Source organism: Bos grunniens, chromosome 13 (assembly GCF_055505025.1).
Source record: "Bos grunniens cultivar Pamir isolate PY7600 chromosome 13, Bosgru_T2T1.0, whole genome shotgun sequence".
Lineage (NCBI taxonomy): Eukaryota > Metazoa > Chordata > Mammalia > Artiodactyla > Bovidae > Bos > Bos grunniens.
The window spans coordinates 59,708,952-59,997,309 of NC_141177.1; the positions used below are offsets into that span (position 1 = coordinate 59,708,952).

General features: G+C 42.6%; 1 protein-coding gene, 2 long non-coding RNA genes and 2 pseudogenes across 20 annotated transcripts; 2 read left to right on the forward strand and 3 right to left on the reverse strand.

The window, feature by feature from the left end:
• Positions 1–18,338: 18,338 nt before the first annotated feature.
• On the forward strand, positions 18,339–204,766 carry PIP4K2A (phosphatidylinositol-5-phosphate 4-kinase type 2 alpha). Of its 7 annotated transcripts, none has more exons than XM_086334478.1 (10): positions 18,339–18,763; positions 129,365–129,462; positions 131,162–131,258; positions 146,829–146,981; positions 165,883–166,029; positions 170,669–170,707; positions 190,783–190,896; positions 198,371–198,611; positions 200,032–200,135; positions 202,561–204,766. In XM_086334478.1, the coding sequence occupies exons 1-10, from the start codon at positions 18,620–18,622 to the stop codon at positions 202,639–202,641; spliced, it is 1,218 nt and encodes a 405-aa protein (XP_086190604.1). In that variant the 5' UTR covers positions 18,339–18,619; the 3' UTR covers positions 202,642–204,766. The 7 variants fall into 7 exon arrangements, with proteins under 7 accessions (XP_086190604.1, XP_086190603.1, XP_086190608.1 ...); XM_086334477.1 differs by lacking the exon at positions 202,561–204,766 and adding an exon at positions 201,376–202,533; XM_086334479.1 differs by lacking the exons at positions 18,339–18,763; positions 129,365–129,462; positions 131,162–131,258; positions 202,561–204,766 and adding exons at positions 137,074–137,281; positions 201,376–202,541.
• Positions 30,763–30,868, reverse strand: LOC147361069 (U5 spliceosomal RNA; annotated as a pseudogene).
• On the reverse strand, positions 168,969–221,698 carry LOC147361070 (uncharacterized). Of its 11 annotated transcripts, XR_015139706.1 has the most exons (8): positions 220,866–221,698; positions 196,745–196,865; positions 196,484–196,661; positions 185,659–185,887; positions 172,985–173,080; positions 171,220–171,282; positions 170,730–170,875; positions 168,969–169,515 (listed from the first exon to the last, which is right to left on the reverse strand). It is a non-coding gene; the product is annotated as an uncharacterized LOC147361070 (long non-coding RNA). The 11 variants fall into 11 exon arrangements; XR_015139708.1 differs by lacking the exon at positions 185,659–185,887; XR_015139702.1 differs by lacking the exon at positions 171,220–171,282.
• Positions 221,699–222,136: 438 nt separating this feature from the next.
• Positions 222,137–230,865, forward strand: LOC147361071 (uncharacterized). The gene is made up of 4 exons (XR_015139712.1): positions 222,137–225,674; positions 227,208–227,359; positions 227,627–227,785; positions 230,578–230,865. It is a non-coding gene; the product is annotated as an uncharacterized LOC147361071 (long non-coding RNA).
• Positions 230,866–249,435: 18,570 nt separating this feature from the next.
• Positions 249,436–253,479, reverse strand: LOC147361072 (uncharacterized; annotated as a pseudogene). Its single transcript, XR_015139700.1, has one exon. The product of XR_015139700.1 is annotated as an uncharacterized LOC147361072 (transcript).
• Positions 253,480–288,358: the final 34,879 nt, after the last annotated feature.

Sequence of the window (288,358 nt, forward strand, 5' to 3'; positions counted from 1 at the left end):
TTTAAATGTAGGTCCCAAGGAATGCCAAAATATTAATACTAGGTTTCAAACACACAGTTCTGCTAACACCTTGAGTTTAGCCCAGTGAAATCCATTTCAGTCTTCTGACCACCATAATCATAAGATAATAAATTTTGTTATTTTAAGCCACATTTGTTATGCACCTTACATGCCTAACCCAAGCTCTCTTGGAGGGTTCCCGGGTTTGGGGGTGGCATGATTAGCCCCCTGACATGTCACAGTGTTCTGTCCGATTTACTGTAATTTGCACAGCATCAACAGGAAACTAAAAGCCTGGCAAAAAGCCTTAAGTTTTCCCATGGACACAGTACTGTAGGTGTGCAGAAAATAGCCTGCCCAGTACTTACTGAGATGCATGGCAAACTTCTTTGCCCCTTCCTTAACCAGGCAGAGGGGCCCAGTTCTTTCTAATGTCCTTTCCACAAGTGGGGCTGATGTTTGAGCTCAGGTTTATGCACACAACTCAGTTTTAGTTTTCAAACCTGTGCAGTACCCAGATCATGAGCCCTCAGATTTGCAAACCTTAGCACAGGGGTCACCAACCCACGGAACGGTACCTGTCTGCTGCCTATTAGGAAACTGGCTGCACAGCAGGAGGTGAGTGGTGGGCTGGGTGAACAGAGCTTCATCTGCTGCATCACTATGAACCATTCTTCCCCCACCCCCAACCTGTGGGAAAACTGTCATCCACTAAAACTGTCATGCCAGTCCTTGGAGCCAAAAAGGTTGGGAACCGCTGCCTTAGCAGACCTGATGGGGAAAAGAGACCATCAGCCTTAGGAAACAGGGCCAATGGGTCATCATTCCCATCGACTTATAGCACTTCATTCTTTATTTCTTGCATCTTCAGATCTCTTTTTTATTTCTGCTGAGTTATTTACTAAAAATATTTTTGTTATTACATTTCCAAATAATATTAAATCAAAAGGACATGCAAAATAAAATTACCAACTTTTTAGAAAAGAGCAAAAATAAGGAAACGTAAACCTGTGAGATGTAGGCGAGTGGTGATTAGAAAAAATGTTATGTACAAGTTTTTTTTGGCCGCACCACTCAGCTTGTGGGATTTTAGTTCCCCAACCAGGGATTGAACCTAGACCCTTGGCAGTGAGCGCGTGGAGTCCCAACCACTGACCCACCAGGGAACTTCTGAAAAAAATTTATGGACATAAAGGTATATTTTAGAAAGGAAGAAAGATTAGAAATCAATAAGACATATCAATCATTCAATTTAAGATCTAGAAAAAAGAATAAAATAATCCACAGAAAGTAAGAAATTTAAAAACTAAAACTATAAGATTAGCTTAATCAATAAAACCAATAAAACTTTTTTTTGAAAGGAAGAATAAAAGCACCTGGAATTTTGTCAAATAAGGTAAAAAAAAAAAAAAAAAAGAAAGCAAAAATATAGCTTGAAATTGTCATAACAGATTACTATGTAGAAATTTATAGCAATAAAATATAGAAACTAAGTGGTTAATTTTCTAGAAACATGTATATTATCAAAATTGAGCCCAAAAGATAGAAACCTGAACAGGAAAATAAATAACTACCCCAAAACCCTGAAATAGACACTTAGGACAAAAGGGTTTTGAGTGGCTTCTGCTATACCATAAATGAACAGATGGCTTATATTTTATTTTTATTTATATAAATATTATAGGAAAAACAAGTAAAGTTTCAAATGTGTCTATTACCAAAACTATGTAAGATTTATTGTTAGAATATTATCATAAGCAATTTCACTTATGAACATAGGTATAATAAATTGCTAGTAACTAAACAAGCAGATTGTTACATGCATAGTATAATATATCACTGAAAGAAAAAAAAATGGATTGCATTGACAAAAGGGAGGGAAATAAGCAAAATACTTAGAAGTAAACCTAACAAGAAATGTATAAGTCCTATGTTTATTTGGTTGTGCCAGATCTTAGTTATAGAATGTGGTATCTAGTTCCCTGATCAGGGATTAAACTCAGGCCCCCTGTCTTGGGAGCATGAAGTCTTAGTCACTGGATGACCAGGGAAGTTCCTAAATGTAATTGTTTTTAAATCTTAAAAAGAAAGAGAGAGAGAGGTGTTCTTCAGTGTGAAGTCTCAGTGTTTTAAAGTTGTAATATTTCAGTTTAGTCTATACATTTAATGTAATCAATAAGACAAGTTTATTCTCAAGTTCATGAGAAAGAGAAAATGCTTAAGTACAGATAACAGATTACTGGAATTGCAGAATCAAAAAATGTTCCCATTTAAGTGAAAATTTTAATCCTAGGATGTATGTCCATTTACATCAGTCTATAAAGAAGAGTCTACTAAATATTACACATGATGTTGGACATCACCTCTTACCATGAACATAAATCCAGAGGAATTAAAGAGCTGCAGACATTTCTTTAAAAAACATAGAACTATTCAAAGAAAATATAAATATTTCTATAGACATGTATGGATGTGAAAGTTGGACCATAAAGGAGGCTGAGTGTCAAAGAATTGATGCTTTTGAACTGTGGTGCTGGAGAAGACTTGAGAGTCCCTTGGACAACAAGAAGATCAAACCAGTCAATCCTAAAGAAAATAAATTCTGAATATTCATTGGAAGGACTGATGCTGAAGCTGAAGCTCCAATAATGTGGTCACCTGATAGGAAAACTGACTCACTGGAAAAGACTCTGATACTGGGAAAGATTGAGGGCAAGTGGAGAAGAAGGCAACTGAGGATAAGACTGTTGGATGGCTTCACTGACTCAATGGACATGAATTTGAGCAAGTTCAGGGAGATAGTGAAGGACAGAGAAGCCTGGAATGCTGCAGTCCATGGGGTCACAGGAGTCAGACACGACTTACTGACTGAACAATTCAAAGAAAATGTAAATATTTCTATAATCTTGGAGAAGAGAAATGGACAAATTTGATTATCTAAAAGTGTAATAGGTCTTCAAAATAAATGACCCCTTAATGTTGAAAACCAGCAGGGGACTGAAATAAAATATTTACAACACATGTACTATTCAAAGGATTAACGTCCAGAATAAAGTACCACTACAAATCAATAAAAAAAAAAAAAAAAAAACAGAAAGACTATGAACAGGCAATTCAAAAATTAATAAATATAGTCAGTGTAATGTGTGCAGTGCTATGTTCTAGTCCTGAAGGATTTATTTCCCCAGCTGCTGAGAGGGCTGCTGGCTGACTGCCCTCAGCTGTCAGTCTCTCTGGGAATGAGCCTCAGTGAAAAAGAGTGGTCTCATGGAAGGGCATGTGCCTTCCCAGGGCAGCCTCTGTTCAAGGACTGGGGGCACAGGGCTGGCCACTGTGCGCTAACTCAGGACAATTTCAAAGGGCCATCCCGGCGTCAGAGATCACCAAGAGGTCAGCTGAGGTTGTACAGCCCAACTTGTCCCTCTGCCTCGTACCGCCTTCCTCCCTTCCCCCATGCACCAGTGCCACGTCACTCAGTCGTGTCCGACTCTTTGTGACCCCATGGACTGTAGCCCACCAGGCTCCTCTGTCCATAGAATTCTCCAGGCAAGAATACTGGAGTGGATATTCCCCCATGGAGGGTGATCAAAAGAGCACTCCCTAATAACTTCCTGCTCCCGGATCTCCATCTCAGCATTAGCTTCCTAGGACTCGACCTGCATCAGTCAATGTACATGGAAAGATGTCTTGCTCCAGTTCTAATTCATTCAAGACATGAAAAAAAATTAAATAAAAAATCCTATTTTGCTCATTAGATTAGTAACATTTTTAAAAACACAGTATCCAGGGTCAATGAGGGTATGGGAGAAAAGGCATTTCATACACTATCAGAAAGTAAATTATCTTTGTAAAGCAATTTGCTATAACCTGTTAATTCTACCTTGTAGGTACCTATCTTAGAGAAATTCTAGTACATTCATATAAAAAGATATATATGTAAATGTTTCTTTGAAACATTGATAGCTTGGGATGAACACATGCCTTTTAGAAAGAGATGGGAAAAAAACCCTTTTGGTGCAGGTGGGAGATTTTCTTAGAGTAGGAGAGCAGCAGAATCAGTCCTGCTATGGGCCAGAAGTCCCATATCAGAGAAGATCTAGGCTTTAACGACTGGGTGTGTCCTGGGAGGCTGAGAGCCTCACAGAGAGCAACCATAAAGGGCCCTAGGCATGGAGCAGTGCTGACCGATTGAGGCTCCAGGGGGAAGGACCAGGAAGCCCAAAGCCCCAGAGATTCTCTTGGGGAGGCTGGGTGGCTAAGGGGAGAAGGGCAGTAGCGAAGGGAACTGGAGTCAAGCTGGGAAGTTTCCTGAACCCAAAGGCCTGAGTAGAACTGTGGTCTTGTAGAGATCATCCTGGTGGATACTAGAAGGGGCCGCCCACAATCCATAAGTGGTCTCTATCACCAGGCCACAACACATAAGACCCTGTCCCCATCCCAGGTCACTCCTAGGCAGAGGGCCATCAACTTTCACTGAGGATTTACCTAACAGAGACTGAGAATAACTCAGAGTTGACCAAGTTATCTAGAAGGGATTTGACCAAGTTCTCTGCTGTTCAGCTAAGAACTGAGCTAAAAGCTTAATGAAGTACACAATGGACTAAAAAAAAAAAGGCAGTTTTGTATCCATGAGATTTGTGATAATGAGATGAGCCTGTTACTAACATAAGGAAAGATCTCCAAGGCATTGTGTCAAGTAGAAAGGAAGCAAGTCATAAAACAATATGTAAGGAATAGTCTCCTTTACTTAGTCTCCCCCACCCTTATCCTCAGTTTTGTTTCTTGCTGTTTCAGTTGCTTATGGTCAACCTGGGTCCAAAAATGTTAAATGGAAAATTCCAGAAATAAACAATTCATATGTTTGAAATCATGCGCTGTTCTGAGTATCATGATGAAATCTTGCGCCATCCCACTCTGTCCAGCCCAGGACATGAATTATCCCTTTGTCCAGCATATCTAGCCATCCCGATTATCAGATGGACTGTTGCACATAGCAGTGCTTCTGTTCAAGGACCCATATTTCACTTGATCGTGGCCCAAAGAGCAGGATTTGGATTATGCCAAGGAGAAGCTGCTAAGTAGCCTCCTGTAAGTGAGAAGGTGATCGTTCTCAACTTAATAAGAAAAGAAAAAATGTCATATGACCAGGTTGCTACAACCTACAGTAAGAACAAATCTACCCGTGAAATTGTGAAGAAGAAAAAAGAAATTCATGCTAGCTTTGCTGTTGCACATCAGACTTTAAGTAAGGACTCAGTGGGTGGTAAGTGCTTAGTTAAGGTGGGAAAGGCATTATATTTGTATAATAATATTTTTTGAGAGAAAGCACCGCCACATAACTTTTATTACAGTATATGGTTATAATTGTTCTATTTCATTTTTATTTATTTATTTACCTATTGATTTATTTCAAGTTCCTATTGCTCCACATCCTCACCAGCATTGTCTGTCAGTGGTCCCAAATTTTGGCCATTCTAATAGGTGTGCAGTGGTATCTTATTATTGTTTTAATGTGCATTTCCCTGATGAGATTTGCTAGGAGGCATCTTTTTATATGCTTAATTGCCATCTGTATATCTTCTTTGGTAAGGTGTCTGTTAAGGCCTTTGGCCCATTTTCAACTTGGGTGTCTATTTTCATATTGTTGAGTTTTAAGACTTCTTTATGTAATTGGGTAACAGTCTTTTATCAAATGTGCCATTTGCAAATATTTTCTCTCCAGGTTTGTTGAGATATAGCGACATACAGCATTGTAAAAGTTTAAGATGTACAGGATTACAATTTGGCTTATATATATCATGAACTGATGACCACAGTAAGTTTAGTGAACATCTATCATCTCATATAGACACAAAATTAAAGAAATAGAAAAAGTTTTTTTCTTTGTGATGAGAACTCTTAGGATTTACTCTTAATGGTCCTATAAAACACTGTTGTTTAGTTGCTAAGTCATGTGTGACTCTTTGCAATCCCATGGACTGCAGCACGCCAGGCTTCCTTGTCCCTTTCTATCTCCTAGAGTTTGCCCAAGTTCATACAGCAGCATCAATTATATTTATCTTGTTGTACCTTACATCTCCAGTACTTATAACTGGAAATTTGTACCTTTTAGCCACTTTCATCCAATTCTCCCTTCTCCCACCACCCCCTACCTCTGGTAACCACAAATCTCATCTCCTTTTTCTATGAGTTTATTTGTTTGTTGAAGTATAGTTGGCTTACAAAATTATGTTAGTTCCTGGTACACAATTTCATAATTGTGTTCCAGTGATTTGATAACTTGATAATTATCTATTTGATTTGATAATTCTATACATTCCAAATTGATCACCATAATAAGTCTAGATTCAATCTGTCACCGTACAAAGAAATTACAGTTACCACATTCCCTACACTGTACATTTCAAATCTGTGACATATTTATTTTGCAACTAAAATTTCTATTGTACTATTAGTTATTGTTCCTAATCCCTTACTGTGGTTGATTTATAAATCAAACTTCATCATTGGGATGTATGTGTAGGAAAAAGCATAGCATATACAGGGTTCAGTAGTCACCGAGAATTTGAGCATCCTCTGGGGGTTCTGGAACACACCCCCCAGCATGAGAGCACATCACTGTAAACAGATGAGAGCAGAAGGAAGTGGGAGGGGGAAGGGCATGAGGGAAGGATGGAGAAGGAGAGAGAAGGGGAGATGGGGTAGAGGGGTGGGAGAGGGACTTTCTCCTTTTAGTTCATGACTTTCTGTATGTCTTAAACTTTTTACAGGACTGAACTTAACTACTTTTTGTTTAACTACAACAATGAAATGAAAAGATGCAGTGATTATGTTGCTTTTTTTTTTTTTTTTTTCTGTTTTACTCAAGTACCATAATTTCAGGACCACCCTTTCTGGCTCTGACCACCCAATTTCCTCTCCTTCCTCTACCTGCACAGTCTGATCCAATGGTCTTCCTCTTTGTACCTCTATAGTCTTGCTATAGTGCATGTATGGTGTTGGAAATGATTGGTTCATGGAATTATCTTCTCTACTAAGCTCTGAGCTCCTCAAGACAAGGATGCATCTTAGATCCGTTTGTTCCCAGAATTTTCTAGGACCTCAACACATATGTGATGTATGAATGAGGAAAAAAATGATCACAGACCTATTTCTGACTTCAGATTATGTCCTTGAGTTTTATTTCATCAAGTTTTAAAATACTACTATTATGATCTTAAAATTTGAATGTGAAAGTCAAAGCAGAAAAAACCTAAATGAAGACTGGAAAAGCAGGAATCTTTATTGAAAGTTAGTTCTCTGCCAACTCTCTAAGTACAAGCCATGTCATATTTAAGATAAAAGCATGAATAAAGGGCATAGATATTATGATTGATCATCACTCTCCTATCTTTAAAATTCAAGCCTAGAATTTTATAATAATGATTTCATCTATAGCCTTATTTTAGTACAATGTTTAAATGTTAGCTGGCACAAAAATATTTAGGGGAATTAAAAGGTACTACTCTTCTGCGTCTAAGCAACCCAGGAAGTCCAACCCCATCTCTCTCAAATTTAGGAGACATGACTAAGGCCCGCTGGTGGTGACAGAATGGACACTAGATTTTGATGACAGAAATTAACCAGCACTGTATAGGCACCTAAAACCGAAACAGTGAGAAAACTCAGGCATAGAATTCTGAATCTTTATACAGGTGACAGAGAAGGTTCAACAGATTTGCAGACTTCTGTATAACTCTCAGGGGCACAATCGGGTGTGGAAATGGAGGCTCCTGGGTTTGGGAGAAGGGATGTGAGAACGTAGATGTGTCTAAGGAATGCCCATACAGTGCACCTCCCAACTCAGTGCTCTTGGCCTGCTTCTGCTTATGCAGGAAGCGGGAACAGCTAAGTTCAGGAACTGAGAGTGTCGAGGAGGAAGTGGAAACAGCCTGGGCAGGACTTGGGAATCTCTTAGGAGCCCCTTGTTCCTCTTCCCCACTTCAGTTCTTCCCCACGGGGGCTGGAGGACTAGACCTGCCTGGGGTTAACCAGCTCAGACCCAGGGTAGGAAGGCTTTTGTCCTTTGTTGACTCTCAAGGCTACTGTTTTCTATCTTCTGTTCGGTCCTCAAGAGCAGCAAAGACCATGGGAAGCATCCTATCTCCGACTCTTGGATACAGCGGCACGAAGGCAGCTGTGATCATTTCCCTTATGCTGATTTCGGATTGCATTTCTTTGGCTGAGTTTCAGACATACACATCAACTCTTTCTCTAGATTTTCTTTAGTGTAGCATCAATACAGTAGATATTAGATGTGAGAATTAAAAATACGTTCATTAAAGCAGACTTTAGGGGAGATTTCTCTTTAGGTGCCTTTTCATGAAGAGCAGCAATCACTCAAGCCAGGGTGCCCTATGGTTGTAGGAATGTTAAAAAAAAAATGAGGCAGTGACTGAGATCCCCTTTAAGCAGCGAGGCCAAGTCAGCACTTTCTGCATACTCACCGACGCTAAAGCACAACTGCCCCTCTCTGATGATTTGCCCAGTTTTCCCTTATCTTTATTGTCAAGACATTAGTCCAGGGACTTCCCTGGTGGTCCAGTGGAAGACTCCACACTTCCACTGCAGGGGCACGGGTTCCATCCCTGGTTGGGGAACTGAGATCCCACAGGCCACATGTACGGCCAAAAATACACATATACATATACTTATATACATTGGAGAAGGTGATGGCACCCCACTCCAGTACTCTTGCCTGGAAAATCCCATGGGCGGAGGGGCCTGGTGGGCTGCAGTCCATGGGGTCGCAAAGAGTCAGACACGACTGAGCGACTTCACTTTGACTTTTCACTTTCATGCATTGGAGGAGGAAATGGCAACCCACCCCAGTGTTCTTGCCTGGAGAATCCCAGGGACAGGGGAGGCTGGTGGGCTGCCGTCTATGGGGTCGCACAGAGTTGGACACGACTAAAGCGACTTAGCAGCAGCATACTTATATACATGAGTAGATTGAAGTATAAAATAAACATTCAATAGAGAGGATCAACAAGTCAAAAGTTAGTTAACTAAATCCAAATCCTAATGAAAGTAGAAACATCAGGGCTGGAAAATGGAACAAGCCTAAAGATGCTGCCAACATTAAAAAGATATCGTGAAACTCATCAAGTCAGATACATTAAAGTGTACAACAAGCAATCATACCTCAATAAAGTGTTTTGTTTTCTTTTTTTTCTTTTTTTAAAGATGTTAGTCCAAGCCCCTGTCAACTGTTCCCTGGGTTTTCCTATAATAATTATCTCACTTGTCTCCCTACTTTGACATTTATGATCCTTCAATCTGTTGGAGCCACGGAAATCTTTTTTATAAACAAATCCTCAGCTTCCCAAGGGCTCCCGTTACTCTGAGAATAGAATTCAAATCATTGCCAGGATCTCAGTGTTGGGGAGCCCTGCCAGCCTTGCCAGGCCTGCTTTTCATCCTAGAACAGGGGTTCTCAGGCTGATGGCCCCTCTGTCCAGGTTGCTTTTCACCCCACTGTTTCCTCATCTTTCAGGTTTAAGTATCTTTTCCTTGGAGAGGATCCCCTGACACTCTGCCTATGTTCCATAAAGGTGCTGGATTTATTACCTTCAGACCCCTCACCACAATCTGTAATTGTCAGGTTTTCTGTTTACTTGTGTCTACTCTATCCCCTTGGACTGTAAACTCTATGAGGGAAGAAGTCATATGTAGTCCCTACAATGGTACCCGGCATTTAGTAGTACAATCAATAGATAGTAGTTTCATGAATGCATTTTTTCTGAAATGTCAGTGAAAAAGTAAATGAGAATACCAACCGTCTTTAACAATGGTCAGACTTATCTGGTGCCCAGCCATAAGGGACTGGGACAGGCCTCCAGGGTTTGCTTCATAGTAGGGTCCTTGCCGGCCCCCCCACAATGGGGTCTCCTTGCTTTCTGCCTCTGGACACCGTGGACTTTTCCCTTAGCCAGGACCGAAAACTCAGGCTAAAATCTGATTCTTCTGGTCTTTTCATTCAGCCTTGACTCCTGAAGGTCACACTGATTGTGTGGCCCAGAGTTAATCAACAAAGAATGGAACCTCCCTGCTATCCCAAACATTAAGTGTCAGGCATTCTTATTTTTGGAGGCTCTACCTGCTCACTGTATCCAGCATACTAAAATGAACTCATATCTTACATTTAATACAATACTAATATGATACTCTTGCTGTAAAATACGTTGGAAAAATATTTATAATTTTGCTCTTAGAATTTTGGGCTATGACTGACATATTTGACTGGCTATTTAGTATCTTTTGAATCAACCGTATGTATACTTGTAACATGAAACCAAACTGACAAATAGCTTCTGTCATGTCATTTTTATATAAAATCTAATAAACTTGATAGTATTATGTTATGCATGGTACACAGTTAATAAAATCCTTATTAGAATATTAATTTTGCAGTTTCCTTTCGGAGTCCATATTTTTTCCTGGTTTCAAACTTCCTTTTTAATTAATTTTAAAATTTATTTTATTTCAGGCTGTGCTGGGACTTCACTACTGTGTGCAGGCTTTCTCTGGCTGCAGTGTCATGGGCTACTCTTCGTTGCAGTGAGCAGGTTTCTCATTGCAGTGGTTTCTCTTGTTGCAGAGCATGGGTTCTAGGGTGCACAGGCTCAGTACTTGAGGCACACTGGCTTAGTTGACCCATGGCTTGTGGGATCTTTCTAGGCCAGGGACCAAACTTGTGTCCTCTGCATTGGCAGGAGGATTCTTAACCACTGGACTACTAGGGAAGTCCAGCTTCTTAAAAAGGATAAAAATTCATTGACCCTGCTGCTGCTGCTAAGTCGCTTCAGTCGTATCCGACTCTGTGCGACCCCATAGATGGCAGCCCACCAGGCTCCCCCATCCCTGGGATTCTCCAGGCAAGAACACTGGAGTGGGTTGCCATTTCCTTCTCCAATGCATGAAAGTGAAAAGTGAAAGTGAAGTCGCTCAGTTGAGTCCGACTCTTCGCGACCCCATGGATTGCAGCCTACCAGGCTCCTCTGCCCATGAGATTTTCCAGGCAAGAATACTGGAGTGGGGTGCCATTGCTTTTTCCACATTGGGAATTGGATGTCTAATACATAGAAACAACACTATACTATTTTCCTCATATTTGTAGCCTTCTTTTCTCTTAAGGAGTCTTCATGAACTCAGAGAGGAGCTTCCCTTCCCCCTACATGTAGAAAGATGGCCTGTTCCACTAAGACTTATTTTAACAAAAACTGTAATAAATAACAAGGAGTAACTTACAAAGCTGTTCTCTTACAGAATTTAGGCTACTATGTTAAATGCCTTTACTGTGTTATTTATTTAATGAGGGAAGATGGTTGCATCTTTTAAAATTATTATAAAGACATGCAAATTTTAGAGAATGCAGACATATTTTAAAAATCATCCAAACTGAACCACACACACACACACACACAGTATGATGTATTTTCTTCTATTATTTAAAAAAAATATTTATGTATTTGGTTGTGCTGGGTCTTATTTGTGGCATGCAAACTCTTAGTTGCTTCTAGTATTTTACATGTATAAATATACAAACTCATTTTATAATATTAAAACCATATCTATAAACAATTTCCACTCCACTTTTCACTTATTTGAATATAATTATTTTATATCATTACATTTTCTGTGAAATTATCATTTTTATTGGTTGCACCGTAGTCTGCCATATGGATCTGCTCTAATTCATTTCATTGCTCTGTCAACGTTGGAAATTACTATTTCTGTTATAAATGTGTACACAGTAAAGATATGATGCTATCAGAGGTTGATTACTCTCCTCTACTCCGCTTCCTGTTCCTGACTACTGTCCTCATCTTCTGCTTGGGGAGTGGAGGGGAAGGTGAGCCAGGCTGAGAAGTGGTCACCTTAGTGTTGGCTTCTTTATATCCTGTCTTCTCCCAGTTCAGTCTGCCCAAGTCAGGCCAACAGAAGAGCTGCCAACCAAGAGGAAGATTCCTGGAATTGCTGCCCCTGTCCTGGAAGTTCCAGCCAGCTGCAGAAGCCAGAAGAATCACCATTAATATTTTAAATGGGTGGACAACCCCTGCCAGCTGGTGCCAAACCACAGGCAGCCAAAGAGGGGTTTGGATGCCACAGCCAGACCCCTAGAACTCCCAGATGGCAAGCTGTGCCACATCATGTCAACACCCTCCCCCCGAAAAGTAATTCATATGTTGCAGTTGAATTCTTGGATCTCATTTGGCCAGCTGGCATTTTGGCTGGGTTTGACTGTATATGCACTTTAATAATAGTCTTCCAAAATAACACCATTTTGAATGGCAAGACTCTGGATATCACTACAGAAGATCAAAGGGCATTGTCCCACATTCTGCTCTGATCTCTTCATAGAGCAGTGGAATGCATAATAGCTTCCAAATAGCACTAAAGAAGGTAATGAATTCCTTTTCTCAAGGAATAATTCTAATTGGAATTATTCAACTGAGGAAGTATATTTTGATGAAAAAGGTAATAAAAAAAATCAGAGCACCTACACTATTTCAGCTTCCATTTCTGGTATTGCATACTTTCAGTCAGTTCACTCAGTTGTGTTGGACTCTTTGTGACCCCAAGGACTGCAGCACGCCAGGCTTCCCTGTCCATCACCAACTCCCACAGCTTGCTCAAACTCATGTCCATCAAGTTGGTGATGCCATCCGACCATCTCATCTTCTGTCATCCCCTTCTCCTCCTGCCTTCATTCTTTCCCAGCATCAGGGTCTTTTCCAATGGGTCAGTTCTTTGCATAAGGTGGCCAAAGTATTGGAGCTTCAGCTTCAGCATCAGTCCTTCCAATGAATATTTAGGACTGATTTCCTTTAGGATTGACTGGTTGGATCTCCTGGCAGTCCAGGGGACTCTCAAGGGTCTTCTCCAATAGCACAGTTCAAAACCATCAATTCTTCCACACAAAGCCTTCTTTATGGTCCAGCTCTCACATCCATACATGACTATTGGAAAAACCATAGCTTTGACTAGACAGACCTTTGTTGGCAGAGTAATGTCTCTGCTTTTTAATATGCTGTCTAGGTTTGTCATAGCTTTTCTTCCAAGAAGCAAGCATCTTTTAATTTCATGACTGCAGGCACCATCTGCAGTGATTTTGGAGCCCAAGAAAATAAAGTCTGTCACTGTTTCTATTGCATACTTTAGTCAACCTAACATTTTCACTATACTCTTCTAGGATAGTAAATAAACTTGGTTACAGTAAAAGAAAGTTTTTGTTTTTTTTTAAAGAACAGCAATCAGAAGCAAGTCAGTATTGAGAAACTTTCCATCTTCCCAACATTTCCTTCCTTCTTCTCCATGAACTTGGCTGCTGGAGCGTTTCTGGCACCAACAGCCCAACAGGCCAAATGCAAGGAGATGGAAACAGCCTCCCCCTTGACTGACATGACCACATGCCCATCCAAAATAGAACTTCCTTCCTCTTCTTTCTCTAGCCCCGCCCCTCATTAAGACCATTGTGGAATGCTGATGGTTAGGTGCTTCCCTCCTTGACTATAAAAGCAGACTGAATTAGGTGCTGAACCAAAGACATATTATTGTCTCATTATCACCCAAACTCCAAAGGAAAACAGTGATCAAACTGCTAGGTTGTTAAGTTCACGTGACTTTACTATTATCGGAGATGAGTGCAATTGTCCAATGGTTAGAACATTCTTTAGTCCTGCCCTTCCTGTGAATTGGGATGAGGACTGACCTTTTCCAGTCCTGTGGCCACTTATGGGTTTTTCCAGATTTTGATAGCATCATCTTTTAGGGCTTTGAATAGCTCTACTGGAATTCCATCACATCCACTAGCTTTATTGACCGCAATGCTTCCTAAGGCCTACTTGACTTCACACTCCACAATGTCTGGCTCTGGGTGACTGACCACACCATCGTGGTTATCCGTTTCATTAAGATCTTTTTTTTTTGTACAGTTTTTCTGTGTATTTTTTTCCATCTCTTCTTGATCTCTTCTACTTCTACTAGGTCTCTATGTTTCTGTCGTTTATAGTGCCCATCCTTTGGACAAAATGGTCCCTTGATATTTTCAGTTGTCCTGAAGAGATCTCTAGTCTTTCCCCTTCTGTTGCTTTCCTCTATTTTTATGCATTGCTTATTGAAGAAGTCCTTCTTGTCTCTCCTTGCTAATCTTTGGACCTCTGCATTTAGTTGGGTGTACCTTTCCCTCCAGTATTTTGGTCACCTGATGCAAACAGCTGACTCATTGGAAAAGTCCCTGATTCTGGAAAGACTGAGGGCAGAAGGAGAAGAGGGCATCAGAAGGTGAGATGGTTGGATGGCATCACCAATGCCATGGACATGAACTTGGGTGAACTTTGGGAGATGGTAAGGGACAGAGAGGTCTGGTGTGCTGCAGTCCATAGGGTCACAAAGAGTTGGACACAACTGGGTGACTGAACAGCAACTAAGTTCACGTACAGTAGTATTTAACCCTCAAGTTTAAATACTATGTCTAACCTAATTTCCTAATAGGTTCTTTCTTTCTTTCTTCCTGTAATAAACTGTATTTAGTTTAGATGAGTTTTGTTTCGTTTTTGTTTTGGTTGCACCCTGCGGCCTGCAGGACCCTAATTCCATCCACAGGGATGGAACCTGTGCCCCCCACACTGGGAGCAGAGTCTCAACCACAGGATTACCAGGGAAGTCCCCAATGAAGTATTTCTAAGTGCAACACTCCATACACCCTTTGTGGGTATAGACTCTTGTAACTTTGATGTGAGAGATGAAAATTTCTTTTTCATTGATTCACCAAAACTTAGCCATAGGTGCCATGAAAAAGCAAGTATGTTAGGTTCATTGGGAAGATTCCAGGGTGAGTATAACATGGATCCTGCCTTCAAAGAGTCTGTTGTCTCCCCCACAAGTCAGGAAATCACTTAAACCTGTCTAGATCTCCATTGTCTAATGTAGATAATTTGAGAACTGGGGTAGGTACTTTCTGAGGTCATTTCCGTGACTTGAGAACTCTGACACCACACACATCCTCCGTGGAGTAAAAAGGTCGTGTGAAAGGTCATTGGCAAAAGTCATCTCATGACCTATTTACAAATGGCATTACCTTAAATGCCATTCAAGGTGAGTTAAGTTACCAAAAACTCTGTTCCTTAATGATACTATATTAAAACTTAAAAGTTTCTAAGACAGTAAATCTTAAAGGTTCTCATAACACACTTACACACCCCCATACACAAGTGGTAATTATGTGTGATGTATGTGTTAACTAAATATATGATGGTAGTCATTTCACAGTATAGATGGGTATCAAATCATTGAGTTGTTCACCTTAAACTTATGCCATGTTATATGTCAATTATATCTTAATAAAGTTAGGGGGGAAATTCTGTCCTTTAAAAGCTACAAGCCTCCTCATTGTGCTATACGGAGTGGCTCGGGAGGTAAAGAATCTGCCTGCAAAGCAGGAGACCATGATTCAATCCCTGGATCTGGAAGGTCCTTTGGAGAAGGGAATGGCTACCCACTCCAGTATTCTTGCTTGGAGAATTTTGTGGACAGAGGAGCCTGGTGGGCTATAGTCCATGGGGTCGCAAAGAGTCGGACTCACCTAAGCGACTAACACTTTCCTCATTATGCTACCTGAAAATATCACGTGGACGTACGTCTCCATACTATGCCACTGTGTGCCCCCAACAGGGATGACCCCTGTGCACCCATCCAGACCTTGCTGCCCTCTTGAGTGAGACCTCAGCTGACAGTGGTCACAAGTATCCATCTTTCCTTTTTGTAGGTTCATTCAACACTTTGTCATCACTAAATTCAGCTTTTAAGCCTTCACAGTGAGCCTATCATCTTGCATTATTAATATACAGTTAAATCCAATAGACCCATCATAGAACAAAGTGCTGTGGAAGCACTGAGGTCGAATGGATTAATTTCAACTGGGACGACTGTGAGGCACCAGGGAAGAGATAATATTAGAGCGCAGTTGTTTCATGAATAGGATTTGGTAAAGGGGTTAATGTGGAGTGGTGATGAGAGGTAATAATCAATGATGATTCTAAGCTTTCATGACTGGGTCGATGATAATTTGTTAAACAAATGAACTTCTAGCTGGAGTAACTCAGTGACATGAATGCCATTTTCAATACAATAGAAAAATGAACCAATATATGAGATGGAGGACAATGTTTGACTTGGTTTGAGACAATTTTTTAGGTGTCTGTGGGCAATCGACGTAGATATTCAACCAAGTACTTCTCTGAGGCCAGGGGAGAGTTTATGGGTTATTCACAGGAACTCTCTGTTCCCTCTTGGTTGTATACAGTGCTGTATTAACAAAGAGTGCTTTCCACTGTCTTAGCGGCTCAGAGACGATAACTGTTTTGCTCAACTGGTGGGAGAATGAGCAACACTACCTCTTCTCACTGCAAATTTAGGATTTGTTTGTTTGTTTAACCACTAAGAGAGATGAGGGTTGAGGCTGAGGAAGCAGATTACATTTTGGACAGTAGCATGAAACAAGAGAGAAAGAATAAAAGGACTTTAGGGCAGCCCTTATGTTGAAGGAACAGTCAAAGAAAAAAGGAGCAGATGAAGGCGACCACGTGACCTGTCACTTCCTACCCCACGAGGCTCAACAAGCTCCTTAAGGGATGCGGTCTGTCATCCTTTCTTTCCCTGAAAGCAGGTTACGAGAGTGCATAGTGGAAACCACTATACTCGAGAGGAGTAATAATGACAGTAGACATATAATGACTCTCCAAGTGGGCCGAGTAGGGTAAGTGCCTAGAACAGTATGATAATTGGGGAAGATGTAGGGACAGCAGGTTTTTAGACATGCTTGGAATGGCAGCTTCCTGAGGGTGGGTCATTAAGAAGGGTTAAATTTAGGTATACGTGGGTGAAGACAATGAAAAGATTTCTTGGAAGGTGGTGGTGTTCAATCCCTCAGTTGTGTCCAACTCTTTGTGACCCCACGGACTACAGCAAGCCAGTCTTCCCTGTCCTTCACCATCTCCCCGAGCTTGCTCAAACTCATGTCCATTGAGTCAGTGATGCCATCTCATCCTCTGTTGCCCCCTTCTCCTCCTCCTCCATGGCATCAGGGTATTTCCTAATGGGTTGGCTCTTCGCATCAGGTGGCCAAAGTGTTGGAGCTTCAGCATCAGTCCTTCTAATGAATATTCAGGATTGATTTCCTTTAGGATTGACTGGTTTGATCTCCTTACAGTCCAAGGGACTCTCAAGGGTCTTCTCCAATACCACAGTTCAAAAGCATCAATTCTTCCACACAAAGCCTTCTTTATGGTCCAACTCTCACATCCATACATGACTACTGGAAAAAACATAGCTTTGACTAGACAGACCTTTTTCGGAAAAATAATGTCTCTGCTTTTTAATATGCTGTCTAGGTTGGTCCTAGCCTTTCTTCCAAGTAGCAGGTGTCTTTTAATTTCATGGCTGCAGTCACCATTTTGCAGTGATTTTGGAGCCCAAGAAAGTCAAGTCCGTCACTGTTTCCATTGTTTCCCCACCGATTTGCCATGAAGTGATGGGGCCGGATGCCATGATCTTAGTTTTTTGAATGAGTGGAATGGATAAAAGGAAGGGGTATAGGAAACACTGCAGAGGATTTGAGGTAGAAGGTGATATTCAGGGTGTGATTCTCCTGGTCAAACCCAGGGCTCTGGATGAGGAATGCTGGGTCCTGTCTAAGGGAGGGTGTTAGTGGTGGTGGCAATGACAGCGCAGCAGCTTAGACGGGAGTCTCACTTCTGCAGCCTCGTGGGAAGGCCCAAGTTCGGGGTCCAAAAGGCCCGATGGGTAAAGGCACAGAAGGATCAATAAGGTCACTGCGGGGCCACTTTGGGAGGCGGCCAACGCTGTGCTCTTTCCCTCGGTGCTAGGGAAGCCCTGGTCTCCACAGCGTTCCAGGTCTCACTAGCTCTCCCCATTCCTGGCACGGGTAAGCGGCGCTGCACGGAGCCTCCTTTCTTCGCCTGACCACCGCCTCTTGGGGGCTCCTGTCCTCTGACCTCCCCACTCTCCCCACCCTTCCCTCTTTTCTCCAGGACGCCGCGCGGGGGTCCTCACCCTCCCCGCGTCGCACGCCCACCCCGCTGCCTCCTCGGCCCGCGGGGAACTACCGCCCCGAGCTCGCCTGCGCCCCCGGGGCTGCCGGGCCGCTGCTGGCGAGCCGGAGCGCAAGGGCGCAGCTTAACGGTCCCGCGGCCGCGCCCCGCCTGGCGGCGCCGCAACTGCTGTTCGCCCTCCCTCCCACCCCGTGCGTCATGACGCTGGCGCCCAACGCGGAAGCCGCTCGCGGCGCGCCTGGTCCAGCCGCGGGCTGAGCGCGGAGTCGCGGGCGGGCGGGCGCGGGAGCCGAGCCGGGGCGCGAGCCGAGCGCAGCCTTCTTCGCTAGCCGGGCCAAGCGGGCACCGCGGGCTGAGCGGGACGAGCGCACCAGCGGGCGGAGCGGGGACACGGCGCGCTGGGGCCGCCGCCGAGGGGGATGCAGCTGCCTCCCCGGGCCGGCGTGTAGAGAGGGCGGGTCCCCGGCCTCGGGAGCGCGGCGGTGGAGGGGACAGAGGCGGCGGCCATGGCGACCCCCAGCAACCTGGGGTCCTCCGTCCTGGCGAGCAAGACCAAGACCAAGAAGAAGCATTTCGTCGCGCAGAAAGTGAAGCTCTTTCGGGCCAGCGATCCGCTGCTCAGCGTCCTGATGTGGGGGGTAAACCACTCGGTAAGGACTCGGGCTGCGGCGCGCAGTCCCTTTCCTCCTCCTCTTCCTCCTCGCTCCCCTCCTCCTCTCGCTGCAGCTGCTGCGGGGCGGGGAGCCCGAGCCGGGCCCCGGCCCTCCGGCTGCTAGCCCTCCGGGGCTGCTCGTTCGCCGCGGCGCTTGGGTGCCCCCAGACCCGCGCGCTTCGCTCCCGCCCCTCGGGGCCACCCGGGCGCGCCTCCGGGATCCCCTTGGGACCCTAGGGCCGGATGCGGGACGGGAGGGTCCAATTTGCATTTGAACCCTGCGGCGAGTACCGGTATCGCTCCTCAGTCCGTCCGTCCGCTCTCTGGCCGATCTGTCCCCGCAGTCCGGGAACTGGGAAGTTTGTGCGGGGCACGACTCCGCCGGGGCTGTCACCCCTGGTGGCGGGGGCTGTTGGGGCCAGAGTCCCGGCGATCCCTTCCTCTGCGGGGGCGGCCCGGTCCTCCTCCGTCGGGCAGGTGTACCTGTCCGAGGTTGGGAGTGTCTGGAGCCTTTCCGCACGAGGAACAGGGACGAGAATACTGGAGATCGCGGAGCTTTGGGCAGCGGCTTAGTTCTTAGGTCCTTCCCCGCCCCCCACCCCCCTCCCCTTTAAAGGCGTTATTCTTGGACACAAGGAATCTTTCTGGCGAAGAAAAAGGCAATGTATATATGGCACTGGCGTTTAGCATCTTTCCCTACTCTCCTCCCGTCTCGCCCTGCCGCTGTGCCTGCTGAAGAGCTGCTTGGCGGGGCGTCTTGCTCCGCACATCTCCTCCCCCACTTTGGGGAGCCAGGCCGAAGTCGCCGCCTGCGGAAGGGCGGCCTGGGGATGACCGCAGAAGGGGGGGTCTCGGCGGGCGCGGTGGAAGGCGATCTTGAGTTGACTGCACCCGTTTGGGGGGTTTATTTCAAAAGCTGGAGGAGACGGCCTGGGAAGGTTGGCTTGGAAAGGCTAGCCTAACACACAAGCCAAGGTGCTGAAGATGCGCGGCTGCGGGCTATGCGGACTGCGGTCTAGGGGTCCGAAATAGCCTCCTGCTGATCTTAACAGCGAGAAACTCTTGCAGTTTTAATCACCTTAGGATCAGGAAACCCGATAGGAGCTGTTGGCTGAGCCGTGAAAGTTTAAATGAGCCTGTGAATTTTGACCATGACCTACCCACTGCAGTCAGTCGGCGTCTGGGGATAAGTGTATGTAGGCTTGTCTTCCGTACTTTTGATTTCGATGGATGTCTATGGGCCCTTTACAGCATAATAGAAATGACGGAAAACCATGCTGGTCTTTTAAAAGAACATTCTCAATGTAATGAACTTAGTTGAAATGGTTCAAAACCATCGTATTTGTATTTTTCTTTCCCTAGCTGAGCTGGGGGAAAGGTGAAACTGTTAGAATTGATTGTGTTTGCGTGGTGTGACTGTTTTTAAGAAGGTTGAAACATGATTATTTCTATCAAGCCTAATGCCTGATCCACTGAAGTTTAACTTCCTCACAACTTGTTTAGCAGGCTTTTGCAACAGCAGACACTACTACATCATCCTCCACCTCCCCCCCATTTTATTACAGTAAATAAAATGCTATTTTTTCTTATGTAATACATGCACAGTTCAGAGTTATGTTTTAAATTTGTTAAGCTTCTTAAAATTATGTTGTTGTTAGTTGCTTTTTAAAAAAAATTAATGTTAGTTCTGTATGTATGGATGCTTTTATCTCCTTTGAAGTGCTGGTGTTTTGGTCAGGAGAGTGTTTGTGTCTGAGAGTTTAACTTACTAAACTAGTAGCCATAACATGCCACTGGAAGAGCCTGCTCTCTGGGAATTTAGTCCCAACGCCAGTTTACTTTAGAAACCTTGTAATCCTGTGTGTGTTACTGTAACCACTTCTGTTGGTACTTTGTATTTTTTAATTGCTACATCTGTTTTAGAATTTCTTGCTAATTGGAAATATTTTGAAACTATGTAAAGTTTGTAAAAATAATGTGTGATTTGTAGATAGTGCATTTTCTTTTGCTTTCAAAAAAAGTTTGCAAGTCTAAGTGTAGTCATCCAGAGAAGTCAAGTTTCCATAGTATGAAATATAACCATGTTATTCATTCAACAAATATATATCATCAGACATATTATGGTAGCTTCTGTACAAAGGACTGCTAAAAATGCTCCTCATGTTTTTGTCCAGGTATCTTTTTTTTTGAGGGTTCTGAGTTGACATAAGAAAGGTCTATTTCACAGCCTTCTTTTTAAAAATGTTTATTTTCTTTCTTTTTTTTTTTTTTTTAAGAAAGGACGTATATATAAAGATGAAATCTAAGCGCTCAGATGCCATGTGTTTCTGGTTGATTTCATTTTAGGTAACAAAGTCTTAGATAAATGTTTTCATATGACCTTGTGTGCACCAAAGTCTACAGTATAGTATAAGAATGAATTTGTCAGTTGTGTTGTGTATGAATTGAGACTTTTGGGAAAGCCTGGTGGAGCAGGAAGAGATCATTCAAATCAGTCCTTCTCTATATTTCTTCTTCTTCTTCTTTTTATATAATTTTATTCATTTATTTAATTTTATTTTTGGCTGTGCTGAGTCTTCATTGCTTTGTGCGGGCTTTCTCTGGTTGCGTTGAGTGAGAGTTACTCTTCACTGGGGTGAGTGCGCTTCTCATTGTAGTGGCTTCTCTTCTCACAAAGCGCAGGCTCTAGGCATTTGGGCTCAGTAGTTCCAGCTTGTACACCCTAGAGCACTGGCTCAGTAGTTGTGGCACATGGGTTTAGTTGCTCCTGGCATCTGGAATCTTCCCAGACTAGTGGTCAAACCCCTGTCCCCTGCATTGGCAGGTGGTATCTTATCCGCTGCACCAGGGAAGTCCCCTTCTGTACATTTATAATGTAATCAAAATTAATGGGAAAAGATGTCATGAAGATTGCAATTTCTTGCTTTTACAATTTGTATTTGGACCACTAAAGGGGAAACTACTACTCTGTAGTCATTTGCTACACTGAGGATCATGTAGGCATCTTATAATGTTGGGAATATCTATACACCACAGTAAAATGCTCATTGGATCTGTGTTCCCATTCTTTTTCTAACTCTGTTGACCTTGGGCCTATTAACTATTTTTGCATCGATATTTGTTCTGTGAAGTAAGGTTATTGGACTGGATGATTTCCAACTTTTTCCCCTAACTTTAGGATTCAACTACTTTTACAGTCAATTAGGTTCCTAGCATTGACTTAGGGTCCCCAGACTAGAAAGAGTAATAATGCATGACAAAAGAAAGAATAATGATAGAGTTGGACTATTATAGCAAAGTAATAGTACGTAACAACAGTTACATGACTATTATAACCTTGCAAATGCAGCCACTCTCAGGGAATTTTCAAGGCCATGGCTAGAGGCTAGGAAATCTGTGGTGATGGCAAGAGATGTGTGAACTAAGAGTTTGTGGGATTGATTGTATGTAGTTGGACTGCACTGCAGTCTGTTATGTCCAAGTCTATTTGCTCGAAATGTAGAAACTTGTAATTAAGGTGGAAAATTTCAAGTCGTCCATTGTGGTGATAATTCTCAGTGACAAGAAAAAGCTTGACTTTATGTGGTTAATTTGATATGTTACTGCTTTCTGACTTAGAATACCCATCAGTGAATGGACCACTGCCAATTTTTATTTTAAGTATTTTAAGTGGAGAATATAATTGAATACATAAAAGGAAAAGATGACTTAAGAAGGCAATTTTGTCTTGTTACATTGGGAATTAAACTAAAAATGATCAGGCAGTTAGCTTCTTACAGTATTTTTAATAGTGTGTGGAACATATAGAATGATAGGAGCCAGGGCTTGTTTTAAATAGATATTCTGAAAGATTTTTATGGGAGTGAAATAGCTTTTTAGAAATGAGTATTTAAAAGCCTGTTTAAATATCTATAGGAAGACCTTTTGGACAGAAAAAGTTTAAAGGATGTAAAACTTGCTTAAAACAAATGTAGTGTTTAGAAGTAATCAACATTAATGTTAATGTTTAGATTTTTTTTTTTCTTTTTTTTGGTTGCGAGCCATGGAAATGTGGATGAACAACAGGCCAAATTCTGAAATATTAGGGGGGTTTTGGAAGTCACAGTGGAAGGATGAATTGGTAAGCAAACCAGGAGAGCAGGGCTAGGCTGGGCATCATGAATAACTGGAGCCAGTGCTTGGGTGCTCTTGGGACTTTTCTGTCTGTTTTGGTTTTGTTCTTACTCATAGCTGTCAGGTTTCCTCCATGAGCAGAGAACTAATGCTTCTTGAATTTCACTGTTTGTAATCCTCCACTCCCCACAAAGGGGTTTTCTGCCTCTGATTCTGTTCATAAACACCCCATGGAAGGATTCTGACTGGTCCAGCTTCCATCAGTGGAGGCATTTCTTGGATCGAGCCGTTGTGAAAAGGTGACGGCTCTTGCTCATTGGAGTTGAGGAAGAACAGTTCCCCACAGAACGGGCAGGCAGCATCAGGCAGGCGTGCACCCTGGTACTGGAGCTGAGTGAGTTGGTGCCCAGGCCCCATGTTTGTGTGTTTTGGCAAATACGCCGTTATCTGAGCTGAGCGCTGTAGCCTTTGTTATGTTCTCATCAAGATCCTAGACTTGCAATGGTATTGCGAAATAGTGATGCCTTTTAGGTTCACGGGTTTCTATTTGGGCACTGAAAAAGATAAAAGAAGGAAACGGGTTTAAAAGTGAAACGAGTAACTGTGAAATGTTGACTAAATGGAATGGAATGAGGCAATTAAATGAAAACCATAATGAGCTAGACAATAGATCAAACGTGAATGGAACCCAACTAACCATTCATTGAAGAACTAGTCTCAGACAATTTTTTTTCTTCTCTTTACTTTATAGAGAAAAGAATAATGCCAGGCACACACATGCAAAATGTATTATTAGGGAAATATTTTTATACCCTCTAAAACTTGGGATTATATCCTGAGGACAGAATACATTTTCTTCTCTGTTCATTGACTACCTCAGAGTGAACTTGAATATTCAGAATGATGCCCTTGGCAAGACAGGGATTTCTCTTTCTATGACAGGATTGTCTGCTACATTTTTGCTACAGCAAGAATTGTAATAAACAAACAAAACCTGCCTTATGTTGATTAGAAAATGTGGTCAACCAGAGTAGTTAATTCTGCCAACATACCTTTGGAAATACAAATTTTGGAATTTAAGAGAATTGGGACAATTTGGCCAAATGTCTTGTGCTCAGACAGATTAGGTTCAAGTCCTGCCTCCATCAATGTTTCTCCACTTGCGCCTCAGTTTACTCATTCTTACAATGGAGATGATGATGGCTATCTCACAGGATTATTTGGGGTCAAGTAAGATAATGTATTTAAAGACGAGCACTATAATTGGCAGTAATTGTACCTTAAAAATGAACAAATTCAGATGCCATTAGGCTGGTAGCATATTAATCAGCATTAGACAAGTGCTTCTCAAAAATTTGTTGTGTGTTTGAATCATCTGAGGACATTTAAAAACTACCTCCTAGCTTATTTCCCCGTATATACTTTTATTCACGTTTCCTTGTGTGTGTGTGTGTGTGTGTGCGCGCGTGTGCCATGGACCGCCCCCACCCCCCCACCATGGCAGTCCAATGAAGGCTATGGATCCCTTCTCAGATTAATGTTTTTGAACAAATGAATGAAAATGGATAGGGTACATCCTACCCTTCACAGATCTGCTGAATTCTATCCATGGACAACTTCAGGGGTTTGGAGAACCCAGTTAAGAACCATTCCAAGAGTAAGTTGAAGGTGGTGTGGGGTGGAAAGCCAGGAGAGCATGGAGCAGGCGGGAAGAATCATACATGGTAGGAACAGGCATGTATGAATGATTCCCTGCTGAGATCATAGTGCTAGGAGGTGGTGGGATTCAGCCCTGTACACTTAACCATGGAGCTGTGCTGCTGGGCCGGGGCCAGAACTAATAATTTCTTGCCCTCTTTAGTGATCTTTTCTTTCCTTCTTTAGCCTTAAAGGCTTTGACTGCTACTGCTGCTGCTAAGTCGCTTCAGTCGTGTCCGACTCTGTGCAACCCCATAAACGGCAGCCCACCAGGCTCCTCTGTCCGTGGGATTTTCCAGGCAAGAGTACTGGAGTGGGGTGCCATTGCCTTCTCCAAAAGGCTTTGACTAGGTATTGGCTAGTCATAAGGAGGAAAACAATTTTTCTTTAATAGAAAGAAAGTCATTACTTTTATTCAAAGCATCTAAGAAGATAGCATATGTAAAATTTATTCATGAAAAATCTTATAGGAAGTTTTAAAACAGGTTTGCCTATCAAGTGCTCCAGAGCCACCTATGGATGGTGGCCACTGAGTTGGAGAAAGACTTGTTTTGCCATCGTTGTCTCACTTTGTATTGGACAATGCTCCCTACTCTGGGGTGCTCCTTCTTGGGGCCATCTTCTTTTGTTTTTTTTTATTGTTTTCCTTCACTCCCTAGGTGCCTCATGGAGCTCCTCCTCTCCCCGTGCAGTCTCTCCATGTTGAGATGCCCTAGGATCTCAGTGTCTGCTTCTAGAACTTCAGAATGTGTTTCATCTGTGTGACCTTATTTGGCCCTGTGACTTCCCATGCTGATAACTGAGGAATGTGTATCTTCCCTTCTGACCTCCCTGCCAGCTCCATCTTCAGTGTCTTATTCGATATCTTCACTCGAATGCCCAATGGGCACTTCAGATGCGTCCCCACTAGGACTCTTCGTTTCCTCCCCCTGCCCTGTCCTACCTGCCCTGATCCAGTTTCTTCCTCATCTCAGTCAACAGACACCATCTACCCAGGTGCTCAAGCCCCAAACCCAGGAACCAACCTCCATCCTTCTCTCTGCCTCACCCCCGCCTTCGCGACTCCCAGCTCCAAGTCCTGACTCTGCATATTTGTCTCTCCCCAGTTGAATTCTCTTCCTCTAGAACACATGGGAGGCTTTAGGTCTGCCTCTGGCCACCCTGCCCTGTCTGCATCAGGTTCTCAACAGCAATGGCAGGTCGCTCATCTTTCTGAGACGTCAACAGTGTCCTGTCGCTTCTTCACTGAAAACCTTCCAGAGGCTGCCCTATGCACATTTAACTGGATCACTTTGCTGCACACCTGAAACTTACAAAACATTATAAAGCAGTTATACTTCAATAAAAAATAAAAACAAACTTGAAGAGGAAAAGAAAACTGAACACTTTTCAAGTGGCTTGGAGATCTTACCCGCCTTGTCCCAACTTTCCCCTATGCCTTCTCCCTTCTAGCCACACTGGTCTTTTTCTGTTCCTTAAATAAACCAAGCCCAGAGCAGCCCACCCCTCAGCTTCCACACTGTGTTTCTTCTTCATCTGGAATGTTCTTCCCTGAGTCTCTGAATGGCGGGCCTCTGCTCCTCATTTTACTTTCTCAGCTAAAGGCTTGCCCTCTCCTAGAGCGTCTGTGACCTTATCAAGAGAAGTCTCTCCGCTCTCACACGGCTCTTAGTCTCTCCGTGACACTTGACACTGTGGGAAGTGGAGTTGTTTACATGTTGATTATTTCTCTCCCCCGACTGGACTGTGAAGCTGTTAACTTCAGTTCTCCAGCATCTGAGACTTGATCTTGTCACTGCTGCTTTCCACATCCAGAACGGTGCTCGTATGCAGTAGGCGCCCAATAAGTACTGTGGAATGAAGAGTGGAGCCACTGAGTGCTCCACAGGGGTATCAGGAGCCCTTCCGCGATAGATTTTCATCAGCACACAAGCTCCATTTTTGCTAGGACTGAGCAGAGTGTTTAGAGCAGTTTGCTGAGTGTGTTAAGCAATGCCCGGGGGCATGGGGGAGGCCTGCCTGCAAGCTGCTGATAAGAGATGTGGGGTAACCACAAGCTGATGACAAATCAAGGAGCCTGTGTCCGCAGCTGCTGGGGAGAACTTTGCCTTGTGAACATGCCGGAGAATGTTCTGAGTCAACAGCCACTCCCAGAACATCACCAACTCAACTGTGCTGAAGACCGCGAAAGCACTGCTGAACAGTCTGAGACCCCGATGTGTAGAAGAGTGCACTTCAAGGTCATGTCTGGTCTAGCCCATGTGGTGGGAGTCTGTTAATGCAGGAGTCCCCAGCCTCCAGGATCGTTAATAGTGCCTGATGATCTGAGGTGGAGCTAATATAATAATAGAAATAAAGTGCACAATAAATGTAATATGCTTGAATCATCCTGAAACCACCCCCTCGCCACCCCATCCTGCCCACCTCATGGAAAAAATTGTCTTTGACGAAACCTATCCTTGGTCCCAAAAAGCTTGGGGGCTACTCTGTTAATGTCTTCCGATATGCCTCTAAAAGGTCTAGCATTCAGAAGCATGCCATCCATAAGTGAAACTGAAGATTCTACAAACGTTGTGAAATCAGTGATGATCCCAGTGTCTCGGATCTTCCTGGGTATCTTTCTACAGTATTACGTTTCTGCTGGTTCTTAGTCACGGTGCCTCCTTCCCATGTTCGCTTGGTAATTTTCGCCATGAGCTGCTCATTTGGACAATATTTGGGGAGGATTTTTGAGTCTTAGGGTGAAAGGGTGTCCCTCTAATGAGGATTGTTCTTGTTGTCAGGTGGCTAGGAGCACTCTGGACCAAGTCCATTTTAAACTCAGAGCTTGGGATTCTTTGGACTTGCTAGTGATATACGGAGAAGGCAATGGCACCCCACTCCAGTATTCTTGCCTGGAAAATCCCATGGACCGAGGAGCCTGGTGGGCTGCAGTCCATGGAGTCGCTAAGAGTCAGACACGACTGAGCGACTTCACTTTCACTTTTCACTTTCATGCACTGGAGAAGGAAATGGCAACCCACGCCAGTGTTCTTGCCTGGAGAATCCCAGGGACGGGGGAGCCTGGTGGGCTGCCGTCTATGGGGTTGCACAGAGTCGGACACGACTGAAGCGACTTAGCAGCAGCAGCAGCAGTGATATATGTTTGGGCTGTAGTCCCATGGGGGTAGAATGGGTTTATTTGGGGATCACCTTTCCCCTGAGGCTGTAACCCTTTTGGATCCTGGCCTTATGGAGAGAGAGTTTCCTGTAAGATCCCCACGTTGGGTGGGCTCTAGGCGCCGACCTCTGTTCCTCTTCACCCACGGGACCCTCAAAGCCTTCAGAGTGCAGTGGCTCCCATGGAGCTGACAGCTCTCGCATCCCATGTTCATTCGCTCAGATTTTGGCAAGGTAACTCCTGCCTCCTCAGTGCTTTGATGCCTTTAAGAAGATGTTTTAAAAATGTATATTTTATTCAGGATATTTAGTTGTTTTCAGTGGCAGATAGTTCCACCTTATCAGCAGATATGGAAATCAGCATCAAAGTTTCTAAAGAGAGGGAAGGCCAGGGTACAAGCGAGGGTCAAGTCAGAGACCCCAGGGTGCTTGGGTGCTTCTCTGTCCACCCCAGGGATCGGTCAGTAACTCAGTGCCACCAGAGGAGACCCTGAGAAAGTCATTGTTGTCCTCCAGGTAAGAGGCAACCAGAGTCTGAACCAGGGCAGTTCCCTGGTGGCCGAGAGAGGGTGTCTCCAGAGATGTTTGGGAGGTTGACTTGGCTGGATTTGGTAACTGCATGAGGGAATGGATAGGAAGGCTTTGAGGGTGACCCTGGGTTTTCTAGTTTGGGCACCTAAATCATTCTCTTTCATTCATGCTCCATTACATTAATGGTTACCTTCTGGGCTATTAGCCAAAAAGAAGCCATATTATCTGCACTTAAATTGCTCTTTTGTAGAAATGATTATATTTGCAATTTTGATGTTTACATAAACCTTTACAGTTTATAGGTAAATCCAGCATTTGACAGATAATTCAGCATTTGACATCTTCAATCTTAATAAATTCCACCTCCACAACTAGGAGATGTGGTTTCATGGTCTAGTTTTAACTAATATATACTTTATTTTGTAAAAAGTGTCATTTTCATATCTAAAGTTCTTCTGTTAATAACCTGTAATTAGTCCAGGGTACTTTTTTTTTGGGGGGGGGGGGAGGTGTTTTCTTTAAGGCCTTAGAGGAAGAAGTATGAAAAAGACAGGTTTTTTGCTTGTAAGGAGTTCATAGACCTACTGGGAAGATAGGCATGTAATTATGTAAACAAGGTGCTAAGTTGGTGAATTAATGAAACTGCCTTCAAGGTTTATTTGGTTGTAAATGACAGTCATGAAAATCAGCTTAGCTAGAGGAAAAAACAGGGAGGGGTGATGGGGTAGCTCCTGGAACCATAGGGCCCTGAGAGCCACATGTAGACAAGGATCCAAAGTGTCTGCTTCCTCACTTTCTCTTGAATCTTTGCAAGACTTTTCCTGAATCTTTTCTCCAACAACATTGTCTTTTCTCAGCTGCTTTGCTTATTTGCTATGCTTATTTGCAGCTATGCTTATTTGCCCCTAGGTGCAAGTCCATTCAGATGGCTTTTAGTCTCCCTGCACCTAATTTCAGATTTCTTAACAGTGAAAAAAAGGGGGAGTGACAAAGAAGAGAGTCAGTGGCCATCAGAGCAGCCAGCTGGGGCCATGGGGTCTCCCACAGTGCAGGTTTGGTGCCTAGGTGGAGGGACAGTGACAATTCTCAAACCTTGGAGTCTTTCTGGGCGAGGGACCCCTCTCCCCTGGCTGTGTGCACAGATCTACAGATGACAAAGGCTTCATAAACTGCCCCTGGAGAGTTAGTGCTACGTGAGTTGGATTTTGAAAAATGTATTGGAGTTCACCTGGTAGAGAGGCTGGAGGGGACGGTTATAGGCAGAGTAAGAAGTGTGTTGTTGCTGTTGTTGTTTAATCTTTAAGTCGTATTTGACTGTTTGCGACCCCATGGATGAGGCTCCTCTGTTCATGGGATTCTCCAGGCAAGAATACTGAAGTGAGTTGCCATTCCCCTCTCCAGGGGATCTTCCTGACCCAGGGGTCGAATGGGGTTTCCTATATTGCAGGCAGATTCTTTACTGTCTGAGAAGCGTGTACAAGAGCATAAAGCATCTGTGTCGTTTTAGGGACCTGCTGAACCTTTCTTCAGGAGCTGTTATGCTTCCCATCTTCTAGTTTTACAGTTTGGTTTCCATTCTCTCGCTTGTGTTCCTGTTTAAATTCCTTACTGTTTGCATTGATTCTTTTGAGCTTGGTTATATTCAGATCCTGCCTGCAAGATGCTGGACACCCTAACAATCAGAGCTTAGTGCTGTTAGTAATTGTAAAAACATACTTTGTTTTTGTTTCCACCTGCACATTGAGAAAAGCAGTATGTATTGTACTAATGGACCCAAGGATGAGAAGCCTGGATGGCACTCATCACATAACCCGCACAGAGATGCCCACATGGGAGGGGCAGTACAGCTGCCCACATGCCCCCCCAGCCAAGGGCTGCAGCAGTCAGAGCCAGGCTCACTTTTTGTAATTTGCCTTCACAGAAAAAGCTCATCTTCTGATGTACACAGAGGTGGCCTGTGTGCCATCAGCCTTCCTGCTTTTCTCAGGTCAGGCATCCCAAATTTCATGTCGAATTCCTAAGGAATTCCTGGAGGAAGCCTTCAGGTGGAGATTAGGCTGGACAGAAGAAAAGAAAGCAGGGTTTCCTTTACAGATTTAAATCTACTCCAGAAAACGCATAATTACGCAGGATTTTCTGCTATGTGCAAGCTTGCATTGTGCAAAGTAGTTTGCACAAGTTTGGACGATGGTGAGTGATGGCCTTTGAGGCAGAAATTGGTCCATACCCAGTTGTTCTTTGGGCACATTACTGTTTAATGCCTCCAGGTAATAGGATGCAAAATTACCTGACATGACCAAAGGCAGCGGGCCAGAGACACTCTGTCGCCTGGTCCTTGCTCTTTGCTTGACTCAGGTGGCTAGATCCTCAGTGTTGGAAGAATGAATTTCATGGTTCTGTCCAGTTTTTGTGCATTTGGTTCTAGTCTGTATAGACTCAGTGGTTCCTTACATTCTTTTCATCACGTGATGTTCACAGTTGAATTTTTTTTTTTTCAGCCTCGCATTAAGCAAGGCTTACAAAAAATTGGTTTAAGACTCAAAATTGTTTCTCTCCACGGAAATCTGTAGTAAAAGGCGAAAGATTTTTAAAGATAAAGTCCTTTCTGTATTTCTTAGAAATTAAGCACTTCTGAAGGTGGGTATGAAAGGCTTTTAGCAGTTTATTTTTTGACACGTTCTGCAGGTTTTGAGTGGCCTTCCTAAAATCTATATTAAGTGTGTAAATAGAATATAAAGTTTTTCAGGAACACATCTATCACAGTATAAATAGAAAGATTTGTCCTTACAGTTTATCTTGCACACCTGCATGCCCAGATTGGAATCCCCCGACTCCCAAACACAAACACCATCACTGTCATTGTTTCATTTCCGGGGATAACCAGGTGTGGATGGTATCAGAAGCCTTGCAGACCAAGTTATTCCTAGTCTTAAAAAACTTCAAGACACCAATCCAAATAAGCGGAAACTCAATGTCTTTACTCTTGAATTTCCCTGAGTAATTCTCCTCCAGCCCCACCACGTTGCCCCCTCCGTCTGTCATGGCCCCAGATGTCTGGGGTGTTCATGCATCTTTCACAAATCTGCCCTGACTCCTGATGTTTCCATGCTCCCAAAGGACTGGTTCCACTGTGCTGCTAATCAGCTTTACCTTTTAGAAAATACGCTCTACCTTTTTTCTGTGCCCCGGAGCCTGAGAAGAAACTTTCTTTCCAACTGACCCCCTCCCTCATAGAACCAAGACCCCAGGCTTTTACTCCATTAGGAATTGAAATATATTTCCACATCAAAACAGCCAGCCAGCCACCTTCCAAATGAATGCTTGGAACATTGAAACTCAACCCATTCGTAAAGTATTCTGCTTGCACACAGATGAAAAGTTCAAATGCTCTGGCATAGAAAGAACTGTTCAGAACAATTATGATAAATCCAGAAGGCACTTTTTTTTTCTTGAGCACCTTGAGCCAAATTAGGAGGATAGGAGAAAATTTAAGGGACATTTTAAATGAAGAATATAGGTTAGGATAAGCTAGTATATCCCTTTGACTTATTCACTTTTCTTTTGTAATTTTGGCATCAGATATTCACAAATTTAAAACATGTCAGTAAAGATTTGATCCAGTAAATAGGCCATGGTGAATATTTTTGTTTTGTGTTATATGGAACTTTTTTTTTCCTATGTCTGTTTAGGTGAACTAGAGTTGTTCATGGTTTCAGTTCAGTTCAGTTCATTCGCTCATTTCTTTCTGACTCTTTGCGACCCCATGAATCGCAGCACGCCAGGCCTCCCTGTCCATCACCAACTCCCGGATTCACTCAGACTCACGTCCATCGAGTCAGTGATGCCATCCAGCCATCTCATCCTCTGTCGTCCCTTTCTCCTCCTGCCCCCAATCCCTCCCAGCATCAGTCTTTTCCAATGAGTCAGCTCTTCGCATGAGGTGGCCAAAGTACTGGAGTTTCAGCTTTAGCATCAGTCCTTCCAAAGAAATCCCAGGGCTGATCTCCTTCAGAATGGACTGGTTGGATCTCCTTGCAGTCCAAGGGACTCTCAAGAGTCTTCTCCAACACCACAGTTCAAAAGCATCAATTCTTCAGCGCTCAGCTTTCTTCACAGTCCATCTCTCACATGCATACATGACCACAGGAAAAACCATAGCCTTGACTAGACGGACTTTTGTTCGCAAAGTAATGTCTCTGCTTTTGAATATGCTATCTAGGTTGGTCATAACTTTTCTTCCAAGGAGTAAGCGTCTTTTAATTTCATGGCTGCAGTCACCATCTGCAGTGATTTTGGAGCCCAAAAAAATAAAGTCTGACACTGTTTCCACTGTTTCCCCATCTATTTCCCATGAAGTGATGGGACCAGATGCCATGATCTTCGTTTTCTGAATGTTGAGTTTTAAGCCAACTTTTTCACTCTCCTCTTTCACTTTCATCAAGAGGCTTTTTAGTTCCTCTTCACTTTCTGCCATAAGGGTGGTGTCATCTGCATATCTGAGGTTATTGATATTTCTCCTGGCAATCTTGATTCCAGCTTGTGCTTCTTCCAGCCCAGTGTTTCTCATGATGTACTCTGCATATAATTAAATAAACAGGGTGACAATATACAGCCTTGATGTACTCCTTTTCCTATTTGGAACCAGTCTGTTGTTCCATGTCCAGTTCTAACTATTGCTTCCTGACCTGCATACAAATTTCTCAAGAGGCAGATCAGGTGGTCTGGTATTCCCATCTCTTTCAGAATTTTCCACCATTTGCTGTGATCCACACAGTCAAAGGCTTTGGCATAGTCAATAAAGCAGAAATAGATGTTTTTCTGGAACTCTCTTGCTTTTTCCATGATCCAGCAGATGTTGGCAATTTGGTCTCTGGTTCCTCTGCCTTATCTAAAACCAGCCTGAATATCAGGAAGTTCACGGTTCATGTATTGCTGGAGCCTGGCTTGGAGAATTTTGAGCATTACTTTACTAGTGTGTGAGATGAGTGCAATTGTGTGGTAGTTTGAGCATTCTTTGGCATTGCCTTTCTTTGGGATTGGAATGAAAACTGACCTTTTCCAGTCCTGTGAGTTTTCCAGCCACTGCTGAGTTTTCCAAATTTGCTGGCATATTGAGTGCAGCACTTTCACAGCATCATCTTTCAGGATTTGAAATAGCTCAACTGGAATTCCATCACCTCCACTAGCTTTGTTTGTAGTGATGCTTTCTAGGGCCCACTTGACTTCACATTCCAGGATGTCTGGCTCTAGGTCAGTGATCACACCATCGTGATTATCTAGGTCGTGAAGTTCTTTTTTGTACAGACCCTCGGGCATGGGGTCCTCCTGGCTTCTGCCCTTGACCTCAGACGTGGGGTAGCTCCTCTCGGCTGTGCTAAGTGCGCCGGTCGCAGCCGCCCACACTAAATGCGCTCACGGTTTCAGTGAAACTTAAATTCTAATAAGAGGAGAGATGTGTGTATGTATGTATGTTTGTGTATGTATGTTATATCTTCTGTTTGAAAAATACTGACAAATATAGTGAAGAATTAACATGATCATTTTATCCAAAAGCAATCATTGTATATCTTTTTGAATAATCTCTGAGATTATACCGTCTATATATTTCCTCATATCACTGTGTTCTTCACGGTGACAATTTTTAATTATTGCCTAATGAAATTTTAATAGTCTATATATTGGTTCCAGTTCTTTACCATAAATAATGCTGCAATCAACATTTCTTCATATAAAACTCCTTATATTGGATGATCTCCTTAGATTCCCCTTTGAGGGAGTTGATGAAAGGGTACGAATACATTAAAGCTCTTGGTCCATTTTGCCAGGGTGCGTCCTGTGAAGCCTGACCCAGTTTATAGTCCCAGCAGTGTGGGTGAGAGCCCTTTCCCACATCTCCTGCTCTGAATATTTCTAAGTTGAGCAGAAAAAGACTGGAGTAAAATGATACCATTTTCCTTACATGTGTCATTTTAAGAGCATGCTTTAAATTCATTTCAAGCTCTGCTTAGAGGAGTGTTGTTGTTGTTCAGCTGCTTAGTCATGTCTGACTCTTTGCAACCCATGGACTGCAGCACACCAGGTTTCCCTGTCCTTCACTATCCCCCGGAGCTTGCTCAAACTCATGTCCATTGAGTCGGTGATGCCATCCAACCACCTCATCCTCTGTCTTCCCCTTCTCCTCCTGCCCTTTCCCAGCATCAGGGTCTTTTCAAAAGAGTCAGCTCTTCGCATCAGGTGGCCAAAGTATTGGAGCTTCAGCTTCACAATCAGTCCTTTCAATGGATATTCAGGGTTGATTTCCTTTAGTATTTACTAGTTGGATCTCCTTGCAGCCCAAGGGACTTTCAAGAGTCTTCTCCAGCACCACACTTCAGTTCAGTTCAGTTCAGTTGCTCAGTTGTGTCCAACTCTTTGTGACCCTATGGACTGCAGCACGCCATGCCCAGTCCAATGGCATTTATTGGCATACAAAACGCTTTGCCTCCAAGTATCCTAGTCAGGAATTTGTTGTTGTTTAAACTTGTTGCTTCATGTCAGACTTGACCTATGGCTGATTCAGATGCATCTGTCCAGAAGATATCATGGATGTCCACCAGAGTCCACAATCAGTGTGTGTGTGTGTGTGTGTGTGTGTGTGTGTGTGTGTGTGTGTATCACCCATCTGTAGTCCTGTCATTGGCTCGCAGCTTGGGTCTGTGTGCACCGCTCAGCTCTGACCCACCTTATCTGATGTAAACACATCAGTCACCTGTGCTGACCTTCCAGCCAACCTGCCGCCTGGCTAGGCCGGGGAGGGGAGGTTGAAGCTTCACTCGGTTTAAACTGTGAGCATCCAGCTCCCTTCTGTTTAGATAACTGGGATTTAGAAAGGAGAAAGCAAGGTAGTTTTTCCTTTCAGCAGAAGTAAGTGAGTATACTGTGTATTTTCATAACATAATAAAATTTCCTGTTTTAACTAACTCTTTTACACAATAGAAAAACTAACACTTCCCTTTTACTGAAGGAGAATTCCTGAGAACTTTGAAGAAAACTGAAGAAACAAAGGCAGAACTCATAGAAAGAAAGAGAAGCTTCGAAGCCAGAGCCACCCAGATCACCGTGATTTCCACTTCCTGTGGATGTGTTTTATGGTGACAGTAGCAGCTACAGTTGCCAATTTTCAGGCTGCCTAAATTACTATTTCAGATGGATGCAGGCTTTAAAATTAGCCCCTGGAGAATACATTTGTTTAAAAATTGAACCTTAATTGAATTTTTTTAAAAGCTTGAATTAAGTAGAAAATTAAGGGCTTTTTATAAGAGATGGTAATATATATTTAACTTGAGTGATCAATTACCTAAGAGAAATATTTCTGTCCTATTACTATTTTAAAATATTAAATGCTTGACACAAAAAGCATAAGATATTCTATCTTACTAAAGAAATCTCTTTAATTCATGTGTTAGGGGTCACAGACTCTTCTGAATAGGCTTCGGGACGTGTGTTGAATGAGAACCTAGTCACTGTGACTTCAGTTAAATAAACAATATCAATTTTTCATTAATTCAAAATGGGAACTTTTAGAATTATGAATATAAATCTTTTATACCCCTTCTGTTCTAAAGAAAATACATTGTTTCCTCATGTGAAAATTTTCTGTAAGAGTTCGAAAAAGTTTTAGTGCACAGTAATATTTTGAATGGAATTGTTATCTTCCACTTAGCCAGAGTGGCCAAAAATACTATTGTAGAACAAATTCATTCCCATTTCTGAATCTCCAAAGCAAAAGAACATTTAAGAATTCATTTCAACTTGGTTATTTATAAGAAGAAAAAACTTTTCTTATGGTATGTAGAATAGTCCTAAATAACAAGTTACAAGCTAGAAATATTTACTTAAAACTATTGGATATACTGAGAAGAGATCTAGCCTGTGTTTCCTTTAAAAAAAAAACAAGACAAAGATCTTTCATAGTAAAACACAAATTGGAAATAATATGACTATTCATTAGTGTGAAACTTGGGTTAAATGAAGTAAGATGTATATGCATGTTGAAATATGTTGTAATTCTTAAATATGTTTATGGAGATGAATGAAGTGCTATGGAGAAGTGCATATTGAGTAAGAAAGTAGCCAGTGAGTTTTAAAAATATTCAGTTCAGGTCAGTTCAGTTGCTCAGTTGTGTCCGACTCTTTGCAACCCCATGAACCGCAGCACACCAGGCCTCCCTGTCTATCACCAACTCCTGGAGTTTACCCAAACTCATGTCCATTGAGTTGGTGATGCCATCCAACCATCTCATTCTCTGTTGTCCCCTTCTCCTCCTGCCCTCTATCTTTCCCAGCATCAGGGTCTTTTCAAAAGAGTCATCTCTTCGCATCAGGTGTCCAAAATATTGGAGCTTCAGCTTCAACAACAGTCCTTCCAATGAACACCCAGGACTGATCTCCTTTAGGATGGACTGGTTGGATCTCCTTGCAGTCCAAGGGACTCTCAAGAGTCTTCTCTAACATCACAGTTCAAAAGCATCAATTGGGCACTCAGTTTTCTTTATAGTCCAACTCTCACATCCATACATGACTACTGGAAAAACCATAGCCTTGACTAGATGGACCTTGTTTGGCAAAGTAATATCTCTGCTTTTTAATATGATATCTAGGTTGGTTATAACTTTCCTTCCAAGGAGTAAGCATCTTTTAATTTCATGGCTGCAATCACCATCTGCAGTGATTTTGGAGCCCCCAAAAATAAAGTCTGACACTCTTTCCACTGTTTCCCCATCTATTTCCCATGAAGTGATGGGACCAGATGCTATGATCTTAGTTTTCTGAATGTTGAGTTTTAAGCCAACTTTTTCACTCTCCTCTTTCACTTTCATCAAGAGGCTCTTTAGTTCTTCACTTTCTGCCATAAGGGTGGTGTCATCTGCATATCTGAGGTTATTGATATTTCTCCTGGCAATCTTGATTCCAGCTTGTGCTTCATCCAGCCCAGAGTTTCTCATGATGTACTCTGCATATAAGTTAAATAAGCAGGGTGACAATATACAGCCTTGATGTACTCCTTTTCCTGTTTGGAACCAGTCTGTTGTCCATGTCCAGTTCTAACTGTTGCTTCCTGACCTGCATATAGGTTTCTCAAGAGGCAGGTCAGGTGGTCTGGTATTCTCATCTCTTTGATAATTTTCCAGTTTATTGTGATCGACACAGGCATAGTCAATAAAGCAGAAATAGATGTTTTTCTGGAACTCTCTTGCTTTTTCAATGATCCAGCAGATGTTGGCAATTTGATCTCTGGTTCCTCTGCCTTTTCTAAAACCAGCTTGAATATCTGGAAGTTCACAGTTCATGTATTGCTGAAGCCTGGCTTGGAGAATTTTGAGCATTACTTTACTAGCGTGTGAGATGAGTGCAGTTGTGCGGTAGTTTGAGCATTCTTTGGCATTGCCTTTCTTTGGGATTGGAATGAAAACTGACCTTTTCCAGTCCTGTGAGTTTTCCAGCCACTGCTGAGTTTTCCAAATTTGCTGACAAATTGAGTGCAGCACTTTCACAGCATCATCTTTTAGGATTTGAAATAGCTCAACTGGAATCCCATCACCTCCACTAGTTTTGTTTGTAGTGATGCTTCCTAAGGCCCACTTGACTTGGCATTCCAGGATGTCTGGCTCTAGGTTAGTGATTACACCATCGTGATTATCTGGGTCATGAAGCTCTTTTTTGTACAGTTCTTCTGTGTATTCTTGCCACCTCTTCTTTATCTCTTCTGCTTCTGTTAGGTCCATACCATTTCTGTCCTTTTCTTTTTTTTTAACTTTTTTAGCCGCACTGTCCAGCATGTTTGATCTTAGTTTGAACTTAATCTTTTTGTGTCTGTGATTACTTATATCTTTTTATAGCTTGATTTCCCCACCCCCACCATGCATTGCAGTACTTTCATGGTTAGGAAAACCAGACATGTACTAAGATGTGATGGGTGGAAAAAAAATTTTACATCTTGAATTTGGTAAGGCAGAAATAACTTGTAAATTTTTGTTTATGAAATAGATATACTTCCTTGATACAAGAGATTATTTTCTTTGGATAGCTATCTCAGGAAACCCTTTGATTAAAGGTCTTAGTGACTATATTGAAGAAATGATTAAATAAATAATGATTCTAAAAGTTGTTACTTTTTGTGAGCTTAGAATAAACAAAGATAATCTGGCATGGTTACCACATACTTAATAGGTGTCCAAGTTTTTATTCTGGACCACATCAGTGAAAAAAATCTGAGCATATGCCCTTCATATTTGAATTTTTATTTACACATTTCATATGTGTACTACTATATTATTTTATGTTTTATAGTATGCAAATGTTTTAAAAGGCTGCACTAAAGATAAAATAAATTTTAACAGATAAGAACTTGCTCCAGTTAAAAATAAAATTAACATGTTGTATTTGTTTGTTTTTTTTAATGAAGGTACTATGGATGAATTTATATTATTGTTTTTAAAAATCGTGGTGAATACTTTGCAGTAAAGCAATTTGAAAGTCTTTTCCTACATTCAACTTATTTTGCTGTTTGTTTTTAAAACTTAGAATAGCTGAAAAAAAAAAAGGTTAGTTTACAAAGGTTTATTGATCCAAATGGATGAAAAACATTATTGAAAAATTTTATTATCTAGTGATTCTCATTTTCAAACCATCTACCAGCTATACAAGAGTTTTGGTTAAAACCTATCTGATAAATTTCTATGGTCATAGGTATTAGAGTTTATATTAATAAAGATGGGTTCAAAATAAAAAACCTTTTTATATTTATTGAAAACGTTAAAAGAGATTAGAAAGTATTTCTAAGTTTTCTGTAGATACAGAAGCACATCTCTTTTCAAAATGTTTTCTCTATAGCATGGTTGTTTCTTTCCAAAAGGCAGCTGTTTTCTTGCACTGGTTAAAAGCCTCATCTTTATCTTGAAGGGATTGATTTAGTAACCTCACTAATAAAGAAAAATCTGCCAGCCCACTTGTGATCATAGAATAGGTCAATAAATTTAGAACAAATTCTTCTATGTATTTTGCCACAAAGTAACTATAACACCTCTATTTTGTACAAAATATTTTTGTGGTCACTCTTCACCTCATTGCTTAAAGGTTTTTGCTTTTTTTTTTAAAATAAAACCACAAAGATGACATCCTACTGTAAATAAACCAAACGCCTAACATAGGGCCCTCTAACATGCAAACCCAAATGAGGGTGCTGATGTTGATATAAGATGCATTTCTTTCCTTTTAAGGTAAAAAGAACTATAAACTGATGCTCTGGTCTTTTTTTTTCCCTTGCACCAATAGATTGTCTGCTCACTCCTTCTCCATACACATGTCTTAGGAGAGTCTTAGAGTCCCTTATGTGAATGAAAGAATGGAGGGGTACTCCAGATATATTCCTCTTTCATTAGCTTCTTTTCATTTCTTAGGTTCCATCTCAAAAATCATAAAATGTTAGAACCAGATAGAACTTATGACTTTTTTCCCCCTAGTTACAAGGAATTTAGTCTTGACTCCAGTTCTGAAATGCTTTCAGCAGCTCTTCCTTTCCAGTAATTATTAGAAATGTGACAAAGAAAGCTCACTCATTTCTGAGACATTAGAGATGTGCTGCTTTGAAGTGTGTTCTCAAGTCACTTACGAAAGCCCTGTGGGTCCAGTATTTGCTGAGAACTGGGTTTCCCTTCTGTCAGGAGCGCACAGCTGAAAACACAGGAAATAACATCCAACAGTCAAGTCATGGACAAGCCCCCTCACCCTTTGTAGCACTGAGTGGGGTACACATCAGTAAGGAACAGTTCTAAGTCCCAGGTGGCACCAGTGGTAAAGAACCTGCCTGCCAAGCAGAAGCCATAAGAGGTGTGTGTTCAATCCCTGGGTTGGGAAGATCCCCTGGAGAAGGAATGGCAACCCACTCCAATATTCTTGCCTGGAGAATTCCATGGACAGAGGGGCCTGGTGCTACCATCCATAGGGCTGCAAAGAGTCGGACATGACTGAAGCAGTTTAGCACACACTATACTGTATTAGACTACTTGTATTTTGCACAAATGATGGTGTAGGGACATATTTGATGGTGAAAAGTAAGGAGTAAAACAATTTTAAAAACTCAGTATCCAAAAATTTCTGTAAGTCCTTCTGGAGGAAATAGAAGCCCAGCACCATCTTTCTCTTGTGATGGTGCATCTACACAGAAATACACTGAGACAGAAATCAGTCATCCTGAGAAGGAGGAGAATGTGTGAGAAAATAAGGAGAAACTTGGGGCAGGGAGGACAGGACTTTCCTGCTGGTGCAGTGGTTAAGAATCTGCCTGCCAACACAGGGGAATGGGTTCGATCCCTGGTCTAGGAAGATCCCTCATGCCACGAGGCAGCTAAGCCTGTGCACCCCAACTACTGAGCCCACGTGCCTAAAACCTAAACTTAGAGATTCAGTGAAAGAATCACTTAAGGGTTTATCCATATGTCTGTCTACAACCGCCTCCCCCTCTTCTGCTTTCTGGGCAAGGTTTTCCTTCTAGGAGAGTTCACAAGGCTGGGCTTGCTGGAACCCTTCCGGGGACTGCTAGGGTGGGGACCCCTGAGCTCGGGTAGTAGTCCCCCACCCCAGCTCACCACAACCAGAGAAAGCCCACGTGGAGCAACAAAGACCTAGCATAGCCAAAAATAAATAAATAAAAATATTTTTCAAAATCCTATTAGAAAAGAAGAAAAAGAAACCTGGGGTTCCATCACATATAGATGTGACGAAAAAGGTAACGGGTCTAGAAAAGCACTCCCAGTTCTTGACCTCTAAGCTCCTGGGAGACAGTGCAGGAGGGAAGATGACAAGGACGCAGGAGGGCACAAGCTTCATGTCACCGGGCTGAGGGCAGGTTGGCCAGGATGGTGGGCTAAGCTGAATCATAGCCACCATCCTGAATGCTGCCAGTGAACAGTGTTGTGGGCAGTGTGGACAGCTGCAGTCACCTGGGCACAGACACAAAGCACTTTTCATGGTATTCACAGAGGAATGCCTGTGTGTGTTTCATCTGAGGGATCAGTGACATTGCAGACCAATTGGCTTGTTGACATTTCTAGGTGGAGAGGCCTGAAGCAAGTGGGGGAAGGGAGGGGGAAGGAAGGACCCGGAGCTCAGGGGATCCCCATCCCAGCAGTCCCCTGAAAGGTTCCTGCAAGCCCAGCTTTGTGAACTCTCCTAGAAGGAAAACCTTGCCCAGAAAGGAGAAGAGGCTGTAGACAGATATAGACAGATAAATACATGAATCCTCAAGTGATTCCTTTATTGACTCTAAGTCTTGATTGTAATTAATTATTTGGAGATGTATGATAAATTATAACAAGCCCAGATCTTTTGCTCTGGATTCTGGGCATGCACATATGTAAGGAACTGAATGGAAATAGGAAATAGCTTTTGTGAGTAAAACACTTTCTGCTTTTTGTGACTGTGCAGTTTTCCCATCATATGCCAGCCCTACAACAGAAAACATATATATATAAATGCTGTAAGGTGGTTTTTAACTTTGTGCATGATATTTGAGACTGTGTATAGGTTGATTTGGTGCAGTCCTTCATCTTAAGTATGTACAGAATCCTATTCCCTATTGATGGCACATTTTAACTCTTTTGTGTTATGTGATCAATTTCAAATTTTTCTATTCAAATTGCTTCCTTAATGTAGTCAGAAAATTTTCTTCTTTAAGAATATTTCATATTATTTTAATTTTGGTGGGCCCATTTACTCATCTCTAATAAGATGTGAACTGTATTCATTTTCAGATTTAAAATATTAAAATGGTATAAACCTACTCATTACCACACTGACCTTTATTCATGGATTACAACAGAAAGAAGAGCTGCTGGCTTCAATTATTGATTGGCTCTTTACTCTGGGATAACTGCCAGGAAGAAAATAGTCCTTTTTTACACCTGTTAATATCACTTTTCAAGTCTCTGAAAGGAACCCAGGAGTTCAGTGTCCTCTCCCTCCATTCCTTTGTGGGGTTTGATTAAGATATAAAACTATGTATAAAATAGATAACTAATAAGAACATACTGGGAACTTTACTTAATGCTCTGTGGTGACGTGAATGGGAAGGAAGTCCAAAAGGGAGTTACATGCATGTGTGTTTGCATATGTGTATGTATATATATGAAAGTGAAAGTCGCTTAGTCTTATTTGACTCTCTGCAACCCCATGGACTGTAGCCCACCAGGCTCCTCTGTCCTTGGAATTCTCCAGGCAAGAATACTGGAGTGGGTAGCCATTCCCTTTTCCAGGGGATCTTTCTGACTCAGGGATCGAACCCACATCTCCCACATTGCAGGCAGATTCTTTACCATTTGAGCCACCAGGGAAGCCCATGTATATGTGTATGTATAGGTATGGCTGATTCATTTTGTTGTACAGTAGAAAATAACACAATATTGTAAGGTAACTATACTCCAATAAAAATTAATTTTCAAAAAAAGATGTAATACTTGGAGCTGATTAGATTTCCTGCAGTAGATAAGAACAACTGTCTAGGAGTTCAAATTGTCCAAGGATGATGCAGTCAGCTGTCTGGGAAATAATGAGTTTCTTGTTCCTGAAATTCTCTGACTCTCTGCTGGATCAGCACATTTCAAAGTTTTACCCATGGTGGTAGACAAGATGTGTAAACATTCACACCCAGAGCAACTCCCACGGGCAGACTGGGCTTGGGCAGCCTTCCTGATTCCCTAGCTTTAAGCCTACCCCTCACCCCTCGGTCAAGAATGAGGCAGAGAGATACAGTGGTCTTGAGCCTACTTACGTTCATATATAAAAATTAATTTATTACAAAGCCATGTTACAAAATTATTGTTGGTGTCAGATGACCAAGAACACAGTTGCTGACTGAATACTGTCCAGTTACCAGCGTTGGAGCTGACAATGGCTACCCCCAAGGTCTGTCTTTATCCAGGAATGCCAGCACCAGGTGGGGGATAGGATTAGGTAGCTTTTAACTTTCTTTCTTTTTTTCCTTTTTCATTAATGTATTGTTGATTTACATTATTACATTAGTTTCAGGTGTACAACATAGTGACTCAATATTTTTCAAGATTATACTCCATTTCAAGTTAATATAAAATATTGGCTCTATTCCCTGTTCTCTAACAATCTGTCCTTGTGTCTAATTTTATATATCGTTATTTGTACAACTTTTAGCTTTCTTGACCCTGAGGCTTCGATTCTGTTTCATGACCAAAAATTCACAAGGAAAATTTTATTTTAATGACTCACTTGTCTTCTGAAATTTATTACAGTTGACATTATGATTCAGAGAGGTAGACTGATGTCCTCACCCATTCCGCCTGTTTACCTGTAAAGCAGTAAATACTTGACCCAATATTAAGTATAAAATCACTGGGTAAATAAAGTCAATTGAAGGATATGCACAGATTCTCTGTTAAAGCCCTCTTAAAAATTACAGGCATAAAATCTCTTATGCTGTGTAATTATACTTTTTCATTTTCATTCTACATCTTTTAACACTTTCAAATGAAAGCAGAACCTTAAGAATCAAAATCCTATGGAAAATGTAAACCTTAGTATTCCAGAAAAAAACATACCCATGGCTGATCTGCCATAGTTGACATGATATGACAAGAATGTCACCAGTAATGAGGGCTTTTTTCTTGGCATCTGTCACACAAGCATGAAAGTAATCCATCCTAACCCAGTGTTTTACTAGGCTGGACACTTGCCGAAACAGCCGACAATACAAGCAGTCAAGCAGCTGTACGTGCTGGGCTAAAAAGAAACAGCTGCGAGCAAGACGGGTGTAAGAAATGCTCGAAGGACCCACCAGAGTACAACTTGAAATGATTTGGCCGGGCGGTGAAATGCTAGGAAACAGCAGTAATAGACTGGGCTTTTCCCCAGACTTTTTCCAAGAAGTTGAGGGGACTTTACAAGTGGTCCCTTGGCCGTCCGCCTGAGACATCATAGCAGTTTTCAGCAGGTGTCTCTGCTTCCCAGGACGATGCCCCAGGGGACTGTGGTGTCTGTGGACCAGGGAGCTTGAGCTGGTAGTATATACTAGGAGGGAGCTTCTGGTTTTCTGATAGCTATAAATGGTGTTTCACTAATATGGTTTCCTTTTGAGGTAGGAAATACCTTTAAAGGGATAAGGAGAGCTAGTAGATATATATATATAAACATATATATATATGATTATAATATATATTATTGTAAGCGTATGCACACAGAAGAGTTTAATGACCCAAGCAAGTATCGTTCAAAGAATAATCGTAAACACACTGGATGTAAGCTGGCGCAGGGGGGTAGGCCAGAGAGAGAGACTTTAAAAGTTTTGAAAATAGTCTTTGATTCCATTTATACGAGGTACCCAGAGTAGTCAAATTCATAGTCAGAAAGTACATCAGTAGATACCAGGAGTCAGGGGTGGGGGTGTGGGGGGAGGGAAAATGGGGACATAGTGTTTAATTTAAAAGGAAAAAAAAATTCAACAACTTTCTCTGGCAAAAGATGTGAAGGGTCTGGCTGTGAGAGATGGAACAAGGGGCGGGACAAAGGATACTCAGTGTCGACTGTTAAGACCACATATGTTGATGCTGGTTTTTACCAAAAGAAGACCCGGTCTGTGCTCTCTTAGAGATTGCCTGAATGTACATTTTGAGATTAAGCATTTACAGATAGGGAAACAGCAGATTAATGGGCAAGATGAAGCAAAAGATGATCTGCCCCAGATCTGAAACTGAAGGAGTGAGCAAGCCAGTCTGCTACCGCATGCGTGTACAGAAAATTGTGAAGTAGTGCATTTAGAACCAGCACAAAGAAAGAGTCTACATTATAAAAGCAAGTTACCGGGCTCCACACTTATAGTTCAGGATTATTCATACTGTTTCTAGCGGGCGTTTGGGTGATGTGCTGCCTGTTGTAGCTGATGACAGCTACAGGAAATACGGGGTGATTCTAGGACAGTTGTAAATACTTGAAGATCTTATGCTTTGAACCATAAGCACACTTACATGTGTGTGCGTGTGCACCGTTTGGTAGAGAGCTACAGAGAACTGGAAGGGGTTAAGAGGAACAACTCAAAGACAGGAGAAGAAAGTAAAATCAAAAAGTACTCTTCAGTCTGGAAAGACAAAGCTGTGTTTGCAAACCAAAACAAAAACCTAGGCTCAACTGACTTCTTTCCCAGCCCCTGCAGAAATGAACAAAACTTCACTTGTTGATACTTGAGGAAGAAGGTTTATGATAAAAGATAATAACTTCTGTTTTAACATTTACAAAGCAGCTGTACCTTTGTCACTGCTTTGACCTTTACACAGCCCTGAGAGGTCAGGGCATGGGTCATCATTCATGTTTGATGGTTGAGAAAACAGCCCAGAGAGCCAATTGGCTGAGTGACCCTGTTGGGGTGAGTCAGGAGCAAACCCGGCTCTGACTCAGGCCCCAGGCACTGGTCCCGCCTCTGTGTTTGAAAAACTCTGTCAATATGCCCCCTGTGTGAAGTCTGTCTCTTCAGCGACTTAAAATGGGACAGCAAACTCTAGGTAATGAAGTATACGTGTAAAACATGACTTGTATTAAGATCCTAAAGGAGAGCCTTGACTGTGCTGGTATTAGCATCACTTTGGAAAGTCCAGGGCGTAGACAGTAACCTGTCATCTCTTAGCTCCCCTGGTGAGAGGCTGGGGACTGAATAGAATAAGGTTACTGACTTGTTCCAATATAAAGTCTCCTCATTTTTATTTGTACTGTACTATCATGTAAAATAAGCTTCCCCTCCAACCCCCCCGCCCACCTTGATATCACAGATGGCCTTTGCTAGGCCCCCCCAAAAAAGCTGAAGGATCCAAAAGATCAGTCTTGTGTGAAAAAAGGACCACAGGTAACGGGGAGATGATGAGATGCTGCGTGTTTCCTGGGGCGGGGGTGATGCCAGTGTTTTCAGAGGCAGATCATGCATATTTAAAGATTATCAGACCATCTGTGCCTCTTCAGATGCCTGGGGAGAGGACCAAGTGTTCCGAACAAGGGTTAATGTGGTCCGTTGACCCCAGCGAACATCACGTTAGAGTCATCACTGAATAAAGACTAAGAGCCAAATTCAAATATGAGGAGTTTGCAAATTAGGCTTAACATGAGAGCAGATACCCTTCGTTTCGTAGAGGCTGTCTTTCTCTCTGTCCTTATCAGCTTGGTGCAGCCGCCACCACCACCACCACCACCAATAGCGTTTTCTGTTCCTTTTGTATGTTTTTAGCTAAACTGAGAAGTGTCTTGTTGCCTGCACTTTTTTTAAGGTTCCTGGATACTGTTAATGTGATCATCAACATTTTTTTCCAATTGAATAAAACACTACACTGGGAATAAAACGACCAGAATATGTAGTTTTCTAATTCTTAGGTAGCTGGCATTTTCTAGTATGTGGGCTTACTTGAGGCTGGAAGGCTGGCAAAGGAAACAAACAGCACTTTCTGTTGTCGGTAACAAAACAAAATTGAAGTAATCCGAAAAGTCAAACAGAAGGTAAAGTGGTGCTTCCGTAGAGCAGTTTGAGGGCAGAGAGAAATTTGGTAGCTGCAGGTTGAATGTTCTACACAGGAAACGCATGTGGCTGTGTGTGTGAGGTACTCAGCAGAACATTTCCTCTCTGGGCATTTTTATTACATCTTTTGAATTAACTCTAGCCCAGGGATTGGCAAAGTACAGCCTGTGGGCCAAATCTGGCCCCATTCCTGTTTTGTATGGCCCTTGAGCCAAGCATGGTTTCTACATAAAACCTAAGAATGGTTTAAAAAAAAATAAAAGAATATTTCATGATAGGTGAAAATGGTATGACATTCAAATTCCAGTTGTCCGTAGAAGTTCTACTGGAACACAGGTACACTCGTTTTGTTTGTGTGCTCCCTGTAACTGCTGTTGTGTTAGGATTAGGCCAAGTTAGTGAAAACAGAGACTGTATGACCTAACCAGCCTAGAATACTATATGTCCCCATTCTAGCCAAATATTAGTAAGGTCAGAAAGTAGAGTTTTTTCCTCTTTTTTTTTTTTTTCCTGTGATTTTTTTTGGAATAGTTAAGTTTCAGCAAGCAATGTGATTTTTATCAGATGAAGGGGCCAACATGTTTTCAATAGAGTGCATCTCTTATAAGAACAGCAGAAAACAGGAACCGAACAGCAGCCTTTCACCAAACACAAAGTTTGCCTGTCGTGTTTCTTGCTCAGCAGTCGAGGGCTGACTCTTTTAGAAATGGGTTTCTTCTGGGCGTGTGTCCAGGCTGCCTATAAGGCGGGTCCCCCAGGTCTCTCCCCTTCTTGCGTCGCTGCTGCTGTCCTTGCAATCCAGGGTCTGCTGCTCTTCCCTCTGAATCTGGCCCTTCTGACTTGCTGTGACCAGTGGAATATGGGGTTTGTGATGCCGGGCACCTGCAGCCCAGTTTCGCCCTCTTGACTATCAGCTGCCAGGAAAAGAGGTCTTGGCTGGACTTCTCCCATGATGAAGAGGGACATGGTGAAGGAAGGCCCTCTAGCTGACAGCCGCCACCAAGACCCGGAAGTCAGAGTGGGGTCACCTTAGGGTACTGAGAAGAGCCCTCCTTGAATTGTGAGCTGACGAAACTGGTGCTTTTAGGCCACTGTGCTCTGGAGTGCTTTGTTATGCAGTATTAGCCCATGGAAAAAGTCGGGGCATATATGTAGGCTTTTTACTATGAAAGATGCAAGGAAAAAAATATTCTCTAATATAAGATGCTAATAAAGGCTCTGCAGTTAACTACAATTGCATGCTTGAGTTCCTGGTACATGTGGGTTCGTCTGAAAAAGTAACTGTTTTATGGCTGTAAAAATAATGTATACTTGTTGGAGAAAATTTAGAAAAAGGATAGAAAATCCTAAAGCATGATAATTAAATTACTCACCATTCTGCCATCTAGAGAGAAAATCCCTATTCCAGCTTTTTTTTTTTTTTTTTACAATATATTCTTATTTTATAAAATTACATGTTGTTTTGTACTCTGTTCTATTTCTGTAATATTATACTACCATTAAAGTACTTCAAAAACATGACTTTTAATGACCACAGCGGCCTGTTTAAATAGATTATGAAAAATTCACATAATTCAAAGGTATTTACTATAATATCTTCATTTTCTTTTCTAGATTTGCTAGAGAATTTTTTTCGTAAACAGCTATCAGTTCAGTTCATTCAGTTCAGTCACTCAGTCATGTCCGACTCTTTACGACCCCATGAATTGCAGCACGCCAGGCCTCCCTGTCCATCACCAGCTCCTGGAGTTCACTCAGACTCACGTCCATCGAGTCGGTGATGCCATCCAGCCATCTCATCCTCTGTTGTCCCCTTGTCCTCCTGCCCCCAATCCCTCCCAGCATCAGAGTCTTTTCCAATGAGTCAACTCTTCACATGAGGTGGCCAAAGTACTGGAGTTTCAGCTTTACTGAGCTATAATTCCCATACCATACAAATGTACAACCTAAATACCATTTAAAGTGTACAGTTCAGTGTCTTTAGGATATTCACAGGATTCTGTAATCATTATCACCATCTAAATTTAGAACTTTTTATCTCCCCTGAAAGAAACACAACCTCCTCACCTTCTCCACCCCCATCCCCAGCCCTTGTTGTTCAGTTGCTAAGTCATGTCTAACTCTTTGCAACCCCATGGCATGTAGTGCACCAGGTTCTGCTGCCCAACACTATCTCCCAGAGTTTGCTCAGATTCATGTCCACTGAGTCAGTGATGCTATCTAAGCATTTCATCCTCTGTCATCCCCGTCTCCTCCTGTCCTCAGTCTTTCCCAGCATCAGGGTCTTTTCCAGTGAGTTGGCTCTTCACATCTGGTGTCCAAAGTATTGGAGCTTCAGCTTCAGCAACAGTCCTTCCAATGAATATACAGGGTGGATTTCCTTTAGGATTGACTGCTTTGATGACTTTGCAGTCCAAGGGACTCTCAAGAGTCTTCTCTAGCACTACAATTCAGAAACACCCATTCTTCGGTGCTCAGTCTTCTTCCCCAGCCCTAGGCAACCAGGAATCTCTTTCCTGTCTATACATTTATATAGCCTTTTGTGACTGGCTTCTTTCATTTAGCATAATGTTTTCAAGCTTCATCTTTGTTGTAGCCTGTTCCTTCTTCTGGTCAAATAATATAACTTTGTGTAGATACATCACATTTTATTTATCCATTCATCAATTGATGGTATTTGGATTGTTTCCACTTTGGGGCTATTATGAGTAACACTGCTATGAACATTCATATACAAATTGATGTGTGAACATATGTTTCTGTTTTCAGGTATTAATCCAGGAGTGGAATTTTTGGGTCATGATTGTAACTGTCTAACTTTCTGAGGAATTGCCAAACTGTTTTCCAAGGCAGTTGTATCATTTTGCGTTCTCGCTGCCAACGTATGAGGTTTCTGATTTCACTACCCCTTTCCCAACACTTAATACCATATCTTTGATTACAGCCATCCTAATGGGTGTGCAGTGGTATCATTGGGATTTTGATTCATACTTTCCTAATGGCTAATGATGTTGAGCATCTTTTGATAAGGTTGTTGGCCATTTTTATATCTTTTTTTTTAAGAAATCTCTATTCAGACATTTTGCCCATCTTTCAATTAGGTTGTCTTTTTATTACTAAGTTGTAACAATTCTTCTGAATAAGTCCCTTATCAGAGATGTACTTTGCAATCTTATCTCGAATTTTATGGGTTTTCTTTCCTTTTCTTGATAGCATTGTTTGCAACATTAATGTTTTCAATTTTGATGTTAGTCTGACTTACCTGTTTTTTGTTGTTGCTTCTGTCTTTGGTGTCATATCTAAGAAATGATTGCCTTCTAAGAAATGATTGCCTAAACCAAAGTTACACAGATTTCAGAGAATTTTATCCATTTATTTTCAACTTACAGCTAGTACTGCCAAGACTTTTGTTTTTAACGCTTACCCCTTTCAGAGCAATACATGTGAAGCACATTCTTTTTAATTGCTGCATAATATTCTATGGAGGATGAATAGACTATTTTCCATAAAGCAAGAGAATGAAATTAATGCAAAAAGGTTTGGAAATAGCCACTGTGTGCCCCATCTTCCATTTGGATTTATTTGGGGAGATCACATAAAGATACATGCACACCAGAGTATGTCCATGAATAAACTGATGGGAGTGCCCTGGGAAAGTGGAGCCCACACAGCTTCTTTGCTGAGGTTCCATAACTGGTATTTAAGTTCTTCTGTATTGTTGAAAAGGGGGTTGGCAGAGCTAAGAAGGATGTACCTGATGTTTTTCAGGCACTTGTGACAAAATGAAGATATTTTAAAAATGAAAGTCAAGCATTTAAAGTCAATTGTAAGTTTTTGGCATCGTTTATTCCTACCAGTTTAAAAGGAATGAAAAACCTGGAGGAGTCTGAACTGACGTTCTAGCCCTGTAAAATCTATTTTAACATAATTACTGGTCAGCTTTTCATTTTAAAGAACTAGAGTGGCAGGGCATGTTTTAGTGTTTTTAGATTCTTTCAACAGTCCTTAGTGGTCCATCGTATTTGATTGTATGATGGAACACACTCGGCCTCCTTTTACTAATCTTCATATCATTGCTCTTGTTTAGACTCCCATGAGAGGGCCACTTTGACACCTTAGTGACTGATTGAAAGTTATATTCTCGCTTCATTAAAAGTTTTTTCTGATGGTTTTAGGATCTGTTATTCCCTGTTACATATGAGTTTAAGTAAGTACTTTGTAGTCAACTGGCAAGTAGAGGTGATTTTGAAGGTATTTTTTAAAAAACTTTCTATTAAAGGAAACTTTAAGACTTTTCCAAAGTAAAGAGAACAGTGTACTGAAACCCCATGAATCTGTTCCTCATCTTTAGCATTTAGCATCTCAGACCCAGTTCTGTCTTACTGTTCTGTGCAGTTCATCCCACGTGGCAGCCCTGAGGACTGAACGCGTGAACCATGGCAAGTCCAAGGTGAGAAGCACTGGTGTGCAAAACACCACTTACAGCCCCTTTGGACATTCTGCCCTCCCTTCTTGGGGCTCCTCAGGGAATCCTTCCCCACCCCCATATCTGAATAAACATCCCCCCAACCCTGTTCCCTGTAAACCCCTTGTTTGTTTCCTTTATAACCAAAACTTTACAACTGGTCGTTAGTTAATTATTTGCTTGCCTGGTTAAGTTTCAGTCTGATTTTCCACGACAATGTAAGTCCCAGGAGAGGCGGGCCTGGCATGGACTCGCTGGTGACTCGCCAGTGACTACCTGGTGAGTGAGCACACCCACCACGGCAGGAATGTGCAACCCAGGTGGCTCCCACACCTCCTATTTTGCAAAACATAATCGTCATCTCCTTTACTATCTTGGTGTAAAATTCACAGATTATAGAAACTGTCAACACACACAATTATTTTTAACAATGAACAGAATACCCTAACTAGAATGTCAAAGAGAAATGTGAGTGATTTGTAATAAAATAAGGTACTTTTCTTTTTCTGTTTTTGATATTGGCAGTGTGACTTGTATCAGACTAACCCTCTGCCAGATATAGTTCTGAACTCTGGTTAATGTCCTTATACTATACATATGCACGCATACATACAGTAATGACAGTTCCTGAACTGCTTGATTCCTCAGTTACTTGCGGTCTCCCTGAAAGAGTTACCAGAGTCCCGTCATGTCTGAGTTCCTTATACAAAAGCATAACCCTCATCTGCCCTACCCTCTTACCTCAGCTTTTTCCCTGTCACTTAGTACCATCTGACATTCTCTTTTTAAATTTTTAAATTTTATTGTCTGTCTCCTCAACTGAGAAGCTCCATGAAGGCAAGAGGTTTTTCTCTCTTGTTCACCGTATACCCCCAGCACCTAGGACAGTGCCCTGCAATATAGTAGGTGCTCAGGCCATTTTCATTGAACAGATGAGTCCTTTCCTTCTTGCTCTGTGATTTTTCAGCAAGAAGGGACTGTGAATAGCTGGACTGTGGGCAACTGTCGAGAAACAATGTGCCCCTTATCAGCCCATTTTTGAGCCCTCTGGCTAACGTCTCCTTTTTGTCCTGGACACTGGGAAGTCTCTTTCAAAGTGAAATGATGTATCAGATGGAGACTCACTCACTATTTTTCCTGCCACATTCAGATGTTTATAGAATACCTCTCTTGATGTGGCAGTGTGTGCATTCAGTGCCTTTGATTGAGGAAGTGAACCAGATGGCTGAGAGGTGATCAGTTTGATGGTTGACCTGTAGATTCTGATTCAGACTGACTGGTCCTTGACATCTAGGAGCCATCACATCACCTGTTGGGAACAATGCCTTGTTAGTGGAAAGCTCTGTTGGTGCTAGTTTCTGAAAGAGGGGGATATGTTTTGATTAATGTAGATGCGAACTTAACCTTTATTTGCTTTTTTTTTTTTGTCTGTACTGCGTCTTTATTTCTCTAGTTGCGCGGAGTGTGGGCTACTCTCCAGTTGTGGTGGTGCAGGCTTCTCGGTGCGGTGGTTTCTCTTGTTACAGAGCATGGGCTCTGGGGCACACAGGCTTCAGTAATTGTGGTTCATGGGCTCAGATGCCCTGTGGCTTGTGGAGTCTTCCCAGACCAGGGACCGAACCCATGTCCCCTGCATTGGCAGGTGGATTTTTAACCGCTGGACCACCAGGGAAGTCCCTTTATTTGCTATTGAATGCCACTTAGTGAAGAATTTTATCAAGTGGAAGAAACTTTGGTGAAATGAAAGCACATTTTGTCTGGACCATAGTCTTTGAGCCGATACTGTCAGTGAAACAAGACATTGGGAACGTGCTGTACACTGAACCTCAGGAGGAAAAAGGAAAGGTGTGAAGAAGAGAAGGGGCCCAGCTGCACACGAGCGTGTCACAGAGTGTGGGGGTGGAGTGGTGGCGTGAGGTGCCACAGTCTGCCCATGTGCTTGTGAGTGGTAGTTGGGAATACTGACCAGCGTTCTCAGAGTATTTAAGTAAAAGATCATGTAAAATAAATTGTGTTATTTTACCAAAATGGAAATCAGTTTCCTTCTTCCAAGTCTTGAAATAAAGAGCATTCAAGGATGATGACCAAGACTTTAACATTGCTGGCCTCTCTCTTCTCTGGATAGCATGTAGGATAGACATGACAGCCCATCTATGAAATTATAGTTCTCGTGTCATAAGAAATGTATTACAGTGAGCTTTTAAGGGAACCCTCCTGCTTGTTACTTATGATGGCTTGTTCATTGGCCTGCCTTCTTTACTGTTTTCCTTCTAAGAGTTAAAGCAAAGGTGTCGGGTAAATACTTCCTCGTCATTGTGGCTCTTATATAAGAAGTCCATTTGCCTGTTATTTTCTCCACTCTTGTATTAGAACTAATGTTCCCAATAACCAGTGTATTAATCAACATTGTATGAATAATAAACAGTGTAAATTGTAAGAATGAAGGACCAGAGAGACATCTCATACCAATGATGACCATCCTGAGCTGTGTTCTCTTGAGGCAATGAAGTAAGTTCTCTTTGATTAATGGTTACAACCTTGGCTGTCTTTGAACAGCCCAAGTAAAGCATAAAACAAAACGTCTTAATAAAATAAAGCTGGTTGGTTGTCCCAATAAAATTTTGTCCTGCTACAAGGAATCTGTAATTACAAAATTACATTTTCCGAAAATATTCACATCCGTCCATTGTCAGCCGAGGCTTAGAGTAAGAACTGCACCCAGCTTAGTGACTGGCACAAAGCAGATGCTCAGTAAGTGGTCATTGAATGCATAACTGAATGTTGGAGGAACAGAATTTGAGTAGCAGAAGCAACTAACTTCCCCTTCTTTTGCTTCCAGGTCTGTCTACCTGTCTGTCTGTCTTTGCTTAGCATGATTCTTAGGAGTAGAGGTGTGTGAGAAACATGGAAACTGCTTTTAATTAATTAACTAACTTTTTTGGCTGCACCTGGATGCGGCCTCCTGGATCTCAGTTCCCCAGCCAGGGATAGAGCCTGCACCCCTTGCGGTGAAAGCACAGAGTCTGTGAAAGCAGTGGACTGCCCGGGAAGTCCCAGAAGCTACTTTTAAAGGGACAGTTCACCAAAAGAAAGCAGTATGAGATGAAAGGGATTACTAGGGAGACTAGTGTTGATACGGATGTCAGGGCTAGTTCACACTTTGTAAATACCCACCATGAGCAAGACAGTATCTGAGTTGCTCGAAGATGTTAGGGAAAGTGAAAGTCCACGTCCCTGTGGTTACATGTTTGGCTGTCAGCATGCACGAAAGAGACGCGACACCACGTTAGACACAGGAAGAAGCAGAAGTAAAGATTCTGTGTTGAACCAAGAGGGTGGAGTAGAGAAGGCTTGCTGGCACAGCACATTTCTGCAGAAAATAAGCTGGTTTTTTGGTTGGGAAGATGACTTTTCATTTGGCTGTACTATTCCTCTGGGATGGCTCTGTGAATTCAATAAAACAAAGCTAAAGAAAAACCTATTCTGTTTGAGGGAATATATAATTAACCCATAGAAATTAGTGCCATCCAGTATATTACTGAGGAAAAAGGATTAAATACTGGTATGAATAAAAATAGTGTCTATTATTGTTCTCCTTGGGGTAAAATTACAAAGGCTGTCAATCACCCTGCGTAAGGGTCTAGTTTATTATTGGCTGGCTTGGGAACAGTGCCTTCTGTCTCCCTATTACATGATAGTCCACAATTAGGTGAATAGTGGGATTCCCCACCCCCCAGCCCCCTTTTCTTAAGGGTCTGGTGTGAGATGCTACAGGAACAGAAAAGGCAGTTGTGGTTGTTTTGGGATTGTCTTTGGTATGTTTCTGTGCTGTTAGAATGATTTGTATACCTTTTAAAATTTCTTTGTGGGTATTACATGCTACTTTTGTGTTTAGTATGCCCTCGACTTGAAACGAGACCCCCAGACCAGAACTGGGACACTTGGTTCTAGTTCCAGGTCTGCTTTTGACTTTTGTGGGTCATTTTAGTTAATTCATGAACACTGATTGCATTTTCCAGCATTACTTTCTGTAAAACAAAGGAATGGAACCCAGTTCCTGCCCTTATAGTGGAAGGATCATCCACATAAATATGGTGATGATGTGTATGAACTATTATTTTGTGACATAGGGAAGGAACCCAAACCATCCTTGACGGGGAGCAGTGAGGAAAACTTCCTGAAGGAGGTGACGTCTAAGTTCGTTTGAAGTTTCCACCCTGGGGGATCAAGTGATCTGTAGGGCGTTTGGGCTAGGATCTTCCAGTCTTGCTCTGCCCTGGTAGCTACGCCTAGAACTTCTCAAGCTGAAAACCATCCGTACCATTGCTATTCTCTGAGCTATGACCTCCTTTCCAGCAGGAGCTTTGCCTCTTTCCACCACTAACCTTGTTCTAACTCAGTGGAGATGGATTATCCAGCCAGAATTGTCCTTTCTCCTTCTTTCATAACAATTTCCACTTTAGAAAGGGTTTTTTTTAATCATTTATGCAAATATACCTTCCCTTCCCTCTTTTTTTTGATCTTCAACCTCTCCTCTTTTCCTTTTTATTCTTTCTCTCTGTGTACCAAAAAGATCTCCCTTAATTATAGCTGAAAAACATTTGTTAACACTTTTGATACCCATCAGAGAATTTCAGAACTATACATTTTGAACTAAAGTGAGTTTTAAGCAGAGTCCTCTATCTTCAGAGCTCTTGAAAGCTGCTTGAGTGCATGCGTGCATGCTAAGTTGCCTCACTCGTGTCCAACTCTTCGTGACCCCATGGACTGTAGCCTGCCAGGCGCCTCTGTCCATGGGATTCTCCAGGCAAGAATACTGGAGTAAGTTGCCATGCCCTCCTCCAGGATATCTTCCTGACCCTAGGATGGAACCCTTGTCTCTTACATCTCCTGCATTGGCAGGCAGGTTCTTTACCACTGAGCCACATGGGAAGCCCTGAACGCTCCCTAGAAATGTTTAAATCATCTTTCTCTCCAGTTAAACATGTTTTTCCTAAATAAATGTAAACTGATAATTTTCTATATAATACTAGTGTATTATCAACTAGCAAGAAAAGAGTGGGTATTGAAACCAGGAATGCTTCACTAAAAAATTAAATATATAGAACAGATAATAGAGTTAACAGAAGCTAGACTTGGAAAAGGAAATGGCAACCCACTCCAGTGTTCTTTCCTGGAGAATCCCAGGGACGGGGGAGCCTGGTGGGCCGCCGTCTGTGGGGTTGCACAGAGTCGGACACGACTGAAGCAACTTAGCAGCTTAGCAGCAGACTTGAAGATACATCCCCAAAGTATGCTATTAAATTTTTGCTATTAAATTATCTCATTCGTTTGTTTTATAAAAACAGCCCAAACTATGTTTTTGCTTCAAACACCAAGAGGAGTAAAAATTTCTTACATAATTTCCATTAGTGTTTTGTTTTTGTTTAATGTTGAGTGTTGATGATAGAATGGGTATTGCAAAGGAAATTATTTTCTGATATTTTTCTGCCCTGAGACTGACATAACATTATTTCATTTAAAGATGAATTTCATTTGCATAGAATTTTGTGGACTAGTTTAGAAAACCAACTTCTGTTTGTGACATTAAATTTTAAAGAAAATGTATTTTGAATTGGGAGCTACCTAACTTGTACACCAACAAAAGGCTTTCACTTTCTACCATAATGAATGCAATCCAGAAACATCTAGTTCCTCTAGCAGAAGGAAAGCTTTTTTTTTGCTAATTAGCCAGGAGAGACTAATTTTCATTGAAATCAACCGATTGTCTTTTAATTAGTGATACTTGCTAATGAAAAACACCTACCGAGAAACTTTTAGGGAATTTTGAAAAATTTTAATGCAGAGATTTTAAAATAACAATTTAAAAATATTACTAATGTAAGTCCACTGACAACTTGAGGACTTTCCATGGCTAAGAGTCATATCAATCATGAAAGCATGACCTACTTTTAAAATATTTCAGAGGGGTTTTAAAACTGGTGTTCAAAGTTTTCTTCCCAGTGTTCTTTGTACAGGTGAGGAGAAGTGTCTGAAAGACACATGTATTTTCTAATTAAGAAATACAAGTAAAAGATTCGCTTTTAGAAGAGAGTTTTAATCATATAACCCACTCATATTAATGTTTTGGTGTGAAAATGTGTGTTCAGGGAAACACATGTAACATGAGAATTCATTCCTTTGTTAGGTGTTAATTGTTTTTATGACCATTACTTTTATAAATGATCCTTTGTTTGTTGAAGAATGATTAAAATCACATCGATGTGACTTTCTCACTTAAAACTTTTGGATGAAAGCCAGCACATTCAAAGCCAAAGAGCTTATATTGAGATCTTAAGGTATTTGCTACCATAATTGTAATTTCATTTTCTGTGAAATAATCACACAGTATTTCAAGAGTAGTATGCTGTATTTGAATACACACATCAAAATTATCTTTTTCCTGTATGGGAAATTTAATTTAAGGCCATTTAATGGAATGAAATTGAACTCTGTAGTTATTTTATTTTCCTTGCTACTTGATGGAGATCTTGCTCTTTCAAGCATTGTTTGAAACCATTAGTACCCACATTCTTACTTGGTAAAATAAGGTGTTTTACATGATGTGGAAAATATTATTCTGAATCTGATGAAGCATTTCTGTACCAATCACACAGTATTATTTTTTTTTTTATTAATACAAAGTTACAGTCTGAGGGTTAGAAATAATTAGTATTTTTTCTTCTCGTTTTATTCAGTATAATTATTAATATTGTCAAAGTCTTTGTTTTTAATTGTCAGTTCAGTTCAGTCGCTCAGTCATGTCCGACTCTTTGCGACCCCGTGAATTGCAGCACGCCAGGCCTTCCTGTCCATCGCCAACTCCCGGATTCACTCAAACTCACGTCCATCGAGTCGGTGATGCCATCCAGCCATCTCATCCTCTGTCGTCCCCTTGTCCTCCTGCCCCCAATCCCTCCCAGCATCAGAGTCTTTTCCAATGAGTCAACTCTTCGCATGAGGTGGCCAAAGTACTGGAGTTTCAGCTTTAGCATCATTCCTTCCAAAGAAATGCCAGGGCTGATCTCCTTCAGAATGGACTGGTTGGATATCCTTGCAGTCCAAGGGACTCTCAAGAGTCTTCTCCAACACCACAGTTCAAAAGCATCAATTCTTTGGTGCTCAGCCTTCTTCACAGTCCAACTCTCACATCCATACATGACCACAGGAAAAACCATAGCCTTGACTAGACGAACCTTTGTTGGCAAAGTAATGTCTCTGCTTTTGAATATGCTATCTAGGTTGGTCATAACTTTCCTTTCAAGGAGTAAGCGTCTTTTAATTTCATGGCTGCAGTCACCATCTGCAGTGATTTTGAAGCCCAGAAAAATAAAGTCTGACACTGTTTCCACTGTTTCCCCATCTATTTCCCATGAAGTGATGGGACCGGATGCCATGATCTCAGTTTTCTGAATGTTGAGCTTTAAGCCAACTTTTTCACTCTCCACTTTCACTTTCATCAAGAGGCTTTTGAGCTCCTCTTCACTTTCTGCCAATTAATGACGTGGTGATAGTTTCAGGTGAACAGCAAAAGGACTCAGCCATACATATACATGTATCCGTTCTCCCCCAAACTCCCCTCCCATCCAGGCTGCCACTTAACATTGAGCAGGGTTCCCTGTGCTATTCAGTAAATCCTGGTTGGTTATCCATTTTAAATACAGCAGTGTGTACATGTCCATCCTGAACTCCGTAACTATCCCTTCCCCCCATCCTACCCCTTCCCCACAACCATAAATTCCTTCTCTGAGTCAAAGTCTTATACTTTTTTTAAAAAAATAAGTTTTCCTAAAACAAGTAGTGAATTGTATCCACCTGCCCTTTTTACAAAAGCTTCCTTGGTGGCTCAGGCAGTGAAGAGTCCACCTGCAATGTGGGAGACCCAGGTTTGATTCCTGGGTCTGGAAAGATCCCCTGGAGAAGGGAATGGCAACCCACTCCAGCCCTTTTTACATACGGCCCATAGAATGGCATCAGCCAACGATGAACTTTCTTGTAGAGAGGTGAACGCTGGTTATTCTGATGCTGTACTGGCATATCACCCACCCATCAATATAGAACTTTTAAAACCTTTTTGAAAGTTAATGGGAAAACGTGTATCTGGGGAGCAAAGGAGTGCAAGCGACCACTTGAGAAGTTCTGTTTCAGCTGGGGCTTAAACTCCATGTCAGGGCCTGTAGAAAAGTAAGTGCTCGGAAACAGTGCAGTAAGCCCTTAGGTCCTTAAGAAGAACCACAGCTGGGGTTCTGTGGTGGCTGAAGCAAGCGTTTGATGATAAACCAGCTGCAAGATGTTGGCAGAAGGCTGTGTTGGCCTTTGGGTTTGGAGTTGCCTTCTAAGTAGGATTTTAGAGCTGCTCCTTGTCTCTCTCTCAGTATTTGATGATATCTTTTTGGACTGATAGAATTTCAAAACAGATTTACTCAATGAGTGCTTCCCTGCTGCATAAAAAAGCTACCCTTAGGTGAACTGGGGAAAGAGGCTTTGAAAGATCCTGGCTTCCTTTATGACTTCGGTATATATGTAGTTTTTTCCCTGCCTGTAGTTTAGATGGCCAGCATAAAAAACTGGTTGATAATCAGTAAGTTATTCAGTGTATTTTAAAGTCTTTCTAGTACTCCACATTTTTCAGATGTTCATTTTTAAATCAATGGTAGAAAGTTTTATTATTTTCTGTGTTCCTTAAGTAGTATGAATAATTAGATATAAGTATTAACGGGAAGCAAAGTATTAAAAATAGCACAAACAATATCATTAGGATTTGGGGAAAATGATTAAAATGCGGTCAGTGGGAATTTAGTTTTCTTCCTCAGGATATAAATGATGTCAGTCTTCACATGGTCAGGTTTATTAGAAACCTGTCTCAAACATTATAAAAGAACGTTACATGTTTATAGTCTTTCTGGAAAATGATCTAGAGATATCTATCAACATTAAAAGTGTATATTGATCAAAGGCACGCTCCTAGACCCGATCATCCCTTCCCTAGAAATAAAAGCACTGGATAGGAAGGTTTTATAAATAAAATACATTTTGGCATCACTGTATATTGTGTCAAAATATTGGAAACAAAAAGTGAATAACCTTCAATCGTGGAATGGCCAAATAAATTGTAGTACATTCATACTCTGGGATATTAGGCAGCTATTAAAAGTGAGTTAGCCCAGTAGGGTGAACTCTGTGATTTATTTTAGGGAACGGAAGTGTCAGCAAAGTGTATATAATAAGAGTCCGCATTTTAAAAACACAAAGTATTTCTCTGCATTGCTTTAAAAAAAAAGTTCTTTTTTTTTTTCTTCTCTGCTTTGCTTTGCTTTGTCATATCTTCCAACCAAGCTGTCAGCATTGGCTGTGAGGTTTGGGAGGGGCCAGAAGGTTAAGGGGAAAAAGTGAAGTTTTTCTTTTCTTTTCTGATAAGACAGATACACAGTCAATTGTTTAAGTAAAAGTAGACATGTATGTTGTTGCTTATTTGCTAAGTTGCGTCCGACTCTTTATGACCCTGTGACTGTAGCCTGCCAGTCTCCGCTGATGGGATTTCCCAGGCAAGAATACTGGAGTGGGTTGCCATTTCCTTCTCCAGGGGATCTTCCTGACCCAGGGATCAAACCCTCATCTCCTACGTTGACAGGCAGATTCTTTATATCGCTGAACCAATATAAACCCCAAACCTTTAATGAAATGTGCTACCTTTCAAAGAAATGCAGAAATACATTTCTTTACAAATGAAAATAATGTGTGGCCCTGGGATAGTAATTTGTGTGTATCGTAAAGCTATTTCCTCTTGTTTTAAATCTGTGACATTATTAGTACTAAAAACTAAAAAGGAAAAAATTTTAAATTGTAGAATTTTTATTTAAAAACACATAGACACCAAACCAAAAACAGAAGGTGAAAGACTTATATAATGTATACATGCACACAAATCTGCATATCTCTGACCCCGTAATTCCACTCCTAGGAATTCATCATTATGTAGCTAATTAGAAACTTCTTTCAAAAAACATCGTGTCCAGTGATATTTATTAGGCAGCTTTGTTTATAATGGCCAACTATGCAGATTATAAATGCACAATAAGAATGGTTAAATTATGATATGACTATACAATCAAGTCTTATTAATACTAATGATGTAACTATTTATATGGAAAATTAGTAAAAAAATATTGCAAAATAATATATAGTACTATTTCCATTTTTATAATATATATATAGAGAGAGCATTGCCTGGAAAAAAGTCTGGAGGAATATATGTCAAAACATAATGACATTCCTGGAATGATGGAATTTTTTATCTTCTTCTCTGTATTTTTTTTTAGCATTCTGAGATGACCTCTAACTTTTGATGAAATAATATGTTCACTTTCTACAATGAACATGTATTACTTTTATAATTAAAATAAAATGACTTTGTTCATTTGATAGATTAAGAAAACACCAAACAGAAATCCACCCCCAGGGAAAATAAACAGAGTTCAAAGTTAGAGGAGAAGAGGCAGGTCAAAGTAATAAACATTTATTAAGCACCAAATGTGTGCTAGTTTTTTGTATACATTATTTCAGTTAAGTATTCTTTTATTTACTAACTTAGCAAATATATATTAAACACCTACTATTGTGTTACAGTCACAACAAACAGACCTCTTTGCAGAAACTGGCTCCAAAATTTATCCTTGGAGATCACACAGCTCGTTAACTGGAAAGCCAAGGACTTACATCCAACTAGAAGTGCCAGGATCCTCTCAATTTACTGCTGACCCAAATCTAGAATGGTTAATCTACCAGTGATCCTGGACTTTTGGTAGGACTAACAGAATATGCATCCTAATTATAGGCTGATCCCAGAATATTGGAGTTTACCAGCTCCCCCCATCCTCTCCTTATCCTGAACAACATATTCTGGATGTTGGAGAACCGCATGTGGGCTGACTACTCATGCTGGACCTTCCTCCATATGTGCATCCCACCCATGTCCAAGTGTGCAGATTCCTAGCATCTTCAGATGGTCAGATTTGAATCACTGTCATTAGACGTCCCTGCCACTGACTTTTAGCCATTAAACCTCCCCCACCTCCCGGCCCGAGTGCAGATATGTGTTGTGTTAGTCACTCAGTTGTGTCCATACTCTTTGCAGCCTCATGGACTGCATCCTGCCAGGCTCCTCTGTCCATGGAATTCTCCAGGCAAGAATACTGAAGTGGGTTGCCATTCCCTTCTCTAGGAGATCTTCCCAATCCAGGAATCAGACTTGGGTCTCCCACAGTGCAGGCAAATTCTTTACAGTCTGAGCCACCAGGGAAGCCCCTACTCTCTTACTATTATGTCTCCATTTCTTGTGGGGGCGCTGTGCGTTTCTAAGCCTTTCAAGTGATCATCAGATCAACCAAAGATTCCTTATACATCACTTGACTTCACATCTTGTCAAATAAGCTTTTAATCTAGCTCAGGAGTTTATTTTTCCCCTGGATAAACAATGATGTGCCTTGCATATTAAAGGGCAAAGCTGAACACTGGAGGCCAGAATCCTTAATTACATGCAAAATGTTTTCAACTGCATCTCCTGGCACTCTCACAAGTTGAGGTTGCCTTTTGGAAACCATGCGGCATAACATTTCAGAAATCTTCTTCAGCCTTGGGCAGAATCTCACTGAGATGTTGAACCCAAATCAGAGAGAACCCTTCTGATCTTACAAAGGCTCCTGGTTCTCTGGGTTACATTTAGAGAAGTGGAAAAAGGAAGGGTTTGAAGTGTGGGAAGAGAGGAGATAGAACTGATGGGACAGTGCAGTCTAATAGAAAAACCAGATCAAACAATTTCATCTGTGTATAAAAATGAAAGTGTGAAAGAGGAGATAAGAAGTAGTGCCGACCTGATATTGACCCAGTGTTGATCTGGTGCCTAGACTAGATAGATTTTCATTTCTGCTACCTCCAGTATAATACATGGTTACTTACTGGGGTTTTCTTGTTGTCATGCTTCGTGCCCAACTTTTCAGAGTCAGATGCTGTCGTTTCTATGAAAGAATTTTTAAAAAAATAATTTTATTTATGTATTTTTTGGCACTGCTGGTCTTCTTTGATGTGAGACCTTTCCTCTACTTGCGGCAAGTAGAGGATCCTCTCTAGTTGCGGTACTCGGGCTTCTCATTGCTGTGGCTTCTCTAGTAGCAGAGCACGGGCTCCAGGGCACATGGGCTTCAGTCGTTGGGGCGCGTGGGCTCAGTAGTTGCTGCTCCCAGGTTCTAGAGCACAGGGCTCAGTAGTTGTGGTGCACAGGCTTAGGGGCTCAGCGGCACGTGCAGTCGTCCTGGACCAGGGGTCGAACCTGTGTCTACGCACTGGCAGGTGGACTCTTCACCTCTGAGCCCCCAGGGGAGCCCAGTTATTAGGAATTTTATTCTCATACACCATGAGCTCCATTCTGGCCTCTGACTGAATCGCATAGGAGTGTTTCCACATCCCATCCCCTTTCCTCATCTTCCCCAATGTTCATCTGTGCTTTTCCTCTTTTGACTAGTTCTGTCATTTCAGCCTCTTCTTTCTGGTCCTCGCTCTAGATTCTGCTTCAAGTATCTGCTCAGAAATACCAATATATATACACACATACACACACACACACACACACACACACTTGTTTATTGACTGATTCGTTCAGACAGCACTTGTTGTGTACATACTGCCTATTACCAGATATTGAGGAAGGGGAAAATAGCACTAAAAAGCAAGTTCTTTGCCCTCAAGGAGCTTATGGTTTAATTTAAAAGCTTATGGTTTAATTTAACTTAAAGGTTTAAGTTAAAGGAGGGTGAAGGGAGGGATAGTTATTGAGTCTGGGATGGACATATACACACTGCTGTATTTAACATGGATAACTAGCAAGGACCTACTGTGTAGCACAGGCAACTCTGCTCAATGTTATATAGCAACCTAAATGGGAAGCTGAAACTCCAATACTTTGGCCACCCGATGTGAAGAACTGACTCATTTGAAAAGATCCTGATGCTGGGGAAGATTGAAGGCAGGAGGAGAAGGGGATGACAGAGGATGAGATGGTTGGATGGCATCACCTACTTGATGGACATGAGTTTGAGTAAGCTCTGGGAGTTGGTGATGGACAGGGAAGCCTGGCGTGCTGCAGTCCATGGGGCCTCAAAGAGTTGGACACGACTGAGCAACTGAACTGAAATGGGACGGAATTTGAAAAAGAATAGATACATATGTATGTATATCTGAATCACTTTGCTGCACACCTGAAACTGTCACAACAGTGTTCATCAACTGTACTCCAATATGAAGTAAAAAGGTAAAAGAATTAAACTTTTTTTTTAATTAAAAAAAACCACACATCAATTTAGGCCTCTGATGTGGATGATTATAATGAGGTGCAAAGAAAAGTGTTCTAGAATACGAAGGGCAGCGGGCTGGCTGCTTGCAAACCAGCAAGGGGGCAGCTGGGGAGAGAGAGAGGGCTGTGTCTGACGGCATTCTGTGAGCCTTGAGCTCGTGTCCAGCTGTGATCTCCTCACCCTGTTGGTGGGGTTTGTCCCTTTCTGCAAAGGAATCCCTTTCCTGTCCAGGCACACTGCTTCTCTGTTTCCTCCTTTTTTCATCAGCCCTGCTCTTCCAGTGTTAGGGCACATCACTGTCTGCTCCCTCTTTCCTTCCGATTGAAACTTGGATTAAAATGGCCTCTTCCAAAGGCGTCTTGATTGGTTCTGCCTCTGGGATGGGGCGTGTCTGGAGAGGGGAGGGCAACCTTGATAATGGGCTTCCATAGCCCACTTCAGAACAGGTGACATTGCTTGTCTTTGTTCTCGTGTATTAAGAGCATCCATACAGATAGGTATAGCCTAATATACACAAATTGAAATTAAAAACAAGATGAGTTTGGAGAAAAACTAGGTATCTTCCATGGGAAAACTCCATCTGATTCATTTTAAGTGCTTGCACATACCAACGGAGAAGGCAATGGCAAGCCACTCCAGAACTCTTGCCTAGAAAATCCCATGGATGGAGGAGCCTGGTAGGCTGCAGTCCATGGGGTTGCTCAGAGTCAGTAGCGACTGAGCAACTTCACTTTCACTTTTCACTTTCACACAATGGAGAAGGCAATGGCAACCCACTCCAGTGTTCTTGCCTGGAGAATCCCAGGGATGACAGAGCCTGATGGGCTGCCATCTATGGGGTCGCACAGAGTCGGACACGACTGAAGCAACTTAGCAGCAGCAGCAGCACGTACCAAATGATTTTGTCATGTTGTGGTTTGTAACTGGAGACATAAAGGGTCTGTGAAGTTGCCCAGTCGTGTCCGACTCTTTGCAATTCTGTGGACTGTAGCCTACCAGACTGCTCCATACATGAAGTTCTCCAGGCAAGAATACTGGGGTGGGTTGCCATTTCCTTCTCCATGGGATCTTCCCAACCCAAGGATCAAACCCAGGTCTCCTGCATTGCAGGCAGATGCTTTACCCTCTGAGCCACCAGGGAAACTTTTTTTTTTTTTTAACAAAGGGTCTAAGTTGTATAAAACACTCAAGTCATTAACAGTGTAGATTAACTGACGTTGGTGTCCAGATTCCATGGCATGTTTTTTGCTTTAAAAAAATCCTTCAAATTTTCTTGAATTATAGAGAGGTTGTCAAGTATGTTTATTTATTGTTGTCAGGAGATTGGAGGATGTCCAGATTATTAAAGAAAAATGTTAAGGAAATGCTGTCTGAAATTAAGATTAAAATTCTTGGAAATCATTAGCAAGATGAGTTCCAGGTTTGAATCTCCTTACTTTCAGGAATAGGTCTTTTGTACAAAATGAGGCAGGCCTGTATTTGGTGTGGGTTGAATGGGATCCTGTGAGTCATAAAGCATATAGATCACCTAGATTCTTTTCTCTCATCTGCCTTCCAGTCTGCCTTAAAAAAGAAAATTGAATATTCAGGTGAACATTTATTGACCACTGATTATGTGCCCAGCATTGTAGCAAGGATTGGATGCTGAGGATGTAGGGATAAGTGAAACCGTGTTCATGCCATCAAGGAGCTCACATCTTGCAGGGCAGACAATCATGGAAACAGCAAAGCTTGTGAGGTGTGATAAGGACGCAGCATGTGCACTTTGCAGCTGGGAGGAGCTGAGTTCTGCTGTGGGTGGGAAGTGTGTGGGCTGGAAGGGTGAGCTTCAGAAGACATGGGACGATTCAGCTGCAAGAGATCACCAGCTCTACCACAGCCTATCACAAAGCAGCTTCTAGAAGGATCCCCAATAGATCTGTCTGTTATGGTTTTCTGTCCAGTTCTGTCCATAATTGAATCATTTTGTGGCTAAAAAGTGTAGAGTGACATGTATTATATGTGAGTATATTGGGTAATGGGCTTCCCCAGTGGCTCAGCAGTAAAGAATCCGACTGCAATGCAGAAGCCACAGGAGACATGGGTTCGATCCCAGGGTCAGGAAGATCCCCTGGAGAAGGGCATGGCAACCCACTCCAGTATTCTTGCTTGGAGAATCCCATGGACAAAGGAGCCTAGCCAGCTACAGTCCATGGGGTCGCAAAGAGTAGGACATGACTGAAGCGACTTAGCACGCATGCAATATTGGGTGACATATGCTTAAGAAAAGAAAAAGAAATCATGGACACCTGGTTGAAGCTAGAGCTCTCAAACTGAATTCAACTATTAGCATGAGAAGGAGCCAGAACTCACCCAGCCCAGCCTTCTTGGGAGCAGAGGCCTGAGGGCTGGTGATCTGGCCCTCTCCAGATCTCTGAGATTCTGGTTGGTGCACATTCCACAGTGCTGAGCTGCCCCAGGCAGCCTCCGGGAGCCTGGGGAGCTGCTCCGGGGCCTTCTGGAGCCCTTATCAAAGGGACCCAAAGAGCTATGGGTTTTGTTGCAGGATTAAATACGACCTTGTGATCTTGGGCGAGTTATTTATCTTTTCTGAACTGGATTTCCTCTTCTTTCAAATGGAGATAAAAATTCATATCTAAAGGAATTGTTCCGCAGACATTATGAGATAATATATGTAAAATGCCTAAGATATTACTGGGTTTAGGATAGCGGCTTAAAGTTAATTAAAAAGGAAGACATTCTCATTTGCATTCCTTTGAGATCTTTGGCTACATAGCAACTCTATAACCCCTGTGGGTTGATGAGATAGAGGAGAGTTGGTACAAATCTACTGAACGAAGCTTCTCATTTTATTTTTTTTTAAACAGATAAGTATGGAATTTCTTCTAATTGTGGCTCTTGAATTTGAGTTATTTTATCTGTCTCACTGTATTTTGACCTTTCTGTGGTTTGAACCAACTATCCTTGTTTTTCTTCCATTCAACATAAATTTTATGAAGTTCTCAGATTTCTATTTGTATGCAAAATGTGAATGTATCATGGCTGATTTCTCCACCAGAGTATGGACTTCAAGTGTTAATGATGGTATTTTGTTGCAATTCCTTCTGGGGAAAAAAGAAAATCTTTCCTTGCACTTAATGTCACATTCAACAATTGGAGTCATTTTTCAGAACTTGTTGCATTTTCTAATTGGCACTATTTTTCTAAAAATGATTTCTATTGTGGCATGAGATTTTGTTGCCATGTGTTCAACTTAGAGCAAACCTTTGAAAGTCTAATTCTGAAAAGATCAACAAAGGTTGACAGAAAACAGTTTCCCTCTAGGGTGAGTCAAGTATCGATATTTTTGCATTTCACTCATAGATGGTTGCTTAGAAAACAATTACATGTTTCTTTTTCTGTTTGTACTTTTGGTGCCACATATTTCTGTAGTACTGACCTCAGCATGGTTTGTAACCCCCAAAATAGGTTGATCCCTTTTGTAAGTCCATTTGAAAATGATTTCCCAGTAGTACCAGTTTATGGGACTTCCCAGGTGGCACTAGTGGTAAAGAACCCCGCCCGCCAATGGAGGAGACAAAGAGATATGGATTCCAATCCCGGGTCGGGAAGATTCCCTGGAGGAGGGCATGGCAACTCACTCCAGGATTCTTGCCTGGAGAATCCCATGGACAGAGGAGCCTGGCGGGCTATGGTCCATAGGGTTGCAAAGATTCAGACACGACTGAATCGACTTAGCATGCACATCAGCTTATATCCATCAAAGAAAAGAAAAAATACTGGTTCTGAAAGTTAGCATGATTGCAGCCATTTAAAAAGTCATAGTGGGCCTTCCCTGGTGGTCCAGGGGTTAAGAGTCCTCCTTGCCATGCAGAGGATGCAGGTTTGATCCCTGGTCAGGGAACTGAGACTCTACATGCTCTGGAACAACTAAGCTCACACTTAGGCCAAAATTGCTGGGCCTAAGAGCCATCACTAGAGAGTCTGAAGATCCTGCATGCTGCAACTAAGACTGGACACAGGCCAAAAAAAAAAAATAAAGACATAGTAATATTTCCATCTACTGTCTCCTGTCTCTTGCCTAGGCTTTTAGCTCTGCAGGTTGACAGGCCAGCTACGCTATATACCTTTCAAAGAGTCATAATGTGGTAAAGAACAGATTTCCAAAATTCAAGTCTTCTTTTCCTTGGTGGGTATATTCTGTTAGAACACATTTACGTAAAGAACAAAGAACAGGATGATTTAGTTCTAGAGATCTGTTTTACACCACTGTGCCTGTAAATTAATGATACTGTATTGTACACTTAAAAAGTGTGTAGATCGCATGTTAGGTGTTGCTTCCACAACAAAAAAAGAAAGGAAGAAGGACACAATGTTTAGCACTGTGGACTCTAAATTAGTTTTCGTTTTCAGCCTTTTTTGGTTTTGTTTCTGTAAAAATAGTCTTTTTGGTGATGTGATGGGCCTTTTTCTTTGCTTTGGAGTGTGGAGATCAAAGTCAATCTTTTGGGGGAGTGTCTTAGTGGTCCAGTGGTTAGGAGTCCATGCTCTCACTGCCGAGGATGTGGGTTCAATCCTTGCTCAGGGAACTAAGATCCTGAAAGTGGAGTGGCCAATAATAATAATAATAATAATAATAAAGACATCCTTTTGGGATCCTTCAGGTGAAGAGAGAAATCTGAAATTGCTCTTGGAGGACTTGTTATAGCCACACAAAAATAAAAAAGAAAATTAAAAACATTCCTTGAAAAGGCAAATAGTCCATTGAAATTTGGAGGTGTAGGTGGAAGACTGCTGCTTTGTTCCTAAAAAATCACTCATCGCCCTAAGTGATTTGGGGTTATTCTTACCTGTTCTTCCTGGATGTCCAGAGGGGTGGGCAGAGGACAGGAAGCCCAGCATTACCGTCAGCATTGTCTCCACCAGCACACTGCAATGGGAATGATGCTTAGGAGAGTGTCTCATTCCATTCGGAAGCCTGCGTTCTGAAAAGTGACAAACAGATATTTGATGTGCCCATCGCAGTATTATGTGCTGGGACAGAAACAAAGCAGAATAAAACATGATCCTAATGTGTACATTAAGCATCGAACACCATTCTCGATGTTGTTGGTAACCAAAGGGCACTTATTTGGGCTCAGGGAGTTTAAAATCCAATTGGTAAATCATTTAGGACTCAAGATTGGTTTTAATAGCTCAAGTTGGCTTGATCAAGAAGGGAACTTACTGACCTACATGTACAAAATCCAGGTGTCATTCAGCCTCAAGGCTCCCAGGGTTTACCATTCCCTGCCATTTCCTTTTTGTCTCAATGTCACTCGCTTGGTGTTTGCTTTATCTTCACCCTCGTGGTGGCAAGATAGCTTGAATTACTCCAGCTCTACATTGTTCATCATTGAATCCAGCAGGAAAGTGTCTCTTACCTTAATACAAGTTTGAATAAAAGTCTTGGGCCTGACTGTCACTGGTTCAGACTGAGTCCCATTTCTGACCCTGATGGAGTTCACATGTTCCACTTCCCAGGCTGGGCTGGGAATCAGAGAGGTGCTGGTTTCCCCAGGTAAGGACACCAGACGTCGTCACCAGGAGCTGAATAGGTGCTGAGTGGCGAGAACCGCAAGTGTGACAGGACTAATCCAAGAGGAAAAGAAAAATAACATGACATTGAACAGTTAGGGGTGGTCCTGTCATTATTTCATTAAATGTGCTATAGAAGTTGAGAGCAGCACAAAGTGAGGCTAGCGTGATGAGTGCATGAGAGCTTCTTAGAGCAGATGCACATGAACTTGGTCCTTAGGACGGGCAGGATTCTCGGTGTGACTCTCCCAAGACTCTGATGAGGCCGATGGCAGGGATGTTCATGTTGTCAGAACTAATGGTGTCCCTGCCAGTCCTTTGCGAGTCTCCAGTGGAACCAGGCAACACTCCATAACAAACCCAGCCCTTAGCCTGATAAACGGACTGAGAAACCAGACCCTCCAGCTAAGCAAAGCACGGGTGTGACAAAACACAGGGATCAACAGTATTTTCTTGAGAAAGGAAAAAATAATGGGTTATGGTTCAGATGCATGTTAGAATATTTTCTAGCCATCTAGACACCTTTACCTGCAAATAGTTGCTGAGTACCTATGCACCCAAAATATTTTGAAGAATTTTTTTTCTTTTTTTAATTTGGCTACCTTGGGTCTTAGTTGTGGCATGGGGGATCTTTTCCTTGTGGTGCACAGACTCTCTAATTATGTCTCAAGGGCCCAGTAGTTGCTGCACACAGGCTTAGTTGCTCCAAGGCGTGTGGGATCTTGGTTCCCTGGACCCGTATCCCCTGCATTGCAAGGTGGATTCTTAACCACTGGACCACCAAGGAAGTCCCCTATTTTAAAGAATTTTTAAAGGAGAAAAAGTAGGCTGCAGAATGGTTTACTGTAGGGGCTTAGCCATCTGCAAATGACTGAAACCAAAAAACCTAGAAGAAACCCATCACAGAGGTATGTGGTTGCCTCTGTTCTTGAGAGCCCCCTGTATCGTCAAAACAAATAAAACAGACTGCACAGCTGTGAACTGACAGGCTAAGGCAAGAGACGGTGGTGGCATCTGAAAACATGGAGCATCAGGCTTCTGCAGAGATAGAGCAGGAACCACCGTGGTTGTGAAATTCAGGGCAGCGGTCACAGGCAGACCCTCCACCCTGTGAGGGGCTCCAGCCTGGAGGATGTCGTCCAGGTGTGCAGACACAGGTGCAGTGTTAGCGGACAGTGCCCGACCCGTTGGCTTAAGAACTCCTCTTCCCCGAGAAACTTAGGGAGCTCTGCTTCCTCTGTGTTGTTGTTCAGTTACCAAGTCATGTCCGACTCTTTGCGACCCCATGGACTGCAGCACGCCAGGCTTCCCTGTCCTTCACGATCTCCTGGAATTTGCTCACTCATGTCCATTGACTCAGTGATGCCAACCAACCATTTCATCCTCTGTTGTCCCCTTCCGCTGCCCTCAGTCTTTCCCAGCATCAGGTCTTTTCCTCAGTGTTGGGTCTGATTATTTTTCCACCTGGTAGTTCCCCAAGACCTCCATCACTTACCTTGCATGTGCCTCATCTCCTCCTTCTCAGGAGGTACTTTTTCTTTCATCCACTCATTTTTTTCCCCCTGCCTTTTCCTCAGTGAAGCTCCAGACCTACTCCTGCCAGATCCTTCCTCTTTGGCTTTAATTTGAAGTGTCACAGGCTTAACCTTTCCTAGTTTTCTCACACAGCATGTCAGACACTTTGTGAAATAGCTGGATGGAGTTCTAACCCCTATTTCAAAGTGTGAGGAGAAGGTCAAGGGGTTTGCACCCTCCTGGAATTACCTAAGCAGGTCATGTGGCTCCAGATCACTTTACTTTCTGTGACACTGGGCTGATTCAGACTTTGGGGAATGCCTTCATCTCACCAATAGCAGGACTGGATTCTTTGCTGGAAATTACATGATGCCCACCCTTGCATCTCTTTATAACTTACTTTCTTTGAAGGCTTTGCTTCTCAGAGACAGCTGAACTAGCTCTGTTCAGTCTAGCTAAACCATCTTCCCTCCCACCATTGTTTTGTTCTTGTTGTTTTTGTTAAATCAAATTTTTTTATTAAGATGAAATTCACAAAACATAAAATTAGTCATTTCAAAGTATACAATTCAGTGGCATTTAGTGTATTCACAATGTCATACAAACAGCACCTCTATTTAGTTCTAAAATTTTTTCGTCACCCCCAAATAAGACTATATCCAGTAAGCCATCATTTCCCTCAGCCCTTGACAACTAACCACTCTGTTTTCTGTCTCTATGGATTTGACATTCTGGACATTTCATGTAAATAAAATCATATGTGATCTCTTGGTACACATATAATTTTTATAAATTTCATAAATGTTGCTCAACTGCCTCCATAGAGGTTGTACCAATTTTTTTCATTTTTTCATATAATCTGTTTAATTTTTTTTAAAAAAATTTTACTGGAGTACAGTTGCTTTACACTGTTGTTTCTATTGTACAGCAAAGTGACCACCACCTTTTAAATTCTGAAATCTTAGTCCATGTCGAGAATGCCTTTCACAGGTGTAGTTGTTACTTGTTTAGTCGTTAAGTCACATCTGACTGTTTGATGACCTGCCCACCAGACTCTTCTATCCATGGGATTTCCCAGGCAAGAATACTGGAGTGGGTTGCCATTTCCTTCTCCACCCAGGAATTGAACCCAAGTCTCCTGCATTGGCCAGTGGATTCTTTACCACTTAGCCATCAGAGAAGCCCTATGTAGCTGTTAATAGAATTCTCTAATTTGTAAGTTTTTATACTTTGTGATTGGAATCATTTGGCCACTCTAAGGCTCTGCATTTCTCCATTTTTTCCCCTTACCTTCACACTGTAAATTCTTGGAAAGGGAGGGCTGTGTTTTCCATTTCCTTAATGGTTGATGTTTCTCCTAGGGGAAGTTCAAGAAGTGCTGAGTGACTGACCGGCTGACCTTGAGGAAATAAAATCATTTTCATCCTTCAGAAACGTTTTCATGGCGTTTCTGGAAATAATTATGAGATTAAATTTTCCTGAAAAATTTACTGAAACATCTGTTTTCCAAAATTAAATTGGAAATGGGATGGCCTTGGGCATCTTTGCCCAGCAGAAAGTCATTTACCATTCCAGAACCCCCTAGCTGGGGGATTTCCTTTCTTCCCCGTTATTAAAATCTATGGCCCTTGGCAAGAAGGGACACTGATGCGCTTGCCAAAAACCCTCCCTTTACAGAATGTGCAGTCACTTCAGAGGCTACAGCTGATTGGTCTTGGCATTAATACTGACCTACATATCATTCTCACCTCCAGTTATTTGGATTGCAGACTTTCACCAAAGTCTCCACTAACTTTGGGAGTGTCACACTGATATCTGTTGGAGCGATTGTGGGAGTCTCAGAGAACTGCCTCCTAACAGGACTCTCAGCTGACCATGGAGGTGTCCGTGCAGGTTTATCCTCGGCCCATCTCTGACCACTGGATTTTAGGAGCTGCTGATGGGCACGCAGTATCTTCCCCTCTTCTCTCTGTCTCAGGGCAGCGTGCAGTTTATCTGCTGAACTGAGCCACTGAGAAAAGGTGAAGATCAGTGGATGGAACCTGGAGTGTGTTGGTGCTAACAGCTCACCTCCCCAGTGACCCTGGCCAGTGCAGAGAAGACAGGAGTTAGAAGTCTGAGAGTCAGTTTTCTCCATCAGCCTGGCTCAGGGTCTCAGGGGACCCCCTCACTGTGACTGGGTGGGGAGAACAAAGAGGAAGTGGCTTGGCTTTGCAGAACATCATCTGCCCGCCTACCCCTCCCTCTCCCCCCATGTCTGAGGCTAGAGGGAGGATGCCCCTCCCTTTCCATACCTTCTTATCTGAGTTTCCTCCTCAAATTTATCCTTGGAGGCATCCTGAGTTTCATTCACATCCGGTAAGATTCATACTCCAAGGCATGGCCTTTCTCATCAACATTTTAAAGCAGCATTGAAGTAAGGCGCAGAGCAGCATTTTCCACTGAGAATTATTTGTTCATTGTTCATTGAACCAAATATCATTTTCCATTTCCCTGTGCTGCACATAATACATATAACCTGAGTTCAGACTGAACTTAGACACAGTAATTGACTTTCTCTTTTCTGAAACAAAATTTTTATTGAAGCATAGTTGATTTACAGTGTTGTGTTAATTTCTGCTGTACAGCAAAGTGATTCAGTTATATATGTGTGTGTGTGTATACATACATATGCACATTCTTTTTCATATTCTTGTCCTTTATGGTTTATCAAGGATATTGAATACAGTGCCCTGTGCTCTGCAGCAGGACCTTGTTCTTTATCCATTCTGTGTGTAATAGTTTGCATCTGCTAACCCCAGACTCCCAGTCCATCCCTCCCTAACCCTGCCTTCCCCTTGGCAACCACAAATCTGTTCTCTCTGTCTGTGAGTCTCTTTCTGTTTCACAGATAAGTTTGTTCATCCCATATTTAGATTCCACATGTAAGTGATATCATATGGTATTTATCTTTCTCTTTTTCATGGCATACCATGAGTCATATACCTAAATGAGAGACTATACTTTTGAGGCCAGAAATCCAGATTATTAACAAAATCCAACAAAATATGGCCTCACACTGATAGATCACTGTTGGAGTGTGTCATGATATATCACGGTGCCTATTTCCATTTTATAGTTAAGAAAACTAAGGCTGGAAAAAAAAAGAGTGACCTGACAGCCAAACACTGACACCCACTAATAAATTCCTTTGTTGGATCGTCAGGTCAGGTGTCTGTCACCTGAGAAGGCCCCAAGTGATAACTTAAAGTACAGATAACTTAAAGTGAGACCAGGGCTGCTCTTTTCAACTTCCTGAAGCCAATACTGGGGACCTTTTGTGACCAGGTGGGAGCAGAGGGTGGTGTAAATGACCTTAAGGGAAACAGAAAAGAAGAGACTGGTGGTCCTTTGCTGAAGAAGAGATCTACTTAAGCATTTTGTTCTGGGCCAGCCCTCCCTCCTACACTGCACAAGCGGTCATGTTTTGTTCCTCTGATCAAGTTAATCCTGTGTTCCGTTGTATAGCCATGGGGTCCCGGGCCAGACAGGGTACCAGACGCAACATGGCACTTGCATAGAAAAGAAATGACAATTTGGCTCGTATTTTGGCTCAGAATATTTTCTCGAATTCAGCAGTGACTTCCTCTTTATGTGGAGCATGAATCATTTGAGAGCCAAGTTAATATTTTCAAAATGTGGACCTAACAAAGAAACTTTTCTTGAATCTAAAAATTATAGTCAAAGGAGAAAGAAACTTTAGAGACATCTTAGATTCATCTGATAGTAGAATACGGGAAAATGTTAAATTATTCATAAGTTGCTTGATAACTGGTGAATAAATGCATGACGGAACATTTAGAATTTGGCAAAGCCTTCTAGAGAATCCATTAAACAAATGCATGCGTGCTCAATCTCGCATTTGCAAGAATTTCTGGAGAAATTTTCTGAAAAAAAAAAAAAATGAATGACATATAAGCTAAACTCCAATTAGTGCTATGAATGAAAATATTCCAGTGCCTATGTTAGTGTTTTTTCTTTTTAAATTCGGGGCTTTCTGACTTGTGAAAATGAGATTTCTGAGGGAAGTCAGATCGAGTACTTCTTGATGGTAAGGTATTAATATAAAAAATGTGCTTGCTGCCCCCAAGCAAATATCTCTGGGCTACATTCTCATGATCAGAAACATCTCTCTGCTTTCTGATTTCAGGAATGCGTATCTCCAGCTTTTATTGGCCACATTCATCTCTCATAGACATTGTGGTCTGGCAGAAGCACTTCTTGCTAGTTAGTCTTGGAATAGGTTTAAATCATTACATTCAATTATATTTGTTGCCTTGAAGCATGGGGAGAAAACACGCCTGTTTCAGACCACAAAGAGCAAGAGATTTTTGTAATGTTTGATTGTGGTTAATCAGTTTTCTGTTCTTCCTGGAGATAAACTGTACTGGAAACAAAACAAACAAACAAAAAACAAACAGATAAGCGTTTCAGGGTCCCCTCCCATAAACTCTGAGAGATGTATGAAAGCAAAGAATCAACCCAAATTAATGAGTGTTTTTCAATATGCGGGGAAAATACTTAGAAAAGGCAGAGAGTTCATTGTCTGGAACAAGTGGTTAAAGATTTTCAAAGATATTCATAAAAATCTGAATGAGAGGAATAATGAAAAGAAGCTGTTCCATGGAAGAAATTTCTGTGGTATTTCTCTTCCTCTTCTTTGATACAGTAATAACCTGCCTGCTTGCATGCATGCCGGGTTGCTTGAGTCGTGTCCGACCCTGTGACACGTAGCCTGGGGACTGTAGCCCACCACACTCCTCTGTCCATGGGATTCTCCAGGCAAGAATACTGGAGTGGGTTGCCGTGCCCTTCTCCAGGGGATCTTCCTGACCCAGGGATCGAACCCATGTCTCTTATGTCTCCTGCATTGGCAGGCGGGTTCTTTACCACTAGTGCCACCTGGGAAGCCCAGAAATAACCTAAGGGGCGTTTAACGTTGGCTAACAGCATACAGACAGGATGACTGCGTTATGTTGAATTACCCCTTAATTTAAATGAGTGTTAGTTGTTGTGTTGTCTGAGTGTTTTCTATACATAGAAAATTTATCACTCATTATTTTTTGCCTAATTTTTTTTTCTCTTTACTCAGTCTATTTTAAGATACAGCCTTTGCAGAGAGAGAGAAAGAAAACTGTATTATAAACACACAGAAGGGTCTGTTAATATCCTGCAGAGGCTCAGTAGATGTCAGACTGGGACATCCCAGGATGGCACTGAGGTGGAAGAGATCAAATTTGACTACCCTTGGAAGATGGGTAAATGTAGGAAGGGATTCGGGAGGGTTTTTAGATAAAAATGATTCACCATGAATAAAAGATATGGTTGAAATGTTCTCCTTGATATTTTATTTTTACCTTCTAAATGTTTTTCTTGGAGCATAAATAATTCTTAATTATTTTTCTCACGTTGTTTTTGTTTTGTTGTTCTCAGCCCTCCGTTTCCAGGGCTGACTTTGCCGTACTACTCAGTGGAGGATTTATTGCACAAAATCCCAGAGGGTCACTCCACATATACTTGTTGTCAGTGGCATATTTTCATACGCTTACTCACTGGGGCTTAATTTGCCACCTGCCTCCAGGGACCCAATGCACAGAAAGTCTTCACAATCCCGTCCTCCGTGACCTTTCAGGGCAGTTCCCTGGTTACTTGGAACGCAGATGCAGTGGCTGATTGTGGGAAGAACCATTCTCACACCAGTCACTTCATTTTTTTTTCCCCCTATAGTTGAAGACACTGAATACTTGCCATTTTTTTGTTTCTGTTATTTCCTTCACATTGTCTAGATCAGGTGGGTCTCAGATGAGGTTTTAGAGGGGATGTCTCAAACATGAACTCTCAGGAGTGCGTGTTTATCTCTAATGAAAACCTCCTGATGTTCCTTTCATTTTCTTGTCTGTGTCCCTGCCTCTGTCTCCATCCCAAACCCTTGTACAGTATAATGGCGCCTCTACTTTATGATCAAACAGGAAAATACATGCAGTGTTTAGACACTGAATTATCTGGAATAGAATAATCATCTAGATAATTATTTAGAATGTGACTCTCCCTCCTTGTGGGTGCTGCTGAGTGGAGAGTTTGGGAAACAATGAGAAGAACAATGATGGTGAGAGTTATGAAACCTTGTGTTTTGTGTATGTTCATTTATTTATGTATTTATTTTGGCCATGCCTGGAGGTTTGTGGAGTATTAGTTCCTGACCAAGGATTGAACCAGAGCCCTCAGCAGTGAAACCTTAGAGTCCTAACCACTGGACCATCAGGGAATTCCCCAAATCTTGTATTTTTTTTTTTTTTTTTTTGTAATTCTGCTTTTGCCAGAGAGCCATAGAGCCTCTTTTACAAAGTGGGTTTCGATCCTGGTTTGAAAAAACATTGTAGTGTAAGTTAACAATATTACAATATTGCTTATTTATTTTAAGGAGAGAAAACATCTATGAGGATCAGCCGAGTTGACAACCTGGTCAACTTTCACCTCCCCCCCCTTTTTTTTTCCTGCTGATTCTTTTCTGTAAGGAGACTCAGTCTATATACATTGAAGTTAATAGTTAAAGTATATATCAGCCAATATATCTTGAGAATGATCTTGCTAGATAATCCTCATCTTTCTTTGATGTGTGCATCTAACCCTGGGATTGGTCCTCACTCTGCAGGGTGGGTTTTAAAGAGTAGCTTCCTGGCGATTCTTCTAGGGGGACTGCGTTGGTTCCCACCCCTCCCCGGGTTCAAAAGGGGAGGAAAACCTGTCCCTCATTAATTAGAAACTCAATGTAGAGAGGGTAGCTTTTACTCCGATAAACAGATGGCATTCCCAACAATTATTCTCAGCAGAAGTTAGGGTGGTCTTGATTTCCTGCCATCCAAACTCCTCTGCTTCCTGTTTCTCAGAGCCCGAGGCTGATTGTAAGAAAAATGTGTGTACTTAACCCACCACCTATTAAATGAATGAAAGATACCTAGGAGCAAAATGCAAGCAAAATACAGTTCTTAGTTAAGTTCTTTTGTGTGAGGTGGAAGAATAAAAAACACAGTGTCAGACCTCTGAATTATTTTTTTTAATTAAAAAAAATTGTATTGAAGTAGATTTACAAAGTTGTGTTGATTTCCTCTGTACAGCAAAGTGACTCAGTTACACACACATGCACACACACACACACGTATATATATTCTTTATCTTATCCTTTTCCATCATGGTTTATCATAGGATATTGAATATAGTTCCCTGTGCTCTACAGTGGGACCTTGTTGTTTGTCGAATTATTTTAAAAATAAGAATAGAATTGGAACTCCAAGAAAATCTTAAACCCTCCCTGCTCTTGGCTCTTTCTCCAGCTACATTTGGGGACAGGCCCTGTCTTCACTGAGAGAAATGTCATGACCCCAGAGGGGGGGCCCTCGTGACCAAGGAGCCAGCCTGCAGAAAACAGGGAAGTAGTTTCTTCATAGTGCCTATGGACAGCTGGCTTTCAGACGCGTCCTGTTTGTTGATCTGCTGTGCTCTGCCAGCGCTACCGATTTCTGAGGGGAGTTGATCATGAAATTAAAAGCATTTTACCTGGGTTAATGATTTCCCTAAATATTATACCCAGCTTACCCCGTTCTAGCTGAGCAGAAAGAGGGCTCCGTCACCAGGATACTAGGGTGCTTTCTGGAGGCCAGAGCCTGCAGCATGGTGGGGACCAGCGCTGCCCTCGCTGTGAGGACCTGTTTCAGCTTCAGCTTCAGCCTCCTCTAGGCCGGATTATGGAAGACGATGATGGCCTCCATCCTTTATATCCTATCAGTCAGCTGTGGGGAGAGGCCAGGGTGAAGGTCCCCAGTCCAACTCAGGAAAGAAGATTCATTGCACCTGCCTGGGGCTGGGGCCAGCCCTGGACGGGCAGCTTTGGAAGGAGTAGAGAACTCTGATGACCAGGGAGTAGGGTCCCAGTGTACAGACTCCTGGGCTTCCCAGGTGACCCAATGGTAAAGAACCTGCCTGTCAATGCAGGGGACACAGGAGATGTGGGTTCGATCCCTGGGTCAGGAAGATCCCCAGGGGTAGGAAATGGCAACCCACTCCAGTATTCTGGCCTGGAGAATCCCATGGACAGAGGAGCCTGGTGGGCTACAGTCCGTGGGGGTCTCAAAGAGTCGGACACAACTGAGTGACTGAGCACAGACAGATGTAGAATCCTTACTCCTGTGATAACCCAGGTGGGTGTGGGGAGGGATGTAGGTGGGGAGCAGGGCATTCAAAAGAGAGGGCTGAGTGTGCGTTAAATGAGTAAATATGAGGTTTCTGGAAGAGAACATCCTCACTTTTAATGCCAGTGTCACGACCTTAATGTGATCTCTGAGGATCCATTTCTGAGACAGACTGTGTTTGTCGTGATAGAATGGCCTTGGTAATCTCAGGACCACTTCAAAAGGGCTGTAGGCAAAAGCAGAGGCCTCTGGGCAGCAGGAGCCTTTGGGAGAAAGCCTCTTTCTCCTAGCTTTCCCACAGATGCCCTGAGCCTGTTGTTTCATTTATAAAATGAGGTGGAGGGGTGGATAAGGGGGTCTTGCAGGGTACTAGGTACCCTCTGAGTCTAAAACTGCTTTTCTGCCTGTAGCATCATTTGCCATAGAATATAATTAATTTTACCATAAGATTTGACGATAAATTTTAAAAGCATTGCTGTCCTACAAGCATATGTTCCACTTGTTTATTGATGAGGTTTGATCATCTAAGACAGAGGCATTAAAATATTTTTTTCAAAATGGAATGTGAAACATGTTATGTATTTTTTTCCCCAAATCTTTCTCTTGCTTCTTGGAACTGTGTATTGCTGTTTTGCTTGATCATTTTTCCCTAGATCGCGTCGGGCTCCACATCTTTGGTACATGTTTATATCAAGTATTGAATATCATTCTCTTTCATCTAGCTACAACGGCTTGTCCTCTATCTCAGCTACACTTTGTTTCCACTTTGCATTAGGGAATAGGAAACCAAGCGGTGTTTAAGCAACTTAGTTTCAATCACTGGAGTCTAGATTCCTTTTTCCCACAGGCTGAATAGAAGGTAAATAAATTGGATCTAGCAAGAAGCCTGAATATTAGGATGTGCCCATAATTGTCTTTTTCAGCAGAACTCCATGAACAGGGCTGGCAAGTCCCCAAGGGGGCGCCCAGGTCACTGGGAGCGCTGCCTTATTACACAGCATCAGCGTAATCCACTCCCGGGGCCCTTTGCGGGGTAGGGGGTCCCTATCTGCCCGCCACAGCTGCCGTCCTGCCAGCCAATTCTGCTGCCCCTTAAACCCTTTCAGTGTAATTTTTATTCCCAAGAAAAAGACGTATTGGCCAACAAGCTGACAGATCTACGGCTTGAATCTCATTTTGCCCCACCCCCAGACCAGGATGCTCTTGTGTCTGTAGAAAGAGCTCTTGATTGTTGCCAAGGCTTCTTTTGGTCCTAAAATACCTAGTGCTGCTACCCGGGGAGAGACCGATGTCGTGAATTTCCCAGAGGTAGCACCGTCGTCATTCTTCCATGATTTATGAGTCCCCATTGTGTTAAGCCAAACAAACATTTTCTTTCAGTATTCTAGAACTAATAAAAAAAAATCCAGTGAGCTTCATGTAAAGGATTGTGTTTTAATAAAAGTGGTAATTCAAAACACCTGTTTAACTCGTGGCTCTCAATTCTAATCAAAGCTCTGTTAATCCTTTGCATGGGAGATCTTGATTTTTCTTTTGCTTTTTCTTTAAAAAAAAAAAAAAGATGACATACCCATTTGATTGAAATTTGATTCCTCTCAGTAAAACTGCCAGTTTTAATTAGGTTAGAAAATTGGAATACGACTGTGAGTTGGATGAAATTCAGCATAATAATTTCCTTCTCGTGTTCTGCTTGGAGAGACTATGGATTTGTACAGATGAAGACATTAATGTCTAATTGTTTCCTCTTCTGTGAATTAAATACAACTTTTTATTTCTTTTAAAATGTTATTTATTTATTTTTGGCCGTATGTGTCTTCACTGCTGCATGCAGGCTTTCTCTGGTTGTGGGACACAGGATTCTCCCTGCGATGGCTTCTCCTGCTGTGGAGCGTGGGCTCTAGGGCGTGGGCTCAGTATTGTGGTGCACGGGCTCAGTTGCTCCTTGGCATGTGGAATCTTCTCAGACCAGGGATTGAACCTGTGTCCCCTGCATTGGCAGGTGGATTCTTAACCACTGGACCACCAGGGAAGTCCCAACTTTTTAGTTTTGTTGATAGTCATAAAAGTTCTTTTGTGTGTATTGAAGTAACACACTTAAAAAGATGTTCAGTTTTAGGCTATAGTTACTACTTTTTGTGGCTATAGCAAATAAGGGTTTTGACTGGGAAAATTAAAGCAGTTTGGGGTTCTGAAAAATGGTGTCCTAATTTTAAAGACATTTTAGACAGGGTATTCGTCTGTGATGGTGCACACTTTGTTTTTAATAATTTGCACTCTTGAGTGTATTATCTGCTTCCCCCGCTGTTCATTTCCCAGTCTGTTTGGACCTGATAAAAGTTGAGGATATACATACTTCTTTAAAAAAAAAAGTTCTTCGTCATGACTCTTGAATGGTACAAGTAAGAGAAATGCATTTATTTCGTGCCTCTCAATTAATTAAAGTCTTGATTCTTTTAAAAACCTCTGTTGATTTCTCTTAAATATCAACAGGGGAGCCCAGGGCGGGTGTCTTTGGCAAGCTCATCTGTGATTTCTCCGAACACTTTTTGGTTTGCTTACTTTCATGGTAAAAGCCGACAATGATCTAAATGTGCTTCAGGTGTTATTTCCTGGTCTCAATGGATTATCTGTATTTGCCTTTTAGTTTACTTTTTTTTTTTTCCTCTGAAATCTTTGATTTGGAGGGTGTCCTTTTACTGAGGCTCCCCTTCCTTCCTGATCACATGTTTGAGTAAATTGTTTTCCTTATCAGTATAATCAGACTATTTATTTGTTTTTGAAGAATAGTTGATGTACAGTGTAGTATTAGTTTCTGGTGTACAGCAAAGTGATTCAGATATGTATATTATTGCAAGATATTGAATATAGTTCCCTGTGCTATCTAGTCATCACTGTTATTTGTCTGTTTTATGTATAATAGTATTTATCTCTTAATCCCATGCTTCCAGTTTATCCCTCCCAACACACACTCACACCTTTCTCCTTTGGTAAGTGTAAGTTTATTTTTTTTCTGTATATTAATCAAACTAATTTGATTTTGCTCCCTCTGATTGAAGGTATGGGCTAGTACCTCTGGCTCTTGCATCAAGAATATATTAATGCCTTCCAGCTTAACCATCCCATTAGTCACAGCACACCCTCAGAGTGCTGTTAACAAAAATACTTTATTTTAACCGGGTGCCAGAGAGCAGTCAAGATTTAAAAATGTGCATAGTGACAAGAAAGATTCTCACTTGGGTATACTACTGCTAATCTTTTAGAGAAAAACTGTAATAAATATTCCAAGACACAGTGATTTGTAGACCATCTCCTTTGAACGTCAAGGTCCCCCAAGTTCCTGTAAAACAAAAACCAAAAAAGTGTGTCAGAGAATTTCTTGTGATTGAATATAGAATTACATAATAGAAAAGTATATTTTCTATTAATAGAACATAATAGAAAAGTGTCTTTCCTTCCCTTAAAAAAAATCCTGTTCACTTAGGGAAATGGTAGAAGAAAATTTCTATTTTAAATGTTTACTTTTTAATACTTATATACTTAGTTGGCTGTGTTGGGTCTTAGTTGCAGCATGCGGAATCTTGCTGCGGAACTTGGGCTCTAGAGCTTGTGCGATGGGTAGTTGCATGGTGGGTTTTGTTGCCCCAAGGCATGTGGGATCTTAGTTCCCTGACTGAGTCCCCTGAAATAGAAGACCCATTCTTAACCTCTGGACCACAGGGAAGTCCTTAAATGTTTATTTTGAAAAATATTTAGATGGATCAAGAGAAAGGAGGGGAAAAAAGAAAAGGGAAGGAGAGACAGAGGGTGTGGTGGACTCTTCCTGCCCTTCCTTTTGATTTCACACTGAAATATGGGATACTTTCAAGACATTCTTCAAGGATAATTGAAAGCAGGAGGTCAGGAAAAATGATTCTTGGAGAAGGGAAGAGAGACGTTACTGAGAGAGGTTGTAAGTTTAAGTCAAATTAACCAAAGACCATGGCCACCCATATATTGTTGTTGGTGCTGCTCAGTCTCTCAGTCGTGTCTGACTTTTTGTGACCCCAGGCTTCCCTGTCCTTCACTGCCTCCCAGAGTTGACTCAAATTCGTGTCCATTGAGTCAGTGATGCCATCCAACCATCTCATCCTCTGTCGTCCCCTTTCTCCTCCTGCCCTCAATCTTTCCCAGCATCAGGGCCTTTCCTAATGAGTCAGCTCTTGGCATCAGGTGGCCAAAGTATTGGAGCTTCAGCTTCAGCATCAGTCCTTCCAATGAATATTCAGGACTGATTTCCTTTAGGATGGACTGGTTGGATCTCCTTGCAGTCCAAGGGACTCTCAAGAGTCTTCTCCAACACCGCAGTTCAAAAGCATCAATTCTTCGGTGCTCAGCCTTTATGGTTCAGCTCTCACAGCCGTACATGACTATTGGGAAAACCGTAGCTTTGACTATAGGGACCTTTGTCAGCAAAGTAATGTCTCTGATTTTTAATACGCTGTTTAGGTTTGCCATAGCTTTTCTTCCAAGGAGCAAGCGCCTTTTAATTTCATGGCTGCAGTAACCATCCGCAGTGATTTTAGAGCCCAAGAAAATAAACACATATATAGAAACTGTATATAAAGCTATATATACCTATAAAGAAATTATTCAAAGGAAAGAGACAATGGAGTTCATTTAATATGATGTGCTTTTAATATTCCTCCTCTGTAGTTCAGCTGGTACAGAACCCACCTGCAATGCAGGAGACCCCGGTTCATTTCCTGGGTCGGAAAGATCCCCTGGAGAAGGGATACTCACTCCAGTATTGGGCTCTCCTGGTGGCTCAGAGGGTAAAGAATCTGCCTGCAATGTGGAAGACCTGGGTTCAGTCCTTGGGTTGAGAAGATCCTCCAGTATTCTTGCCTGGAGAATCCCCATAGACAGAGGAGCCTGGCAGAGTATAGTCCATGGGATTGCAAAGAGTCGAACATGACTGAGCAACTAAGCACAGCACACCAAATTTTTTTATTATATAGTGTTTTTAAAATCAAGACCTAATGCTTTTTATTTTAACTTATTCTTAACAAGTGCAGTCAACCAGGAAGATGAAACCTGATTCAAAACGCAAGTTATTGCTCAAAATGCAACCCTCCTGAAGCCCCATTGGGGATCATTAGTGCAAATTCTACTGTAGGTTTTGGTCCCCAGGGACCACGCAGGAGAGTGGTGAGGAGAGAATAAGGCAGCCAAGTTGCAGAGCACTGGGTCTCCAAAGGGCAGGTTTTCTGGAGGTGATGTTTGTAGATCCATCACCAAACTGCCTTCTCGCTTATTTTCAGATTATCCATTCAGGTCATCCTGTGAATGAGGAATGCCTGTTTCAGAGTGTTCTGCAAAGCCCTCTCAGGAAACAAGCACCGCACATCCTGGGACTCGGTGGGCATCAAGGCTGACTGTTGCAGCAGCGTGTTTGCGATCGCTCTGGTGCTGGTGGCGGCCGGAGTCCTGGGCTTGTCTCAGCCCCATGGTTACTGCCACCCTCTTGCCTGGAGTTCATGCTCCTTACCTGGATGATTCCATCCAATCACTGCCCCTGACTTGACAGAGAGGAAAAGACCACGCACCCCATGTGCACTGGGGCATGAGAAAGGCTGACTTTCTCGAGGACAGTGAGTCTATGAATAGAGTCCTTACAGGGTGGCCTGTGCCAAGAGTGTGGCTGTGAGCAGGCTGGTTTGTACAGCCCAGAGCACATCAGGCTGAAGGGTGGCAGTTCTGCATTCTGGTTTTAACGTGAGGAGTAATTAGTTTGTGGTTCTTTAGAAATGAATGACTTCTTTGGTTTTAATTTCCTTGTCTTTTTGTCATTTCTAGGGCCTTTCTGCTCTTAAATTCTGAAATCTGTATTTGTAGATTATTAGGGGTGGAAACAACAGGTAAGAATGTAACAGTTTAAAAAGAGCCATCTGGGAATTCCCTGGCGGTTCCTTGGTTAGGACTTGGCGTTTTTACTGTCCAGGGCATGGGTTCCATCCCTGGGCAGGGAATGAAGGTCCTGCAAGCCCTGTGGCACAGCCAAAAAATAAAAATAATGAAAAGTAAAAAGCGCCATCAGGAAAAGGTGCTCAGAGGGATGAACCCCTATCTCAAATCTTGGGGCCATTTTCAATTTTCTGTGGGTAGAGAGTCAACTTTTCACTCTGAACCTCAGACCCCTTCCACCTTTGCTTTCTTGTTTGCCCACATGTACATGCTTTGCCCCATGTTTAAAATGTTCTGCAGCACTTAGTTATTGCTGTGCAGTAAGTCACCCCATAACTTAATGGCTTAAAAACAACAACTCTTTATCTGGTCATGATTCTGCAGTTAGGGCCAACCTCTGCTGGCCAATGCTTCTGGTCTCACCTGGCTGGCCCTGAGGACCCACCAGGGCTGGCTGATCCCTGATGGCTCATCTCAGGGGTCTGGCAGTCAGCTAAGGCTGTTACAGTGCCAGCAGCCCAGAAGGAGAAGCCCAGGACCCAGAAACTTGTCTTGCGGGCTTGTACCTGTGGTCTCATGTCTCCTCTGCTGAGGTCCCACTAGCTGACACAAGGCTGGTGCATGGCCAAGACCAGAGTCTACGTAAGGGTGTGGATGCAGGAGATGGGATTCACTGGGGATACCAGTATGCAGTCTCCCACACATTTATCCCCTTGTATTTTGGAAGTCTGTACTTCAGATTTGAAGTACATATCTTTATTCCTTGTTCTAGATATTAGTAAGCTTTCACAAAATAACAGTGTAGTTTCTGCTTAACAGATTATTGACCAGAGACGTAGCAATAGAGTGAGTGATACAATTAACACCACTGTGCAAAGTTGTTAGAGCTTAAAATTGATCTAGGGTCCATTATACAACAATGATTGTCATTATCATCCACATTTTGCTCCATTAGGTTTTGGTTCCAACCTTGTGTATATTATAAACGTAAAATTTTCAAAAACGATTCACTGCAAAATTTGAGTGAAGAATTTATCAGTGAATTTTATGCAGATACTTTCTGTCATTGTCTGAGCAATGTATATACTAGTGTCTCAGAGGGTGATAGTTCTTCAGAATTCAGACAGTTCTGATTCAGACAGTGTGAAGATAAAACCAACCAAAAGACAAAAACCTTAGTGATTGATTCTGATACGGAAAGTGAAAGTGAAACTCACGGTGCTAGAAGATGCTCCTTCGCTTCTACAGACAAGTGGATGGAAGACAACATTTCACGAAAATTTGAAGACGTTACAGGTGTGTCCAGTGCAACTATTGAATATAATAACCAGCAAACTGTTAGTTTAGTAACAGAATTTATTTCTGGCCAGCCAAAATAAAAATTGCTGACCATGGGCATTAGTTTCTGCTGAAGTCTCCCAGTCAATATTAACAATATATATGCTCTCCAGTGACATGGGGAGGGGCATAATGAATGATTTGTGATGGTAGGGGTGGATGTCTGAACCTCTGAGTGGGGCTGGGAGGGAGCGTGGGCTGCTCCTTCTGGATCCTCTGTCTCTAAATACTCCTTTTCAGACTCCTTTGCTAAGTCCTCTTCCTGAAGATTCTTTGACCATGTTCTTTTTTCCCTCGCATTGAGTCCCTTTGCAACATTATCAATTTCTACAATGGCAGCTCTTCCTAAGGCTTTAATGACTCTCTCTCTCTCTGCAGGTTTACTTCGAAATATTTTTAGCCTCAGAACTGCATTTGTAGCTGCGTGCTAGACTTCTCCACATGAATAATCTGCACACACCCAAAATAAGACATCTTCTATGTACCCCAAATCTACTTCTCTTTCTGTATTTCCTATTTTCGGTAGCAACTTCACTGTTCTAGTCTCAAAGACTCAAAACCTCTTAGGCATTCTGAGCTCCCTGCCTTCCCCCTTCTCTTCTGGGTCCCCCCACCACATCCTGTGCCCCAGCTCGTTGTCTCAGGCCCACGCTGTGGCCTCCAGGCTTCATCATCCCTCCAAATTCCAGTCCACGCAGCAAGGAGCTAAATCCCTAGATGACCCTCATCTAACAAGCCCCAACTCAAGACCTTCTATAACACCTCACTGCACTCAGAACAGATACCAGCCCTGTCCACCTGGCACTCAGAGTCTTGTCAGTTGGTCCCTTGAAGTCCTCCATGTCCCTGGTAGTCCAGTGGTTAAGATTCCATGCTTCCACTGCAAGGGGTGGGGGTTCTATCCCTGGTCAGGGAACCAACATCCCGCATGCCGCCTAACTCCAACAAAGATCCACATCATTTCCCAGGTTAGTAACCCGTTCTCTTATCCAGACTCAAGTCCTTTCCCTCCTCCAAGGTCTGTCTCCAACATCTCCTTAAACTCCGTGGATAACAGTCTCTTCCTGCTAGATGCGGATAGCACTTTAAAAAAGTCATAGACTATATATTTTAGAGATGTTTTAGATTCAGATCAAAATTGAAGGAAAGGTACAGAGAGTTCTCAGCCCACCCCCGACCACCATCAACATCCGGCACCAGGCACACGTCTGTCCCAGTGATGAACCAACATTGACACCTCATTACCAGGCAGAGTCCATCGTTTACATTAGGGTTCACTCTGCATTGTACATTTTATGGGCTTTGACAAATGTACGATGACACTTATCCACCATTAATTATCATCTAGAGTATTTTTCCTGCCCCCCGAACCTCCTGTGCTCTACTTATTCCTCCCTCTCTCCCCTGAAAGCTGCTGGCAATTTTCACTCATCTTTCATAATGTCTGTTTTCATCACTTGGTTTTTGAACCCCTCTCATCTTAGTCTTGGGCTTCTCAGATGGCACTAGTGGTAAAGAACCCACCTGCCAAGGCAGGAATCATAAGGGACACAAGTTTAATCCCCAGATAGGGAATATCCCCTGAAAGAGGGCATGGCGATGCATTCCAGTATTTGTGCCTGGAGAATCCTGGGGACAGAGGAGCCTCGTGGGCTATGGTCTATAGGGTTGCAAAGAGTCAGACACGACTGAAGCGACTTAACACACACACACACACACACATGCATACACACACATGTTAGGTCTTCATTACATAGGTCTCTAAAAAATATGGATACATAGATTACATATTTAAAATCTCACTTAGGAACTTCCCTGGCAGTCCAGTGGTTAAGACTTTGACTTCCAATGCAGGGGGTGTGGGTTTGATCCCTGGTCAGGGAGCTAGGATCCCACATGCCTCACAGCCCAATAAAAAACCCAAAACAGAAAAAAATTTGTAACAAATTCAATACTTTTAAAAAATAAAATCTCACTTAAAGAATAGAATCTCAGTAAATATCTCCTATGGAAGGTCTGGGGTTTTACTCAAGTTAGAATTTTTTGATGGGGCTAGGGCAGAGGGGATATAGCACCGATTTTAAGAGGTTGCTTTTGGAAGAGTACAATGAACCTTAATAGTTAGGGAAACATTCTTCAGCTTTGTTCAGGTCAACAAGTATTTGGTGAAATCAAAGATGACTTTGGCTTCATGTAGCAGTTGTCTGTGCTCCTTCCTAAATGGTTCCTCCATAGACCGAAAAAAATCTGTACTTTCTAAAAAACTTTGTACTCTGCTGAATGGAGAGGCAGCGAGTTGGGCGGTAGGAAGGAACACTTCAGTGAATCCTTCTTTAGAGCCATCTCCTTTTCTGATGTAGAATAACTAACTACCTCTTGATTAGTTTTCTAAATTCGGACTTTTTAAGGGTGCTCTTTCATTTTAATTAAAAAGCAAGTACATGCCAAACAGGTTAGCAGTAAGGGACCACAGAGCATGATACTGTTGCAAAGAGCTCAACAAAATCGTACACAGTGTAAAGTTGTATGAACAGCTCTGTCAGCAAGTGTCTGTATGTTCTGCACATCTGCAACCACTAAGGAAATGAAGGTGCAGAGTAAACAGGAGGTGCTGTAGGAGAGGAAGGGGAGACACCAGAGAAAGACATCATCATGGTTTCTCAGAACAAAAGGTGTGACGAACTGTTGTCTTAGGTTTCCTAACGGTCTTGAAGGAAACGGGCAGCGCTGCTTCTGGAATATAGTCCTGTTCTGATCACGCCTCCTCTCCCCAACCCCCATCCTCTGGGGCTGGCTTCTTTGGTCCAGGCTGTAATTTGTGGCCAGATGTCTTCCAGGCACTCAGGGTTGCCTCGGACTCTCTGCTGCGGTGCATCTGCTCTGTGGAACGTTAGCTGTAGTTTCTCACATCAGTTGCAGGCTTATCAAGTCTCTGAGCCAAATAAGCATTTCTTTTTTCCCCCAGTTTTATTGAGATCTAATTGACATACAGCACTGTAGAAGTTTCAGATGACTTGACTTACATCATGAAGTGAAAATCACAAGTTTTGTGACATTCATCATCTCACATAGATACAAAATTAAAGAAATAGAGAAAAGTTTTTTCTTGTGATGAGAATTCTTAAGATTTACTCTCTTGACAACTTTCATATATAGCATACAGCAGTGTTAATTATATGTATCATGTTGTACATTACATCCCTAGTATGTATTTATATGAATAATCACATTTTGATGTAACCACATTGTTTTAAATGAAAGTCAGCAAAGATTTACTAAGGGTTTTCTCTGGGACAGCACCCTAGGGATATTGAGGACAGTGACAGCCAGGCGTACTGACCCAGTGCCAGGCAGTGTTGTGGACTCAGTGCGTGCTCCCAGCAACCCCAAGCACATAGGGTCTACTCTAAACACTGCATCCGAGATGCCTTGAAAGATACACTGCCTTTGTGTAGGTGTGGAACTTGCGCTTCCTATGGCCAGTCGCCTCCAGGCTGGGGTAAGGGTTTGAGAAAACCAAGCGACCCTCAAGTGCTTAGGATCCACGTTTGTTGTCTTGCTTCTTCAGTTGTCACTCGTATGAAGTGTTGCTGGAATGTCAAATTATGAACTTCTGGGTGTGGCGTCATGGAATGACAGCCCAGTTGAGAAGGATTCAGCACCATCTGGGAGTGGGAAATAGCCCCCCTCCTCTGCTGAGCTCTTGTGGCTGCGCTCAGAATAAAATTGACAGAAGACAGATTGACCAGAGAAACAGAAACACATTTTAATTCAAGGGCACAGAGATCTCATGGAAATGGGACCTTAGAAGTGGGACCAAAGCAGGCAGTTTTTACATGTTGTAGACAAATAGATTTTTGAGGAATTGATGGGACAAAGAGACTTAGGTTTGGAGAACCCAATTAGTGAAGAATTTAGACAGAGTTTGGGCTTGTCAATTAAAGAAATAACCAGGCTTGTTTATGTAGGCTTCTGGTGTGAATCCCCTGTCTTTGATGATAAGGGTGACTATCTATCTAAATGCAGAGAAGGCACCTTTCACATGGAATTGATTTCTTGCTTTCAGGGAGACAGGACAGTCAGAGTGTCCCTCCTCCTTTTATGTACATATGTATATAATTTTATTTACTTATTTATGGCTGTGCTGGGTCTTCATTGCTGCGTGGGCTCTTCCCTAGTTGCGAGGAGTGGGGCTACCATCTAGTTGCGGTGCGCGGGCTTCTCGTTGCGGTGGCTTCTCTTATTGCGGAGCACGGGCTCTCAGACCGGTGGACTTCAGTGTTGTGGCATGTGAGCTCAGTAGCTGCAGCTCCCGGGCTCTAGAGCACAGGCTCAGTAGGTGTGGCACATGGGCTGAGTTGCTCTGTAGCATGTGGGGTTTCCCAGATCAGGGATTGAACCCGTGACTCCTGCATTGACAGGTGGATTCTTTACCACTGAGCCACCAGGGAAGCCTGGAATATCCCCCTTGGGCTGGCTATTTCTTAATTAACTTTAGTTCAAAATAATTACTATGCCTCAGAGGCACATTTTGGGATGGGCTACCCAACAGCACCCCTTTCCCCTTGGGCTTCTTGCCCCTATGTCCCTCTGCACCCCAGCTCCCCTCTTCTCCCAATATCCTTTCCTGCAGGCTCGGAGCAGCACCCAGAAACCACAGCCTATGCTGAATGATGAAGGTGACATTGTATTTTCCCTCTCAGAGCAGGCAAAGCTGAGGTTTCTTCCATGAAGAATTTTTACCGTGGGTGACTAGGTAAACCAAAAAGAGCTGTATAAACTTAAAGTGGACAGTTGTACTTCACGTGAGTGTTTGGTTTGCTTTATGTAGTAGTCATCTGCCCCTTAAGCAGTTTTCCTCTGGTTTCTTTAAGTAACTGGACAGGTTTTGTTTATTTTTTTCTTTTTAAAATCTATGTCCTTTTTATTTATTTATGAATATAAGACAAGCAGCAGTTGACTGCCGTGGCTGAGTGCCCAGGTTCTGGAGTTGCTCTGACCAGGTGAACAGAATGAGGCCACGCTGTGTAGAGGTCACTATGACCTTGAGCCAGTCACTGACCTGCTTGCAGCCTCGGTTTTCTTATTTGTTTAGGGCTGGGGAGTGAAACAGTCCTGTTCATTTCACAGGGTTGTTAAAACAGTTGCCTAAGAAAGAGTGTAAAACAGTTTGCAGACACCAGACTCGTTTGTCTGTTATTGTTTAGTCCCTAAGTTGTGTCCAACTCTTTTACTACCCCATGCGCTATAGCCCACCAGGCTCCCCTGTCCATGGGATTCTTCCCAGGCAAGAACACTGGGGTGGGTTGCCATTTCCTTCTCCAGGGAATCTTCCCAGACCAGGGATCGAACCCATATCTCCGGCATTGGCAGGTGGATTCTTTACCACTGAACCAGCAGGAAAGCCTTGAGGATGTGTTGTTATTGTTAATTTTTAGAAATGATGAATGCCAAAGACAATAACATGCTGCGTAGATAGAAAACCAAATAAATAAAGAAAATTAGAAAATAAAACCCAACTAATTTCCAAAAGTAAGGCATCCTCCCCCCCCCCACCCCCACTCTTTGACTGGGAATTATTCATAAAACTTGATAATGTAACAGAGTCTAGAATATTTCATGTCCTATTCCCCTTATCTTTTTCCCCGTAATTTTAATTTTTAAAAAATAAGCCTTAAGGATTCATTCATTCATTCAGCACTGAGCCTGGTACCTAGGCTGTAGGTATATATCCTACCCCTGAGGGATATGCTTCTTGCTCATAGAGTAGAACAGATGGTACTCTTATCCCTATGGGGCATGAGAAAAATATTCCAGTTAATACTATATAAGATGCATATGTGGCATCAGTTCACTTCAGTCACTCAGTCATGTCCAACTCTCTGTGACCCCATGGACTGCAGGCACGCCAGGCTTCCCTGTCCATCACCAAGTCCCGAAGCTTACTCAAACTCATGTCCATCAAGTCAGCAATGCCATCCAACCATATCATCCTCTGTTGTCCCCTTCTCCTCTCAACTTCAGTCTTTCCCAGCATCAAGGTCTTTTCCAATGAGTCAGTTCTTCACATCAGATGGCCTAAGTATTGGAGCTTCAGCTTCAGCATCAGTCCTTGCAATGAATATTCAGGACTGATTTCCTTTAGGATGGACTGGTTGGATCTCCTTGCTGTCCAAGGGACTCTCAAGAGTCTTCTCTAACACCACAGTTCAAAAGCATCAACTCTTCAGCACTCAGCTTTCTTTATAGCCCAACTCTCACATCCATACATGACTACTGGAAAAACCATGGCTATGACTAGATGGACCTTTGTTGATAAAGTAATGTCTCTGCTTTTTAATATGCTATCTAGGTTGGTCATAGCTTTTCTTCCAAGGAGCAAGCATCTTTTAATTTCATGGCTGCAGTCACCGTCTGCAGTGATTTTGGAGCCCCCCAAAATAAAGTCTGTCACTGTTTCCATTGTTTCCCCATCTATTTGCCATGAAGTGATGGAACCAGATGCCATGATCTTAGTTTTCTGAATGTTGAGTTTTAAGCCAACTTTTTGACTTTCCTCTTTCATTTTCATCAAGAGGCTTTTTAGTTCCTCTTCACTTTCTGCCATAACAGTGGTGTCATCTGCATATCTGTGGTTATTGATATTTCTCCGGGCAATCTTGATTCCAGCTTGTGCTTCATCCAGCCCAGCATTTCACATGATGTACTCTGCATATAAGTTAAATAAGCAGGGTGACAATATACAGCCTTACAGACGTACTCCTTTTCCTATTTGGAGCCAGTCTGTTGTTCCATGTCCAGTTCTAACTGTTGCTTCTTGACCTGCATACAGATTTCTCAGGAGGCAGATCAGGCAGTCTGGTATTCTTAGCTCTTAAAGAATTTTCCACAGTTTGTTGTGATCCACACAGTCAAAGGCTTTGGTGTAGTAAATAAAGCAGAAATAGATGTTTTTCTGGAACTCTCTTGCTTTTTCGATGATCCAACAGATGTCGGCAATTTGATCAGTGATTCCTCTGCCTTTTCTAAACCCAGCTTGAACATCAAATTTCATGGTTCATGTACTGTTGAAGCCTGGCTTGGAAAATTTTGAGCATTACTTTGCTAGCATGTGAGATGAGTACAATTGTGTGGTAGTTGGAACATTCTTTGGCCTTGCCCTTCTTTGGAACTTTAGTGAAAACTGACCTTTTCCAGTCCTGTGGCCACTGCTGAGTTTTCCAAATTTGCTGGCATATTGAGTGCAGCACTTTCACAGCATCATCTTTCAGGATTTGAAATAGCTCAACTGGAATTCCATCATCTCCACTAGCTTTGTTCGTAGTGATGCTTCCTAAGGCCCACTTGACTTCGCATTCCAGGATATCTGGCTCTAGGTGAGTGATCACACCATCGTGGTTATCTGGGTCATGAAGGTCTTTGTTTGTATAGTTCTTCTGTGTATTCTTGCCACCTCTTCTTAATCTCTTCTGCTTCTGTTAGGTCCATATCATTTCTGTCCTTTATTGTGCCCATCTTTGTATGAAATATCACTTGGTATCTCCAATTTTCTTGAAGAGATCTCTAGTCTTTCCCATTCTATTGTTTTCTTCTGTTTCTTTGCACTGATCACTGAGGAAGCCTTTCTTATCTCTCCTTGCTATTCTTTGGAACTCTGTACTCAAATGGGTATATCTTTCCTTTTCTCCTTTGCCTTTAGCTTCTCTTCTTTTCTCAGCTATTTGTAAGGCCTCCTCAGACAACTATTTTGCCTTTTTACATTTATTTTTCTTGAAGATGGTCTTGATCACTGCCTCCTATACAATGTCATGAACCTCCATCCGTAGTTCTTCAGGCACTCTGTCTATCAGATCTAATCCCTTGAATCTATTTCTCACTTCCACTGTATAATCATAAGGGACTTGATTTAGGTCATACCTGAATGGTCTAGTGGTTTCCCCTCCTTTCTTCAGTTTAAGTCTGAATTTGACAATAAGGAGTTCAAGATCAGCCACAGTCAGCTCCGGGTCTTGTTTTTGCTGACTGTATAGAACTTCTCCATCTTTGGCTGCAGAGAATATAATCAATCTGATTTCAGTGTTGACCATCTGGTGACGTCCATGTGTAGAGGCTTCTCTTGTGTTGTTGGAGAGCGTGTTTGCTATGACTAGTGCATTCCCTTGGCAAAACTCTACTAGCCTTTGCCCTGCTTCATTTTGTACTCCAAGGCCAAATTTGCCTGTTACTCCACGTATCTCTTGACTTCCTACTTTTGCATTCCAATCCCCTGTAATGAAGAAGACATCTTTTTGGGGTGTTAGCTCTAGAAGGTCTTGTAGGCCTTCATAGAACCATTGAACTTCAGCTTCTTCAACATTTGTGGTTGGGGCATAGACTTGGATTACTGTGATATTGAATGGTTTGCCTTGGAAACGAACAGAGATCATTCTGTCCTTTTTGAGATTGCATCCAAGTACTGCATTTCAGACTCTTCTGTTGACTGTGATGGCTATTCCATTTCTTCTAAGAGATTCTTGCCCACAGTAGTAGATATAATGGTCATCTGAGTTAACTTCACCCATTCCAGTCCATTTCACTGATTCCTAAAATGTCGATGTTCACTCTTGCCATCTCTTGTTTGACCACCTCCAATTTCCTTGATTCATGCACCTAACATTCCAGGTTACTTTGCAATAAGCATCCATCTTTACTTCCATTATCAGTCACATCCACAACTGGGTGTTGTTTTTGCTTTGCTCCATCTCTTCATTCTTTCTGAGTTATTTCTCCACTGATCTCCAGTAGCATGTTGGACATGTAGCAACCTGCAGAGTTCATCTTTCAATGTCCTATCTTTTTGCCTTTTCATACTCTTCATGGGGTTCTCAAGGCAAGAATGCTGAAGTGATTTGCAATTCCCTTCTCTAGTGGACCACGTTTTGTCAGAACTCTCCACCCTGATCCATCCATCTTGGGTGGCCCTACATAGCATGGGTCATAGTTTCATTGAGTTAGACAAGGCTGTGGTCCATGGGATCAAATTGGTTAGTTTTCTGTGATTGTGGTTTTCATTCTCTCTGCCCTCTGATGGAGAATGATAAGAGGCTTCTGGAAGCTTCCTGATGGGAGAGACTGCCTGAGGGGGAAACTGGGTCTTATTCTGATGGGCGGGGCCACGTAAATCTTTAATCCAGTTTTCTGTTGATGGGCAGAGCTATGTTCCCTCCCTGTTGTTTGACCTGAGTCTAAACTATGGTGTAGGTAATGAAGATAATTGTGACCTCCTTCTAAAGGTCCCATGGACACACTGCCCCCAACCCTGCAGCAGCAGGCCCACACCTCCACCAGAGACTTCTGGACACTCATGGACATGTCTGGGTCAGTCTCTTGATGGGTCACTTCTCCTTTCTCCTAGGTCCTGGTGCGCACAAGGTTTTACTTGTGCCCTCCAAGAGTCTGTTTCCCCAGTCAGTCCTGTGTAAGTTCTGGCGGCTCCGTGGTGGGGTTAATGGCGACCTCCTCCAAGGGAGCTTTTGCCATACCCAGGTCTACTGCACCCAGAGCCCCTGCCCTGGGTGCAGTCCACTGCTGACCCATACCACCGCAGGAGACACTCAGACACAGTTCTGGCTCAGTCTCCATGGGGTCTCTGGTCCTGGTGTGCACAAGGTTTGTTTGAGCCCTCCTAGCATCTCTGGCCGATTTGGGGTTTGATTCTAAACACAATTTTGACCCTCCTATGGTCTTGCTGGGGCTTCTCCTTTGCCCGTGGACATGGTTATCTTTTTTTGGTGGGATGCAATGTTCTCCTGTTGACAGTTGTTCAGCAGCAAGTTGTAATTTTGGAATTCTCACAGGAGAAGATGAGCACAGAACCTTCTACTCTGCCATCTTGGATATATCCTGGCTTTGTGGCATAAAGGCTGCAAATTGACATGTAAGACCAAGTTAATTTCAGTGAACAGAGTACAGAGAGGAACAATGATGGATGCTCTCTACTAAAAACACAATTTTAATTTTGTTTTAAATTTTTATTTTGAAATAATTTTAAACATATAAAAATGTTGCAAAAAATAATATAATGAATTCACATATACCTTTCATCTAGATGTTACCATCATACATAGCCAAGAATACATTAATAAAATCAGAACATTAACACTGATACAATATTATTATGAACTGATAGATCTCATTCACATTCCCCCAGTTGTCCCATTTATTTTGGTTTCCTTTCTGGTTCCAGGATCACATGTTGCATTTGGTTATCTTGTCTCCTTAGCCTCCCTTCATCTGGACCAGTTTCTCTGTCTTTATATATCTCTCTGGATCTTTGCACTTTTGATGAAGAATACCAACTGATTGTTTTATGGAACGGCTTCAGTTAGGGTTTGTGTCCTAATGATTGGGTTCAGATTGTGTGTTTTTCATCAGAGTGCCAGATTATCAGAGTGGTTTCCATCTCAGTGCATCATATCAGAGGACGCATGATGTTGATTTATCTCATTAGTGATGATGTTGACTTTATCTCTTGATTATAGTGGTATCAGCTTCCTCCACCCTATGGTTATTTTTCCCTCTGTTCTTAATAAGTATTTTGTGGGGATATACTTGGAGACTATGTAAATATCCTTTTTCTTACCATATTTTTGCTGATTAATTTTAGCATCCATTGATGATTCTTGCCTGAAATAGTTATTACTGTAAATATTTTCCAGTTGGTGATTTTAAATATTGCCATCATTTCTTCTACATTTATTAGTTGGAATTCTATTGCAAGGAATCACTTCCTCTCCTCTTCTGCCTGTCTTAGCATGAACTCATAGGTTCTTATTCTATGGATTACAATCTATTATTACCATTATTTATAAAAAGGTTAGTAAAATCTATTTGGGAGCTGCTGCTGCTGCTGCTAAGTTGCCTCAGTCGTGTCCGACTCTGTGCGACCCCAGAGATGGCAGCCCACCAGTCTCCCCTGTCCCTGGGATTCTCCAGGCAGGAACACTGGAGTGGGTTGCCATTTCCTCCTCCAGTGCATGAAAGTGAAAAGTGAAAGTGAAGTTGCTCAGTCGTGTCCGACTCTAGCGACCCCATGGACTGCAGCCTACCAGGCTCCTCCGTCCATGGGGTTTTCCAGGCAAGAGTACTGGAGTGGGGCGCCATTGCCTTCTCTGCTATTTGGGAGAGGGATTATCAATACCACACGCAAGTGCATGTCTGTAGGACCACACCATGGTCTTACTGTGCTGCTTTCTGGACAGCATACACGACTTGGCTCCTGACCTGTGAGAAGCTGGCATCTTAGTTCCTGCCAACGTTCCTACCATTCACTGGTATTTACTCTTGTAAAAAGAGTGAGAGGGTTGATGTGTTAAACTTGGCCCAAGTCTTCTGGCTTAACTGGGATGGAGGGCAGAGGAAGGTGAGAGGACTCAGAACTCAGGTATGGCACAGTAACTGGCAGGTGATGAGTCAGACCTCAAATTTGCACATCCCGTTTGAGTTTTGGTGGCTGTTGTGGTTTCTGAAACTAAGACTTGTAGAACATGAGTTTTCTGTTAGTCATTTTGAGTTTTTTACTCTCCTCTCTGGCTCATTCTAAAATTGCTGATAATCACACACTTGCCAGTGTTTTAAAAAAGAACACCCCAGTCATTGGTGTAAAGTGAACAAATACAGCAATTCTAGAAGCTGCTGACTCAGTGGTCTCACATTTACAAGGTAAAGCAGTTTTGCTCTCAGAGCCCTATTCCATGTTATCAAGATCAACTCTATCCTGTTAGACTTTTAACAGTCATTTAGTAACTCTGTATTTTAATATCTAATATCAGTGTGTAACATATTCCAAAATGGCTACAAGATAGAGCATTTGAAACAATCTTTGTAGCATCACAGTGTATAATACGGTCTGTCAGGACTCTCAGTTTTAGTGTTCTTTGTCAGGATTGGAGGAAAGAATATAAGCTGCATAATTAAACCATTATTGCAATCATCAGCGTACTGTAAGTCATTGTTAAAATTGGCAGTTGGTGGAGGAAGCGGTATGGTATCATTAACAGCTTCCTATCAAACAAGAAGGTGGTCTGTCCTCTAGATCCGATTCATGCTGTGGCCTCTGGTTGGAAACCTACCCTAGTGGGCAAGCAATTAGTCAGGAAGAACCTGCTTATCAAGTACAGAGCATCATGTACATGGTCCAATCAACTGAAAGGTCAGACTTTTGGGGAGAACATCTGTCTCAGTCCATCTGGGCTTCTAGATCATAACACCGTAGACTGCATGGCTTTTAAACAGCAAACATTTATTTCTCGTGTTCTGGAGGCTGAAGTCCAAGATCAAGGCACAAGCATGGTCACATTTGGGTGAGGGCACTCTTTCTGGTTCATAGCTGGCTCTTTTTCTCTGTGTTCTCAGTTGGCAGAAGGATGTGGCCAACTCTGTGGGTCTCTCATAAGGGCAGCAGTCTCATCCATGACAACTGTGCGCCTCCCAAAGGTTCACCTCTACTACCATCATATTTAGGAAGTAAGATGTCAACATATGAATTTTGAGGGGACACAAACATTCAGACTATAGTAATACCTAACACCTCTGTTTTCCATCATTTAGTGAAAGTAAAATATCTTTTTAAAATCCCACTTTGAAACAAATCTTTCAGAAAGGAAGGTTTTCCCCCTACTCTCTAGAACTGAGCATATTTATCGCTTATCAGTGGGTTTCCCAGGTGGCTCAGTGGTAAAGAATCTGCCTGCCAATGTAGGAGACTCAGGAGATGCAGGTTCAATCCCTAGGTCAGAAAGATCCCCTGGAGGAGGAAATGGCAATCCATTCCAGTATTCTTGCCTAGAGCATCCCATGGACAGAGGAGCATGGCGGGCTGCAATTCAGGGGGTCACAAAGAGTCAGACACGACTCAGTGGCGCGCGCGCGCACACACACACACACACACACACACACACACATTGCTATCGGTAACTACAGGCTCTGTCATCTTTGTTGTGAAGTAATACTTTACACAGGAAGTATATATCCTTCTAGAGTATTTTAGCGGAGAAGGCAATGGCACCCCACTCCAGTGCTCTTGCCTGGAAAATCCCATGGACGGAGGAGCCTGGTAGGCTGCAGTCCATGGGGTCGCTAGAGTCGGACACGACTGAGCGACTTCACTTTCACTTTTCACTTTCCTGCATTGGAGAAGGAAATGGCAACCCATCCAGTGTTCTTGTCTGGAGAATCCCAGGGACGGGGAACCCTGGTGGGCTGCCGTCTATGGGGTTGCACAGAGTCGGACACGACTAAAGCGACTTAGCAGCAGCAGCAGCAGAGTATTTTAAAAAAAGATGAGTGCAAATAGTAAGACTGGATTAACAAATCAACAATTTGGAAAATGTCATTTTCTAAAGCTTTGGTGAGGGGAGGCCTATCTTCTCAGTGAAAATTGTAAATCACCTCAAATATCATATTTGGCTATTTTATTATTTGTATTTATCTTCAGCACTGTTTACATATTATCTAAAAGTCACCCTTGCTTTTGGAAATAAATCATAGAATGTTTTTCTTTTATTTTTTTAAATGTTTATTTATTTATTTAGCTATTTTGGTTTCAGCTGTGGTGTGTGGATCCCCTGACCGGGAATCAAACCCAGGCCCACTTGTATTGGGAGTGCAGAGTCCTAGCCACTGGGCCGCCAGGGGAGGTCCCTGTTTTTCTTTTAAACTGGCAGCCTATTTTATAGTTAATTTGGTTGATATTTTGCTTTCCTTGAAATAAAAAGTCATCTGCTTCTAGCTTACTGCGTCATTTGGAATATCACTGTCCTTGTCTTTGAGTCATTCTGGGTCTCGGTAGCTCTTTATGAATTCACATTTTTAATGAACACTAGGTAACATTTAACCCCGTGTAAGTAAGTAAGGTCCATAGTGTTTGTTTAGAGATGGTGAGATTAAAGGTGCTTGTGTATTGAAACAATACGTTCTTAAGCTTTATTGAGCTAAGTCTGATTACCGTTCTGTTCTGTTTCATCGGCTGTGATCAAATTATATGGGAGTGGAAGAAAGGCTTTGTTTTGTCAGTATGAGGAGTTATTGTTTCCTTAGTGTAGAGCAGCGCTTTAAAACACTCAGGATATCATTGTTTTTGTGGTTTCTGGGCCTTTGGATGGTGTCAGAGTTTTGATGATTTCAGTAAGGAATATGGACATTCTTTGTAAACTTGAAATGCTATGCAGATGTACAAAAACAAACATCATCTTCTCAAGAATAGCTCAGCTAATCAACTAAACAGAAAATTAACAAGGAAAAAAAAAACAAAAAACATGTATCTATAAAGTTCACTAAAGCAAAGCACAGTAAAATTAAAAAAAAAAAAAAAGAAAAGAATAGCTCAGCTGGTAGAATTAAGGGCCACTCCCTAGATGTTTTAGGCTTCCCTGGTGGCTCAAAGGTAAATATAGTGTTAGAGAATATTTAACTTACTTTATTTAATACCAGTCAGTTAATCTTCCCATAAGTCATCTTGCATGCTATCAGCCCAAACTTTGGTAACTTGGTAAATAGGAATTTAGTAATTGGCTTTGTAGCTTTTGGTGTTTTGAATGATTGATACAAATATCAGGATTTATCTTTGCTGGATAAAATAGTCAAGTCCCTTTTAAGTTTATAAGCAAAGGATTTAGCTTACAATTTGTTTCACAATTGTTTCTTGTTATTGGTCCCTTTGTGGGCAGGAATAAACAAAGATGAATAAAATCTAGTTCCTACTCTTAACATGCTTATAATCTATTAGGGGAAAAAAAGATAACTATAGGCCAGTTTTTCTTATGAGAAATTTTGTTTTATTCTTTTGTTACAGCAAATGCCTAGAGTCTCCTAGTCTCCTTGGTTTGTCTTTAGATGAAGGGTCATTAGTGCTCTGGAATAATTGCTATCAATGAATATCATGGGGATTCTTTTTGAAAAAATATGTATTTACTTTACTGTATTTTATTTATTTGGCTGCACTGGGTCTTAGTTTCAGCATGCAAGATCTTTCTGTCTTTGTTGCAGAATATGGAATCTTTAGTTCCAGCACACGGGATCCAGTTCCCTGACCAGGGATTGAGCCCAGGCCCCCTGCACTGGGAGTGCAGAATCTTAGCCACTGGACCACCAGGGAAGTCCCTCACAGGGATTCTTAAATTCAACAATAAAAGGCCTTGTTTGTAGTGAAAGGGCAGCTGTGGAAGCACAATTTGTCAGGTATCATAGTAGGGCTTTACATGGCTTTCCTTCTTTTTGTCCACATATTTGACTTTAGTTTAAAAAATGCAGGTTTATTTAGAATATTTTTCAGTTCTCACACCCTTGATGGGCAGAAAAAGGCAGTGTGGTAGCTTTAGACTGCCTTCCTGTTCATGGTCTACCACAGAGAATCTGACTTTTGTTTTCATTTTTATCTTGAATTGGTAGCAGTGAGCATCAGTAAAAGCTCTCATTCTTCACTTTTCAAAGGTATAACTGGTTCCTGTGTGTCACCACTGAACATTTCCATCAGGTCAAAATGACTTATTCGTGACCAAAAGTGTCCTTTCCTGCTACTGAGTTGTTGTTTTGTCCAACTCTTTGCAACCCCATGGACTGCAGCACACCAGTCTTCTCTGTCCTTCAGTATTTCCCACAGTTGGCTAGATTCATGTCCACTGAATCGGTGATGCTATCTAACCCTCTCATCCTCTGTCACTCCCTTCTTCTTTTGCCCTCAATCTTCCCCAACATCAGGGTCTTTTCCATTGAGTCAGTTCTTCACGTCAGGAGCCCAAAGTATTGGCTCTTCAGCTTCAGCACCAGCTCTTCCAATGAATATTCAGGGTTGATTTCCTTTAGATTGACTGGTTTGATCTCCATGCTGTCCAAGGGACTCAAGAGTCTTCTGTAGCACCACAGTTCAAAAGAATCAATTCTTCAATTCTCAGCCTTCTTTATAGTCCAATTTTCACATCCATACATGCTAGGAAAAACCGTAACTTTGACTATATGGACTGTGGTTGGCAAAGTTTGATGTCTCTGCTTTTTAACAAGCTGTCTAGGTTTATCAATGCTTTCCTTCCAAGGAGCTACTGTCTCTTAATTTCATGTCAGTAGTCACTATCTGCAGTTATTTTGGAGCCCAAGAAAGTAAAATCTGTACTGCTTCCACTTTTTTCCCTTCTATTTTCCATGAAGGGATGGGACCAGATGCCATAATCTTAATTTTTTGAATGTTGAGTTTTAAGCCAGTTTTTCACTCTCCTTTCACTCTCATCAAGAGGCTCTTTGGTTCTCTTCACTTTTTGCCATTGGAGTGTTGTCATCTACATATCTGAGGTTGTTGATATTTCTCCCCACAACCTTGATTCCAGCTTGTGCTTCATCTAGCCTGGCATTTTGCATGATATACTCTGCATAGAACTTAAATAAGCAGAGTGACAAGACAGCTTTGTTGTACTCCTTTCTCAGTTTTGAACCAATCCACTGCTGCATGTCTGGATCTAATTGTTGCTTCTTGACCCACATGCAGTTTTCTCAGGGGACAGGTAAGGTGGTCTGGTATTCCAGTCTCTTTAAGAATTTTCCACAGTTTGTTGTGGTCCACACAGTCATAGGCTTTAGCATAATCAATGAAGCAGAAGTAGATGCTTTTCTGGAGTTCTCTTGCTTTCTCTATGATTCAATGAATGTTGGCAATTGGATCTCTGGTTCCTCTGCTTTTTCTAAATCCAGCTTGTGCATCTGAAAGTTCTCGGTTCATATACTGCTGAAGCCTAGCTGGAACAATTTAAGCATAACCTTACTTGCATGTGAAATGAGCACAATTGTATGGTAGTTTGAACATTCTTTGGCACTGCCCTTCTTTGGGATTGTAATGAAAACTGCTACTGAGAAACATAGGCAAATTCAGGTCCTTTGGTCTCTCCCAAGATACAGAGATGACATGTGACAAAAGAAGAAAAAAAAGAGAGCATGAGAAAAAGTAATAATTAACAGCAAAACAATAAAATTTTGGTCTTCCTCTACTAGAAATAAAAAATATTCATGATTCTCATCGAGTTTCACACAAAATCTCCCTGGTTTTACCTTAAACGGGTTCAGAGGTAGAAAAACACAAGTCATCAGGAATGAACTTACTCAGAGCTGACAACACATCCATTTGGAGTTATCTGTAAGTCACATTTCTCTCTCCTAAGTGTACCTTCTACCTGAGAGGTGACTGCTGAGAGGCGACTGATAAACTTTGGTCAGGTCTTTAAATCATGTTTTCAAAGGCAAGCGTGCTTCAGACACTGAACCTTTAGACTTCACGATCAAAGAGGAAGATATATCTGAATGCAACAGTGGACTCCTGAAGTTAAGGTAAAAAAGACATTCCTGGGAAAATATTAAGATATTAACACACTATTTAAGACTCGCCTTACTGCACACCTTACCTTTAGGGGAGCCCTGTGTCCTGTATTGTCCCTGAGAATGTACTTGTAATGCTGGCCCAAGGAGAGGGTTAAATGCTCATCCACAGTCTATTCCTTATCAGACTGAATACTAGTAGCTTCAAACAATTGAGGAAAAAAAAGATGATTGAAATATAATGATGGAGAATTCCCCCACATTCCAGTGGTTAGGACTCCATGCTTTCATCTCCCTGCTGTGGGCCCGAGTTCAATCCCTGGTCATGGAACTAAGATCCCACAAGCTCACCTCCTGGCCAAATTTAGAAAATCGAAAAAGAAATATAATGAGGAAAGAAACATTTGGATTTTTTTAACAGCTAAGAGTACCATTTCTTGTGCAGCCTTTTAGAAGTTTCCAGGTTTAAAACCCAGTGAGAAGTGCCTAGATTAAATCTGGTGTGTTGCAACCTTAATTCATGTTTATAGCATATTAACATTATTTGATCCAATTAGGAATTAAGATTCTCTGTCATCTAATTCTCTGGAGGTTTTTACGTATCTGTTTTTATACCTGGTAGAATACATGGTCTGTCGTGGGACGAGGTGGGGAAAGGAGAGATTCATTTATGCAAAACTTATGTGATGGTGAGTGCTCTTTCTCCTAAAATAATGAAAACAAACAGCATTTTTTTGTTCTTTTGATCACTTGTGAATTAGGAGTATTTCTGGATAGGAGAGCTATACTCATTGGTGTGACATCTTTTTCAAAATTAATGAATGATGAAATGGTGACAGTTCTTTTTTAAAACCAGGTTTTTAAAAGTGCTTGTTATTTGCATTGTTTGTAAAATACTTCAGGACGTTTACTTGTGAGTATATATGCATCTAAGTCAAGGATTTAAAAGATCCTCTCAGCCATGACAAAGAAATTAGCCTAGCTAAAGACTATTTTTTAAACCACACCCCTGTGCCTTATAGCAAAATAGAAAATAAATTCATATGTGTACAAAAAAGTGATTTTCTGCATTTCAGTGTGATGGAAGTGTAGGAATTTTAACTGAAATCTAAGTTGAGCTTATCCTCAAATTTCAGAAACATTTTCAGTGACAAAAGAAATTTATGTAAGAAATGTAGCTTGGTATGTCTCAGAAACAATCTCCTCTTGTTCTGAATAAAATAGCTTTGGACTATTGTTTGCTAAACAATTATTTCTCTTTTGGACAAAACTTGAGTTGCCTGTTGGCTTTCATTTTTTAGAAAGTGCATTCATACATGCTTGAAATAATCTTTTAGGCTAAAGAATGTAATTCACCAGGAAAACATGACTAATTCAGCATATCAGATAAAAAGGCTCAGAAACAAGTTTTGGAACAAAATGTGTTTTAGAAGTAGGGGAGGGAAGGAGAAATTAACCTAGATTATGATAGAAGATTAGATACTTAAAGTGTAGTTAATCCCTTGCAATCATTTGATATAAATTTATATTCCCAACTTTCAATGGGTTTCCCTTGTAGCTCAGTCGGTAAAGAGTCTGCCTGCAATGCAGGAGACCTGGGTTTGATCCCTAGGTTGGGAAGATCCCCTGGAGAAGGAAATGGCAACCCACTCCAGTATTCTTGCCTGGAGAATCCCGTGGACAGAGGAGCCTGGCAAGCTACAGTCCATGGGGTCACAAGAGTCGGGCACAATTTAGCGACTAAACAATCACCAACAACTTTCAAAAGTTGATTCCTGGCATGCCCCCTCCCACCTGTATTAACGTGGTGCGTCCTCCTGTAGACCCGCAGCATGGAGCTCAGCCAGACCCCTGCTTCCTTGTAAACTATGGGCCACAGGGGACTGAAGTGTCGTCACTTTCCATAGGACGCCCCCTTCAGGACTGCAGTGCCCAGTGTCAGAACTGTGTGTGATGTGGATGCAAACATAGGGCTTAATAGCACAGAGGAGTCGGTAACTGCCTTTTCTCATGATCTAAGGGAGGCTGCTTAATGTCTCTGCTGAGTTATTTAACTTTATTTCTCATCTGCCCAGTGAGAATAATTCTACATCATTGTTATGAGGGAAATAGCAGGTATCTAAGAAAGTACTGGGGGTAGGGACAGTTTTTAAAATCGGCTATTGCCCTGGCTAAATGAACACTGTATGGTATGACCACCTCTGGTAGCATGAATACATGAGGATGAAGTTTCTTCCTCAGCAGTGGCCACTAAGGGCTTCCCAGGTGGCACTAATGGTAAAGAACCCACCTGCCACTGCAAGAGTCAAAAGATACGGGTCTGATCCTGGGGTCAGGAAGATTCCCTGGAGGAGGGCATGGTAACCCACTCCAGTATTCCTGCCTGGAGAATTCCCATGGGCAGAGGAGCCTGGCAGGCTACAGTCCATGGGGTCTCAAAGAGTTGGATACAACTGAAGTGACTTAGTGCGCGCACGTGCGCGCGCGCACACACACACACACACACACACGCTGCTGCTAAGTCACTTCAGTCGTGTCCGACTCTGTGTGACCCCATAGACGGCAGCCCACCAGGCTCCCCCATCCCTGGGATTCTCCATGCAAGAACATTGGACTGGTTTGCCATTTCCTTCTCCAGTGCATGAAAGTGAAAAGTGAAAGTGAAGTCGCTCAGTCATGTCTGACTCTTCGAGACCCCATGGACTGCAACCCACCAGGCTCCTCCATCCATGGGATTTTCCAGGCAAGAGTACTGGAGTGGGGTGCCATTGCTGCCTCCGACACACACACACACACACACACACACACACACACACATCACTAAATGTTCTGAGCAGCAGAGGGCACACTGGCTCCCACACACACACACACCACTAAATGCTCTGAGCAGCAGAGGGCACACTGGCTCCCTGGGGCAAGGTTGGGGGAGCAGATGGAGAGAGGATTCATATTGAGGTTTGACAGGAAACAACAAAATTCTGTAAAGCAATTATCCTTCAATTAAAAAATAAATAAAATTTTAAAAGATACCTGGGGACTTTTTAATTCTCCAAAATAAAACACACAGCCAAATTCCTGTTTGCCACCACAGGGCTAATAGATAGGGTATAATGCATGCATTTTGAAAAGTTTCCCATAGAATGATGGACTCCAATTATTTTTGATCACACATCATGTGGGTGAAATTTAAGCATGCTAACATGTATGAAAAATGGTAAGAGTAAGTATTTTAAAATAATTTTAATAACTATAAAAGTCTTTTGCCCTCATTAAAATGATGATTACAAGTATTTTCTTGGGTTCCAAAATCACTGCAAATGGTGACTGCAGCCATGAAATTAAAAAATGCTTGCTCCTTGGAAGAAAAACTATGACCAACCTAGACAGCATATTAAAAAGCACAGACATTACTTTGCCAACAAAGATCCATCTAGTCAAAGCTGTGGACATAGCTTTCCAATAGTCATGTATGGATGTGAGAGCTGGACCATCAAGAAGGCTTTGCACGGAAGAATTGATGCTTTTGAACTGTGGTGTTGGAGAAGACTCTTGAGAGTCCCTTGGACAGCAAGGAGATCCAACCAGTCCATTCTAAAGGAAATCAGTCCTGAATTTTCATTGGAAGGACTGATGCTGAAGGTGAAGCTCCAATACTTTGGCTACCTGATGCAAAGAATTGACTCATTGGAAAAGACCCTGATGCTGGGAAAGATTGAAGGCAGGAGGAGAAGGGGACGACAGAGTTGGTGATGGACAGAGAAGCCTGGCATGCTGCAGTCTATGGGGTCGCAAAGAGTTCAACATGACCGAGCGACTGAACTGAACAAATGATAAATTTTTTAGTGAGAGCAGTATGCTTTGTGTATTTGAAGAAAATTTTGTTTTAATATTGATTTTTTTTAAGCTACTTGTAAGATTCTATATATTTTGATTCTTGGGTTTTTAAAAAAATTTATTTTGCATTGGAGTATATAGTTGATTAGAGCTTCCCTGGTGGCTCCATGGTAAAGAATCCACCTGCCAATGCAGGAGACAATAGTTTGATGCCTGGGTCTGAAAGATCCCCTGGAGAAGAAAATGGCAACCCACTCCAATATTCTTGTCTGGGAAATCGCATGGCAAGAGGAGCCTGGCAGGCTAGAGTCCATGGGGTCGCAGAAGAGTCAGACACCAACCACCAAGAAACTAAACAGTGACAACATATGGTTGATTAACAATGTTATGTTAGTTCCAAGTGTACAGCAAGTGAAGTAGTGATTCAGTTATACATGTAGGTGTATCTATTCTTTTGCAAATTCTTTTCCCACTTAAATTATTACAGAATATTGAGCAGAATTCCCTGTGCTGTATACAGTAGGTCCTTGTTAGTTATCTGTTTTAAACATAGCAATGCGTACGTGTCAATCCCAAACTCCCAATCTGTCCCCCGCCACTGATTCTTGGTTTTAATGGCTTTTGTTTACTGGCTGAAAACTATACTCGCAAAGATTTATAAATATAAGTAGAAAAAGTGTATCAGTGGCCACTTTTACTAAATCCTCATACGCCTCTTCTCAGCCCATCCTGCCAGTTTCAGCTGACTTAACAAAACTTTTAGTTCGCTTTCAGATGGTAAATTTTGGTGGTGGTTTAGTCGCTAAGTTGTGTCCAATTCTTGCAATCCCATGGACTGTAGCCTGCCAGGCTCCTCTGTCCATGGGATTCTCCAGGCAAGAATACTGGAGTGGGTAGCCATTTCCTTCTCCAGAGGATCTTCCCGACCCAGGAATCGAACCCACATCTCCTGCATTGCAGGCAGATTCTTTACCGACTGAGCTATGAGGGAAGCCCTCATAAATTTTAGTTTTCCTGAAAACGTCTACATTTACTGGAAGTTATTGTTGTTTTTAAAGTTTCCATGACTGGATTCAAAACCCAGTAACAAATGAGCTTTGAAACTCTTTCATGAGATTTCTAATAGATGAGAATATTCTATTTCTGAGTGTTTGAGTGTGCTGATATAGGAGTTTTCAGATGACACAGTTACACTGTTTTTGGCTAAAGATCACAAAACAGTGGATACATTCCCTGACATGTTTTCTTAGAATCCTCTCTTTTCAAGGCTTTGGTTTCTCTTAAAAAGTAGTGATTTTCTTACATAATGTTGAGTCTCACCTTTACTTTGAAAGGAAGCTTAACGTGTGTGTGTGTTTGTTTTGCTGCTCAGTAGCATGCTATTGACAATCACCTCCGACCCCGCAAAGGTCCAAGAATTTGGAACACTTGTGTTTTTTGAGAAAGAAAATTACATGCCTCATGTTTTAAATTCCACAACTTTTGAAGTACTTGGGCTCTTCTTCCATCTCAGCCATACACAGTAGTTCTTTGAATATGTGGGATAATTTAGCAAATACATAATTCTAGAAACATGATAGAATCCTCTTCACTTTGATGCAACTATAAAGCCAGTCACCTAGGCTACATAATTTCTTCTCAACCTCAAGTCTTCAAATGTTGACCCATGTTTTCTATGTATCTGCCAGTAGTGTTCACTGACAAAGAAACTCATTTGAATTTGGTGCCATATTGGTTTTTCATGTACTTTTGGCTATTTTTACTTTAAGTGGGAATAATGAGTGGTTTTTGATAGCTCAGTTGGTAAAGAATGCACCTGCAATGCAGGAGACCTGGGTTTGATTCCTGGGTCAGGAAGATCCTCTAGGGAAGGGATAGTCTACCCACTCCAGTATTCTTGGGCTCCCTTGTGGCTCAGCTGGTAAAGAATCCAACCTGCAATGCGGGAGACCTGGGTTCGATCCCTGGGTTGGGAAGATCCCCTGGAGAAAGGAAGGGCTACCCACTCTGGTATTCTGGCCTGGAGAATTCCATGGACTCTGTAGTCCATGGGGTCGCAAAGAGTCAGACACGACTGAGCGACTTTGATTCATTCGTTCGTGTGGTTTTTAGTCCTTGGCTGTTGAAGGAGCCTAGAAAGAAGTGTCTGTATGTTAATCATTAAATTAGTAACATTGTGTGGAGTACTAAACAGGTAATTTAGTATTACATGATGCTGAACATCACTGAAAAAACTATAGCGGTTTGATTTTGGTTGAGTGCTTAGTTTTTAAAGGACGTGCCCATTTTGATAGCTGTCCTCCACGCGTCAGCAGCTAATGTCTGAGGGTACAATGTCCTAAGACTCAGGGAAGTGTACTCATTTCAGTTAATCAAAATGGATGGGAGTCCATATTTTAAAGTCTTCTCAGTAATTTCAGTTGTTCTTGAACTATTCTTGTCCTATCTGACTAAATCATCAGTTCTTTGAGAGAATGTATTAATACTAGAAACGCAGCTGTTAGTACTGCTGTATTCTTGTTAACTGGTGCTTATGTTTTTAATATTAGCTTCACTTGGTGATTTCTTTTCAGATATCCTGTTAAGCACGGGTCCATTTTTCGAGGGTTGATTTATTAATAGCTTAGTCAAGTCCAGATGGCAGCTTCTGTAAATCTTCCCAGGTGGGGACATGTAAAATGCAAGCCATTGTACACACCAGGCATAGACAGAGCTGGGGCTGTTTTCCACTGCCAGCCCCTCTGAGACGCGGGTTCCTACTATTTCTTCAGGTTATCTCCCCTACAGTATGGAGCTCAGGACTGTTTGACATATGAACTGCTGAGGCCGTATGTCAAATTGTATAATAAGTTTTGCAAAGTTTAATTTTCTTAGATATATGATAGATAAAAATAGAAATGCTCCTATCTCCTTGCAGAGGAACATGTACTCCTTACTGGGAACCATTCACTTGAAGTTATATGGTATGCCTCTGAGGTAGATACTTCTTGAGTGCTTTGGTTTTCACCTCCATCATTATTATGACAATAAATGTATGAAGAACTTTACCTCCACCCCAGGCCCCCAAACCTGCTCCTCCAGCTTTTAGGTACTTCCTGCAAGTTTCCATATACAAATATATGTATACTGCTACTGCTGAGTCACTTCAGTCGTGTCCGACTCTGTGTGACCCCATAGACGGCAGCCCGCCAGGCTCCCCCATCCCTGGGATTCTCCAGGCAAGAACACTGGAGTGGGTTGCCATTTCCTTCTCCAATGCATGAAAGGGAAAAGTGAAAGTGAAGTCACTCAGTCGTATCCGACCCTCACCCTCCCCATGGACTGCAGCCTACCAGGCTCCTCCGTCCATGGGATTTTCCAGGCAAGAGTACTGGAGTGGGGTGCCATTGCCTTCTCGAAATGTATGTATACATAACATTAAAAAAGAAATGAAGTGGGAATGTATTAAAGATCTTGCTCTTTTCACTTCATACTGTTTCTTAAAGAATTTTTCATAGTAGCAAACACAGATATACATAATAGTAATTTCCCCGGTGTTTAACCCTGTATTTCTAGGTAATAGGCTTATGCTGTTGTTTATGAATTTGTTAATTATAGATATCACCTGTTGAGTTTCTGCCCTGATCTATGATGCTATATAGCTTTACTACACCTTTCCATTTCTCCTTTCATCCCTCCTTTTGGCTAAAATAATAAACAGCTTTTGGTTAAAGTAATAAATGTTCACCTTACTATGCTGCAGGGTTTTTTGGTTTGTTTTTTGGCCACACTTTGAGGCTTGTGGGATCCTAGTTCTCCGACCAGGGATCGAACCTTTGCCCCCCTGCAATGGAAGCACGGAGTCCTAACCCCTGGACTGCCAGGGAAATCTCTGCCTCAGTTACTTCGACTACTTCGTGAAGTACTGAATTTGGTGATTTAATATTATGTGATGTTGACTATCACTAAAAATTATAGATTTCATTCAATCCTTTTCTTCCATATTAGAAACTTTCCTCGCGCTTCTGCTGGTTCATTGTCATCCATTCAGATTTCAGAATGAGACGTGGGAAAACAGATCCTGAGCTCTGGGCACATGGAGTGCTCGACCTGCTGGGCTTCTACCTGAAGGCGGGTGGGGAGGGCTAGCCTGTCTCTGGGGCCTTTCCTCCTGAAAGGTGTGCTCCAGTTGTCCCCACAGGGCGTGGCCACAGCTGCCAGTGTTCCTGGGGCAGAGAGGAGGGTAAGGGCTGCAGTCCCAGGGGTGAGAGTGGAGATCTCCACTCCTCCAGTGCCCCAGCGCGGCCGTGCTCTGGGCCTGCTGTTCCCAGCTCTGAAGCCCCATGGCTTTGGTTCTCTAAAGAATCCATCCTGTGTGCGGGGTCAGTGGGGAGAGGAGTGGTTGGCAATAAGCAATGTGCTTTCTATTACCTGAACCCCAGATACCAGGCCTCTGCAATGCTGAGGGCGAAGTGGCCACAGTGCTGAGTAGCACCTTTCTCTCCTCTTTTATTAGTTAATAATCATCTTTTTTTTTTTTGTCTCTTAAAGATTCATTGAAATTTCTCCTCTTCTATTATCATGGGCTACAATTTTCATTGTCTTGCCTTTTTTTCCCCTTTCATCTCAAGCTTCCTTGATTGTCATTTTAGCAGAGTTACTGGAAGGGAAGGAGATAAAAGTGCATGGTCAATTCATCATTTGACACAGGAATCTGGGAAAGTTACATAAACTGCATAAGGGTAACCTTCCTCACATTGTTCTTCTTTGTGCTCTAAAACTAGCTGCCCCTCTGTTCTGTCGATGGAAAGGAAAACACAGGTTCAACTCTACCTGAATCAGGAATTCAGTGCTTCCCTTCTAGAATATTAATATAAGTCTCAACTGCTAAAAAAAAAAAAAATCCTCTTTAAGAAAATTAAAATACTGAACTATACGTGTTCATCCCCTTCTCTGCCATCTGGTAGGCATGGCGATCTCTTGTCGATTTTTCAGCAGCTGTGGTCCCCTGGGTGTGCTGGGGAGATAGCTGTCTTCCATACTGGACTCCTCCCTGTCTTCTCCGTAGCCAGCCAGGCCCCGCTCCTGGAAGGCTGTGGGATTTAGGGCCTCCTGCCAGAATTGCTGCCAGCATTGAGTCCTCCAGTGCCCTGTGGAAGCCTCTCTTTCACAATCCACTTGGGGACTCTCTGTTTATGGTGACCTCATTGTAGGATGAATATACAGAAAGCCATCAGGAAGCATTCAGTTTTCGTGGCATGTTACATCTCTGACTGTGAAAAGTCAAGTCTGTTCGTTTGTAACTTGGAAGGTCAGTGTTGTGTCCTTGCTGCTAGCATTCATGCCCCTCAGAGGAAGGAGGTTTGTATTCATTCTCCACTAAGTGTTGGGGTGTTATAGTTGGATGTCTTCAGTGGTAAGTGTCAGAAACCTAACCCTTGGCTTAGAGGGTGGACTGATGTGTGTATCTGAGAAGGATGCAGGGCTAGACTGGCCTTAAGATCCCCTGGGTCATCTCCACGTGGCTTTTGTCTCTCTTATTCCAGCCTTCCTGTATGTCCACCTTGACGTCCCTCTGGAGATATAATCACTGGCAGTTGCAGGCGTATATCTGTTTAGCATCCCTTCCACGTCTTTATGTTGATTTCAGGGAGGGCCCAAGATCCTGCCAGGCCCTTAATTATAACATTGGAGCTGTGGCTTCGCTTTCTGTGTTGTCTCCGCCCTCCTACAGCTATATTTACACCACACTTCACAAGGTCACCTGTTTCTTACAGGAATTAAGAGAATCTCTTCCGACAGTTGTTTCATGATTCACTTCTATTTGGGAAACTGTCTTCTGTATGCCAGGCACTGGAGCTCAGGGGTGTCTGAAACACGGAAATGAGCAAAGACATCAGACCCAAGACTGTAGGGAACGGTGGGGCCTGTTCCCAACTAGAGGGTACATCCCCACCGCTACTCAGCACCGGTGAGTGGGGCCAGGCAGAATGCCAGGTCTTTCCATTTTTCAGAGGAGCCAGAAATCTAAGTCTGTATGTAAATTTTCTCCAGTCTGAAAAAAAATTGGTAATTAATTCAGGCATTTTCTAAATCACAGTCTAGGCTAAATAATACATCGTTTGCAATCTCTTTATCTTCTCCAATTCCCCCCCCCTTTTTTTTATAGTATAAAGCGAAATCAAGAGAGCTGGAGCAACTCACTCAAGGGTAGGCTATGATGAAGCAGCACAAGCCCTAGGGCTCTGTCTGTCTCCTGACTTCAAACAGTATCCTTCTGAATGGACCGCTTTCACGTTGTTTTCATCACCAAATTTTTCTTGAATTTTCTTTAAAGCCTGTATTACCTCTGTAGCAGCCCATAAATCTTTGGTTTATTTCAACCATTTCTTGTCAGATTCTTTGGGAGGTAAAATTTTAATGCGACTTCATTCTTTTGGTTGAAGTTGGCCAGAGGCCAGCCAGTGAGAAACACCCATCAGAAGTGTCTGATTGAGCTTGAAGATACCAGGTTGACAGATGGTCTCCGGTAGAGTATATGTCTGTGTTACAAATTAAAGATTCTAAGCAAGAGTTTAAGTACTCCTGATGATGTTTTAATTTTAGTCAAGTAGCCATTAATCAAAAGATTGATTTAATGATCCTTGTTCAACAGAAAAGTCCCCTTAAGGACATTAACTTGGGCTTTTGAGTGTATCATTGCTGGAACCGCAGATCTTTGTGTTCAGATTCTCATCTCCATCCAGTTTTGCTATCAGAACACTTTTATTTGGCTCATCAAAATAAAACATTCATTTTCTAGACATCTCAAGGTAGCTCACATTTCTAAAGACGGGTTTAATTAAAATATACTTGTTTTGTCTTATCTGCACACAGAAAGATACTGACTTTTAAAATACGGTCTTAGAAAATGAGTGTGATGGAGCAGGTGTTGAAAGTTGACCCCTTGCCTCAAGACAGATAAAAATACAATTCACAAACATTTCAACTGTCTGTTTTTTCCTGTCTCTGTAATTGGTTCTAATTTGCCATGCCTGCCCCTCTGAAACCTCAGAACTTTCAAATTGCTCTTCAATTTACAATCTAAGTTGTAGTGAGGGCCACACCATTCCAAGAGCAGGCTTTGTGCTAGAATCATCGAGACATCAGCTTTGAAAATTCTGCATTATTTCAGCCTATATATGTTACAAGATTACAAAATTGTTTCCAAATAAAAGCCAATATTCGTTAATATATATATATATATATATATTAATATATGGAATAAGAAAATAGATATCAGATAGTAAAAATCAGATACAAGTTTTAGGTGATCTTCCCCCACCACCACAAACTTGCTAAGAAAATTAGTAGAAGACAGTAAGAAAAAAGGTATACTGCCTCTATCATATTCTTTATTATTAGAACGTTAGGTTGCTACCACCATCATAAAATATGAACTTAAGTATATAAATTGGAGCAGTATCCCCATTTTATAAATAAATTGATGTAATACAAACAGTTCTTAGAAAGCTTGTTTAGAAGGTACTTGAACGGGGTGATTATAGGTATTGCACCTAATTTGGACAAATCTGTATACTACAGGCAGTCTACCTAATTTCTTTCTTTAAAAAAAAAAAATCTTTATTTTTTAACTGGGTGTTTTTAATTTTTATTTATTTTTTATTTATTTATTTTGACCATACCAAGAGGCATGCAGGATCTTAGTTCCCCAACCAGGGATCAAATCCATGCCACCCCTCCCCCCTTGTCCCCCCCACCACAGTGAGTGTGGAGTCCTAACTACTGGACTTCCAGAGAAGTCCCTACCTAATTTCTTAAAGTTTATTATTTTAACCTTCAATGTTATTATATCTCTTTGCTTCCTGGCTCCCCGCAAGCTCTCACTCCCCACCCTTTCCAGAAATAGCAAGATCTGGACAAGAGCATGAAGAGACTTGTACAATCTTCGTGACCTATTCTGGGTCACATTATGGAAAATATTTTCTTAGAAGTGTGCCTGAGGCCATTTTGTACACCTCTGGGGGAGAACCAGGGAAAGTTCCAATTCGCATTTAAACGGCCCCTGCACTAGACTGTCCAGCTGTGATTTGTCCCAGTCGATCCTGGAACACCCTTAACTCTTATCTCATGGTGGTAGTAATTTTAGTTTTTGACTCATTCACTTTCTAAAGCCAATGAACTCTAGGGCAGAAATGTGCAGAGTAAATTATTGGGTGGGAGGAATCCTATGCTTATCAACCAGAGAGTCACAAAGGAATTTTTTTTAAAGGATGAGTCCAGTAAGTGGAAAGAATCTATTTTCAGACACTGATAGGAGAGGAGGGGGGAAAAGAGGCTGTTTTGGTTTTTTATCATTAATGGTGAATTTGTATCCCTTTTTTTTAAGTTGTAAAGTCAGGATCCTTTTGTAGAAGCTGAAGCAATTGCAAAACTTGTTAAGTCTAGGGGATCTGGTATGACATAATTATTGTTTGGTTTCCCTAAGAAATTAATTAAAGTTAAAATAGTATCCAGAATTACATTCGTGTCGAGTCACGCACTGCAGTTCTTTTACCCCTTGGGTCTTTACTGATCTTGAATTCTGTGCGCTTATCTGGCCTGTTCTCATTGTTCAGCCTATCCACTTCATTGTTATTATAGTTGAATTGTGTTTTAAAATATGCACTCATATTTAAGTGGTAGGAAATGTTCGGGAGATAAACTAAGTCCTCTTCAATCTGTGTCTTGAGATTTTGAGGAGGAATAAATAGGTCTTTTAAGATAATTCCCACTCCTGTCATATCCAACTTGCTCCAGTCTGGGATGTCATACCTCCATACCCAGCACCATGCCCTGTGGCTTCATGTTCTGGGTGCCTCTTTTTTCATCTGAATATGGCATAATTTGTGTTAAGTTGTCTCTATTATAATCAGATTAAATATTTCAGTGTCTGTACTACATGTGTGAGATTTCCTCATCTGTGTTTTTTCAGTCCTTTTTGTTTAAGCTTGCCTGAATGAAAACCAATAGAATTCTGTATTCATCTGGGGACACAGACAGTATTTAGAGTGAAATACATCTAAATTAATGAAGTGCCATTAATAATGCCTCACAATTTGTAAACATATTCTTGACTCAAAAAAAAGCCTTATGAATTTGTGAAGTTGATGCTTTAAATGTCTCAGTGTGGAAACGCTGTGTGGGGACATGTCTGTATGCCTTTACTTTAGAACCATTACCAGCTGGGTCTCACTTATTTATTTCTTGTCCAGTAGTTGTTTATTATTCTCCTTTTTGCAGCTTACCTGCAACTTGGTTTTCTTGCCAGTATGAATTCAGTGTTATATCTGCAGGAATGACACCCATTGCAATCAGCAGATTTAATCCACAAAACAAATAAGAAAACATACTTCACAGTGTCCAAGGTAACTTGACTGGGATAGAAATTTGAATGTTTTGCTGAAGACAGTGATCAAGATACCTTTTCTGAGTGGGGTCATATGGTTTGTTACAAAAGGAAAAGTCACATGACTTTTACTGTACCATGTGTTAATCATATTTTTTCATAAGGGAAAACTCAGCCATTTGCTTTAATACATAATTGCTTGAGAAATTGATTTTGTATCCTTTAAGGATACTCTTTAGGATTCATTAAGGTTTAATGGAACGTTGAGGAATATTTATTTTCCTTTTTTTTTTAAATTGAAGTATAGTTGATTTACAATATTTCCCTTTTTTTTTTTTTTGAAATGATAAGGAATGTCAGAGAAGTGAACTTCTCAGAAATACAGGTCTTTCCAAATTTAGATTGCACTTATTAAAATTACAGCTGAGGTTAATTGTAGGTTGTGGTGCATATTCAATTAAACATGCATTTAATCATTTATTCTAAACATCTATGTAATTACTCCTTAGAGGAAAAACAGGACAAGACTCCTTTAGAAGCTTTTAACACAGTGAAGACTTGAATTGTGGGTGGACAGCTTTGTCACTTGCTCAGAGGCTATCAGAATCTCCAAAGGATCTTAGGGCCCGCCAGCCTCGCTCTCTGATTTGCATATTTGAGGTAGCTCATCTGAGTTGTCTGACTGAAGAGGTTTTAGACAGGACTAGTTTACCTAATCTCACTAAGCCTCAATTTTCTTATCTGGAAAATGGAGACAATACTAACAGCACCTACTCCATTTGGTTGAAGACTGGGTGAGCTACTGTGTCTGCTGCTGCTGCTGCTGCTACTTCTGCTAAGTCGCTTCAGTCGTGTCCGACTGTATGCGACCCCATAGACGGCAGCCCACCAGGCTCCACTGTCCCTGGGATTCTCCAGGCAAGAACACTGGAGTGGGTTGCCATTTACTTCTCCAATGCATAAAAGAGAAAGTGAAAGTGAAGTCGCTCAGTCGTGTCCGACTCTTTGCGACCCCATGGACTGCAGCCTACCAGGCTCCTCTGTCCATGGATTCTCCAGGCAAGAGTACTGGAGTGACTGTGTCTAGAGTGCTGAATGTGATGCTTGTCAGATGTCCACGAAGTGTGAGCAGCAAGGTTAATGCCAAATATTAACAGGAGTCAAGGTCAAGGGGAGCCTAGACCTCACCAGCTCCTCCCATCCTCTCTCCACCCCTCCATGTCAAAGGTATCTTTCCCCTCTACACACTCCTCCCGACACCACCCCCTCCCCATCGTCCCCACTTCACCCCCTGCAGAGCTATAACACAATCAAGAACATTTGGACACTTTGAACTGATCCTTTCACTCACCCTCCCATCCCCGCTTTGCCCTTGTGTCTATTGAGGTTCACAACAAAGCCGCTTTATTTAATGTCTGATGCTGGGCCCCGGCACTGTCCACGCTGATGCCCGATGGCTAAGCAGAAAGTCTGGGCAGGTCCACACCAGCCTGTTTACTACACTGTGCCTGGCACAGTGTAAACATGAACAAGAGGCCCTTCCCAGGGCACCCAGAGACCCAGCCTACTGCTCCTCTGTGAGGGTATCTGCAATAAACTTTTATGATCATAAGCTTTGTAGGACCATGGACGTGACTGTCATTACAAACAGAAAATGAAAACTATTTTCCTAAGTAGTTTGACAACTATTAAGTACTTCACAAGAATAAAGTGATATTACACCTTTGTTGTGAGAGTTTGTTCAATATTTGTTACCCAAAGGAACCGTAAATGTGGCCTTAATAATAGAACTTCAGTTTATTATTTAAGTAACCTAATAAAAGTTAAATAAGTAAACTCCAAAAGTACTTTTATCTCCATAAATTAAAAACCATTTAGATTTCATGATGTGTGCCTCTTCCTATGGGGGTGTGTTATTTTTTCCTCCAAAGTAGTAATGGTTAAACCAAATATTTTTTATTTCTTTTATAAATATTATATAGCATATATAAATGAAACTATGTGTTTGTGTTTCCAGTATCTATGGAATAGCTATAAAGCAGAAAGAAAAGTATAACTGCTTTGTTAAAATACTGATGCAACCTAATGATGATAAACCATTATCTGCCAGTTTCCAGATAGGCTATATAGAATGGTTAGACCAGGTAGAATGCCAAACTGAAGATTCTGAAACCCAAGAATATTGTTCTAAAGTCAAGATCACAGTCCCTCACTCTACGTGGAATACAGAAGAAATAGAATCAACCCAACCTTATTCAAGTTGATACAGCTCATTGTCAACCTGCATCAGCTCATTCATGTGAATCAGAGACAAGAATATATTTTAGTTTGTGTGATGTCACAGCAACAGGTTACAGGAGAGAATTATCCAGGCCTTTCAATGATCAGGCAGTGCTGTCATGAATATGTCTGGTAAAACTGATGAATGACTGGTGAGTCCTGTACATAAAAAAATAAAGTGTGCTTGTAGAAAAAAGAGGGGGCTCAAGGATACACTATCGAAAAGTATCATTTACTAATTAAGAGCTTCCTTTAAGCAGTTGGTCCTGTGGTTTGTGAAGTGTTTGTTTACACGTCATTAAATCTAGCTACTCACCTGACCGAGGGGTGAGGGGAGAGGATTTATGGGGAAGGAGAAACTTGAAAGAAATGTGAAGGCATCGTGAAGGAAAGGCAGTCTGGACAAGATGCCCGTGGAGTAGCTGGTAACTGTCTAATATTATACAAGTCAGTGTCAAATCCTCCTTGATGATGAAGGCCAGGCTGTACCAGGATATGCTGTCATTTGCACAGTGAGGCTTAGACTGGAGGACTAAGGGTCTCTCTTAATTTCATCATCTCATTATTTTTTTCATATTTATTGATTTGGCTGCACCAAGTCTTAGTTGGAGCACATGGGATCTAATTCCCTGACCAGGGAGGGAACCTGGGCCCCCTGCATTGGGAACTCAGAGTCTTAGCCACTAGACCATCAGTTCAGTTCAGTTCAGTCACTCAGTCCTGTCCGACTCTTTGCGACCCCGTGAATTGCAGCACGCCAGGCCTCCCTGTCCATCACCAATTCCTGAAGTTCACTCAGACTCACGTCCATCGAGTCAGTGATGCCATCCAGCCATCTCATCCTCTGTCGTCCCCTTCTCCTCCTGCCTCCAATCCCTCCCAGCATCAGAGTCTTTTCCAATGAGTCAACTCTTCGCATGAGGTGGCCAAAGTACTGGAGTTTCAGCTTTAGCATCATTCCTTCCAAAGAATACCCAGGACTGATCTCCTTTAGGATGGACTGGTTGGATCTCCTTGCAGTCCAAGGGACTCTCAAGAGTCTTCTCCAACACCACAGTTCAAAAGCATCAATTCTTCAGCGCTCAGCTTTTTTCACAGTCCAACTCTCACATCCATACATGACTACTGGAAAAACCATAGCCTTGACTAGACGGACCTTTGTTGGCAAAGTAATGTCTCTGCTTTTCAATATGCTATCTAGATTGGTCGTAACTTTTCTTCCAAGGAGTAAGCGTCTTTTAATTTCATGGCTGCAATCACCATCTGCAGTGATTTTGGAGCCCCCAAAAATAAAGTCTGACGCTGTTTCCACTGTTTCCCCATCTATTTCCCATAAAGTGATGGGACCAGATGCCGTGATCTTAGTTTTCTGAATGTTGAGCTTTAAGCCAACTTTTTCACTCTCCTCTTTCACTTTCATCAAGAGGCTCTTTAGTTCTTCTTCACTTTCTGCCAAAAGGGTGGTGTCATCTACATATCTGAGGTTATTAATATTTCTCCCAGCAATCTTGATTCCAGCTTGTGCTTCTTCCAGCCCAGCATTTCTCATGATGTACTACTCTGCATATAAGTTAAATAAGCAGGGTGACAATATTCAGCCTTGATGTACTCCTTTTCCTATCTGGAACCAGTCTGTTGTTCTGTGTCCAGTTCTAACTGTTGCTTCCTGACCTGCGTATAGGTTTCTCAAGAGGCAGGTCAGGTGGTCTGGTATTCCCATCTCTTTCAGAATTGACCACCAGGAAGTCCCAAATTTCATCATCTTATGATTCTCCATAAACCAAGCTATAAGCACAGTCGGCTTTGATTTCTCGTCTCTTTTTTCCTCTAATAATGAGGGCCAAGCGTTCCCTCCTTCGTGGGGGGAACTCCTGGTTTGTGAAGATGGAATTTGTCGAAGTGTATTGAAATGAAACACTAGTAATGCCTCTCCATCCTTCAAGAGCCATGCTGGCTTCACGGCCTCCCAGAAGCCCTTGAGCACACCTGCCCCAGCCCGCTGCCCTGAGTTCCCGGGACAATTAGTGTCTGGACTCCAGCTTTCCCCTCTCTGCTGCTTCGTCCTTCACTCTGTGTGCTCGTGGCTCCATCAGCTGCAGCAGGAGGCTCTCTGTGGTCAGGGAGGAGGGTTTTGTACTGACTTTCCATTTCCAAGTGATTATCCTAGAATTAACTCCACTGCTCATTCCAGCTAGCAAAAACCTCAAACCCGAAGAAGCCCAGTCCTCCCTAATCAGCACCAGCTCCCTGCAGCCCAGCTCTGGGGAATGTCACTCCTCGGGTTCCCCTGGCGCCCTGTGCATTGACTATCACTGTGCCCCAAAGCCCAGCCGCGTTTCTCCCTTCAGACTTGTTCTCCCACATTCTGCAATCACTTTTTCCAGTTCTCTGTGTTTCCTCTAAGCCGCCACATGCCTCCACCCTCAGCAGAGCCTCAGGGCTCCTCCTCGGAGAAAAAAGGAACCCCTCTCCGCTCTGGTCAGCTTCTGCCACTTCTTCACGGCCCCCTTTCCCTCTTCTCCTTTTTTTAGCAAAACAATGGGATGGCCTTCTTTATTGTAAAACACTGTTGGCCACAGATTAGTACAAAGTTAGTGAATGTAGGAAAAGCGGGAGAGGGATTGAGGAAAGGAATTGAGAGTCACTGGTTTGTTTTATAAAAGGGGTGGGCAACATTTAATTTTTTTTGTGGTGGTGGGGGAAAAGTAAAATGAATGTGGAAGTGCTATCAAAAATCTGTGATTCCAATAGCAGAATTAGTTAGTTACTGTTTTGACATTGTTGCTTAGATACACTTGGCATGTACCTGTTGGCTGTTTGGAGGGGCTGCCTCCCCAAAGCCCATTTCCTTCAGGCAGGCTCGGAGCCCAGTGCCCCCAGCCTCCCCAGGAAGGAACATGCCTTCTTTTGACTCAGCCGCTATCTCCATCCTCACCATCTCTCTCCTTCCAGGCTTCTGAGAAACTAGCCCTGTCCAGGGCGGCCTTCTCCCACCTCCGCTCCTCAGTGTCCCGGGCCTGGTTTCCGTTGCTGTCCTCCACCAATCCCCCCGCCCAAGGCGCCCCCGACACCTCCAGCTGCCATACTCCAATCCTCGTCCTACTCCACTTCATCCCTTCATCCTCAGGGCCTTGCACCCTCGACTCTACTTCCTGGAAACCCCCTCCGCCTGCCCCCTCCTGCTCCCGGCTGGCGCCTCCTTCACCTCCAGCCCCGCCCTGGTCCTGCCTCTGTCCTGCTTGCTCATGGTCTGATGACCTCCTTCCTCCCAACACCTATCGCTGTTGGAACTTGACAGTGGGCACTTCTTCCATCGATATGTGGGCCTCTCTGGACACAGTGTGAGAATGAACAAGGGTCTCTGCATAGCAGCCAGCAGAGTGGATGCTCACATAAAAAGGATGGATGTGGAATACATATCAGTGAGGGAAATTCACAGATCACACATTCCTTTGGGGCTGGAAGGTTGTCATGCTTTTACCACAAAACATTTTTCTGAGCAGGAACCAGATAGAGCAAAAAGGATCCCCAAAGTCTCTCTTCCTGCTGCCTTTCCAAAGAGATACTGTTACCAACACAGATGTCAGCAGCACGACGGAGGGAGGAATGGATTTCTATGTTCCCACTTCCAGACTGGATTTTGCTTTCTCAGAAATTGTTAGAAGCAGAGATGTGATAGGAATCATTATGTTCTCTCCAACTTCTATTTAATCTGGTGAAAGCAATATGAAGTTGGTTGCTCCTTCACTTTTCCTTGTAACCCTATAAATTTCCTTTGCTTTTATTTATTCTCTTCTATTTCTCTTCTATATTGAGAAATGGATTTAATTGCTATCCAGCTTTGTTCTAACTGTGCTTGTCACAAGACTTGGTTTTCAGTTCTGATTCTTTTTTTTCTCTCTGAACTTTGACAGTCCAGTGCTAGCATCAAGATGTATAGATATTAATTTTTCACAAATATACTCTGTGAAATATTATTTAATATATTTAATATTATTAAATATTAAATATTTAATATTATTTAATATTATAAGATACTTGAGTAAACTGAATGGGAGAGATTATATGATTTTAAGTTAGTCTAGTGTCTTGATTAAGTGGAAGTTTCATAAGTTTTTATAGGCCATAACACAAAGGAGATTTTAATAGTATAGTCTGGAATGGGCTAAACTGATACCTGATAAAGTTATTGCCATAATTTCATAGCAACAGAATTATAATTTGGCTTTGCACAAATACAGTTGACACAGCGTTATCCCAAGAAAACGATTTACTTGAAAAGGTTATAGAGATCATCAGTTTATACGGGCTAATGGTTAAGGTTGTTTGGGGTGAATATAAAGGAGTTATAGGTTGTAATCCAGTTACAATGCATTTAGGGGATTATTTTGATTATCTTAGAACATAAATATTCTCTAAGTATATTTTATCATTTGCTGTTTTAAGCATCTGCTGCTGTTTATACCTGTGGTCCCCAAAACACACCAAGGTGCCCAGGGCACTGCAGCAAATTCCCCAGGAGTGCCCTGGGATATTTTAAAATTTCAAGGGAATTTTATGAATTCCCTTGAATGATCTCAGCATCTGCAAGATACCATGCAAACTACTAATTTGAGAGAGTTCACAATTTCAACTTCATACTACTTCTTGTAGTACAATGATAATCTTTGGGAAACTGGAATCTCAATGGTTATGTTAAAAAAAAAAAAAAAAAACAAGTACCACTTGAAAGTCAGCATGGATCCAGAAATGAGGGTGGTGGTATCCAATCCAAAAATTCATGCAGGGCTCAACATAATATAATTCTATCCATGAGATTTCCCAGGCAAAAATACTGGAGTGGGTTGTCTTTTCCTTCTGCAGGGAATCTTCCTGACTCAGGGATCAAATCGATGTCCCTTGCATTGGCAGGCCAGTTCTTTACCACTGAGCCACCAGGGAAGACACATTAAGTATTATGTGAATATAATATATATTTTATAACTATTGCTGATAGCTTGCATGCACGTTTTGTCATAGGGTTTTTTTTTTTTAAGTATTAAAGTACTTAATTTTTAGAACAAGCAATTTTTCAACATGATTCAAAAATCAAAAAACATAAAAAGAGGACATCCCTGGCGGTACAGTGGATAAGAATCTGCCTGCCAAGGCAGGGGACATGGGTTTGATCCCTGGTCCAGGAAGATTCCACGTGCTGAGGAGCAATGAAACCCGTGAGCCACAACTTCTGAGCCTTTGCACTCTAGAGCCCTCGAGCTATAACTACTGAGCCTATGTGCTGTAACTGCTGAAACCTATGCACCCACAGCCCAAGCCCCGCAACAAGAGGCCACTGCAGTGAGAAACCGGAACCCCACATTGAAGAGTAGCCCCCCACTTGCCAAAACTAGAGAAAGCCCAAGTGCAGCAACGAAGACCCAATTCAACCAAAAATAAATAAAATGAATTTTTTTTAAAAAAAGGCACAAAAAGGAACACAGTGAGAAGTCTCCCCATCTTGGTTGATGGCAGCTCCATCTTCTGACTGTTTAGAGCCTTTTAGACCAAAGTGTCTTTCTGACACTCCCCCATCCAGAACTACAGGAAATCACGTTGTCTCTACGTTCAGTAAATACCCACAATCTGATTCCCCATCTCTAACTACACTGCTGTCATCATGGTCAAAACAGCCTATTACAGGAATTCTCTGGTGGTGCAGTGGTTAAGACTCTGGGCTTCCACTGGTAGGGGCCTGGGTTCCACTCCTGGTCAGAGAACTAAGATCCTGCATGCCATGCCAAAACAACAAAAATGGTAACAACAAAAACCAGGCTGTTACTACACTTCCTTGTAACTGGTCTCCCTATTTCCATGCTTGTGCCCCTGCCCCACCACCATGATCTTTTTAAACCCTGAGTTAACTGATTTCATTGCTTTATCACCCAGAAGCTGCAATGGTTCCCATATCTCTTAGAGTAAAAGCCAGAGTCTTTCTAGTGACATGCAAGGCCCCACAGAAACCACTTCCCCTTACCCGTAACCTCAGCTCTTACTGTCTCTCCCCTCATTAATCTGCTTCAGCCACACTGGCCTCCTTGTCCCAAGCATTCGAGGCATGTCCCCACCCCAGGGCCTTTGCACTGCCATGTCAAATCTCATCTTCTCCAAACCTTGGCCTACTGGAATCCACGCTGTTTTAAATAGTGCAGTGACCCTCCCTGTGTACTGATGAGCATTCCCTAGTTTTTCTGTCCTTTCTCCTTTTTCTATAGCCTTTTAACCTAGTAGATCACTCGTTTCTAACATGGTAGTTTACCAAGTTTATTGTTTTATCTTCTGACTCTTCCCACTAAAACAGAAGCTACAGACGGCAGGCATCTTAATCTGTTTTGTTCCACCATGTAACCCAAGCATCTGGAAGAATAATACTTGGCAATAATAGGTGTGCAACAAGTACCAAGTGAATGATATTCAGTACGTTGTGTAAACCTCTAACTTTCTTCATTTGTGTCTGTCTGAACTATATCAATAAAAGCGTATGTAAATGTGCCTCTTTAATAACGGATTGCCCATTTTCCATGAGGTTCTAACAATTTTTGCTCTATACTCTCATATTAATTAGGTCCTTATACCATAGGAATCTTGTCTTCCTGGCTAATTGAACCTTTTATCACTGTGTCCAGACCTTCTTTGTCCTCAGTAATGGTTTTGTCTTAGAGTTATTCATTTATTTGATATTAATAAAACTAGGCTAGCTTTCAAGCAATTTTTAGTACTATGTAATATATTTTTTCTATTCCTTAAATTTTGATGTATTTGACAACTTATGTTTTAAGTTGTCTCATGCACATCACTTATAGTTTTTAATTCATTTTGACAACCTTTAGTTTTAACTGCTAGTTTATTTATGCCTGTTGTGATTATGTATATATCCAGATTTATTTCTATCAGTAACTTTCTATTTGTCCCACTTTTGCTGTGCAAAAATTTTTTTTCTTCCTGTTTGTGTTTCTTTTTTTTTAATTGAGTTTTTTCTTACTCTATTTTTCTGTTTGGAAGTTATATACTGTGTTTCCTATTCTTTTAATGTTTGAGCTTAAACTTATTGCATAATACTTAACGTCTACAGTTAATATCTTACTTCTCCTCCTGAATAAAACATGAGCACTATAACCACTATTCTTTATTTATTTTTAAATTTTTGACTGTGCCACACAGCATGTGGGATCTTAGTTCCCTGTCCAGGGATCGAACCCATGCTCCCAGAATTGGAAGCTCGGAGTCTTAACCACTGGACCACCAGGGAAGTCCCTTCTTCACACACTTTATACATAGTCTTAATTTTCTATTCTGTATTGATTGTTCTACTAGCTGAAGTCTTGAACATAATATCAAGTTTTCTGTTAACTCTCATTTCTTTGTGCCCCCAAATTTGATTGAACTTCATCTGTGGGAATCCTGAAGGACTGTGTTAGGAGTGCTTTCTTCTAGGCACCATTTGCATTTATTTCCTCTGGGCGTCGGGACCACTTTTGCTTCCTTCAAGAGTTCTAGTTTAGTGCTGCAGTCTTGGGTTGAGCTCCCCAGCTATCCTTTGACCCAAACTGTGAAATTGGCATTTATCTTCACAGAAGCCCCTCCTTTCAGGCTTACTTAATGGTCTCCACATGCCCTATGGATTAAACTCACTTTAGGGGAAGGAGCGGGCCTTAACGATTTCCTGTACTTTCTATGAACCCAGCAATGGGTTAACAACTGTGATGTATCGAGAAACTCATTTTGCTTTTTGTTTTTGTAACTAAGAACCCCTGCCATGCATCTTCCATTTACTTTGCAAAGATATTACTTTGCTGACAAAGATCCATAGAGTCAAAGCTATGGTTTTTCCAGTAGACATGTACAGATGTGAGAGTTGGACCATAAAGAAGACCAAGCAACGAAGAATTGATACTTTTGAACTGTGGTGCTGGAGAAGACTCTTAAGAGTCCCTTGGACTGCAAGGAGATCAAACCAGTCAATCCTAAAGAACATCAACTCTGAATATTCATTGGAAGGACTGATGCTGAAGCTCCAATACTTTGGCCACCTGATGCGAAGAGTTGACTCATTGGAAAAGAACTTGATGCTGGGAAAGATCGAAGGCAATGAGAAGAGGGTGGCAGAGAATGAGATAGTTAGATAGCATCACCGACTCAATGGACATGAATCTGAGCAAACTCCAAGAGATAGTGAAGGACAAGGAAGCCTGCAGTCCATGGGGTTGCAAACTTAACGACTGAACATAAACCTTTAAGATGATTTTTATTACTAGTAACCAGGGAATTATCACTTGGGAGCTAAATACAGAAATAATTAACCAAGAGAAGGTTCAGCTTTTTCAATCAAAAAGTGTCAAAAGCTGTCCCAGCCATTCATGGGAATGTAAACCGAGATGGATTAACCTCTTGTTCTCTGTAATCACATAAAGATGTGCCTTTGTCTTAACCCCTGTCCAACCCACTTCCCTGTCATCTAACCCCATGGCCATGCGTTTCTTTTCTTTTCTTCCTGAAGGTTCCTCTTCTGGTAAATTCATGTCCCACCCTAATATTTATTTTAAAATTAGGTCCCATAAGAAAGGTAAAGACCGTATAGATAACAGTGTGCCTTTTGAGTACCTCTGAAGTATAAAGAAATAGTCATATCCACTAATTCAACAAATTCTTTCTTTATGGGGCTGTGCCGGGTCTTAGTTGCAACAGGGTCTTCGATGTTCATTGCAGCAGGTGGGTTCTAGTTCCCTGACCAGGGGTCAACCCAGGTCCCCTGCATTGGGAACAGGAAGTCTTAGCCACTGGACAACCAACAAAGGAAGTCCCCCAACAAATATTTATATCAGAAATTAAAAGGCTGTCTTTCTCAGATAGTATTTACAGAGGGACGTTGCCCTGGACATGTGATCAAAGGAGCTGTGGGTTGAGGCTCTGGAGAGGACGTGGGAAGATGGATAGAGAGGAGCTGGGATAGCTGGCTGTGAGGGTTCACCCTCCAGAACCCCTCTCTTGCCCCTGCCATCCTGGAGGCCGGTGCCAGGCAGGGATGAGCAGGGGAAGTCGGAGCTGGGTGTGAGGTGGGAGACCGTGGTGGTGGTGGTGGTGGCCGAGGAGAGGGTGAGGGAAGCAGCTGCATGATGGGAACAGGGAGGAAAGTGGTCTGGGAAGTGCGAGCATCCACCAGGTTTCCTTGGAAAATGAAGTGTTCAAGATAAGTGCTTCCCACCTAGATGCTAACAACCTGTGCCATTTATTCTGTTTTCCTAGATCAATGAACTGAGCCATGTTCAAATCCCTGTTATGTTGATGCCAGATGACTTCAAAGCCTATTCAAAGATAAAGGTGGACAATCACCTTTTTAACAAGTAAGTACAAGCACGACCTTTTGTAGAACTAACGTGGCTGCCAGAAGTATGGTTTTTGTGAATTTCTATAATCACATTATTTTTCAATGGGTGGGAGTAAAGTTTTGCTGATGAAGTTAATCCTGTGATAAACATAGCCATCTGTCATTTTCAGAGAAGCAACAGCAGGCCCTCTTGGGTAATATCTTTTTGCCATATGGCATATTGTTCTCTATGAATATCTTATATGTTAAAAGTGATATTCTCATTACAATTTAAATGTTTGAAGCTGTAAATTGCTTGGAATTTTTTTTTTAGCAGCTATAGACCTCAGCTATAGACCTTACACAAAAGTCTGCTGATGATTCCTTCATGAACAGAAATGACTGCTTCCTAGAACAATAAGGAATTAAGTTGCATTTTTATAAAATGTAATTGGAAGCCATGTTGGGCATTGAGACTATTTCTCCCTCTTTTGAATGTCGTTTTAGACATCATTAGGGAGCACCTTCTGTGGCACTACACTGTGAGCTGGACATACAGGGATGGATAAGAAATATCCTGCCCTGAGACTTCCCTGGTGGCCCATGGATGGGACTTTGCCTTCCAATGCAAGGGACACAGGTTTAATCCCTGGTCAGGGAGCTGACAGTCCTACATGCCTCAAGGCCAAAAAATCAAAACCTAAAAAAAGAAGCAATATTGTAACAAAATTTGGTAATTTTTTTTAAAAGACTTTAAAAATGGTCCACATCAAAAAAAAAAAAATCTTAAAAAAAAAATTATTTTTTTTAAAAGAATACTCTGCCCTCAGGGTGTTCAGTCAGGCAAGTGATTAAAAATGGACACATGTACAAATTACCATCATCTCCTATCGTATGTACAGAGTACCACGATAAAGGGGTGTGTGTATGTGTGCATGTGTGAACAAAAAGGAGGAAGCAATTCTGAATAAGTGGGATGAACCCCAGAGAAATCTCTCTCACGTGAGGATCAACTGTGAAATTTCTTAATAGGGCCATTGTTCTAACGTGAAGCTGCTGTGTTAATTATTCTCATAATACTCTTTAAAGGTTGACCTTTTGAGGGGGATCTTTCCATGTGAATTTAGAATTCGGTATTTACATAAAAGATAAAACAGGTCGAGCCAGGAGTGAGAGAAGGTCTTCTTTTGTAAGCTTTAGTCAGAAGGTAACCTATTAGAGGGCTTCCCTTGTGGCTCAGCTGATAAAGAATCTGCTTGCAACGCGGGAGACGTGGGTTCGATCCCTGGGTTGGGAAGATCCCCTGGCGAAGGGAAAGGCCACCCACTTCAGTATTCTGGCCTGGAGAATTCCATGGACTGTATAGTGCATGGGGTCACAAAGAGCCAGATGAGACTGAGGGACTTTCACTTCACTTCAACCTGTTAGGAGTGGGGAGCGTGGTTTGTACTCTGTCTGCTGCCCTTCCCTCCCTCTGCAAGCCTTTTGCTTCTCTTTTATTGTCCCCCCTGAATGTCTGTCCCTTCTGCCCCCAGATCTTACTGTGGGTTGCAGCAGCTATAGACCTCAGTTCTCTAACACAATCGCGTTCAAGCAAGTTCTCTTCTCGCTCGAAGCCCATCTGTGCCTGCTGTGGGTGGGGCGCTCCAAGCACATCGTTGGCTGCAGGTGAGCAGGATGGTGGCAGATTCACTGTTTGTACATCTGAACTTTATTCCACGATCTGATTGTTTCAGAGAAAACATGCCGAGCCACTTCAAGTTTAAGGAATACTGCCCCATGGTTTTCCGTAACCTGCGGGAGAGGTTTGGAATCGATGATCAGGATTTCCAGGTGAGTTGCTTTCATAACATTTATCTCAAATGGGTTTCACTCATGCCTTTTGCTCCGTAAAATAGAATTCATGTTTTTTTCATGTCAAGTAATAGTAACTTTCATTTTCTAGAAGAATTTTTAAGTGTGCTTTCTGAAATAAAAGGTTCTTTCAGTTAGGGCCCGTTATCAGTATGATCTCATTGTAATTTCATTGCATTTTTTCCCGAGGCCCCCGTAGGGCCCTGCGGTGCAGAATGGCTTAGTGACAGCCGCACCGCTGTCGCCAGCCAGAGCCCACCGGCCTGCGGGACACTTCTGTGTTTGCGCCCTCCTGCTCTTGCGCCCCACCACGTGAAGATGTGCCCTGCTGCCTTCCTCCCCACGTTTGCCCGGGAGTCAATTTTGACTTCTAAAATCGAGTCATGGGCTGTTGGACCTGCTGATGCATGGCCATTTCTCCTGAAATGCACCTGGCGTCAGTTACCTGATTTTCAGAGAGCCGGCCAGATTCGTGAAGGCCAAGGATTTTTTTTAAGAGCAGAAGTCTAAGGAGATACCAGGGCTGCTTCCTGGTCTTTTGTGACAGTCTAGTCATTTTATTGTGTGAATACTGACTTGTTTAATTAATTAATTAATTTCTACTTTTTGGCCACAACAGGTGGCTTGTGGGATCCTAGTTCCTTGACCAGGGATGGAACCCCACCCTTGGCAGGCAAAGTGTGCAGTCCTAAGGACTGGACTGCTGAGAATTCCTGTACCGATTTATTTTAAATCTAGTAAACACTTTCTCTCATTTGTCCCAAACCAGAAATTCTAACTTATCCTCCATCACGTTTCATATTCCCTGGGTGACCTTGCAAGGTGAATATTGCAACAGCTTATCCCGTACTTTCTCTTAAAGAGTAAGTCCTCAAGGCAAATCAAGCTTAGTTAATAGACTTTGCTATACATCTGTGGCCTCCCCGTCCTGTCCCACTGTTGAAAGTTTTCAAGAATTTCTCATAGGCTCATTCACGCCTGAGAAGCCTTCAAACCACCATGTTTTGAAAAAGGATCCCTAGGCTGGGAAAGTCCCCTGGACAACCTACTCCAGTATTCTTGCCTGGAAAATCCCATGGACAGAGGAGCCTGGCGGGCTAGAATCCATAGAGTTGCACGGATTTGGACACAACTGAAGCAACTTAGCACACACACACACACACACACATGATGCTGGCCAGGCTGCGGGTGACATTCCCTCCTCTGTGGACCAGGCCCAGGTTCTGAGCAGAGACTCCAGTGTGCCCCAGAGAGGGTGGAAGGGAAGCCTGCAGGGAGGATGTGGTCACGAGATTTGCTTTTAAAAACTGAGGTGGAGCCAGCATTCATGTGTGGGCTTCATGTGTAAGAGAGAAAGAACGTCAGTCACACTTGGACTTGACGTTTACTGCTGCAAAAGCAAGTCACCTTTAAAGGATAAATTTTGGAATAGTAATATATTAGAAGATATATATAGAGAGAATATATTTCATATAAAATAAAAAGGAATAATTCTCTATTATGTAAGAACTGTTAACTACATTTCAAGAGGCCATGTGAAAATAAACTATGTACCTTAAAAAGAATAACAACTGATAACTGACTTCCTAAGAAAATCTACTCTCTCTGACACTGCATTCAAGTGTGTTTCTTCCTTTGTTCACCTTCCCCTCTTTAAAAAAAATTTTTTTTTCAAATAAAATAGCTACACTGGCGTTTCACGGAAACTGACTTTCAGGGCCAACGCAACAGGATCTTGTTAGATTCCTCAACTTATTACCACAATGAAGTCATATTTCTTCTGAGAACCAGCCCTGTTAAATGAGATCTAAAAGGGACCCATTAGATCCTTAGTTGCTGAAATATTAGGACACCAGACTGGTTTCCCTCTCTCTTCTCCCTAAAAACAAAACCATGTAAGTTGACATTTAAGTAAGGGCAAATAGCTGAGTACAAACTTTGAAGGCAAATTAGGCAACTGGAGGGTGATTCACATGTAACTAATTGGCAAGTCTGTTAAGCTCTTAGCCTGAGAGATCAGTATAAGGGAAAACCAGTGTGAGTGTAATTAATCATTTGAACACCACTCCTTCCTTCAGCCATGTTTGGTGCTTTTGGCATTTAGATTGCTGCTTTCTCTTTGGCAACTGTATTTTTTTTTTTTAAGTGGGTGTTTAATTTCCGTAAACCAGACATATGCAGTTCCTCCGCACCCACGGATTCCACCTACTGCGGGTTGAATTGCGGTTGGTGGAATCTGCGGTTACGGAATCAGCAGGTAAGGAGGGCGGAGAGTTCAGGCCTCCCTCCCCGTTTCTGTGTTCCTTTCTCAATGTCTATACCTCTTAAAATACATTCAGCCGGGGCAGGGCCCCTATCTGAAGACAAGATCTTATATGTGAGGCTCAACCCACTTTATTGCCTACTCGGTTTGGAAAAAGGGAGGAACTTGTGCCAACTCTGGCTCTGGGTTGGTGCCTCCGGGCGCCTGCATACACCTAGCCGGGCACGCAGAGGTGCTGCGTGCACGTGTGTGTGGGGGCGGGGTGGTGGCACCGCGTGCACGCGGGTGGGGGTGGGGGTGGGAGCGGCGGCACCGAGTGGGGCCCAGACCGGAGGGGAGGTCGTGTCAGCTCCTCTGTTGTGGAGTCACTTCTCCCGGGACACTTCATTCGTTGTGGCCAGAACGGGTAACAGTTATCAATTGTCACCTAGTATCAAGTTGAACCCTCTTTTCCCAATCTGATTTGGAAAGTGGGATCAATGATCCGAAGTCTCGTCGTCTTTTGGAGACTCTGGATTGCTCGAGAGGCCCAGGCCCCTCCATGTTCCCGTTGCCTTGCTGTGTTTATTTTCCTGAAGTGCTTACTTTCTGGACAAAGGACTTTTAAATCTATGTGTAGTAAGGGAGCCCACCATCCAGTTCACATTCAAAGCTTCATATTAAATCAAAGGCGTAAATGTTCACCACCTGCTTTGCGTTTGTAAATGCCGTTTTGCTGCACCTGAAAACAGGTCAGTGTCCATCCATCTGATCAAAGTAGAACATAGTGATTAAACAACTGACCTCCTCAGCCAGCTTCTAAAACTGAGACGCTTCCCTGCTGTCTCCATAAACATTTGTCGTCTTTCCTTTGGTTTTGATTCCTTGAATGTCTTTTAAAAAATAGAACTCCTTCCTGCTGTTAAAGTCAAGCAACTGTTTCAGTTGTTATTAACTTATTATTAACAAGCGTATCACTTAACATACATATGTAAACCTGTGTGTGTGTGTGCATGTATGTATGCCCAGTGCTTCCAGATTCAGAACTTTCTCCAACTTGTCAGTGCTTGTTAAAATTACTTTGGTTTGTGATATGCTCAGAGTTGACATGTATTCTTCCGATCATTGTTGGGACAATGTCTTTCCATGATCATTCTTTTAAGTTGTCTTTCAAGATGAATGCTCCCCTGGAAGCCTCCACCGTTACTGTTGCTATAGTTTTTGTCTCTTTGATCTCTGCCACTCTAGTCCCCATAGGTGGGTGTTTTCATGCACAATTATCAACTCAGTGTGTTTATTTGCACCTACTGTGTGTCGGGCTCTGTGATAGACATAGGGAATGCAGAGGAAGAGAAAGGATGAACAAATTCCTTTTGAAAAAAACATTACATGACAGATTCTATAATGGATGCTGATGAGATTTACAGAAACCCAGATGTCTTGATTGTTAATGTTCTTCAAGAAAGAAGAACAGCATCCCTCTTTGCAGTCTCTGAGTACCGGAGCGTGTTAATGACAGGCCCGGCAAGTCAGCTGGAGACTTCAGTTAAAATTTCTGAGCTGCAGAAGAGGATTGCCCAGTGGAAATCAAAAAATTAGGCAGGGTTGCAATGGTGCTGCTGCTGCTAAGTCGCTTCAGTCGTGTCCAACTCTGTGCGACCCCATAGACGGCAGCCCACCAGGCTCCCCCGTCCCTGGGATTCTCCAGGCAACAACACTGGAGTGGGTTGCCATTTCCTTCTCCAATGCATGATAGTGAAAAGTGAAAGTGAAGTCATTCAGTTGTGTCCGACTCTTCGCGACCCCATGGACTGCAGCCTGCCAGGCTCCTCCATCCATGGGATTTCCCAGGCAAGAGTACTGGGTGCCATTGCCTTCTCCGAGCAATGGTGCAATTAATGTTAAATACACCACATAATAGAAACCAGCCCTCTGGCTCTTTGTGAAGGATAATACCAGGCTTGCTTTTCCCCTGCTGAGTCTCCTGAATTAGAATCTCTTTTTATTCGCATTTGATGCATTTTCCTCTTTGTATTGGTAGCAGAGGATTCTAATTTTAAAATAATTTTAAAAGCTAACGTTTTATTAAACTTTTGATGTTCTTGTTTCCAGTTCAAAAATTCTCAAGTATCAGAGACCTTTAGTATGTACTAAACTTGGGGAAAAAATTCTACCATTATCTCTAAAGTCTATCATGGTGTTTGTAGTTTTCCCAAATATAACTGAAACTGTCTGAAGGCGGAAGCTGAGTGTAGCTTGTTTACCAGGGTTGCAGGTACAGGGGTGAGCACCAGCCTGGCTCTGGACAGTTAAGAAACATTTGAGGAAGAAAGGGAGGAAGGGCTGAGGGGACATTGCTGGGAGAAATGAGCCTCTGAACCAGACTGCGGAGGCCAGAGCCAGATGGTGGTGGGCTAGCGGAGAGAAAGGAGGGAACTCAAAGTGGGAACTGGGGAAAAGACCTCCACTGGATTCTCCAGCCCAAGAGCAGCCCTGAGGGTTTTTCTTTTTTAAGATTGACTTATTTTGTTTGGTCCGTGGTGGGTCTTCGTCGCTGCACCCAGGCGTTTCTCCAGTTGCGGTGAGTGGGGGCTGCTCTCTAGTTGCGGTGCGAGGGCTCCTCATTGTGGTGGCTTCTCTTGTTTCGGAGCTGGGGCTTGGTAGTTGCAGTGCATGAGAGCTTAGTTGCTCTGTGGCATGAGGGATCTTAGTTCCCCAGTCAGGCACCAAACCCATGTCCCTTTCATTGCCAGGCAGATTCTTAACCACTGGACCACCAGGGAAGCCCCAGCCCTGTGGATTTTGCACAGGGGAGTAATGTGATGACATCTTGATTTTCTAAAAGCAAATCGAGGCGGTTATGTGTAGAATGCATCAAAGGGAGGTAGAGAAATTAGGAAGCTACGAAATACCCCAACGAGTGAAGAGGCCTGAACCAGGGCACTTGGCACAGACAGGGTTGAGCTGAGAGCAGCTTCCCAGGATGGGGAGAAGGGAAAGCCCAGGATCAAAGGACAGGAGCCGACGTGTCGGACCCTGAGAAAGCAGGAGCGTGGGGGTGCCACTCACCAGGGGAGGGAAGTGTGGGCATGGGGGAGGGGAGAGAGGAAGTTGAGTTTTTTGCCTGTGAATGTGGAGGTGACCTGGAGGTGCCTGGGTGAGGCTAGTCAGCATGTAGTTGGGCGCCCCGGGATTGGGGTCAAGTGCAGAGGCCCAGATCCGGGGCTGATAGACACAGTGGTTCTCGTACTGTCTCCGCTCCAAGTTTGCTGACTCGAGTCAGGTAAGCTCTTTGATTCCTGTGTAACTGTCTGTCATCTCTTGGGTTTGCCCTGCCCGCTCTTTCACAGTTTCTCCTCGCATGCATTGGCCTCTCAGCTTAGTTACCATGAACTTCACAACGAACATCGGACAGAAATTCTGCCTGGGCTGAAAATCAAAGGGCGCCCATCAGCCCTCAGTTTAGACAGGTCTCTGAATAGACTTTTGGGAAAACTCCCTCCCAGCCCGCCAGCATTCTCAGGTGTTTTTCATGTGATTTTTCTGTTGCTTCTTAAGTGTTGAACCAATTCCTGCCCCATCGCAAATTGCCCTACCTGGCAACTCAGGCTGGCTGTGAGCCCTCGTTTTCCGTTCCTGAATTCATGTTGGGTGAAGTCTTTCGATTTTCAGCTGGGCGCTGACAGTCACTTCAGCCCAGGGAGCTCCTGTCCAGGTCGGACACTGCCTCGGACACAGGCCTCTTGTATTTCAGTCTCAGGCAAGTACCAACCCGAGCTTTTTAAAGGCAACCTTACGGCATGCAGACGTTCCTGTAACTCTTTGTCTTTCTCTGCCGGTCATTACCATTCGTTTCTGTGTCCTTCTTTTCTGCTTAGTTGTTTCATTATTAATAAGTGTTCAATTGCACTGCGTTTCACCCGCCTCTGCAATGAAAGCCATTCCACGCCTGGGATCACTGCTCAGACTTTCTTTGAAATTCCCCAGGAGGGTAACCCAAGGATTTAAACCCAGTGGGCTTTTAATCCTTGATGATGATGTTCTTGTTTGAGTGTTGGCCTTGCCCTCCCTGATGGGGTCAGAGGACCATCTGCTCACTCAGACCATCAAATGCAAAGCCAGAAGGCAGTCCGATCTGGGCTCTGGCTCCTGGCCCCTGGCCCGTGTGATTTGAGGCATGTAATTATAATTCTGAGTTGTCAATGAGGCAGCGACCGCCTTCCAGGTGGCAGGTCCATGAAACAGGTAGCCCGGCTCGGGAGAAAGAACGTTTTCCTGGGAGCTGGGAAGCTGGTTTGCATCTTGGCTCTTCAGATGGATTAAGTCTTGCTGTGACTTAATCCATCCACTCGGCCCTGGAGCTCTCAATTTTCTCATCTGTGAAATGAGGGGGAAGAACGCCATGCTCTCTGAGGCCAGTAGGTGACTGTCACTCGGGTTCTCGTGCACGGTATTGCCGTGTCCCCTCTGTAAGGTGCTGCCTTTACACGTTTGAGCGTGGCAAAATTGATTTTGTAAGTGGCTTTCCCATTGACTAAACAGAAAAACTTTTACACATGCTTTTTAGCAGAAATTACAAGCTCATGTCAAAATGGGGAAGAAAAAAAAAAACCAAATGTCTATAAGACTGTTCAAGAGAATTAAATGTTCAAAATGCTTGGGTATTTAAAAATTGGATAGGGGACCATAATGGTTGGTAAATCACGACATTTTTATGAGATGTCTAGAAAGATTGGTGGTAAAGATGAGCTAATTAAATTGACATTTCCTCCATCCCCCCTGGGGGCCCCAGCGATCCTGGGCCTCCTACTGTGGAAATAAACATCTTCAATGCAGACTTTTAGAGGCTTGGGGAGGAAGGCAAGCACCATTAATCCCTTTCTTTAGGGAAAGGAGAATGAATTTCCAATTATAAATGTAAGCAGTCCGTTCAAGAGTGAGTTTTCATCTCTCATCTTCATTTCCTGATGAGTCTACCATGGCACTAGAGCTTCAAATGCAGCTCTTGAGGTTTGAGATGGAGTTTTGCAGTGCTACCAGCCAGGGTTCTCGGACTCCTTAATCTATGGAAATTGGAGGCCAAATGCAGGCAAGATGTTATTGGGACTCCTGTTGCCGCATGAGAAAGTGAAACAAGCAACAGGTGCCTTTGCTTGCTCCCTGAGAGCACAGTGAGCTGGGCCTTGAAATGGGGGGAGGGCACAGGCAGGACCAGGTCCAGGGTTCGGGCTGGAGGGTTGACTGGTGGTTTGCCCACACCTTGGTGGTGCTTTGTGCAGGGCACATGGGTAGTACTCTGGTTTTGCTCCAGACACCTCAGAAGTGGCAGTTGGGTTTTTGGCCCTTTTGTATCTTGTTCGTAAATTGTCAGAACTCCTCACAGTTATTTTTTAGTCCCTTATAGTTTCTTTGTATCTGTTGCTGGAGGAGATGTTTGTTCAGATGCAGGCACTGCAGCAAAGGGTCCCAGATCCCAGCCCATCTCCTTAAGATATGTGATGTATTTGGCTATGGAAAACGGGAGTGGTGGAAAGTGAGTTTACTTATCTAGTGGCAGGATCATCCTGAAACACAGACTAAGTTATCCTGTTCTTACATGCCCTGCATGTAATAGCTTTACTCTGGAACTTTAATTTTTGTCAGTTGATTTTATCCCTAGCTCCCCAGCAAGCCTGGCAGCATCCTAAGAAACAGCATGGACTTGCTGTCACATGTTCACTGCACTGGACTGAATAGAGAACACCGGTGATGCCGCCTTGCTCACCCAAACACAGCCCTGGGTCTACCACCAGGCCCTCAGGGTGATAGGTGTGCTCAGGGGACTTGCAGGGAGAATGTTTGGACCAGTCACAAATGCTTGCACCCTGGATGATTGTGTTATATGAAATGTCCAGAACAGGCAGGTCTCTAAGAAAGTAAATGAGTGGTTTACTAGTTGGCTGGGCAGTGGGCAGAGTTGGCAGGGCAGAGGGCAGGAATGGGACTGACTGCTAATGGCTACAGGGTTTCTTTTTGAGGTTGATGAAAATGCCCTAAAATTCATTGTGGTCATGGTTTAACTGTATAATTGTACTAAAAACCATTGATTTGTAGGCTTTAAGTAGGTGAATTTTCTGGTACATGAATTATATCTCAGTAAAGCCATTAAGGATGTTTGGAGTTTAAGATTAGTTTATATTTGGTATGAGACCTTTTTCTCCTCCACCATTGATTTTGGTTGCCTTTTTCTTGACATATGGGGCTTGTGTTAAAGTATTTTCGTTTAGAACAAGTGAATTTAAGGCATTACATAGTTTATAATATACAGCTGTCAAATGTATAGAAGAAAAGGGTAGCCAGTGAATAAAAGCAGTTTGTGTGCATTTATCATTGAAAGTGAAAGTCTTAGTTGCTCAGTCATATCCAGCTCTCTGCGACCTCATGGTCTGTCCATGGAATTCTCAGGCAAGAATACTGGAGTGGGTAGCGATTCCCTTCTCCAGGGGATCTTCTGTACCCAGGGATCAAACCCAGGTCTCCTGCATTGCAGGTGGATTCTTTACCATCTGAGCTACCAGGGAAATCTTATCATTTGATTCCCCCCAAACTGAAAGCAAATCATTGTCCATTTCCTGGTTTCTGCAGACTGAAAGCAGAAGCACATTAATGAATCCTCGTAGTAGAGCAAGAAGGAAACCTAGAGACACTCAAGTCTGACTGTCTGTCTTAGCAGATAATCGAATAACAGAGTAAGGAGCAGGAGGGGCATTGATCGGAGGGGGGCCTAATGGCCCTTAACTTCTCACTGCTTCTCTTTCTGCCACACATGCTGAGACCTGAAAACCTGAAGAGGAAAGAAAGGTAATCAAGAAAGGCTGGGAGCCACTACTTGTGCAGACCTTTGCAGATTTCTATTACATATGTATTTTCAACATTGAATTAAGCCTTTTAAGGCTCTGCCTTGAACTGGATTTTGTGGTGGCCCAGCATGTTCCGTAAATGACTTCCCAGATCAACACCCCAAGATTGCTCTTCTAGACCTCCTCCTCTCCCCTTAAGCTCTCATCCAGCCTGCTCCTTGTCACCCTTCTTGCCCTGGCCACCACCTCAAGATCACCCAAGGACAGTCTGTCTGGCTCCCTGACATTCCCTGTCCTGTACCTTCCACTTGGTTGGCGTCTTCAGCCAGCCTGCTTTGCCCCCCTCCTCCTCAGGCAGGGGTCTCCCCAGCTCCCATGCTTGCTCCATCCTGTAGAGGATCAGCCCACTCCTCCACTGTCCTTCCTGTCCTTTGGTTGGAGAGGATGCAAGAAGCAGAGCAGGAGCCATGTATAACCTTTCAGGGTAGGAATTTTCAACTTGAAACTTCTTTGTGTAAAATGTTTTAAATTCTCTTTTTCAAATTGCAACTGGTTCTAACAGAGGGCTGTAGAAAGTAAGCCATGAAATGGACAGTATGAGAGTGGCAAGAATGTGGTTCTTGATTGTCACTGGGTATACAACCAAAGGCTTGGCCAGGGTGGAATCAAGAGTTAACTGGAGGGACTTTCCCGGCAGGCCAGTGGTTAAGGCTCCATTGCTGGGGGCATGGGTTCAATCCCTGGGTGGGGAACTAAGATCCCATAAACTGCAGCCAAAAGAAAAAGGAAAAGCCAACTGGAAGAGCCCATTCTATCAGTCTTTCATTTTTGACTTACCAAATTACAGAATAATTTGTTGTTATTGAGCTGTATCTCTAAATGTCTTCCAGGTTGAAATTTGCTGTTTATAATAATAGCTACCATTAAGGAGTACTACTCTTCCAGGCACTGTTATCAAAATTTTTGTCTTACCTCATTTAACCCCCAGGAAAACTTAATGGTGATGATTCTGTCATTATTACCTTTCTACAATGGAAATTGATGCAAGGGGGTTAAATGGTGCTTTCAGCTAGAACTTCACTCTCCCACATAAATCTTGTCCTGACTTGCAAATTTTTTCCTTTTATTTTTTTCCTATTTGCTTGTTTTAGTATTGTAGAGAGTGACCCAGAGCATCCCCAGCGTGAAAGACTATTCCTATTCCATTCAGCCTTGGCATTCTTGGCATTGTGGTTGTAAGCAGGGAAAGGAGGAGAATGGGACAGTTTTCTAAAGATTAAGCCACTGATCAAGAGAGAAAGCAGACCTCCAGCAATTCTCAGAACATGTGAATTAATTAAAACAGACATGATGAACTGTGCCACATGGTTGGAAATGTGAAGAGTTCATAGGACTGACGTTGTCACCACCGTCTACAGGACCGTAGGACACATTACTGAGCGCCAGCCCTGTCTCTCTGCTGCACAGATTGACTCTCAGCCCGGGGCTCAGCGCACATACTTCTCCTGGCCTTAAGCCTTGCTTCCAAACACATCTGTCTCAGCCCTTGCTGAGAGAGAAGACAGCCCCCTTTCCTATCTGTCTCGGATAAAGCCAAGTAATGATTGTCCTAGAAGTCAGGAGAGGTTTGTACGCATGTTAATAAAAGCATAAATTGAGGATTCTGGGCTGCATTAGCATTGAGGCTGTTACTGATGGTATTTTTACACATTTTACTTGGCAAATTTGAAGAACAAAGACAGGTTTGGCCTTGTGCCAGCTGGCTCAGGCGTTATATTATAGTGAGAAGGTGTTTGTCACCGCAGAGAAATCTATGGTAACAGTCCATCCTAACACCCTCCAGACGCATGTTCAAACAGGAGGCAGAGGCCTCTGCAAGGCCTCCACGGACACTGACCCACTCAGGTCTCAAGCAAGTGGTTTCTGCTCTCTGGGCCTCTGTTTTCTGCTCTGTAAACTGGGTGGTTTGGAACAGTCTCCAAGGTTGCCCCCAGCTGTCATGCTCTGCAACTATGAGGTTTATTTAAGCATAAGGAGACCCTTTGGGTCTGGAGGTTACTCCCTGGCTGTTTCTCTCAGGTCTTTCTCCTCTTGGCTTCCCAGACTTGTCCAAGTGTATGGACAAGTATGATGCTGTGGTTCGCTCTTCCTTTGTGACAAAATAGAGGACACTGAGGAATTTCAGTTTCTAGATAGCAGGCTGTTTGGTCTGTGTACCATGCCTGTCCTCTCGTTCTTGTGAGAAGTCCCGAGAACAGCCGCCGCCTCTGACGCCTTATTTCCGTGCTGCTCTGAGAACTGTTATCGTCTCCCTTCAGTCCTGGCCCGGGTGTCCTGAGCCATTATCATGCCCCTGCTGAGAGGGCAGTTGGACTCTCCTCTCACTGGACTTTTGTTGGGAGACATCAAGTCACCTTGAGGCCTGTGCTCCCCTGCACGGCCTAGAGCCGTGTGCCCTGTCTTCCTGGAAGTACATTTTAGAGTTGTTGGAGGTCCAAGGAGAGACCACCACCCCGGCTTACCCTCCATCACTTTACAGGCCCGGGAACCGATGCTCAAAGAGGCTTACTGCCTTTGGGTATCGAGGGTTGATGATGGAGAGAATGTTCTAGGGCCCAGACCAGCACCTGCCTTAGTACTGCCCTCCCCAACAGACATATTTCTCCCTTATGTTAGAGCTTACAGAAAGTCAACGATCATGGTATTAATTAATGGCAAAATTTAGCCTTGTTTTTGTAAATTGCCCCAAAAGGTTGCCTCAGAGGTTTTAGGCAGGAGCCTTGGGTGTGACACTTGGCTCCATTGTATCCCAATTTCATTATGTTCATGTGGGAAAAGGCACCTGGCTCTTTCTATCCCATAGTAATGCTGTGGAAATAAATATGAATATGGATTTTTCCAAGCCTTAAGAGTCATTCTAAGGGCCACACATTTTGTGTAAAATTGCATTTACTCTTCTGATTGCTTGTCTAAAGCTTTCAATAAATCCGACTTACACATTTTTATATTCATAGCGATTATAAAAAGTACATCCCAATTGTTGATAAAGTGTGCTTGTCCCTCATTTCACTGTTAGAAAACTAAGAGCCTTAAAAAAATCTTCCAGACATTGGAAGCAGATATTGTGGGTTGGGACTACTTATGTGATTATTAAAATATTAAGACAATCAAGATTAGAATTTGTGAAGTTTTATATCCCAGGCCATTATGAGAGGATCAATATCCTTATACAAAGTCTATAATAAATAATCATCAGTGTCTTTGAGACTGAAAGGAAAGGCAAAGAATTTGGAAGGAGGTAGCATCTGTGCTAAGGAGTTAATACATTTTTTAAAAATATTTTTTCTTTGTATTGGAATATAGTTGCTTTATAGTGTTGTGTTAGTTTCTGCTGTGCAAGGAAGAGAATCAATCAGCTATATGTGTACATGTATCCCTTTCTTCTTGGACCTCCCTCCAACTCTACCCACCCATCTCACCCCTCTAGGTCATCACGGAACACCAGGCTGAGTTCCTGTGGTTGCAGGCTCTCACTAGCTGTCTGTTTTACACTCTGCAGCATATATATGTCAGTGGTACTCTCCCAATTCATCCCACCCTACCCTTCCCCCACTGTGTCCACATGTCTGTGTCTCTATTCCAGCCTTGGAAATAGATTCATCTGTACCATTTTTCTAGATTCTACATATATGCATAAATCAGAAAGAGAAAAACAAATATCAGTAACGCATATATGAGGAGTTAGTACATTTTTGATTCTGCCTTTTCTAGCCCTTTACTTTGTAAATCCATACACTGAACATTGTATTATTAGACATTTCATTAGTGAATTAATACACTGAATGCAATGAATCATTATTCACTGTAACGTTTTGCATTTTAACCAAACCAGAGTTGGATGGACTATAGTGGGACGGGCATTCAGGCAGGCATGTTTGTAACACACTTACTACACTAGACCCACCATGCTCTGCTCCAGACAAATCCCATCGAGCCGTGGTTCAGGAGACTCTTGGTTCTCACGTGTGGTCTGCAGACCCGCTGTATCAGCATCATCTGTGCTTCAGACGCTGCACCCCACACCTGCTGGGTCAGAATCTGCACTGTCACGAGATGCCCAGGTGACTCCATTGCCCATTAAAGTTTAAGAAGCACTGACTCGGCAGCTTTCAATCCTGTTCTCTCCCACTAGTCAGTGATAGAACGTTAACACTTTCATATTCCATACACCTAAGAAAACAGTCCGTGAAACTGATGCTGCTGTTAATTCTGTCTTTTGCTGAATATGAGTATCCTTTGCTAGCCTCTCTTCTCCCTCAAAAGTTATTCTACATGTATTGTCAGTTTTATAGTTTATAATCTGGTCTGCCTGTCTTTCATTAAGTTCATTATTCGTGCTTTGATTTTTATGCCTGAAAGTAATTTGTAATCTTACAATTCCTAGTGTTCTTGTTTTATTTGGAATAACCTTTTACAAATGAATGTTCAGGAAGAAAAAGACCACTAGCCAAGAGCAGTGATTGCTTTTTTTGGCCAATGTTTAAAACCTCCAAATAGGACATTCACCTTGATTTCCTTCCCTTTTAATTCTTAGTAGGAAGTGATAAAAAGGGGGGTTTTTATTTTCCAGGGGAAAAAAAAAAGAAAATATAAGAATCAAACTTGTTAATATAACCGTTTTCGTCCCCCAAATCCTTTTCCTACTTCTCAGTCCATCTGATGAATTTCAGCTGTCTTCATCGTTTAATATAGCCAGATCCTTCTATTTAAAGGCATTGGGAGTTACTTTTCACAAGTTTTCTAATATGCTAAGGAAAGCAATTTTGATTAATTGGCCAGGGAGGCTCTGCCCTTGCCAGGTGTGCCTGGTGGCATTCAGATCAGGCTGTGTGGTCTCGGGATGTAAAAACAGAGACCTTGGGGCCAGGGCAGATGCTGGGAGTGAGAACGCACTCACCTCCGTCAGCCCAAGACCGGGCAGCCCCTCCACGAGCTGCTGCAGCTCCGCAATGTCGTTAGACCTCTGAAGACTCAGTCCTGGATTTCATCTAGAAAAGGAAAGGTTAAGGAAGCTTATATTCTAGAAAGATGGAGAAGTCATGATGCAGTGATCCCACTTGCCTCTCTGAAGACATCTGCGTCCCCCTAACCAGACAGACTTTGGATCACTGGGGCTTTGGAATGCCCACTTGGGAAGAGGAAGGCGGAGTGACTGTCTTTCCCTGTGAGTCCCTCACAATCCATCCAGTGGAGCTGGGCAGGGAGTGGAAGTCAGTTCTCAAGGGCACAGTGAGCAGAGGTGAACACCAGACTTCCTCAGATGCTGGGGGTTTGCTGATCCCAGTAAGCAGTGTAATATGCTTGGGGAAAAGGAGGAGAGTTCCCCGAGGCTCTGAGAAAAGAGATTCAAATGGGAGTCACCTGAGAGAGCAGCAGGGACTTAGCTAGTGGGAGGGTGGAGAGCCTGAATCTGGAATGAAATTCTAGACACTGGAGTGAGATGAAGCCAGGAGAGCCCCCACTCACAGCCCCACCTCATCCCCTCCAGAGATGAACTGTCCTCAACAATGACTGAAGTGGGGTTGGGGGATGGACCAGGTCAGAATCTTCTAGAGCTGTGTTATAGCATACCTGCCCAGGCCAGCCCAGGGCAGCCACAGACCCCAGGGTTCACTAATTGAGTCATTTCCTACTTGAGTAGTTGACTAGTTGAGAACTTGGGTTTGGAGCCAGCCACACTGCAGATGGAATTCCCAATTTTCCGCTTGCTAAAGCTGTGTGACCTTGGCTCAGTTATTTTACATCTCTGATCCCTATCTCCTCATCTGTAAAACAACAGTGATATAAATAGTAATTGTTCCATAGGAATGTTATCAGAATTGGGAGAAGTGCTCTGTGCCTAACTCTTGGCAGAATACCTGTTTGTATAAGGAAACTCACAGTGAATGTAAAATGTCCTTCCATGGCTGGAACCTAACTTTATTCAGAAGGAAACCTGAGCTCTTGTTCAACTCAAAAGAACAAGGTAAACAGAGCAACTTTGATTATAATTCTAGATGTTAGAGTCACTATTTTAATTTCATTTGAAGGACTTGCCATTTGAGTTACAATGAATAGAAAATGTCCTCCTCCTTATCAACTTCTTCCAAACACAGATTTTGTGTTTTTTTTTTTAAACTTTTTATTTTTTAGTGGGGTATAGCCGATTAACAATGTTATGACAGTTCTGGGTGAACAGGGAAGGCGCTCAGCCATACATATACATGTCCCCAAGTTCCCCTCCATCGAGGCTGTCAGATAATCCTGAGCAGAGTTCCCTGTGTGATACAAGTCGGGCCTTGTTAGTTACCGATTTTCAATATAGCAGTGCAAACACATATGTTTTTGAAAACTTGTAACGACAACAAATGACCTGGAAACTGGTCTTTAACTGTTTCTCTTCCTTCCTCCCCCATCGCCCACGGGAAGAATTCCCTGACCCGCAGTGCACCTCTTCCCAACGACTCCCAGGCCCGCAGTGGAGCGAGATTCCACACGTCCTATGACAAGAGGTATATCATCAAGACCATCACAAGTGAAGATGTGGCCGAAATGCACAACATCCTGAAGAAATACCACCAGGTAATGTTTCTTTATTTTTACTTGAAACTCTGAGGTGATCAATATTCATAATGAATTATCATAAAGGCCCAAGATTTAAAGATATAGGTAGGTCATGATGAGAACACATTTGACACAAAAATTCCCTCTAGCCGTGTTTGTAAAAATTATTATATCCAGATTACAGACAGTTAACATTTAGGAATGGTAGATTGTTAGTTATATATGTAACTCTTCTAATCTAAACACCCTTCTGTTCAGTAGTTTCAATGATTACCATTCTGATTTTAAAATCACTGAGCTTCAGATCAGGTCAGTCACTCAGTTGTGTCCAACTTTTTGCAACCCCATGAATTGCAACACAACAGGCCTCCCTGTCCATCACAAACTCCCGCAGTTCACTAAGACTCACGTCCATTGAGTCAGTGATACCATTAAGCCATCTCATCCTCTGTCGTCCCCTTCTCCTCTTGCCCCCATTCCCTCCCAGCATCAGAGTCTTTTCCAATGAGTCAACTCTTCACATGAGGTGGCCAAAGTACTGGAGTTTCATCTTTAGCATCAGTCCTTCCAAAGAAATCCCAGGGCTGATCTCCTTCAGAATGGACTGGTTGGATCTCCTTGCAGTCCAAGGGACTCTCAAGAGTCTTCTCCAACACCACAGTTCAAAAGCATCAATTCTTCAGCACTCAGCCTTCTTCACAGTCCAACTCTCACATCCATACATGACCACAGGAAAAACCATAGCCTTGACTAGACGGACCTTTGTTGGCAAAGTAATGTCTCTGCTTTTGAATATGCTATCTAGGTTGGTCATAACTTTCCTTCCAAGGAGTAAACGTCTTTTAATTTCATGGCTGCAGTCACCATCTGCAGTGATTTTGGAGCCCAAAAAAATAAAGTCTGACACTGTTTCCACTGTTTCCCCATCTATTTCCCATGAAGTGATGGGACCAGATGCCATGATCTTCGTTTTCTGAATGTTGAGCTTTAAGCCAACTTTTTCACTCTCCACTTTCACTTTCATCAAGAGGCTTTTTAGTTCCTCTTCACTTTCTGCCATAAGGGTGGTGTCATCTGCATATCTGAGGTTATTGATATTTCTCCCAGCAATCTTGATGCCAGCTTGTGTTTCTTCCAGTCCAGCGTTTCTCATGATGTACTCTGCATATAAGTTAAATAAACAGGCTGACAATATACAGTCTTGACGTACTCCTTTCCTTATTTGGAACCAGTCTGTTGTTCCATGTCCAGTTCTAACTGTTGCTTCCTGACCTTCATACAGATTTCTCAAGAGGCAGATCAGGTGTTCTGGTATTCCCATCTCTTGAAGAATTTTCCACAGTTTATTGTGATCCACACAGTCAAAGGCTTTGGCATAGTCAATAAAGCAGAAATAGATGTTTTTCTGGAACTCTCTTGCTTTTTCCATGATCCAGCGGATGTTGGCAATTTGATCTCTGGTTCCTCTGCCTTTTCTAAAACCAGCTTGAACATCAGGAAGTTTACGGTTCACATATTGCTGAAGCCTGGCTTGGAGAATTTTGAGCATTACTTTACTAGCATGTGAGATGAGTGCAATTGTGCGGCAGTTTGAGCATTCTTTGGCATTGCCTTTCTTTGGGATTGGAATGAAAACTGACCTTTTCCAGTCCTGTGTCCACTGCTGAGTTTTCCAAATTTGCTGGCATATTGAGTGCAGCACTTTCACAGCATCATCTTTCAGGATTTGGAATAGCTGAACTAGAATTCCATCACCTCCACTAGCTTTGTTCGTAGTGATGTTTTCTAAGGCCCACTTGACTTCACATTCCAGGATGTCTGGCTCTAGGTGAGTGATCACACCATCGTGATTATCTGGGTCATGAAGATCTTTTTTGTACAGTTCTTCTGTGTATTCTTGCCATCTCTTCTTAATATCTTCTGCTTCTGTTAGGTCCATACCATTTCTGTCCTTTATCGAGCCCATCTTTGCATGAAATGTTCCCTTGGTATCTCTGATTTTCTTGAAGAGATCTCTAGTCTTTCCCATTCTGTTGTTTTCCTCTATTTCTTTGCATTGATTGCTGAAGAAGGCTTTCTTATCTGCATTCAGATGTTTATATCTTTCCTTTTCTCCTTTGCTTTTCGCTTCTCTTCTTTTCACAGCTATTTGTAAGGCCTCCCCAGACAGCCATTTTGCTTTTTTGCATTTCTTTTCCATGGAGATGGTCTTGATCCCTGTCTCCTGTACAATGTCACGAACCTCATTCCATAGTTCATCAGGTACTCTGTCTATCAGATCTAGGCCCTTAAATCTATTTCTCACTTCCACTGTATAATCATGATGCTGCTGCTGCTGCTACTACTACTAAAGTTGCTTCAGTCGTGTCCGACTCTGTGCGACCCCAGAGATGGCAGCCCACCAGGCTCCCCTGTCCCTGGGATTCTCCAGGCAAGAACACTGGAGTGGGTTGCCATTTCCTTCTCCAATGCATGAAAGTGAAAAGTGAAAGTGAAGTCGTTCAGTCATGTCTGACTCTTAGCGACCCCATGGACTGCAGCCTACCAGGCTCCTGCGTCCATGGGATTTTCCAGGCAAGAGTACTGGAGTGGGGTGCCATTGCCTTCTCTGGTATAATCATAAGAGATTTGATTTAGGTCATACCTGAATGGTCTAGTGGTTTTCCCTACTTTCTTCACATTAGGTCTGAATTTGGCAATAAGGAGTTCATGGGCTGAGCCACAGTCAGCTCCTGGTCTTGTTTTTGCTGACTGTATACAGTTTCTCCATCTTTGGCTGCAAAGAATATAATCATTCTGAAATCGGTCTTGACCATCTGGTGATGTTCATGTATAGAGTCTTCTCTTGTGTTGTTGGAAGAGGGTGTTTGTTATGACCAGTGCATTTTCTTGGCAAAACTCTATTAGTCTTTGCCCTGCTTCATTCCGTATACCAAGGCCAAATTTGCCTGTCACTCCAGGTGTTTCTTGACTTCCTACTTTTGCATTCCAGTCCCCTATAATGAAAAGGACATCTTTTTTGGGTGTTAGCTCTAAAAGGTCTTGTAGGTCTTCAAAGAACCGTTCAATTTCAGCTTCTTCAGCGTTACTGGTTGGGGCATAGACTTGGATTACTGTGACATTGAATGGTTTGCCTTGGAAACGAACAGAGATCATTCTGTCGTTCTTGAGATTGCATCCAAGTACTGCATTTCGGACTCTTTTGTTGACCATTATGGCTACTCCATTTCTTCTGAGGGATTCCTGCCCACAGTAGTAGATATAATGGTCATCTGAGTTAAATTCACCCATTCCAGTCCATTTTAGTTCACTGATTCCTAGAACGTTGACATTCACTCTTGCCATCTCTTGTTTGACCACTTCCAATTTGCCTTGATTCATGGACCTGACATTCCAGGTTCCTATGCAATATTGCTCTTTACAGCATCAGACCTTGCTTCTATCACCAGTCACATCCACAGCTGGGTATTCTTTTTGCTTTGGCTTCATCCCTTCATTCTTTCTGGAGTTACTTCTCCACTGATGTCCAGTAGCATATTGGGCACCTACTGATCTGGGGAGTTCCTCTTTCAGTATCCTATCAATTTGCCTTTTCATACTGTTCATGGGGTTCTCAAGGCAAGAATACTGAAGTGGTTTGCCATTCCCTTCTCCAGTGGACCACATTCTGTCAGATCTCTCCACCATGACCCGCACATCTTGGGTTGCCCCATGGGCATGGTTTAGTTTAAGGGTTGGCAACATTTTGGAAGTTATTTCGCACATGCCTCTTGGCAGTGAGATGTTGACCCCTGAGTATTTAACCAATTACGCCTTTTGAGAAGAGGCTCTGATTTTAGGACATGGGTGTCTGTCTACTCACTACCTGCTTTTCAGAGCCCTCATCATTGTCCCTTCATAATCTCCTGGGAGTAGAATGAAACTACCCGGGGAAACGTCCATCTCTTTCTATCGTGTGCCCCCTACTGCTCTCTTTCTTGATAAATTCCAGCACAAGTGCCTGCAGAGCATGCTTGCTGCTGTACTCTAAGCCCTCCATAAGTGGCAGTGGTCATAGCATCATCAAGTTCTGCAGCCATGACCAGTAACAACTATGTCATCTTGAGGAAGTGTAGTCTTAGGGTGTGAATATGGCACTGTTGATGGCATTTTCAAAGCAGTCACCTTGAGAACTGGTGTTTAAACCACACACTGCAGCACATACCCACACAGGCACACACACATACTGTTGCTGTTAACCAAAGGCTCCTCAGAAGTGTTTATATCATCACATCAAGCACCAGCCTCACAAAGTGACTTCTTCAAAGGCACTGTTTGGTTGGATCTGTGGGCGCTGAGTGTCTGTGAAAGTCAGCTTCCTTCCTCTATGGTCCCGCTTTCTGCTCTAACATCAGAAAGTGTTTCTTGCCAGTTGCTTACTCTTCTCAAATGTGATCGACTGCATTTTGCTCCGAGTGAGGTCAGTGAAACTCCTGAAGCTCCCTACCTCCTGTTTCTGGAAACTTGGAGCTCCCGTGATTTGTATTTTTAAAAACATTAGTCAGCCTCTAAATTCATTTAACATCTATTCAATCTTTATAACACTGATTCCTTTTGAAATCCATTCTACAATGCTTGCGCCATTGCCAATTATGAAGGAAATTTTAAAGTGCTAGGTTAGTACCTATAAGGGTAGACACTCAGGCATTGGCTTCTGAATGGATGGAATTCTAGGATGCAGCTCTTAACCAGTCACTCCCGCTGGAACTTACTGTCATGCTGGTGCATCTTTTTCTACTTTCTTTAAATTGTCTTAGAACTTTCAAAGCAGTGTGGTACCTCAGTGACCAATGAAAACATATTATTCCGATAAGTGAGACTGTTCAAATGCAGTGTGAGATACAATTCAGATACGAACTTCTCGATGACATCTCTGAGTTCAGATTTTTTTACTTTTACAGAAGACACAGTTTGAAAGGTTTCCTCTGGGGTGGTTACTGTAACGAACGTGCAAGATTTGACATATCAGCAGTATTACATAAAATGCATTGGGGACCAAAATATACGTCTATTAACATGCTCCAGGGGCTGTCACAGCACTAAATATTTCCTTTCACTTCACTGCTACAAAATGGCTATTTTTGTAGTATGTTCTCTATCCAGAAAAAGCTCATTTCTCACTTCTTCACCATCTATGTTTTTCCTCTTGTAAAAAGTCCTTTTACTTTTACTTTTGGCTGCGCTGGGTCTTCATTGCTGCACACGGGCTTTCTCTAGTTGCGGTGCACCAGCTTCTAACTGTTGTGGCTTCTCTCGTTGCGGAGCTCTAGGCATGCAGGCTTCAGCAGTTGTGGTGCACAGGCTTATTTGCCCCATGGTATCTTCCCAGACCAGGCACTGAACTCTTGTCACAGGTGGATTCTTAACCAGTGGCCCACCAGGAAAGCGCAAAAAGTATTTCAAATATAATGAAAGGGTCTTAGTACTAACCTTAAAACAGAGTGTTGTGAGTCAATTATTCTTCAAAAACAAAGACACTTATAGAAAAAGGGATCAGATATGAGGCTACCAGAGGTGGGGGAACTGGATGAAGGCAGTCAAAAAAGTACAGACTTCCAGTTACAAGATAAATACTAGGTCTGTAATGTATAATATGATTAATATAATTACCACTACTGTATGTTATATTTATGAAACTTGTTAGGGAGTAAATCCTAAGAGTTCTCATCACAAGGAAAAATTTTTTCTTTTGTAACTGTATGAATGATGGATGTTCACTAAACTGTGATAATCATTTCTTGATGTATGTGAGTCAAATCATTATGCTGTACACCTTGAACTTGTACAGTGCCGTATGTCAATTACATCTCAGTAAAACTGGAAGAAAACAATCTTTAAATAAATAGAGGTGAAGGGTCTTCGTGACTGAGAATCACCATTGCTGATACAGTTTGCTTGGTGGAAGGTCAGGAGACCTAGGTCATAGCTGGTCACAAACGGGCTAATTCAGGGATCTCTGAACCTCAGTTTCTCCATCTGCATTTCATTCATTCATTCCTTGTGCATGCATTCACTCTGTTTCTATTGAAGTATGGTTGACGTACAATATTGGATTAGTTTCAGGTGTGTGGCACAGTGCTGTGATATTTTTATGAGTTAGGTGCCACACAAGGTTTACAATATTATTGACTATACTCCCCGTGCTGTGTATTTACTCGATGTACTTCCATACAGGAGGTAAGCTGGCCTAGACTACTTTTAGGATTTACCACTAGTCAGAATTTTTTTCTTACTTTGGTGGAGACTGTCATTTCTTCTTTTCTTGCTTTTTATTGCTTTTACCTTCTAATGTGCTTCTGAACCAGCAGTCTGGTCTGGACAAGTCCTTAGGCTTGTTCAAATCCTGCTATCAATAGACAGGACAGGCTTTCAGGGAGGGCAGCTCCTACGGAGTACACTGGATGGGCTTTCTGACAGCGTTGGTTACTCTGTGGCTCTTCTTCTTCTCTTTTCTTTCATTGTCCTTTTTTGTGTTTAAGTAAAATATATCCGGAGGTGCAGCTGTATTCTGGAAGGTTAAAATTACAGAGAAGGCAATGGCACCCCACTCCAGTACTCTTGCCTGGAAAATCCCAAGGACAAAGGAGCCTGGTAGGCTGCAGTCCATGGGGTCGCTAAGAGTCAGACATGACTGAACGACTTCACTTTCACTTTTCACTTTCATGCACTCGAGAAGGAAATGGCAACCCACTCCAGTGTTCTTGCCTGGAGAATCCCAGGGACGGGGGCAGCCTAGTGGGCTGCCGTCTATGGGGTTGCACAGAGTCGGACACGACTGCAGCGACTGAGCAGCAGCAAGGCCAACCTCTGAAGGAGCAGCACAGTGCTAGATGTTGAAAGAAATTCCTCCTGATTTCCTGATGAGGCAGCCTCACCAGCAGTGCCCGTGTGGCAGGTGGTTCAGAACATGAACTCCGGAGCTGACTACTTTGCCCCCAGCCTGCTTTATGACCTTAGGCAAGTTACCTAACCTCTCTGTACCTGCTTCTCTGTCCATACAATTTGATGGTAGTGTCTCCTCCATCCCGTGTTGTATGGGCTTCCCAGGTGGCGCTAGTGGTAGAGAATCTGCCTGCCATGCAGGAAGACTTAAAGAGACTCCTGGGTCAGGAAGATCCCTGGAGAAGGGCATGGCCACCCACTCCAGTATTCTTGCTTGGAGAATTCTGTGGACAGAGGAGCCTGGCAGGCAACAGTCTCCATAGGGTCACAAAGAGTTGGATGCGACTTAAACGAGCTAGCAGCAGCACCACCCTCCTTCATCTGGTGGTGTGCTAATTAGTGGAACTGCTATTTATAACCTGCTCAGGACAGTGTCTGGTGAATAACAAGCACTATGTAAATGACTGAATAAGGTCTTTCAGTACTTCTCTTCACATACTCAGTTGCATGTCCCAGTGTTGAAATCATTAGCTTTTTCAATCCACTAGGGGGCCTGGTTTCTGGCAGAGTGGGGCACAGATGCAGAAAAATTTGAAGATTCAAACTGTAAGAAGTTAGCTTTCTTCCAGGCTCCAGCACGCTGCCGTAGTTTTTATCTGCTGCCCAGACCCCACCCTGATTTTCACTGTGAGCTAAGAAAGCACAGCAGCGTCTTTCAGACCAGTGGAAATTTATATTAAGCAGAGCAAACCTTTATGTTCCTTTTGTTTTTCTCTTTTTTATAGTTAGGAAAATAACTTAAGTGTTTTGGTGTAAATACCCTTTTCTTCTTTAGATTTCTGTCAGGTCAGGACAAACTCGGGTCTTATAAATGATGATCATTGACTGATTAGCTAAGCAATGCTGGAGCATTCAAAAAGGAAAAAAATGGTCAAGAACCTTCTTGAATACCTTATTTCTCCTGCGTTGACTGATTTTTTTTTTTAACTGACCTAAATTCATTGGAAGTTTTGGAATCATGTAGCTTCTTCAGCTTTAATTAAAATGGAGTCAGTGTCAGTAAAATTTTAAAAATTTTAGGGGAGGGAACAAGTTCCAATGTAGATAATCAAGAAATGCCTATGAAAATAGCATTAAGAATATCTTTTATGTTTTTGAAATGTAGGGTTTAAATTTGTTTTTTATTTCAAAGTGACTGAACTGACAAATTGACCAAGTAACCCAAAAATCCTTTCTTAACTTTTGTTATCCGGGAGACTGTTAGTAACTTGAGCTGAATCTAGAAGTTATGCCTTAAAACTCGAATCATTGTTGAAAAAGCTACCTGGTATGTCAAGTTTCAGTGTAGGATGAGGGGGTGACTGCTTGACTTTTTTGGATCTTCGTTGGAATACATCTTTCTATCCTCCCACGAAGGACAGTGGTGTTGGCCACAAACAGAGAGAAACTGAGAAAACAGGCCCCATGAAAGCCAAAAGTTAAAAGTAAAAAAATTAAGGGTTTGATGCCCAAAGAGAAGTTAGACACTCCATCAGCATTTCCCAAATTACTGACTGGAGACACAACCCCCGCACCGCTTGTAAGAATTGACATTCTGACTCGGTAGGTCGGGGTGGACCTGAGACGCCGCGTGTCACGGGCAGTGCTGATGGAGCCCATGTAAATGGCAGTGCGGGCCCCACCCCCTGGAGCAGGAGAAACATTTCGAGTCTGCTTGCTGGTTCTTTTTGTTCTCTGTGGAGGAGAAGCCGATGGAAATGTGAAAAGCACAGTCAAGTTTTACGTGTAAACAGCTGGAACTGTGAGATTCACAGCAAGTAGCAGCAGGGCCTGTGTCTTCAGGAGCTGCACACACTCTCAGGAACACCAGGAGGGGCTCCTGTGGCTCAGGGAGCACCGCTCCAGCTCCGCTCTGCAGACGGGGCATCGCTGTCTGCCCCCAGGTTCCGGCAGCCGCACGGCCCACTTGCTGGCACGCGTTTCCTGCAGCAGGTGATCTCCAGTTTCTGGAAATCCCGTTGCTCTTTTGTGTTTGGATACGGTCTGTCTCCCCACCTCTCCCCAACATCTGTGGACTGGACATTCTCATTCTGGCCTCCACGGCTCTCACTTTTCCTTTCCCCTTTTCTGTCTCCAAGCATCTCTGCTCAATTTGGGGTTAATTCCTCAGCTGTGTCTCCCACTCCTCATTCTCTCATCAGCTGTTTTAATCCGTGGTCTCCCCTATCCAGTGATTTTTTTGTTTCAAAGATTGTATTTTTTCTTGTAGAAGTTCCATATTAAAAAATCCACCTATGCACTCTTGATCATTTTTCATTATATACTCATTACTGAAATTGTATCCTTTTATTTCTTCAAATGCTTTTATACATAACTCTTCCAGTTCTATTTCCGGTAGTCCTAACCTCTGCCATTCCTGGGGTCCTGAGTTTGCTGTCTCTTGTGTCTGCTGACTCTCAGGAGTGACTGACTGGAGTAGAAGGCCCTGCAGAGTGTGAGGTCAGGATACTGATGAGAGAGGGACTCCGGTCCAGGGAGAGGAAGGGAGGAGGATTGGGCGGAGGAGGAGGGCAGGCTGCCAGGCAGGCCCTACAGGCCACAGCCAGCCGGTGGGGCCCTTCAGGGTCCCCCGTGTAGCACTGCCGTGCTGGGCCCAAGGAACAGGAAGGCGGACCCAGGAGGAGCTGCCAACTGAAGCCCGCTGACCACACTCCACAGCCGGACAGCACGGCTTCCCAGAGTGCATCACACCATGACGCTTGGGACAGCCCTTCTCCATTTCAGTTGTAGTCACTGAGTAAACACCAACTTCTCTTACGGTAAGGTGTTTGTTTTTAGTTGTTTTGGTTTTTTGGACACACCGACCAGCTTGTATCTTAGCTCCGCAACCTGAGCCCTCAGCAGTGAAAGCTCAGAGTTCTAACTGTTGGCCCACCAGGGAATTCCCTGATAAGGTGTTTGCTTGTTTGTTTTTCACAAGGTCACCTCGTCTCTCATGATGATGCTGTGTATGGGTCTTTACGGTCGTATAATAAACTGAGCTCGGAGCACCAGTGTCGGCATGTAGATATATTCTGCAGTATATCAGTACTAAGAATGTTTGTAAATACTGCAGAGAAATGTTTATTCCTTTTAAGCCTGATTTTTATTAAGTTTAAAAACAGTAAAATTTTGTACTTACATTAGATTAAATGGAGTCATCCTTACATTCTTTTATGACTCTTGAAACCAAAATATAGTAACTAACACAGACCATTCTCCCAAAATATCAACTCAAGAAATGTTTGGATTATTTATTTGTCTGGTTCTTCTGAAACAAACCAATCCTTAGTTTCAGGCTGGTTTTTTCTTTCTTCCCTCCCTCCCTTTCTTTCTTTCTGTCTCTCTCCTTCCCTCCCTCCTTGCCTCCCCCCTCCCCTGCCCCGGCCTCATGTAAAGAACATTGTTGAAGTGATCTATAAACACAGGCAGAAGCACAATAAGAATTACAGATAATTTAACCTTTCAAAAACATTAACTGAAGCAAGACTTTACATTGAAGTATTAATTTGATGCTATATTAAATTGTCACTTCAAGCCCCTTAAAAAAAAAAAAGAGTGAAACATGATAATAACAGCAATTTTCAAGAGCTGGAGCCCAGGTTCACACTCTCATGCAGAGATATAAATATTTATCCATTCCAGTACATCACTTAGAATCCTCTCTGCTGAAACCTTCAGTCAGCTGTGAATCTTTTAATGGCATTTCATTTTGCATACGAAAAAGCAACAGACCGGGGGATTCATAAGACTTGTATTCTTGTTGACTACCCAAGAGCAAAGGAAACTGAGACCCTGTGGCTGTTGCGTTTTGTATGTTTTTAAAATTCCAATTTCACCATGTCAGTTTAGCATTATAGTTCTGACAAGCTGCTGTACAGGAAAAAAGTTCTAGGGGAGACTAATGAAGAGGTAAAATTTGCCTCTATTGATGACAACAAGGAGTCATATTAAAGAAGACTGTTTTAAGAGAAGACAGAAAACAGTAAAAACTGTATGGGTTACAGATGAACATTGCCAGCAAATACAAGTGTCTGAGAAGCACTCTAGAAAAAAAACCAAAGTCGCAGCATGAAAAATTACAGCCCGAGGTGACATGAGGCATCCAGCTATGAAAATGCTAACGTGGAAAAGACTTAATAAAAACAGTATTTTTAAAATGCAAACGTAGGTAATGCAGCAAGTTTAACACTGAGAATATGGACACTGACTCCAAGAATACTTGGTGATGGTTTTAGTTCTGTACAGTAAGCATACGAAGAATTAATGATGATCAGGGTCAGTTTTTAAAAATTTGGGACTGTTCCGTACCTTATTTAGATAGAAGGTCAGTGTCCTGGCTGAACTGCAAACATCTATCAGTTCAGGTGCCAGACAAGACCTTCCCTGTTTGATAGGAGAGAATGTGCCCCAGGGACCGAGTGGTGGAAATAACTGGCCAGCTTTGGGCCACAGATAGGAAGGCCTCTGGGAAAGGGTGGGATCTGAGGAGCCACGGAAAGGAAGGCTCTGCAGGCTTGTGTGTACACGGCTGGTACTCCCCTAACAGGCGTCACCCTCTGTGTGTGCCCTCGATTCTGGTCCACGCTGGATGACCAGTGCTGCTGTGTGTGGCCCATCTGTGTCCGTTTCCTCCCTTGGGACCTCAGAGTGGCAGAGGACAGACGTCCGCACTCACCTGGCCTCTGGAGAAGAGTCTCCCGGGCAGCAGTAGGGCACGGCACCGGTCAGAAGTGGTTGAGATATTAAAGCGGCAGATAGGGAACACTGTCCCCTGCCAGTGAGGAGGGCTGCCTTGTAGCCACATCAGGACGCTGATGGAAAGTGAAAGAAATATCCTCCCCTTTCTATTATTTTTTGGTTTTGGCTGTGCTGTGAGGCTTGTGGGATCTTAGTTCCCCGACCAAGGATCCAAACCGGGCCCCGGCAGTGGGAGCACCAAGTCCTAACCACTGAACCAGCAGAGAATTCCTCTGCACCTTTTTAAAGAGTGACCCTCAGGATTAAGTCACTATTTCTCCATGCTTGTAGTCCCTATTTCTCCATTCTTCCAACAGGAATTGGAAACTAAGTGTGTAAAAGGGAGGAAGCAAAGATTCATTGTTAGATTGTCTTGTGATCGAATCAACAATGTTAAAAAATTAATAGATGCTGAGGCTGTTTTTAACTATTAAAATAAGGGGTGCTCATGCCCCCCACAAAAAAACCAATCATGAGACTGTAGTGCCCCAGTACACATTTTTAAAATAATTTTTGAAGCATTTATTTACAGGTTCTTTTGTTAATTTGTGAGTGATTAAGCTTTTGAAGGGGAAGTGCTCAGAGTTCTGATCCTAATAGCAACATAAGTGAGAATTATGATTTTTAGTGTCTTCTGTATTTACAAAAGTATTATCATACTTTATATTAAAAAATGCACACACATAAACATTATTCATTTTTGGAAAGTCTGTTCTGTGGAGATATGCGTTAAATTGGGAGTCCCTAGCCCGCATTTAAATAGAACCCACTTCTCAGGGAGCACCTGAGGAGCACGTCAGGTGAAGCCTGCCTCCCTCACCCTTTCCTTCCTGCCTGCCTCCCCCACCCCTCGCCCCAGGGTCTGGATTTCACCTGGCTCCTGCTTGAGTCATCGCAGTCCCCCCAGCGCCGTTTCCCTGATCTTCCTACCCTTCACAAAGCCCCTGTGCTCTAAGTACTGTTATTGCACCTCTTCTCCAAATGCAGAGACACAGAGAGGTTGAATAATTCCCAAAGGTCACACAGCTAGTGCTCATGGTGCTGGCCCAGGAAGGCTCAAGCAGTGGGATTGTGGCCCTGTGTTTACAGCATCCCTAGATGTGGGATAACCTCCAGGAATTTGTGGGGTGGGGGAGCCGTCTGAGACATGCCCACTGGTGTTAGGGTGTGTGCACAGCATTTAGTGGGTCAGCAGGTGAAGAACCCGAGGGGATTACTATCTGGGCCTCTCTGTGTCAACTCCCACATGCAGTGACCCTTATGCTCCAGTTTGGTGGTCTGCCGGCCCAGGTGCTCACAGACCCAGTGGGACGTTCCTCCTCTGAAATGAAACAGGGTCTTCTTTTCCCAGTGCTCCCACCCAGAAACTCAATTCATGGGGGAGGTTTTCGCTCCTGCAGTTTGATGCGGGAGTGCTTTCTAAACCTTTGGGACCAACTGCTGCTTGTCAATACTGGAATCTAACATGATAGGCTTTTGGGGGTTGTGATTTTGTACATGATTACAAACTCAGGAGTTTTAAGTTTTTTAAATCTCTGTGTTGCAATGTGTTCAACAAAGCCTCATAGGTGAGCCTTGCTTTTGAGTATTAAGAACATGTAGAAACTTTCTGATAAGGTGAATCATATTTGATCTGTGTTTTCAGTTCAGTCACTCAGTCGTGTCCGACTCTTTGCGACCCCATGAATCGCAGCACGCCAGGCCTGCCTGTCCATCACAAACTCCCGCAGTTCACTCAGACTCATGTCCATCGAGTCAGTGATGCCATCCAGCCATCTCATCCTCTGTCGTCCCCTTCTCCTCTTGCCCCCAATCCCTCTCAGCATCAGAGTCTTTTCCAATGAGTCAACTCTTCGCATGAGGTGGCCAAAGTACTGGAGTTTCAGCTTTAGCATCATTCCTTCCAAAGAAATCCCAGGGCTGATCTTCAGAATGGACTGGTTGGATCTCCTTGCAGTCCAAGGGACTCTCAAGAGTCTTCTCCAACACCACAGTTCAAAAGCATCAATTCTTCAGTGCTCAGCCTTCTTCACAGTCCAACTCTCACATCCATACATGACCACAGGAAAAACCATAGCCTTGACTAGATGAACCTTTGTTGGCAAAGTAATGTCTCTGCTTTTGAATATGCTATCTAGGTTGGTCATAACTTTCCTTCCAAGGAGTAAGCGTCTTTTAATTTCATGGCTGCAGTCACCATCTGCAGTGATTTTGGAGCCCCAAAAAATAAAGTCTGACACTGTTTCCACTGTTTCCCCATCTATTTCCCATAAAGTGATGGGACTGGATGCCATGATCTTCGTTTTCTGAATGTTGAGCTTTAAGCCAACTTTTTCACTTTCCACTTGCACTTTCATCAAGAGTCTTTTGAGTTCCTCTTCACTTTCTGCCATAAGGGTGGTGTCATCTGCATATCTGAGGTGATTGATATTTCTCCCGGCAATCTTGATTCCAGCTTGTGTTTCTTCCAGTCCAGCATTTCTCATGATGTACTCTGCATATAAATATGTATTATTTTATTTAATCTTAAAGATAGAGGACTTGCAGAATATAATATGTACATGTGTTTCTCCCTGGGGTGGGGGTAGGGGGGAAGCGCATCAGTGATTTCCTGTGTAGTAGTCAGGTGTCTTTCACATATTCGTCAGTATGGATAGTGGTATCCACACTGATCCGGGCATTCCATGGCTCTGTACAGAGATTTGGATCAAAGGGACGTGTTCTGCCAGCGGGACTTTTAAAAGATAGGCCGTGATGAGACTAAACTGAACAAAATAGCACAAGGGGTGGGGTCCAGGGGGAGGGAGCTGAATGGCCAAACTGAAACCTGTGTGCCCCCCAGGGCAGGGGGCATGTCGCGTGGGCCCTCAGATCACCTCTGCAGAGGCTCCCTCTGGGCAGACTTCAGAGCACATCTGTGAGTCAGTTTGGAGCACAGAGCATATGGGCTGACACTGAGATTCCTTACCGGAGTTCTGAATGTCAGGAGTAACCGTGATCACTGTCCTCTTCGGCAGGAGAGAGAGCAGCACAGAACACCGGCCTTGTTGGGGTGTGCTGACACCCTGCCACCTGTAACCCTCACCCTAACCTTCTTGGTAGGAGTTACGGTGCTTGTTTTCTAGAAAATGACATTGAAACACAGGATGGTTTAGTAAGCTGCCCAAGGCCTCACAGCTGGTAAATGGAGGCAACGGGACGCCCCTGCATATCATCTCTCTGGCTCCAGAACCTACATCCTTCCTGCCGAACTTAAGCAGCTAGACTCCCCCAGCCTCCATGCGGCCAAGGCCCAGCCAGCCGGCCCTCTTCAGAGGCACCAACCAATCCTTTTGTTTCTTTACATCAGATGTGAGAAATCTTCTTTTCAGCCAAGAGCTCTTTACCACCTGTTTTGTATTAGCAAAACTCAAGTTTATTGTTTTTTGAAAGGCGAGAAATAGAAAAGTTTCCTCTGATCTGACTTCAGATTAAGAACAAGTTGGGGGTGAAACTCTACTCAGAAAAAGCCATCGTATTGAAATATGTAGCTCAGTTATGTAAGATTTTTTTTTTTTTTAAGGGCAGAAGCATCTTTAAAATCTTCCAAACTTTGGGTGGCAAAAATCAAACTCCTACACTGATGCTGTACTTCTTTTCTTTAATGATGAAAATTAAAGGCTTTAAAAAAAAAAGTCTTACGATGGCTTATTATTATCAGAGTTGATTATTGCAGTGTCTACCTCTAAAGTGTGTGACAGGGCATCCTGATTACTTTCTTTTATAAAAGTGCATTGTACAACTGAAAATTTTGAGGATTGTTTTTTTTTTTTAAATGAAGGAGTTACCTTAAATGTCACCATTACCATGATGACTATTCTTCCAGCCATCTGTGGTAAACAGGTACAGTAAGTACAATTTTTACAACAGTAGGTACAATTCATGCTAAGTTATCCTAGCGATATCACATACATCAAAGGCATAAAAGAACCTTTTTAGAATTTTCTTTCCCCCTCGTTTTAAAGAAAGGAAAACCTAACTTTGGAAAGTACAGTGGGACCCAGTTTGTAAGGATGGTCTTTTGAAAAGTGTCTCCATCTGGTGGCCGTTTAGGGTATGGTCATTGAAGAGTGATGGACATACGTTGTGTTTTTGCAACTCTCTTGGAAATGGTGTCAGTGCTGGGATTGACTTGTCCAGTGATGAATCCAGTGTGGGGCCAGAGAGTGTCCATCTGTCTGCAGAGCTTCACACCACTGCTCTGGTGGGCAATTTTTTATTTCTTTCACTGACATGAATTTTTTATTTAATGTCACTTGTAAATCTACAAAGTAAGCATTTTAACATATCCAAAAAAGTATTAATTTTTTCATATTTTTTAAATTTTATTGAAGTAAAGTTGATTTACAATGCATTAACTTTTTATGTATAGCAAAGTGATTCACTGATACATATATATATATTATGTGTGTGTGTGTGTGTGTGTGTGTATATATATGTAAAATCTTGAAACCAAGCCTCCTGTGTCTCCTGATTGGCAGGTGGATTCTTTCCCACTGGGCCACCAGGAAAGCCCATATATATGTATTTTTTCACATTCTTTTCCATTATAGTTTGTCACAGAATATCAAATATAGTTCCCTGTGCTATACAGCAGGACCTTGTGGTTTATCCATCTTCTGTGTAATAGTTTGCATTTAGTAATCCCAAACCACCGTTCTTTGCTTCCTCCATCCGTCCCCCGCTCAGCAGCCTCAGGTCTGCTGTTTTGTAGATGACGTGTATTATATTTCACATCCACATAGAAGCAGTATCATATGGAATTTGTCTTTCTCCTTCTGACTTACTTTGCTTACTTAGTCTGATAATCTCGAGGTCCATCTATTTGCTGCGAGTGGCATTATTTCATTCTTTTTCATGACTGAGTAAATATTCCATTGCCATCTTCGTGCCACATCATCTTCGTCCGTTTGAGACACATGTGGGTGGCGTCCATGCCTTGGCTGCTGTGAGCACAGGGGTGCGTGTACCTTGATGAATTATATAGTTTTGTCTTTGTCTGGATATACACACAATATGTAGTGGGACTGCTGGGTCACGTGCTGATTCTAGTTTTAGTTTCCTGAGGAACTTCCACACTGTTTCCCACAGTAACTTCACCAACTTACATTCCCACCAACAGTGCAGGCGGCTTCCCACAGCCTCTCTACCATTTGTTATTTGTAGATTTTTTAATGTGATGGCCACTCTGACCAACATGAGGTGGCACCTCAGTGTAGTTTTTTGATTTGCATTTCTCTAATAATTGTTTAGTAGCAAAAATGGCAGTGAATCTAACTAGGCTGATGTCAGATTAGTACTGTACTGAAAAACAATTTAAAAAAAACTGTGAAAGTCAGTTATATTCCAGTTGATCTTCACTTATCAAAGACCCGTTTGCAGAGCTGAACCTGGATGTATTATTTCCCAGGTCAGAGTTCTAAATTTGTCCTTCTATTTTTCCATATTATTTAAAGTACTTAGTAGTGTGTCTTAAAAATAATATTGCATCTTTAATAAGAATGGCTACAGGTAAAATGTTGTAAGTTACACAGAGAAACCAGTGTTGATACTACATAAAAGTTAGAAATCTAAGTAGAAAACTCTCTCTACTTCAAGAGAAGTTTTAAGTAGATTAAGTAGTACTTAATCATTTAAGTAGTGGAAATGATTTGTTGTTCAGTCGCTCAGTCATGTCCGATGCATTGAGACCCCATGGACTGCAACGCACCAGGCTTCCCTGTCCTTCACCATCTCCTGAAGCTTGCTCAAACCTCACGTCCATGGAGTCGGTGATGCCATCCAACTAACTCATCCTCTGTTATCCCCGTCTACTCTGCCTTCAGTCTTTCCCAGCATCAGAGTCTTACATTAAAATGTTTTCCCAAAATAAGTGCAGTTATGTTAACAATAAAGTGAGATCAAGGATTTTCATGATAAGGCCTTGAGAGGTTGAAATAACATGTCTAAGAAAGGAAAGAAGAAATGTTCAAAAGTTTACATCACATTTATTATGCAGCGTTGTGAGTAAAAATTGCAAAAGTTTGTGCTCTTTACTGTTTTTCATTTTTTAAGGAAACACCCTTATGGCAGTTACGATTTATATTTAAACACACCTAGATTGGATGTTATGGGTTGTTTTTTAATGCTCTTTATACTTTAGGATGAAGGGCCTCTGGGGGGGAGTCAGTGGTAAAGAATCAGTGGGATTCTTAAGAATACATGGGATCAGTTCCTGGGTCGGGAAGATCCCCTGGAGGAGGAAATGGCAATCTACTCCAGTATTCTTGCCTGGATGAAATTTCATGGACAGAGGAGCCTGGTGGGCTACAGTCCATGGGGTTGCAGAGTCAGAAATGACTGGGCACACACATACATACAATAATTTGTGATTTAAGCATCTTTTCATGTACCTGGTGGCCATCTGTGTTTTCTTTGGAGAAATGTCTACTTATGTGTTCTGTTTTTTTCGATTGAGTTTATTTTGTTGAGTTGTATGTGCTATTTGTATATTTTAGAAATTAAGCCCTTGTCGATCGCATCGTTTGCAAATATTTTCTCCCATTCCATAGGTTGTGTTTTCATTTTGTTTATGGTTTCCTTGGCTGTGCAAAAAGCGTGTAAGTTGAATTAGCTCCCATTTGTTTTTATTTCTATTGCTCTGGGAGACTGTCTGGTGGCAATTTAAACATTAGAGTCCCAATAAGAAACAGAAAACAGAGCCTGACTCTCCCAGCTTCTAACACTGAGCTCTCTCCACAATTTCCTCTGTAATCTCAACTTTAACACTATCAAAGGCATTGATCATAGTGGCCAGGTGATGCTGCCTGAACCTCGTAAAGTCATCATCAAGGCTTCTAGGAAGGAAGATGGAGACCCCAGGTCATGATTTCACTTTAAAGGAGTTATAGAAAGGACTAGTCACTTGTCCTCTCGCCTCGTGCCATTATATACAAATTAGTTGGGAATGTTAAGAAAAACGTATCTCTGGAGATAGATTTTCTTATCTGTCTGCATGGTGCACTCAGACCTGGTCTTCAGGTGTATAAACATGGTCATTTTCTGTAAAGAAGACGTTAATGGTTGTATAAGCCATTATCACTTTGTAAAACACCATAGGCAGAGGAGTTATTTTTTATCTGAACAAACAGCTTTTGACTGGATCATTTCCTCCCCCTCTCTTTCTTTCTTTCCTATGCAGTATATAGTGGAATGTCATGGGATCACCCTTCTTCCCCAGTTCCTGGGCATGTACCGGCTTAATGTGGATGGAGTTGAAATATATGTGATTGTTACAAGAAATGTGTTCAGCCACCGTTTATCTGTATATAGGAAATACGACTTAAAGGTAAGATTTTTACTTTTTTGTTCATTAAGCTTGTTCATCCATGTTGTGTGTAACTGAGCAGGCTGTGCACTTAAGAGGCACCCAGAGCTCAAAGCACTGGGCAGCCAGCAGTGCACTTCGTGTTAAGTGAGGATCTGGTGGCTCAGACGGTAAAGCATCTACCTGTGATGCAGGAGACCTGGGTTTGATCCCTGGGTCGGGAAGATCCCCTGGAGAAGGAAATGGCAATCCACTCCAGTACTCTGGCCTGGAAAAATCCCCTGGCTGGAGGAACCTGGTAGGCTATAGTCGATGGGATTGCAAAGAATTGGACACAATTGAGCAACTTCATTTTCTTACTTTCTTATTGTACCTATGAGAGATACCACATCTAATTTATTGAGCTAGTATGTATGGAACACCAGCTATGTGCCAGGCCCTGCTTTTAAGTGCTGGGAACAGTATGATGAACAAAACAGACCAAATCTGCCCTCAACGAGCTGACATTCTGGTGGGCAAAGACAGATAAGTAAGTCACATGGTGTGCTAGGAACTGATGAATGCCATGAAGAGAAGAAAAGTCAGGAAGGATGGGGAAAGGATGCAGTTTGGAATCAGGAGGTGAGGGACAGGCTGTTTCAAAGATTTGGAGTGGGAGGTAGACCACTGGAAATTCTGACTGTGGAGTGAGGGGCGCTGACTTCTGAGGTCACTGATGTAGACAACATCCGGGTCAGAGGCTGGCGTACTACGACCTGCCTGCATGGCAAGTTCAACTTGGCCGTTTTTGTAAATAGCTTTATTGGAGTCCCACTATGCCTGTGGTTTCTCTATCATGTGTGGTTGCACTATAATAGCAGGGTTGAGTAGTTACCATAGAGACCATTTTGGACCGCAAAGCGCAAAACACTTACCCTCTGACCCTTTCCAGAAAACATCTGCCAACCTCTGGTCTTCATCAGTCAGTCTCAAATTTTTTGATCTCAGACTCCTTCACACTCTTAAAAGAGGACCCCCAAAAGCTGCATATGTAGGTTAATACTAATACTTACAATGTTAGAAATGAGAAACATTTTTTAACTTAGTTTTTTAAAATAGTAAAACTATTAATGTTAGCATATCTTTATGAAAAGTATCTTTCAAACCGAAACGTTTAGTGGGACAGGTGGCATTGTTTTACATCTTTGCAAATCTCTGTGATGTCTGCCTTGGTGAGAGAGCTGAAATGTCCTGTCTGCTTCTGCTATCATGTTACTTGAAGTGTATGAAAAAAATCAGACCTTACACAAATATGTAGTTGGAAAAAGGGAGGGGTTTTTAACTTTTTCAGAAATTTGTGGGTGTTTTTCTTGGATGGCACACCTAGACCTGACAAGTGGTAATTTCTCAAAGCTGAGTTACAGTGTGGAATCTGAAATCACATCAGTGAACTTTTTAAAACCCATCAGTCTGTTTGCACGCATTGATCTGAGGGCATCATGCTTTCGTCATTTTGAACAATGGGTTTACCGAGTTATGAGCTCTTCCAAATACTCACACGTTTCATTAAACAGTATCAAGAAGCCACATTAATATCACCACCTGCCTCATTAGAAACGCCTTTATATATTGAGAAGCTGTCAAGCACAGAGTGGTGGATACAAGTTTTTAAAAGTTTTCATTTTCACTTGAAAGCTTAAATTTTACCAGTGGGTTTCCTGTGAAATGACAGCACAAAGCTGAGCCAGCAGCTTCGTTCCTCTTTGAGCAAGTGCCTGTCAGATGCCCAGAATGGAATAAACAGGTTCCAGTTGTCCTTTCATGTAGAAATGATTTCTGGAAAAAAGTAACTAGTTCAGCTCATAACTCAAAACCATCACCAAGATGACTGTCCTTAAACTTACCTGCTTTATAAACAAAAGAGCTTTGGGCATACTCCCTATGCAGAATATTGAGAAGGTACGTCATCCAGCGTCAAGATTTAACAAAACAGATGCCATTGCTTCCTCAAGGATACTCATGTGTCGTATGACAAACTCAGTACTAATACCATTCGGTGCCACTGCTGGATCTGTGCTAACCTGCCAACCATTGTTTTTGCAGTATCCATGTAAATGTCAAGGCAGAGACTGTCTCCACATTATTATAAAGACACTTTTGACTTTGCAGCACCCCTGGGTGCTCAACTATGCTTTCCGAAATGTTGGTCTAAGGGAGGGGAGATGTTCCGGGCTTATCTCTTACCTCTGGAGTCTGCTCTTACCTCCAAGTCGCAGCTGTTTTGTTCCCTGGAAATCCCAGCAACCCTCAGGGCTCTTTGGAACCCTCTCTCTCACAAGGCCCTCTGAAGTGTCACTAGCTCGTCCCGTTGAGTACTAGGTCTGTCTGTTGGTCTGACTCCCACGTCAGGAGCCTCATGTCCCAGTCTTACTACGCGTTAGCTGGGTGCGAGATGCTGAACCTGTAGGAGCCACAGTTCCTTCATCTGTAGAACAGAGATGGGTTTACCTCCCTTGCTGGGTTGAGAGGATTAGTGTAATATGTTTGTGTCACGTCCAGCATAATGCATACAAGAAGAGGTAGATGAATTTTCGCTCTCTTCCGTTCTACTAGTACGTTTCTTAAAGACAACTGTTTTGGGTCCCACTTTATCCCCCTGAAGTGCTTCAAAGAGTGCCTCATTCAAGCAGACATCTAGTCAGCGTATCTTGATGTAAGTTACAGACTGGCTATTATGGTTTTAATTTAACCTTGGATGTCCTGGTTTCATCTCCCTTTTTAGCTTATAGAATAAACTCTGTTCTCACCAGTACTTGCCATCGTGAGTGGTGAGGGAACCTGGGCGCCTGGCATCATTTCATGGCTCAAACTCGTGGCTTTGACTGACTTCTCTAATTTTGTTTTTTTAATTCTGAATGAATTTAAATCTGGATGAGTTTTCCAGGCTAATGATCTGCATTTACATAGAGATGAAGCATCACTGAGAATCAGAAGCAGAGTAAATTATATTGTAAGGAGGGGGAAAAAAACACAAAGACTAAAAACTTGGTTAAAGATACAAAAATAATTTCCTCCCTTTGCCCATAGCATAGGAACTGCTCAAGTATTACAATGCAGTACCCAGGTATTATAAGTATTTAATACTCGAGTATTCACCCCTTCCTTCTTTTAAAATAAAGGAACATTCTTTATTAACAGTCATTGTGTAAAGGAAGATATTGTGGCCTGAAATCAAGACCCTATAAAGGAAGGAAAACAAACCATTGCAAGTGACAGCTGCTGGGCTTGGCTGGCCACAGGGCTCTCCTTCACGGACAACTCACAGGGTTCATCCTCACTTGCTGGGGCAGCTTTGTGCTTCTCCAACGTGTCCTTAAGAAGCTTCGAGCAGCATCCTGGGCTGGCCCAGCAGGGTCTTTTAGATCCACCAGACCTGGGAAAACTGAGTGTGGGGATGATGATGAACTGGCACGGGGGAGCCCCTGGCTCAGGCCTGGCCCCTTTCCCCTGTAGGAGGAGTGTCTCCATCTGTGAACGACAGGTGACACACACCCTAACTAATGCCTGAGCTGCTTGAAGGCAAGATGGTCACAGAGTAAAAATGTTAAGAGTGGCCAATCTAGAAGCTACTTGAACATTTCCCAAGTCACATACACATTCTCTTAATGACTGGCTAATGCAAGTATTCCAGGCCAATAAATGTGTATTTAATAAACAGACAAGCAGCTTGTGCCACTGACCTCTGGTCATAGTTTGGGTGTCTGGTGCTGGGCTGTGATCCTTCCCCAGCCATTTACCTGGCAAACGTGGGTGCTGCTGCATGAGACACTGTGACGGCCACCAAGGAACACAGAGGAGGAATGCTCATTGTTGTTTAATATTACCAAAGTTAGGGACTTACTGGCCATTCATTTCCTAATGTTTCTTTTGCATTAAGATCTTTCACAAACAGAGGACAGTCTCTGTTCTTAAACTCTACCCTAAAGCCCTACCACTCCATCAGCATCTAAGACAGACTTGGTCATGTTGGACAACACAGAACCAAGGGCATTATTTGAAAACCAGTGCAGTAGAGTAGAACTACTGCAACGAAAGCTGTGTTTTCTTCTACTTATACCTTTTGTGCTCACCCTAGAGGCACAAAAGGGTGTGAGTAAAAATGTGTTTGAAGGAACCTCCAACATGAAAGGGGCCAGAAAGGCCCACTGGGTCTTAGGGTGAGTGAGGAAGTAAGGTCATCAGGAACCCTGAGCCAGAGAGATGGGCTGTCAGGGGCCAGGATGCCCCACCTACAGGACGCAGTATGGGAGACAGGCCCTGGTGCCCAGTGGTCACTGCAGCCAAGCGATGGCCTACTGTACTTTGAAGACCCTCAAACCAACCATTTCTGGTGACGTAAGGAGGAAAGTGTGGTCTGACCCTGAGTTTAGAAAGGCATCGTTCACATGACTGTTGGGTTTTTTTATTTCCACCAGGAGGACAGGAACCAGGGGAAAGACAGCACAGGTGATACCAAGAAGGAAAGGGTTGGAGCCAGAAACCCCTACAGAGGGTGCAGTGCACACTCACTCAGGGAGGGGACAGAGCACGGTCAGCGCTTGGCGCTCTGCCCTGGGGTGTTTGCAGGTTTCACGTGAAGCCAGTGCCTCACGTGTGCTTATTTTCATCATCTCTGTTTCAGGGCTCTACAGTGGCCAGGGAAGCAAGTGACAAAGAAAAGGTAAGTGCCTGGCGTCTCTCACCTTGGTCCTCGGCGTGGGGCCCAGCACCTCTTAGTTCTGTCTTCTCCTCCTCCCCTGAGCTTCTTGTTTCCCCTCAGCTATGGTGGGAAGCTCTTCGTCGATCTGAGGAACACTCTCCTCCAGTTCTCTCCCTCAGGTTAGCTGCCCTGTTGAACCATGAAGTATTTATTAGTTTGAAGTGTGGGTGAAACATTTCCCACAGCTGATCTTGAAAACACAGCCATCATCATGATCCAAACTAACGGGTACAGCTCAGCACCTGGGTCCTAGCCCCACTTTATGACTGACAGGCCAGGTGTGACCCTGAGTCCGTTTCCTTGCCTCCCTGAGCCCGTTTTCTCACCTGTAAAATGACGGTGTTGAGCTTCATAGTCACCTGTAAAATGTTGGCTTAATGAGCTTCAAACTCCTTTCCAACTATAAAATGTTAAGACCCATTAGAATATTTTTTGTGTATAAGGACTTAGGGACAGACAAGGAGACTCCTTACCTTTCTCTGAGACACTGGACTTTAGGTAATACTTGAACCACATTTTGTCGATTATGCAGGACTCTAGACAGATTCAACGGGAATCAGCTTAAGAATTTGGAAAGCGGCTTTCTGTGCATGAACCTAAGCGGCCTGAAATCGGGGGCGTGTTTACATGGACGGTGCCTCTGTTCTCAGCTATTCCTCATCATGCTGAGGCGCCTTTTCTTGACCAAACCTTTTGGAAGCTGGGCTCAAGGTTTTTGTTTCTAAATTCTTTCAGGCTGGTATCATTCAGTTTAGGTCTGAATTTTACAGATTTAAAAATCTTTTGCTTATTCATCTAGAAGTTTGTGAACATCTACAGTTACTGTCCTAGCTTAAGGGGCTAAAATAATGAACCACACAGACATGTCCAACAAAGCGACACACACGTTAAATAGGAACTGACCGTAGCAAGTGCTAAGTGCTTTGACAGGAAACATGTAGCAAGGGACCTAAATCTGGCTTGGTGGTCTTCTGGGAAGAGCTGATTGGAAACCTGAAGAACGGGTAGGAGTTAGCTAGAGGAAGAGGAAGAAAGAGCAGTGTGAGCAAGGGCACACAGATGGGCAGCACTTGGTGCTCCTGCTGGAGGATGAGGTGAGGCCACCTTGCAGGACCATCTGGAGAGGCTGCTAAAATAACCCAGAATAGATGGTGGCCTGACCTGGGGTGGGAGAAGATAGAGAGAGATTTAGGAAGAAGAATCCACAGACCTCAGAGAGTGAACGAGGGAGGTGAATGGTGCCAGAGAGTGTATGTGGAGGGAGGGCGGGGTTAAGGCGACTCCCAGGTTTCTGGTTTGGACAGTGGGGTGGGTGGGAAAAGGGAGCAGATGGAGTAGTTGGAATTGTCATCTCAGCATCAGAACAGACGTCCAGTCGGCATAAGAGGCTGTAGAGAGGGCTTCAGCTGGGAAAGAGGGCTTCAGCTGGGAAAGGGGGCTTGGGAACCTCCTGGGAATGATGATCAGAGACAGGGCAGCGTTGATGAGGTCATGCAGGACTAGCCTAACATAAGAAAGGAGACACTCACTCAAGCCCAGGAAGTACAGGGAGTCCTGTACAAGATAAACCCAAGGAGGAACATGCCGAGACACATGGTAACCAAACCAACAAAGAGAAAATATTAAAAGCATCAAGGGAAAAGCAACAATTAACACCTAAGGGAACCCCCATAATGTTATCAGCTGATTTTTCAGGAGAAACTGCAGACCAGAAGGGATCCAGCAATGTTCTCATTCAGATTTGATAGAGAAATCAAAAACTTCACAGACAAGCAAAAACTAAGAGAAATTGGCACCACCAAATGGGCTTTACAGCAAATCTTAAAGGAATCTCTAGGCAGAAAAGAAAAGGCAACTAGAAAAGAAAATTATGAATGGGAAACCTCACTAGGAAAGGCAAACATAGGGTAAAGGTAGGAAATCACCCACACACAAATATGACGTCAAAATCAGCAACTATAGCAGAGAGGAGTACAATGCAGGATATTGGACACACACTAGAAATTAAGGGACAGGCAAGTTAAAACAATCTTGTATTTATATATAGACTGCTATATCAAAACTTCTGGAGACTGCAAACCAAAACTCTACACTAGATACACAAAAAAAGAAAAAGCAATCCAAACACAACATTAAAGATAGTCATCAAATCATAAGAGAAGTGAACAAATGGGGAAGGGAAGAACAAACACAAATCCAAAACTATTAACAAATTGAAAATAAGAACATACATATTACCTTAGGGACTTCCCCAGCAGTCCAGAGGTTAAGACTCCACCTTCCAATGCAGGGAACATGGGTTTGATCCCTAGTTGGGGAACTAAGGCCCACATGCTTCAGGGTGCAGCCAAAAATTAAAAATAGTAATAATTACCAAATGTAAATGGATTAAATGCTTCCACCAAAAGACATAGACTGGCTGAATGGATACAAAAACAATATCCATATATATGCTGTCTATAAGAGATGCACTTCAGATCTAGGAACACACAGAGACTGGAAGTAAGAATGGACAAAGGTATTTCATGCAAATGGAAATCAAAAAGAAAGGTAAAATAGTAATACTCATATCACATAAAATAGACTTTAAAGACTATCATCACAAGAGACAAGGAAAGATGCTACATAATGATCAAGGGATCAATCCAAGAAGAAGATATAATAATTTTAAATACATGTATACCCAACATAAGAGCACCTCAATATACGTAATAGCCATATAAGAGGAAACTGACAATAACACAGTAATATTAGAGGACTTTAACACCCTATTCTCATCAATGGACAGACAGATCATCCAGACAGAATATCAGTAAGGAAACACAGGCCTTAAATAACACATTAGACTTAATTGATATTTATAGGACATGCCATCTGAAAGCAGCAGAATACACTTTCTTTTCAAGTACACATGGAATATTCTCCAGGATAGATCACATCTTGGGCCACAAGTCAAGCCTTGGTAAAGCTAAAAAAATTGAAATCAGGTATCTTCTCCGATCACAATGTTATGAGATTAGAAATCAAACACAGGCAAATAACTGTTAAAAAAAACAAAACATATGAACACATGGAAGCTAAACAATATATTACTAAACAACCAATGATCACTGAAGAAATCAAAGAGGAAATAAAAAAATACCTCTAGATAAATGAAAACAAAAACGCCACAATCTAAAACCTACAGGATGCAGTGAAAGCAGTTCTAACAGGGAAGTTTATAGTAATTCAGTCTTGCCTCAGGAAACAAGAGAAATCTCAAACAACTTAACCTCTTACCTAAAACAATGAGAGAAAGAGGAACAAATAAAACCCAAAGTTAGTAGAAGGAAAGAAATCATAAAGATCAGAGCAGAAATAAAAACAATAGAAAAGATCAGTGAAACTAAAAGCTGGTTCTTTGAAAAGATAAACAAAATTGATAAACTTTAAGAAGAGAAAGGGAAAGGGCTCAAATCAATAAAACTAAAACTGAAAAAGGAGAAGTTATAACTGATACCACAGAAATACAAAGAATCATAAGAAATGAAAAGAATCATAGACAACTTATATGCCAATAAAATGGACAGCCTAAAGGAAATGGACAAATTCTTAGAAAGGTACAACTTTCAAGACTGAACCAGGAAGAAATAGAAAATATGAGCAGACCAGTCACAAGTACAAAAATTGAAACAAATTTTAAAACTTCCAACAAACTAAAATCCAGAGCCAAATAGCTTCACATACATTTAGAGAAGAGTTAACACTTATCTTTCTAAAACTCTTCCAGAAAATTGCATAAGGAACACTCCAAGTCCATTCTCTGAGGCCATCACTCTGATACCAAAACCAAATATGCCACAAAAAAAGAAAATTACAGGCCAGTATCACTGATGAACATAGATGCAAAAATACTCAACAGAATACTAAGCAAACCAAATCCAACCATACATTAAAAGGATCAGACACCATGATCAAGTGTGATTTATCCCAAGGATACAAGGATTCTTCAATATCTGCAAATCAATCGGTGTGATACACCACATTAAGAGACTGAAGGAGAAAACCATATGATCACCTCAATAGATGTAGAAAAAGCTGTTGACAAAATTCAGCAGCCATTTATGATTTTAAAATGGGCATTGAGGGAAATTAACATAATAAAGGCCATATACGACAAATTCTAATTTCTTCAAGAAAATTAGATACACCAAGAAGGGAACATTTCATGCAAAGATGGACACAATAAAGGACAGGCACTGTAGGGACCTAACAGAAGCAGAAGATATTAAGACGAGGTGGCAAGAATACATAGAAGAACTGTACAAAGAAGATCTTAATGACCCAGATAACCATGATGATGTGATCACTCACTTAGAGCCAGATATCCTGAATTGTGAAATCAAGAGGGCCTTAGGAAGCATCACTACAAACAAGCTAGTAGAGGTGATGGAATTCCAGCTGAGCTTTTTCAAATCCTGAAAGATGATGCTGTGAAAGTGCTGCACTCACTATGCCAGCAAATTTGGAAAACTCAGCAGCGGCCACAGGACTGGAAAAGGTCAGTTTTCATTCCAATCCCAAAGAAAGGCAATGCCAAAGAATGCTCAAACTACCACACAATTGCACTCATCTCACACGCTAGTAAAGTAGTGCTCAAAATTCTCCAAGCCAGCCTTCAGCAGTACGTGAACCGTGAACTTCCTGATGTTCAAGCTGGTTTTAGAAAAGGCAGAGGAACCAGAGATCAAATTGCCGACATCTGTTGGATCATAGAAAAAGCAAGAGAGTTCCAGAAAAACATCTATCTCTGCTTTATTGACTATGCCAAAGCCTTTGACTGTGTGGATCACAACAAACGGTGGAAAATTATTAAAGAGATGGGAATACCAGACCACCTTACCTGCCTCCTGAGAAATCTGTATGCACATCAAGAAGCAACCATTAGAACCGGACATGGAACAACGGACTGGTTCCAAATTGGGAAAGGAGTACGTCAAGGCTGTATATTGTCCGCCTGCTTATTTAACTTATATGCAGAGTGTATCATGTAAAATGCCAGACTAGATGATGCAAAAGCTGCAATCAGGACTATAGGAAGAAATACCAATAATCTCAGATATTCAGATGATACCATCCTTATGGCAGAAAGTGAAGAAGAACTAAAGAGCCTCTTGATGAAAGTGAAAGAGGAGAGTGAAAAGCTGGCTTAAAACTCAACATTCAAAAAACTGAGATCATGGCATCTGGTCCTATCACTTCATGGCAAATAGATGGATAAATAATGGAAACATTGACAGACTTTATTTTCTTGAGCTCCAGAATCACTGCAGATGGTGACTGCAGTCATGAAATTAAAAGGTGCTTGCTCCTTGAAAGGAAAGCTATGGCCAACCTAGACAGCATATTAAAAGGCAGAGACATTACTTTACTGACAGATATCTGTAGAATCAAAGCTATGATTTTTCCAGTAGTCATGTATGGATGTGAAAGTTGGACCATAAAGAAAGCTAAGCACCAAAGAATTGATGCTTTTGAACTGTGGTGTTGGAGAAGACTCTTGAGAGTCCCTTGGACAGCAGAGATCCAACCAGTCCATCCTGAAGGAAATCCGTCCTGAATATTCTTTGGAAGGACTGATGCTGAAGCTGAAACTCCAATACTTTGGTCACCAGATGTGAAGAACTGACTCATTGGAAAAGACCCTGATGCTGGGAAAGAATGAAGGCAGGAGGAGAAGGGGATGAGGATGAGATGGTTGGATGGTATCACCAACTTGATGGACATGAGTTTGAGCAAGCTCTGGGAGTTGGTGATGGACAGCCCAGCATGCTGCAGTCCATGGTGTCGCAAAGAGTCAGACATGACCGAGCAACTGAACTGATGACAAACTCACAGCCAATACCATTCTCAGCAGTGAAAGCTGAAAGCATTCCCTCTAAGATCAAGAGCAAGACAAGGGTATCCACTGTTGCCACTTTTATTCAACACAGTTTGGAAGTCCTAGCCATAGCAATCAGAAGAAAAAATAATACAAGTAATCCAAATTGGAAAAAAAGTAAAACTGTCACTGTTTGCAGATGACATATTACAGGAAATCCTAAAGATGCTGCCAGAAAACTACTAGAGCTCATCAACGAATTCAGTCAAGTTGCAGGATACAAAAGTAATAACAGAAATCTCTTGCAATCCTATATACTGTCAACAAAAGAACAGAGTTTAAGGAAACAATCTCATTTACCATAACATCAAAGAGAATAAAATACCCAGGAATAAGCCTACCTAAGGAGGCAAAAGACCTGTAATTTGAAAACTATAAGACTGATGAAAGAAACCTAAGATGATACAAACAGGTATACCATATTCTTGGATTAGAACTCTTACAGGAAAACATAGGTAGAACACTCTGACATAAATTGTAGCAATATCTTTTTTGATCCACTTCCTAGAGTAATGATAATAACAAAAATGAAAATGGGACCTAATTAAACTTAAAAGCTTTTGCACAGTAAAGGAAACCATAAACAAAACAAAAAGACAACCCTCAGAATGGGAGGAAATACTTGCAAACAAAGCAACTGACAAGGATTAATCGCCAATGTATACAAACAGCTCAGGCAGCTCTATTAAAAAGAAAAAAAAATCAAAAAATGGTTTCTCCAAAGAAGATATACAGAGATGACCAAAAAGAACATGATGAGATGCTCAACATCACTAAGTAGCAGAGAAATGCAAATCAAAACTACAATGAAACATCACCTCACACCAGTCAGAATGGCCATCATCAAAAAGTCTATAAACAGTAAATGCTGGAGAGGGTGTATAGAGGAGGGAATCCTCCTGTACTGTTGCTGTGAATGTAAATTGGTTTAACCACTATGAACAAGGAACTTTATGCAGGTTCCTTAAAAAACTAAAAATAGAACTACCATATGATCCTGCAATCCCATTCCTGGGCATATATTCAGAGAAAACTGTAATTCGAAAAAATTCATGCACCCCAGTGTTCACTGTGGTGCTAGTTACAATAACGAAGATGGAATCAACCTAAATGTCCATCCACAGATGAAGATAAGGCAGATGTGGTACATATATACAGTGGTATGTTATTCAGCCATAAAAAAGACCAAAATAATGCCATTTACAGCCATGTGGATGGACCTAGAGATTATGGTAAGTGAAGTCAGTCAGAAAGAAAGAGACAAATACCATATGTTATCACTCCTGTGGAATCTAGTTTTTTAAGTGATATAAATGAACTTATTTACAAAACAGAAACAGACTTACAGATTTCAGAAGTAAACTTGACAGTTACCAAAGGGGAAATGTGGGGAGGGACTTATTAAAAAGTTTGGAATTAACATACACACAGTACTGTATATAAAATAGATAACTGTTAATAACAAGGACCTACAATATAGCACAGAGAACTACTCAATATTCTATGTGGGGAAAGAATCTGAAAAAGCATGAATATATTTATAACTGAATTACTGTGCCATAGTCCTGAAACCAACACAACATTGTAAACCAACTGTACTCCACTGAAGTTTTTGTTAGTAAATAAAAATGAAGTGAGGCAGAGAAAGGAAACGCTGGCTCCTTTGAGAGTTTACATTGTTACTGTGCACCTGTGACTCTATTTCCACACTTCCAGCCTCTGTGTAAATCACCCTGAAGGCACCAGCTTTGACCCAAAGCAGCAGAAATGACGGACTGTTGGCCTCCGTGTTGCTATGTAAACGTTTCTTCCAGGTGCTGAAGACTCAAGTGGGTGTTTAAGTTTTAGTCCATGAGAAACTCGGAGACTCACTATTATTGGGATCTTCTGCTAGGAGAAAATAATCTGGGCTGTTTAAAGGACCACACACTAGCATTGAAAGAAGGCTTTCTCAGCATCATCAAAAGAAGCCGGCCCCCAAGTAAGCTATGGATGCGATGCCATGCGCTACACCGCAGGGACTGCTCTGCTTTGTTCCCTAGTCTCCTGTGACCACAGCCAGCGGTCTCCGCACCACCACCCCAATTTTGATCTCTTCAGGTTCTAGCTCCAAGGGCTTGCTTGGTCTACTCTGACAATAACCAGTGCCAAGAAAGACAGTTACGGCCAACGGGGTGATTGCCTCAGAATCCCAAATCCTAAAACAAGAATGCATGTGAAGGAAAGCCACGGTATTTGACATGGCCGTGACGGTTCATCGTCTGTCTGTCCCTCCCCATCTCTGCCTCTAGGACCACACGCTTCCCAGGCACCCCTGGCACCCACCACAGCCCCACTCCCTCCCTCAGCAGCCTTTTATTGGTGTAGGTTCCTGTGACAAGGCAGGAAATCACAGAATGTGTTTAACAGAAACCCAGTTTTCTGAGGATGCTTCTTATCATACACTGAATGTATGCAAACTATTCCTCAAAACATCTCCCCAGAGGTGGACATCAGAGACAAGAGGGACCTTGACCGTCAGAGTCCGGTTCCCCCACCTCACGTGTGACAGATCCAAGACCCGGGAGCCTCTCTTCTCACACTGCATCACACAGCTGGTGGCAGAGGCAAAACCTTACCTGGGCAGGGGGTGGTGAGGGGTGTATTTTTTTCTATTAATCTCAATATACTGGGATTTAGAAAGGTACTTAATAGTAACCAATGTTTGTTGAGCATATACTATATGCCAGACCTGTTTTCAATTTTACACAAATTTGGTCATGTCATCCTGATCACTACCTTTGAGATGGGGGCTATTGCTACTTCCTTTGTGTAAATGAAGTTACTTGACAGACAAGCTCTAACCTGTCCCACAGTTCTGACATGACAAAGCCAGGTTTCCAGTCTACAGTGCACATTCCTAACCTTCTAAATGTTTAGGGCTTCCTTAAAAAAAAAAGAAAAAGAAAAAGAAAAAGGGATTTATTATCAAAAATTCATATTAATCCCATGAAGATGAACAAGGAGACATTCCACCACATTTCACTGACAAAAGCACATAACGCAAAACCACGTGGTGCTAAGACAATTCATTGAGTCTTGATTTAAAAGTTAGAAAAGTAATGAAATGACTTGAAACCATGTTGGCAAAAACAACCAATTCATATTTCCTCCATTTGAGACGTATAGTTACTTCTGTACATATAGTCTGTCTTACTGTATCTTACACTATATAAACATTAAGACTGTTTATACAACAGCCCCAAGGAAGACGTCAATGCTTTCTGCTCCTTTCTGGGCTTGGGGTTCCTGATAGCTCTTCCTCCAGGAGCAGCAGCTCCAAAATGCCATCCAGCCCCGCTTCTAGCTTATAGGCGCTCACTGGGAAAGGCTTAAAGACACGGGATGTGAAAGTAATTAAAATTGGTAATTGATGGAGACTGTGCGTGCTTTGACAAGAGAACATCATGCCTCTCTGATAAGGCAGTTTGTTTATAAAAGCTAGCAACAACCAAAGTAATATTTACTAAACTGTAATACATAAAGATAAATGAAATGAATCAATGGAGCTGAAGTCTTAAAAACTTTGGATTTTTAAACTCAAAAAAATTTTTATTTGCTTTCTTTTTTCTGTCAATTTTCAGGTTTTCTTTCCATGATCAGTAAATATTTTTGACTCTTCTGAACAGCATGCTCTTGCCTTTATAAATTATCAAAATAATCACTTATCTCTGGTTAGAAATAATTGGAAAAGGCTGAAAATATTTTCTACAGTCTAGCCTTTATAAACGAAATCAAATGGTTTGCAAGAATATTTTCATTGCAGTCATATAATCATTTTCTGAAAAATTGCAAAGAACAATTTTCATGGAGAATCTCCACTGATGTGGCTTAGTCATCTGGATTCCTAATTTTTCGTTCATTTGCATCATTGTAGTTGTTTTAATTTCCCATACTTTTCACTTGTTGATGACAAGTTTTCAAACTGTCATTTCAAATATTTCATGATATAGGTGCAGACAAGTCTCATCCCTACGATTTGAACCTGACATGTAATTAGTGTGATCTGCATTAGCATAATAATGAATATGGAACTGAAGGAAATAAAGAAGCTATTTTCCAACAATAATGGAATCAGTTTCATGGCAACAAGTATCAGAACATGCACGTACAGATGTCTTGAATTTTTTTTTTTAAAGCAGAATGGTGCTTTAAAAAAAAAAAAAAACCGGTGTCAGATTCTGACAGCTGCTATGACTTGTTTTATTCTTTAATTCTTTCCTTTATTAATGGAAGGGCATCTTCCATTCATGGCTCCAGCAGTTTTGCCCCCTCTAAATGAGACAGAAACGCGAATCTCCCTGGTGGTCCATCTTTTCACAGCTGCGCTGCAATTCCAGTGTGACATCAAATTAGTAATTATAGCTGAGCAGACTGCTTTTTACAAATGACAGTCTTAGCATGCTGCCAGCAAGCAAGCTACCCAGCAGGGAACCCGGACAAGTAAAAGAAAACATAACTGGACTCACTTGATTTCTGGGGGATTTGACCTGCCTCTTTAAAACGCCCATGTTCTTGAGAGAGTGAATGAGGCCTGGGGATTTACACAAATGTGCATTTTGTTCATCGTTCTGCACAGTTCTTCTCAAAACTCATGTCTGGTTTTATTAAGTAAAGCCAAGCCTGTGTAATGGAGTCATTGGGTCACAGTAAGAAGATTCCTTTTAACATCTAACCTTCTCCCTGGAACCTATTTGAAAGAAAACAGCTGCCCTGCAATTGGCATTTGTATAACTATATTGGCAATAATCACTGTTGACACCTTGATAATGGGCTACAAAAAGCCGCCTGGTCGATTCTTAGGAATTGTGAATTGTGCTAGCAATTAAGTGACTGTCACCATCTCTGACATTGTACCTATTATTGACTGAAGGTTCAGGAAAATTCATCATTAATACCCTCACACACACACACACAAAAGCTTTCCTAAACCAGTTTTCAGCATTTCTTTTGTGATCTTTAACTTGTAACAAATTATAATTAATTACCACCTCCAGCTGGTTCTTTGGGATGAGTGAAAGGCAAGGTAACAAAGACAGTGAGCTCAGAGCAGAACAGGAGCAGCAGTGCGTTCTTCTGGGAATCTTCCTTTGCTATCAGTGAAAAAGCGCTTCCTTTTCCGTGTCAGTGAATGACCAGTTAAAGGGAGGTTGTCAAGGTTTTCAGGTCCTCAATTCAGCTAATGCTTTAACCTTCTGTAAAATTTCTTCTCTCTCCAGATGGAAGTGAATTATTTCCTTTGCCAGGGCTAGATACGTCTATCCCAGCACCCAAAGTGCAGGGGAAATTTTCCCATCGGGCAGAAGCAGGGCCATCTGCCTGTCTCCTGGCCCTGAAATGCTGTATTAATGTAAAAGGGGACTTGGAAGGGAAAGGCACCAAACCAGAGCCTTAGCCAATCTGAGTCCCAACGCCTGCTCTGGCGTTAATGGAAGTTTGGGGATAAATCATTTGACTTTGTCTTCATTCGTAAAATTAAAGGATCTCATTGGTCCTCATGCTTTATCGTTTGCGAGAATCTCTTGTTTCAGGTGACTCTTTCCCTCCTGCAAAGGTGCACCGCAGCCGACTTGACAATCACCAAAGTCCTGTCTGCTCTGGCCATGGGTTATGGTGATTGCTATTACTAATGGAAAAAATGTTCTAAACTGTTACATAAGTCTGCAGATGTCTGAGCAAAGGCTTAAGAACCCTATAATGTAAACCATGGGGGTTATTCTGGGAAGTGGAGTTTTAAAGTTTGATTCCTTTGGAATTTGGTAAGAGTGGCATGTGAAGAGGAAAGATAACATGCAGTATAATTCCTGGGAGCTTCTCCCAGATGACAGCATGAGAGTGCTAAGGCCAGTCTGGGCTTATGGCAGTGTATAAACACAGCTTCACTGAATGCACTCAACTCAGATTATCCCAAGCACACAGAAGCAGTGCTGTTAGATGTGGAAATTTCTGACAACTTATGCAGTTGATTCTAGAAAGAGTTGGAGCGGAGATACAACTTCCAAAATGTAATATGGCTTGAATTTAAGCCAACCTGCTGCAGATGTATAATAAAACAATGAACTTCTAATGTTCACTAGACTGGTATTAAACCAAAAACTATACAATTTAGCAAACTTCGTGCATTTTCAGACTTTGACATTTTTTAGACTGTCACCAGAGAAGGCAATGGCACCCCACTCCAGTACTCTTGCCTGGAAGATCCCATGGACAGGGGAGCCTGGTAGGCTGCAGTCCATGGGGTCGCTAAGAGTCGGACACGACTGAAGCAACTTAGCAGCAGCGGCAGACTATCAACATCCAGGCCACAGAATCTCCCAATCAGATGGAAACACATCAGTTCTGTAAGGCTTGCACGTGCTTCATCTGTCACATCACAGCTCACAGAGGAAAGCCAAACCATCACCATGCCACTTAAATGGCCCTTCTGAGAAGTCTGACAGTATTAGGAAAGGAGTAAGTTTCACTTTCTTAATATCAGCTTTTAGGGAAAATAAATAACCAACAGCTGGGTCCTGCCAGTCTTAACAGTTCTAAATTGTAGAATTACGACAGGGCTTATCTGGTTTTGTGCTTCCTAGTTGCAGTGCTATTTCTCCAAGTATGTTGAGGTATATTCTTTCTACATTTACACAAAGAGGTCCAACACAAAAATTATGTGAGACTTTCATATCCAGATTCTGGTCACAAATATATACATTCTCAACGTGGAAACAGCTAGTCATTGACACGTTGGATCATTTCCCAAGCTATGAACTCGTGTAGACGTTCCGCTTATGTTTTTAAAGGTTATATGTACTTTCTTGTGAGAAAACACCTGTTATCTTTACTACTTCTGTTTGAACTTTACGCATATTCACTAATTTGCTTTTTCATGTATCAAATTTGTGACTTGGATGTTTTGAGAAGCAGAACTGATTTTATTATAAAATCTTTAATCTCTCTTACTACCCCCAAATTGATACCACATATGTGATGTTATTCAGGCAAATTATCTTTATCCCAGCTCCAATATAAGGATTATCTAAAAAGTCTCTCCCTTACAGAAATATTTCTGGAGTATATCTTCAGCCCTACAGACTCTGATTCTTATGCCGTTACTTTGGCAAGCCTGATGAAAGGGGGTTTATTCTTTCTTTGCAAGTTTATTTTCATTTAGATGAGCTTGGACTAACAAGTAAATCAGAAGCATCAGCAGTCCCTAACTTGAGACAGTAACTAGTACATATTTTTTATGTTGTGCATTCAGTTCCAAGTGTAATATGGCTCATCAAAGGGACACCGGACAGCAATTTTAGACACCAAGGCTTACAATTAGACTTTTTAAAAACAGGTTGCCAAATGAGCACGTTGAACAAAAATTCATTTCTTTCTGAAATACAAGTCCTTTAATCAGAGAGTGCCATGCTATGCATCATTCTTTTCATTGAAACCTTCTGGTGCCAGAATCCTGTTTGCAGTAAACACTCGAGTGTGATAGAAGTACATTCCATCTTCCTGTTAAGGTTTCCATCCTCAAATGTGACTGTATATATACTTTTGGCTCTGAACATTTTAAGTACATGTATTTTTAAATTTTTCTGTTAGTAGCAATTTAATAGACTCTTTGTAAAACTTAATTGTAGAATGATGTTAAAAGCCAGTATATTTTCATTTGAATTCTGTATTTGAAGTTTTTGTCTGTAAATACAGATTTTAAATATTTGATTTTAAAAATGTTTGAGTCATCCAAAAGACATTTTAGTGACATTAAAAAGCTAATGAAAATTTCCATGTAATTTCTGGCTTTACTAATAACTCTTAACATATCCAATATTATTAAACTCCACACGAATGACAGCAATCATGCACCAAGTTACAGAATCCAATGAAATATAACTTATTACTAACAGGTTAACTCTCAAATATAAAATTTAAATCCTTTTAGTAAGCATATTTTTGTTTTTGGAGAATGTACAAAATTCAGTAATTTAAAATTTTAAAGTTTATTAAAAGTGCTAAATATTTTTATATTAGAAGCAAATGCAAAGTGCAAATGCCTTGCATTTTCTAAAACTCTTTCTACCATCCTAATGGAAGGAAGCAGAGCCCTCTGCTCCCAGGATCCATGATTTCTCTCTGGCCACCGCCTTCTGCTAAGCTGGCTACAGAGGCACAGTTCTAAAAACAATGCTCTGGACTTTGTAGCTCTTAGTTATGAATACTTTTCCCTTTTTCACCTCAAACTGCTGGCCAAATGTGTCCTAAGAGATCATTTACATCTTTTATTGGATCCTAGGGAATACTTACATATTCAGAAGTGTTTATACATTTAGAATACTGTCCACACATCAATTCTCTTTAAGCCCTGATGCACATAAAGCATCTTTGACAATGACCAATATTGTTAACAGTGTGTTTCTTACTATTTAAGAGTATGGACTTGCTGAGTGACAACCTATAATACTGTAGTTTGAAAGAAACCAAGAACTGGCACTCTCCTTGTGGCCCAGTGGTTAAGACTCAGGGCTTTCACTGCCAAGGGTCTGCATTTGATCCCTGGTCAGAGAACTACAATCCCACAAGCCGTCTAGCATGGCCAAAAATAAATAAAAGACTTTTCGCCCAATAGTGTAGTCACAAAAAGCAAAGGAGGGAATGTTTATCAGGAAACAGTTTTCTTTCTACAGCCCACAGCAAAAAAAACCCACTTTAGAAAGTGTTCCCAAGGAGCTTGCTACTCTCTAGTTTTTGGGGGGTGTTTTCTGGTTACTGAGATTTCAATTAGTGAATCTTTGCTTTAAGTCAGCAAAATCGCATTCACTAAGTTACCCAATATTATCATTTACTCTCTGAGAAAAATGAAACCCATGAAAAATTAAGACAAACTTCTGTCTTTAGCCATATATATAACTATTTTATTCCACATTAATAAATGCCATAAAATATACTTTATCAGTCTAAAATTTTAACTTACCCAGTTACTGTAAAGCAACATTTTATTCTCACTTGGATTTCAGTGAAGCTTTCTGGCTAGGGAGAGCTTTTGCAGTGACCAGAGGTCTTTCTGGCCAGGAGGATTCAGTCCCGGTTTGGAGAGCAGCCAAGGCAGGGGCGTGCACAGCCTCTACTGCACCTTGTGTGACTCAGTGAAGTGAAACAGCCTCGAGACAGTCACGGGAGGTGTTCGTGCCTAATGAGGAAACCTGAAAACGCAGCCAGTTGTAAACATGGCTTACTGATATCCCAAATTTAAAGAGCCTATTTCTTCTAGAAAATCAGGAAGGATAGACGCCTATATTCATTAGTAGGAAACACTTAGTAACACCATTGGTCATGGTCAAAACTGATGGGAAACTAAGGTGCAAACTAATACCCAGTGAGTTCTCACTGCCAAGCACTGTGTTTCCTGGCTTTTCATTCAGTCACTAACCCTACTGGATAAGTGTTGTTAATATCCCATTATATAGACGAGGAAACTGAAGCTTGAACGGATTGAGCAGCTGGGTCTAAACACCCCAGCTGTTATAAAAGTGTTAAATATGCCAACTTTGTATTTTAAATCTTGCTCTGGATTTATCGCTGATGAACTTTTCTCTAGATTCACACACCATACTTGAGAATATGACCAGCAAATAACAAGAATATGTATATGTAACTCCACGTGGCAAGGAGAGCCCTAAGCTTTTTAACTGTACAAATGAGTGTAATACTCACAACAGTGTTGTCTGCTAATCCCCATTTAAAGATGAGGAAGCCAAGCCACAGAGAAGGTCAAGTAACTCGCTCAAGTCACACAGCTAACTGGAGGAGCTGAGATGCAACCCAGGTGGCGCAGTTCCAGCCTATGCTCAAAAGCGCATGCTTCAGTCTGTGTCCCAAGTAGAAACCTGGGCCATACTGACTCTAGCTGCGGGGGATCACCTGGCAGGAAAGTACCAGGAATAGTCACCGTGCCAATTGCATCCACCCAGCGAACACAGGATAGCTTGCTTGCTGGGAGACGAGTGTCGCTCTGCTTATGCCATTAGCTGTGTTTGTACATTCACACATCACATCAGTAGAGATGAATGCCATTTTGAGTCCAGCCCACCCCAGTACAGTCACTTCCTGCAAAAGGGATGTAGATGTGAGCTGTGCTGGCCTGGGTTTTACACACCTCACTCCCTGGCCAGGCCGGGCAGACCAAGGAGGGCAGCGTAGGAAGGGCAGGGCACCTCGTCCTCCTTGGCATTGCCGCTTCTAAGCACCATGTGAGGTACTGGAGGCTCCCAGTCTACACAACACCAGCTGGGAGAACGTTAACGCAGAGTTAATAAATGAAGACCTAACCTACAACCACTTCAAAAAAGGTGACTGACCACTAGCTGGGAGCCAGCCTCCGAGTCCACAGTTCACAAGTGTTTCTGAGCTGATGTCTTTAGCCCTAGTGGTTTCCTCCGCCCTCTAGCTAGTTCTGCATTGAGTTAGAAAGGCTATGAAAGATGCCTGTTAAAGAACCAGACCCAGAGACTTCAGCGCTTTCAAAGCTCCCCTAAGTGCAAATAATCTGGTGCTGCAAAGCAAGGGGTGGGATTGGTTGCTGCCCACAGTCATTTCTGTGCTGCTCTGTAGACATCATCTTTGTGGACACTGTTAACACCAAGAGTTTATGATATTCATTAATTCACAGCAAAATAGTTTCCCTCACATTAAAAAAAAAGGTGCATCTTTACTATAGATGCTGCTCATTGTTAGAAGGATATATTGAAATTTATAAGAAGTCAAGCACCAGGGTTTTCTTGAGGGTGTCTTGTTGTCAGGTGACTTCAGTTTTGTCCTTCAGTGCTTAGTAGAAAACAGTGAAGCTCTATTTTTAAGGAAAATATTTTCTCTCAACCTATAATACAGTTTTAAACCCACACCAGTTACTGAATGCTCCCAGCAATGACAACGACAGTAAGTGCCACTCGCCTCACTATCTAAACGTCACACAGGTTTTGGCCAAAATCTCAGTCATTCTGCTACAGGTAGAGTGGTGCTGAGGAGGGCATGGCAGCCCACTCTGGTATTCTTGCCTGGAGAATCCCATGGGCAGAGCCTGCTAGGGTACAGTCCATGGGGTCACACGGAGTTGGACACGACTGAAATGACTCAGCATGCACACTCAGAATTGCGCTAAGAGTCAGGCAGCCCAGGTTCCCACCTTAGCTCGGAAACTAGCTTACCAGCTCCACTTACCAAGCTGGGAGACCTTAGCTGTGTTATCTCACTTAACCCGGTTGCTCTGTCTGTAAAAAGGACGGTGAAAATTAGGGTGGTTTTGAAGAGTAAATGAGATGATGCACTTTAATAAATGGATGCACGTCAAGGGCTTAGCAGGGTCTCCCCTTCTGCATGTAGAGGTCCTGCAGAGGTCCAGAAACTGGCCCCTGGCTAGTAAGGGAAGGATTAAGGCTAGGAACCTCAGAATTCATGTTTCTAAACCCTGGTGCTCCTAAGCAGTCTGCCATCCTGCTTACACCGGGGGGTGGGCATCTGTGGATCAGCATTGGGTTCCTCTAACCACTGCTCTAAGGATCTACCTACACCTCTTGAGCCTTTCAGTAAGCCCTTAAGTCTCTTAACCAATCTGGTTGCCCTCTTTTGAACTTCATCCAATCTAAATACATCCGTAGTGCCTGGAAATTTCACAAGTAAGCCTCGTAATATAGTACAGCGTGTCCAGAGTTTTATGAGGTAGGATTATATTCTCCCTGTCACAGGAGGTAGTTCTGCTGGGGTGACCCTAAAGCGGCACTCATTCATCTCCATGAATGTGACCAGTACCCCCAACACAGATTGTGTGTCATTCACTGCCTTGTCCGTAGCCTGTCAGCCCTGCCTTCAGGTTTCTCGCTCACAAACAAGAATCCCTCTCCTGTTCTTTGCTTACACTCATAAAATGAGTTGTGGAGTTTAGGCAGATCTGAATCCTTAATGCCCCCCCAACACACACACACACAGCCATCCCCTAAATGTAGACAAATGCCCATGATGTCTACTTAAGGAATCCTGATCCTTCTGCGTCTCCTATGTTTGTACATAGGTCTGGCTTCAGCGCTTTCTGAAGCACTCCAGTTTTTCACCTTTCCTGATGCTTAGCTTCTGACAGGCCTCTGAGTTTGTTAAAACTTCAGATCTTCACATTTCATTCACTGTGAAATTTCATTGTTTCAGTTCCAAGAAAATAACTTAGGGTCCATGTAATTGACTCAAACATTTAATAATCTTCACATTGAGAGTTTTCTTTCACATTTTACATGTTTAAATGATAAATGACCAACTTAGGCAGTTAATCTATCTGGACCCTGGTAAGTTTTTATGATGAAGGATATTTCATTTCTTTAGACTGACTGAGCATAAAAGTATTTGAAAGTAGATCAGTCCTCAAGAACCGTATTATTTATCTGTATGCCTTATGCACTGCCTTGTTTTCTTGCTTTCAGTGTCACTCATACAAAATTACAAACTCCTTTAAGGATAGAAATGTTCACCTATTCATTTTTACACTCCTGTATGTGACAGTCATTCAGCAACCACTTATTGAATGGAATCTTTGGGTTTCTGAGCTTTGCAAAGATAATCTATTTAGCAGTAGTTATATCAAAATCAGAACTCACAAAACTGCAGATTTTCTCAAAGTTAAAATGAGTAGCAAAGCTACTGACTTAGAACTGCATAATACACACGCATGTGTGTCTACCGATAGACATGAGTAGTTTACACACATGTGTATACCTTACAAAACAGGAAGAAAAAGTTGAGCAGTTCAGAGATTTGGAAGGTGGTTCAGCTTCCCTGGTGGCTCAGATGGTGAGGAATCTGCCTGCAATGCAGGAGACCCTGGTTTGATCCCTGAGTTGGGAAGATCCCCTGGAGAAGGGAAAGGCAACCCACTCCAGTATTCTTGCCTGGAGAATTATTCCATGGACAGAGAAGCCTGGCAGGCGCGACTGAGCAACTAACACCTTCACTTTTTTTTTTTTTCCAGTAAACATATGTACCCAGTGAGTGTTTTGTACCTCTGAATGCGGGGAGGCAGTGTGGGGACCAGGATGGAGAATATTTTCTTTCCTTGGGGTTTTTTCCCCCATTTGGTTCACACTTAGGGAAAGGAGGCATTCATTAGTATACTAAGAAAGGCAAGGTATTATGCTGAATTCCTTTCAACTGGAAGAAGAGGAATGGTTGTTTTTCACAAGGTCAGTCAAAAGGAGGGAGGAGGGGTTTTGAACTCTCCCAGAATGCAGGTTGCACAGAGGTGAATGGTACACACTACTTTAAAGCTAGGCTGTTTTTGTTTTTTTGCTTGCAAACCATATTTTGATAATCATGCATTACTTTGTGTTGGTCAGCATAAGTATAGTTTAGTTGCCAGCTCACTACCATCCTGTTTATTTTTAAAGGGTAGACGTCTCACCTTAATATGCTTTATGCCAGAAGACATTTTTCTTCAATATTATCCAAATGAAAAGAGGACTTCCTTCTTGGAGTGGTGTGCCGGAAGGTTTAGAAGGGCAGATGGCCAACCTCTGGCTGCATATTCTCCCCAACTTAGATTTGTACATGATTATGGGTGGCGCTTTTCCGAGCAAGATAACATTTTATCTTGAACCCAGATGAACATGAACCCAGCAAAGGCTACCCCAAAAGAGTGTGTTGGGGGAGGGGGTGGGGGAGGAGTTGGGTTGAACCAGTAAGAAAATTGAGGGTTCCTGACAAAGAATTTCAAGAATACTAATTCTGTACTTAGAAGACTTCTTGTGAATCCAAGAAAGCCGTCAGGTTCCTTCTTAGGAAACCATGAAATCTGTTACAAAAGCCTCATAATATGGAGTATGCCTGACTCCATTCCTAGTGGGAATGCTTCCAGTGGTCATAGCTCACTGGCGCCCCCTTGCGGCACGCAAGCCACCTCACATGTTGTTGCCTTGGGTAAGACCCCTCAGGGAGCAAGGCAACTCAGCCTCCGGGGTGGAAACTTAACCTCCAGGATTGGAGAGCGTAGGAGTCCTTCAGATTTTTGTCAAGCTCCTTCCTTATTCTTTTTCTCAATTTCTCAATTCTTTTTTTTTTTTAGGCCAAAGAACTGCCAACTCTAAAGGATAATGATTTCATTAATGAGGGTCAAAAGATTTATATTGATGACAACAACAAAAAGGTATTCCTGGAAAAGCTGAAGAAGGATGTAGAGGTAAGGAAGAAAAAAAAGAAAAATCAATATAAGGGATGGCCCCTTATATGAATGTCAACACTACTGGGTTTTTAGAAGCTTTTAAAACCATCTATTTGTATCTGAAACCAAGGCAAAAATATATGTTGTACATTAGACAAAGCAGCTATAAACAGGTGTAGCTCATGTGTGATCTGATTTAAAAGAGAAGTGTGCTGATTCAGCAGCTCCCTCCTTCAGAGGACAAACGAAAGCAGGCACATGGTGTCTTCTGCTGGTGTCCCCTCCCCCAGGGTCCCACCTTCTTGGTTGTGGGGATAGCCTGTGCGAGGTTACAGCCCCTTCAGACCCACCGCCTTTCCCCGCCCACCGGCAACCAGGGCCGGGGTGGAGGGGACTGACTGCATTCTGTCAAAGACCAGAGCATGTTGACAAGTGTATGGTGACTGTTGAATTTGGGGTTTTCTCCATCTGAAGCACATCTGGGTGTTAGGAAACACCAGCCTCAATAATACTGCCACCAGCCTCTATGAAGTCAGCATCGTTGGGCCCATCAAGTCAGCCTTGCACAGCATGGGAACAGCGCAGAGGCAGTGTAGGACACCAGGGTCAAGGGGGATGCTGTGAGAAAGAGATGTGGGAATGGCCTTTTAGTCTATAAAGGAGTTTTCTTTGTAAATATTGTTTTAAGTATTAAAAATACACCTTTCCCTATCTTTTATTTATTGTAAAGGCAGTGCAGTTCTCCCAATGAACTTCTTTATATAAATCTACTAGAAATAAATTCAGGAAAAAAGTTCTTTTTTTGAAGTTTGTTAGGTTACAAAACAGTGCAAAGAGAGCTCTAATTTAGACAGTAACTAAGCTACAGTATTCTTAGCTGTGACTTTTGTTCATGTGTGCATTTTTTGTTTTTGTTAACTTGGAAATACAGTTCCCCACATACCAGTGCAGATCTGCTACTTAGAAAGGCTTTGTGAAAAGATTCTTTCTTGTGTCATTAAAGACAAAATGACTTGGGAATTCCCTGGCCGTCCAGTGGTTAGGCCTCAGCGCCTTCACCACCAGGGCCCAGGTTCGATCACTGGTCAGGGAACTAAGACCTGGCAAGCAGGGCAGCATGGCCAAAAAAACTGAAATGAAACAAAAAATGACTTAAGCCAAGAACAAACAAATGTCATGGATTAGATTATATCCCCCATGAGGGCAGAAGCAGTATTATAATTTTCTTTCTAATCTCCTAACATCTTTCATTTAAAGACACATAGACTGACCGAATTAGTTCATGATTATTTTTAGTTTACAAGTTACTTTAAGGAATTTTTTTTGCATTTTAACCTATATCATATATATGCTTTGATTAGAACCTAGATATTGGTTATCTGTAAAGAAGACCACCAAGTGTCTTGTTAAAAAGTAGTTTTTCTACAGTTTCTCATTGTTCAGCATTTATTTTTCCTCAGTTGTCAGCAGTTTTTATTAAAATGCATATTAGTTAAGTATTTCCCTTTTATTTTGGGATCAACTTGATCTGATAACTAAGAGGGCGGTGGCACCCCACTCCAGTGCTCTTGCCTGGAAAATCCCATGGACGGGGGGACCTGGTGGGCTGCAGTCCATGGGGTCGCTGGGGGTTGGACATAACTGAGCGACTTCACTTTCACTTTTCACTTTCATGCATTGGAGGAGGAAATGGCAACCCGCTCCAGTGTTCTTGCCTGGAGAATCCCATGGATGGTGGACCCTGGTGGGCTGCCGTCTACGGGGTCACACAGAGTCAGACACGACTGAAGCGACGCAGCAGCAACTTGATCTGATAACTAAGTGCCATAGGTAGACATACTATTTGGGAGTTTTATTCATTATCCTGAAAGGCTTTGATCCTGAGAAGTAATACTGCTTTAGCAGTTATAGTAAATAGCCCTTAGGGATATCTCATCTGCTTGCAAAAATGTTTTTTATCTTTTTTTCCTCTCAGCTGTATATCACTCTGATTTTTAGACTCCAGAAATTATGTAACTGAAGCCATTCAAATTTACAGTTGAATTACACAAGGATTCTCTTTGCCTTTTCATTGTCTCTAATAGTGTTGTTGACGAGAAGATTTGGTTAATTTTAATCCCATCCATGGCTCTCCCACTTAGCTGTTTTGTTTAAATGGAGGCAGGCCATAAAGCAGTCTTTCATTTTAATAAAATTCTCAATGGTTGGTAAGTGTCTAGTTTTGAAAATCATGCAGAAGCATTATTAATTTTTAAGCAGGTAATTATGGTAAAGTAGCTTGACATCTGATAGAATGTAATCTAGTTTCATTTTCCATCAGTTCCATGCTTGCTAATTTAGCTGGCTGGCCTGTTTAAGTACAGGATGGGGTGGGGAATGGGGGTGGTGACTTAATGTTTTAAGTAAAAAATGAATTCATTACAGCTCAAATATTTCTGTAGGAAAATAAGAACCTAGCCAGCTTTTCTCTGCATTTGAAATTCTGTTCTATTTATATGCTGGGCAAAGTAGCAAAGTACGTTAGTCCTGATAGCTTCACACGTGAGCATATGTGAGCCCTTTTCCCCAAAGAAAGCACTTGATGGAGAATGGAAGGTCACTTTTGCCCTCTGACTCTCTTCCTGTCAGCTTTGACCGTGGCCATGGAGGGCTGGTCCTCGTCTCTCATGGCCTCACACTGGGATCCAAGTTTCACATACGAGACTACGCCTTGTGTCCCATGGCATCCACCCCATCACAGGCCATCTCATGCCTCACATTTTTTTTGGGGGGGTGGCGTGGAGGGGAGGGAGCAGCTATCAAACCACCCATGACATTTTCCACAGAACTAGACCAAATAACCCTCTAAAATCTATATAGAACCTTTAAAGACTCAGAATTGCCAAAGTAATCCTGAGGAAAAAGCACAATACTACAAAGCTTGTTGTTCAGTCACCAAGTCGTGTTCGACTCTTCACGACCCCATGGACAGCAGAACGTCAGACTTCCCTGTCCCTCATCATCTCCCGGAGTTTGCCCAAGTTCATGTCCATTGAATCCAAAGCTACAGTAATCCAAACAGTGTGGGGCTGGCACAAAAACAGACATACAAATCAATGGAATAGAACAGAGAGCCCAGGGGAAAAACCAGCACACCTACGGTCAAAGGAGACAAGAATACAAAATGCGAAAAAGATCATCTGTTCAGCAAGCGGTGCTGGGAAAGTTGGACAGCCGCATATAAATCACTGAAGTTAGAACACACCATCAAGCCATGCCTAAAAATAAACTCAAAATGGCTTAACAACTTAAAGATATGACCATAAAACTCCTAGAAGAAATCATAGGCAAAACATTCTCTGACATAAATAGTACCAATGTTCTCTTAGTCAGCCTCCCAAGGCAATAGAAATAAAAAAACAAATGAGACCTAATCAAACTTACAAGCTTTTGCACAACCAAGGAAACCATAAACAAAATGAAAAGACAGCCTACAGAATGAAAGACAATATTTGCAAATGATGCGAACAAGGGCTTATGTATTTCCAAAACAAGGGATTATGTATTTCCAAAATACATAATCAGTTCATACAACAACAAAAACACAAACAACCCAATCGAAAAATGGGCAGAAGATCTAAATAGACACTTCTCCAAAGAAAACATACAGAGTTTATTAACAGCTCTTTGGCCATACAGTTTTCAGTAAGTGTTTGTAACAGGGCTCGTAAAGGGAATACTAGCTCAGATTTGGCATAATGAAGAATGAATTATGAGGGAAGCAGGTTAGGTGGGATATTCTGAGGGACAAAGAAGCTGATCAAGTTCCGGCGGACAGTTATTAAGAAGTTGGAAAGCAGGGGAACCTAAAGATTTTTAAATCTTCATGGTTTGAAATTTTATATATTTAAAAACACTAATTTGAGTTAGAAGTTTAAAGGAATGAGCAGAAAACAGTAAATGTGTTTAAGTTCCAAATATTAGCTGGAGACAGACCCTCCGGGCAGCCCTGAATCCCTCTTCTTCTTGGGCCTGTCATCTTCAGCCCACAGTAGTTTCGAGATGCCCTACAGCGACTTTCTCCAGCAGGAATCTCAGGTCTACTGCCTACTGTGTTTCCCTCTACTTTAGAAGAGATTTTAAACGACGTTTTGTGATAAGAGCTGGGGCATCAGTACAGGCTGTTCAACACATCTCCCCTCTTGGCGCATGTCTGTTTAAGTTACATACTTGATGGAAAAAAGGCTTTTACCACAGCAACAACAGGGACAGTTGTAAAAACCACTTCCACTGCTACATGCCAGGCACTTCTCATTGCCCCCACTACGTTCTCTCTAATCCTTTCTCCACCACTGTGAGTTTACTGGTGCGGTCCCATTTTATAATTAGAATAACTGAGGTTCAGAGTAGTGAATTCATCATCAAGACACAGAGCGAATAGGTTCATCAACACCATCTTTCATGGAAGAGAGGCGAGGATGTGGAAATCAGACTTGTGGACACAGATGGGAACAGACAGGGTGGGAGGAACTGAGAGCGCCGCACTGACATATATACACTGCCATGTGTAAAACAGACAGCTAGTGGGAAGCAGCTGTAGAGCACAGGGCGCTCAGGTTGGTGGGATGGGGCGTGAGAGGGAGCGAGGCTCACGAGGGAGGAGATACATGTATGCATGTGGCTGATTCATGATGCTGTACAGCAGAAACTAACACAACATTGTAAAGCAATGATACGCCATAAAAAAAAATTCCATAAAAGATGGAGCAAGTAACCTAAGATTTAATTGCCCATCTGACTCCAAAACTTAAGTTCTATTTAAGATAATCTGATACTTCAGTGGGTCACCGTTATCAGCTAAAGCTATACGTTTAACCCCTGTGCTGTCCTTGGTCTTCTTCATTGGTCTCAGTCACACGGATTTGAAGACTTACATAATCCCCCTTTCTTATATAATCCCCACTTGGGGCTGCAACTCACCTCCTTAGTCTTGGGCATGTCAGAACAACTTCTTACCAGGAGATGCATTTTTCATCTCACTGATACTTTAGTGGGTGATGCCGGGAGCTAACTTCGCTTTTATTATTGAATACAAATGTTTCCTTTCTGGGTAAGGAGTCCAAGCAGTGGTCAGACCACAGATCAGAGACCCAGGAAAGGAGCTCTGGGCCGGGCTGACATTGTGAGTAGCACAGGTGCCAGGGGAAGATATGGGCCTGCAGACTCACTCTACTTCGAACGGCAGTAAAGCCCCGGCTGTTACCCTTTCCCTGCCTGACCTTTGGCACGTTAATTACAGGCAGCCCCTTTTGTACTCTCCAAAACACTTGAAAGTGGATTTGTACCTCATCCATCTGAAAGTCAAAGGGACCTATATGTACAGAGAGACTCTGCTCTGCAGAGCAAAGATATGTTGTAAATGACCTCATTTTCTTCCAATGGGTGCTGCCTCTTGCAGGCTCATAGAAAGGTTTTTTGTTGTTGCTTTATTCTTTTTATTTGGTTTAGGGGGTTCTTTTTCTTAGAGGAAGGGGTCAGGGGAAGTTAGAGGAAAGGGGTACAGGGGAAGTAGCAGCAGGCAGTCCATTCACTTGTTCAGTAAATATCGAGTAGCTACATCACTTACCTGGGAGTCAGGAGGGCAGTGATGGCGTCACCGAACCAGGTTCGTTTGTGCCCAACCTGGAGCCAGCCAGACGCCGAGGTCTAGCAGCAGAAGGTTTATTCGCGGGGCAGCCAAGCAGGAAGAGCAAATCTCCAGTCCGCCTCCCCAAGCTAGGGGCTCGCTCGAGCGGCAGGGCGGTCTGAGGCATGGAGCGTAGGGAAAAAAGATTGGGAAAAGGTGCGCGAATCCTCGTTCGGCACAGGCGTAAACTAGGCTACTGACCTCTGCACGATCCAAGGGTGGGGCTGGCCATCCTCGCACGTGTGAAAGACCCTCACGCATGCCCAGTTGGAGGGTCCGCGGGTCTATCCAGCTGAAACTCGACAGAGCTGATTCCGAGTTCCTAGAAAAGAACAGGCAGACAACATTGTTCGGGCTACATGCCCCTTGGGGGACCTGTGAGTCTTAAACGACCTTGATTAGTGAAAGCAGGTGAGATGATCTGGCTAATCATAATGCAGTTTCAAGGGCAAAACCTGCCAGAGCCCCTGCCCCTGGGGGCCTGCAGTGTTTGGGGAAGATAGAGAAGTTTCTCAAATAATTTAATAAAATGAAAAAAAAAAAAAGTGAAAGTGTTAGTCACTCAGTGTTGTCCGATTCTGGATTCCATGGACTGTAGCCCTCCAGACTCCTCTGTTCATGGAGTTCACGTGTGCAGCTAAGCCAGGGGTCCTTAGGGCACACATATGTGCAGGGCACACGTGCCCAGGCAGGAGTTGTGACAGGCTTCGGAGAGCAAGGGCCCTGCAGCCGTGACTTCACGGTTCTGTGGGAGGTAAAGGACCAGAGGCCAGAACAGGATGCAAGACGGCCTGAGGGGTGATGAGACCAATCTAGGTCCCATGGACCACGTGAGATGTTGTTTCTACCCTTTGAGAAATGAGACCCCATCGAAAGGCGTGACAAGATGAAATGCTTCCCCCGCCAGAGGACCAGAAGGGGAAGTTCCGACAACATGCAGTCCTTGCCACTTCTCAGGGACCTTCCAAGGGCCAGAGGAAGCAGGGAGAGGGAGAAGGGGGCTTGTGCCTTGTCACCCTACAAGCTGAGCAGGACCAGGCCCGGCCAAGCCCCACTCACCCTGCACCCACTACACACTTTTGGGTAGGAGATGTTGCCACCGGGCAACCCACATCTCCAGCTGTGCCCACACCTCTGGAGGGCATCCAGGGTGGGCACTGGGGGCAAGGGGAACAGGCCAGAGAGAGCTCCTGGATAAAAGGGCATGGGAGGGGGCGACGGAGGAGCCTCCCCAGCTCCCGCTTCCATCAGGACACCCCCAAGCAGGAATGAAGGAGGGTGTTGTTCACAAGAGCAGTGACAGAGGCATTTGCTGGTTGATTGGGACATTGGTGCTTTTACTTATTTGTGATGGACAGCATAATACTCAGCTTCACTGAGTGCTGTTTCCAAGTGCTTTCACAAGCCAGATCTGAGAGGCTCCCCTGGCAGCGACGTGGGAGGTCCCTGGGTTCCCCATTAAGCCAGTCTTCATCGTTGGGAGAAATCTTTTCTTCCCTGTGTCCTCCTTGCCAGTCGTGCTCTCTGCACTTTGGTGCAGTCATTGATGTGATGCACACATCCTTCTCAGCTTCCAGCCCTGCAGTTCAGGGAAGCGGTCCTGGCTCTGAGCCAGCCCCGAGTGGGAGGCTGCAGCTCTGCCCGAGAAGCTGCCTGGGAGGAGACTGCCCCATTCGAGAGGCTCCTGGCCGCTCTACAGGAAGTCCTCTTCTCGCCTCTGCCACCCCAGGGCTCACAGCCTTCTATGTGTGCTTCTGTGAGCTTGCCGTCTTTAAATCTGGGGCTGTATTTAAGGCATAAACGATCGTGTCATTTCCGCCCCTCCAGTTTCTTGCCCAGCTGAAGCTCATGGACTACAGCCTGTTGGTGGGAATCCACGACGTGGAGAGAGCCGAGCAGGAGGAGGTGGAGTGTGAGGAGGACGGAGAGGAGGAGGGAGAGAGCGATGGCGCCCACCCTGTGGGGACCCCTCCCGACAGCCCTGGGAACACGCTCAACAGCTCGCCACCCTTGGCTCCGGGCGAGTTTGATCCAAACATTGATGTCTACGGGATTAAATGCCATGAAAGTAAGTGGCGATACCATCCACTTTTTTTTTTTACCATTGGTTTGATTTTTTTTTTTTTGCACTGTTAGTCTACTGGTAAACATGAACCCAGTTAAAAGCATGCTGTCCTGTAAGACTCCTTCTCAAAAGTCCTAATCAATTGATTCCGGGACAGAGTATATTAAAGGTAATTGTAATCTCTGGTTTTGAAATGCAATGTGATGAAATCCTTGAATTGTGGGATGTTGAGGGAACAGGTGAAACCACACAGCAGTGTGTTCTGTGTATATAACACCCATATGCATCTGCTTGTGTAAATGTCCGTACCACATATAAGAAATATTTTTAAACACTTTTTTTCTTAGCCAACTCTCTTTTATGTGGATCGCAAATCACAAGTCTGTCCTGAGCTAGCCACATACAAGGTCCACGCCAGACCTCCTATGGACACTGTGTAGGGCAGGTATCCTTCCTTCTCAAGAAAGGAAGCTGAAGCTAGCCCAGGTGTGGGAAGAACATCTCCAATTTGCTGCTGCGTATCTGTCCTCTGCTCTTCCCCCATTAAGGGGTCTGTGGCTCGCTCTTCACGAAAGTGAGATTGATTTTAATCCTCAATAGCCGGGTGATTGGATATTTATAGGAATATTACATGCTATGGTAGCTACTTATACATGAAAAAATTTGAGATAAACGCAGGCCTCTGGGGTTTTTTTTAGTAATAAAAATTAGTGGTTCAGCATTGTTAAAAAAAAAACAAAAAAAACATGTCATGGCAAAACAGCCAGGTTGAGTTTGAGTTCTGCTTTTTATTTTGCTCACCAAAATGGTTTCTTCAACACAGAAAATTAGAGTCAAGTATACCTGAACAACAGTTCATAATTGAAACAGCAGCTTATTTGTGGAAATATGTAGAAGACGGGTATTGTAGATGACGTATGCCTTTATCCAGTTCTCATACTAGAGCCAATGAGCATTAGGAACAGTTACAGGTAACAGTAGAAAGTGTAAGCATATTTACTTCAATTGGGTTAGCCAAAAAGTTAGTTCAGATTTTTCCATAGCATCTCATGGAAAAACCGGAATGAACTTTTTGGCCAACCCAATTCTTGTTTTAAACAGTATTTCTTTAAAAAGCACTTTTCTTTATACCAAAGTAATATACAATCACTAAAGAAAGTGCAGATTAATAAAAAACATACAGTCTCACCCTTGGACCTCTGCTGGTAATATCCTGAGGTTACATTCTTTTTTACTTTTTAAATTGAGAGAGAATTGGGAACAGAAAGTTAAGCTGTTTCTTGGGGATGCACAAGACTTTCTCACAGCCCCTGCTGCCTTTGTTTTCAGACCTTGAACCCCTCACCCCTCCCCCACAGCAGCGCAAACTGTCCCAGGCGTTGTCACCATCTGTCCCACAATCCTGTCTCCCATCCCTTTGCAGATTCGCCTCGGAAGGAGGTGTACTTTATGGCAATTATTGACATTCTGACTCATTATGATGCGAAAAAGAAAGCTGCCCACGCTGCAAAAACTGTTAAACATGGCGTAAGTATCTCCGTTTGGTTTCCCTCTCTGCTCCCTGCTTCCTGTCGTGCAGGGGCCAGCACAGGTCCACTCCTTTCCTGGGAGCTGCCCAGTCCCTTCCATGGCTCGAGGTCTCTGCAAGGGCTGCACTCCAACGCAGAGTCAGAGCTCCCAAGGCCTCTGGCAAGTCACTTAGACCCTGCATGGCTCTTCTGTTACCCACTGGGGTTATTAACAGACACACGCATCATGAGAATATTACACAAATTATTTGTTTGAAAAATGCTTCAAAGACTAAAGCGCTGAATGACGACAGCTGTTTTAATATGAAGTGCTTAGAACTGAAGCACTTAGTCTCTGCTTAAGATGCTTCTAAGATACACAGTATCTCTTTCCACACAGTGGACTGTATTTTTTTCTATTACAGAAGATTTTTGGGTGCAAGATCAAAGTTTAGTGATACGAGTCCCTCGCTTTTATTGTCCTTACCCAGAATTCTCACTGTTCCCGGCATACGTTAACTTGTGGAATCCCATGACAAGCCTTGATAAGGATAACTAGTGTGCTCCTTATCAGGTGAAGGAGCTGAGGATGAGCATTTACGGAGTAACTTGCCAGGATCAGGTCACTAGGCAGGGTAGAGAGGAGTGCTCCCCAGGACCCAGCCCCAGCCCCCAATAAACCAGTGAGGCCCATTTGCCGGTTGTACTTCACCAGTTGTGAATCCCCACTGGGCCTGCGTTGTAGGACTCCATTTGGCTTTCCAGGTGTGCTGAGAAGGCCGCAGAGCCCACCACACGCAGATGGACTTGTGCTCTAACTCGTTCACACTGCCCCAGTGTGGAGTCAACCAAGATCCACCAGAACATCAACATCTTTTTCTTTATTTTAAAATCAAACAGGCTGTCATTCCAGCGATGGAACCAGCCCAACACCATATCCCATTTGCCACAGAAATGTTTCCGTCACATTGCCAACTAGTTACGGTGTTCCAGCTTTGTGCAGTGCCCAAACCAGGACCTCGCCCTACCCTTGAACACACGGGAAATCCTCTGTCAGAGAGGAGGGTACACAGCAGTTCTCACACAAGGGTGGGCACTGCAGCCTTCTGAGAACCATTTTAAAGTCTGTGCCAGCCAGATGCACCAGCCCTTCCCCAGATTCTGAGTCCAGTTCAGGAGGCTAGTGGGGGAGGTTGACTCTGAAAGGCTCTGGTAACTCCGATGCTCATCTCTGGTTGAAAAGCCTGGCTGTATTGCAGGGACGGAACTGGGCCCGAGTCCCTACCTCACCTCTCCAGTTGTGTGACCTGGAGGAAACGCCCTGGTGCCCCAGTTCCCCCAGCTGCTGACAGGGCCCTAACGCCTTGCTGATGAGGCTTTGTGGTGAGTGGAGAGAGGCTCTGTTTGTTCCCAGCCTTCCTTAAACCTGTATGATATTCTAGACCAGGTGAAACTGGAAATGTGCCAGGGCAAACACGGCTCCACATGTGCCTCCCCTGCACGTCACCAGCTCAGCTCCATGGTATGGCACCCAGCCTAAAATCGGGTGCAGTTTGCAAGAGCAAGACATTACTCTCTGCAAAGGAACGTTGTGTCAACCTGCTGCTGGGAACCATTCTCTGCCTTCAAAACCCGGGCTCCTCCGTGGAGATCCCGGCGGCCCAGGCCAGGCATGGAAATTACAGCTTCCTCTGTGAGCTGCTGGTATCAAAATAGCACCTGGTGACTTGGTAAAAACGCTGGTCCTGCCCTTTGCAGCTCTGAAAGCTGGCCAGTAACTACCGAGGGTCTTCTGGTCTGCACTGTGCTCGTCACAGGAAACCCCGCTGAGCCTCTTCAAGGGGTGGCTTCCCAGCGCCAGGCAGGCCTCTGAACGGGGACAGTGGCACCCCTGTGCCTGCGCTGCGAGGACCAGCCCTGGCCCCTCAGGGCAAGTGCATCACAGCTGATGCCACCCCTGCCACTGCGGCTCCTTACTGCTGAGCACCCAGCCGCTTTTTTGGTCCTAAAAAATGAACACGGCCCTTGTGTCCTTGTCATCGGAGTTTCCCTTTGGCCAGACGTTGCTGTTTGTGTCATTCTCAAGGTGTCTCCCATCTGCTCTCCTGAGAAACAGAAGTGTTGTCCCCGTGGCTTCTGAATGGAGGCCACACAGACGCCACATTTGACAGGAACATCTCAAACGTGGTTGATTTTTTTTTGGTGGCAGCAGTCACAATGTATATGACACCAGCCTCTGTTTTTCCTGAGACTGCCTCATTTTCACACCCAGATTCTTAAGTCTTGGTTATTCAGACCCATATCCAAGATATTCTGAGTTACGAGTAGAGGCTGCACAGGTTTGAAAGTGACTGGCTTCATATTCAGCTGCAGTGGAAGCTGCTGTCGGTGCTGATCAAGTAGTTCTAACAGTATCGCTGTTCCTCTTCTCCCACACTGCCCAGGCTGGCGCGGAGATCTCCACCGTGAACCCAGAACAGTATTCCAAGCGCTTTTTGGACTTTATTGGCCACATCTTGACGTAACGTCCTGCACAACTGTGGATGGACGTGAGCACGGGAAGGATAGAGGTGGCTTCAGCGCAGGAAAAACGAACACCAAACTCCGTGAAGCACACCTCCTCGTTTACATCTTCAGGCCAAGATGACTGACTTGGGGGCTACTCGCTTTAATGGCTACCTGATATTTCCCAGCATCATTCTAGCTATTTCTGACGTGTGTGTGTCTGTGCGTGTGTGCATCTTAAAAATTGATTGATTAATGGACACTGACCAGCTTTGGTTAGTGTGTGTTTGGGGTAACAAACCTCTGATTCCAGCTGTGGACAAATGAATGAATGAGTGAGTGAGTGAGTGAGTGAACAAACCCAAGAGGGGGGAGGGGGAGAAGGCAATGCATGTCAGACCAACCAGGTTGGCACCACACGATAAACTGTGGATCAGTTTATTTTCTGGAGTTGAAAGATGTGAGACAGTATTCGTAATAATAATGAAGATAATAATAATGATGATAATAATAATGATGGTGATTAAGAGGGAAAAAAAAAACTTACTGCAGATGTTACACTTCTACCACGCACGCTGACACTCCTTAATAGTTGTACCTGGGCGCTGGACGAAGGAGGCTGGCGTCTCCCGCGCCTCCTGGTTTGGGTGTCGGGACTCCCCGTGTCCCGACAGGCGCCCCTCCTCCAGCAAGAAGCTGATGCCCCTAGTGACTCTCTCTGTACATTTTCACCTCAGTAAATATGTCCAGGAAAACTGCTTACTTCTCTTTTCTTGCCTGGAGCTTCTTCACTGATAACACTCTTTCGTTGCAATACAGCAATTAATGCTACAAAATAAAAATAAAAGCTTATCTGCAAAGTGCATAGTTTTGGGCAATGGTATCTCCATCTCCCATGGTGGGAAGGTGAGCAAAGCATTTAGAACTCTCAATTCTCCTGCTCAACAGTGGTATTTTGTTATAAATTTGCCCTTTAACTGAAATCCTCAATATTACTGTTTACATTATTAGGAAAACAGGGATATTTTTGAATCTAAAAATTTAATGTACAGCACGTGATTTTTGAAGTTTACATGTAAAGTCATTTTACAGTGTAGGTGAAATAATGTTTGTCATATTTTGAAATGTATCCTGCAGTCACGTTTTGGAGTGAATGTTTTATTCAAAGTACCAGGTAGACAGTCTTTTACAGTTAAAGGAAAAGGGTTGTTTTCCTCCAGATGTACATTATCAGTCTAATGATTTTTTTATTTTTAAAGAAAATGTTTAACCCAGATCTGGTTATGTAAGTTCATTGCCCTAAACTGTGCTGACTGTGTCTAATCAAGTTATAAATTTCCAACATCGATCATGTATTTACCAACTTCCTGGCATTTTCTGAAAGGTGTCAAGCTAAAATATTAGACTTGCTTAGGAATACGTTATCAACTTATACACTGTGCTAAAGCTGTGCCTTTGAAATTCTTTGTTTAAAATGTGAGATGATTTTTGTAGGCAGGTTCAGGAAAGAAGAAAAAAATCCACCCTTTAATAATCACTTGCAACTCAACACACAGTCCCGCCACACTGCCTCTTCCAGTAACTTTACTTCAGGGCTTATCAAGTCTGCAACTGTGCCCAAAGTATATAGGTTTACTTCAGAAAATACGAGGTGACGGCAGCTGGAATCTGGGGGGCAAGGCCATTCTACCCCATCTACTGACTTCACTCAGAATTGTTATCCTCAGCAGACGACGTTGACAGCACTGTGATCTGACTGTCCAAATCTATATTTCTTGTGTCTAATTGAAATGGTGATTTAATATGCCCCCACCCCCACCCCGCCATTCATTCTGGCATTGAGTCCCTTTCAGTGCTCTGAAGTTAGGCTGCAGTTTCTTTAATCCAGGATTACAAATGTGAGACCCTGAAGTAAAGAGAAGGTACCCACACATTATTTGAGTAACTGTTCCTTTGTGGCCCATCTGTGTATGCTTTTAGAAGTTTACAAAATGCTTTATTTTTGTCTGTAACAGTCTGTGTCATCCATCCTGTTATCAAATCTTCGGACAGAGTGAGGAAGTTTGCCTTGTATCTTCTAGTGCTAACAGTACACTCCAGTTACGAGCCGGGCTTTACAAAATAAAGCACTTTGATGACTCACAAGGTGCAGTCTTCGTGCTTCTCTCTCAATTGTGTGTCTCTTTATTGCAAACAAAATTTAAATACTCAGTACTAAGAGTGTCTTTAGCTGATCCTGAAGAAGACTAAAATTGAATCTTTTCACAAACAGAAGCTTTGCCTTCAACCTGTGAACTATTTCACTAGTAAATAACAGAAACGCGCCATGACACACATGGCAAAATTGGCTTGTTGAAAGATGGGCAGAGAAAGGAACCTCTTCAGTGAATACCCTTTAAAGTTACACACTTTTATTCTTTATATCTACCAACCATAGTTCTGTGGCTCACTCAGCATTTTTTGAGACTTTACTGGAATGCCATTGGTGGCTTCTAGAAAGCTAGAAGGCTTTTTAAAGCATTCCCTTGTCATTGTGCCAGGTGAGCAAACACAGTTAAGCTAGAGTAGCACTTGTTTTGAAAATGTGTGATGGTTCTAATGGGAGAGATGTCAGGGGATCATTTGAGCATCACGCACTTTTCACATCTGCTGTGTGCACGCTGCTTCTCATGGAACATCAGCTGAAAACAGAAGACTGCACCCCAATTAACTGCACCGGTAGGAACATGCCAGGCATACCCTCACATGATGAGGGTGAGCTCAACATGCTGGGGGCACACGGGCCAGGGCCTGCTGACCTCACCTCACTCTCCTTCCCTTACTTTCAACAACCCAGCAGCTGCAGCCCTTCTGATGCCCACTACCCATGACCACAGGCATCCTCCATGTATTTTTCAAGATAATGTGCCGCATTTATTGTAGTATTTATGTATTTCCTGACCATTTAGTATGTAAAACTGTGCTACTGTTTGTATTGATAGGCTCCTTTTTCACCAGTGTATCAGTAATGACACTTTTGGGTGTTGTGCCCCCAATCTCATTATTCCCATGAGCTCTGTGGTTTTTACTGTGTGATTTTGCACAGAGCAGGGATTTTTAGGAACGTATATGCTACATTACAGCAGAGCTGACTGTGGTCAGCAGGGAGCTTAAATTCCATTTTCTTTGTGGAACAGAGACATTCATTTTCATTTTGGTTATTTAATTTCATGGGCAGAATGCACATTAGTCCCAGAAAATTGGTTATTGCTAATTCACAGAAAGACCAGAGTTGGTCTGAAGCATGAATCCTTCGTGCAGCACTTTTGGAAATAGTGGGTAAGGTTAAATGCAGGAGATTAGCAACTGTATGTAATAATAATGAAGTGGTAATGCATATAATATATAAGTGTATACAACGAAGTAGGGGAGTGGGAAGAAGGCAAGGCTGAGAGGTTCAAGTCCAGAGTTCTTAGCATCTGTGGACTTGAGGCCCCAGGACCGCTGCACACGGCCTCTCCAGAAGTTCTGTAATCAGCGCAAAAACAATGGTTACAGTGCGTGTTGTGCGTGTGTACAGCCTTCCAGCTCTCAAAATCACGCCCTGTCTCTTCCTCTCTCCCTATTTCAAACAGCACTTTATTCAGCTCCAGTCATGTGACTGCTATGTTAAAAACAGAAAAGTTACCCTCTGAAGGGCAGAAACCTGCTGCTCCTTTTGGAGTCCCATACACAAGCGTTACCCAACTCCCCTCCTCACACACAACTGGCATGGCCCTGTAACCAGCCTGGCACAGTGAAGTGACCCAGAAGACCGGCGGAGTGTCTGGAAAAATCGAGTTGACAGGTTCTCCTGAGTGATTATTCAAAGTTCCTTCATAAACGGAAACCCCATCATCTAAACCAAATGTCCTTCAGGAGTTCAGTCCTGTTTTTGTGATTCTATGAAAAATCCTGCCAAAGGGCTGTTAACATGCCATAGTCAGTGATTTTCCCACTCTTAAACACTTGTATTTAGTTCAATTTCATAAGAGAGGGGCAAAGGTTAGAATTTCTCCAAAGCCACTGTGAGATGTCTGTGTTTTATAGAATCCTACCCGTGCTGCTGGGGGAGGGGTCCCAGAAGAGCAAACCTTGGCCCGGAGAAACAAAGGGGCTTGTCCAAGGTCATGTGACAGTTCATGGCAAAGCCAGGGCTGGGGCCTGGCTCTGGCAACTCGGCTGAAAGCTGAAAGCATGAGTGAGGGACCTGGTACCCCTGGGGCTCAACCTCACAGCCACTCCTCCGTCAAACTTCTTGACCCATCTGTTCTGCTGCTTCTGGAAAGGCCTGCTGGGTATGCACCCTCCAGAATTTTAGAGCAAATGATCCACATATTTCATTTTATGAGAGTCAACCTATATTATTCCATTTTCCTATCATTTCCTCCTAGTTCTACAGCATTTTATATTGTCAATAGACTTTTTAAATCAAAGGATCTCACTAGAAAATATAAAAATATCCCTAGGCTACTGAATGGCAGTCTCTGCATCTATAACTTAAATGCTTCCCAGGTGCTTCTGATGAATGGTCCCCATTTGGAAAACACTGTCTTAAGCGATCAACCCCTCCCACTAAACTGAGCATGAATTTTAAATATTTTTCATAACATGCTTCCCTCCCGCCTCCTTCCTACCTCTCCTCTTCCCCCTTTTTCCGTTCCTGTAATATATGAACAAGGCAGCTTCTTACTGATCAGAGCAGCAGTCCACCAACCACAGCCTAAGGGTCAAATCCAGGCCACCACATGACTTTTATAAATAAAATTTTATTGAAACACAGCCACGCCCATTCATTCACATATTTGCCATATTTCCATTCACAAATCATGGTGGCAGTTTGTAGAGTTGTGATTAAGACTGATGACCTACTAGGCCTAAAATGTTACTATGTAGCCCTTTTTAAGAAAGTTCACTGACCCCTGAAAGAGAGCCTCATTTCAGTATCACAAAGTAGTTTCTGCAATGGACTTCAGGATTGCTGTTTTATCTACAGAAAGCTTTCACCTCCCATCTGGAGACAATGAGATTTCTTTCATTCTTTTACTAAAAGCTGTGATCACTGCCCTTGGTTTTTACTGAAGGCACACAAATTAAAGAAAGTAGGGAAAACCACTAGACCATTCAGTTCAGTTCAATTGCTCAGTCGGGTCCAACTCTACGACCCCATGAAACGCAGCACTCCAGGCCTCCCTGTCCATCACCAACTCCCGGAGTTCACCCAAACTCATGTCCATCAAGTCAGTGATGCCATCCAGCCATCCCATCCTCTGTCATCCCTTTCTCCTCCTGCCCCCAGTCCCTCCAGCATCAGGGTCTTTTCCAATGAGTCAACTCTTCTCATGAGGTGGCCAAAGTACTGGAGTTTCAGCTTCAACATCAGTCCTTCCAATGAACACCCAGGACTGATCTCCTTTAGAATGGACAGGTTTGATCTCCTTGTAGTCCAAGGGACTCTTAGGAGTTTTCTCCAACACCACAGTCCAAAAGCATCAATTCTTCGGTGCTAAGCTTTCTTCACAGTCCAACTCTCACATCCATACATGACCACTGGAAAAACCATAGCCTTGACTAGACGGACCTTTGTTGGCAAAGTAATGTCTCTGCTTTTTAATATGCTGTCTAGGTTGGTCATAACTTTCCTTCCAAGGAGCAAGCGTCTTTTAACTTCATGGCTGCAGTCACCATCTGCAGTGATTTTGGAGCCCCAAAAAATAAAGTCTGAAACTGTTTCCCCATCTATTTCCCATGAAGTGATGGGACCAGATGCCATGATCTTCGTTTTCTGAATGTTGAGTTTTAAGCCAACTTTTTCACTCTCCTCTTTCACCTTCATCAAGAGGCTCTTTAGTTCTTCACTTTCTGCCATAAGGGTGGTGTCATCTGCATATCTGAGGTTATTGATATTTCTCCTGGCAATCTTGATTCCAGCTTGTGCTTCATCCAGCCCAGCATTTCTCATCATGTATTCTACATTTAAGTTAAATAAGCAGGGTGACAATATACAGCCTTGATGTACTCCTTTTCCTATTTGGAACCAGTCTGTTGTTCCATGTCCAGTTCTAACTATTGCTGCCTGACCTGCGTACAGGTTTCTCAAGAGGCAGAGAAACCATTCTTTCAGAATTTTCCAGTTTATTGTGATCCAGTCAAAGGCTTTGGCATAGTCAAGAAAGCAGAAATAGATGCTTTTCTGGAACTCTCTTGCTTTTTTGATGATCCAGTGGATGTTGGCCATTTGATCTTCGGTTCCTCTGCCTTTTCTAAAACCAGCTTGAATGTCAGGAAGTTCACGGTTCATGAACTGCTGAAGCCTGGCTTGGAGAATTTTGAGCATTACTTTACTAGCGTGTGAGATGAGTGCAATTGTGCGTTACTTTGAGCATTCTTTGGCATTGCCTTTCTTTGGGATTGGAATGAAAACTGACCTTTTCCAGTCCTGTGGCCACTGCTGAGTTTTCCAAATTTGCTGGCATAGTGAGTGTAGCACTTTCACAGCATCATCTTTCAGGACTGAAATAGCTCAACTGCTATTCCATTACCTCCACTAGCTTTGTTCGTAGTGATGCTTTCTAAGGCCCACTTGACTTCACATCCCAGAATGTCTGGCTCTAGGTGAGTGATCACACCATTGTGATTATCTGGGTCATGAAGATCTTTTTTGTACAGTTTTTCTGTGTGTTCTTGCTTCTGCTTCTGTTAGGTCCATACCATTTCTGTCCTTTATCGAGCCCATCTTTGCATGAAATGTTCCCTTGGTATCTCTAATTTTCTTGAAGAGATCTCTAGTCTTTCCCATTCTGTTGTTTTCCTCTATTTCTTTGCATTCATCGCTGAGGAAGGCTTTCTTATCTCTTCTTGCTATTCTTTGGAACTCTGCATTCAGATGCTTATATCTTTCCTTTTTTCCTATGCTTTTCACTTCCCTTCTTTTCACAGCTATTTATAAGGTCTCCTCAGACAGCCATTTTGTTTTTTTGCATTTCTTTTCCATGGGGATGGTTTTGATCCCTGTCTCCTATACAATGTCACAAACCTCCATCCACAGTTCATCAGGAACTCTATCTATTCAATCTATTCCCTTAATTTCTCACTTCCACTGTATAATCATAAGGGATTTGATTTAGGTCATACCTGAATGGTCTACTGGTTTTCCCTACTTTCTTCACATTAAGTCTGAATTTGGCAATAAGGAGTTCATGATCTGAACCATAGTCAGATCCCGGTCTTGTTTTCGCTGACTGTATAGAGCTTCTCCATCTTTGGTTGGAAAGAACATAATCAATCTGAAATCGGTCTTGACCATCTGGTGATGTCCATGTATAGAGTCTTATGTTGTTGGAAGAGGGTGTTTGCTATGATCAGTGCATTCTCTTGGCAAAACTCTATTAGCATTTGCCCTGCTTCATTCCGTACTCCAAGGCCAAATTTGCCTGTTACTCCAGGTGTTTCTTGACTTCCTACTTTTGCATTCCAGCCCCCTATAATGAAAAGGACATCTTTTTGGGGTGTTAGTTCTAAAAGGTCTTGTAAGTCTTCATAGAACCATTCAACTTCAGCTTCTTCAGCATTACTGGTTGGGTCATAGGCTTGGATACCGTGATATTAAATGGTTTGCCTTGGAAACGAATGGAGATCATTCTGTTATTTTTGAGATTGCATCCAAGTACTGCATTTCAAACTCTTTTGTTGACCATGATGGCTACTCCATTTCTTCTAAGGGAGTTCTGCCCACAGTAACTCAATGAAACTAAGCCATGCCGTGTGGGGCTACCCAAGACGGATGGGACATGGTGGAGAAGTCTGACAAAATGTGGTCCGCTGGAGAAGGGAATGGCAAACCACTTCAGTATTCTTGCCTTGAGAACCCCATGAACAGTATGAAAAGGCAAAATGATAGGATACTGAAAGAGGAACTCCCCAGGTTGGTAAGCACCCAATATGCTACTGGAGATCAGTGGAGAAATAACTCCAAAAAGAATGAAGGGATGGAGCCAAAGCAAAAACAATACCCAGTTGTAGATGTGACTGGTGATAGAAGGTCCGATGCTGTAAAGAGCAATATTGTATAGGAACCTGGAATGTTAGGTCCATGAATCAAGGCAAATTGGAAGTGGTCAAACAGGAGATGGCAAGAGTGCACGCCAACATTCTAGGAATCAAGGAACTAAAATGGACTGGAATGGGTGAATTTAACTCAGATGACCATTATATCTACTACTGTGGGCAGGAATCCCTTAGAAGAAATGGAGTAGCCATCATGGTCAACAAGAGAGTCTGAAATGCAGACCATTCAGGTATGACTTAAATCAAATCCCTTACGATTATACAGTGGAAGTGAGAAATAGATTTAAGGGACTAGATCTGATAGAGTGCCTGATGAACTATGGACAGAGGTTCGTGACATTGTACAGGAGACAGGGATCAAGACCATCCCCAAGAAAAAGAAATGCAAAAAAGGTAATACGGCTGTCTAAGAAGGCCTTACAAATAGCTGTGAAAGGAAGAGAAGTGAAAAGCAAAGGATAAAAGGAAAGATATACTCATTTGAATGCAGAGAATAGCAAGGAGAGATAAGAATACCTTCCTCAGTAATCTGGAGAAGGCAATGGCAAGCCACTCCAGTACTCCTGCCTGAAAAATCCCATGGACAGAAGAGTAGGGTAGGCTACAGTCCATGGGGTCGCTATGAGTCAGACACAACTTCACTTTCACTTTTCACTTTTACCCACTGGAGAAGGAAATGGCAACCCACTCCAGTATCCTTGCTTGGAGAATCCCAGGGACGGGGAAGCCTGGTGGGCCGCTGTCTATGGGGTCCCACAGAGTTGGACATGACTGAAGTCACCCTGTTTATTTAACTTATATGCAGAGTACATCATGAGAAATGCCGGGCTGGAAGAAGCACAAGCTGGAATCAAGACTGCCGGGAGAATATCAATAACCTCAGATATGCAGATGACACCACCCTTATGGCAGAAAGTGAAGAGGAACTAAAAAGCCTCTTGATGAAGGTGAAAGAGGAGAATGAAAAAGTTGACTTAAAATTCAACATTCAGAAAACGAAGATCATGGCATCTGGTCCCATCACTTCATGGGAAATAGATGGGGAAACAGTGGAAACAGTGTCAGACTTTATTTTGGGGGGCTCCAAAATCACTGCAGATGGTGACTGCAGCCATGAAATTAAAAGTCCCTTACTCCTTGGAAGGAAAGTTATGACCAACCTAGATAGCATATTCAAAAGCAGAGACATTACTTTGCCAACATAGGTCCGTCTAGTCAAGGCTATGGTTTTTCCTGTGGTCATGTATGGATGTGAGAGTTGGACTGTGAAGAAGGCTGAATGCTGAAGAATTGATGCTTTTGAACTGTGGTGTTGGAGAAGACTCTTGAGAGTCCCTTGGACTGCAAGGAGATCCAACCAGTCTATTCTGAAGGAGATCAGCCCTGGGATTTCTTTGGAAGGAATGATGCTAAAGTGGAAACTCCAGTACTTTGGCCACCTCATGCAAAGAGTTGACTCATTGGAAAAGACTCTGATGCTGGGAGGGATTGGGGGCAGGAGGAGAAGGGGACAACAGAGGATGAGATGGCTGGACGGCATCACTGACTCGATGGATGTGAGTCTGAGTGAACTCCGGGAGTTGGTGATTGTCAGGGAGGCCTGGCGTGCTGCAATTTACGGGGGTTGCAAAGAGTCGGACACAACTGGGTGACTGAACTGAAATGAACTGAAGTGACTTAGTAGCAGCAGCAGCAGCAGCCTCAGTCATCATTGCAAAGAAATAGAGGAAAACAATAGAATGGGAAAGACTAGAGATCTCTTCAAGAAAATTAGAGATACCAAGGGAACATTTCATGCAAAGATGGGCTCGATAAAGGACAGAAATGGTATGGACCTAACAGAAGCAGAAAATATTAAGAAGAGGTGGCAAGAATACACAGAAGAACCATACAAAAAAGATCGTCATGACCCAGATAATCACGATGGTGTGATCACTCACCTAGAGCCAGACATCCTGGAATGTGAAGTCAAGTGGGCCTTAGGAAGCATCACTATGAGCAAAACTAGTGGAGCTGATGGAATTCCAGTTGAGCTATTTCAAATCCTGAAAGATGATGCTGTGAAAGTGCTGCACTCAATATGCCAGCAAATTTGGAAAACTCAGCAGTGGCCACAGGACTGGAAAAGGTCAGTTTTCATTCCAATCCCAAAGAAAGGCAATGCCAAAGAACGCTCAAAGTAACACACAATTGCACTCATTTCACACACTAGTAAAGTAATGCTCAAAATTCTCCAAGCCATGCTTCAGCAATACGTGAACTGTGAATTTCCAGATGTTCGAGCTGGTTTTAGAAAAGGCAGAGGAACCAGAGATCAAATGGCCAACATCAACTGGATCATCGAAAAAGCAAGAGAGTTCCAGAAAAACATCTATTTCTGCTTTCTTGACTATGCCAAAGCCTTTGACTGTGTGGATCACAAGAAACTGTGGAAAATTCTGAAGGAGATGGGAATACCAGACCACCTGACCTGCCTCTTGAGAAACCTGTACGCAGCTCAGAAAGCAACAGTTAGAACAGGACATGGAACAACAGACTGGTTCCAAAAAGGAAAAGGAGTACGTCAAGGCTGTATATTGTCACCCTGCTTATTTAATTTAAATGCAAAGTACATCATGAGAAACACTGGGCTGGATGAAGCACAAGCTGGAATCAAGATTGCCAGGAGAATATCAATAACCTCAGATATGCAGATGACACCACCCTTATGGCAGAAAGTGAAGAAGAACTAAAGAGCCTCTTGATAAAAGTGAAAGGGAAGAGTGAAAAAGTTGGCTTAACGCTCAACATTCAGAAAACGAAGATCATGGCATCTGGTCCCATCACTTCATGGGAAATAGATGGGGAAACAGTGTCAGACTTTATTTTGGGGGGCTCCAAAATCACTGCAGATGGTGACTGCAGCCATGAAATTAAAAGACGCTTGCTCCTTGGAAGGAAAGTTATGACCAACCTAGACAGCATATTAAAAAGCAGAGACATTACTTTGCCAACAAAGGTCTGTCTAGTCAAGGCTATGGTTTTTCCAGTAGTCATTTATGGATATGGGAGTGGACTATAAAGAAAGCTTAGCACCGAAGAATTGATGCTTTTGAACTGTGCTGTTGGAGAAGACTCTTAGAGTCCCTTGGACTGCAAGGAGATCCAACCAATCCATCCTAAAGGAGATCAGTCCTGAATGTTCATTGGAAGGACTGATGTTCAAGCTGAAACTCCAATACTTTGGCCACCTGATGTGAAGAGCTGATTCATTTGAAAAGACCCTGATTCTGGGAAAGACTGAAGGGAGGAGAAGGGGATGACAGAGGATGAGATGGTTAGATGGCATCACCAAATCAATGGACATAAGTCTGGGTAAACTCCAGGAGTTGGTGATGGACAGGGAGGCCTGGCATGCTGCAGTACATGGGGTCGCAAAGAATGGACATGACTCAGTGACTGAACTGACTGACTGATACTGCATTCTGACTTTGTTTTTTAGTAAATTGCTGTGGTTATTTAAACTAACATCACAGTTACCGGTGGAGCTGAGAAACCCATTTATAAAAGGGTTATAACTTTAAGTCATTCAATCAGTTTGTTAAAGTCTTGTGAAAAAAGAGGCCTAAGTTCTTCAACATACGTGATATTTTCATAAAAAACAACTTTAATATCTGTATATATACTTAAAAGTGTTTTTTGGTCTCATACAGTATTAGATAAAGGTTCTGTGGCAACAAATATGTGCTATTTTTACTTAATTTTACTAAACCTGATAGTACTCAATTATAAGAATTTGGTTGGACTCTGTTTACCTAATTGTTTTTTCCCCTTAAGCTTCTTGGTGGCTTGGGGTAAGTTCCTTAAATGACCTCAGATAGTTTCCCCCAAAATTCCAGAAAGGATCTTCTTCTTGCTTTGGTTGTACTTATACAGGATTTGACCAGACAAAATAAGGGAGTTTTCCGTTTCAATTCTAATAAATGAACCCATGGGCTTCCCTGGTAGCTCAACGGTAAAGAACCCACCTGCCAATGCAGGATATGCAGATTCAATAACTGGGCTGGGAAGATTCCCTGGAGAAGGAAATGAAAACCCACTCCAGCATTCTTGCCTGGGAAATCCCACAGACAGAGGGTCCTGGCAGGCTCCATTCCATGGAGTCGCAAAGAATCAGACACAACATATTTAACTTATACACAGAAAACACCTTGTGAAATGCCGGACAGGATAAATCACAAGCTGGATTCAAGAGTGCTGAGAGAAATATCAACAACCTCTAGATATGCAGATGATATCACTCTGATGGCAGAAAAAGAAGAGGAACTAAAGAGCTTCTTGATGAGGGTGAAAGAGGAGAGTGAAAGAGCTGGCTTGAAACTCAACATTCAAAAAACTAAGATCATGGCATCCGGTTCCACCACTTCATGGCAAATAGATGCAGAAACAATGCAAAAGTGAGAGACTTTATTTCCTTGGGCTCCAAAATCACTGCAGATGGTGACTACAGCCATGAAATTAAAAGACACTTTCTTCTTGGAAGAAAAGCTATCACAAACCTAGACAACATTTTAAAAAGCAGAGACATTACTTTGCTGACAAAGATCTGCCTCGTCAAAGCTATGGTTTTTCCAGTGGTCATATACAGATGTGAGAGATGGACTATAAAGAAGGCTGAATGCTGAAGAACTGATGCCTTCAAAATTTGGTGCTGTAGAAGACTCTTGAGAGTTCCTTGGTCCGCAAGGAGATAAAATCAGTCAATCCTAAGGAAATCAACCCTGAATATTCATTGGCAGGACTGTTGCTGAAGCTCCAATACTATGGCCACCTGATGTGACGAGCTGACTCATTGGAAAAGACCCTGATGCTGGGAAAGATTGAAGGCAAAAGGAGAAGTGGACAGCAGAGGATCAGATGGTTAGATAGCATGACCAACCCAATGGACAGGAATTTGAGCAAACTCTGGGAGATAGTAGAGAACAGAGGTACCTGGCGTGCTGCAGTCTACAAGGTCGCAGAGTCAGACATGATTTAGTGACTGAACAACAACTCATTCTTCTCCCACCAAACCCTCCTCTCCCCACCCTTGACTGTGGAGTTGATTTCCTGAAAATGAGCACGTCTTTCTAAGTCTCTGAAATAAATGAATAATCAGAGTGAATAGAACATGTTTCTGCAGTGAATGCAGATGCAGCGCTGGGCACGGAAACCAAAATATCCTCACACTGTCAAACACAAAGTCCTCCAAATCAAACACTGAGTGTTTAACACTGAAATAATTTTTTTCTTTAATATTTTCCTACATGAACTTTACTTAGTTTTTAACTAAACAAAATGCCATAAACTAAGCACTGCCTCTTTCGACCAAAAACAAGAAGCAGCAAACAATGCTAAAAATACACAAGTGAATTGTCAAAACTGATCACAGCTCTAGAGACCAACCTCAGGGGCATCTGGGATTCACTGATGGGCCTCACATCCACTGTTTCCATGTGGGTGGAGGATATCTATGCCATCACTGTGTAGATGCTATCAGTTTTGTCCAGTCTTCTTGACTATTCTAAATAATGTTATGTAAAATGGTGTTTACATCATCAGTGTGCTGAAACTTAGTAATTCTGATGAATTTGGTGTTTACATTATGAATCAGGTGTTTACATTATGCTTTACAGTTCATAAAGCATTTTCCTTCACTTTCTCTCATTTAAAGCTCATACCCAGGGTTTTGCTATTATTACTATTCTCCTTTCACAGCTGAGAACACTGAAGCTCAGGTTGGGAAGCTCTGAGGTACTGAGTCACAGAGCCAGGTGGTCTTTGAGTTCTCTGCACTGCATCCCATCACTGCTACTTTCAAGTTTCCCAGACTTTTAGAAGTCCTGTTCAATTTCCTTCCATTCAGTGCATGTGGATTCACTGCTTCCTATACCTTTATACTTCATCTGATTCGGGCAGTCATGGTCGGCTTGCCTTGTTTGTATTAATAGCTCTTGAAACCTGTGGCCTTCTGAGACTCACTCCCATGGCTTCCCCAGAGATCAGATAAAAACAATCAAACACTAATCCAGGTGTTGCTGTGAAGGTAATTTGTAGATGGGATTTAAGTCTATAATCAATTTACTTCAAGAAAGATTATCATAGACAACCTGGGTGGGCCTGATTCAATTAAGCTGAAAGGCCTTAAGGGCAGAACTTAAGTTTCCCAGAAGAAGAAATTGTATCTGTGGACAGCAGCTTCTGCTCATGCCGAAGAACTCTAGCCCATCCTGCCTGAGACTCTGCCCTGTGAGTTGTGGACTTAGCTAAACAGTTTCCACAATCGCAATAACCAATGCTTGCAATAAATTTAATATATAGCTCCTACTATATATTTTTTCTAATGGAAGATCAGATCTGATACAGATCTTCCGGAGCTTTTTCAATAACAAAGGGAAGAAGCACTTCTGGAATGGTGGGATGAAAACCTCTGAAAATCTCCTCCTCCAGGAAAGCATCAGGACTAGCAGAAACAGCCATACTCTTTTTCTGGACATTAGCCAAAAAGCATGCAGCAATCTGAAGAGTCTTTATTCAAGAAAATAATTGAATTTTGGAAAGAACAGTGAACTTTTTGAGTTTCATCTTGGTTTATATAAACATTAAACGAGGTTCTTTGAGCTGAATTGAGAGTGAAGTCAGCAAAATGGTGGCAGAGGAAGCCCTAGAACTTCCTCCCCAACAAACACACCAATTCATCAGCAGTTCACAGACAAAGTTGCTTTATGTATAATTCAGAAACTAACCGAAAAGCTCCCACATCTGGGAGAACCCAAAACTAGATGCAACAGAAGGCAGCAGGGAAATTCAGGGCTCCCTCTCGCTGAAGTCCCTGCATCCGGCACAGCACTGAGAGATCAGGAAGAGACCCCCTCACCCCCTGCTTACTGCAGGGAAGGAAGGGCTTGGCTTACACATTCAACACCTCAGCTCTTACAAGCGACCTCCTCAGAGGACTAGCTGCTGCTTTTTTTTTTTTTTTGGCCATGAGGCTTGCAGGATCTTAGTTCCCCCATCAGAGGCTGAATCAGGCCCACAGCAGTGAAAGCCTCCAGTCCTAACCACTGGACCAACAGCAAACTCCTGACTAGCTCTGTTTGCCAGTCCTGGAGCTCTGACACATCTGGAACAGTTTAGCTGCCTGGGGAAAAACAGACATGGGGGCTTGGGCTGGCAGATGCCACAGACCTGCCCTCTGCCTAGCAGAGAATGAGTAGATGAGAAACCCCAGAGGTCAGCACCCTCTAGGGAGGGAAAGAGTTGATCTGTGTGTCCACAGACCCAACTTCTCCAGGACTGCCCAAAGCATTAGCATCAGTCTTGATCTCTGACAGGTGCACACAGTCTAGCTGCCTGGCAGAGAACAGATTCAATGGTTTGGACTGACAGATGCCGTAGCACACCACCACCTCCCACTCAGCTGGCAAAAACAGCAGCAAGCTGCTTCCCCCTGAGGAGGGAAAGAGTTGGTAGAAACCCTCCAGAATCTCTAACTGGGCTGACTGATGGGAGTTTTCTCCTTTCCAAGACTAGCCCATGAAGACTGGAAGAGGCGCCTGTTTTGTCCAATGTACAGATACAAACACAAAAAGTCAATAAAAATGAACAATCAGGCAAAAACGTTCAAAACAAAGGAACAAGACTTGTATCAAGAATTCATCAAGAACTCTTACAACTCAACTTATTAATAAAAGAGACAAATTTTTAAATGAGGAAAGAATTAGAACAGGCATTTCTTCAGAGAAGATACACAAATGGTCAACAAGCACTTTAAAAGATGCTCAATATCATTAGTTATCACTTCACCCCTGACTAGGATGGATATAATAAAACAAGACAGACAACAGCAAGCATTGGTGAAGATGTGGAGGAACTGGAACACTCAAAACACTGCTGGTGGAGATGTAAAATGGTGCAGCCACCTTGGAAAACAGTCTTAGGCACGGTTCCTCAAATGGTTAAGCATAGGTTACCATGTGACTCAGTAATTGTACCAGTCCTGGAGAAAGAAACGGCAACCCACTCCAGTACTCTTGCCTGGAAAATTCCATGGACAGAGGAGCCTTGTAAGCTACAGTCCATGGGGTCGCAAAGAGTCGGGCATGACTGAGCGACTTCACTTCACTTCACTTCATTCTAAAGGAGATCAGTCCTGGGTATTCTTTGGAAGGAATGATGCTAAAGCTGAAACTCTGGCCACCTCATGTGAGAGTTGACTCATTGGAAAAGACTCTGATGCTGGGAGGGATTGGGGGCAGGAGGAGAAGGGGACGACAGAGGATGAGATGGCTGGATGGCATCACTGACTCGATGGATGTGAGTTTGAGTGAACTCTGGCAGTTGGTAATGGACAAGGAGGCCTGGCGTGCTGCGATTCATGGAGTTGCAAAGAGTCGGACACAACTGAGCAACTGAACTGACTGACTGACTGACCCAGGAGAAGGGCTGCATTTCTTCTGGAAGCCCCAGGGAAGAATCCATTTCCTGCTTTTCCAGTGTCTAGAGGCTGCCTGCATAGTGGGCTTATGGCCTCTTCATCTTCAAAGCCAGCAGGGTAGCATCTTCAAATTAATCTCTCACTCTCCTTCCTCTCTCCTTCTCTTCCCCTCCTTCCCTCTCTCTCTCTCTGACTCTGATTCTGTCATCAAATCTCCTTTATTAGTGATCCCTTCTGTACTTTTTTCCCAAAGGACCAGAATTTTGATTAACAGATTTGATCTACTATTTTTGTTTTCACTCTCAACATAATCTCTGCATTTATCTTTTGTGCTTTCACTTAGCTTATTTTATTGTTACTTTTTCCCTAGATTTCTGAATTGGGATCTAATTCATTTATTTTCATTCAAAATGTTTACTTGATATAGGTGTTTAGGGCTATGAATTTTTTTCTGATCACTGCTTGCTTCTTAAAATAGAAATATATGCTCTTGATTTATAGCCTTTTCATTATCATAATTTTTCAGAACTTCTGTAGTGTTTTTCCTATTTCCTCATTAACCCAAAAGTTGTCTAATAGAATTTTTTTTTAATTTTCAGGTGGAAAAGTTTTTGCTGTTGTTTTTAGTTTCATTTTTAATTTCTAGCTTTCTTGTGCTGGGTTCAGAAACTGTTACTAATATTTAAGTTTGATGAAGCCTATCTATGATTTCTTTATGCCCTAATATATGATATTTTTTCAGGAATGTTAATAAGTACTTTAAAAGCAGGTGGTCCATCTAGTCAAAACTATGGTTTTTCCAGTAGTCATGTATGGATGTGAGAGTTGGACTATAAAGAAAGCGGAGCACAGAAGAATTGATGCTTTTGAACTGTGGTACTGGAGAAGACTCTTGAGAGTCCCTTGGACTGCAAGGAGATCCAAGCGGTCCATTCTGAAGGAGATCAGCCCTGGGATTACTTTGGAAGGAATGATGCTAAAGCTGAAACTCCAACTTCGGCCACCTGATGCGAAGAGCTGACTCTTTTGAAAAGACCCTGATGCTGGGAAAGATTGAAGGCGGGAGGAGAAGGGGAGGACAGAGAATGAGACAGTTGGATGGCATCACTGACTGGATGCACAGGAGTTTGAGTAAGCTCCAGGAGATGGTGATGGGACAGGGAACCCTGGCGTGCTGCAGTCCATGGGGTCACAAAGAGTCGGACAGACTGAGCGACTGAACTGATATTCTACATTAACAAGGAGTAGTGTTTGATATGGGCTTGCCTGGTGGCTCAGTGGTAAAGAATCCACCTGCCAATGCAAGAGATGTGGGTTCTATCCCTAGGTCCCAAAGATCCCCTGTAATAGCAAATGGCAACCCGCTCCAGTATTCTTGCCTGGGAAATCCTATGGACAGAGAAGACTGGCGGACTACAGTCCATGCAATCACGAATGAGTCGAATAGGGCTTGGCGACTAAACAACAATAAAGTGTCTGATATACATCTAAAGGATGCTAAGACTCGGCATGCACAATCCATTCTTTCGGGGGTACTGTCCGAATTGTAGTCCACAATAACTGCAGGTCCCAGTTTTTGTTACTTTGCTCAAGTTTACAAACACTTTCAGATGACCAGTAGCCCCCACCGCCATCCCACACGATCACCCTTAGCTTCAGTCAGATTGGCTCTGCTATTAAATCAGTGGCAAAGTTTTCACTCACCTCTTTCTGATGACTTACAATTCGAATTTCCTGTAGTCTTTAAGGCCACAATCCTGGCGAGTGTGCATGACTCCTAAACAGTTTGTGCTCTGGAGGAGGCTCAGGGCAGCACGGAGCTTCCAGCCCGGCGGCCGGCAGTTCCCCGCCAGGCCGCCATCTCCCTGGACTGACCTTTGACCTGGCGTGCCATTGCATCAGTGCCCACGCATGCTCACTCTATCATTTAATAGGCATCTTTTGACTCCTGTTACTTACACAGCAACATACAAGCTTTCTCTGCTTTCCTGTCTTCTCTTCTCATTTTGAGTTGCACTCTACTTTCTCAGACCATACATATGTTTCTATATTATTCTTCTACCCATAACTTTTACCCATGGATTTGCAACTAAATATAGTTGCTCACCGTCAGTCCTTTTACACACGTTTTCTCAATCATCTCTAATTAGGTGAATCTCATCGCATTGAGCCTCAGGTGAGACCCAGGGCTGACAACTTAATTGCAGCTTCATGAGAGACCTTTAGGCAGAAGTACCCAGATAAACTGCTGCTGGATTCCCGACCCACAGAATCTGTGAGGTCCCACAGAATTGCTATTTTAAGCTGCTAAATTTGGGAGTAATTTGTTCTACAACAATAGATACCAAATACCCCAGGATATCTCAAAATTGATCATACCAGGTTCATTTTGAGTGTGCCCTGTTCCCTTTTTTTAAAATGTGGTAAAATATACATAACATAAAATTTTCTATCTTAATCATTTTTAAGTGTAGAGTTCAGTAGTGTTAAGTAAATTCACATTCACACTGTGTATACCCTCCAGACCCTTTTCATCTCACAAAACTGAAACTCTCTACCTATGAAGCAGCAGCTGGCATATCCCTCCCCTCCCTGGCAACTACCCTTTCAGTTTCTAGGAATTTGACTACTCTGGATTCTTCATATTAGTGGGATCATAAAGTATTTCTTTTTCTGTTGACTGGCCTATCTCACTTAACATAATGTCCTCACGTTCACCCATGTTTTAGCATATGTCAGAATTTTCTTCCCTTTTAAATAGAGTATTCCACTGTATGTATATACCATATTTTATCTATTCATTCATTCATTGACAGACTTCCATCTCTGGCTACTGTAAATAATGCTATGAACGTGGGTGGCAGTAGCTCCTTTTAATAGATTTGGGGTTTGTTGGTTTTTCCCAGGAAGTTTTCATCCATTTTAATTTTAAATATCAGTTTAGTTCCACTGCTTTGATCTTATGCAGGGTCTCCAAGTATAAAAATACTGGACCACCTTAGCCCTCCATTTCAACCACTTTTTCTGTAATCCATTTCACATCTATATTTACCTAGTTTTCTATCTCTTGATTTTCTTTTCTCCATGTTTTTCTTCAATATCCTTTATTAAAATTTCACTAGAAGCTATTCTTCCTTGGGTATTTTGTAATTGAACCTTCATTTCTGAGTAGATTTTTTCTTTTCCTATTGCTTTTCTGAGTTCTATATTCCCTTGTCTTATTTCTTACCTTTGTTCTTTTCATTTTTGCTCTTCATTTTTATATTTCTGGTTCAAGATGTTTCATCAAATCCCCAAATGCTATTTGAACATATTTTGAAGTATTACATTATAGTTTTCTTCAGCTTCACAGTCGTTGTTCTGGAGAGAATTTTCACTGTCAGACTACTGTATGTTTTGTAATTTTACAATAGTTTTGTATGGATGTGGTCTGGCCTTGTTTATTTTCTTGCATTTCTTTAACAGGGTGGGAGGAGGCATTGGCATGCCTTTTGTTTCTGCAGGATCCTTAATTTTCTCCTCTTGTTTCTTTCTTTTCCTCACTACCACATCTCCAATAAGTACCTTCCTTCCCTATGTAGTTAAGTCTCCCCCAGAAGCAGTGCTTCTCCAAGAGGTGACTTCCTTTCCTACACACTTTCAAGCTGCTTTCCTGTAGCCAGTGCTATGAATTTCCGAGTCCCAACTTGCATTCAGTATTTTGCATTGGACTTTTTTTTATAGAGGTAACTTTTCTGTCTGATGTACCCCTCTGCCCTCTCTCCTTTTTTAATTGAGTCTCTTAAGCTTCCTTTCCTCCACTGTCCACACCCAAAGGTTTGCAGTAGTGAGTGGATGAGGTGATGATGGGAGCTACTGGAATTTGGAATTTTCTATAGGTCATTTGAGCATGATGATAGTCTCTGTCTCTTCATACTGCTGAAGAGGTGGGTCATGTGTGGTTTTATCTGCTCTCCTTATTGGATTTATAGATATTTGGGGAGGGGAAGTGGGAAGATTCAGAATTAAGCAGCCACCATTGTCCTCCAAACCTGGAAGTTCTAACTGAGCTTTAAATGGTTTCCTTTGGAGGCTGGGCCTGAGTCCTCTGCTCACTGTGTAAAACCACTTCTAGTCAACCTCGGCTACTTTCATGACTCCAGTACAAGTTTATCAATTGTACATCATTAACTCCCACATACAATCTCCTACCCAAAACTTTAGCCAATTGCCTAATCATCCTCTACATCTGAACTTTTCAAAAGCCCTTAATTTACAGATTTTGAAAGTACCAAACTAAAGTCATGCTATTATCTTCCCCAAACCCAGGCTTCTTTTGGTGTTTCCTATCTTACTCCCTCCGTTTTGGCATATAAGCCAATGTCTTAGGAGTCATTCCTTCCCAACCCCAGTTCCATCATCCCTACCACATCCAGGAATACCACATCCTCCTCATTCTCCCTCCTTAATGTCCCTCAAATTCACCTACTTCCTCCAAATCCATCCACCCTGTTTAAGTTCCAGGCTTCATCCAGTTGTTCAATCCACAAATCTGGTAACCTCTGTTATTTCTTTCCCTTACTACCATATTCCACTAATTAGCAGATCCTGCTGGCTTTTCCTTCACAATCTCTCATTCCATCAACTTTTCTGTTTCCACTGTTACCCATCATCCCTCCCTGAACATCCTTTTGCTAAGTTATATTCTCTTCTTCCTAAATGGTAAATTGAAGCATGTCATTCACATATATAAAAACTTTCAGTGGCTCTTATTGTACTTAGAATAATATGCCTTCCTGACATGGCCTGCCATGCCTTAGATCATATTCCCCCTGCCTGGGTTTTTTGCTATTTTTCCTTAAAACTTATTATTGTCTTATTTCTTCAAAAGAATGATTTATTATTAAAGTATAATTGACATATAACATTAATTTGATTTCAGGTGTACAAAATGTTTTGATACTTGTATACACTGTATCAATATTCTATACACTATATTCAATACATGTATACACCCTGAAATGATCACCACAGTAAATCTAGCTACCATCCATCTCCTTGCTGCTGCTGCTGCTGCTAAGTCGCTTCAGTCGTGTCCAACTCTGTGCAACCCCATAGACGGCAGCCCACCAGGCTCCCCCGTCCCTGGGATACTCCAGGCAAGAACACTGGAGTGGGTTGCCATTTCCTTCTCCAATGCATCAAAGTGAAAAGTGAAAGTGAAGTCGCTCAGTCGTGTCCGACTCTTCGCGACCCCAAGGACAGCAGCCTACCAGGCTCCTCCATCCATGGGATTTTCCAGGCAAGAGTACTGGAGTGGGGTGCCATTGCCTTCTCCAATCCATCTCCTTACATAGTTACAAATTCTTTTTTTCTTGTGGTGAGAACTTTTAAGATCTACTCTCTTCCCAGTTTTCAAATATACAGTAAAGTATGAATAACTTCGTTGTTGTTTAGTCACTAAGTCATGTCCGACTCTTTGCAATCCCATTGTCTGTAGCCCTCGAGGCTCCTTTGTCCATGGGATTTCCCAAGCAAGAATACTGGAGTGGGTTGCCATTTCCTTCTCCTGGGGATCTTTCTGAACCAGGATTCAAACCCCTGTCTCCTGCTTGGCAGGCACATTCTTTACCACTGAGCCTCCAGGGAAGCCTATGATTAACTTTAGTCACCAGCAATTTGTTCTCAGACTGATTTAAGGTTTGATTTCTCTGAGCCTCCTCTGGAGTGAGGCTGTGGTCAGGTGTCTGTGCTTCAAAGGGCTCTCAGAGAAGACGGTGGGACCAGAGCTGTCCACACAGCAGTCCAAGCACACGGTTAATTCTCCTTTCTCCTGGTGGCTGTAAGCCTAGATATATCTGCTTGTGCTCTAAGCAAATAGGGTGATGCATGGCAGCTTTTAAAGCACTTTTGTTTACAGAGAAAGTTGTGGATTTACCTTGAGCTAAGTTCTCACATCCACATTCTCCACACTCTCAAGTAGATTTTATAAGTCTGGTAATACCTAGGTGCTGATTAGCTGGGCCTTATTGGGGCTGAATTAAATCACACATGTCAGGGATGGTACCAGATGTAGATTCACCTCCTCATTATTCTTTGAATGAATGTCAGTTCAGCATTTATAACTTTTCTTGTGAAAAATAGGATGTGAATCCCCATCCCGCTCCTTTCTCCTTTTTTATTTCCTCACTTATTTTCATGTATTTGTCATTCCCCAGTCAGAATTCTCACAGAGGCAAAAACAATTGAGACATGTGAATCAGATGTCAACAATAAGCCCTGAGTTTGTGCAGGGACCAGCCTTAACAGTCAGCAAAGGAAGGGAGAGGTCTGTGTGGGCAGACAAGTTCCCAAACGCTTATAAAATCAGGCCTGAGACTTAGAAAGTGCTGCCAAGAAACAAGATCTCTGGATGAATGGAAAAGGCCTCCAGGATTTGATGATACAGAATTGGCATCATAAACTCTCATCTAACAAATTGTATGGAGCTCCTGCTATGTGCTAAGCTTCATGTGAGCCACTGATGATGTAAAAGTAAGTGAACTAAATCAAAAGGCTTTCAGGCTAGCATAAACGATAACTTCAATGTTCTGCCAGCACTGGAGGGCTAGGGCTCCCCAGGAGATCGGACTGTGTGCTGGGTGCCATTGTGCTAAGGGTCTGGGCCCCTGTTCTTTGCTCTCTGCCTGTGGGTAGATCTGTATCTCCCTTGCACACTCTGCAAGTGTGTCTCCCTTGAGCACTCTGTGAGTGGACAGCTCAATGTTCTTTCGTATCCCATCATGAGAAGAGCACAGACTTTAAAATCACTCAGATTCGAGATGAAATCTCAGCTCTACAGCATGACCCCAGGCAGGCTTCTGAGCTTCCATTGCCACATTTATAGAAAGTGGATGATCTGCAGCTCACAAGGCTGCTCTGTGATTAAGGGAGATAACCTACATTATGCACTAGTTTTAGGACCTAGCACATAGTAGATGTATGTGTTCCCCACATCACTCAGGACTCTGGGTATTCATCAGATATTCCTAGTTTATTAATTAGAAGGAATTAATGGAATCCACTTCCATATAGTCATCTAACACCACAAAATGAGTACCATATGGGTGGATGGTTGGAAGAGATCTGTCTGCATCCTGTCCTCATCCATGGTTTTCATTCCTTTTTATTTCTGAATCAAGTTATCAGAAAATGGCTCTTCCCTCTATTTTTCCTTCCTTTCAAACTTTATTCCTTAGGTATTTTTATGCTGTCTCAGAGCGAGGTCACCCATGTCTAACATGTCAGAGCAAGGATAATGTTTGAGAGTTATGATTTGATGTGTAGGTACGGTAAAGTAGGTTTCAAGGTAGTAGGAACAAATTGGTCACCAAACAGGATCAGATTTTGCCCTAAATGAAGTGATATCTTTTCAGGCAGCTATAGAAAGCAACACAGTGAGGGACTTCCCTGGTGATCCAGTGGCTAAGAATCTGCCTTGCAATGCACGGGCTGTGGGTTTGATCCCTGGTTGGGGAACTAAGATCCCACATGCCACTGAGCAACTTAGCCTGCACACTACACTACTGAGCCCACATACTCCAGAGCCCATGTGCCACAACTAGAGAGGCCCAGTACCACCACTAAGACCCAATACAGCCAAGTAAATAAATAAATACATATATATTTTTAAAAGGCAATGCAGTGATGAGAGGGTTATAAGTGTATGGAGCTGGGTACCTGCCTCAGAGCCCAGGCTCTGGGGGGAAGGAAGGGGAAACAAAGGTGAGGAAGGAGACTGACTCTTCACCCCAATCTATGGGAATTTCCTCCCAAGATGGCATGACAGACTCTCACCTGCAACAACAGAAAAACACCTTTTGCAAGACCTGGTGTCCACACGGCTCTGATGGGTTTTCTGCTGGGATGAGAATTTTATCTGAAGGCATCGTGATAACATGTTAGACGTGTTTTTCTTCACCTTCACTTTGCCTCATCATCACCTAGCTCCTTGCTCAAGTCCTCCTGAAAACTTCCTTTTTGTCTAATGGCTTCCAGTCTGATTTCCAGTCTGATTTTTCTCTACAGGTAAAATGTACACAGACCCTCTGTCAGGGGGTTCTTTAGAGGATCTATGATGCAACTCAGAAAGAAAAAAAAAAGCTTTATTGGAGTAGAAATTTGGATAAAGCATGTTGATGGGGATGTTTTCATCTTGAGAAGTCAGAAGGATGGTGTTGGTAAGTGAGAATAATTCTTCGCTTCTTGGTTGTTGTAACTAAGTTAACCTTAGATGCTTTACTAAATTTAAAGGCTAAATAATGAAAACTTTCCAAAATGTTTTTGAAGAGCAATGAAAATGTTTTAAAAGTATAAGGGGAAAAAAAAAAAGATGTCCAGCTCATTAAATTGTGAATACAGGCAAAGTCACAAAGAGAAAATGACATAAATCCCCAAATCTAAGTTGTTGTCTGTGGCTTAAATCAGACGATTCTTCTCATTTCCAGATGGTCCCATTCTCAGAGCTTCCAGCAGCCACTGAGGAATCCCACTTAGCAAAGGTCAAACCCATCAACCAAGGTCAACACTGTGGTGGCCCCTCTAGCAAAATTCTGTCAAAACTTGGATAATAGCATGTTTCATAATCTAAAAGCAAGAATAAAAATGTAAGTAAAATTAATTCCTATTTATCAAGAATCAAAGTTATCTGAAAACAAGGGTTGGCAGGATGCCTTTGCTGGACTGTGAGATGATAAATGATGACTGGAGACCACTCTGTCCTAAAGAGCTTTATGGAGAGTCGCATCAATCACGGCTGGACTGGTTTGTGTGGTGTGAGTATTATCAGGGCCTCTGAACACTTTTTTGAAATTAAGTGGTTCATTTAGGACATATTAATCAACTTAATCAGAAGTCCCCATTTCCCAATGATCCAAGGTGGTGTGGCGGGGAGGGGAGATCTACAAGGATAAGCACTGATTGACCTTCTTTGTGATCACAAAACCTTTCACTCCATCCATCCCATCCAGGAAAACAAATCCCTACTGATACCTGCATCACGCCCCAGGAGCTCTGGGGTGCCGATAATTCCTTGATCCACCCAACACCTCCACTGACCCATTTGTCCTTTTCTCCTTCTCCTCTGTTTCCATTCACCTGCTGGTCCAGTCATTTGTGCCAGAAATTGTAAAATAAAGCCAATTTTACAATTTGTTTTCCCCAAACTTCTCATATGTGCACAAATTGACTGTTAAACACTCAGGACTGAGACCTGTCCTCAAACGCATGACTTTCTTCGAGACATATCGAGGCTTTAATGAAACAAAGTGTTCATTTATGCCCCGCTTCTCAAAAGTCTTGTTTTTATGGTGATTTCATGCTCAGAACCAAAGGCAGACATCACCTCATTTGACTGTCACGTGGGTCTCATACATTCACCCTCTGGTACCCAATCATCACCCTGCTGCTCAGAGCCTGTTCCTGAGACAGAGGCTGCTTAGATATTACAACTCTTTCAAGTACCTTTTCAAAAATAAATTTACCAGAGAATTTCACTTTCCCTTCATAAATCCTCAAATTAGGGGAAAAAAAGAATTCATTATGGAGAAAATCTGAAATAATAGGATTACCTTCTAAGCAATTAAATACTTAACCATGTTTTCACCCTGTGGATGTGAAACCCAGCCAGATGTCTCTTTCACACAGAACAATGTTTTAACAAGGTGAGGGCAACTTCTTTTGATGAGTACGCTTTAGTAGAGCTTTAACATAGCTCTTTATTTGCAAATAGTAAGTGTAACCTGTATATATGTTCACACAGTTACAAACCTTGTCTTTACTTATTTTTTTTTAAACTTTGTCAGGAATCTCCTCTTTCTAACAGCAGCTGATGCTTCCTTCTCTAAATGATAACACTATTTTTAAATTTTTTTTAATCAGAAAAAATGCATCCACATTCATCTCCCCTTGCTTTGCCAGGACTGCAGGTGCTTGTCAACACACACTGGCTCTACTTTGTATCTTTAAGTTAGTTGGAGAAACTGGTCAAGTCATTTTAAGGCATTTCAAAAATGTAACATGCCATCATAGGGCAAATAAAGCATGATGAGTATGGAAAGAGTGGTGATGTTTACCTCTGAGTCCATTGCCCTGATGTGAGAGGAAAGACGGGTTGGGGGTGACTGGAGGTGAGGGGCAAGGTGCTTGGTGAGGCCATACAACTCCTTCAGGAAAATCACCTTCTCGATTTTGTTTTTTTGGCCACACCACATGGCATGTGTGATCTTAGTTCTCCAATCAGGGATAGAACACATATCTCTTGCAGTAGATGAGTCTTAACCACTGAACCACGACAGAAGTCCCACATTCTAGCATTTTTTGCATTTAACTGCAATGGGACTGCCAACTATTGACATGCATGTTTCTACATCTGGCCTGAATCAGCCTGTGGCACTGGGACTGATTTCAGAAATAATCTGAAAAGGGTCCTGATATGTAGGGGGATCTGATATGTCATGATAGTACTTAAGCCAGCTCTTCTGACTTTTACTTGAAACTCTTAATAAAGGCTCCTAACACCCCCTGGAAAGGTGGTTCCCCCTGATTTGCAAAGAACAAACAAGACACAGAAGACCTGTACCTTTCTTCCCACCTCCACCCACTGGCAGTGCTGGGGAAGGGTATGCGTGAATAGTCTCCAGCCACTCAAGAATCCTGGGGCTACAATAGAAGGTTAGAATTTAGAATTTGATGGCTCTGATTCTGAGTTTTTACATCTTGTAGGTGAACTTTCTCCCTCTCTTTAAGCCAATAAGTCATAGTAACCCAGGAATTGATGTTGCTATTCCAATCTAATCATAAAGGTCATTTTCAGTAATGGGAAAAGGACACATTTGCATATATCACTGGCAGTCCATTGTCCTGTGAATACTGCCACGAGCTAAACAAAGGCTTCCTTTCGAAGGGTAATCACGAGGGAACTTCAGAATTCTTATCTGTCTCCACGGTCCTGAATATATGGCCCACGTCACAGTATAAAAATACAACTGTCAGCTCAAGGCAAGTTTGTGTTACTCTAAATGCCACAGGAAGCATCTGTGTGTATGTGTCTCATCAAAGCCATTACTTACTATGCTGCTGCTGCCGCTGCTAAGTCGCTTCAGTCGTGTCCGACTGTGCGACCCAGGACTGCAGCCTACCAGGCTTCTCCATCCATAGACCAACCTTTTTTCCTTATGACCCTCTCTATAATTCCTGATTTTAAAAGGAGGAGAAACAGAAAGACTGGTGTAGGCAGAAAAGTGGGGAAAGTGCAAATGTATGTATTGATTATTGCAAACTGCAGGGTTGACCTGGGTTGGGTTTTTTAAGCAACTTTTTCTAGTTGGCAGAAAGCAACGCCTGACAGAGGAGATAAACATCACTGAGAAACACCACAAACAACTCTGTCTCTTTTCAGCTTTAGCTGTGATGCACTGAAGAGCCATCCTTCCCCGAGGCTGGGACCACCAGACACTGCATGTATTCATCTTCCCTTCAAGGTTTCCTCACTCAGCATCTTTCCTAACATCTATTTCCTCCCAGTCCCCAGGCCAGTCTTCAGATTCAGGAAAGGACTGGATTGGCTGCTGGCACTGGAAACTTTTCTCCATGAATGACTTTTATATGGTTTTGGCAGACACGTATAATATCAGCAGAGAGAGAGATCCCACTGGCAGGAGAAAATAAAACTTTAACATAACTGTAATGGCCTGAGTGGTGTTTTACATGTTCTGTCTGCTCAAGATTTATGTTAAAATCAACCTTGCCAAAGAGGTTTTTTAAAAGTCTATCAAGCTGCCAAAATTTAAACAGCTCTTTCTTTCCTATCCAATGACAGTTGGTTTAACAACCTAAATGACCTGGTACGAACTGGAGTTTCCCAGCAGTCAGAGACCTTGCAGGCCTGGTCTAACTTCACCAGGCAATTTTTCATTTACTTTGTAAATGTCTGAGTCCTTTTATCCTTTCTCTCTCTCCTCACTTCTCCTCCGTCCTCTGTACTCCTTTCGCTCTTAATCTATCCTCTTTCTGACCCAAGGGAAGTAATAGCGATTAATTGAAAGGCATTGAAATCAATATTTTAATTTGGAGACCACATTTGGAAATGCTCTTTCTTCACCCTAAACCCCTCAGACATCTCTGCCAGGCCCTTGTGTTGCCATGATCACTCCTATACCACTAATTGCTGGTGGTGTTTTCCTGAGTTACTGGCCATCACTATTCACGCACACCCTTCCCCAGCACTGCCAACGGCTGGGGGTGGGAAGAAAGGTACAGGTCTCCGCAATGCAGCTCTTTACATCCAGGAAAAAGAAATGCCTCTGCCTCTGCATAACTAAGCAACGTTTACATATCCCTTAGTTGCCTAATTAATCCTGCAGCGGACATCTTTTCAATCTCTGTCTGTGACAGTCTTACAAGGAAAACTGTTTTCTACCTAGGAAATTCCTTCATATGGTTTAAGAATATACTTACCTCGAATGAGGACTGGGTGTCTAATAAGAAACCAGTCTAACAACAAACCAGGAATGTTTTCTTTCTTTCTTTTTAATATATTCATTATGGAAATGCCACCTGCTTCCAAGAAGGAGCTGAGCCAGCAGAACCAGGCAGGCAGGTAATGAGTTTTCATGCTGACACGGAACCTCAGATGCCCAGTAAGTGACGAAGTGCTACAGGCTGCAGAGGGAAAATGCGAAAGCACTTCAATAACCACCTTCAAGGCAGAGAAGGAGATTGGCCAGCTGTTTTCCATTGAGTGAGGCCAGAGCGGGGAGAGAGAGAGAAGCTGAGCTAGTGACGTTGAGAAAAGGACAGACTTGCCAGGAAACCCAGGTCCAGGCTTGAGGCTGGACTGCCTGGCTTGGAAACTACAAGGACCAGATGAGGCCCCTCTGGACGAAGGGTTCCATGCAAGGACTCTGAACCCCTGCCCAGACTAGGACTCCTCTCCAGTTGATTTGAATTTACAGCGTTTTCTAATTGCTCTAACAGTTTATAAACAAAAGGCAATGGTGACAGCCGTCAGAATGAGAGAATATGCTGCTCTGGCTGGCAGCTCTGGTCCCTCAGTCACACCAGCCAGGCACTGTTTCCAGATGTCTGAACAAGCAATAAAGCCCACACTGCTTTACAAGGTGGGAGGAGTCATCATAGAACCTTCCACATATGGGACTTTCAGGTGGGGATTTCTTAGTGTGAGATGTGAAGGTGGTTGTTCCCTGAGAATATGCAAGTTGGGAGAGGAAGCCTGTGTCCTGTGAGGACAGATCAAAAATGCAATGACGGGGCTTCTCTGGTGGTCCAGTGGTAAGGAATCTGCCTGCTGATGCAGGGAGATCTGCGGGTTTGATCTCTGGTCCGGGAGGATCCCACATGCCTCAGAGCAACTAAGTCCATGTGACACAATTTTTCGGCTGGTGTCGTAGAGCCTGGGAGCCGCAACTGCTGAGCCCATGTGCCGCAGCTACTGAAGCCTATGCACCCGAGAGCCTGTGCTCTGCAACAAGAGAAGCCACCACAATGAAAAGCCCATGTACCACAGTTGGAGAGCAGCCCTCACTTGCCACAACTAGAGAAAAAGCCTGAGCAGCAATGAAGACCTAGCGTAGCCAAAAATAATAAATAAATAATTATTTGTTTAAATCCAATGATGCAGAGGTTACCATTTGTTTTCTCATGGGGATTGACTCCTGCTCCAGCCCCTGGGCCTTCACCCTACTTCTACTGAGGTATCTGTGAGCTACTGAGCAGAACTTTGCCCAAGCCCTCCTTTCAAGAACCAGCTGACCTAAGCCCTGAGTAACAAGATGAGATTTGTGCTCCAGGAAAATGCTCTGGCAGCATCGGGGACTGTAATGTCTAGTGCTGGGGCTGTGTGCAGTGCCCTCCACTAGGAAGGAAGTGGTCCCTGTGGCTTCGGCAACACATACACCAAAAGGCAAGGCTCCTACCTTGTGGCAGAATTATCTATAATGAGCATGTTTTCCTTTTATACTCAGAAAAGTTCTCTTTTTAAAGCAAAAATATTACCAAAAAGATGAGACTAGCATCAAATTTCTGGAGAAGGCGATGGCACCCCACTCCAGTACTCTTGCCTGGAAAATCCCATGGATGGAGGAGCCTGGTAGGCTGCAATCCATGGGGTCGCTAGGAGTTGGACACGACTGAATGACTTCACTTTCACTTTTCACTTTGATGCATCGGAGAAGGAAATGGCAACCCACTCCAGTGTTCTTGCCTGGAGAATCCCAGGGACGGGGAGCCTGGTGGGCTGCCGTCTATGGGGTCGCACAGAGTTGGACACAACTGAAGTGACTTGGCAGCATCAAATTTCAAAGGAATGTTAAGGACTAGGACTAGCCCCATCACTCACTCTACACCTAGACAGTGGAGCTCTGGAAAATCACTCCTGGGATGTCTGTGATAGCACCATTTGGCAGCACCCAGCATGCTGGCAGCTGCCTTGTGGACATCGGGCAACCTACTCATGTGGCGTTTCAGCCTGCTGGCCCTCAGCTGGCACACTGGTCCTCATATGCTGGAGGTTTGGCAACTGTGGTCAAGTGGGCAATGGGCAGTGGCAGTAAAATCAGACATAAAACAAAAATCAAGAAACAGAAAGCTGAATCTGTGCAAACTGAGTGCAGAGCAAACCACAGGGACAAGGTGGGTTGGGGGGCTTACAAGAGTCAGAGATGGTGACTAAGGAGTGAGTCAACACCAGACAACTCTTCCCACCCAGGTCTGGAGAACCCAAAGGTCATTACAGAGCTGCAGGTCAAAGACAAATTAGTAATCAGGGGCACAGAAACACCTTAATCTGGGCAAATCCTGATTCAAATATGGGCTTCCCTGGTGGCTCAGACTGTAAAGAATCTGCCTGCAATGCAGGAGACCTGGATTTGATTCCCCTGGAGAAGGGAATGGCAACCCACTCCAGTATTCTTGCCTGGAAAATTCCATGGACAGAGGAGTCTATGGGCTATAGTCCACAGAGTCCCAAAGAGTTGGACACAACTGAGAGACTAACACTACACTGACTCAAATATGAAACCTTTTATACTCTTTTTATCGGCTACACCTCGAGGCATGTGGGATCTTAGTTCCCCAGTCAGGAATAGAACCCATGACCCCTGCATTGGGAGCTCAGAGTCTTAATGACTGGACTACCAGGGAAGTCCCATAAAACCTTTTATAATCTTCTACTGTTGGGAGAAGGTGAAATACTTGCTACAGTTTAGCAATCTAAGTTGCCAAGCAGATCTTGACATCTAACCAATCATTTTGATGGAGTCATTCATTCAACTAATACTTACTGCTATGGACTGAATGCTTGTATCTCAGCTAAAATTCATATATTGAAACCTAATCCCCACTGTGATGGTATTTGAAGGTGAGGTCTTTAGGAATGATTAGGTCATGAGGGTGGAGCCCTCATGGATGGGTTTAGTGCCCTTAGAGACCCCAGAAAGCTTCCTCACCCCTTCCTCCTAATTAGGTTACAGTAAGAACCTGGAAGTGGGCTCTCAGCAGACACCAAATCTGCCAACACCTTGATCTTGGACTTGCCAGCCTCCAAAAGTGTAAGAAATAAACTCCTGTTGTTTATAAGTCACCAGGAATATGGTATTTGTTATAGCAGCCTGACAATATCAGGATGCTTACTGAGCACCTATCATGTGGCAAGGACCCTGGCTGGTGCTGCAGATAGAGAACAAGAAAAAGAAGCTGCTGACATATTATGTCAGTACTTGGATGCTACCTTGGAAAAAGTAAGTCACCATTTTCAAACAGTTGGAGCATATTTAAATTTTGCATTTACCAAAGGAGAAGCTGCATTTATAGAAAATCTAAGTGGTACCAGGTCTTACTGTTGGAAAAGGACTCAGTCAATGGGATGTTCTACTGGCATTCTGGGTAAGCAACCTGGGAGGAGGGGGAGCACCACATGAAATTTTCATTCCAGTCCCCTTATCTGTGACTCAGTGTTCTGTCAGTACATGAACTGGAATTTCCTAAAAAATTAGCTTGTCAAATAACACAGCTTGGAGAAATCTCTCCAGATTTTAATATAATTTGGCCTCCCTCATTCTGGTCCACTGTGACAGTTGTGTATCAGTGATGGTGATGGTCTGAGACTCACCTTAGGAGTCAATGAAAACCAATAGCATTACCAATGCTTCTAGATACATCTGGAGATTTTAGAGAAGTGATACTCTAATCACCAGGTTTTCAAGGTTAGGTGAAATCCTCCCTTTGTGCTTTTTCAAGAGACCAGATACCCTTTCTTCCATGGCATTTGCCTCATGCGTGCTCAGTTGTGTACAACTCTTGGTGACCCCAAGGGCTGGAGCCCTCCAAGCCCCTCTGTCCATGGGATTTCCCAGGCAAGAATACTGGAGTGGATTGCCATTTCCTCCTCCAAGGGATCTTCTGGACCCAGGGATCGAACCCTTATCTCTTATATCTCCTGCATTAGCAGGCGGATTCTTTACCACTGAGCCACCTGGCTTCCTTGGCGCTACCATGTTGAAAATTTACACTTATGTGTGTGGTTATTTAATTAATGTCTCTCACTCTGTCGATGTACGAGTCACGAGGGTAGATATCACGGCTGTTTTCTCTCACGATCTTATCCTCTGAATCTAATGTAGTGCCTGGAACAATGTGAGTCCTCCACAGAGATCTGTGAAAGTGTGAAGGGTTGGGTGGGGTAGGGGCAGAGTGAGGAGGGACAGGAAACCGGAGAGAGGCAGAGAAGCCTGTTCTGAAGCTGCAGGGCAGTGCACATTTCCCAGCTGGAGAGGTTTGTTTTGCGTCACTGAATTAAGCTGAAACTGTTCCTCTAAGCGCTCTGTCCAGAAAGGTTCCCAGGGAGATTCAGCCAGGAGAAATTTGCACTGGATTTGGAAGCAGAAGGGAGGTGGCAGGACATGCTGAAGGTCAGGACAGGACAGCAGGGGTGCTGCAACGCCTGCCCATGACCTGCTGGCTCACCTGTCGGGGTGGAGCAGCCCCTGGCCTGCGGCCTCTGCAGCTCCCACTGAGCTCCAGCCACTCCTGCCTCATTCCTGAGACCTGGGTCCTCGGTACCAGCTCCTCTGCAGGCCTCCTGGGACTCAAGGTTTCATTCAGTGAGAGAAAATGCAGATTCCAGAACCCTGTGGATTCCAGTCAGTCCCCACTCTCCTCCATTTGCCTCCAGATCATCTTCCCTATTGCCATCCCTGCCCATCTCATGGACAGCAATCAGCTAATTCCCATCATAAATCCTTTCTTCCAAGTCACTCTTAGTGCTGATTGCTTCCCCAAGAGCCCCAGTCACACCGTCAGAGCAGTTTGAGCCTTTTCCTTTTGGGGGCAGTTGTTCCTACAAATTAAGTGCTTTCATGACTGATATTTATAATCATCCATAGCATTAGCTACCAATTACTGTGTGCCCGGCTGAGAAACCCACCCTCTACCATGCAACTGAAGAAGGATTGGAGCCTGGATCTGTCAGCCTCTAATGCCTGTATTCTTTCTGTCACGCCTTTTGTATTATTAAGGCTTTATTTTTAAATTGGACATTTGTCATGCTTGAATTTCACCCATGAGCCATAGTAAGCTGATGTTTCTTTTGAGCAAAAAAAAAAAAAAAATGTAGGGCTGTGCTTAGTAAATAGGCCTGCCCTGAGACACCAGGTCCCATCTCTTCGGCATTAAGAGGATCAGTATTCTATTTGTGTGTGATTTTTAAGTGTAAGATGTCATGAATGGGGGACCTGAGGAAGTTTGACTTTCCAGAAGTGAATTCGGGGAATCCTTCGAGGGCCGTGGGGCACTTACATTCATCACAGTGCTTCTAACAATGCAGGGCACGCTCTGCTCACCACCACTTTCTTGGGAATGGCAGTTCTGTCAACTTCATGTTGTTTCTTCCACACCTACCACCGCACCTGGCAAACGAACAAATAAACTCCTGTTCTTAAACAGATGGGTTGTGAGCAAGGTTCATTTATTCCACCAGCATACTCTTTTCTTTCTCTCATCACTGTTCTATCAGTCTCTTGGAATATTTTGACATATTTTTAGCCTGGCAATTCTTACTTCCCCATTAGGTTGATTAAATGATGATATGCTTAGCACTTAGGGCCAGATTTGGGAAGTCTGTATGACAAAGAAATGAGCCGCATCTGCCTTAGCTGACTCATAACATGTCTGCCATGAGCCAAACCCCAAATTACATGAAATGATGTAATCGGAGTTAATTCTCAAATATATTTTACTTCCCATAAAAGACTCTCATGACAGACACTCCTTCTCACAGGTGGAAATCTATGTAACTTCAAAATACCCTCAAAATTAAAGGGAAACTTTTGTACAGTCAAATGACAAATGGTGTTGCAAGATTTCACTCTTCTTCCAGTCTGCAGGGATGGGCCCGGGAAAGAATGCCGTGTGTCAGTTAGCAATCTGTTTCCAAAGTGACACATGGTTTTTCTGACAGGCTCTGTCATCTGGCTACTGGTGACAGGTTTTTTTTTAAGGAAGTTAAACTTTGACTTTCCATGCTTGCTGGCTATTTGGAATTTGACAGTGAATTTGCTAATTTATTTTCCATATAAAACATTTATCCAGTCTTTATGAACCATGGACTTTGCTTCTATCGGACCAGCCCCTTTGGGGGATTAACAAACTAACAGTGATTTTTGGTAGATCCTTCCCACCTGCCAAGGTCTTGCTTTTTTCAGGGAACTTGACACACATTCAGCCCTTTTCACCTTTGTGGTTGCTCAAAAACAGTAAGTGGTGTTCCTACATTCAGCAAATATTTATTAGGAACCAGAAAGAATACAAAAGCAGTGGAGGAGAGAGGGCCTGCCCTGGTCATGAAGGGGAAAATAGTTCAGGAGGAGCATGTGGAGAAAGCCTGGGTGATCCAGGAGGGCTCCCTAGAGGAGGTGGGTCAGGTTTCTTTGAGCCCTGGGAAGCTGCAAGGTTTTAGAGACCAGTGGGGACTGATGACCAGAGGCCTAGAAAAATACACTTACTACAATTTTAAATTAAAGAGTGATGGCTTAGTAAGGAAACAGGCAACAACAGTATGGAATAATATGATCTAAAAATAGATCCACAGCCTCAGTCAGAGACAGGAAAGGCCATCAAGTGACTTTAGTTGACACTTGCCTTGACTTCCCCAATTTCAACCGTCTTACCTTTATTTCATTCTCAGTATTCTTTTGAACGAGAACTTGTCAGAGACCTAAAGGGATTTCAGGTTCAAACCTGGATTTAGGCCAAGTGGGACCAACCCTGGCTCCACTGCTACCAGCTTGAGACAGATAAGCCATGCAAGGCTCAGCTCTCTGAGCCAGCTCTCTGGTGTTTAAAATCAGGGTCATAACACTTAGCTGGACAGAGTGTTCAGAATACTTAATAAAATTGCATTTTACTTAATAACGAAATTGCAGCCACAATGGCATGGTTTGATTCCTCTAGTATCTATGTCAGGTGTTTCTTTCAGTGAGGGTGTGCAACAGGCATGTACTAAATGTTTACTGAATGAGTGACTGAACTCATGAAACCAAGGTCCTTGCATTCCATTAAAAGCTACTAACAATTAGATCAACGTGCCACTCACTTTCATATCCCAGTGACACCTGAGCTTGTTTTGAAGAGCACCTGTGACAGAAAATGCTCTTATCTAATACTTGACCTCAGAGAAGTAAATAGTTCTGGTCTTCTACCCAAATTGCCAAGCACTGCTGATGAGCATAAGAATCTAGAATGCAACAACTATATTGAAATAAGTATTTGGCTGCCAAATTCAAACCTGAAGAATTATGAGTTACTCCCTTTATCCTCTCATTGGTTTTTTTTTTTTTATGTATTAAATTTATTACAATGTTGTTTCTGTTTTCTGTCTTGGTTTTTTGGTCGAGAGGCATGTGGATCTTAGGTCCCTGACCAGGGATCAAATCCACAGCCCCTGCATTGGAAAATGGTCTTTCGCCAAGGAAGACCCTCTCATTGGGTTTTTCTGGGTCTTTACAATAAATGGCTACCTCTCTCTTCACATAGGAAGAAGATTAGGTGAGTTTTTTTTTTAAAATATAAACAATCCATTGGTTGAAAGTAAATTGGCTTTCTTTAAAAGGAAGATGTACCATCCACCAGAGGACACAGTTTCCAACTCCTATTTCTCAAAAAAGGGCTTTGTAAGCTGCTTTGATAGGTGCATGTTGAGATTTTTAAGGAGACATTTCAAGCCTTAGGTATACAGTCGGCTCATTGACACATTTCAAAAAGAAAAGTACCTGTAGTGATGTCAAAGTTGAAAAAGGAAAGCCAAAGGATAAATAGATGGTAGAGTGCAGCGTATCAGAATGAGAGGGGGTGGGATCAAGGAACACTGACAGTGAACCCGTCTCAGTATGATTCCTTGGTATTTTGGACACCACCTGGGTCAAATTAACTTCATGGTTCAAGGATATCCTGTTTTCTGAAGCTACTGTGCTTTGAACAATTTTGTAGCATCTGTTGGAAATAAAATATAACCTGTACCAACTCATTTGAAATTTTTTTTTAACTTTGCCTCAGCAAAGCCCTTCAGATGTTCTAAGAGTATGTAACCCATTGTTGGGGGCAGAGCTTTGATGAAAGCTGATGGTCTCCAAGAGAAATGAGAGGCCCCTGCTTCTGGCCACTTTTCTGGAAAGGAAGAGTGGCTGGGCAAATGTTAATGGTGGCAATGAAGTCAATGGCCAGAACTGCCAGACGGCCCACCAAGTGCAGGCACTGCTCTAGAAACGTTTTATTTCCTGACTTCTTTTTATACTTAGATGTGTTGCCTTCCTAATTGGCAGCAAACAACAACAAAAAACCAACCTTTCACGATGGCCACAGATACAGATTCTCCTATATTAAAAAGAAAGAAGAGAGGGATTATAATTCATTCCTGGTGCTGGCCCTGGTTACAACCCAGTTGTTAGTGTCACTCTTCAGGACTCTGGAGAAGTGAGAATAATCCAGGGGTGAACCTTTACAAAACAGGGGCTTTGTGTGCAGTGGGGGCGGGGGAATTTGGCAGGGAAGAGTAACACCTTCTAGTCAGGCCACCTCTTTCCATCCCATGGGTGTGTACTTGGGCCCTAGTAACTACCTTTGAGCAGATTTGTTAAAAAAAAAAAAGAAAGAAAAATTAAAAATCTCTATGAATGAGTCTTAAAAGATTCAGTGTTGGGGGAGGGGAGAGAGGTTGCTTGCTAAAATGCACATATTTAAGGCATATAGGCAGATATCATATTAAATTAGGAAAAATAACTCTGATATACATGGTATTTCCACCTCAGAAAGCCGTTATGATTAGGGGAGAACAGTCATGTGTAGTCCCCGGAGGCTGTCTGACTACCTAGTAAGATTACAAAAAATTTTTATTTTCCATTTCGGGAAAGTACAGGGAGAGGGAAGTGAGGACTCAATCTGTGTTAATACTATCTACTCTTTCAGATTGCTCATGTTGATCCAAATGAAATATTGTTCCTGTTCTTTGCTTTAAAATGTTTTTAGAACTAAAAAACATAAAAATCAGAGATGTCTATGCTGGTTTCTATTAAAATAAATATAAGTTTATTTATTATTTTTAAAGAAAAACAGAGGCTACATAAGCTTACTTGTTACATGATTCTATTTAAGAACTTCTGATTTCAGGGACAGAAAATGCAGAAGTATGTTTCATTTCCCCCCGAAGCTTGAGCTTAATCTGTTAGAGTTGAGGAAGCTCACCCCTAATTATCTTCAAATGATCAACTTCAATTAGTTTTGATAAATACTACTGTATAGTCAAATCACCACCGAGTCATCTGGCAGTGCTGCAAAATTGATCATTTAAATCATGGAATTATTCTCTTTAAATGTAGTCTACAAAAAAAAAAAAAAATCACAAAATCAGCCACAGGCTTGGATAATATTTTAATCACCTCTGAAAGATGAGGATTATTATGGATAAAATAAAAAACATCATTCAAGTTCATTTAAAAAATTGACCCCTGTAAATAAATGGGCAAAGTATATTAACCACAATTTACATGCAAGAGGAAAGACAAATTAGCAAATGTTTCAAAAATATTTCTGCCCTCATTTTATAATCAAAGAAATACACATTAAAACAACCCCACAGTCTGACTTTACACCTGCATGGGAGCATCTTTTTAAAGTAATTAACAACATCCAAGGTTAACCAGGTGAAGTTGAGGGTGGTTCTCTTTCTTCTTTGCTGGAAGGATTATACACTCCTGCAACCCCTTCAGAGAGCAATATGACTGGGCCTTCGAAGAGCCCTAAGGATTCTTTTCTTCCCTGGAAACTGATCAACAAAAGACTACAGATAGATGCCCGGCAGCCTGATTGTCACAGTGACTGAGCACCCATTGGAGGAGGGTGTCCTAAGCTGACTCTGAATCCTAGCTCAGCCCCTTCCTGTGTCTGCTGCCTCAGATTCCACGTCTGTGGAAGAAGACTAACAAAACCTATCTTCCGAGGCTTCTGTAAGCCTGAAGTGATATCATATAAACTTTTTTTTAAAGGATCATAGATTTTATTTATTTATTTGTTGGCCATGTTGTGAGGGATTCAGGATCTTAATTTCCAGTCCAGGAATCAAACTCGTGCCCCCGGCTGTGGAAGTCCTAACCACTGGACAGCCAGGGAAGTCCCTCATATTTATTTTTAAAGTGCATATTTTCTTAGTATGAAGTCTATAGAAATCATGAGATGTTTATAAAATAATATATTAAATAATATATAAAATAATATTGTTTACTCTTATTGAAATTCTTCATGTGAATGCAGTGTTCAAAAATAAAAAAGATGTATAAGGGTAGGGTTGCTACTGCTAAGTCGCTTCAGTCGTATCTGACTCTGTGCAACCCCACAGACGGCAGCCCACCAGGCTCTGCCATCAACTAAACATGATTTTAATGTTGTCATGTTTCTATTTATAAAATTAAACTATGTACTACAATCAGGGCACATAGGAGAACAATTCTACACTTTGGCATATACTTAGAGCTTCCCTGGTGGCTCGGACAGTAATCTGCCTGCTATGCGGGAGACCCAGGTTTGATCCCTGGGTCAGGAAGATCCCCTGGAGAAGGGAATGGCAAACCACTCCAGTCTTCTTGCCTGGAAAATCCCATGGACAGAGGAGCCTGGTGGGTTACCATCCATGGGGTCACAGAGTTGGACGTGACTAATGACTTTAAGGGGCTTCCCTGGTGGCTCAGAGGTTAAAGCGTCTGCCTGCAATGTAGGAGACCTGGGTTTGATCCCTGGGTCGGGAAGATCCCCTGGAGAAGATGACTTAACACTTTCACTTCACTTTCATTTTAGCATATTAAACCAACCAAATGTACTTTGCAGAGAAGAAAAAATACTAAATCACTTTCCTAACCAGTCATTTACATCTACTTAGATCAAAATATTTCCACTTTTAAGAGAATTTCTGTATTTCTATTAAACTAGGGCTTTAGAAGTTGACTCACTCTGGCATAGATACAGATAAGATTATTCAGAAGAAGCAAAGAGAAAATCTTAAGAGGTATTCTGACTAAATACAGAGTCATAGAAAAACTTCTGGAGTTATACATTGTTTGGAGTTATTAGTAACTTCTTGGTCTAATTAGTCTTTCAAAAATTTTATTATACTAATAACCAAAAGCACGAGAATGATACCATAAGTTTTTTGGCAAATAAATATTCTGAGAATATTATTAGTTAATTAACCAGTCCCCCTGGATTTCAGCTTATTGATCTGTAAAAAGGAGCTGGTCATATCCATACATCAGGATAAATAAAACAACATATGTAAAGAATGTAGCACCATGCCTGGCACTCAGAAAACAGCTTTTCCTTATCTTCCCCAATCCTACCTATTCATTTTTTCTGAGAAAATATAACATGCCCTATCTAACTCTATGTGAGAATAAATGAAATAATATGCCCCCAAAAAAGTGCTCTGAAAAATAAAGCACTCTAAAAACACAGAATACTTTATTTAAAAAAAAAAAATGTCTGTAGGATTAGGGAAAATACACGTGTCTAAAAATGTTTTGAACTACAGCAAAGCGTTTAATAATCACTGAAACAATAGCTTGAGGGTCAAATAATTTTCTCTGAAAATCTTTCACTGGCATTGATAAAAAGCTGTGTGTATATTAATCTAAGCATTCCTTTTCATTCTCTTTTTATTCTTTTCAACGCATTATTTTACGTTTGGTTTTATTCTGTTCACGTCTCATTTCTCTGCTTTATTACATCGATTTCAGTTAGCTTTATCCCTGCTGCCGCTCTCATTTCCTCTGATTTAAGAGAAAGATAAATAAGAAGGCAGTGCTGTGACAAGCCAGACTGAAGCTTGAGGCAAAAGGAAATGTCAATCATACTGTTTTTATTGAAAATTTTTATCATTTGTTCATTGTGGATTTTTTTGTGTTGATGTTGATTTTTCTTTAAATATTGCGTTAAAATATTTATCTTGACCACTGAGTTTTTTGGTATCTCCTGAAATTCTGTGCACAAGGCACATAGCTCATTCACCTTGCCCTCATCCCACGCCTGCAAAAATGGCAGAGGGAGGTCAGAATCCTACAAGTTGTCCAAATAGAATAGATGCAGTAGCCAAATGCATATACACAGGGGAACCTCACTTGATTCTTCTACTCAGGAAGAAACCTGCATGTGGACCATTCCACTTTCTGTCTTGCCAAAGAGAAAGAGCAAAAGAGAAAAAAGATGTCTGAAATTAAAAAAAAAACACACATCCCTTTCTAGAGAAATCCACTCGATGTCCTAAATTCAGTCTCTTGACTGAATTTAGGATTTGGATTTGTTAGGACAGAAGGTGAGGCAAAAAAGCGTCTTTGTGCCACGCTGAGGTTTAGCTCATGGATGGAAGGGTTTCTAAACTCCGATTTGCCAGGAGAGGATGAGAACAATTTAGAGGAAATGCACTGAAATGTGAACAAATAGTACAAGGTGTCATGAAGGGAAAACCCTGGGGAAAAGTGTCTGGGTAAGGCTGCCTCCTTTCGATTGTGAAGCTGGCAGGCATGTTTACATTTTTCTCCTTCCAAGGGCACAAGAGGGCACAGTGAGTCACTGGGTTCTATCTGGGGCAGCTGGCCCAGCCTGGGATCTTTCTAACAAGGGAGCCAGCCTTGCATTCCATATTTCGAGATAAGGCCCCAAGTGCCAAGAGGAAATACCTAAAATGAGAGACTGTGTGTGAATATGCTTTGTAGACTAAATACATGCAATTGTGTAAAAGGCACTGACTGTCATTACTGACTCAAGGCGCCGTGGATGTTGGATGGCTGGTAACATGTATTTTCTTTGAACACTTCGGCTCAGCTGGATTCAGAGTCATTTGGGACATAGGTTACAAGAGGAATGAATAGCAGCAAATCATCGCATTTAACCACTTGCCACCTTCCTCAGCCTGTGGCTCAGCCACAGGAATCTCAGCTCCAAGGGCGAAGGGGCAGGGAGGAAAGAGGAGAAAGAAAATTTAAAATGTATTCTTGCTAAGAGAGTGAAGAATTCACTTCCCAAATGAAGCCACTTGGCATTAGTGACCACAGCTTCTGTGAAACCAGCTAAACCTGTCTGATTGATGACTCAGCATTAATTCACAGGGGAACAAGATTTAGTCAGATCCCGACTCTGAACTTTTACCAGCACTGTTACAGAACAACTCTGTGCCTCAGTTTTCTCACCTGTAAAGTGGGTAGAGCCATAGTCATGACTGTAGGGTGGTTGTGGAGGTGAAGAGTCAGTACATGTTAAGTGCTTAACACAGTTGCCAAGTAATTTGACTCACTGCTTTGGTGAACAGCAGCTGAGTTGTAATTTTCATACATTTGTAAGTAGTTTTACAAACATCTTCAAATGCTTCATTAACCTCAGCCCTATCCATCAAAGACTGCTATTTTCTTTCTTCCAATACACCTTCCTACCTCATGCCAGTATTCTTCATGCCAGTGGACTGAGGACATGAGGAATCCTAAGTAGCAAATCTGAAAATCCAAGCAAAAAAGAGAAAAATTCAATTCTTTTAGATCCCAGTCTCATTTTCTTGAAACCTAACCAGGTGAAAGCTGTAGATCAGATTGGCTGTTCAGGACTGGGAATGGTGGGTGTGCCCAGGTATATAAAATTCAGGAGACATTAAGGTCTGAGGTTGTTGAATGTCTAATGCTATTAAACATCACACCCTGCAGCTTCTGAGGAGAAAAAAAAGTCCCAGTCCTTGGCCTTCACTGATGAACAAGGCAAGCTGCTGGGCCTAGTGTCCACTGAGTCAAGCAAGTGTGGAGGAGAGGGAAGAGGAGAAAAGGCGGGACTTATTACCACCTGGGCAAAACCCCCTGTCTTTGTGAAAAGAGGCTTCTTCTTACTTGGGGAACGTCTTCCAACTGGAAGGCCACATCCTGTGAAAGGCCGGGATCCCCTTTGTCTTTGGCACTGGTGCCTGGACTGCACCCTGGTTCTTATGAGGAACCTGCTAGATTCTCTACTTATAAGATGGTGTGTTTGCCAAACAGAAGTGAAAGTGAAAGTCGCTCAGCCATATCCGACTCTTTGCAACCCCATGGACTATACAGTCCATGGGATTCTCCAGGCCAGAATACTGGAGTGGGTTGCCATTCCCTTCTCCAGGGGATCTTCCCAACCCAGGAATCAAACCCAGGTCTCCCGCATTGCGGGCAGATTCTTTACCAGCTGAGCCACCAGGGAAGCCCAAGAATATACTGATATATTGAAGCCAAATTGTGTTTGCCAGAGAGGAGATCCAGTTCCAATTCCAGGACGAAATACTGGTTAGAGTTCACAGTGTCTATTGCTGACTTCAAAGTGACAGGTCTGGTAGCAAGAGCCCAAGATCAGACTCACAAGAACCCGATCCTCTCCATGGCCATGGCCTAAGTGCTTAACCTCCCTGGGCTTCAGTCTCTCCTTCGTCTGTGACTACAAATAACAAGAAGTTGTTACAAGGAAGTGGCAAGAACATTATTGGCTCTAAAGCCCTACAAAGAGGAAGGTGTTATATTGTGACTCCCCTCAAAGCTGCAGGGGTTGAGGGAAGATCATGCCACAGAGCTCTTGTCCAGTCTGGCACCTCAGAGTGGCTCAGCCGGTGGTGACAGATCCAGCAGCGTTCTGGGCCCTACTCTAGTGTTGCATCACCCCAGGAGGAACTGGGTAAGGCTGAGCCAGCACAATTTAAAAAGTTCTTCCAGACTTGTACTGCCAGAGAGGACTTAGATTTGTGGGTAGGGTTTCAGAGAGACAAGTTGGTACATGACTTTGATCTTCAGCAAGCTACAAAGTTTAACACAAAATACAAAAAGGGCAGATGTGTGTGGGGTGGGGGGGCGGGTAGGGGAGCAGGGGTGAGAGAGGAGAGAGATTCCATTAGCAAAGAACAATGTCCCAACAACCAGCTAAGCCTGGTGAAACCCTTCTTGGTGGAGATGAAAGAGTTTTCAAGACAATCAGAGAAATACTGCTACTATCAGATTTCCAGATGCTTCCTGGGCTCTAGGGACAGGAGGCCCTTAACAGCTGCCCACCTGCCACCACTGCCTGTCTCCACCCACCATGGCAGAAAGAAGAGTTCAACAGAATGAATGTGACTCCTTGCAACCTCTAAGCCTGATTCTAAACAGGGAACTCAAGCCAAATTTCTCTTTAGAGAAGGCCAACTGCATGCTGTCTTCATAGAGCTCTGTCTTTTTTAACTCGACACTGGCTGGATGCAGGAATAATAAAAAAAAAAATCCATGCCAGTCCAGATGCCCACTGCTGCCCCCTGTCTTTGTCTGGAAGCTCAGTGCCCTCATCATTACCTCCTCCCTCAGGGTCACTCTCCCAAACAGGTGACCTGGGTGCCAACTGGTGAAAGCAGAGGGGAAAATGCAAAACCACAGTGTTAATGGTGCTAGCATTGATGCCCTGCCCTGACCACCAAAACTGGACCCTCCCCAACTCCGAGCCTCAGTTAACCACTTGCTGTAGACTCTGGAGCCCATGTTCCTGCTACAGGAAATTGATTTGATCAGCAAAAACCCAATCTTGCCTCTGGAGTGACTTGGAGAAACTGCCTACTCTTCAAATAGACTTAGCATGCACAAGCATCCAACCTCTTATTATTTTTTATCATTGCAGTGGACACGAAACTTGGTGACAACCAGAGGTCACCCTAATCTAATCGACACTTCCGGTTGAATAGTGAGTGTCTTTTAACTGGGCCTCCCCGATGGGTTTGCATTTTTAATTAAAATAAAATGGGTACTAGCTTGAAGGAAATGGCAACCCACTCCAGTGTTCTTGCCTGGAGAATCCCAGGGACGGGGGAGCCTGGTGGGCTGCCGTCTATGGGGTCGCACAGAGTCGGACACGACTGACATGACTTAGCAGCAGCAGCTTAACTGTTGGGGTTGTTTTACCTAAATCCTTATTTTGCATTTTGAACTTTTCTCTTGATGCAATTTAAGTGGGAATGAACCGAGTAAATGACCATTAATAATTTTAAATGTTCATAAACTCGCTAGGAAGTGGACAGCACCTCTGTCATGGGCAGCTCTTTGCTGGCACACAACTATTCGAATAAGCGGCAATGAGAAGACAAGAAACAATGAGGCAGCTCCTCTTGGCCTTCGATAGTGCCTTAGAAACCTGAATGACTGATTAGGTCGACGCGCAGATGGCCAAACCTCCTCGAGCCTCCGACGGACCGGGCCTCCTCGCGACAGGGTGTCGGGCCTCCACCGCTTTTCCGAGAGGAGCGCGGTAGAGATCCTTCCCGCGCCCTGGGCGCTTGGGTTCCGCAGGGCCTTCCCCGGCTGATGGTTCCCGCCCCTGGGGAATGACGAGGCCTTCTTTCGGCTCTGCCAGCCCTGGGGACACTCAGGGGAGGCGCGGGCCTGAGTGTAGGGCTGCGCCGTCGAAGTCCGCGGGCCGGGAAGCGGGAGCCCTCACCCCCAGCCTTTTGGCGACTCCCAGGGCCCGGCCATCCGCGAGCTCGCCGCCTGTAGGCCTGAGCAATGGGCGCAGCCAGCTAGGGGCTGGACTTCCCGGGCTTCGCGCAGAAACCCCAGTTCTCAGCATCCGGGGCGCTCTGGGAGTGTGCACGGCACATGTACCAGTCCACGCATTCACCCCAACCTCCAACCCTGGGGAGCGCTACCTGAGCCACGGAGCAGCGGCTCCTCAGCAGGCCTGCACCGCTTCACCGCGCGTGCGGCTTCTTAGGGATACAGGGAGGAGCGCAGCGGGCTGGCGGGGCACCGGATGGCCGGGACTACGATCGGGAGCGCCCGGGACGCTGGGACTGCTCTCCCGGGCGCCGCGGAGCCGAGCCCTTCCGCAGCTCGCAGGTCTCGCCCAGGACCTCGGCCGAGGCCGCCACAGGTGCCTTCGGGTCAAACCCGGAGCAGCTGCCCCCAGTTCTTTCAATTCTTCACACTATTGCTTAAGTAGCAGGAGGTCGGGGGTGGGGTGAGGGGGGATAGAGGCCAAGTCCCCTGGTAGCTGGGGGACAAATAGGGCGCACTAGGCGGCCGGGGATGAGGCGAGCGAAGGGCCGTCAGCTCAAATCTCTCCATGGGTGATTTTAACACGCCGAGAGGCGCAGCATATGGTTTATATGTTGGGCGGAGGATACAAAGAACGACTTTGCACCGAGGGAGTCTCCTGACACCAAAACCTAGCATTCCCGACTTCGTGGGGCCTGAGTGGCAGGAGACTGGATTTTTTGGTTGAGTTGCAATTAAAGAGAGATAATTATGCCCCGGCCTCTCAGCTTATTAATATTTATAGCCTGGAGCGACAAGACCTTCGCTCCCTGGAGGCGGATTTTTCAACCCCAGGCATGGAGCCCGGATGTCTCCGCAGACAGGGGCTCCGCCAGTGACCCAACAGGAGAAAGTGCGGTGTGTAAAATAGAGCTCGTCCGCTTTCTGCGTTTCTCCTAATTAAGTAAACCGTGGAAGTTGAGTGAGCCTGGGTATGGATGCGCCCCGCGGGTACCGCTGCCGGTGCTTCCCGAAGCGGCCAGGCCAGCACCTCGCAACGCCTCCCGTCCAGCCCTCCGCCCGGCACCCGTCAGCGCGGGTTTCAGGAGCCCAGTTATTGTTTCTATTAATTAATTACGCAAACAATACCTTCCTGCAATAAGCTTCTAGCCACTAGGACACCCAGGGTGTTAGAAACATGTTCCAATAACTAGGACTCGGGGTAAATGTCTTTTATGCTCCCTCCCTCCTCTTAGAGAGCCTGAGGGGCGAGTAGTAGTAGTCAACGCCGCTTGGCTTTGGGATGGTTCTGCAAAAATGCCCACGTCGGGGTTCTGTCTGCATCTGCGGGACGTCGCGCTGCGTTCCTACTCCTGGCGTGGTCCTAGGGCGTCGGCGAAGCGAAAGGGGCTCTCTGCGCCCCGCGTCGCACCCCGGGCCTGGGCGACGAGCCGAAGTGGCGACAAAGCAAGGGCTGCGCGGGCCGATCCCGCAGGGGCCTCCAGCCGGGGCGTCCGGCTCGGCCAGCAGGCTGAAGCTTTTGCAAAGAGTCCTTCGCGCAGCGTCTGATTTCTGCTTTCCCCGCAAAGCTGACGGGGACCGGGAGGATGCGCGTCGACCCGCCGGGGTGCGGGGTCGGGGGGAGGGGCCGCGGCGTCCCCGCGCCCCATTCTCAGGTAATAAACGCTAGGTTCCGCCCGGGCGCCGCCGCGTTCCCATGGCAACGCAGCGCCTCGCAGATGCCCGGGAGTCCCGGCTGCTGGAGGCTACACTGCAAATGGAGCTCTTCGCTGTGGCCGCCGCGGCAGCCAGCCTCTTCCTGCTCCGGGTATTCCTCGTCTTCCTCTCGGTCTACGTCGGCTCTGGGCCTCTCCACCAGTCTCTGTCCCAGAACTGCTAAATGCAAAAAGAAATCTGTCGTTGCAAGGGGGTGCTCCTAATGGAGATGCACACCACAAAGGAAGGTACCTGCTACATCCTACGGGTACCGATGCGGTCCTCACCTCTGCACCCCGGCCCAGATGTGGCGACACAAGTCACGGCTTCACAGTTCATCGGCCCTGAGGGCTGGTTAGCACCAATATCAATCAATGAGGAAGACTCACTGGGTATTAAAAGGATGATCAACAGGCTCTTATTATAATGATAATGGATTGTAGCATAAAAACATATTTATCAGAGACGTGGACGGCATTGTAAGCGAGTTTTCTTCACACACCATCTCTCTATACACACACACACACCTGAGAAGAAAACGTTTTTGGCAGGCATGAAATGAATTTTTCTATTTACCCACATAAAGACTGTGTGTAACTCGAGTGGTGGAGTTAAACAGGACGGAACAGTGGCACTACATAATTTACAATGAGGAATCTGCTACTTCAAAAATAAAAGCTATACTGGTTATTCAGTCCATTGCCGTTTTTATGTGTGCAACCTTTTTAATGGGTTAGCCCAGTTTAAAACAATAATGGTAATGATGATAATCTTCAGTTTTATTATGGGAAAGTAAATATGATAGAAGGGTAATCTCTTCAATGTTAATGTCCAGTAAATAAAAACACTTGCTTTTTTGTGACTAATTTACACTTACTGCTTGAAATAATGTATACCAATGTTATTTTTGTTTTCTTGACATTCCAGCAGAGTCTTGGGTGACTGCCATATTATCCATTCCCTACCCCTTCTTATCCTGCTTTTTTCTATTTTTAAAATAAGTTAAAAAATTTTTAGAATAGTTTAGGCTTGTCAAAAAGTGGCAGAGCTTTCCTGTTCTTAGTCCCAGTTTCCCCTATTGTTAACATCTTGCATTAATGAGGTATTTTTTGTCACAACTAATGAACCAAAACTACTGTATTATTATAAACTAAACTACCTACTTCATTGGAATATCATTCAAATTGTTTTTTTTTTCTGTTCTTAGATCCCATTCATGATATCACATTACATTTAATTCTCATGTCTCCTTAGGCAGTGACAGGTTGTCAGACTGTCCTTGTTTTTGATGACCTTGAGAGTTTGAGGATCTGTTTAAATTGTGGTATAATTTACAGATAGCGAAATGCAGAGACTCCAAGTTATAGTGTTATGAATTTTGATAACTGCATATACCTTATTAATCCACATTTGCATAGGAAACATCAGTCTTATATTTTAAATGTCACAAAAAAATGGTTTCCATGTATTTGTATAGCTTTCTCCCACAAAGATACACAATATACTAAAAATTTCCCCAAATATTTCAATTCCAACTTAATATTTAAAATTTTTCAGTTCCAAAGGATATTAAAGAGCTATTAACCTACTGTTATCTTAATGAGCTGTTGATCTCTTAGTTCAATCATCTTAATTGATGCTACTACTCATCATTCTTTATTCTAGAACATTTTCTTCTCTATGGAGAGTAGTCTAGGCATGCTCTGTAAGAAACCAGACAAATTGGGGAATGAGTCAGTCTCAGGATGCTTACAGGGATGGCTTAGTAATTTTAAAAAGCAGATTCTTCATTTTTAAGTTCTTAATACTGAAGTGATGATTAATGCACTCATTCATGTACAGCTCTTGGGGGAACTGTTTTTAAATACATTTCAGCAATTTTGTCATAGCTCACTGATTCTCCCAATTATATTTAAAAAAATGCTTCATACTTCCTTAAGTCCTTAAGAATTTGACACATGGTATAACCCTCAAACATATATATTTTAAGTGATATGAAGTAACTTATAACTGGGAAAGGAAAGAAAGGTCTTATACCCTTGTGAACGTGGACACTATAATCCAGGATGTGTAACAGGTGCGTTCAGAGATGAGTGAAGCACTCAATCACAGGCATACCTCATTTCATTGCACTTTGCTTTATTGCGTTCCACAGATTGCATTTTTTTCTTTTTTTTAATAAATCGAAGGTTTGTGGCAACACTATATTGAAGAAGTCTATCTGTGCCATTTTTGCAAAAGCCTTTGCTCACTTCATGTCTCTGTGTCATATTTTGGTAATTCTCACAATATTTCACTTTTTCATGATTATATTTGTTATGATGATATGTGATCAATAATTTTTGATGTTTTACTACTATGAGCTGCTAGAGGCTCAGATGATGATTAGCATTTTTTAGCAATAAAGTACTTTTAACTATGTGTGTACATTTTTTAAACATAATGCTATTGTACTCTTAACAGACTAAAGTATAGTGTAAATATAACTTTTATATGCACTGGGAAAATGAAAACGTGTATGACTCACTGGATCACATTATTTGCTCTATTACAGTGGTACAGAAATGAATCTGCAATATCTCTGAGGTACATCTGCAATGGAATCTTATTTCCTCTCATTTCTGTGGTATTTCATGCTAGCAGGTTCAGTGGATCATATTTTTATGGCTAGTAATATAGAGGAATAGACATCAGAGAATATGTAAAATTTAAAGGCCATGTTTCTCCTCATTCAGTTCAGTTCAGTTCAGGTCAGTCGCTCAGTCGTATCCGACTCTTTGCGACCCCATGAATCGCAGCCCGCCAGGCCTCCCTGTCCATCACCAACTCCCGGAGTTCACTCAGACTCCCATCCATCGAGTCAGTGATGCAATCCAGCCATCTCATCCTCTGTCGTCCCCTTGTCTTGCCCCCAATCCCTCCCAGCATCAGAGTCTTTTCCAATGAGTCAACTCTTCGCATGAGGTGGCCAAAGTACTGGAGTTTCAGCTTTAGCACGATTCCTTCCAAAGAAATCCCAGGGCTGATCTCCTTCAGAATGGACTGGTTGGATATCCTTGCAGTCCAAGGGACTCTCAAGAGTCTTCTCCAAAACCACAGTTCAAAAGCATCAATTCTTTGGCGCTCAGCCTTCTTCACAGTCCAACTCTCACATCCATACATGACCACAGGAAAAACCATAGCCTTGACTAGATGGACCTTTGTTGGCAAAGTAATGTCTCTGCTTTTGAATATGCTATCTAGGTTGGTCATAACTTTCCTTCCAAGGAGTAAGCGTCTTTTAATTTCATGGCTGCAGTCACCATCTGCGGTGATTTTGGAGCCCCCCAAAATAAAGTCTGACACTGTTTCCACTGTTTCCCCATCTATTTCCCAAGAAGTGATGGGATCAGGTGCCATGATCTTCGTTTTCTGAATGTTGAGCTTTAAGCCAACTTTTTCACTCTCCTCTTTCACTTTCATCAAGAAGCTTTTTAGTTCCTCTTCACTTTCTGCCATAAGGGTGGTGTCATCTGCATATCTGAGGTTATTGATATTTCTCCCAGCAATATTGGTTCCAGCTTGTGTTTCTTCCAGCCCAGTGTTTCTCCTGATGTACTCTGCACAGAAGTTAAATAAGCAGGGTGACAATATACAGCCTTGACGTACTCCTTTTCTTATTTGGAACCAGTCTGTTGTTCCATGTCCAGTTCTAACTGTTGCTTCCTGACCTGCATACAGGTTTCTCAAGAGGCAGGTCAGGTGGTCTGGTATTCCTATCTCTTTCAGAATTTTCCACAGTTTATTGTGATCCACACAGTCAAAGGCTTTGGCATAGTCAAGAAAGCAGAAATAGATGTTTTTCTGGAACTCTCTTGCTTTTTCCACGATCCAGCGGATGTTGCCAATTTGATCTCTGGTTCTTCTGCCTTTTCTAAAACCAGCTTGAACATCAGGAAATTCACAGTTTACATATTACTGAAGCCTGGCTTGGAGAATTTTAAGCATTACTTTACTAGCGTGTGAGATGAGTGCAATTGTGTGGTAGTTTGAGCATTCTTTGGCATTGCCTTTCTTTGGGATTGGAATGAAAACTGACCTTTTCCAGTCCTGTGTCCACTGCTGAGTCTTCCAAATTTGCTGGCATATTGAGTGCAGCACTTTCACAGCATCATCTTTCAGGATTTGAAGTAGCTCAACTGGAATTCCATCACCTCCACTAGCTTTGTTCATAGTGATGCTTCCTAAGGCCCACTTGACTTCACATTCCAGGATGTCTGGCTCTAGGTCAGTGATCACACCATCGTGATTATCTGGGTTGTGAAGATCTTTTTTGTACAGTTCTTCTGTGTATTCTTGCCACCTCTTCTTAATATCTTCTGCTTCTGTTAGGTCCATACCATTTCTGTCCTTTATCGAGCCCATCTTTGCATGAAATGTTCCCTTGGTATCTCTAATTTTCTTGAAGAGATCTCTGGTCTTTCCCATTCTGTTGTTTTCCTCTATTTCTTTGCATTGATCGCTGAAGAAGGCTTTCTTATCTCTCCTTGCTATTCTTGGGAACTCTGTATTCAGATGCTTATATCTTTCCTTTTCTCCTTTGCTTTTCACTTCTCCTCATTACTATTCACTATTAATGCAGGACTATTTTTAAGAACCCCAGTAGGGTTGGAGCTCTGACCACATTTAGTTGAAGGTGGTCGTGTCAGATGATGCTTCTGTCAGTAATTCCAGAAGCTGCCTTTGAGAAGCAATTTTTGGATATTATAGCTTTTAGAGTCAGGCCATTTTGTGTCAACACAATTCGGGCCCCATGTTATCTTTCTCAGTCTACAAGTAAAAACCAAGCCAACAAGGGCAGAAGACTGTTCAAAAGGTATGGGTAGCAGTAAGTAGATGACAAAAGAAGAGGCAAAGATCTGTGTAACTAGCATGAATATATTTTCCACCCATTCTGAAGAAAAAAATCTCAGTTCCTACCCAAACCAAGTAATATCAACAAATAACCTCCAGAAAAATAATTCTGGGGAGGAAGAGAATGAATTTTTTTGGAGAAGTAATGCCCTTTTAATGAAGCCTACCTTTATGTATAGCTAAGAAAAGACAATGTTAAACAAGTTAGCATCTGTGATATTTGGTTATTTGCCTGAATTTGGATAAGTTGTGACTATCAGAAAGGATGTCAGAAATAGTCTGTGTTTTTCTACATGCTTACAAATTGTATTTCAGCAGCTGTCACTCATGACTGAGTGTTTGGCTGAGCAGAACCATGGAATCCTGTGTGCACTGGGTCAGGCAACAGTGACTAACAAATGTGGCCTCTGAGATTAGATAGCCAGGTCTATATCTAATGCCACCACTGACCTGCAGGTGACCTTAAGCATGTCACTTAACTGTGCCCTCAACTCTAAAATGGGATATTAATATCAACTTTATAGAATTGTTGTGAGGGTTAAATGACATATGAACATAACACTCCAAATAAGGAGCACATAAGAATCATTTAATAGTGATATTATCATTATTTTTACTGTTATTAATTTTTGAATAGGTGCCACAGCCAGGTAATATACTGCAATCTTCAGTAACATAAAAATCAGATATGTTAGTGATGTAAAAATCAGATAACTTAGTGCATGAAGCCTGAAGATCGAATCCCTAGGTTTGAGCCTGTTTGACCTATCTTGTAATTAACAAGCTCTTATTTCTGGCCTATAATATTGATTGTCCTAAATTCTGTTGATTTTGCTGTGTTCTTTTTCATTATCACAAAAGAGATACAAATGAAAAGGAAATATAACTCCTGTCATGCCTTCCCCAAGCCCCAAGTGGATAAGCTGTGTGATCACACAGCAATCCCGACACGATTCCCCCAGGAACACTGAAGAAAGGACACCTGCAAAGTCTCCTCCACTTTCTCAACAGTTTAAGGGGTAATGACCATGTGTCAGCTCTGTTTGGAGCTGACTATCCATAAACAGATACAGTCCCCACCCTCAAGAAGCTTACAGTTCACTGGGGCAAGATACTAAAGTAAACATGCAATTAGCAGACAGGATGAGTGCCATGATAGAGGGGGGCACAAGTAGAGAATGAGCTTACCCGAGCCCAGACAGAGGGGCACAGGGAGGAAGGCCCAGGGAAGATACCTAATGTAGGTATTGAGGAAAAATATCACATTGATCCAGGTGAGTAATAAGGAATGTTGAGCTGAGAAGGATGGAGAGAAGGGATGAGGCTCCAGAGGAAGAAGAAACAAAGCCTGGCCATCAGTTGGATATGGGGAGTGAGGGAGAGCAGAGGGGAAAGGAAGACCCCAGTTTTCCATTTGGGGGACTGGATGGATGGTAGAGCTGTGGATTGAGGGTAACTCCAGAGAAAGAGCAGGTTTGAGGAGGAAGATGTCTTGTCTGATCTCGGGTACAAAAATTTGAGGTGTCCAGGAGACATGAACTTGGAGATGTCCAGTCTACAGATGGATACCTGGCTGATACCTGACTTGGAAGCATAATGAAAGCATGATTTCCAGGTGTTCTAGAGTGTCCTATATGGTCATCCCTATAATCTTAACCCTCTTAGGTCAGGGAAATTTCCTGTAAAAAGTAGACTTACAGTTTTCATCTATAGGAAAATAGCATTCACTCTGTAGAACATCACTTTATAACTAAATTGAACACATTTTCCAATCCTAAAACAAAGTATGTGCAGAATTATAGTTAGTTCCCTCATTTAGCATAAGATGTTTATTATAAAATGTCTCAAGGAGTTTTAAGAATTGTGAAAATGGATTACAGTAAACACATTTCACTCCTGCCAGTTTCTTTGCTTATTCTAGAACATTAAGAGCCAAAGTACGAAGTTCTAATACCTGTGAACAAAGAAATCACTCTCGCTGACTCAGATGGCCTGATTAGGGTGGGTGTTGAGGGAGACGGAACCCATAGCCTAGAACAGAGATGATGTGACATGGCAGGTGAGAGCTTGGGCATCAGAGTGGGAGGGGAAAGCTGAGTCCTGGCAGGCTTTACTGTTTCCTAGCGGGCAAGGTCATACCTCCAAGCCTTAGTTTCTTTCTCTAAATATTGGATACAACATTAGTGCTTTTCTTACTTATTATGAAGATTCAACCAGATAATCCATCCATAGCCTTAGCACAAATACCTGCAACATAGAACGTCTCAATAAGTTTAGCTATTTATTATGGATGACCCACTTAACTAACTTGGGGCCACATTTTATTTAGACTAAGTTGGTATCTCTTGGGTTATTTACTTCTCAAAGTCTGGTTTCTTCCAACAGGCCATCTTAGGATTTGCTGTTTATTGTTCATAGAATTGTGGCTGCATTTAAAATAAATGATACTAGAAGGAATGGCCTCACTGATTACAGGGACTTTACTTTTACAACAATAAAAACAGATATAAAGTTTTAGGCATCATTTCTTAGGTAAATTGAGACCATGCTCCACGCTTCTCCCGAGCTCTCATGGCAACAGCAACAAAAGCCTTTTTCCCTGTTAGATGAAGACCATGCTCTCTGACTTTTGGTTTAGTTGACTTTTCCCTCCACTCTCTCACCGTCTCTGACAAAGGCCTGAAGGCTGAACTCTGCAGACTGGAAAGTGAAGCCAGTGTTCGTGTCAGTGACTCGCTGCGGCCCTGGGAGCTTTGGTTAAACACAAGTATAAATGCTGCTTCTCTGAGCTCTGAAACTGACACACCACAACTCTGCTTCAAAAGAAAGCACAATTAACAATTTTGTTAAAGTTGGCATTTGGCAATAAGGACGTATGGCCAACATCCCTGCCAGCTCACGCCTAGGAGGGAAGACGTCTGGGAACAAGGCCAGTGAGAGGCTGGGCCTGGTGGGAGGACTACCACTCTGCATCAGAGGCCAGGGCCTCTCCAGTGTGAGAAGGGCTCAGGACAGCACTCTGGGCGCAGGGTCCAGGAGCAGTGTGATTCTTAAGTTCAAGCATTCTGTCCTCAAACTCTTTGGCAGCAATGCATCATGCAGCGTCTGTGAGGGTGCAGCAGACAAGCTTCCCCTCCTTCTCACATGAGACTGACACTGTGTCTTCTGCAGCTCCCAACTTTTCTTGTAAACTCAGTATACAAATCTTGTGTTGCCTGGTTATTGTCCTTGAGTTAAAAAAGAACTCCAGAGTAAACTGAGGGGTGTGAGGCTAGGAAGTAAAGGGTGCCGGAATCGGGCATAACATCCATGAGGCAGAAGAGTAAATATATAACAAATAAATATTTGTTGAATACTGAATCACTGCCTAGATACATGTCTGTTATTTCCTAAGCATGATAATGTATGAAGATGCATATATTATCCCATTTTTGACAGGTCAAAGTGAGTCACATCAAATTAAGCAAAGAAGTCACTCTGGGCTGGAATTTCAGATTCTTTAATAATGAGTTGTGTACACACACACACACCACTCAGTATCATGAATACTATTTACATGCCAATCAAAACTACAGTGAGGTACCATCTCATACCAGTCAGAATAGCCATCATCAAAAAGTTTACAAATAACAAATGCTGAAAGTGTGTGGAGAAAAGGGAATCCTCCTACGCTGCTGGTGGGAATGCAAATTGGTGCAGCCAGTACGGAAAAAACTAAAAATAGAATTGCCATATGATCCTTCAATCCAACTCCTGGGTATATATGCAGAGAAAACTATAATTCAAAGAGATACATGCACCCCCTATGTTCACAGCAGCACTACTCACAATAGCCACAAAAATGGAAGCAGCCTAAATGTCCATCAACAGATGAATGGATAAAGAAGATGTGGTTTATATTCAATATATACAATGGAGTACTATTCAGTCATTGAAAAATAGAAATTATGCCATTTGCAGCAACACAGATGAAACTAGAGATTATCATACTAAGTGAAGTAAGTCAGAAAGAGAAAGACAAATGCCATATGATAGCGCTCATATGCAGAATCTAAAATATGACACAAATGAACCTATCTATGAAACAAAAATAGACTCACAGACACAGAGAGCAGACTTGTGGTTGCCAGGGGGAGGGGGCTGGGGAAGGATGAGTGGGAAGTTGGGTTAGCAGATGTAAGCTATTATATATGGAATGGATAAACAACAAAGTCCTACTGTATAGCATAGAGAACTATATCCAGTATCCTACGATAAACCATAATGGAAAAGAACATTAGAAAAAAATATATATGGGTATAACTAAAATCACTTTGTTGTACAGCAGAAATCAACACACTGTAAATCAACTATACTTCAATAAAATAAATTGAAAAAATAAATTTAAAAAGAATATCATTTATAGGATCTTTCTCAACAAAAATGCAGAAACTAGGTGATGGGTATCATATATACTAAATGTTAAATTGCTTCCTGGTTTTATACCAAGCAAAAAGAGTAGAGCAAATTATCAGACTTCTTATTTTTCACACAATTGCTTGCCTAGGATTATTTCTACTTCTTAGGAAACAGCTTGAACTATATAAGCTACACAATTACATTTTTTAAAAAATCATTTTCAGTATAATCCCAGCAACATCACATGAGACACTTTCAGGATTTGCTGTCACCTGGAATAAAATACAGACAGAAGCACAAGCTTGCATGAGAAGGGGAAGTGCCAAGTCAATGCACAACTTTAGTATTGGTATTAGTCCACTATATACAGTAATTATATTTTTTAAACCAAAGCCTGGCATCTGATCTGGTAGAAACACATGAGAGAAATAGGGCAAATATTTAAAACCAGAACAGTCTCAGAAAGTTTGGATGGTTGTTTTACTGAATTATTAAGCGTGAGGAAAGTATTTGGGGATAATTTGGACATGCCTGTACTTTCTATTACTATTGATTTTAATTGTACCTTTTCAGTTCTTGTTCCGTATACCTGCCTGTTTCTTAGAAACCTAAAATAACTATGAGTAGTGGCAATTCAACTTAAGAATCTTAAACCTTAAAATAGTAGTTGTTAAACTTCAGATAACATACTGCTAGTTTTTCCCCAAGATACTCCAAAGACTATGTCTACAAAGGCACTGGAAAACTGTGTATTGAATAATGTCAATGTGGGCAGACATAGAGGAAAATCAGATAGGAACATCTTTCCATTTGATTTAAAAATCTGTATTTTCTCTGAATTATGCGGCTAACTTTATTTATTCTGAATTTCAGGTACTGCCAGATATGTCACTATTTGCTTGATTTGAGGGAAATATTAAAAGAACTCAGAGAATCATAATACCTGAAAAAATCTATTTACTGAGTACTTAACTATGTGCAAGCTTTGGTACTCAGACACAGAAAAAGAACAAATAGCCAAATCACCTTATGGCAGATTAATTACTGGCCTCAAGAAGTCTCTGAGAAAATAGAATAGTAGGAAGGGGACAGTGGCAATACAAGGTGGGACGGTTTTGACGTGCCAGGAGCTGAGGTCAGCAACTCGCCCTGGCCCTCTGGAGCACACCCAATAAGTGGCTGAGTGACAACACCCAGCATGGTGCCTGCCTCACTGCTCTGCTTCTCAGGGATCAAGCCTTTCAAGAGTCTCCACTGGAGGATACTGCTCAGGATTCAACAGAATATATGTCACAGTTGAAAATATACCTCGTGGGGATAAAGATAGGTAGTCATCTTCAGGATGAGTCTAAACTCACAGCAATCTGTTTCTGCTAGGTTCTTTTCTTTTTTTTTTTAACTGGAGTATAGTTGATTTACATTGTTGTGTTAGCTTCAGGTATACAGCAAAGTGAATCAGCACTGTTGTTGTTCAGTGGCTAAGTTGAGTCCGACCCTTTGCGACCACATGCACTGTAGTAGGCCAGGCTCCTCTATCCTCCACTATCTCCGGGTACGTGTGTATGTGTGTGCACGCACGTGCATGCGCACACACTCAGTCGTGTCTGATTCTTTGTGGCTGGATGGACTAGAGCCCACCAGAGTATGCTCAAATTCATGTCCAGAATCAGTTACATATATATACATATAATCCACTCTTTTTCAGGTTCTTTTCCCATGTAGGCCATTATAGAATGTTGAGTAGAGTTGCCTGTGCTATACTGTAGGTCCTTACCAGCCATCTACTTCATATACAGTGGTGTGTATAAGTTAATCCCAATACTCAATAAGATTTTAATGTCAAGTCTTAAGAGAAGGTATGGGAGTGCAAAGTACAGGAAAGCAGGCACCGGACAAGCTACAAACTGTAAGCTAAATATGCATTCTTTGAATTAAAAATGAGTATTTGCTCATTTACATATTCCAAGTATTTGCTATTAGCCAAGTTACTAACCTCTCTGTGCCTCTTTTTCCTCATCTTCAAAATGGGATATTATTAATATCTACCTCACAGGGTTACTGTGAGGATTAAATGAGATCATTCATGTAAAGGACTTGGAACATTGCCTGCTACATAGTGCTATTATATTTGAAGCCAAAATAAAAACAGTGTCTGAAGTAGAGATGTTAATAAAAGGGAATAGATGCAATTTAAACCATTTGATTTGGGAGAAAGGCAGAATTTGTGTTCTAAATTTCCTTTATTTTTATCTTTTACTTATTATTCATGTGAGAATTATTTACTTATTATTATTCACGTGAGAATCCTGGTGGTCCCACAGTTAAGAATCCTCACTTCCACTGCAGGCAGGTCTGGTTCAACTCCTAGTCAAGGAGCTAAGATCTAGCATGTCTCACGGTGTGGTCAAAAAAAAAAAAAAAATAGGGTCCTTGCCTCTTAGAGATTCAAACTGAGATGTTAGTGGATGAAATGATATGATAGCTGGGATTTGCTTAAAAAATAAGACAGTGGGTTACAGCTGGAGAAGGAAGGAGGATAGAAGGGAAACAAGGTTGGCCATATGTTAATGGCTATGAAAGATGGCAATAGACATGTAAAGCTTCATTACACTTACCTCTACTTCTGTATATGTTCAAACCAACACTAAATGTTTTTAAATAATCAAGTCAGTAGCTACTATCTGCTCTTATGTATAAATTCTCTGGTGGAGACTGAATGTTCAATTTTTCTTTTCAAACTAGGCAAGCATGAATTTATGTCAACCTAATGCAGGAATCATGTTGCTACGGCAACTCTTCATCACATTAAATGATTATAGAGTCAAAATGGCAGCAGGCTTTCTCCAGGGGATGATCTGAGTATTGGAGAGAGAAAGCCATTCCAAAGACCCCTCCCAGCCACCCCCATACCTTCAAAGAGCCTCCATCTCCCACCTACCATAAGGGATTGAGGAAAAAAATGTCAACTGAGTTGTAAGTCCAGAAAATTAGATGATGAGGAGCCCCTGGTGCAGACTCTTAGAAGAAGTCACCTAAATTCTCAATCTGTCAACTGGATTTTACGTGAAGTAGTTCAGGTGAAAGTGAAGTCGCTCAGTCGTGTCTGATTCTTCTCGACCCCATGGACTGTAGCCTACCAGGCTCCTCTGTCCATGGGTTTTTCCAGGCAAGAGTACTGGAGTGGGTTGCCATTTCCTTCTCCAGGGGATCTTCCCAACTCAGGGATTGAATCCAGGCCTCCCGCATTGTAGGCAGATGCTTTACCATCTGAGCCACCAGGGAGATAGTTCAGGTGAGGGCTGCCAGTTGACAAGCAATAAGTTCTTCCTAAGAAAACAGACAGACTATCAGTTTCTTCCCTTTATGCCCTTTTCCAACATGTGCAACTGGGTCAATAAGAAACAAAGCCCAATCCCAGCTTCCTACAGGTGGGACTCTTTCCACAGAGGCCCACTGTGCACTTTTAGAGTCACAAGGAAACCATCAGATGGCCAGGATCTGTGGACATCATTAAGTCCATGGCCCTGCCCTCAGAAGACTTTCTCTGTGACATTCCATGTGTGACCTGAACAGCCACATGAGGACAGAGGGACCCCAGGTAAACAGCAGGAGGGTTCATTCCATGACACAAAACAGGCCATCTCAGCTTTGCTCCTTGGAGAGATTGGCTAAGGTCCCCACCTCTCAATCTGTTTGCAAGAAACCGTGGGCAAGTTGTATTACCTCTGTGTGTACATTTCCTCACTGTGGTTCCCTCAAGGTTGTGATGAGAATGAAATAACTCAAAATATGAAGAAAAGCCCTGAAGAATATATGAATGATTGCCACTCATGAGAATGGAGAGAATTATAAAGCCACTTAAATCATTGCTTTTTCCCCCTTCTCTTCTTCTTCCCCTCTCTCCTTCTTTTCAAATCCCTTTCTTTCTGTCTTAAAAATTCTACAAACCAGACTGAGATTTCTAGCATGTTCCTTGGAGACAGTTTCCTCACCTTTTTAACAATTAGTTTAAGTTCCTGGGTGTTAATAAGCACCTAATACATGGCACACTAGTCTTTGAATTCAATCATCCATCAAATTCCCTGCTAGGGCCTCTCACACTAACTCACAGTGCTGTCTTTCTCCTTCAATCCCCCTCCACCCAATCAAATCCAATACTTTGTCATCCATGCCATTATGCTGCATCTCTGAAAATTGCCTACATTGTACAACCTGGAAAGCTAGTTACCTAGAATTTCATCTATTAACAATCAAGAAATTATCTTTGTTATAGAAGTAATGAAATGTTTATTTTGGCTGAGTCAACATGGAGGATTTGGTTTTTGTTTTTTTCATGTTTTCCCAACACTTGGTGCTGGCTGCAAGAAACCTCCCACATCCTGCTTGGCATCAGGGATTCAAAACATTTTTAAAGTGATGGAACGTCTGTGCTGGTGTGTATTTTAATATTGCTCCATGGTTTTGAACAGGCTGTTTTTCAAGAGGCTGCTTCTGTTCTCTGTTTTTTAATTATTAGTATTATTTCAGGTAGAAATGCTGACAAGTACAGTCTTCATTCAAAGCTCTTTTTTTTTTTTCTTTTCACTCTTGAAAATGGTCCTTCCCAATCCTGTCTTTGGTTTTCAGAATGCATGATGCTTGTCAGGCCTTTGAATGGTGTGTTAATTATAAATTGATTGAGCATGTCTTCATTTAGTTACCACAGAATGCTGGCTATGGGGAGGGAGGCACATTCTTCTGAGAGCTCCTTATGGGGCAGAGACCCCTGAGCAGAGACAGGCTGAGCCCTGAAATGCAGCACACACAGCAGGGAGCCTGCAGGAGGGAGAATGTGGACCAGAGTCTCCAGTGAATCCAAAGGGCAACAGGGATCCACTTTAAGTCCTAGAGAAGTGACATGAGAGCCTGTTGAGAGCCATCATCTTGTGGTCTCCTTGTGACTTAGGTTAAGTCTATAACAATCCAATCAGATCATAAAGTAATCTGCTTGATGGCCGGGCAGTCAAATGGCAAATAATGGTCTATATAGGCTCACATCTAAATCTAAGATGTGTCAGTATTAGACAAAGGAACTAACACACTGTGAACACACTCAACCCAATTATTTAAAAAAAGCAGTGGAACACCTCCCTCATTTCTAGGAAAAATATATCAAGGATTTGTTGAGGAGAGGGTCATCTGGAATTAAAGAACTTTGTGAAGAAGATCACTGTCTCCTAGTCATGTTTGCCATCATCATGGAAAACAGACAAAACTCTGAAATTCATGCAACACTTTGCAAAATCTTGTACAAAGAAGAGGAAGCCTTTGCACAAAAGAAGTTTGAACTCCAACTCACAAAATACCTACAGAGGTGTGAAAAAGATATAAGACCCATCGTCTAAACAGACTATTCACGCACTGCAAATGTAGGACTTACATCCCAGACCCACCAGTTTGGGAGTAAAAATAGTGTCCAATCAACAGTCTAAACCTCCTATTTCTCCAGACACAGTATCATTTGCTCAGCAGGGACCCAGTCTTCCCCTCAGATCCCTGCTGCTGCTGCTGCTGCTGCTAAGTCGATTCAGTCGTGTCCGACTCTGTGCGACCCCAGAGATGACAGCCCACCAGGCTCCCCCCGTCCCTGGGATTCTCCAGGCAAGAACACTGGAGTGGGTTGCCATTTCCTCAGATCCCTTGAATCCCCCCAAATGTTTTCCAGACTTCAGGGTTGGGGAGGGACTGTTGGGGAGAATGTGAGTTGCCTCTCTAGGTTGCCATGTCAGTTGTAGAATTTTCCTTCTCTTCTGCCTTCATGGCAGCTGTGGTGCATAGCTGGCGTGCATGGCTGGGAGCTGCAGGGCCGGCTCAGTCCACAAGTGAGTCCACTTCCTGAAGCTCTGTGTTAAGTTTGCCTCCCCCTTCATGACTGATGACATTGCCTTTTTTGCTCTCTGTGTTCTTTGGAAATTTCAGTGAAATAGTTCTTCATTTTAATCCCTTCCTATCATCCACTGTAGGGATTCCCAGGTGGCTCCATGGTAAAGAATCCGCTGCCAATGCTGGAGATGCAGGAGACTCAGGTTTGATCCCTGGGTGGGGAAGATCCCCTTGCGGAGGAAATGGCAACCCACTCCAGTATTCTTGCCTGGGGAATCCCACGAACATATGAGCCTGGAAGGCTACAGTCCATGGAGTAGCAAAGAGTTTGACATGATTGAGCGACTGGCCACATATCATCCACTGTAATTTTTATAAGCAAGGGTTCTGATGCCAGACAGACTTGGAATTTGGGCCCCAGACACCCTTCTCTCTCTCTTCGTGGTCTAGGGCAAGCCCACTGTAGTCCACAAGAGTGGCCACTGAGCCTCAGTTTTTCCAGCTGTAAAATGGGGATGATCATAATAGTGCCTCTGTAACTGGGATTTCCTCAGGGCTAAACTAATCGTTCCATGTAAAATGCTAATCCTGTGCCTGATCCTGATCAGGCTCTCAGTAAACATGACCTGTTTCTGTCCACGTTGCTATAGCCGCTATTGCTGTAGCTGTTGTTCAGACGACAGTCCTCTTCATGCAGGCATTCGGCCATCAGTCCGGGGGATAGGAAGAAAATGATTTGCATGGCCCACACTATGTTATTGGAAAAACCCAGCCCCATAAAGCACCCAGCAGAGTGCCTGGCACATGGCATCTGCTCAGCAAGGCTGATTTCCCCTGTGGAAATGGTCCTTCCGTTCTTTTCACATGTATCTGTCACCAGTGGTCTGAAGGGCACAGCTGATTATATATTCTCTCCTTATATATTTTTTCTTTCTTTCCTTCTTCTTATTCTTTTTCTTAAAAAAGCTTTTTGAAAAGCATTCAAAATATCTATGTTGTTGTTGTTGAACTTCTGTGTCCCCAGAGCACCTAACTTGCTCTTGGAGAGCCCCGCCTGACCTGGAAACAGACCTGCTCAGTGTTGTGGGAGCCCCCCACCCTCTGGCTCCACCATGGCCCCAACAGTGGATACATCTGCTCCAGGCTCTCTGCTCCCCACCAATGCAACAGGCCCCAGCTTGTCAAGAGTCTTCATGACACTGAAAGGAGTGCTCAGACTTTTAAAAAATACTCCCCCAAGTCCAACAGTCTTCAACATGGGCCTGCTGTAAGAACCCCATGCCTGATTAAAATGCCATGAGCCATGGCATTTGGCTGGAACACCATCAGCAATCAAGGATAATATTTGTTCTGCCTGCTGATCAGGTGCTCTGAACTTCAAAAGTGGAAAACCAATTGATGATTGCTTCTTTCTTCTGTGATTGGGGATATTAAAAAGTATTTGGTGATAAGAGGTTGGATGCCTCTGCTGTAGTCAATTTTATTTTACTGATTTTCATGAAAATTACACCAGAGGGAGTAAAACAGGTTATATAAGAACATGAGAATATTATGAGTCTTTAAGGACAATGCCTGGTTTGCCTGAATCCCAAAAAGCTAGTTTATTTTAGGCTGGAGGCCCCAGGGTACCCGTGCTTAGCATCCTGGGGGGAGATGCACTGCTGCCCTCCGAAAGCAACAAACCCCAAAGTCCTTTTTAGATGTCTGACCAGCGAGATGGTGGAAGGCAGAGACATCTGGATGAATATTCCCCCGCTCTGTTTCACTGCCCACCAAACCCAGGTCCCTCCTGCCTCGCTCTTGCCTGCCAGTCGACTTCCCTGTGCCTGGCTAGTGATGGCACATGTGAGGAAATACTCTCCTGCCCCAGAACCCTGTGGGGAGCAGGTAGGGACCAGACTCCTCATCCCTCCCTAAACCATAGAGGAGGGCATAGGATAAGCTATTCTGACCACAATAGAACCTTCAGTTAAAAAAACTTTCTTTCCTTACAGATTCATATTTTTTCTATGATGACTCTGATCAAATTGTTTGATAAGCCTTAGAATTAATACCATGGTCAAACCATGGAAGAGGTGAGTAGTCTGGAGGAACTATTTCACTGTTGGGGCAAGGTGATGGCTATTTTTAATTTTGTGCTCTTAGACCTCATTATCGCTCATTCTCCTAGTACTTTATTCTTTGGATTGGTCATATTAATAAATAAAGGATGTATAGGGAGGGATCTCTCCTAAAAGACAAGTTCATTCATCTTTGAAAGCGTGTAGGATTTTAAGTGTCTACTTGGGAAAATGCTGAGGTGGCATTAATAGACAACAGTGTTTTAATCATGAATCTGATATATTTGTATCACAAAACCTGGTAATTTCAACAATAAAGCACTGTGATTATATGAAGCATTTTAAGAAACTGCTGAATATACTCATGAACCACATTAAGATTCAATTTCAGCTCTCGTTAGCAATACCAAATAACATTGAGTACACTGGTTATTTTAAGTGTATTTGATGTAAAGTGTTGTCAGAAAGAATATTGAGGGATGTTCTATAGTCGCTATCTCACATCCTGCCCTGGCATTTTATTTTTATTATGTGTTACCTTGAATTACAGTAGATACTTGCTATATTTTGCTTCCCACCAACCTTGAACTTGTCTGATCAACATGAACCAGGGGCCATTCGGGATAAATACTGAGTACCAAGCTCAGGGCTGAGCTTGGGAGACCCAGGTGAGATCCCAAGAGTGGGCTCTAGAGGCAGCTGCACCACTTCCCAGTCCCTTCTGTCCCATGGTCGCTGGTTCTGCAACTATCAAGGTCAGTGACCTCGCATCTAAGTCACAAATGTGAATTTATCATGCAATATGAGTTAAGACTTTTCAAACCTAACTTTATTCCACTTTTGGCTGGATGACCAAGCACTAACTGCAAGTTTCCCTGGGACCTGAAGCAAGAACTCTGGCTATCTGAAAACAGCTACCACATGATCCTGCAGTCCCACTCCTGGGCACATACCAGAGAAAATAATAATTCAGAAGGATACATGCAGACTTTCCTGGTGGTACAATGGGTAGGAATCTGCCTCCCAATACAGGGGACATGGGTTCAATCCCTTGTCCGGGAAGATTCCACATGCCACTGTGTGCTGTGTGTTTAGTCGCTCAGTCGTGTCTGACTGCGACCCCATGGACCATAGTCCACCAGGTCCTCTGTCCATTGGGATTCTCCAGGCAAGAATACTGGAGTGGGTTGCCATGTCCTCCTCCAGGTGATCTTCCCAACCCAGGAATCGAACCCACGTCTCCCGAATTACAGGCGGATTCTTTACTGTCTGAGCCACCAGGGAACCCTGTAAAGCAACCAAACCCATGCGCCACAACTACTAAAGGCCATGTGTCTAGAGCCTGAGCGCCACAACTACTGAGTCCATGCTCCGGAACAAGAGAAGCTGGTGCATCGCAACTAGAGTATAGCCTCCCCACTCCTGCTACTACCCCGCACCCGCTCGCTGCAACCAGAGAAAGCCAGGCGCTGCAACAAAGATCCAGCAAAACCAAAAATAAAATAAATTAATTGTAATATATATATATATGTATACATGTACCCCTATGTCCACAGCAGCACTATTCATAATAGCTAAGACATGGAAGCAACCTAAATGTCCCTCGACAGAGGCATAAAGAAGATGTGGTACATACATACAATGGAACATTACTCAGCTGTGAATGTGTGTGTGTGTGTGTGTCTGTCTGTCTGTTAGTCACTCAGTTGTGTCCAACTCTTTGCAACTCCATAGACTGTAGCCTGTCAGGCTCCTCTGTCCATGGAATTCTCTAGACAAGAATACTGGAGTGAGTTGCCATGCCCTTTTCCATGGGATCTGAGCCACCAGGGAAGCCCCATTCAGCCATAAAAAGAATAAAATAAGCCATTTGCAGCAACATGAGTAGAACTAGAGATTATCATACTAAGTGAAGTAAGTCAGACAGAGAAAGAAAAGTATCATTTATCATTTATATGTGGAATCTAAAAAAAAATGATATGAATGAACTTATTTGCAAAACAGAAACAGACTCACGTAGAACACAAACTGAAGGTTACCAAAGGGGAAAGGTTGGGGGAGAAGGGATAAATTAGAAGTTGGGATCAACTGCTACTGCTACTTCTAAGTCGCTTCAGTCGTGTCCGACTCTTAGCAACCCCATAGATGGCAACCCACCAGGCTCCCCCATCCCTGGGATTCTCCAGGCAAGAACACTGGAGTGGGTTGCCATTTCCTTCTCCAATGCATGAAAGTGAAAAGTGAAAGTGAAGTTGCTCAGTCGTGTCCGACTCTTAGCGACCCCATGGACTGCAGCCTGCCAGGCTCCTCTGTCCATGGGATTTTCCAGGCAAGAATACTGGAGTGGGGTGCCATTGCCTTCTCCAAGGGATCAACATATACCCATTACTATATATAAAGTAGATAACCAACAAAGACCTACTATATAGCACAAGGAAATCTACTAAATAATCTATAATAACCTATAAGGGGAAAGAATCTGAAAAAGAATGGACAGATGCATATGTATAGCTGAATCACTTTGCTGTACACCTGAAGCTAACACAAAATTGAAAATCAACTATACTCCAATTTAAAAAAAAAGATCTGGCTATCTGTCACATTTAGGTTTGCTCATGAAATATATTTCAATACATACACATGTTTAGTAAATACAACAATCATATACTTCCTAAGAGCTTTCCTCTTCTTAAGTACCTGGATGAACATGCAAAACATGAAAAGCACAGGAGAAATTAGAACAGAAGGCAAGACCTTAAAAGATGAACATATAGCACAGAAAACACTTATCAAGGAGGACTGGGGGGTGCACTGACATGGGGAAAAGAGAAGCATTTTCTGAGCAGGAGAATAGCACATGCAAAGGCCTGGAGGCAGGATGCACGAGAGGGCAGACTGGGATGATAGAAGCAGAGCAATGTAGGGGCAGAGGCCAGGCTGGGCCCAGTTGGAAACTGCCCTAAATTTCAGGGCTTTTCTGATGGCCCTGAGCAACCACTGAAAGAAGGTGGAAGTTGTTTCCAGAAATACATATTATATATAGTTTTTGGCTTTAAAAAAAAAAAAACATAATTGCCATTGTCTATACTGTGTTATTGCTTGCTTTTTCACTTACCTGTATATCATAAATATTTTCTTTGTTAAAAATATTTATTTATTTATTTACCTAGGTGCCAACCCTGTAGCTCAGACAGACAGTAAAGAATTTATCTGTAATGTAGAGACCTGGGTTTGATCTCTGGGTTGGGAAGATCTCCTGAAGATGGGAATGGCAACCCACTCCAGTATTCTTGCCTGGAAAATTCCATGGATAGAGGAGCCTGGCAGGCTATAGTCCATGGGGTTGCAACGAGTTGGACACAACTGAGAGACTAACTACACTTTCATTTATTTACTTATGCAGCTGCTCCAGGTCTCAGTTGCGTGTGGGATCTTTTAGCTGTGGCGTGTAGGATTTTCAGTTGTGGCATGCAAACTCCTAGCTGCAATATGTGGAATCCAGTTCCCTGACCAGGGATCGAACACTGCCCTTCCCACCCCTGCCACATTGGGAGCATGGAGTCTTGGCCACTAGACCATCAGGGAAGTCTCCATAAACATTTTTAATGTTCTTTATTACAGCCACTTTTCATTGCAATTTTGTTGCTGTTCAGTTGCTCAGTCTTGTCCAACTCTGTGTGACCCCATGGACTGCAGCATACCAGGCTTCCCTGTCCTTCATCTCCCAGAGTTTGCTCAAACCCATGTCCACTGAGTCAGTGATACCATCCATTAGAGCCAGTCATTCCATTATTCCCCTTTAATTCAAATAGTTAGATTATTTTTAACCTTTTTTTATTATTATAAAGTAGAGTAGTGCTAAGTTTTGTACCTAAAACTTTTCCTCCTATTTAAAAGTAATTCTGTGTCAGCATACATTCCTAGATGTCACACTGGCAATATGTGGCAATATTAGTTCCTTTGCTACTATGACTCTTTGATGGGGGGAAATCATTATCTTCAAGTTTTAGTTTACATTCCTTTGATGGCTAGAAAAATGTAATAGGTCTCCATATTTATCAGCAAATATTCTTAGGGCAATAGGTAAAGTCATAAAGTAATTTAGTGAACAGATAAAAAGAATATCAATTTATCCCAGTAAATCTATGGAATGTGCAAAGAAGCAAACAATTTTAGACTAAGCTAAAGTTATTTTATAAAACTATATTATTATTTTAAAAATCAATGTGTTCTCTAAAAGCTAAATAAGTTATTCTTTGGAAGAAAGGCATTAAGACAAGCTAATAAATTACATCCATAGACAAGTATAGATAGTGAAATCAAGTTATCTATATGGCTTAGATACCAGAGTAATCTGTTTATGTGGTTTAAGCACAAATCTATGCCTAAATCAGTGTCCAAGTATCTGAGAACTTGTCTATTTTACTAACAGAAACAGACTCAACTCTTTTTTATTGACCTCAAGGATTGTCTGAAATGATCTCATTGGAAGGGAGCTTTGTGTCAGCCTCCACGGGTTTTAAAATAGATGCTTCACTGAGCCACCCCACACAGGAAAGCTGTGTTTTCCAGCCCATTAGGACAAGTTCACAAATCGATTTACAACTGTGTTCATGAAAAGCTCAGAGCAAGAGAGCTGGCAGAGTCCACTTCAAAGCCCACATTCTAAGAGGAAATCTGTCCCCCTCCAGCTGCCCCCAGGATAGGACCTTACTCTTAAAAGATTTGTTTGAAATCTCTGCAAAATCAGACTGGTCCTCAGTGGAATAATCACCACCACTGAGCCTCAGATGGCACAGATACCTGACTCCATCACACGGAAAGCCAGCCAGGAAAGGCTCTGGTGCTGAGTAGAACCTCCCTCTTTCCAGGGCTTGTTTCCCAGAGTTAAGGTGACCCATCCAAGGCCAGCCCAAGAGGGCTAGCACTGGAAAACTCCCACAGACCAGCACAGGACTGGCTCCTGGCAGGCACACCTTGTAGAAATCAGAATGTGGCCTCTCACTGGTGGGGACTCTGTGCTGAGGCCACTGACTGAGTCATAGTCAGGGAAAGTCTTTGGAATCCACAAATTGCCATGGTACAAAGCATCCATTGGCCCTGATGTTAGCCCAAGCCAAGGAGAAATGCATGTGGGCTCTTCACTGTTGCCAGGCCATTCCTGCAGGTGTTACAGACCAGAAACTACACCTTCCTGCCATCAATGCCTATTTAATGCCCTTGTGAAAGTCAGCCATTTAAAACTGGTTTTAGAAAAGACTGTCAGAATTCTAGATGCCACTCCAAACTGAAACACTGAGGATCATCACTCCTTTAAGCCCAGTCAGCATAGAACCACTGGAGATAAGGTTTAGCCTCTTAGCCATGGCAGTTTGTTCTTATCTTGGAAACCTCTGTCATACTATTTTGGGCAACCTCGCATGCATCAGATTGAAGAACAGAGAGCATTTTGCTGAAAGCTTCCATGTGGAAAGCCAGTATGAATGGACCCAGCCTCCCTGATTTAATGACTCTTAGGTAGAGTCAGAAGCAGGGCAGTGAGCAAAGGACCTGAGGAAGGATGAGAAATCTCTCTATAGAGCTTTCTGCCTCAGGAAAGACGGGCTTTTCATTTGGAGGGGGTTACTGTTCTCTTACAAGCTCCTGAAACTAGATACCACCCTGGTGAGGGAAGAGGACGGAGAACTGGGACATCACAAATAAAAGGATAATTAATCAGGTTGCTACTTGGCTTCCCGCCATAGCTTCCTTGGCAATATGGATCCTTCAGCTGTCAGCAATCAGTCTACAGGCAACTTTCAATTATCAACGCTCTTGGAGGGGGCAGTGATGTGGATAATCCAAAACAGCAGATAATCCCTCCAAATCATTTAATTTATCTTTTGAATGATTTTCACATGTACACACATGCAAACACACATGATTCTTTCCTCCCTCATTATGTTCTGCTTAGGCCAAAAATCAAATTGATGTGCATTCCTGGGCGTACACCAATTGATAAGGAGGCTGACTGAAGGAAGCTAGTCCTCAGATTAAACACTTTCTGTGGATCATTCACTCATGGATAATCAAGTGTTTAATATATTGATTTCATTCATAGACTCATAGGACTGGAAGGAAGCAGGAAATTATTCAAGTCAAACCCTTTGCTTTGCAGATGAATAAACTAAGTCCTAAGGCACTTTCCTAAAACCTTTGGCTGGCTGATGCCCATGTGCTGTCATCATTTCATTCACAAGACTTGTTCTTCCACTGACTTTAACCAGTTGGTGCCTAGTGGGGAAAACCACAGGAACTGAGATACACTGTTCAAGAGCTTCTTGTGGGCTACATAGAAGGATGCTAAGGGACTGGAGGCCCAACCATGGCCACTCACTAGAACTGCCCAAAGAATATACATATATTTAATTCCCTGACCAATTAAATTAGAATCTGGAATTGGGGCTGGACATGGCACGTGGGCATTGCAGCTGAGACCCAGGCGTGAGAGTTTAAAAAGGTCTCTAGGCAAATCCACTGTGCAGTCAAGATTGAGAATCACTGCCCAGAGCCAGAATCCTGACCCCTTTCCCTACTAGCTACATGCTGCTGCTGCTGCTGCTAAGTCACTTCAGTTGCGTCTGACTCTGTGTGACCCCATAGACGGCAGCCCACCAGGCTCCCCCGTCCCTGGGATTCTCCAGGCAAGAACACTGGAGTGGGTTGCCATTTCCTTCTCCAATGCATGAAAGTGAAAAGTGAAAGTGAAGTCGCTCAGTCGCGTCCGACTCTTAGTGACCCCATGGACTGCAGCCCACCAGGCTCCTCTATCCATGGGATTTTCCAGGCAAGAGTACTGGAGTGGGGTGCCATTGCCTTCTCCTGCAAATCCTCTCCAGTGGGATTTCCCTGATGGTCCAGCAGCTAAGACTTCACGTTCCCAATGCAGGGGGCCTGGATTTGATCCCTGGTCAGGGAACTAGATCCCACATGTGGCAACTATAGAACCCACACACCACAACGAAAACTGACGATTCTATGTGCTGCAACTAAGACATGGCGCCGCAAAATAAATAAATATTAAAAAAAAAAAAAACCCTTCCCCTTTCTGTGCCTCATTTTTTTCCCTCCAAAATGGAGTGACAAGGATGATAGTTTAATAGTTGCCTTACTGAGTTGTTGGCAGGATTAAATGGTTTAATATATAGAAAACACCTATAACAGTTTCTGTTATGGACTAAACATTTGCAGCTCCCCTAGAATTCATATGCTGGGGTTCTAACCTCTAATGTGATGATATTAGAAGGGGGTATTATAAGAGAGTTTGCTTTCTCTCTCTCTGCTCCCCTACGTATGAGGATACAAGAAGCCAGCCATCTGCACACTAGGAAATGGCATCTCCCTAGACCTTGATATTGGACTTCCAAGACTCCAGAACTGTGAGAAATAAATGCTTCTGGCTTAAGCCACCCACACTATGGTCTTCTGTTACAGCAGCCCTAACTGACTAAAACATGTTCACAGTACACACAAATCACTATATAAATGTTAGCTGTTACTGTTGTTGTTGTTGTCATTACTGCCACCACTACTACTGTTACTATTATATGAGGCCCTGAACAAGAAGGAACATGCTAGGATACTTCTGAAAACACAGGGCTTTAAAAGATACTCCTGAAATATTGGTTTGGGATCTTGAGATTAAGGGGGACTTCTTTACTCAACAAAGTATCCAAGGAGAGGCATGTGAGTGCAAGATCTGGGAAAAATAAATTAGCTTCTGAAAACACATTTGGCTTCAAATTTCAGGAAAGGAAGAGCATTTTGATGAGCTGGATTTGAGAGCTATCTCTGTTTTTGTTTTGTTTTAAATTACTGCAGCATTTGGTTGTTTTTCACTTAACACTTATTGTGTCGATTTTAATCACATGCAACAGAATATTGTCAGAGTACAAATTGAAAGCATTACTGAGGGACTTCCCTGGTGGTCCAGTGGCTAAGACTCTGCACGCCTAGTGTAGAAGGCCCAGGTTCGATCCCTGGTCAGGTAACTAAATCACACATGCTGCAAGTAAGAGTTCCCATGCTGCAACTAAAGATCTCAGATGCCACAATTAAGACTCAGTGCAGCCAAATAAGTAAATACAGGCATATTTTAAAAAATAATAATAAATAAATAAAGCATTACTGAATCTATACCACATTGTAGTCACAGCTTTCTTTGAGTCCCTGTGAGGTATCTTACACTGAAATGAATGTCAAAATATGTATTTGCTTCCCTAGGCCCATAGTGTCAGGGAGCACTTTTGATATCAGTGTACTGGGGATTTTCAGAAGTTTTATATTATAATTTCACTCTATGCAAGGAGTTTTTTGATTTCCTGTGTTTTATTTTGTTAGCAAGGTGATGAGTTAGGAATTATCAGCTATTGACCCTCGGAAATTGGCTTATTTACTGCTCCATAATAAAGTGGCAGTCAGTTTTATTCAGGAGAAGGCAATGGCACCCCACTCCAGTACTCTTGCCTGGAAAATCCCATGGATGGAGGAGCCTGGTAGGCTGCAGTCCATGGGGTCACTAAGAGTCAGACATGACTGAGCGACTTCACTTTCACTTTTCACTTTCATGCATTGGAGAAGGAAATGGCAACCCACTCCAGTGTTCTTGCCTGGAGAATCCCAGGGATGGTGGAGCCTGGCGGGCTGCCATCTATGGGGTCGCACAGAGTCAGACACAACTGAAGTGACTGAGCAGCAGCAGTTTTATTCTATGGAAGCAGATGATGTAAAAGCAGTTTCAAGCTAGATGAAACTCATGTGCTTCTCATTAAATGATTCCTATAAAAGTACTAGCAAATGTGCTTCTTCCTAAATAGAAAACTATTATTTTACAGAACATTTTTCTAGTAACACGTAAACCATGATGATATTTGTACATGATAAATGCTACAAGAGTTCAGAATTTAGTTCACTTCTTGTGAAGAAACAATGTCAGAGTAAACCCATGATTTAAAAGACTTCTTTTAGTAGAGAAGTTTCAAAGAATTCACTATACATTTTTTTTTTTTTTTTTTGTAAATCGGACTGAGCGACTGAACTGAACTGATATATTACCTACATACAGAAAAGTGGACCAATCGTAAGTGCACAGCCTGATGAATTTTCACCAAGTGTATAAACCTGTGTAATGAGTAACTTTATCAAGAAGCAGAATGTGACCAGCACCCAAGAACCCTGCCCCCCATGCCCAGTACCCTCCCCCACACACCACATAACTATGATCCTGATTTATAAGGCCACAGACTAGTTTATCTTTAGAAAATGTTTTCGTATTTTAATATAAACACCTTACTGTTTTAGAAATGGGATCATAGAGTGTGGATTCTCTTGCACCTGGCTTTTATCTAACATGAGAGATTCACACATACAGTTGCACGTAACTGTAGTTTGTTCCTGTCGTGGCTGTGTAGTATCCCCTTTTATAAATACACCATGATTTACTCAGCCATTCTACTAGAGATTGACACTTTGTTTCCAGTTTGAGGCTACTGTGAGTAGTGCTGCCATGAGGATTCTAGTACTTGTATACAGCCTTCTATTGGGCTACACATCTAGGAATTGAATTGTTAGGCCTTAGAGTAGAGAGTGGAGAAGGCAATGGCACCCCACTCCAGTACTCTTGCCTGGAAAATCCCCTGGACGGAGGAGCCTGGTAGGCTGCAGTCCGTGGGGTCTCTGGGAGTCGGACATGACTGAGTGACTTCACTTTCACTTTTCACTTTCCTGCATTGGAGAAGGAAATGGCAACCCACTCCAATGTTCTTGCCTGGAGAATCCCAGGGACGGGGGAGCCTGGTGGCCTGCCGTCTATGGGGTCGCACAGAGTCGGACACGACTGAAGCGACTTAGCAGCAGCAGCAGAGTAGAGAGTATATGTGTGTTTAGCTTTACTAGATACTTTCTGTTTTCCAAAGTGGTTGTACTAGTTTACACTCTCACCAGCAGAGTATGATCATTCCAGTTGTCCCACATCCTCACCAATCCTTGATATTATATGTGTGTGTGTGTGTGTGTGTGTGTGTGTGTGTGTGCACATGCTCAGTCATTCAGTCATGTCCAACTCTTTGCAACTTTTTGGACTGTAGTCTGCCAGGCTCCTTTGTCCATGGGATTCTTCAGGCAAGAACACTGTAGTGGGTGGCCATTTCCTCCTCCAGGGAATCTTCCCAACCCAGAGATCGAACCCACATCTCCTGTGTCTCCTGCACTGCAGGCAGTTTCTTTACTCTCTGAGCCATTGGGGAAGCCCATATACCTTTTTCATTTTAGCCATTCTCCCATTGGACGTTTTTTGAAAAAAATAAAGAACCTTATGAAATATGATATTGAGGAAAGCTAAGTGTGCCTTCATACCAGGCCGGGTCTGTCCATCTGCAGCAGGGGTGAGAAAGGGGCCGCAGAGCATGACAGCAGACCCTGTCCCCACACATTCCATGGTGAAGGGAAAAAGAGAAGACAATGAAGGTGGCCTTAATTCTCACTTAGCATGCTCTGATTCCTGGAACAATCCACAGATATTTGCTGAGCACCTCCCAGATTGCAGTCTCATTAAAACCCCAGAACTGGCCCTCAAAGAGCCCATGGTAACCTTGATGCTTTGGAAGCATGACTCTGGGCACAGCAAACAGGTCAGGGAGGAACTGAGGCAAGAAGTCCAGATACAGAGGAGCAGGTGCTAGAAACAGTGAGGCAAATTTTCTAATAGCTTCATCTACTCAGTTTGCTCCTTTCTTGAAAATGAAGACTCCACCTTAGTTTACTTTTGAGCTTTGTACTCTGAACGTTAAATACTGAGTTTCAGCTTAAGGGCTCCTAGGGGGTCTTGGACAAGGCCCCCATTTCTGGGTCTGTCAGTCACCTTCACAGTTTTCTTTACATCTTTCTAGGGCACAGCTTCCCAGGAACTTTGAAAGTGAAAGTCACTCAGTTGTGTCCGACTCTTTGCGACCCCATGGACTATACAGTCCATGGAATTCTCCAGGCCAGAATACTGGAGTGGGTAGCTCCAGGGGATCTTCTCAACCCAGGGATTGAACCCAGGTCTCCAGGAACTCTAAATGCTTACAGACTTTTGCCACAAGAGCTCGTTAAACACAGATTTCATGACACTGCTGACCATCCTGCATCACACCTCTGAGAACAGTGCTTGGCTCTGGAGTTCAAAACTTCTAGCTGCAAAATCACAACTCCCTGAACCTTAGTTCCTTCATTTGGTTCTGTAAGGATTACATGAGATAACTTGTGTAAAATGTTTATATGGCCCCCACTAGACAAATAGTAGATAATATTATTAGCTATTAGCTATTATTAGCTATTAGTGAGATGTTATTATTTAACATCTCACTTGCTGTATTTATCCAAAGAGAGATAGAGAAAAAGAGACAGATTTATTGTAACTAACTGGCTCATGCAATTATAGAGGTTAAAATGCCTGAAGGTGTGCAGTCTGCAAGCTGGACAACCAGGAGAGACCATGGTATAGTTTCAGACTGAGTCCAAGTCCAAATCAGAAGACCAATGTCCCAGCTCAAAGACAAGCAAATAGAGAGAAAGTTCTCTCCACTCCCTCCACCTTTGTGTTCTAGTCAGCCTTCAATGGAGGATGAGGCCCCCTCATACTGGAAGGGCCATCTGTTTACTCAGTCTACTAATTCAAATGCCAATCCCATCCAGAAACACCTTCACAGACATACCCAGAATAATCTTTAACCAAATATCTGGGCACCCCATGGCAAGTAAAGTTGACACATAAAATTAATCATCACACTTGTCAAAGCACTCATCAGTTTGAGTCAAGTGTCTCAACTCTGATGAGGCTGCACTGGTACCACAGATAAAGCCACATCAGGGAAATACTCCTTCTTGGCCAAGGCAAGTCAGGCAGATAGACCTATGGGCTGAGGAAGGGAGTTCAAGGAGTGACCTATTGTATTTTTATCTCTGAAAATTCTGTCTTCCAGAACCATCAGGTGTATTGACTTGATCCCAGTGTTCTAGGAATTTTCTTCCATAGTTTGTTAATTTCTCTTCTTCTTCTAAAGTAAGACTATAGAGTAAAGACCAAACAGCATCAACCTTTCTGGTTGATTTGTCATTTTCCAAATTTGAACCTCAATTTTTCTCAACCTTGATCCTATTCTTCGACATCATTATTTTTCCCACTTCTTCTCTATATAGTTTAAGTTTCCAGATGTATTCTCAAACACTTTTCTTAAGTGGTTATTGTATAATCATGAAGTGAAATGTTAGTTGCTCAGTCATGTCCAACTCTTTGCGACCCCATGGACTGCAGCCCATCAGGCTCCTCTATCCAAGGGATTCGCTGGGCAAGATTACTGGAGTGGGTAGCCATGCCCTTCTCCAGGGGATCTTCTCAACCCAGGAATCGAACCCAGGTCTCCTGCACTGCAGGCAGATTCTTTACCATTTAAGCCACAGGGAAGCCCTACTGTATAATTCTACATAGTCCCAAAGGTAAGCTTGGAAAATACTGGCCAAGAAGCCCAGCTCCTGGCCTAAGGTGGTTACAGCTGGATGTTGACACTTGGATGACCTGCTGAAATTATCTAACAAATATTTATTAATATGGGGATTCCCTGGTGGCTGAGTCAGTAAAGAATCTACCTGCAATGCGGGAGTCCTGGGTTCCATTCCTGGGTTAGGAAGATCCCCTGGAGAAGGGTATGGCTACCCACTCCAGTATTCTTGCTTGGAGAATCCCTTGGATAGAGGAGCCTGGTGGACTGTAGTCCGTGGGGTCGCAAAGAGTTGGACACGACTGAGCAAATTTCACTTTCGTTTATTAATATTCACTTGGATTAAGGAACCATGAAGGCCCCAAAGACCTGAAAGACTGCTCTTGAGGGGCTCACAACCATGAGGAGAAAATAATTAAACAGGATACAAGGGCAGAAGAGTAAAACCAGGGTAACCAACACTTGTCTTCCCCTACTGCTTACAGGCTGTGTGACCTTGGACAAGCCTTTTATCTTCTCTGAGCCTTACTTTCCCAATGAGCAAGGTGGAAACAGTAACCCTTCTTTATTGCACACTGGGAGGATTAAATGAAACAACATTGGAAAAGCAACCAAGCATGTTAGATGGCATAGCAGACACTCAATAAACTTCTCAATCATAGAGCAATACTTGCACACACCTTAAAAATCTCAAGATATGTTTAAAACTGCAGAATATTTTTCAATTAATTTAAAAATTGAACTTTCACATGTATCATTGCCATGTTAACTAAACACACATTTAATGGCAATCATTAGTTCCAAGGACCAACTGACTAAGTGTTGGTAATTTGCAGGGTGAGAGTTATAGACCAGGCAGGAAAATAGCCTATATTCACAGATTACTTTGAGCAAATCTGACCCCAAAAGTCCAAGTTTTGATATGTAATATTTAAGTTTCATAAGATATTTATCATATAAAAACATTGAAGACAATATTATGTTGAAGATACAGGTAATAGAATGTTCTAAGTAACCAATATTGTGTAAACTAATTCAATGAAGTTTTCTTTCTTTCAAAAACTGCCCATGTGAGCATTACCACACCTTGTTTATTCACACCGATAAGCACTCTTGGAAACTCATAGAACTTTGGACTTTGTGGAAGTGAACAAACTTTAAAATCTACTTATTGCTAATGCTGTTGGTAATTATGCTTAGAAACTGTTTTTCTAAATTTGCTTTGCACCTGAGAACTGTCTGCAACTGGCAATAAATACTATCAATAAAATACTAAAGTTTAGTAGTTGTAGATTCAACTATCAGTTCAATTGCTCAGTCATGTCTGACTCTTTGCAACCCCATGGACTGCAGCACGCCAGGCCTCCCTGTCCATCACCAACTCCTGGAGCTTGCTCATACTCATGTTCATCAAGTCGGTGATGCCATCCAACCTTCTAATCCTCTGCCATTCCCTTCTCCTCCTGCCTTCAATCTTTCCCAGCATCAGGGTCTTTTCCAATGACTCAGTTCTTTGCATCAGGTGGCCAAAGTAGTGGAGTTTCAGCTTCACTACCAGTCCTTCCAATGAATATTCAGGACTGATTTCCTTTAGGATGGACTGGTTTGATCTCCTCCCTATCCAAGGGACTCTCAAGAGTCTTCTCCAACACCACAGTTCAAAAGCATCAATTCTTTGGCACCCAGCTTTCCTTATACTCCAACTCTCACATCCAAACGTGACTGCTAGAAAAACCATAGCTTTGACTAGACAGACCTTTGTCAGCAAAATGATATCTTTGCTTTTTAATATGCTGTCTAGGTTGGTCATAGCTTTTCTTCCAAGGAGCAAGCGCCTTTTAATTTCATGGCTGCAGTCACCATCTGCAGTGATTTTGGAGCCCCCAAAAATAAAATCTGTCACTGTTTCCATTGTTTCCCCATCTATTTGCCATGAAGTAATGGAACCAGATGCCATGATCTTCATTTTTGGAATACTGAGTTTTAAGCCAGCTTTTTCACTCTCCTCTTTTACCTTCATCAAGAGGCTCTTTAGTTCCTCTTTGCTTTCTGCTATAAGGGTGGTATCATCTGCATATCTGAGGTTATTGATATTTCTCCCTGCAATCTTGATTCCAGCTTGTGCATCATCCAGTCTGGAATTTTGCATGATGTACTCTGCATATAAGTTAAATAAGCAAGGTGACAATATACAGCCTTGACGTACTCCTTTCCCAATTTGGAACCAGTCTGTGGTTCCATGTCCAGTTCTAACTGTTGCTTCTTGACCTGCATACAAATTTCTCAAGGAGCAGGTAAGGTGGTCTGGTATTCCCATCTCTTTCAGAATTTTCCACAGTTTGTTGTGATCCACACAGTCAAAGGCTTTAGTGTAGTCAGTGAAGCAGACTTGGGAGGCTCAGTGTGTGGCACAAGTCCTCTTGGAGAAGGTCACCTCTTGGAGAAGCCCCACCACAGAGTCACCAAGCAGACGACCCACAAACTGGAAAACAATTATACCAAAGAAATTCTCGCACTGTTGCAAAAGTTCTAGGGCCCACCACAGATTCCCCAACCTAGGGATCTGGCAGAGGGACTAAGAACCCCCAGGGAATTTGACTTTGAAGACCAGTGGGATTTGATTACAGAACTTCCACAGGACTGGGGAAATAGACTCTTGGAGGGAACAAACAAAACCTTGTGTCCACCAGGACCCAGGAGAAAGGAACAATGACCCCATAAGCAACTGAGCCAGAGTTGACTGTGAGTGTCCAGGAGTCTCCAGCGGAGGCATGGGTCAACAGTGGCCTGCTGCGCAGTCAAGGGCACTGAATACAACAGTCAAGGGCACTGAATACAACAGTCCTGGGAGCTACAGCATGCTGGCATAAATCCTTTTGGCCTTAGGCCAAACTACAGGGAGGAAACACTGCCCCACCCATCAACAGCAAATTGGATTAAACATTACTGAGCATGGTCCCACCCAACAGAGCAAGACCCAGATTCCCCCACAGCCAGTCCCTCCCATCAGGAAGCTTCCACAAGCCTCTTATCCTTATCCATCAGAGGGAGGACAGAATGAAAACCACAGCACAGAAAGCTAAACAAACTGATCACATGGATCACAGCCTTATCTAACTCAATGAAACTATGAGCCATGACATGTAGCACCACCCAAGATAGATGGTCATGCTGGAGAGTTCTGACAAAACATGGTCCACTGGAGAAGGGAATGCAAATCATTTCAGTATTCTTGCCTTGAGAACCCCATGAACAGTATGAAAAGGCAAAACGATTCAACTATACATATGGAAAAAACAGATGTGTTCCTAAAAATTGACTAAGAAAGTGAATTTTTAAAGGGAATCCTCCTACACAGTTGGTGGGAATGTAAATTGGTACAGCCACTATGGAAAACAGTATGGAGGTTCCTCAGAAAATGGAAAATAGAATTACCAGATGATCCGGCAATCCTACTCCTGGGCATATGTTCAGACAAAACTATAATCCAAAAAGATACATATAGCACTCTGTTCATAGCAGCACTATTCATAATAGCCAAGACAAGGAAACAACCTAAACGTCCATCAGCAGGTGCATGGATAAAGAAGATGTGGTACATATATGATGGAATATTACTCAGTCATAAAAAAGAATGGAATAATGCCATTTGCAGCATCACCTAGAGATTATCTAAGTGAAGAAATTCAGAAAGAAAGAGACAAGAACCATACAATATCACTTATATGTGGAATCTAATATACCACACAAATGAACTTATCTACAAAACAGACTCACAGACATCGAGACTTGTGGTTGCTAAGGACAAGGGCATGTGGAAGAGTGATAGACTGGGAGTTTGGGGATTAGTAGATGCAAACCATTATATATAGAATGGATAAACAAGGTCTTGTGTATAACACAGGGAACTATATTCATTATTCTGTGATAAACCATAATGAAAAAGAATATGAAAAAGAATGTATATGTGTATGTACATTAAGTATATACATATGTAAATACACATATATGTATGTATGTAAATCACTTTGGTGTACAGCAGAAATTAACATAAGATTGTAAATCAACTATACTTGAATAAAATAAATTTTAGAAAAAAGAAAGTGAATTTCCAAATATAAGCCCCCTATTTTCTAATTGCCTTTACTTATTTTTTTTTAATAAAGATGTTCCTTTGGAAAATATTCTGGCATAAACACGTAACAAAACATACATGCATACATTAAAGAAAATTTTTTTCACATTGAGGTGAGGAGTAATCATTTCAATTCTGTTGTTTAGAATAGCGATTGTACGGACTTCCCTGGTGGTCCCATGGCTAAGACTCCACACTCCCAATGCAGGGGGCCCACGTTCAATCTCTACTCAGGGAACTAGATTCCATATGCTGCAACTAAAAGAACCTGCATGCCACAACAAAGATTGAGGATCCTGCATGCTGCAACTATGACCTGTTTGCAGCCAAACAAATATATTTTTTAAAATAATTATTGTACTGCAAAGTGTAAATGCAAAACATTCAAGCTTTTAAAAGACTTTTTGTTGCTTTTAAACACTGCAGTAGCAATTTCAGATATACATAAAAATATCTAGAGGATGATTCTTTCTGTGCCCACTTATCACTCAGCCCCAACAACCGTCAACCCCATGGCCAAACCTACCTCATTTACACTGTCATCCACTTCCTCCCTCCCATATTATTTTGAAGCGAATTCCAGATATATACTTTCACTTATAAACATTTCAGGACTCATCTCTTAAAAATAATGATTACTTTCTTTTCAAAGTAAACATAACACAATTACCACGTCTAAAATGATTAACAATAAGGCCTTAAAGTCATCAAATGTCCTATGTTCAAATTTCCAAGGTCTCATACATGTCATAATCTAAATTTTTTAAAAAATCAAGATCCAAGTCAAGTCCATGCTTTGCAATTGTTTGATGGGTCTTCTAAGTCTCTCTTAAATTACCAGTCCTCCTCCAACTTTTTTTCCCCCTTGTAATTTATTTTCCAAGAAACTAGGATGTTTGTCCTAATGGGTTTCCTCTCTCAGGATTTTGCTGATATTTCCTGGGATGGCAGGAAAAGAAAATTTCTTCTCTATTTTCTGTAAATTAGTAGTTGGAAGCTTGAGCCACATGTGTGATTTTTAAAAAGTTTTCTTTGGCTTTCCTGCTCTTTTATTAAGCTTTTCTGAATACCTACTATGTGTCTGTTACTGATGGTTGCTATGGAAACAAAGATGCCTCAGGAATTTAGATGAGTGAAGAAAATGTATGCAAACAGAATTATAATCAATGTGTTCAGTGTTTAAAAAAAATATAAAAGAGCTGCTAAGGCAATGTCAGAAGGAAGCAACTGGCTTGCCCAAGAGAGGCTTAAGGTGGTGACTTTTGAACTAGGTTTTGAAAGATGAGTAGGAGTTTTCCAGATGAGAACATAGAGAGAAATAAAGGGAAGGCAATTTCCAATCCAAGATAGCAGCACATCTGACAGCAGAAAATTGTATAAGGAAATAAACACAGCTCAGAGATCTATCTGCTAAGGTAGGACTGCTGACAGCAGAGCTCCTGACCTGGATAAAAATACCTTGAACTACCTCTCCCCTATTTCTGCTCTGGGAAAATTATTCTCTAGAGGAGTCTTTTACAGAATTGGTCATCGCAGCCACGGAGAGCAGGAGCAGAACATGGAAAAGATTCCAAAAGCAGCAGAAGGAGAGAGAGCTCAGGAGATCTGAGCACTCATGACAAAGCTTGGGCAGCACCCAGCTGGCCTGGCCTGTGCCTGGGACCTTTGACATGCTGAGACTGGCACAATATTTTACACGTGTATTCAGAGGCAGCCTTTGGTGAAATGGTCAGGAAGTACAGTTAATTCTGGTCCCCTCGGCACATTCCTCTCATCTCCTCTCATCTTGCTCCTATCTGCCCTGGCTCGCAATAAAGGCAGAATCTGATTCTGCAATATGAGAAGATGCCTGCAGGAGAAAGAGGACTGGAGGGAAATGTGGGGGAAGGAATATGAGAGAAGCAGAAAGCTAGGGCAGCCCTCTAGGTACAATGCTCCTGGTTTCTCCCAGGCTGCCCCTCTGAGACTGTGTCAATACCACTCTAATCACTAACAACATCCCCTTCACCCCCAACTGCTGGACTATTTATCACTTATTTTTAACATGCCATGATCATTTACTCCTTTGGTCATGCTGGTCCCTCTGCTACGATGCTCCCATCTCTCCCTTCTCCAACTGGCAAACTCCTACTCATCCTTCAAAGCCAGCTCACTGGCCCTCATCCCTGGATGACATGCCCTCATCATTGTGCTCTCACAGCACATGTACACATCTTGGCTCCTACTTCTGTCACTCTGTTATGACCATTTGTTGAAGTCCTCTGTTTCTCCTCCATTTGACTTTTCCAAAATAGGACTGTGTTCCATTCACCTTTAAGCCTTAGGGCCTGGAGTGCTGGCACATAAAGATATTCAGTGAGCATTTACAATGTGACTACCTGAAAGGATTAACTAGAAAAGCTTGGTCTGCATCCTTTGTGTCACTCCACCTCTCCCCACCCACCACCACCCCCTGGCCCAGTTATAAGAGGGCACTGTAGATGGTGGTCTAGATATAATATCCTATATGGCTATTGTGGCACTGAGCTCTGAAACTAAGGCCCAGTATCAGGTATGTCTTGACATCTAGGGAAAAATTGGGAGACCTCTAATGGCTAACCACAAGTTCCCTTCCCTACTCTGCTCCAAAAGACAAGGTCCCCCAGCCCAACATACCTCATTAACTGGACCAGTTGCTAATCCCTAAACAGTGGATTTCAGTTCCCTAACTCCCAGCCCTCAGAATTCAAATAAGCTAGTCACATCCTCTCAGGGAAATCAGAGGGCACTTTGCCCTCTTGATACTACAAAAAAGCCTGCTCCCCACCCTATGCACAGCTCCTGGTTGTTTATCCATCCCCAGGTGCAACCTTTATGAGGCCCTGTGTGTGGTGTCCTCCTCCCCATGGCTGTGAGTGTAGATGACCAATAAACTGCTGTCAATCTCATCTGCCCAGAGTCAGGGGTTGTGTGTCTGGCCATCCCCGTAACTCTAGGGTGAGAATCTCTCTCACCAATGGCACTGAATAGGAGGCGATTAAAACAACCATTGATTCCAGAGGAACAGCGGTGATGGAGGGAAGTAGAAGCCAGGTTGGCAGGGATATAGAAAACCCAGAAGTCTTGGCTCACCTTCCTCATGAGTTTCCTATCATGCTGGGTTCCTGAGCTCTTAAGGTAGTACTGATGATCTGTACACCATTCCCAGTGCTATGAAAAAGTCCTTACCAAAATGCGCATAGTAGTAGTAGTAGTGTTAGTCACTCAATTGTCCAGCTCTTCGCAACCTGGACTGTAGTCCACCAGGCTCCTCTGTCCATGGGATTCTCCAGGCAAGGATACTGGAGTTAGTTGCCATGCCCTCCACCAGGAGATCTTCCCAACCCAGGGACTGAACCCACGTCTCTTACATCTCCTGCGTTGGCAGGCAGGTTCTTTACTACTAGCACTACCTAGGGAAAAATGTGTGTGGACCAGGGTAAAAGTTTATGAATAACACTACATGTTGGGTAATCCAGATATTTCAAAACATGGCAGCCATGGAGTGAAAGTATAACTTTTAAAAAGATCTTTAGCTGGGAATGTCTGTCTGGCTTAGACCAAGCTAAGTTTTGTGAGATTGCAAGGTTAGACTCCAAGAGAGCTCAGGGCTGATTTCCTTACATCCCATACTGCTCTGCCCTCTTTAACCCAAATTAATTCAAGAGGAATCCATTCAGGAGCAGAGCACTGCCCAGCTGGGGTAATCCAAACAAGAGCAGATTTCTTTGGCTTGAATTATTTCCATAAATGCATCACTTCCCACCTGGCATTAGTGTTAGGCCAGTGGAGTTATACTGAAACTGGCCTTCAAGTTTGTGAAATAACAGGCTCCTCCCAAACAGCAGCTTTGAGACAGAAACCACAAGTTCAAGATGCAAATTAGCATCCCCTCACTTAATAAGATGCTTACTATATAATAATTCTTATTATACAGTAATAGAAAAATGGGGAAATGACAATAACCTAAAACTAAAATGAAGAAAACTCCAAGCTTCAGGAATCTATCAGAGTGATGTTCTCTCTTTAAAAAGGTTTCCTTGCTGAATTACTCATGTTTAATGCTATGGTAACTGATTTCAAAAGAGACTTAGTGTTAGCAAAAAGTTCAGATACCCTCCACAGTTCAAGTCTGTAATTCTCTAGGTAATTGCTCAAGATCAGCATGGTGTTACTCTCTGATGTATCGGCTACAAATAATTTCAGCCCAAAGTGTTCTGTCGTCTCTTGTAGATAATTTTTAAAAGGTTCTTTGGCATCCAGAGGAGTTGGATACATCTGACAAATGTCTGAGACACTTTGGATGAGGTTTGAAATCATTTTTTTCTGAGGATAGTATATTAAAGGTAGAGAATGAGCTGTACTCATTTTTTCAAATTCCCTACATATGTCCTAACATTTGCATGTTACTATGAGTGGAAACACTATTTTTCACTATTTCAACCTTATCTTACTCTATGGAGCACTTCATGAAAGCTAGCAATAACTCTTATGAGCCTGAAAGGTAGATTTATTAATTTTAGTAAAACCTAAGTGAATAATG

Coding starts and splice junctions, on each gene's coding strand:
- PIP4K2A (XM_086334477.1), top strand. CDS start 18,620: ATGGCGACCCCCAGCAACCTGGGGTCCTCCGTCCTGGCGAGCAAGACC. Junction 18,764..129,364: donor TGTGGGGGGTAAACCACTCG/GTAAGGACTCGG, acceptor CTGTTTTCCTAG/ATCAATGAACTGAGCCATGT. Junction 131,259..146,828: donor TCGATGATCAGGATTTCCAG/GTGAGTTGCTTT, acceptor GCCCACGGGAAG/AATTCCCTGACCCGCAGTGC.